The 228,961-nt window shown below is 35.7% G+C and overlaps 4 long non-coding RNA genes across 7 annotated transcripts; 2 read left to right on the forward strand and 2 right to left on the reverse strand.

The window, feature by feature from the left end:
- The first annotated feature begins 35,916 nt into the window (after nucleotides 1-35,916).
- LOC147845992 (uncharacterized) lies at nucleotides 35,917-210,799 on the forward strand. 4 transcript variants are annotated; one of them, XR_015481095.1, is made up of 5 exons: nucleotides 35,917-36,372; nucleotides 43,408-43,555; nucleotides 81,652-81,691; nucleotides 206,928-206,997; nucleotides 209,414-210,799. It is a non-coding gene; the product is annotated as an uncharacterized LOC147845992 (long non-coding RNA). The 4 variants fall into 4 exon arrangements; XR_015481097.1 differs by lacking the exon at nucleotides 209,414-210,799 and adding an exon at nucleotides 181,203-181,668 and having other exon boundaries at nucleotides 35,932-36,372; XR_015481098.1 differs by lacking the exons at nucleotides 81,652-81,691; nucleotides 209,414-210,799 and adding an exon at nucleotides 181,203-181,668 and having other exon boundaries at nucleotides 35,936-36,372.
- Nucleotides 97,473-127,886, forward strand: LOC147845993 (uncharacterized). Its single transcript, XR_015480167.1, has 3 exons — nucleotides 97,473-97,827; nucleotides 125,342-126,346; nucleotides 126,827-127,886. It is a non-coding gene; the product is annotated as an uncharacterized LOC147845993 (long non-coding RNA).
- Nucleotides 124,857-138,644, reverse strand: LOC148679726 (uncharacterized). Its single transcript, XR_015941951.1, has 4 exons — nucleotides 138,055-138,644; nucleotides 134,364-137,575; nucleotides 132,558-133,884; nucleotides 124,857-125,006 (listed from the first exon to the last, which is right to left on the reverse strand). It is a non-coding gene; the product is annotated as an uncharacterized LOC148679726 (long non-coding RNA).
- LOC147845994 (uncharacterized) lies at nucleotides 125,274-131,159 on the reverse strand. Its single transcript, XR_015480168.1, has 2 exons — nucleotides 126,863-131,159; nucleotides 125,274-126,384 (listed from the first exon to the last, which is right to left on the reverse strand). It is a non-coding gene; the product is annotated as an uncharacterized LOC147845994 (long non-coding RNA).
- Nucleotides 210,800-228,961: the final 18,162 nt, after the last annotated feature.

Here is a 228,961-nt window from a genome sequence, read left to right on the forward strand (position 1 = left end):
CTTGACAAGTGCAGCTTTTCATCCATCTCAAATGAATAATTTTCCCTTCCCTTAAACATCCCTAATCCAAGCATGTTATCAGCGCCAATGCAGGATTCTGCCTGACTCTGCTCAGCGGCGAGGCAACTTTTCCTTCTTTACACGTTCGCAAGAGCTCTTGCTCCTTACACTGGCACAGAGACTCTCCGCTTTATCCTTTGGGCTGGTTTTGTGGATCAGTGGAACAGGCCCCACAACAGAAGTGATACATATGGAAACTCTTCACAAATGCCAAAGTCTCTTTTCAGCCACAATCTGAGCTGGCTCACTAGATGTCCTGCATTGGCACACGGCTCCTGACAGAGATATCCCAGCGCTGCGCTCGACAGAAAAATGTCATTTGGTCTCGTATCACACATGGGTCTGTTAAGGCCCGGGCGCTATTTTATTTTTTTTCCTATATTATATTTTTAGCTTTCTGAGCAAGCAGCTGGAATCCGTTCAAATGCATTACGTTGAATTTCTCAGCATGCAAGCTCTTTCCTTTGACACTTTGTGGTGAACAAACGCTTTGATGCTATACAATTGAATTGCCGTTGAGATCTGGTGGCGAGATGTGTGATGGGTAATGAGACGGTTGACGTTTTTAATAATCGCGACGCTCGCTGCACGTTAACCTCCTTTCCAGGTAACTTTCAGATGCCACAACATCTCGTCTTAAAGCGCTAGAGGAAGCTTCTAATTTGTCATTTAGCGACATTTTAAGCCTTTTAACTGAACCCAGACAGGGATTTGCAGTTCCCTCCCAAGAAAAAATAATTTTGTCCTCTTCATAGGAAAATGAGGGGAGAGATTAATGGTGAGCATGCTGTGATGGAAGTAAGAGAATTTTACGCACACTTCACTGCTTTAGGTGTAAAATTGGGGTAGGCATTTACTTGAAAGTCTGCTGCTGTTTAGATAGAAAGAGGAAGCCTTCCTACCAAATATCAAAAAGCTTTTCATTATGCAATGTAAAACCACTGATATACCTTTCCAGCCTGATCTCACGAGGAAACGTAAGTATTTTTCGTTTTGTCAGTTTAGAGGCTAATTCGTACGAGTTGAGTCGTTTGATTTCAAAAAGGAGGTGTGGCACCCAACCCTAACCGTCATTAGGTGACGAGCAAATTGATCTAAATTGTACGAATTAGATCGTACGAATTCATACAAATTAGCCACTAAATCAAAAAGTTACGAATTGCCTTGAGATTGTGTTGACCTTTCACAATTTTTTTTTTTTCTTAGGTCATCAATTCAATTTCAGCGCAGGGAAGGCTGTGCTGGCTGATTGTATCTCTGGCCACTGTATACTAATATAGTTTGTATCACTTTAGACAAACTATACATTTAAGGAATGAAGCACGGCTGTGGCTGGAAAACTATGTTTCAATGCAATGCAAATGGCGACGGCGCATCACAAGTCACTTCAGGAGGAGGCCTGAATTCATTTAGCTAAACTGCGACATGGTCATCTTCCTGATTGATCACTGGTAATATTTCTGGTTGTTCCCTCTCTCTCTGTTTAAAATTGTTGGTAAAGCACTGTCAACAACTATTTTTCCTCCATATACCATAATGCACAGCGCATCGGACTACGGCAGCTGAATTAGACCAAAAAGGTCCAAAACTTTTTACGGTTGAGTCTGTTTTAGTTCGGATCATGTTCTCCCGTCAAACAAACCGCTTCAGGGTTCGTTTAAAAGCAAACCAAGACCCTCCCCCTAATTAATGCTTCCTTCCTGAAAGACATCAAAACAAGATGTGGGCGCAAGGCATTTGTAGGTGTCTGTAAAACTATATGCATAGTTTATATTTTATTATACACGGTCTCGCACATTGAAGTTCATTCATTTGTTTTCTATTTGGCTTAGTCCCTTTATTAATCAGAGTTCGCCACAGCAGAACGAACCGCCAACTTATAAAGCATACACGTTTAAACAGCAGATGCCCTTCCAGCTGCAAGCTGGAAGGCGGGTGGTAGTTTGTTTACATGGCGTAAACCCCCTACCACCCGCGTCCTCAGTTATGTCCGCAACACCTCCCTCACCACCCGCGTCCTCAGTTATGTCCGCGACACCTCCCTCACCACCCGCGTCCTCAGATATATTCGCACATAGGCGACAGAATAGAGAGGGCAGCGTCAGCGGCACCTCCCTCTCTCCCTCAGCACCCGCGCGTCCTCAGTTATGGGAACGAGCTTTGTTAAAGTGTTTCAAACTTTGTAATGTTGTTTTGCACTTCCCGGCCACTGTAGTTACAGCTATATCATGCATGTAAAAGAATTTGCACCTCATTTACAATAGATTGCGCTGATTGGTTCCAACCAAGTCTTTCTCATGACTAATGATGAAATCATGTCACATTGGACCCGCCGGTACAGACATGCAATCTCCATGCTAAAAATTAGACAAGGATCTCATGGCCGTGACACAGCTTCAAAATTTCTTTTCAAACCGGAAGAATGAATTTTCTTGAAAATGACGAAAAAACAACCAAAGATCACTTTTTAGTGAAATTTGTGTGTCCTAATAATGCTTTTAGCAATGTGGGACAATAAGACTGTCATCATCTCAAAATGTGCTTTGGTGTTTGGTAGGGGTTGCACTGACTAGTCGACTATAATGCCTAGCTGTGACGCTTTCTAAATTGATGTTGACTAGTCGCACTGCGCAAATCACATTTTTTGACCTAAACTGCATGGCAGCTATACCCACGAAGGGGGTTCACTGAAAGAAACTGCCCTCTAATTTTTTTTAAGTCATTTTAAAAATGTTATTTTTCTTATGTCAGCGTCAAAGATTCACGTGAACGTTAAATTGTTAAACAGATACCAGTTAGGTCTCTCCAAATGTCCTACAGCAGAAGATAGTCAATCAAGTTTGCACAATGATGGAAAAGTAATGTGATTGGTTGTTGCCCTCTGCGAAGTGTACAAGTGAACCGTGAAGTGTACAAAAACCGAAAAGTGCGCAGCCGCGGAGGTGTAACAAACTGCATAGCGTGTGTAAACATCATCTCAGGTAAACAAGGTGAAGATGTGCAGCGAGGAGATTTCTAATAACCAAGATAAACCAGTAAAGCATAAAAAAATGCCTGACTTGAATAGGATTTTGAGCCGCTTTCTAGTGCGCACCATCATACTGTTGTGGTAAAATATGCATCTGAGCAAGTCTCTGGCAGTGTAATAAGGCTTAACGTTATAGCTTTTGTCTTTTGTGTGTTATGTTGTTATGAAATAACTTTACACGAATCTGTGTGCTGACAATGTATGCATTACATCTGCACTAAATATGTTACTGTTACATTCTTACTAGAATGTGTAGTGATCAATGTGTTGACTGCATTTATTTAGCGGTAAAATTAGCCTAGGTGCTAATGCTGCATTATTAACGAAATGAAAGTGTTGATAGAGAATTTGTTTTGGACTAGAATCAGTCATGGGAAATGTTGCATTGGATTTGCAACGTGTTATAAGCTGTCAAATTGCATGTGTATATATTTTCATAAATCACAAATTTATTTTGTTTTATTGATGACGTCACCAGTGACTAGTCGATGTCGATTCGACTTTGATAAATTAAAAGTTGACTTAGAAAAATCCCTTTAAGTATTAAAAACCAGTTCTTCAATATGAGCATCAAATTCTATGGCAACTTTACAGAAAGTGTTTCCTCTTAGTTTTTTTTCCCGAGGATATCAATCTTTTTGTCAATAAACCCCACTATAATCACTTTTACATTCCAAAATCACAACCCCTGTGTGTGTATTTTAATGTAACACTAATTCCTCTAAGAAGTGAGTGTGTCTTTCTTTTCTAGTGCTAATAATGCCAGACTCACAAGCACCACTGATATGGTAAAGAGAGGCCGATGAGTATTTAGCGTGTGTGTGTGTGTGTGTGTGTGTGTGTGTGTGTGTGTGTGTCCATGTTCATGTGTGTTTGATGGCCGCTGTGCGCTAGAGACTCTGTGGTCTTTTCTCTCTGCTGGCTGGCTCCTTTTGATGCTCTACCTCTCTTATCTTGAGCTTGGCAAGGTTAATGAAGTGCTAGCGCTCTTGGAGGAAGTCAAAATGAACTGACTAGCAGAGACCAGAGGAAGCTTGGAGATGAAACGCACATCTTGGTGCGGCTCTAAGTGGCAATTTTGGTGAATTACTGAGACAATGAGAGGGAGGAACGTCGTCTTTTTTAGACACAACGACACTGGGTATCAGGAATGGTCGATTGGATCTCTTTAAAGCCGGCTCATGTGGAATTACATTAGCATTTTAGCCTTGCTTGTAATGTGATCTGTCACACCTCTCCGGCAGCCAGTGATGGTGGAGGCCAATGCTGTTTTTTTTTTTTTTTTTTTCTGGCTTAGGCAGCCCACTGTTTCATTTTCTGCATTTTAGAAAGGTGTACAGTCGCTTAATTGATTGTGTGGGCTGAGATTTTGGGGAATAAACACAATGGGAGCGTTTAATGCTGATTTAGTTTGGACTCATTGACTTAAAAGTTAAAACTGTGGTACATCTTGAGCTTTTTTTTCTGAATGTTAACACGTCATAGCTCTATTCATCATTACTTGTATTGATTTCCAGAAGTAACACATAACAAATACTCAAATTACTGTAATCGAGTAGTTTTTCCTCTGGAATTGTACTTTACTAAGTAGTTTTAAAATGGTGTACTTTTACTTTCCCTTGAGTACATTTTTAGTGCTGTATTGGTACTTTTACTCTACTATTTTCTTTCAACCTGCTGTCACTACTTTATTTCTTTCTTGTCTATGGGGATTGACTGAAGTAAAAAAAATCAGTCATGTGATTCCCATCCAATCAAATCGCACATAGAAAGTAAATCGCATCATACTAAACTACCTCAAGCCATGGAAGCTTTAAAAATGCAGCAAACCTTTTTAAAAGCATTAAAATGTACCAGAAGATGTCCAAAATCTTTACACGCACTGACCCAGAGACTGTTTATAGACTGCATGTCACTCATAAGAAAAAAAAAAAGAAGAATGTCGACTGTATGATCACTGAAATCATCAAACAGCCACTAAACAATCACTAAATGGAACCAATGAAGAATGGAAAAGGGCTGAATAAAGGAAGGGCCAAACAAGGAATGGAAAGGAGCAACCGAACGAAAAAAAAGGAAGAACCAAATGAATAAAGAAAGGATTCAAGGAAGGATTAAACAAACTAAGGAAGGAAGGATGGAAGGCATAAACAAACAAACATTGTAAAACCCAAAAAGTTGAGGTAACTCAAACCGTTTGAGGAAACCGATTGCAAAAAACCATTTGAGTTCAAAAAAACTAATCTATACTTAGTATTGTAAACTTACTTTATTTAAGTGGAAGTAATGAGGTATTTAATTAACACTTCAAGAGTTCAAAGCTCTTTTCAAGTAAGTATAATCAGTAAATTTTGAGTGAACTACACTCATTTCCTTTTATAAAGTTGGCTGTTGGGTTTTAGTGAATGAATGAAAAAAGAACCAAATAAAGGAAGGAACAAAAGAATGAAGGAAGGAACGAAGCAACAAACAGGCAAATGAAGGACAGAACGAACAAACAATGAAAAGAATGAACGAACAAATATAGAAAAATTCCTAAATGCACTACAGAATGTTACGTTTACACATCCTTGCACAAACTGCATGTAAATGCCTCAACTTTTCACAGTGTAAAACTCATATACGCACTACTCCTGATTACTTTTGAAAGGTCTTTTTTTACTCTTATTTTAAGTAATATTAAAAGAGATACTTTTATTCTACTTGCACTATATTTTTCTGCAAGTAATGGTTGTTTTACCCAAGTATGATTTTATCAATACTCATTCCACCACTGTTAATTTCTGTACAATGTCAATATTAGATAAAGGTAGGATTTCTTTGTCAATTTAGAGTAGTACCATTTCCTAAGATAAAAAAACTAAAAATATTTAAATTTAAAAAGAAATTCTTTTTTATAACTAAATGAAATAAACAAAATACTAAATCAAGTCAATTGAAAATTCAAAAAAAAAAAAATATTAATAAAAAAACTAAAAAACGCTCCAATACTTGTAACTAGATTTTCAAAAATATATAAAATATGAATAAAGAAATGCAAATACTGGGAAAGTCATCTGAAATTGATTATTATAATTATATAATTAATAGTACAATTATTATGTTTTAGAAATTATAAATATGAATATATTTTAAAAAAATGTACACATGTAATAGCTTAAAATAAAAACGTTAATTACAAAAAATGGAAAGTCTAGAGCATAGAATTGCTAAAATTGTAAATGAAACAGCCTGATCTCACGAGAAAACGTGTTTTAGGTTTTGTCAGTTTAGTAGTTTATTGTACAATTTTAAAAAGGAGCCGTGGCACCCAACTCCACCCATACACCCAACTGTCATGGGTGATGAGCAATTGTACTAAATTGTACAAATTAGATTGTACGAATTCATACGAATTAGCCACTAAATCAAAAAGTTATGAATTGCCGTGAGATTGCATTGAATTAAAAAATACTATTATTCATTTCATTATTAGTAATTAATATCTTATAAACCAAAAAGCTTAATTATTATTATTATTATTATACTAATGCTTATAGTTATTATTATTAATATTATTATTATTATTGTTGTTGTTGTTGTTGTTGTTGTTGTTGTTTTTTTACACACACACACACACACACACACACACACACACACACACACACACACAAAAATAAATATACAAATTTAAAAATTAAAGCGCAAATATTGAAAATATTATTTGAAACTAGACCCTACAATATTTGAAAATGGAGGAAAAAAATGCATGATAACAAATGTATATTTATAAAGAAACTGCTAAAATAATTCTGTTTTTGGCTGCTGCCTTTTTGTGCACATTCAATGCCTTTGCCAGCATGTGCTTTCTCAAAGTCAATTGAGGAAAATGGTCATTTACAGTAGGACTGTGAGCTGGGCTCTCGGGTGCTGCTTAAATAAACCAGAAATGGCTCATAATATGAGATTAATAGAAGGAAACATTGCGCTAATACTTTGTTGCCCACAGCTCCCCCTCCCCGTCCTTTCCATTTCCAATATTCTAATGTCCCTTCGCATCTATATGCACTAATAGGTAAACATGAATCTGGAAGGTCTACATTCCAATGAATTAGCATATAAATGACTTCATCTTATACAAATAGAGCTCTTTTGCCCATAAGTCCCAGTGCTAAGCAAAAGATTGTGTATGTAAAATATGTCAGGGGAAAATGTAAATTAATCTGTCCCACTCATCGTTCAGTCTAATGAGAAAATGGTTTTACCTTTAACCCGGCTTTTCTATTTCCAACAGCTCGCTGACATCACTTTCACTGATACACTCTGTAATTGTTTCAAGCAAGCTGTCAATAACAAGCAGATCAAAACAAACAACGACTTTCTGATTCAGCGCCTGAAACTCATGCCATTCTTCTGCTTATAAGGATGTTAATAGTTTCTGACACAGTAACATTCGTTCTCAACATTGAATATGTCAATTGAAAATAAAAGCCAACAGACTAAAATGTTTAAAAATAAAGAAAAATACTAAACCATGATAAAAAATAGTTGAAAAGACTAAAATAATAATGTAATCACTCAAATACAAGAGCAATCACTATAAAATGAAAACAGAAAATTGACAAAATATCTTTTGAAAATGTCATAAAAAATAAAGCTAAAATATTTTAATTTAATGAAGAAAGATCCCCTATTTTGAGTTTTTAAAAATGACTTTTCATGCAGTGTGTATTATAACATAGCACCTAGTGAATGAAAACATCTAGCTGAAGTTTAAATCTGTAAAGTGCACTGTTTAAAACTATTGATTCTTTAACGAAATCGTCGACTCCGAGTCGAACGAATGAATCGAGTTGGGTTCAGATCTTTTGCTTGAACGCATTGACGTCGATACGGTACATCACCATATATGTAATTCCAGATGCGGTAAAATGTAACGCGCCTTTCACTTCAGACACTAGCAGAGCGCTGAAGATCACTGGATTGATCATGACTAGAATAGATGATGATCACTGACAGATGGAGATTTGGCTGCGGGTATGAAGGGTAAAAGTTCCTTTTCACAACAACAGCACAGTATAGCCAACCATGTGATGTGTGTGTTCCCGTAAATTGTTTGAATTTTGATACAACCTGCGCTGCAACGCGGGATTCATCTGTCATTAAAGGAAGGAGCAGCAGAGACTATTATGTATAGAACTTCCTCAGACTTTGACAGGGACTTTGTCAGTAACTGTTACAGTTCAACTGGACCAGTTTCTACTTCCTCTGGATAAAAACATGTAAGTGTATTTAAAATTATTGCCTCGTTTTCTGTAGTTTGCTAAATATGTGTTTAATTGTGTGTTGTAACTTGTAATCACCCTGCGCAGCTTGTAATTGCGTATCTCTTATAGATCAGTGCTTACTGTATCTCTCAGGTTAAATCTTTATAGGGCTATTCACATATTGTGTCCAAAACCTTGTTGAAAATGTGGCGTGTGCTTCTTCCTTTACAGATTTAAATGTGTTTCTGCACTCGCTTACCTCTGCCGTTTGTCTTTGCTATGGTCATCATCAGCTGTTCCTACACACACAGAGTGGTCCATTTCCAAAATAGTTCAGCTTTTGCCACTGTGTGGATTAATACTGAATGTGTGTTGTTGTTATTACTTGAGGTTAGGGTTAAGAGTAGAGTGATATGCTGGGGTCCATTCTTCGTACCTCACTTAAATGATCTAAGATGATTTTGCAGATCCTGGATCATTTAATCTTGATAACTTCTCTCGCTAATTTGGTTCTTCAAACAAGTTCGCGAATCAGATTAGAATGTCTGGATGAACAGATCTGAGATTGCTGAATGTGTTGTGAAGGACAAATCTATCGATCCTCGAAATCATGATCAGCAATGCAACGATTGGCTGACGGCACAGCAGCGTAATGACATCATCTGATTAATATTCAATTATCCATGTGAGCAAAATTACATCAAATTAGCAGTTTGTTAAATATGATACGCAATAACTTTAGACATTTGTTATGAGCTATGGGCATTACACTTTTATGTGTCTAGAGTATTCATCATGTATTTCAGTGCATATCAATGTATTTAGTTTTACATTTAGAAAAGATTTTCATTAGTAGCCGCTTTTTTTAATCGCTGTATGGAATAACTGGATGTTTACAAAAGCATTTTGATATTGGTAAAGGCATCTGCAACTTTTGTGAAGCATAATCACTGGCATATTAACTGCCAAAAGATGTTTATGACTGCATTAATGTATTATTTCTTTTTTTAAAAAGTCACATATTCTGCATTTCTATTATCACACAATTTGTACAATTTGCGATCTAAAAACTTAAGTTTTCTCTTTGCACCACCAGGTGGCAGTCTTTGTACTTTCATTTCGAGGGTGCAGATTGCATAAATCTTATTAATATATATATAACTTTATTTATTAATATATGTATATGTATATATATATATATATATATATATATATATATATATATATATATATATATATATATATATATATATATATATATATATTCCCAAGTGTATATAACTACTACTGTAAGAAAATATCAGAATTCGGTACATACTTTCTCTATTATCTTTCCTTGAACTGACCCGATCTAATCCTGTTTATATGAATTGAACCTGCTTCCGATCAGGTTTGAGCTAGCAGAACTGTTGCTATGACAACAACTCTCGGATCAGCTTTGAAGAACGAAACGATCCTGAATCGTGTTAAATCGTCAATATCCAAATCCAGCTAACTGAGTAATCCACGTACGAAGAACGGACCCCTGGTGTTTAACTGCAGTGCCTTATTGCATTCCTGCATTGGCTTCTCACACGCTCTCTGCTACGCCATAGCCATGGTGGGTGTTTCTCTCCGTCTCGCGCTGAACACAGTCAACCAATCACAACAGACTGGGTCATCGGTCCAATCAGCGCAGATTAGCATCATGCTAAGGAGAGGTTTGGGAACAAAGTGCTAAACAGTTTATATGGAAGTCAATGAAAGTGTTTTTTGACCTTGCATACATATCAGCATGTTGTTGGAGACCCCTAAAACCAAAATAGGGGCTCTTTAATTAAAATTGATAAAAAAAAATGTAAATAAATCAGTCAATCAGACATTCCATGGTATGTTATTCTGAGATAACTGCTGAACTACATGGGCTCATCCACACTCTGAGAAATAAAGGTACAGGAGCTGTCACTAGGGCAGTACCTTTTCAAAAGGTACATATTTGTACCTGAAGGGTCCATAATGGTACCTCAAAGGTACTTTTTAGGTTCAATTGGGTACTAATATGCACCTTTTAGGTAGCACTGTGGACTATTTGGGTACAAATATGTATACTTTAAAAAGGTACTGCCCCAATGACAGCCCATGTACCTTTATTTCTGCGAGTGCAGGAATTTGTATTTATTTTTAATAATATATTCTTATAGTTTTTATCTTTCAGGTTACTATATATATATATATATATATATATATATATATATATATATATATAGCACGTGATGGATAAAAATTAAAGCACAAATATTGAAAATAAAAGCTAAAAAAAACATGATTATAATCTAAAATATTTACTTTTTGTTTGGCTTTTTTTTTAGCTTGCCAGTTGCCACTATTTGCTTTCATAGATTCAGTTGAGTAAAATAGCCATTTACATCATGACTGTGAGATGGGCATACACACACACACACACACACACACACACACACACACACACACACAAACCTGTTGAATATCTGCTTATTTAAGCACACCTAATGTCAACGACAAACAGTTAAAGCCTGCACTGAAAGCACAAAAACAAACCTATTTCTGTTTCCTAGTTTCAGCGCCGTCAAGTCATGCTATTCTTCTGCTTATAAATATATGGATGTTAATAGTCTCCGACACAATAACATTCATAACCGCGCTGGCCGTCTCATTTAGCTTTTCACACTCACGGTTGTAATTAAACCCATACTTTTTTTTTTTTTTTTTTACACAAATTCAAGCTATTTGTTACATAGCTGGAGTTAATATGTTAGAAGAGGCTTATCGAATTGGGTCAGCTAATTAAGCAATTAGCTTATTTCAGCTCAGTACTGACACTTTGCTAATCTAGGCCATTGTGTTCAGTGATATGCCAACATTGAGGCAGTGTTAGTCTCCACCGCAGCAGGGCTCTTTCTGAAAGCTTTCCCTCCGCACTTTGAATGACTACACACATCCTTCCACGTTAATGCTCCCGTTTCTCATGCAAATCCCTGGAACTGAATAGGTTGTTTATTGTGCGGTTAATATATTGAGACATTCACGCCGTGTTGTTGGAGTGTTTGCTTTCTGCGTTTGTAGCTGTGTTAACACACGTGGAATCCCAGACAGATTACAGTGCGATGGTGTTAAAGCTGCGATGAAGGCTGATGTGTGTTTTTGTGGCGACCACCGGCTTGGAAAGCGGCGTGTTTTTTTTTTTTTTTTTTTTTAATGATGAAAAGCGTCTAATTGTAAATGAATATCTCGAGTCACTTTTCAACTTTAGCCTATCAGGGTTTTGTGACTTCTAAGAGCAAACATGCAATTTAGATGCTAATGTGTGTTAAAAGGAATCACAGGTTTTAAAAGAACATTTAAGATTTTTTTAGAAATAGGCTCATTTTACATGTCACCTAGAGTTAAACAGGTGAATTTTACTGTTATTGAATCCATTCAATTGATCTCCAGGTCTGGCGAGTGCACTTTTAGCTTAGCATAAATCATTGAATTGGATTAGACCATTAGCATTCCGCTCAAACAATATACATAGGACAATTAGTGAAACACTTTTTCTATTTAATGTCAGACTCTTCTGTAATGTTGTTTTATACTAAGACTAACAAAAAATGAAAATCTGCTATTTTCTAGGAACTTTTACTACTGTATCGCAGTGCGTGACAGTAAATTGTGTCACTTAGTGAACCTATAGATAGATATGTTGTTATATTGTGCTGTTTCCCATTGTAATTTTCTTTGTACAGGCCAACAAGAAGGGCAATGTGAGTCTTTGCTTTTTTTAACAATGCAACCCGATCTCCATGTCTGGCGGGAGCACTTTTAGCTTAGCTTAGCATACATCATTGAATCAGATTAGACCATTAGCATCTCACTGAAAATATATATCGAAAAAGTGTTTCGCTAATTATTTAATGTCAGACTCTTCTGTAGTTACTAAGACCGACGGAAAATGAAAAGCTGCTATTTTCTTGGAACTTTTACTACTGTATCACAGTGTGTGACGTTAAATTGTGGCATTTGGTAAGCCTATAGATAGATATATTGTTATATTGTGCAGTTCATTGTCATTTTCATTGTAAAGGGCAACAAGAGAGGCAATGTGAGTCAATGCTTTTCTAACAATACATCCTGATCTCCAGGTGTGGCAGGAGCACTTTTAGCTTAGCATTTATCATTGAATACATCATTGAATCATACATCACTATATATATACAGGTATATATATATATATATATATATATATATATATATATATATATATATATATATATATATATATATATATATATATATATAAATACATACATATATTTCTTTGTAACCACGCACACACACACACATATATATACATATATTTCTTTGTAAAGAAAGCATAATTTTGATTTGATTCGGATGAATTTATAGGGCAGCATATGTGCATAAAATACAGCTAAAAAGACAAGCAAGCTAAAATATAACAGAGAAAGTATACAAATGAAATAAAAAATGACTTATGACTTTCCGGGGAGCTGAACCGTATTCAGCAACAGAAATGAAATGGTCACTGTATAATGTAACAGTAACACTATCATTTTCATTGAGTAAATAATAATATAAATGTACAATAAATCTTTAAGGGGCGAAGCAGTGGCGCAGTGGGTAGTATTGTCGCCTCACAGCAAGAAGGTCGCTGGTTCGAGCCTCGGCTCAGTTGGCATTTCTGTGTGGAGTTTGCATGTTCTCCCTGCGTTCGTTGGGGTTTCCTCTGGGTGCTCCAGTTTCCCCCACAGTCCAAAGACATGCGGTACAGGTGAATTGGGTAGGCTAAATTGTACATGTGTTTGGATGTTTCCCAGAGATGGGTTGCGGCTGGAAGGGAATCCGCTGTGTAAAAACTAACTGGATAAGTTGGCGGTTCATTCCGCTGTGGCGATCTTGGATTAATAAAGGGACTAAGCCGACAAGAAAATTAATGAGTAAATCTTTAAGGTACAAATACTTAGTTTATTGTGCCAAAATGCATTCAATTAGCTTGAAATGCTTGGTCACAGACCTTAAAAACAAATGCAAACGAACTTTCACTAAGGTTGAAGTGTTGTAAACTGTAATGTCTGACTCGACTTTGCAAATTCTGTGATGTGACTATTGCAAACTCGCACATTACGATATCGATGCTGAAATTATATATGTTTTCAGCCCTACCCCTCATTTTAAAAAAAGTTACTTTTAAATAGCTGTTTTTACTATAGCATTTTGACAGTGACGGCAATGTTGTTTGGTTAAAAAAAGACATGGTAGCTGCTTTCTCTAAGTGAAATGCAGATATAAATGTCCCCTGTCAATGAACTTGTCAAAGTGTAATAGACTTTTTCAAATAGGGGTCATTGAAGATAAGATCATGTGTGAGTGCTTAAATCAAGATTGTGATCTTTGAACGATTAATCGTGCAGCTCTAGTCCAAATAGTTTGATGGGAATATGCTACATGGCGCTTTCTATTGTCGTACATTAACTTTAATTGGCCATGGCTGGCTGAAAAATGTTTTCTGTTCAGATGCCTATCATGGAATGAATGCTGTGAAGCGGCATTTGTTTAATGAATAAAAAGATTTTGCAATTAGAGCCTATAGGCTAAAGAATGCGAGTTGAAGCCTGGAAAGCCTGTAATTATGTCGCAATAAGCATCTCCTAGCTGCATTCTTCTGTGTTTGATGTGAAATATAATTGCACTTTCGAGTTCAAAGCACACTATTACACCTTTATCAATTGGATTTATTTATTGCACATAATGCTTCTGTGAAGTCTCCTGCACATGTATTTTTTTTCATATTTGTTGCTGTTCATGTAAACACGTGAAGGCAGGTTAAACTTACTTTAATGTTGAAAATACCTTGCTGGAGAGGCCAAGCAGCTTGTCTTGTTCGCCAAGGCCATTAAATCATGGCGTGTATTAGAGTGTGTGCTAATTACAAAAGAGCTTAACCTCTTTACGGAGGTGGATAATGTTTGCTTGGTTGGGTTGTTTTTGGACATTGTGTGTGTTTAACAATGTCATGAATATACTAAATATGCACTACAAAAATACCTTTTCTTCAGAATGTTTCTTTTGTTTTCTGTAAAAGCATATTCTGTAAAATATTTAAAATGTTATAATTATTTAAGACAGGATGTTTTAAGTGAGTTTCCTGCTTTTATCTGTTTGTATATTTTGCCTCAGCCTTTTAAAAAATTATGTATCAATTGGTAACAATGTGTTGGCTAACATGACGATCTGCTGTTTAAAAAAATACATTGTCTCTTAAAAGGATACATGATTGCTATGCAAGGCACAGGTTAATACAGTTAAAAGTAAATCATATATATTATTCCAAAACTAAGTAAAATATTTGATTCTATTTCCCCTATCTGTGACAGATGTAAAATAGAAGATGGTTCTTTATCCAACATGTTTTGGTTTTGCTCTAAACTTGGGTTTCATGCACATTTTTAATACTAAAATTCAAAGACTTTTCCATGACTTTCAAGTAAATTTTCATGACCTAATGTTTCATGTGATGTCTATGTGTACATGGTAAATAATAATAAAAACGATGCATGTTCAAAGATATTACAGCGTATCATTAAACAAGTTACAATCTATTTAGTTTAAATAAGCCTTTATATCTTTGAAAAATTTATTTAGATAATGTTCACACAGCACTAATAATGTAAGAGCATGTGTTTGGCCATGGACAGAAAATAAGTAAAGACAACTAACCTATGTTTAAATATACAGATATTTTTAGATAATTTCCATGACTTTTCCAAAACTTTGTGGGTTTTTCAATTTTTTCAAAACTTTTTTTTTCAGGCCTGGAAAATGCCATGTCAAAATTCCATAACTTTTTTCAGTTTTTTTGACTGTATGAACCCTGTAAACTCTTTAATTTCTGGAAATACAGTGGATATAAAGTGTTAAAGCGTTTAAACTCATTTTAAATATGAATCAGTACACACCTGCCATCATTTAAAGTGCCTTCTTATTAACCCAGAATAAAGTTCAGCTGTTCTTGTAGTCGTTTTCTGATATTTTCCTAGTTGCATCTTACAGCGAAACCAATGATCAACAGAGAGTTTCCAAAGCTCTCATTGTTAGAAGGTATCATTCAGTAGAAAGGTACAAAAAAAAATTTCAAGGCATTGAATATATCACGAAACATAGTGAAGACAACCATCAGGCGAAGAACATATGGAGCAACGGTGTCATTACCAAAAACTGGACATCCCTCCAATGTTAATGAAAAGACAAAAAAAAAATAAAAATAAAAAACTCATTAGGGAGGCTTCCAAGAGGCCTACAGCAACATTAAAGGAGTTGCAGGAATTTCTGGCAAGTACTGGCTGTGTAATACATGTGACAACAATCAAGCATCTGTAAACTGAAATTTTAACATCTTAATGTTGCCAAACTTCGACATATGCTATCAATTTCTGATGCAGAAAAGCTTATTCATGCTTTCTCGATTAGATTATTGTAATTTGTTACTAGGTGGCTGCACTGCTGGCCTAATTGACAAACTTCAGCTTGTTCAAAATGCAGCTGCTAGAATGCTTTCTAGAACAAAGAAATATGATCATATTACTCCACTTCTTTCATCACTGCATTGAGTCCCTATTAAATATCGTAGAACTATTAAAATTGTATTGACTGCCTACAAAACCCTGAACGACTTATCTTTGAATATTTGAGGGAACTCCTGGTGTATTATAGCTCCTCGCATCCTCTACGCTAAATTGATCCTGGACAATTGATTATTCCCGAAATATCAAAATTACCTGTAGGTGGTAGATCTTTCTATTAACTGGCACCTAAATTCTGGAACCAGACACATTCTGTCAGTTTAAAACGAGATTAAAAACACATCTCTTTGCATTGGCATACACCTAAAACACAAATGCTTTGGTAATCCAAATCCTTAATTAGTCTGCATTATTTAGGGCAATCAGAGATGGGAACACTTCCCAAAAGTCATTATAGTTTGAACGGGATCTGCGCTTTTGTTAGTCTGTTTTTATTATTCCCAAGGTTTCCATAATCCTGGACCAGGCCGTATCCTGAGCAGCTGTTGTGGTGGTTATGCAGGAGTTGAGAGCATGAGACTAATTCCTGAAGGACCGCAGTGACAGAAGAATTCTCGCATTGAAATTTAAACCACACTGAACTGAACTAAACTAAACTGAAGTGAAACTCTGAAAAACTGGACTGACACAGTTTCAATTTACTATGATGTTTTATGTGAAGCTGCTTTGACACAATCTACAAAAGTACATTTTACCAAAATCTGTTAAAGCACTATAGAAATAAAGATGAAATGAACTGAATTGCACAACAATCTCCTGTATTCTTCATTAGTCTTGGCTATAGGGAAGGGGTGGCAAGACGGAAGCCATTTCTTACAAAGAATATCAAGGCCTAGGTAAATTCTCCCAAGAGCATGTGGGAAATGTGTTATGGTCTAATGAAAACAAGGTTGAACTTTTTGGTCATAATTTCAAAACGTATGTTGGGTGCAAAAATAGTTCAATTTAATTTAATTCACCCTTATTATTAAGGTGCTTTTACAATGTAGATTGTGTCAAAGCAGCTTCACATAGAATATTGTAGTAAATTGAAACAGTGTCAGACCAGTTTTTAGTGTTTAAGTTCAGTTCAATTCAGCTCAGTTCAGTGTGGTTTAATATTCAGACCTGTGAGTCCAAACACTGAAGAGCAATCCATTGACGCGCAGCTCTACAGGTCCCGAACCATGCAAGCTAATGGCAACAGCGACAAGGAAAAAACTTCACCAATTGGCAAAAGTGAATAATTAAAAAAACCCAGAGAGAAACCAGGCTCAGTTGGGCATGACCATTTCTCCTATATGGCCAAACGTCTTGTGCAGAGCTGCAGTATAGGCGCTGAAGGCTGAACTCGTCTATATGAGTATATATATATATATATATATATATATATATATATATATATATATATATATATATATATATATATATATATATATATATATGAAAACATACACAGATTCAAAGAGAACCACAGGTCAACAGAGAGATTGCAAAAGACCAGCTTCTTATTTAAACTGGACTGACTAAGTATCTATTAAATATCTACTGTTCTAATATATACAGACAAATGTAAAATAAAGTAAAACACCCCAAATCTGTTGAAATGCATCGATCTGATGGTGGTTGAGTTTGCAGCTGGATAATATTGGGAGATCGCTGACAGGACCAGTGAACAGCTCCGCCAGAGCACGTTTAAAGCTCATGCAAGTTTATTTCACATTCTATGCCAGAAACACCATTGACCCTCGCTAGATCCTCCTGTATGAGCGCGCGTCCATTATAAAACACTTACAGGACATTAATTTAGACAACTATGCGAATATATTAAATAGTTCACACAAAAATACACAAAGAGAGACTTTCACTTTCACTTCAGACATAATTTGTGAATGTGTTATGTGTTCTAGACGTGATCATGGGGCTGTTTTTGAGTTTCAAGTTTCAGAGAACAGGAGAAAGTGCATTACTTCGATCATTTTAATATTGCATATTAATGATGAAATCCAAAAATTATTGTATAATATCGAAAGTTAGCGGTTGAGAATCCCTGGTCTAAGAGGATGTGCAGTGCAAGAATTTTTTTGTAAAAATTCTATAGAGTGAAATTTCAATAATGCCCAGTTAATTTTCAACCCTCAGAAATGTGCATTAAAATAACCCAGAATTTTGGGGGTTTACAATGAAATGGGTAACCTTTCTAAGTGGAAATATATAATGATGTTTGATTTATGCACTGTGTATTTTAAAGCCATGGAAAAGATGATTTTCAGTGAATTAGCCAAGAAGACCTACAGGCTTGAAAAACATCAGGGTGAGTAAGTGACTATTGTTTTGTTAATTACTTTAAAATCTGCTTATAATGCAGATGTTTTTTTTTTTTTTACTTTAGGCTTTTTGATTTCTTGACCTGAAGACACACAAATGCTTAGATGCAACATCCAGCAGTCTCCTCTTGTATGTAAAATGCTCACTCTTTGATTTTCTCCCCCCTTTTTCGTCCTCTCTCCATATAGCTGCAGTCAGAGTGAGTCTACATGGGGGGTCAGGAGCCACAGCTGATCACAGAGGTGCAGGAGGACGCCTGCAGCAGGGGTAATACATAATGCGGGTCATTGCTCTGAGGTGACATTTATCACATGCTGTGCAATGATCTCCTTTTTGAATATGAGAGCGAGCAAGCGCCTCAGTCACACAAGTATGGTAATGCGTCCAATATGATCCACTTATTTCCCAAAGCAGAACCGAATCCAACATGGCTGACTCGTGCTTCCCTTGAAAGCATTGATTTGACATGGCAGAGCGGCGCAAAGCCCGGTGAATGGATCATGCTTAAACACACGTCTGGCAGCTCTGTTTGGCTATGCAGAAAAACGAGCGTACAGCGTTTTCTTTTGTACGAGTCAGGGGAATGGTTGTTTCTGTACATGTACGAGGCCCAGAGCGCAGGCTCTGTTCTCATCTAAATCTCCCGTACAGACCAAAACTTTCCAAATCGGTTGTGATGGATTAAGTCGTTCCAGGCGGATCCGACACCGTTTAGCGCTTGGCAATGCGTAACGGTCATTTTGATGATTAACGCCAGACTTTTATTATTTTTTTACATCCCAAGGGAAATGGGAGATATTTCACAAGTGACCCTCTGACGGATTGCACATCAAAACTCTTCTTTTTTTCCTGCTCTCCCAGCACTTCAGCCTGCATTGTTAATATTATAATGCCAAAAATGATCCATTCTAGTATATATGTAGGCCACTGTACCCTGAAGCCTAAGTGATAATAAGATTTTACCGACTAACCTGTGCGTTGTAGATATGAGATGTTCAATCATCTTGAAGTTGCTCTATTTAATAATCCATCTGCCAATTAAGCCAGTCAGTGGTGTTCAGGCCCACAAAAGGTTAATAAGCCTCAGCTGCAGTGTGGTTATCCTGGGTAAATGTCACTTAGATGAGGGGCATGCGGGGTCAAGATCTCCCTCCAGATCTAAATTTAATCACACCGCGTGTCCACTGGCCTCCTCTTCACCCTAATTAGTGGCTGGCCTGAGCCGAAGCGTGCGATTGGGTTCTCCTCACCCCCTTCACACGCCTCGCACACGTGACCGGCTAACAAACCAGCGCTCAAAGTCAAGCGCAAAGCCACCGGTGCCTTAATTGCCTGTTCGGGCCGAGGGTGTCGGGATCCTCGGAGGTTGTGAGATCATCAGTGGGATTTAGAAGCATATGAGGTGGTAAATCTTGTAAGTCGTTGTGTTAGAGGTTTGTTTAGTTTGAAATTCGTGGTCGGACTCGCTCGGCTAACTTCATTAAGGACTTTGTCTGAGTAGTTAACGCTGAGACCGAGGGTTAATTCTGCCATATTGTTTGTTTGCTAGGAAGATGGTGCTGCGGCTGCTGCCGCCGCCATCGAGTGTATTTGTGCTTCAGCACTTTCTATATGTGGTCCAAACAGATGGAGCGCATTCGCTGAAGTATTTAATTTCCAATATTAATATAAATTAGAGGCAAAATAGGTAATCATTCTCCTGCCCTACAGAAATGATTAACATAATTCGGATAAATAACCAGATGGCAGAATCACAGAATTGAGGTGGATTTATCTTAATTAATATCTCAAATCTTCTTGGAGAAAGGTAAATGACTCCACCGGGGCTGGAGATGTGTGTTTATCTCTGAACCTCTCTTAAAGCAGGCCGCGTAGTGGCTGCTGGGAGAAATGAACACACTTTTTTTTTTTTTTTCTTAAATGGATGAGACTTGACACAAACCCTCACTCAGATTTTCTCGTTCTCCATCTCCGCCTCCATCCACGGTTTTCTAAGCCACGCAGCAGTGTCTGTTGAATCGTTACAGCCTAATGGAAAGGAGATTTAGTGTAAGAAAAGTGCTGTGGAAACTTGCCCAGTAATCGCTGGCTTGTGCATACAGGTATATTAGAAGCTAAATCGCCTCTCTGTGCTTCAAATTGCGGTCTTTATCCTATTGGATGTTCTCTTCCAACTCATGTACGGCATCTTTCAGCACTTCCAGGCGGATATGAAATTCCTTTATTCCGTCTCATTCAAGCTCGTTATTCAAAACGTTAATCATCTTACGTTCAAACGCACAATAGAGGCTAAATAAATTGATGTATTGGCGTATTTTTAAAATTAATTCATTTGGTTTCCTACTGTGTTGCATAATTATACTTAAGTGCTTAATTACATATTTAAATGGGGCCTTCAATTACTCTGGCTTAATAAAATATCATTAGCGTGTCTCCCAAGTTATAAGCTTCGGAGACGTATATTAGTCTAGCGGTCTAAAAAATATTTGATTATGGACAGGCAGGGGTTTTGGCAATAACCCAGGCCCAATCTACAGTGAATCTCTGTTAACATAGAAGCCGCTGCTCACATCAAAAATTGACATCGGAGTTAACAAACAATGTGAAATTTACATATTAATTAGCACTGGGCACTGTGGGCTGAATATGAATATCCGCTCTCGGTCTCTGTGAAGTGTCTTTGTGCAGTCACACTGCCGCCGTGTGGAGGTGAGTTCAGGATTTAATGGAGACAATACCCTGCTTCACCTCCACTTTCATTATCCAGCATCTGCACTCAAATTATCCAGCTTCATATCTGGATGTGTGTGTGTGTGTGTGTGTGTGTGTGTGTGTGTGTGTGTGTGTGTACATAACTATTACCCACAGGTGTAGCTACATCCACTTTTTAAAATTTAAAGGGCTAGTTCAACCCAAAAATAAACTCATATATATATATATATATATATATATATATATATATATATATATATATATATATATATATATATATATATATAACCCATATGAGATTCCTTTTTTTCTAATGGACACAAAACAAGATTTTGTGAAGAATGTTGGAAACTGAAATCCATACTAGTAGTTAATAGTTACAGGTTTCCAGCTTCAAATTGTCTTTAATGTTCTTGAGAGAAGAGAAATTCAAACAGGTGTATAATAAGTAGAGGATGAGTTAATCAGAATATAGAATAGCAGAAAACAGGAAGAGTGAAAGAATATTTATTTTTGGGTGAACCATCCCTTTAGGTTTTGTTTTTGTGTACTTTATATATATAAAGGAAAGGATTATAACGCTATACCTTCTACAAAATATAGAATTAAACTACATGGCATCTAGCCTGATATCACATCAAGGCAACCTAATTATTACACATTTTGTCAGTTAAGTGCCTAATTCGTACAAGGCCAGTCGTAATGGCATGGCACCCAACCCCACCCCTAAACTCGACCATTCATGGGGATTAGCAAATCGTACTAAATTGTATAAATAACATCGTACAAATTCATACGAATTAGCCACGAAATCATTAAGTTATTAATTGCTGTGAGATAGCATTAGCTCCTCCATCGTGAATCAACTTCCTAAACAATGTATCATATCTTCACACAGACTAGGTGTCTGTTATGTGAATGTTATGTCAAGTTATGAATGTTATGTGAACCCATCTGTATCTTTCTTTCTTTCTTTCTTTCAGCCAATCTCAGGGTCTAGCATGAGCACTTTTTGCTTAGCTTAGCTTAGCATCGATTATTTTATTGGATTAAGCCAGAAATGTTCAAACTTGGTCCTGGAGGGCCGGTGTCCTGCAAACTTTAGTTCCAACCCCAATCAGACACACCTGGGCTAGCTAATCAAGCTCTTAGGCTTTCTAGAAACGTCCTTTCAGGTGTGTTGAGGCAAGTTGGAGCTAAAATCTGCAGGACACCGGCTCTCCAGGACCGAGTTTGGACACCCCTAGACCATTAGCATCTTACTCAAAAATTAAGAAAATATAACTAGTGCTAGTACTGTGTCCATGCTCCATACCCTCAGTCACTATTCCCTATAGTAGTACACTAATATAGTCTAATTGAAGGACTAAATGAAAATTCAAGCACTCCGTACAGGAAAGTATATCGTTTCGTTTGTGCTTTGCTGGTTGATAAATCATTAAGATGGATTAAAATTTCAATTTCTTTGGTCAGACCCTGTGACCCTGTGATTTATTTTAGTGAGCTGTCTATTAGTAACGAAAAAGTATTTTGATTTCTGTCATCTATTGTTCATTTTGTACATAAATTTTCGGTGCCTATTTGTGTTTTCACGGCAGTTACATTTGCATGTCTAATTCTATGAATTCATGTTAAACCCTACTTTGATACGTTGTTCACAGCTAAAAAATATTGAATAAAAATTTGGTGGTGAATTTTTTTTATTTTTTATTTGTGCTAATATAAGAGCAGTTAAAACAGACCTGTCGATTTGGCCAGGAACACCAAAATAAGGGGCGGGATCTGAACAAGACAGAAAGGTTAAACAATATGTATTTTTCCTTTGATTTTGAAAATATTCGTGACTATAGACTGAAGTAGTACATGATGTCACCATTCGTGACATTTCTAGTTTAAAATAAATTATTTGTTATAATTCAGAATCTGCACATAAATCTAAAGAATTTATCTTCAACTTTTTTTCTGGTTTGGAATTTTTTTATACATAAACAAAAATGCGTGGCTTCAGTCCCTACTTTTTGACATTTTCTGATTGAAGTTGACTCACTGCTCAAATCTTTCGGTATGTGTAACAACAGAAAATGTGTCCGGTTTTTAGTATTTTATGAAGAATTGTTGTCTATTGATTCTGATTTGATTTAGATAACTTTCCGTTAATGTTTTTAATTAACTTATTTATACTGCTTCTATTATTTTTTTAGACTTTTTTTTCTTTTTACAGTTAATGTAGCTTGTATTTTGCCTCTTTTTTCCATCTCATTTTAAATAGATCTCCTCATTGTGGTTGTATACCCAAGTAGTAAAAAAAATTGGTCCAGATTTGGTATAAATCTGGCACAGCAGACATTCATCCAGCACTAGCATACACCATGTGAGCCAAACATGGCACTGGTTTGGCAGAGGTGGCACCGTCTTTAAGGCGGCAAACAATACTTGGACCAGATGTAAAATATAGTATTTGACGCAGATGTAAATAATTAATAAGTGGGCCATGTAAGTGTTAACCCACATTTAAAATATATTTTATTATTTTCAAATAAAGAAAAAAAAATTCTACCAATCAGGTCGCTTCAAGAAAAAGCACGCCCATAGCAAAGTTAAAGCGCAATGTTTTATCGGTTTACTAATTTCATTGCAGTCGTTACACACCAACATATCTGGCCCAGTTCAGGCTCAGTTCTGGGTTATTACCTTGGCTAAGACTTGGCCTAGATATTGTCCATGTTTGGCCCTTGTCTGGGGTCCAGTCATGTATCATAATTCACTGCGGCATGTGGCCAATCAAAAGCTGATTGTGTGGGCCAGAGCTGGGTCAGAGAAATTTTTGTTATGTAGGTATTTTCATTCATGAATAAAAAAATTGTAAAAAAAAACTTGATGTCTCCATTTTCACAAGCGAGCATTTTTGTACTTCACACTGAAACAATAATAGTATTGTTTTTAACAACTCGCACTTGGAAACTTGTTTGCATTTCTAGGCCCACAAAAAGATGATGTCTAATTTTTGTTGAAACATGTGGTGTGAATGCCTCCCTTATATGTTATATATAATTGTCATGTGTCCTGTGATGCCAGCCATAATGCTGTTTCTCGTCATTGACAAAAATGGTAATAGTTGTGTAAAAGTCATTGCTCAGTAGTCAGAGTATTCTTTGCTAGCTGTTTTTTTGAATATTCCATTATCTCATATACTATTTTATTCACAGCTAAAAGCATACTGTGAGTTAGACATGTGGGCATAGACTCATAGTACCTGAATAAAATGTCTGCCAAAATAAAGTCCTTTAAAATTCTGCATTATTGATTTTAACGAGCAATGATTGATTTTTTTTTTAGTCCTTCAATTCTCTCAACTAATCATGCAGCTTTTCTGTAGCAGTCACCAACAAACTCGGAGCATTGCAGGCTTTGTCATTCAGGCAGTATTGCGATCATAAAATCTCATGGCAGCATGCAGGGAGAAAGACCTTGCCCTCTGCTCTACTAATATTCACTAATATTCATTTAATTTATCACCCTCAAAGGTGCACAGAACTGTTGATTAATTTCCCAGTTCTGGTGCAGAATGCTTATTAAACTGATTACAGCGGTTCTCACATATCTACACGTCTTTTCCTATGTTTAACATCTACTCGTAGTAGACAGTGAGGTTCTAGCAATGGCTCCTGGGCAAATTGTTATAATTAGAATGCAGATCAATTGGGGAAAGCAGGTAATTTACCTTTAGGGAAGGAAGTCTAATTATTGCTTTTGAAAAGCTAATTTAGCGTCAAACACTTCAGGTGTCTTTTCTCCCCTCTTCGGGAAGAGGGGGAAATCAGTCCCGGAGCATCACGGGAGTTCTACGCTCTCCTTTGTCTCCGGTTGATCAAGGAAATCCGAGAAGCCTTTTGGAGAGCGAGGCCCGTTCTTCCTCATCTCCCTTTCCATCTAACTGTGAAACAGATCTGAGATGGGAGAAGGACTTGGCACCTCTCAGTTAAATGCTCCTAGCAGGTAAGGCCGTACCTGACAGATGGTGTTTGTGAGTGACGCCTGTTCCCAGTCGATCGAAGGCCCCAGGAAACGCTGGAGGAACGTCTCCACAGAGCGGCCCTCGCAGCCCGGTGGCATATGCTCTGCAGTGGCCTACACCTGCTGAAGGATGGCGCTCACACCCACGTCCCTGAGCGGCCCAGCCAAGCCGGGGTGTTAATCAAAGCTCAGCCCCTCGCTCAGATTGGTAAATAAAGCCGGATACGCTGCTATAGGAGGGGCTGCCACCTGGAGAAACATCTGCACGAAGTCTGCTCTTATTCGGTGGTGGTTCTCACTCGAATGCGAGCAGCCGAGTTGCAAAATTGGCCAATCTGCAGATTGGAAGGTCACCAAGACATCCTCAGCTGAAACAGTAAAGAATGCTCCAACTGTCTGCGGTTGGCCATGTCCAACTGGAAAGCGTCGAGGTGACAACACAGAAAGTGGCGATTAGGCCCTGCTTGCCTGAGCCCGAGCCAATTCGGCAGTCTATGAAACCCTAGGCAAGGGAGTGCGATCTGGCGCTCTGTCACAGACTGAGTCGTGCCGTTTCCAGCTCCAGACCCACTCCACTTTCCAAACCTTCTCCATCTCGGCAGATCTTGGCCGTCTTCAGTCCCCGCGGGCCGCTGGAAATATAATATGCCTTGTCTGGGTGTGTGTGTGCGCGTGTTTTGCACCTCTCCCGAAGACAAATACGGCCTGCCTTCTTCATGCTATAACAGCCATTACTTAATTGTGCCGGATTTTCCGAGCAGAGTGTTGCTTTAATTAAGCAGCTAATTGCAATGTAGTTCTTGATTAGCTTTGGGGGATGGGAACGTTCAGGCAGCCTGATATGTTGTGCACACTTCAGAATCATTTACAGAAATTGAAGCTAATTTCGCTCTCTGTGTCTATTGCTGCATTAATTTAATTTGGGTTGCTTTTAGCTCATTAACACTTCTAATTAATACGTTGACATCACCATTAAGATGTCTCTTTGAAATTGCCGTCTCCAGATAATCAGGATGGAGGAGGCTGACGGATGGCATCAGAGCCCGAGCAGAGGAGGAGATGTTTGGGAAGGACAGGGGACTCCCCCTCACGCTTGCTTGTAAATCAGCGAGAGCGCACCATCATGGACTCTAATAGGGCTTTGTGGCAGGCAGCAGAATTGGAAATGAAAGGCAAGTTGATTGTTTTAGATTTGACGGAGGTTACAGTGTGTAGAGGTGTTTTTGTGGTGGAAATGGCTGCGCTTGGGGTTGCCGGTACGGGCCAGATGCTGTACACAGCTGAATCTCACGCTTGACTGGCTTTGTGTTTGGGTTTGTCACTTTAATGAGCAGAATTTAGTGACTGTGGGAGTATAATCCTCAGGGTGAGGCTGCTATCCAGTTCATCACACTGTCATCACTTCCCGCTCTCTCCACGCTCCACGCTCATTTCCACAGCCTCGGATCAAATAAATTTAGCTATGTATTTGTATTTAATTTTCAATGCTCAAATATCTGTAAATGTTTGCTTGGTAAAGAAGCCCCTTTAGCTGTGAGGAAACCCATTCGCTTTTTTTTTTCCGGCTCCCATGGAGGCCTGGCCTTCAGAGGAATTATAGGAGTTCGCCAATGACTATTTAATTAAAATCTGCCGGAGATTATATTATAGAAAGTGAACTTGTCACCCTCAACCCTCAGATGTGAAATTAAGTAGCTGTCAAATGCCGGGGTTTGTGACTGTGAGTGCTAGGCAGTCATTTTATAAACAAAGAGTGTGGTAAATTTCGTGACATTTCTGTGCGGTCCATTTCTTTTAGAACTGTGTATAGGCAAGAATTTGGCAATGCCGTACATATCGTGATAAAATGTTTTAATATATAGTGCCACTATATACATAAAAACTAATAAAAAATATTTTCAGCACAAGCATTTTCATTTAGCAATTTCTGTACAGTATGTCACATACACATATGAGCATTGATTTATGTTCAGTCTAATTAAAAGAAACATCAGCTTCACTATGATCAATATGTTTTTTTTGAAGTCCATTGAAAAGCCAAAATTTCCACTAGAAATTAAGAGAGGGCAGGGCATATTTATAAAAAGCTCCACCCCTTTAAAAAAGAGGCCAATAGAGTTTTGTTTTGACACCTTGGTCAGAGGCGGTGAGCTCCGTAAAGCCACATTTGAACAGATTAGAGAGCATTTGCACTGCAAAACAATGCTTTTCTTATTTAGATTTCTTGTTTCTAGTCCAAATATCTACAAATTTTTAAATCAAGAAGCATTTTCTAGACAAGAAAAACATATTGTCTTGTTTTAAGAAATAATATGCCAAAATGTTTGAGTTTTCCTTAAATCAAACAAAATAATCTGCCAATGGGGTAAGCAAAATAATCTTGTTTTTCGATTTGTGATAAGATTATTTTGCTTACCCCATTGGCAGATTATTTTGCTTGATTTAAGGAAAAACTCACTTCATTTTGGCATTTTATTTCTTAAAACAAGACAATATGCTTTGCTCGTCTAGAAAATGCTTCTTGATTTAAGAACTTTTAGATATTTGGACTAGAAACAAGACAAGAAATCTAGGTAAGAAAAGCATTTTTTGCAGTGTGCTTGGACAGAAAAATCTGAAGAGAAAACAGATATATAAATTCATGTCATTGAAATAGTTTATCAAGTTGGTGGAACATTGTACATTTTGAATGCACAATGCCTATTTTGTCATTTTAGTGGCTTATAGCAATATAAATGACCGTAGATAACCTTAAGACTGACAAATTCTGGTAACACTTTATTTAGATGGTCCATTTGAGTATTAGTAGACTGTCTGCTTAATATCTGTTGATACTGCTCCTTCAACAGACATTTAACTGACTATAAGAAACTTTGCAAGTACATGTACTTACAGTACTCTAACCCAAACCCCAACGTGTCAGTCTACTTATAATCCAATGAGAATTAGTTGGAATGTAGATACATTGGAATGTTACTTAAATTCAACAAACGGACCATTAAAATAAAGTGCGACCAAAATTCTTTATAAAGCCCCACATTTTTTTTTTTATAAATAACGATTTTCATTAGTACTTCAACTACCATTTTCTCATTTTCATTTTGTTTTTGAGATTAAGACAAATTGAGAGTAGCAATTTACAATTTTTAGCATGATTTTCTTTATTTTGCTTTAATAACAGTAAACTTTATTATTAAGGGAAAACAAAATACAAAACTACATATCCAGAAAAAATGTTTACCTTCTGAACCTAATAACTGCTTGGGCCACTCTTAGCAGCTACAACTACAATCAATCATTTTCAATAACTTGCAATGAGCCTAGTACAGCACATCTTAGCAGAAAATGTGTAATTCAGCCCCATTGGAGGGTTTTCAACCATGAACTGCCATTTAAAGGTAATGCCAAAGCATCTCAATTGGATTCAGGTTAGGACTTTGGCCAGGCCACTCCAAAGTCTTTATTTTTTTATGAGTTGTCGCTGCGCACTTGGAGTAATTTCAGTTGGCCAGTAGCTTCTTGGAAGGTTCTCTGCTTTTTCATGTTTTTGCTATTTGTGGATAATCATTCTCACTTTTTCATACAGGGCTATGCAGTTTTAGGTTTAGTTTTCACTTAATAATAAAGTGAACTGTTAATAAAGCACATTAAAGAAAATCATGCTAAAATTGTAAATTGCTACTCTCAATGTGTCTAAATCTCAAAAACACAATGACAATTATGAAATAAATTATGATACTTGTGACATAATTGTATAATGTTTAAATTTGTTTAACAATTTTCACCACTGTATATATGTCTTTTAATCATTTGGTATTCCAGGCATTCCTCATTGAACTTGTTTTTAATCATCACATATACATATTTTCATTTTACAATTCTTTATTTTTGCATAAAACTTGCTAAATTAGGCAAAAAAGGTAAACTATGAGTCACATTTGAACGTGCAAATCAATGTATAAATATATTTAAAAATTGTTGATATTGAATGAAAGCAATATGATTTGTGCAAATAGAAAAAAAAAACATTGTTTAATTATTTAATCCATTACTTAAAAAATAAAAAAAACACTTGGCCATAAATAAATATGGTAATTTTAGACTGATTTTGTGGATTAGAAGAGGTTTGAATAGCTTGTGCATCAAAAGGTTAATAAATATCAATGCATTGACGTTGGGAATCGAAACAGTGTTGCCAAACATAATGTGTCAATAATACACTCCTAGTTTATGGTTGTGTTTAATGTGTCAGCAGCTGGACTGTTACTCTTATTCTATGGATCTTTAGCTGCAAACATATGTGCATTTTTTATTTTATTTTTTTCATTTAGTCATGTATGCATTAAAAATCAACATACATGTTATCATGTTAAATATCCTTGTGCCTTTAGTGAGAGTAAGCAAACCAATAGCACGTGATTGACTTTGTTGTCTCCAGTTCCCCATCAGGAGCTGCAAATCAACAATGTGGCGATGTGGCAAAAAAAAGCTGTTATTTAACGCATAAATCAATGGTCTTCCACAGAGCGTTCTCCTAAAAGCTCTTCTTTAGGTTGTTTTGAAGCATTCTCCAAGATACAAACCTACTGTAAAAAGCCTTCTGTCTAACACTTCATTAAAAAGTGCCTTGGAATAAGAGTCACAGGGGAGATGAACCCTGCGTCATGTGTAAAAGCTATCAACAGCTGCATCAATTAACCTCCCGGCCCCTCGGGGCCCATTAGCAGGAGAAACACCCTTTAAAATTGCATATGCTTCACATTACACAGGAGCTACTTGCCCCATAAATGGCCTTATTTGCATTTCCTATAGAGTTTGGTTTGTTAAACAATTTCCTCCAAAGACGACATCTTTATTATCAGTATGTGTGGGTGTGTGTTCTGTATATGGTGGATGTGTAAATTTATCATGTCTTGCTCAATGCTTGTTATGGAGAAAAAAGGAAATGTTTCGCTAAGAGACAAAAAGACCCCAAAGACCATGGACACGAGCAATGTGGTTATAACTGACCTCTGACTCCTTTATGCCATCGCTGCTATTAAGGCTATTCTGAGCACTTACTGAAGTGTGTAACGAGCCAGTTTTATTGCATTTCTACTTTTAGTTTACTTAGAATTGATATTTGATGCTTCGTGAAAGACTTTGTTGTACTTTTATGATTCATGAGGTTTAGTATTACTCTTAAAGGGTCAGGAAATCAAATGCTACACTACATTTTCTGATTCTCTGACTATTAGATTATGTTAGCATCAGCTAGTTGGTTGTTTTTTATTTTCTGTTAATGTTTAAAATCTAAATCATGTCACAGTTTTAGGAAGTTCATATAGGAAACTATACAATATTATTTCAATTATTTCAATAGTATTGAAGGCAAATCTGGAGCTAATCTAAGAACATAAAGTACGATAACAGCCAAATTTATGCTATAGAAAAATATTGAATACATATTTAAAAAAAAGAGGATAAATCAAATGAAGCAAAAAAAATGAATATATTTAGTTAAATTTTTTTTTGGTTGAACATTTTTTGCAATATTTTGCTTGAGTTTAATTGTAATAACTTTCAATTTCTAAATATGTTTGGTGAGTAAAATATAATTTTAATAAATATATCTGTTTAATAAATCTGTTTTGTTTAAATGCACCAAAATAGATTGTCTATATTCACTGAGAAATGGAGTGCACTCTATTATGCTGAGCACTGTATTAATGTATATATATGCATTGATTTTTGTAAAGCTAGAAATCAAAGAGAGAGAGAGAGATTTTAACAGCTGTGACAAGATCTCGTATGACGAGATCTCGCGAGATGAAAGTTCTCTTCTCGAGAGTTGTAATATTAGCCTTAAAGATTGGAGGCAGGATTGGATTTCACACACCTGGCAACCCAGGCTGGCCCAGAGCCTGTAGCTCAGAGATTGTCCCGGGGGCATGAATGAAATCTTGCTGAATAAAAGTGAAACAAAAAATTATCTAAAACTACAGTACATAAAAGTTTAGTTTGTGGAATGGAGTTTGATTTCTCATGTGAAACTGTATAGGGGAGAAGTCAGCCCGTAGTGTTTATAGCTAAATATTTAGTTGTGTTTGCATGTCCACTATGGCATAGAATTTACTTAAATAGAAATAAAATACCATTCATTACAATTTTTTTTTTTAAAGTATGTAAATTGTTATACATTTTGTGATTTTTTTTTTTTTATTTAGATTTTTTTTCTAGTTGAATAAAAATCTATTTTGCATTCATATATTAGCAAATAGTTTAATATTTAAAATTATAAATAAAGTTCCATTCACATAGGCTATTACCAAAATATTTTGCAGTGTTTGCATGTCCTTGCATGTTAAATAACATTCATTACAGGTTGATTTTTAAAAAAGCACCTAAATAGTTTTGCAGTTTGTGATTTATCTTTAGTTGCATAAAATACTATTTTACATTCATATATTTCATCATGGCGACTCAGTGGAGCAGTGGGTAGCACGTTCGCCTCACAGCAAGAACGTCGCTGGGTCGCTGGTTCGAACCTCGGCCGTAGTGTGTGAATGAGTGTATGTGAATGTTTCCCAGAGATGGGTTGCGGCTGGAAGGGCATCCGCTGCGTAAAGACTTGCTGGATAAGTTGGCAGTTGAATCCGTTGTGGCGACCCCGGATTAATAAAGGGACTAAGCCGACAAGAAAATTAATGAATGAATATTTCATCATTGAGGATTTCTTAAAAATAGGGTAAAAAATCTTGTCTCGTTTTCTTGAACCTAATCTCATGTCTCGTCTCGTGAAGTAAGTGTCTCGTCACACCCCTAGTTTTAACGTTGACTTATTTGCTAGAAAAATGACGAACAAGGCAAAAATAAAGTGACAACAACAAGCTCAGAAACTTTTTTGGTGCTCTCCGTGAAGCAGCCTGCCAGGCATCAATAAAAACATCACCTTTGCGTCTATGGTTTGGTTCAAATTGCGGGACATAATAAGGGTTTGGTGCTGCATTTTAAAACTATAAACATCATAGTGGTACAGTAACATCATTAGACGTTGATTTTAGGTTGAACGTTGGACATTGACATCAGCCTGAAGTTGAATTCTAACATCAACCCAATTTAACTTTCAAACAAAAAGGTTGACAACATTGGGGTACAGTGTCAATCTGGCATCCTGTTGACGACCTTTTCCTCTCCACAGCTTAACAATGCCGACTTTTGGAGCATTTTTTTCAAACTGTAGTTAAAACTTGAGATTTTATCTGGTGCTAAAACATGCAGTGCAGTGAACCGATCTATCATATAGATATGAATCTCATATCTATATGATAGATTTATGTTTGCAATTTTGCTAAATGTTTTTTCTTTTTGATAATTATTTTTTTTAATTTAGCAAACACTTTTATTAAAGCAACTCACACACTATAAAAAGTCATTGCTGTGCAGATGATGTTTCATGTTAAATATCATTCGAATGTGCGCGTCTGGTGTGTGATACTTTAAACTGTCATGTACACGCCATGTCGCGGCGCCGAGCGGCGTTTCTGGTGTGCGACCTGCTTAACTTCTAATCATGTCCCGTGTTTCTGTCCATCCAAGTCCATGCTGAAATGCCAATCACTAATCATTCTATGATGATTGCTCTAACTCCAGTACATACTTTAAATTATGGCATACATTTTGGAAAAACACATTTAAAGTAAATGTGTGAAACTAATTAATAATAATAATATTTCCTTACATTTATATAGTGCTTTTCTGGCCACTCAAATCGCTTTACACATTGGGGGGGGATCTTCTCGTCCACCACCAGTCTGCAGCATCCACCTGGATGACACAACGGCAGCCATTTTGCACCAGACCACACACCAGCTGATTGGTTGAAAGGAGACAGACTTTTGAAGACAATTATGATATGGGGAGGGTTAGGAGGCCATGAGCAAATTTGGTCAGGATGCCAGGGTGAAACACCTACTCTTTTTCAAAGGACATCCTGGGATTTTTAATGACCACAGAGAGTCAGGACCTAGGTTTAAAATCTTATCCGAAAGACGGCGCTCACTAAGCAGTATAGAGTCCCCGTTACTAAACTGGGGCATTAGGACCCACACAGACTGCAGGTTGCACGCCCCCTACTAGCCTCACTAACACCACTTCCGGCAGCAACCAAGCTTTCCCATGTGGTCTCCCATCCAGTTACTAACCGGGCACAGGCCTGCTTTGCTTCAGTGGGCGACATGTGAGAGTTGCAGAGAGCTAGCTGTCGGCTAATTCCAAACCCGACCTGTGTCCAAGGCACCCGGAATTCCTTTCAGCCTGGATCCAAGTGAACCCATGGCTACTTCTAGCAAGAAATAACTGGTGCCAAAATTGGCCCTTCACATATTAATGCATGAGTAAAATTGACCAAATGGTGCAGCTTTTTAAGGGTGTTTTCACACCTAGACTTTTGTTTTGGAACCTGGTGCGTTTCCCCAGTTATCGCGGTTCATTTGGCATATGTGAATCCAGCAATCGTGCTTGGATCCGTGGCAAAACAATCAGTCTGAGATGGCTTGAATGTATTCTCTGCTCAATTGAAACAAACCCTGGAGCGGATCGATTGTAGTGACAAAGCAAAACGATCCAAGCCAGGCTTTATCACAGTATATTATGAATATTATGAATATGTATGGCATATATACGGCTATATGAAGACAGTATTATGAGTAGGGAGATGTCATTCCTACTGGTAAATGTGTGTTTCATGTCAAATATGAAAGTGAAACCATGTTAACTATTAACGAGAGCTGTTTATCTGTTAGGAAAATTGACTGAACTGCAGTCTAGTTTTATCTGTTATTTTTCTCTATAATGTAAAGCCAATAATGCATACTTCTGGCCAACGGCTATGTATGAGAAAGTCTTACCTCTGATTTATACTTGGTGATGATGTCTGTGGGTGTCACCATTCAAAATTAAAGCACAGCTTTCGCTTATAATGTCTTAATGCTCATCGTCATAAATTAAAATAAAGACGCATGACAGCCGAGCGCGACTCTGACCAATGTGAGGAGAGTTTACTTGCACGTGACTTGTTTTAGCTCTTTTGGTACGTTTAGAAACTTTGCAGTGTAAAAGCGAACTGCACCAAGAACAAAGTGCAACACTGTAATAATTTGAACAAAACAGGTGTGAAAGCACCCTAAGATGTGCAATCACTTTAAACAATCGTCTTGGAACTTCTGCATGGTGGACATTTAAATGTGCATCGCCCTAATACCACCACTGCAAGATGCTAAAAACAACTTTGAACATCTTAGAAACCCCTTTGCAACAACTTAATATCACCAGTGGCAATTGTTGGCATGCCTCATTTACATTGTGTTCAGAGAAAGTGTAGTTGTTATTCTTTTCCGACACAAGTTAACCGCTCAAAAGAGTCTTCTAAAGCAGTGATGAAGGAAGTCCTTTGTCATCAGCGGCAAGACCTAAGAGAGGCTTTATTATTTAAGAGTTATAACAGTCCTAATCCAGTGATTGGTCGATCTTTCAGCATGTTATTGAAATAGTAAATACTGTGGAGCGGTGTGTCAGCTCTACGGGGAGCATGAGAATTTACTTGACTGTTTGCGTTTCTTGCTTCTCAGCCTTCACAGAATGATTGAGGGTGGAAAATCAGCATTCTGCAATCTGATTGTCTAATATCTGAACATTTAAAGAAGAAAAAAAATGACCTAAAAACGCTGAATAAATAAAGGACTCTATAAAAATATCCACGTTGCGAACACTGGCAGATGTCCCTTTGATCCTTGAGCTTAAATATTCTTGATATTTTTGTTGTAATTAATAGTCAGTTATTCGTTTTAATCCAAGGTGAAGCTCATTAATTCAACTTTCCCTTTTAATAGTTTGCCTTGTAAAGTGATTTCAGGAGAGGAGGTATTTTGAACGTTAATGCTGTGACTTGCTCTAATGCAACGAGACGTTTTGAGGACACCTTGGTGTTTCTAGGGTGGGGTAGAAACTCAAAACCTCAGACCATTTTAGATGAGGCATTAAAATGACACGCCTCCATCTCAACCGGTTCTGCTTAATCCCGACTATTTTGTTTCGCAGCGTAAGTTTTTAATGATTCCGAGTCTAAATCCACGGCTATCATCCGTGCTATTCTTCCAGCTCCTGTGCTCGATTACGGTGTATTTTTAGAGGTGTGCATCACATATCTGTCTGTTTTGTTTGAATATTCCTGTTATATGTCTGTGTTGGGTGGTGGTGGGGGGTGGGAATAAACAAAAACCCCCTCTAGCGGTGCATCCGACGCCGATGTTTATCCCTCACTTCGCACTGAAGACACAACCCAAATGCATTAGCAAACCCCAGACCAAATCAAGAGTAATAAAATCATTCATTTTGGTTAATGAGGATATTAACAGCAGCAGTTGTGTTTAAGCACAAACAAGAACAACAACATTAATAATTGCAACTCTCTAGCGCTTGGCTGATGTAAGCGTTTAATAATTAACAACTCTGTGTCTTATCCCCCAAAGGTTTGCCTCTTATTATCCAACTGAGTTACGAACGGGTAATTACTCTGCCACTGGATGGTCAAAACACTCATCTCCGAAGCGCTCAGGTCTGCGCTATCAAACTCCTCATTCAATCAGTTCTCTCGTTTATTGTTATAAAGTACAGAACATGCCATTTCCATTTATTTATCTGTCCCATCCCCCCTTTTTTGGCTTTCACTAGAGGATTACTCTTTTACCTCCTGTGTTTACATATTAGTGCTAATCCAATTGAGTCAACAAGGGCACTTAGCATTGACTGAGGAACTGAAGGGCGGAGGGCTGGTTATTAATTTAAGACGTATCCCAGAATTTAAGCTTTTGGGGAAATAGTTCTGAAACATCTGTTCTGACAATTCAGGCAAACGCTGTGTTTTCTGGGTTAATGACTCATGTGCTTTCGAGGCCTGCCTGCAGAGGGCGCTGCCGAGCCCGTTCTCATTCACCCCTGGAGAAATAACATCAACTGTTGTTTTGACATTAGCACTGGGGGCATCGGGAATAAAGCACAGACAAACAAGCGGCGATGAAAAAGAAGATCTCTGGGAAAGGCTCTGTATGTGTATGACAAACACAGTGGTTGTCGGCGCTCGGTTGCCAGGTTGATTTAAGGGCAAACAGATCGCTGTAATGAGGATTGTGATCCCTGAGCTCTGCCACGACCCTTCTCCTCGCCATCATCCCCCTACAACCTCTGACCTCCAGGACACACCCTGTCAGCTGAAACTAATTAGAGTTTGATGACGTGTGACCGCAACGCTGTCTAATGGTAAAATAGGGCACTTGAGAGAGGGGGAAAAGACGTTAATGAAAATAAGGGAAGTGTCAAATGCTGTGGAGGATAATGGACAGCACCTACTTACTAATAAGTAAAAATACAGGTAAATTGACATGTCTAACACTTAGGACTTTTTGGGAAAATATGAATTTTGGAGACTTTCGGGTCCCAATGCCAAATGTTATGATGTAATAATTAAAGTAGCTTTTAAGCTGTTGCAGGTACCCTTGCTAGCCCTTTGCTCTGGATAGTTTACACAAAAACAATCATTTTTGCTGTTAATTTACTCCCCGCTCAGGTCATCAGAGGTAACGTTAGCTTTTTCTTTTAATAGAGCAAGAAGATTTTTTTTTAGATTAAATCGTGATCCTTAGGAATGTGAATTCATGAAATTTAAGTCAAGGCAGCGACACTAAGAGTTAAAGAGTTAAGTTTTTTTTTTTTTAATCTTTGGTGACCTGACGAGCTGCACAATTCTGGCAAAAATGAGAATCATGACTTTGTTGGCTAAAAAAAAAATCAATGTTTTTACACGATTCTGTAGATGTAAAATAAAGGTTAATATGAGTGGGCTATTATTGTTATTCTCAAACATGTGGTAAATCAGCAATAGGCTTTGTATAGGTCTACTGTTGGTTAAAATGCTAAATTTTGTATAGACTTTGAATGGTGGACTTGAGCAGACTTTAGATTTGTCCTGGTCATTAATGCTGATGATTATTCTGATGTTGAATTATTGTGTTTGAGACACATGCTTACAATGTGTCATTTTCTGCTTAAAATCTGTCACTGACGTGATTTCGTGAATAAAGAAAACTGAATGGGCATTTTTGCATGTCGGCATGTTTTGGATACTTTTTGGGCTGGAATCAGTCAGCTACATCTGACAAAACTGTGCTCGCTTTCGGTTTCATTTTCACTGCTAAGAGCAGTTCATACTTCTCGCGGAGCTCCCAAACGATCACTCTGTGCCACAAACCGAATGTTGTTTTTAACTTTATTACCTGTTATACACAGCCTATACAAGTTCTGTTCACTAAAGTAGACTTAATTCATAGGTGCACACTCGCCCTCTCTGTGGTAACAGGTCACAGTGAGCTCACGTCACGTGTGATTTTGCGGTCGAAAATACATCATTACATGAAGACAGAAATTACATTTTTGGGGTGAATTATATCCTATAAATACAGCATGTGACTATTTCAACGCCATTTGGAGGCTCTTGTTGCTGAACAATGTATGTAAAACAACTTGAAGACTTGTGCGGCCACCTTGCTTCTCTGCTGAACGTGAAAATATGATTGACAGAATCGTAGAAATGCTGAATTAAGATCGTCTAAAGGGGTCGAATCGAAATCGCAATCCTTTTACGATTAATTGTGCAGCTCAACCTGAGACCAAGTAAATCAGCATTAAATTATGTTTTACAAGCAGGTGGCATTTAAAACATTAGTATTAACAAAGACTTTAGAATACTCAAGACATGTTACTTGTTTAGTTTTGAATGGAGAAAAGTGAAACGGTCTATATGGTTATTAAAGCCCTGCGTACTAGCACAGGAGCCATTCATCGATCGCAATATGGCTAATAAAGCTGCCTTCAAGTACAGAAGCCAATCATCGATCGCTACAGACTGACGCTACTCTGGGAGTGGGGCTAAGACCAGGCGTGAGTTTCTGCAGATTTTGTGTGATTTGGATGTTTAGAAATGAAACTAAAGACACAGTTGTTGTTAAATTTTGCTGGTGATTCCTAATATGAAATTTAATGGTAAGCTTGGCAAGCAATTTTGGAGAATTTGATGTTTCCTTATTCAAACAGAATGCCCAAGCATACTGCCTTTTCAAAGATGGTCGCTGAGTGACTTGCCTTAAAGTGACTTTGGTATTAAATGAAGGTTTTAGCCTGCTTAATCTTTATAGAATCTATTTAGGTTCATAAAAAAGTTTTTTTTTTACTCAGTCCCCACTACAAGATTTCCTTATTGGAGTGAAATTAACAGATTCTTTTAACAGTTAACAGTTAAATAATGGATAATAATAAATTATATATCTGTTTTATTTATTTTATTATTATTTTTTTAATAGTGCGGTGGCTCTGGGATTAGCACTGTCGCCCCACAGCAAAAAAGTCGCTGGATTGAGCCTCGGCTGGGTCAGTTGGCATTTCTTTGTGGAGTTTGCATGTTCTCTCTGTGTTCGCATGGGTTTCCTCCGGGTGCTCCAGTTTCCCCCACAGTCCAAAGACATGTGCTATTGGTGAATTGGGTAAGCTGAATTGTCCGTAGTGTATGTGTGTGAATGAGTGTGTATGGGTGTTTCCCAGTGATGGGTTGCAGCTGGAAGGACATCCGCTGTGTAAAACATATGCTGGATAAGTTGGAGGTTCAATCCACTGTGGTGACCCCAGATTAATAAAGGGACTAAGCTGAAAGAAAATAAATGAATAAATGATTGTTTTATTTTTTTATTTACATCTTTTTTATTTATTCATTTTTCTTTATTTTTCTTTATTTTTGGCCTTACAGTACCTTTGCTGCAGTGATCTAAAGCAGAAACTAAGTATATAATTAAAACTAATTGTGTTTTAAAGAAGAGCTTTGGTAACTGCATTGTAATTTAAAGTAGGTTCATAAAACTTAATGCACAATACACATTACTTAATAAAAATATAAATTGAAAATTGTTAAATTGTACTTTTGGATGTCTTTGAACAACATAATTACATTAATTAAGAATTGTTATGTATATTTTCTATTCTGTGTAATTTCTATTTTAAACAGTCCTGTTTTACCCAAAAATATTAGGCAGCCAAACTGTTTTTGACACTGGTAACGTAAACAAATTACCTTATAATGGTTTCTGAAAGACAGTGGTGGAAGGAGTGCTGAAAGGTCCTGAAAAAGTAGCCCTTTCAAACGTACTCAAGAGTAGTGAGTTTTACACTGTGAAAGACTGATGTGTTTACATGCACTTTGTGTGTGTGTGTGTGTGTGTGTGTGTGTGTGTGTGTGAAAACGTAACATTCTGTAGTTCGGTTAGTAATTGTTTAAAGCCATTTCAGACATCATATACATTTAGACATCCATCATCTTCTCATCAGTTTTATGCAGTCTCTGTCATTACATGTGACGATTTTGGACATTTTCTTGGACACTTTTAATGCTTTCAATTGGTTAGCTGCATTTATGAAGCATCCATGTCATGAGGTTGTTCTGTATGATGTGATTTAGTTTCTATTTGCGATTTGATTGGATGGGACTCACAGGGCTGATTCTGCTTTAGCCAATCCCCATAGATGAGAAAAAATAAAGTAGTGAATGCAGGTTAAAGCAAAACAGTGCCATAAAAGCTGGCCAGGGGGGTTCGAGTGGTTCGAAAGACCCATCCCACAGTGATAAAGGGCCAGAATTTGACCCATTTATGAGCTCATTTGTCCTATTTTGACTGCTATGCCATAATGAATTATGAAAATAGCCTATCGAAAAGGCTTAAAGACCAATTGGAATCCTATGTTGGCTTACGGTATAGAATTTGGAACACCGAATTTGGCGATTTGTGTTGACCAGTTTGTTATATGCCTAATAAATGATATGAGGCTACACTTTTTTTAATTAAAATTCTTTAACAGGTTCCTTTTTTGTTCTAATGATACATGATGGAATAAATTTTAATAAATAAGTATTGTATTTTTTCGTATAGATTATTGTAATATTTCTTCATCCAAAATTTTTAGGAAATGTTTTTGGTATGTCAAAAAGTGTGGCAATGAAATCCATAGCTAATCCAGCAAAAAAAAAACGTGCTTGAAATGCAGTATTTAACGCTCATAAATAGAAAATGAGGTGAATAACTGCTAAAATGTTTACTTTTTGAGAAAAAAAAGAACCACTCCTTTCACCAGGCTGGCTACGGACCTAAAAAATACCGAAACAGAATTAAAAATGTACTCAAGGGAATGTAAAAGCACACATTTTTAAAACTAATTCATGAATTACAATTCCTGAGGTAAAACTACTAAAATAAAGTAATCAGAGTACTTGATAATTTGCACCACTGCTGAAAGATCAAGTGATGCCGAAAAGTAGTAAAGTAATTAATTATGGTAAAAAAATTTGATGCTAACATGACAGGAATTCATTGGAGTTTAAAATATAGTTTGCTATTTTCTTTCTTCACTGAGCTATTCCTTTAATATTAGTTTTTAATAGCAAAAAAATCAAAGGATACAGATGATTACACTTTCATTTTCCATTCCACCTTCTTAACCTACTTTACAAACAGTTCATTACAAATCTACCAATCATGATATCCAGTATATCGATGGATCTCGAATAAACGGACACAATTAAACCAACTAGTAGGGAAGTCTCATTTCACTAAGCCCCATAAATCTCTCTTATGTGCGGTTCCTCAATAAACGCATTTAGCTGACAGATTCCCTCATACTGCGTTTCATTTAGTTTAGTGCAGGCACTAACAAGTCTTGAAACGCCTGTCTGACACCTCTCCATCTATTTCCGAATTTATGCCCCTTGCTGTCTTTTGGCTCATCAGTGAGCCAATATTTGTGTACTTCAACCATTTATCCTGCCCTAATTAGTCCCGGATCAATAGACCAATTGATTTAGCAATACACTGAGAGTTTTAGAAGAGGTGTCATATAGCAGACTCGCCATTAGAGGCTTAATGCAGTGAAATGGGAAGCAACATTAAAGAGTAAAAAGGATCGTTCACACCGAAAGCAATAACTATAAAGGTAACAATAAAGATACAGTTCTAAAAAATCATTATGAATGTAAAACAATAGCAGTAGTTCAGACCACATTATCACTTTCTAAAGAAATGGAACTGTATGTTGGAGTCAATGTCAGAATTATTAATAATATTATTTCAGATTTCATTCAGGATTAGATCTGGACTTACATGCCTTTTAGAGGTAATGAATATCTGGTAACCATTTGGACAGATCTTCAGAATAAATGGTGAGAGGTATTAACTGAAACTCCGCAAACTAGGTTAGCAAACAGCTAATTCGAAACCTAAAGGTGCCTCAGCTACCCGGTGCTAGTTTTGATATCTGTGTTGTTCATGCACTCTAAAATGCTGGCTTTTTGTAACCCAATGTTGGGTGAAATAAGGACAAATCCAAATGTTGGATTCAAAAGTTAAAATGAAAAGGGTAGTGTTGTATTTTAATATAGAAAAGTCTGGGTTATATTTTATATTATATTCAGAGTTGCAGTGTTGATTTTACTTTACTACATTGTGATTATGCACACACACACACACACACACACACACACACACACACACACACACAAAAACACACTGAGCCATTTTAACCCCACGTTGGGTCATATGTATAAAACCAACCATTCACTTAAAAAAAGACTTTGTTTTCAGTTCATTTAAGTAAATAGTTTAACAACACTATTGTTTAGTTTGGGACAACCTATTGAATCTATTTTATATTGAATCCACTTAAATTCATAAAAAACAATTAAGTTAACTTAATCGATTTGCGTTGGGACAACATAAAAGGATTATGCAGACATTATACCTTACTTTTTTATTTATTAATTTTTTTAATCAAATCTAAAGTAGTCAACATTCAATGTGAACCAAAAATGTTTCTCAAAATAGTCCTAGGACAAGAATGGGTGTTGTTCAATAGTTTTAGGACAACTTTGATGAAAGGTGGTGATCCACTTCAAATGTTGACTACTGTAAGTTTAAGTAAACTATTAACCCAAAAGTTGGTCCAAATTTGACACAACCCATCGTTTTTTTAGAGTGTAACTAAATTCACCAGATGGGATTTTATCCTTAATTAATTATTTTCAAAATACACCCAAAAAAAGTGAATTAGATGCATTTTCATCAAGTTGTTTGAGTAGCTGATGATGGTATTGGCAAACGACTAGCCGAGAAACCAGGAAGACATAATCAGCTGAAACAGCAGATGAGTTCCTTTTTTTTGGTTTACTGTCTGGTACAGTACATCGGAATTTATCCAGCAAATGCATTTCTATCTACCATTATTCACACTAAAGGGATAGATCCCCAAATCTAAATTACGTGGCCATTTATTCTCCCTTGTTTGGTTTTAAACCATTATGTGTTTCTTCTGAACACTAAAGAAGATATTTTGAAAAATTATGGTTGATGGGACCATTATTGACTTCATAGTAGGGAAAATATCAATGGAAGTCAATAGGTGCTAACTAACAGAATAAAAAAAAAAATCTGAATTAATGGATTATTGCTAAGGGTTAGACAGAATCTATTAACTTTTTTTGCTATTTCTGGTGATAATTTTGTAAAAAATGTATTATTAATGCGGGGTCGCCACAGCGGAATGAACCGCCAACTTATCCAGCACATTTTTACGCAGCGGATACCCTTCCAGCCGCAACCCATCTCTGGGAAACATTCACACACACTCACCCATACACTACGGACATTTTAGCCTACCCAATTCACCTGTACTGCATGTCTTTGGACTGTGGTGGAAACCGGAGCACGCAGAGGAAACCCACGTGAACGCAGGGAGAACATGCAAACTCCACACAGAAACGCCAACTGACCCAGCCGAGGCTCGAACCTGCGACCCAGCAACCTTCTTGCTGTGTGGCGAAAGCACTATCTACTGCGCCACTGCATCACCTTACATAAAAATATAATGACAGAAAATATTACTTTACAAGCTGTATTGTAAACAAATCATATAAACATTTTCATATTAGTCGATAATATTACTGAAACTAATTTAAAAACATAATAAATAATACATATAAATTTACACAAGTAAATAAATAGACTCAATGATGGGCTCAAATTTTCTGCGCATGCATATTCCATGTGGGATTAATCTTTGCTCATCCATCAATTATTTCTGATGCGACACACTAAATATGCTTTAAACCAAGATCATGTCAATTGACCCAATGTGTATGCTGTTTTTTTTCTTTTTGATCACTGCAGTTATCATTATATGTATCATTATCCTTGTTGTGAACAGACATTTATTCCTCTGTACTACATGTGGACTCCGCTGTGACATGTAGTGTTGTGTCAGCGGTTGTACTCAAATGGAGTTTTATCATTAATCATGAGTCTCTCTGGTTCTCCAACAGGGCTGGGCTGATTCTGGCTAATTAAGCAGTAGCGGGTGTCAGCAAGGCTGTGAGACTTCCTTATCATCGCTGTGAAGCCATCCCGGCTAACAGAGTGGCTTTCATCACGTCTGTGTCTGCACAGGTGCATGCTGGGCCTACGCAACATGTAAGTGCCGATTGCAGACTAACTTACTGTGGCCCAGTAGTCTAGAACATAATGAAATTTGAAAAGCAAAGTTCGCAACACTGTGGAAACAAGCCAACAAGCCACAACGCAACAGAAATGCAATGTTTATTTTGCTTGAGCACATTAATGTGAACAATTAATCTGTAAACAGAAAATCCACTGAAAAAAAGTTTGTTTTGGTAATCTTAAATTAAATTCTGACCATGTGCTTTCTAGGCATGGGTGGAAAACCGTGTTCAAGGTATACTGTAGTTTGGAAAAGTCAAGGTTTTTTTAACCATCAAAATTTTCTGCTATACGGTTCCTAAGGTATTAGTAATATTTTTTATTTACATTTCTCCAGCAGAAATTATCTCTAAACATGCCATTTTAAATGGTAAAGAAATCTGTTTGTGAAACTAATAAAAACAGCAGAAGTCAATAATTCATTAAGCCTGACATATTTACTGCTCTAAAATATTATAAATGTTTCTCAATTTAAAATGCATTGTGTTCAAAAAGGGAAAAGGTTTTGTTTTTTTACCCAGATATTTAAAAAGAACATATTTTAGAGCAGTAACCACAATACCGTGATACCGTGAAACCTTGATTTTAATATCCAAGGTTATCATGTCAGAATCTTATACTAGCCCATGCCTAGAGCTTGCACCTTTGTTGTGGCGAACGTTCTGTTGACATCAGTTTGACAGCTTAACAGCCACAATATTCATAACCACGGCCCCTTACCATTAGTTTGCTACAAGGGAATGATGCACATAAAAGAAAGCCCCGCCCCCTTCTCAATATTCAAGATTTTTTGGAGTTACATCAACATTCATTCATTCATTTTCTTGTTGGCTAAGTCCCTTTATTAATCCGGGGTCGCCACAGCAGAATGAACCGCCAACTTATCCAGCAAGTTTTTACGCAGCGGATGCCCTTCCAGCCACAACCCATCTCTGGGAAACATCCACACACATACACACTACGGACAATTTAGCCTACCCAGTTCACCTGTACCGCATGTCTTTGGACTGTGGGGGAAACCGGAGCACCCGGAGGAAACCCACGCGAAGGCAGGGAGAACATGCAAACAACTGAGCCGAGATTCGAACCAGCGACCCAGCAACCTTCTTGCTGTGAGGCGACAGCACTACCTACTGCGCCACTGCCTCACCAGTTACATCAACATACTGAAATAAAAGTTTCCAGGGTCATGCTGATTTTAACAACACAACAGAAATAAGTCATGACACTATGAAAATGCTCTTGTCCACTTGGGGGCAGTTGGTCTGCAAAACGGGCAGTTACTTGCATACATACACACTGGACAGTTATAAGTGTGTCGTAAAGTGCACCACAATATAACATACATTCTGATATTTAGATTTTACTAATCGCCACAATAGCTGCATCCGAAATTGTCTACTATTCGTATAGGAACTACATTTGAATTTACTTCAAGACCATTAGAAAAGGACGTTCTATAGTATGAATGTGAGTGTGTGCTATTCACTTTTTGTCATTATCACATGATCTGTCTATGTCAGTTGCTTTGCGTCCATTTATGAGTCCTTTTGTGTGGCATCATGGGATACATTCATTGCATGCGCACTACAGAACCTCGCCAGTTGTTGGTCATATGGGTTCTTCTCGCCTACTGTTGAATTCAGACATATTACTCGGCTTGTTCACATTCTAAAATGAAGGGAAGTGGTGACATGGTGGCTCAATGGATAGCGCTGTTTCCTTACAGCAAGAAAGGCGCTGGTTCCAGCCCCAGCTGGGTCACTTGGGTTTTCAGTATGGAGAAATTACATGTTCTCACTGTGTTAGCATGGGTTTCCTCACAGTTCAAAGACATGTGCTGTAGGGGATTTGGGTAAGCTGAATTATCTGTGTCTGTGTATGGTCCTGCAGATTGGGGGTTGAGAGTTGGGTTAACAACCTCATAAAAATGAGATGTTATTAGATATGCAAAAAAACATATGTGAGTACTTGTCTATATCCATGGACCAACTGTCCCCAGTGGTCAGGAGCAGTTCTGTTGTGTAGTGTCTTGATTGCATTGTTTTACTTTTAATAACATTGTTTAGGCTTGGGGGGGCGGCACCATGGCTCAGTGGTTAGAACTGTCGTCTAACAGCAAGAAGGTCGTTGGTTTGAGCCCCAGCTGGGTGAGTCGGCATTTCTGTGTGGAGTTTTGGCTTGTTTCCTTTGTGTACTTAAGCTTGCTTTTTAAATTCTGTTTTGTTTTTGCTTCATTTTTATTACGTTTTAGTTTGTTTTCTCCATTTTGACTTGTCATGGCATCCACATCTACTTGTTGCTTTTCTTGTAATTGTATCTGCGTTCATTTTTTTTTCATTTATAAGCATTCATTCATTCATCTTAAATGTATTTTTGCTTTTTTAAATTCCTTTGTGTTTTGGCTTGTTTCTTTTGTGCTGTAAACTTAAGTGTGGCCCTGAATCACAAAACTATCCTTAAGTTGTATGAGTATATCTTTAGAAACAGTCAAAAAAAAAAAAAACAACTATTGTCAACTATTGTACCAAACGGTTGACCATGTTTTGACTGTTTTAAATAATGACTGTTAAAGCGACTGTTTCAAATAATGGTTTACACAAACAGCATTGTTGGTTAAACAAAAAAATCAAACAAAAATAATCCTGCTGCAGTACTAAACTTGACTTTAGTTTTATTGTAAAAAAAACAAACAAACAAGAAAATGAGAAAACGTTTAATGAGAATATGAAATATTATATGGCATACTTTAAAAAGGTGATTCAGTATTCAAAAATGTGTTATTTTGATTCTTTTCTAAAATAAATTGGTCTTACACTTCATATGTTCAGATTTTCCATAGTATATTTATTAATTCTGGTACTTTTACTGTAAACCAACATATCGACCATTTGGTAGAGGTTGATATTTTAGAAATTATGGGATGTGTTGAAAAAATAAATGCATTGAGTGAGTAAGCTAGCGACATTACGAGTTAAGAAATGCAATCTAAACATTTTTTTCTTGGTGGGGCAGCCAAAGGGTTAATATTAAAGAGAAAGTTCACCCAAGAAATGCAAATCTACTTACCATTTGCTCAATATTTACTCTCCCTAAAGTGGTTCCAAACCTTCATGAGTTTTTTTTAATTCTGTTTGAACACAAAAGGAGATATTTTGAAGAAAGTTGAAAACTGTACTCACCGATTTCGAAAGTAGGAAAACAAATATTATGGAAGTCGATAGTTACAGGCTTTTGACTTCCTTCCAAATACCTTCATATGTGTTTAAACTGAAGAAAGAAACTCAATCAGGTTTCAAAAATGTAAAAGTAGGTGACATGGTGACATAATATTTATTTTTGGGTAAACTAACCCTTTAAGTCAGTGGTCTCAAACTCATTTCCTGGAGGGCCACTGCTCTGCACAGTTTAGCTCCAACCATCTCCAACACCTGCTTAATAGTCTCTAGAAGTCTTGAACACCTTGATTATTTGTATAAGCTGTGTTTGATTAGGGTTGAAGCAAAACTGTGCAGAGCTGCAGCCCTCCAGGAATCAGGTTTGAGATCTGCTTTAAGTAGATTCTTAAGTAGAAATATATCAAAACCCTATTTGTATGTAGTAACATGCAATGCTAAGAACTTAATTTGTATCAAAGTTGTATCTCGGGTAAGTATTGTGCTATCCCAACAAACCTAAGCTTAACAAACCTATCCTAGTCTTATTTATTCAGCTATTGAATGATATATAAATCTCAATTTAAAAACAAAAGAAGACCCTGGTCTGGTTTTGGGGTTACATATTTGCTTTTTAAACGAGTCAGTACTGTGCATGAGCTGAATAGCTGACATATTTAATAAACTAAGAGCATTACAGTTGCAAAAATACTGGGAAAAGGTATTGTAACAGCACATTCTTTGCAAAGACCAAATAAGTGGTCCTATTCCAGCGAATGCACCAATGCCCTTGTTTAGCAGTGTATTGGAACACCAGCGTGATTGCAACCCTCAATTACTTACTTGAGTGAAATCGGGAGGGTGGCGTCGGTGCGTAAATCGCCTTTTGTGTGAGGTAGGACCGCACTAGCAGAGTAACACCCATTAAAAGCTCATTTGCACGGGTAGGCAGTTCATTAATGCACAGGATAGTGAAATCACACCAATAGAGCCAAGTGTAACCCCAGGGCACTGGCAGAAGCTGGGGTTCAGTGTGCCAGCCACTCACCATCATACCTCATTTACACCGGGAATCACAACTAGCCGGGCTGTTTATTTTTTTTTAGTATTTACTTGCATGTGAGCTGCTTCGGTCTCAGGCATTAGTCATTATTTTTCACATGCAATTTGCATGATAACTTTGTTGACATTCTGACAGTTTTGTGGTGGGCGAGTGAAGCCACAGGAGATTTTCCACCATTTAGCCTGCAGGAATTAAGAGGCTCTTTTAATTCATTTTAATATGTTTTTATGGAAGAGAAATTATATATGCTACACTGATCGCTTTTGAAAAAATAGATTTAAAAAAAGCACATGTAATTAAATTTCATATTTTATGGTTTTTTTTTAGAATGCTATTTTATGTATAACAACAATAGTGTAAGACTTCTAATGAGTCAGTATTTGTAAAACGCACGTGTTCTATCTATATTAAATATACTACTTGTTTGGTTTTATTTACAGCAAAGGTGCTGAAAGCAAAGTTGTTGTTGTTGTTGTTGTTGTTGTTGTTGTTATTATTATTTTTTTTTTTAAGCTTAGTCCCTTATTTATCAGGGGTTGCCACAGTGGAATGAACCGCCAACTTTTCTGGCATATGTTTTATGCAGCAGATGCCTTCCCAGCCATACAGGGAAATATTATAATTATTATAATTATTATTATTATTACTACCACTAGTAGTAGTAGTAGTAGTAGTAGTAGTATAGTAATAGTAGCAGTAGTAGTAGGTCGTAGCGGTGATGGTGGTGGTAAAAAATAAATTTAAAAAGTTTGAATGTTTATTGGCAAAACAAGAGTAAATTAAATATTAATTATTCATTTACTACATTATTTCTAATTATTTTTGATAATAATAATAATAATAATAATAATAATAATAATAATATTCATTCATTTATTCATTCATTTTCTTGTCAACTTAGTCCCTTTATTAATCGGGGGTTGTCACAGGAGAATGAACCGCTAACTTATCCAGCACGTTTTTATGCAGCGGATGCCCTTCCAACCGCAACCCATCTCTGGGAAACACACACATATATATATATATATGTTTCCCAGAATAATAATTTTGTAATATTATTAATATATGCGCGAATTTCATTATTACTGTTAACAACAGTTACAATAATAATTAAAAAAATATTTGTAATAAACTATCCATTATTAATATACATTTAAATGTATACATTACTCTTACTAACAATAATAATATGAATAATAATCATGTAATTTTTGTAATAAATTATGTTATAATTTTGTATTATTATTATTATTATACACTTAAATGACCACATTACTGTTACTAACAATAACAATAATAACAATCATGTGATTTTTTTTAATAAACAAACTTTATTTTGATGGTCTGTTTGTTGAATTTCAGTTATGCATGCCAACTAATTTTCATTAGATTATAAGTAAACTGTTAGGTTGGGGTTAGTGTAAGTTGACATGTCAGTATCAGCAGACATTAAGCAGACAGTCTACTAATACTCAAATGGACCATCAAAATAAAATGTTACCAAACAAACTAATAACTTTATTATTATTAATTTATGCTTAAATGTCTACATTAGTGTTACTAACAGTACTATTAATAATACTCATGTTATATTTTTTAATAAACTATCTAATAATTTTGTATTAATATTTATTATGATTATCATTACTATATTAATATACATTTAAATGTATACATCACTTTCACTAACTATAGTACTAATGACAATTGTGTATATAATTTTGTAATAAACTATCTAATAATTCTGTATTATTAATATTTATTATTACTATTATTATTATAGAAAATAAATTTACGTTCAACTCAATTATTGCACTAATTAAAAAAAAAAAAAAGGATTAGCTGCAGTTCATGTTTAGCTATTTGCCATTAAAATTCCACAACAATTCAACAATTAAATTTATAAAACCAAACAGTATTTTTTTCTTCTCTTGATGACATAACACCCCCTTTCAGCTTCCCTCCTGCACTATGCACCTTCAGGACAGGTTGCAGTTTCGGTTCTCGTCCAGCAGATGCCAGATATTCTCTCTTGCCTCTCCGTCTCCCCAGTGGACCGTTCTGTCTCGGCTCTCAATGAATTTCCCTTTCTTTTCATCACTCGCTGATGTCCAGCTGCTCCTGTCAACACCTTCTTACAGCAGGCAATTCATCGCTACACACTGGCAGCTGAGACCCCCGTGATGAACTTCAATCTGCCATCCGCGGAGGGGCTGCACCCCGAGCTGGGCTAATCAAGGGAAACACCCCTTCAGGGGGAGGACGGGACGGGGCCCGTGGACAGATTGAGCCCAAGTTACCCCCGTAATTATCCTCTCATTGCCCCCGTGCCGCAAGCTGGTGCCTGTGAATGGGGCGAACATTTACCCGACACCCCGCGCCATTATTGTGCCTCCGTCCAATCCGCCCCATGTATGTGTTTGCAGAGGCTTTAAAATGAGGTGGCTGTGTTGATATTTTTCTTGGCTATATTTTTGAGCTGAGACACTCCTGACAATTTCCGTTTTTTCATGCACCTGTCTATTTTGAGATTTTGAGCTTTTGATTTTTCACAAATTGTTCATTTTTTTAGTGTAAGGATTAAAGCTAATTAAATAGCATTTAAAATGCACTGTCAAGTGTTTTAATATTGTTTTATTTTATTGGTATTTTTTATATGTATACAGTTGAAGTCAGAATTATTAGCCCCACACCCCCACCCCTGTTTATTTATTTTTTTCCAATTTCTGTTTAACTGATGGAACTTTATTGTAAAGTTTATTCAAATAAATATGAACAATAATTGTGAAGCATTTGATTTCAACATAAAGCATTATTAAAATCTAAATTTGTGTATGTTATTGCACTGCAAGTTAATAAGGACTAACAGTGAGCGACTGTATTGTAATTGTAAGTAACATTAACAAAGATGGTTAAATACTGCAATAAATGTATTGCTCATTGTTTACTAATTTTAGTAAATGCATTAACCAATGGTACCTGGTTGTAAAGTATTTCCATAAGAGACTGTAGAAATAAAAGAGTGATGTAGATAAAAGTAGAGAGACTTTAGATATAAAAGGAGGGAAAAAAAAAAAAAATTAAAAAGTGTGCTTTTTTCTACAGTCTTAAAGAATTAGGGGAAAAAACAAATCTAAATTAACAGGTGGATGAAAAAACTATTTTGTCGCAGTGTCTGGCATTAAAGCATAAATGCAATTACCACACCACCTGCTAAAGCTGCTTTAAAGTTTTAGTGTTGATAGAAAGTTAAAGTCCGAATTATTGGCCCCCCTTTTAAAATTTTGTTTTCTTTTTTAAATATTTCCCAAATGATGTTTAACAGAGCAAGGAAATCCTCACAGTATGTCCAATTTTTTCTTCTTCTTCTGGAGAAAGTCTTATTTGTTTTATTTCGGCTAGAATAAAAGCACTTTTTAATTTTTAAGCATTATTTTAAGGTCAAAATTATTAGCCCCTTTAAGCTAAATATTTTTTCCGATAGTTTACAGATCCAACAACTGCTATACAATAACTTGCCTAATTACCCTAACCTGTTTATTTAACCTTATTAAACTAGTTAAGCCTTTAAATGTCACTTTAAATATAGGATAGAAGTGTCACTGTATAGAAGTGTCTTGAAAAAATATCTAGTAAATTTTGATTTACTGTCATCATGACAAAGATCAAATAAATCAGTTATTAGAAATGAGTTATTAAAACCATTATGTTTAGAAATGTGTTGAAAACATCTCTCTGTTAATGTTTGTTAGAGTTAAAATGTTTCTTTTATCTCACTTTAATAATTTTCTGTCTGTAGATTTCAATTACAATGCATATTTTTAAATCCTTCAGTATTCTACAGAGGAATATGTAAAAACTGTAAAGATTGCCTGATTATAGTGAAAAATGATTATACTGCAAAATTATATTTTACAAAAAATTGTGAGGAAATCCCCCCGGTTGTTGTCAGTATTTCCAAAATTATAAGTGATAAAATGAGACTTCGAATATCTCTAAAACCTTAAACTTTAATATGAAACTAGAATTTCTAATCTGACTTCATATATGTTGTGATGCTATAAATGTATACAAATTAGCACATATTTAATAAAAAATACCTCATTTGCATATATAAACAAAAAACTTTTATAAAAAGGTTTTTAAAACCTTTTATATATATTATATATTCTTAACATAATCAATCAACTGTGGAAGTCTGGTGATAACTATTAGTTCTCCCCCCCATTCACCTGCAGTGTCTTGCTTTAAAGGGCTCTGATATGGTGAGGCATTTACTATGCTCTCTGTGATAACACGCCGCAAATGTCTCTTGCCGCGGGTTTTGATTATTTTCGAGTTGGTAGAAAACACCCCCTGGGGCCAGTTCTGGGGCCCTCCGAATTTTATTAAAGCCTTTCTACAGCTGATTACTTGCAGCCAGGTGCACAGGTTGGCGCATTTTAGGAGCGGAGCGCAGGCCTGACAGGGTCATGTTTAACATGTCCACAGGCAATCAATTCACCTTAACCCCTCGTGCTACTTCAGCCTTCTCCACCTAAGCTGTCCTTAATAACCAGGCAATGGTGAATTTCTGATAAGGCCTTAAGAGTCTCTGACCTATATATCTGTCCTACTATATATTGGAAAAATCCATCCAAGGGAGAAATGTAGCTTTTTAAATGCATATCCAGAAATTAAATAATTTTACACAATAAGAGGCAGAAGGTGAGGAAAAAGCATTTGATGTCACGGTGTGTTTGGTCGATGAAAAAGCACAATGCATAAAAAAGTGTTAGTCTATAATAATAATAATAATAATAATAATAATAATAATAATAATAATAATAATACTAATAATAATAATAATAATAATAGTAGTAGTAGTAGTAGTAGTAGTAATAGTAGTAGTAGTAGTAATAATAATAATAATAATAATAATAATAATTACTGCAATATTTTACATCGAACTAGTATTGACATTGCATCACTATTTATTATTATTATTATTTTTGTTGTTGTTGTTGTTGTTAATAATTTTTATTACTAATAAAAGTGGTAGTAGTGGTGGTGCAGTAATTAGGAGATATTTGAGTACATGAGATTATTCTTTATATTTAAAATTATAGATTTTAAGAATAATAATAATAGTAATGATAAAACAAAAACATAGTAGAAGGAAACAATAGAATTTATAATAACAATATATTTTTTATTATTTTAGATATTACGATGGGGCTGCTATAGTATTATTATTTATTTATGTTATATAATGCTTATTTATTTCACAACAACAACAATAATTTATTTATTTTTTTATTTATTTGTTTGTTTTATTTTTATTATTATGATTAAAACATGCTATTTATTTATCTACAATAAATCCACTCTATTTATCACTATTTATTATTATTATTATTATTATTATTATTATTAATAATAATAATAATAATTGTAAAATAATACATTTAAAAAAATAAAAAAACAATGTCCCCTATTGTTTTTGTCTACTTTTTTAATATAAAAAGGACAAACTCATAACACATTATTACTATTGTTGTTGTTATTAATATTATAAAACAACTATTATTAAGCATTATACAACACTAATAATAATAATAATAATAATATAACAGTTACATAGTCATATCTATTATTATTTATTTTTAATGTTTCCTTCTAATAGTTTTTAGTTTTATTATTACTAATAATTTTTTTTCTCCATAATTTCAAATATAAAGGATAATCTCCTAAACTTAATCTAAACTAATTTTTAAAATCTTAATAATATTTTCTTAAAGCCATTGAGAAAGCATTGGTATCTTGATGAATGAATGCAATTTCAGTTAGATTAAAGCTTACTTATAACAAAAAAAAGAGGATAAAAAGAATAACTTGTGCGAGTGAGCGCTTAGTGGGGCATCTGATACCAAAATGTAGGTTCTCTGTAGGTAATTGAAAAATCTATATTTCAAAGTGAGCAGAGCAGCATTGCGAGAGGCAGTGACATTTATTTTGGACTGGTGTACTAGTGAAGGTGTTTGATTTTCACCACAGACGGAGGACGGCGCCTTCATAAGTGCCTGTTCTTAAAGGGTCGCCATGGTGAACTTTATTAAATGGAAGATAGAGATAATTTGTAAGACGCCACATCATACCTTTGCCTTTATACAACAAAGCCGAGAGATAGTCAAGTGATCTTTCAAAATGCAATATCTTGGGCAATTTTTAAAGATGCGCTTACAGTTGGATGAAGAATTCATTTGAATTATTTGGAAATACACCAATGCTATGATTCCTCATCGATATAATCTATAATATTCCTGAGCTAAATTTCTGCTGTGAAAGAAAACCTTTAAGAAGTAGTATTGTTCCTCCAATGAATGGGTGGGAAACACTGTATTTTCCTCGGTGTCACTGACCTCTGTGTAGATTTTTACCTAACAAGCATGTAGAGAGTGCTACATTTGCCCCTATTTGACAGTGACTAATTGCTGAAAGAGTGCGTAGTGCTTGTTAGGCCGCTGGAAGTTTCACAGACTCCCCAGCCAAGCTAAATTCATTATGCTCTCTTCGCTATTCACTGCACCCCGTCAACTCACAGCAACCAAAACCAGCCTAATTTGAATAAGCCCAACACCAACTCCATTACTGGTTGGATTTGGAAAAAATACAGACACTGTATGCAATATCTTGCTTTTTGGGGGGGATTTTTATTGTTATTATGGGCCCTATAATTATATACTTGACTGTTGCATGGTGTTTGTGATAGTTTGTTGATGGTTTGAGGTATACAGTCTGTTTACGAATCTAAAACCCCTGAATTTAAAACATAGTTTAATACAGTGCTTTTTTTTAGTCAGTAGCTACGTTTCCATCCACCTGTTTTAATGCTCATTTTGGAGATGTGCATAAAAAAAAGTTGATGGAAATGCCAAGATGCGCATACAGTTTGAAATGAGCAAAAAAAAAAAAAACCATATACGCATAACTGAGTAGGATAAACTTTTTATTTGATAAGATGCACATAAACTATGATGGAAGCACTTTTACCGCACATATTCCAGAATGCACATTAAAAAAAGTCATGAGATTTTGTTAGAAGTGATCATGTGATAATAAAATTGTGTGTAAATGGACAAACCAGCAGGCTGAGCACATTGGAAAACATCTGAAATGCTGTTTTAGGTCATTCTAAAATGCTTTAACCATCTCAGTATTAGTGTTATTATATTATTAATTACCTCCAGAAAAAAGACAGATCAATCATGCCTTCAATTGCCACCACACGTTCATTGCATGTCAGGATTGCCTTTTGAGGCACAAGTCATTTATTAAAAGAAGAAAAGATTCACGCAGCTTCTCCTAACAAAGCAAATTCTGTTTTTACTGTTGATATTTGGCACCAGTTAATCAGGAAGTGATGATTTTGTTTGCTTTGATGATTTTGTTCGCTCGTTGGATGGAAACGCTGATTTATTCGCACATCTTTTATGTGATTATTAAGTTTTGCGCATATTGTTAATTTACAGTTTTGGATGGAAACATAGCTACTGTTGGTCTTAAAATGATAGTTCACTTTAAAATGTAATCATTATCAGTGTTGGGGAAAGTTACTTTTGAAAGTAATGCATTACAATATTGAGTTACTCTCCAATAAAGTAACTAGTTGTGTTACTTAGTTACTTTTTATGGTGAGTAATGCGTTATATTACTTTTGAGTTCTGACCTCGCTGCAGCTTGATCTCTTTTAGAACTTGGAGTTTTTTTCTTCTTATTATTATTATTATTATTTATTTATTTAGATAGAGTAGCTCTGCAATTAACAACACTATGTATAACCTTTAATTAACTTAAAAAATAAAAGACATTTAAAATGTATGTAGAATAATGTTATCTTCGAGAACTTCCTGACCCCAGAGCCTTACATGCCGTATATACAGATTAATGAATGTTTAAAGCAATGTGTTTGCTGCTTTTGTACTTTTTGTCTTATTAGTAAAGTAAAATCACTGTCCATTGCAATAATCCTCTTTTACTTTTCTTCCATGTGTTCAAAATAATGAGATTTTTCCATCACAGAAATGTAAGGCTCTGCTATCTTACTTTCTGTCTGTTCTGCATTCTCTCATTGTGTGCGGGACTCAATGTGACTACGTTCATTTTGATTCAACATTTTTTAAGTGATTTAGCTAAACTAAAAAGTAACTCAGTTATAATTACTTAATTTTTAAAAGTAATGCGTTACTTAGAAAAGTAATATTATTATTTATCTCGCATTACTTGTAATGTGTCACCCCCAACACTTCTCATTATTTACTCACTTGTTCCAAACCTGAATTTCTTTTTTCTTTTTAACACAGAAGAATTTATTTTGGAAACTAGTAGACATTAACTACTTTCATATTGTGTAAATATTTGGAAAATTGCGATTTTAAGTTAAAAAAAGTGCAGTTCACACAGACAGGGACGTTTCATAATTTTTCCAGAAAAGCATCTTTCACACAAACATTTTTTCCCACACAGAATACTGGTAAATTCAGACATTATCAACCAGTAATGAGCTCTAAATGGTTGCGGATATATTTGGAAACATGAATAGGGGTAATTTTTTGTTGATGGTTTCACTTTTGTTTAAAACTTTAGCAATCACGCAGCTGCTTTTGTCTAAGACAAACCAAGAAATAAAGGAGAAAGGGCATGTCACCAGCATCCGAAAGCAGAAGCGCTTACTGCAAAACAGTTTTGTCAACACATTTGAATACTACAAAGAGCCAATTCTGTGGATGGATAAGTATTGTGAACAACTTCAAAGAAGAGATATGAAGGAACACATTAGCATGTCGAGTCATCGGTCTTTAAAACATCGGTCTTTTTTTTTTTTTTTTTTTTTTTTTACTTTTTTTTTTTTTGTAAAATCTGCGCTTTTTTGACAAGTTTAAGATGGAATTCCACTTTTTTTTAACAGTTTAATCCCCACCCCCCTCCCTCCACCAAAGCATCCAAATTCAGTTATGCAGGTAAAGATGCTGTTATACAAGGGCTAAAACAAATAAAACAATATACTGTTTTTTCCGCATACAAAAATAAATACTTTTAAAGACATAATCAATCAATCAATCAATCAATCAATCAATCAATCAATCAATCAATCAATCAATCAATCAATCAATCAATCAATCAATCAGTACAGTGAGAGCTATTTGGTGCTTTTGCCAATGTTTGACTTTGATTCAGAAACTGTATAATCAGATGCCAAACTATATGGTAGTCCTGTAGTTTGCCCCTTATGCTGTTTCTTACTACCTGTGTTTCACCAAAATAGGACTCACCCTAGCTCTCCTTCACATGCACGCGCATCACACAGCTGAACGCAATGCTTGCCGGTAAACTCACAGAAGTTTATAATTAGCAATTTATTGATAATTTTGTCCACAGCTGTCACTAAGAAGGAACAAATGAGTGAAAACAAGTGAGTGTGTGTGTGTGTGTGTGTGTGTATGTGCCTGTCTTAAATTGTTATTTAGATCCAATTTATGTTCAGTAACATTAATTGAGTGCAGAAAAAACTAGCTACTGCATGCAGTTGACCAATATTAGTGATAAAAGTTTTTAGTTAAAAATGTTATTGACAAAAAATATCCTATAGGTGCATCCCTAGTCTAAAAAATTACCTGTCAACATTTGAAAAAAAAAAAGGAACAATGGACAGGAACAGAGTTTGTTTATGATTAAGGAGTGTGTCACAGAGTCACATAGAGATACATGGTTTACCTGATTTGAAAGTTGCATAGGACTTTAATAGAACAGAACCACTATCAGTCTTTTTTATAATAATTTCATAATGTTTTCAAGTCAAAATAAAACAAAAACTTAATTCTCTTTGCAAGTTTATTAGTCATCGCAATGAGGGTAGGAACACCAAATAAATAAATAAATAAATAAATAAATAAATAAATAACAATAAATAATAATAATAATAATAATAAAATGCTCAAATGATCATGTACTTTCTTTTTTATTATTCATAATAAGTGTAAATTTATCTTTGGCTTCACTGTATAATTACATCAACATTCACATCACATCACAAAAAAACCAATTACATTTAACAACAAAAATACATTCAATATCATCACTTAAATCACATTAAAAATGCTATTATATGGAGTCAGATTAGTCTAAAAAATTATAGGAATGCACAGCACAAATCACATTTACCAAATCCAATTTGTAAATTCAAAACACAATTTGTAAATTCAAAACACAATTTGTAAATTCACAAGTAAAAATAATAATTAATAGGATTTTGAACATTTACGAATTTTGAATTTATGAATTTTGTAAATGTGAAGTGTAAATGTGTTATTTTTGAGACTGATCTGGCTCCATACAATTAATTCTATTCAAACTTGAAACTCTAAACTTAAAATTCTATTAGCAGTCGGCACATTACTGTAAAAAAAAAAAAAAAATCCATAATTTTACGACTTATTTCCGGCAGCTGGGGTTTTTACAGAAATTTACTGTAAAATAACAGAGGTTGGATAACAGAAATTTACCAGAAAATTCAATTTAAGGAAATTTCTTTATTTTAATTTTCGTTATTTTACGGTAAATGTTGGTAATTCAGCAGCCATTATTTTATGTTTTTTTTTCAGCACCCCAACTGCCGGAAATAAACCCTAAAATTATGGATTTTTTTACAGTGCACATTTTTCTTTATGGCAAAAGCTAAAATATGCACACTTTCCTTTGAAAAGTTCAATGGGGTAAAAGATACCACACACATACAATCACAATCAGCATATAGGCAATAGCACATTCAAAATAATGGCTGTTGCACACAATTACAATATTCTACACGGTGAAACTGCACTATAGAAGGGATGAATGAATCAGACAGTGTAAATATGAACTGGCACAGACCACAAAATATATCAGACTCATCTGAAATATGCTGAAAGTTGCATTGTAAAGCGGAAAAAAAGGGTCTGATATGCTTAAGCTCTTACTCAGACTGGCAGAGCTGATATAAGCTAGACTATTGGCTAGTTGCTAAAAAGGGGAGGGGCTTGATGTCCCACCTTGTCATTATGTTTCAGCTAAAATTACGTCAACATATTGAACATATCTACACATTTCAAGGCATTAGAGAAAACCTCTAAAGTCATCATGAAAGGGATGCTGTGCTTTTCTTCCCTGTTGTGCTGTATATTAGAGTCAGCTTCTTTAATAAAAAAAAGGAAGAGTGATTTTCTTCTGGTGGAGCTGATGTGATTGGCAGGTGACTGTTCAACTCTTGTACCTGTAAGCATGCCATCAGACAACAGATTCTTCTTTTAAATAGGAAGGGATCAGGGACATTTTATATTTGAATAAAGGAGAAAAAAGCAGCTGCTGATATTAGATTTGTGTTTATATTGTGTTATATTTTTATATAATATATTATTGTAAATGTGCAATGCAAAATATTATTGTAAAATACCTTATTATTATTATTAACACTTAATAATATTACATATTATTATTATTATTATTATTATTAACACTTAAAAATATTACATATTATTATTATTATTATTATTATTATTATTATTATTATTAACACTTAATAATATTACATATTATTATTATTATTATTATTATTAACACTTAATAATATTACATATTATTATTATTTTTTTATTAACACTTAATAATATTACATACTATTATTATTACTATTATTATTAACACTTAATAATATTACATATTATTATTATTTTTTTATTAACACTTAATAATATTACATATTATTATTATTATTATTAGGTGACGCAGTAGGTAGTGCTGTTGCCTCACAGCAAGAAGTTCGCTGGTTTGAGCCTCGGCTGGGTCAGTTTGCATTTCGGTGTGGAGTTTGCATGTTCTCCCTGTGTTCGCGTGGGTTTTCTCCAGGTGCTCTAGTTTCTCCCACAGTCCAAAGTCATACTAGTAAATACTGGTAAATTTTCAATGTGTAGCAGAAAGTTTCAGGCCCTGACTTCACAATTTCTTGCAAAAAAACAAACAAACAAATAAATAAATTAATAAATAATAAGTTTGGATTTCAAGCAAGTTACCTGTGCAGCTGTCAACTTCACAACCATTTAACAAATACCTGAGCAAATGCTGAATATGAAGCCAGGTCAGCGAGAGGAGGTTCCCCCCTATCAATCTCCAACCCTCCGTCCCGCCCTCTTATTACCTGCCTGCTGTTTGCTTATTTACGTCCTCTGTTTAGCCAAAACACACACAGGGGGTGCAGCAATTAAATCAGGGTGGGATCCAAGCTGTGGCTGGTGGCTGGTGAGTTTAGCAGCGATGTTTGACCCAGAAAGCGTCAATGAGGTGACGTTTCAGACAGATGGCAGGAGTCTCTGCCAGACTGTACCTGACAGGAGCGTCATAATGCGTGATGAGTGCCAACGGATGAGACAAAAAAAAAAAAAAAAACACCCTGTCTTTCTTCTCCATTTCAATGGCTTTCGTTTCCCCCCCACCCTCCTCCCGAACCCGAACCCCAGCGCGTCCCTGGACAGGTTTCAGCGTTTAAATTTGAAAATGATTTGTCCTGCCCTCTTAATAATAGATGAGAGCACATAGTTGGGGTCCCTTCAATAAACTCCCTCCTCGCTTTAATTAGTGAACAAAAAGCCCAGCCTGCTGAGGACTCGGGCTCGGGCGCTGTGTTGGTAATTAAAACTGAAACCACCAAAAGGAGAGGAGGGGAAAGGCTCTATTTTTATCGCGCAGGCTGTTTGGTGGAGGGTTTCGCAATAAAGAGTGATAATGAAGGTGTGAGACCTCTGGGGGCCGACCGGGCGCTCGCTACAATGCCTGCTCTCACACCACACTGAAATACAGGGAGCAATTAGCGAAGGCGGCGCACAGACTGGTCACTGGAGATTAGTTAACACCTTCAGGACGGGCACATGCTTGTTTTGCTTCCACACCATTTGCTTTTAAAGAATAAACTAACAGTGTAATGAAGGGAGACTGTTTCTTTTTTTTTTTTTTTTCTTCTAAGAAACTGTATTTTTGTGAGGTCAATGGCAACAGCTCTAGCTAGGCTAAATTACCATGCTACTGCAAATCTCGTCTTGATGGCTATTGGTGGACAATCATAGCTTTTTAGGATTACAATACAGAGGACTTTTTTTTAATTAGCACTGGGTGCTGCTAAAAAATAGAACCAGCTCAGTTGGCCATTGTTGTTGGAGACTAATTATTATTATTATTATTATTATTATTATTATTATTATTATTATTATTATTATTTATTTGTATATTATTATTATTATTATTATTATTTATTTTTATTATTATTATTAGTAGTAGTATTTATTTGATGTTATATTTTGAAATGCTTAATAATTCAGCAGCATTACAGTGTTATTTCTTTGATATTATTGATAATTCTTTCAGCTGATTTATTTACTTTATATGTGAATCTTTGATTTATTATTATTGTGAAATATTTAAGCTCTGTTATAGTGGTTTTGATTTATTTTAATGTATTATTAATATTATTGTTATTAATATTATTATTAATATGATTATTATTATTATTGTCGTTCTATAACACAGTCTAAGGCCCGATCCCAATTCTACCCCTTAGCTTTTCACCTTACCCCTACCCCTCATTTTTACGTGTTCCCATGAAGGGGTTGGGGTGTCCCAATTCTCTTTAGCTTAAAGGAGTAGGACATAGAGGAAGATTCAGGACCACACTCGAAACCAAGGGATAAGAAAATTTCCCAGAATACACCTGCCACAATGGCAGGATTGCTGCTCCCGGAAGTAAGGAGATCCACAAATTAGTATTTTTAGTCATTATTATGAATTATTACGAATATTCATAACCCTGTTCTTGTTTTACCATCCTTCCTAAAAAAAACTGCTAAAATAAAAAACGCTAAATTTTGTGATCTATAATCCATAATCATAACTCCAAACACACATCCTATTCTTATGTGCCATATGGTGATGCAAACATCTCCAAAACCCATCAGAGCGCAAATGGATTTGCTATTTAATCAATGTGGCGCAAAACGTGAAAATTGGGGTTGTGCTGGTCTAAAAATCGCAACAAATCGCGGCAACACATCTTGTGCCTTATTGCACCGAGTGTATGATAAGACCCTTAATCATTTAGCAGACGCTTTTGTCCAAAGTGATTTACAATAGGGGAGGAATTCAGCGATTTAACAAGAAGAGTCAATGCACACATGAACTGCTAATTATAAAAAGAAACTATTTGGGCTCAGAGAATTTAGTTCTAGAGTTAGGTTGGTGACTTAGTAATCTTGAATGCAAAAACGTTTTTTTCTTCAAGAAATAACTTTCTGACTACTAACGTAAATGCAAAACACTTTTGCACTCAACAAATAATTCTTTCTGATTAAGTAAACTTAAATGCAAAAATACTGTCGCTTAAGCAACTGATGAAATATTTCTCCCAACTAGCAGAAATGAATCCAAGCAAACAAATACATGCCTAATATAAAATAGCACTCACAGGATCTATACCATCATTCTTCAATGAATGCTAAAGTTACTCTAATATGGCATATTTTAACATATTATTATATATTATAATATATTTGGAAATATAGCGTAATCGCCACAGTGGAATGAACCGCCAACTTATCTAGCAAGTTTTTACGCAGTGGATGCACTGCCAGCCGCAACCCATCTCTGGGAAACATCCACACACACTCATACACTACGGACAATTTAGCCTACCCAATTCACCTGTAGCACATGTCTTTGGACTGTGGGGGAAACCGGAGCACCCAGAGAAAACTCACGCATAGGCAGGGAGAACATGCAAACTCCACAAAGAAACGCCAACTGAGCCAAGGTTCGATCCTGCGACCCAGCTACCTTCTTGCTGTGAGGCGACAGCACTACCTACTGCGCCACTGCCTCGCCCCAGCTTATTTTGTCCAGCGCTTTATTTATCCTGTTGTCAGCGCCGGCGCATCCATAGAGGCGACAGTTATATCCGCGTCTAGCGCGGCAGAATAGAGAGGGCAGCGTCCGCGACACTACACTCATTACCCGCACCCTCTTATATCCGCGTCTAGGGCGACAGAATAGAGAGAGCGGCAGTTCAGCTTGCTCCGGCCCTGCCTGTTGTTTTTTGCAGCACCATCAGACTGAATTTCGAATATTCAAACTTTAGTGTGACCAACTTTAGTGTGACCATGGATTGAGGCCCACAACAAAGACCTTTGAGAGACTATAATGAGCTTCTCCCTGGTTTGTGATATTATTAACGGTAAAAATTGAAATAAAAACCCAACCGTAGGTGTGACATTTCTTTACAGCCGCTCTAGGCGGTCAGCGAAATTCGGACATACTACATCTGCCATTTTGTGATCATCATGTGATCTACCCACGTCAGTTGTGTCGCTTTACTCCCATTCATGAATTATCTAGCGGTTCTTCACGGAATAGTGTAGCATCCATCCAATCGGCTCGCATACTGTTTTTAGCGTACTAAATAATATGGATGTATGTGATTTCGAATGCAACGAAAGTAAGTATAGATGTTTAAAAAATGTGGAAATTAATAGATTTTTAAAGGATTTAAAACACACTCAAGCCTTTGAAGGTAGTTGACATTGGCTTTTAAATAACCTAAACTCATGGCCTAAAGAAAGGAGTATGTAAAGTGATTCTGTGAAATTTGTTGTCAGGTGAGTCTGCACTATCTTTGCTAAGTCATCATGCTACTGAGTGTCTCATCATGATGCCGTCGATTCGATTTCTATCTGGAGTGGTTTGGAGTTTGCAATCGCTCTTTTAGGATTACAGTCCAGAGGAACTTTTTTTTTTTTGCACCGGGTGCTCCTAAAATCTGTGATGAGCTCAGTGCTTGAAACCTTAAACCCGGTCGCTAATCCCAGAGACATTGTTAATAGAGGCCACATACGAGCTGCTAAGCCTGTATGTTCATAATGTTATATAATTGAAGTCATAAAAAGCCAATTAACTTCACCTTCACTCGCACACACATTTGCAAGCGCTCTGCAGGGAGGCCGTGTGCCATGTATGTAGCCATTGAAACTCGCTAGCTCTGCACTGTTTAGCATTACACCACAGATACTATCAGTGTGATGGACACACGTGTGAGAGGTCATTCAATAAAACAAGTGACACTTTCACTCCTACAAATAAAGGTGGCAGGAAGAATCCAAAAGGGCTTTTCTCAGTGATGCATTGAAGTAAAAAGTTTTTCAAACAACATTTTTTTTCATAGACCAATATAATAATCTATATAACCATTTTTCCTATAAATAATTTTTTGTGCAATGCATAGGTTCTATGTATGGTAAAAGTTCATTAATAACAATAAAAAAGAAGCTTTATTTTTACCAATGTGGGTTCTGAATAATGCAGAAACATTTGTAGTACATTTCAAATACTAAAAAAATAGTAAACATTACTAGTACAGTATCTACAGTACAAGTAAAAGTTTTTATTTATATTTTTTGGTTTATTACACTTTATATTATAGTGCTCTTCCTATAGTAAATTAGAAATAAGTTCAAGAAACTAACCTAAAATAATATACATTTTATTTTGCTGTGTTCCTGTGTTTGCTTTTGTTCATGTTAATTGTAGTTATTATAGATTCACCGGCCACTTTATTAGATACACGTGTTCAACTGCTCGTTAATGCAAATTTCTAATCAGCCAATCACATGGCAGCAACTCAATGCGTTTAGGCATGTAAACATGGTCAAGGCTATCTGCTGCAGTTCAAACCGAACATCAGAATGGGGAAGAAAGGTGATTTAAGTGACTTTGAACGTGGCATGGTTGTTGGTGCTAGATGGTCTGGTCTGAGTATTTCAAAAATTGCTGGGATTCAATTCAAATCTACTGGGATTTTCATGCGCAACCATCTTTAGAGTTTACAGAAAAATGGTCAGAAAAAGAGAAAATATTCAGTGATCGGCAGTTCTGTGGGCACAAATGCCTTGATGATGCCAGAGGGTCACTGTGAGTTCACTTTACTCAAATGGCCTCTACAATCACCAGAACTCAATTCAATAGAGCACTTTTGGGATGTGGTGGAACGGGAGATTCGCAACATCGATGTGCAGCCAACAAATCTGCAGCAACTGAGGGATGCTATCATGTCAATATGAACTAAAATCTCTTAGGGATATTTCTTGTACCTTGTTGAATCTATGTTACGAAGGATTAATGCAGTTCTGAAGGCAAAATGGGGTCCAACCCGAAATATTAAGGTGTACCTAATAAAGTGGCCAGCGAGAGTAGTAATAAAAGTTTATAATGCATAATTGTATACAATGATCCCACACCAATCTCTAGTCAATGACTAATTACCTTAAAAGTAAAGTACAGTACAGTAAGTACTATAAATCTAATACTTAAATGTGTAATTAATTACATTGTGTACAGACTACAGTGTTACTCAAAAATCAATTTCTAAAACTATAGTAAAATAGTTTGTAGGAAAGTTTGACTAATTGCTGCTTTTAAGCTCAGTGTTTTCAACAAATTTTGCGTTATTAAAAATAGTGTATGCAATGGGGACAAAAAATGCAATTAAAATATATAATGCAACAACATCAACAATAATAATAATATATAATATAATAGTATTAAAGTATACAATAATAATTGAGTGTTCAATAATAAATAAATCAACAAATCAATCAGCCAATCAATCAATAAATATTTTTTAATCTAAAGATGTCAGCCTTGCTTGATTCGAAATGTTTGTATGAGACTTTCTTTCTATCAGAGCCCAGATCTTACAATATCAAATTGAACTGCAAAACAGTAAGCCCTGTTTCTGTTGACCCTGTCATCTGCATAAACCCATAATTATACACATTATGAATATTTAACGTTTAACATCCTTAAATATAGTCCAAGCAAACTAATAAATCCACCCAATTCCAAGCAATGACCCAGAGGACTTGTTACTGTGTGTCACCCAAGCAGATGCCTGTGAAAAAAAATCACTAAATCCTCAAAAAAAAAAAAAACAAATATTGCAGACAACAACATGCTTCCTCTCATCCTCGTCTTCCCCCCTCCCTCACCGCCACCACCAACACATAATTTTCTCCCAAGAAAGGAATTTTGCCAAAATATTTGCTTTAAGGAAAATAACAACAGTCAAACGCAATATTGGATCAGTCAAATTGGAGGCATTTAAATGTGAATGCGAGTGAAGTGGAGGAGGCAGCCGTTGTTAAATATGACGCCTGAATGAAAATCTAAACCTTCCAATACCTCTAAGCAATGTACCTCAATGAGATGAATTAACTGTAAATGGCTCGCTCTCTGTGTGAGTGTCTTCCAATTTAAAATCTCATTATTCGCAGAAGATCCAGAACAAGGTGACTCTTAGGATAGATCGAATAAGTGAAGATAATCTTACCGGCCAGTTTTATGCAAATAGGAGATGTATTGAATCAACTAAAAGAAGAATGGCGAATCAAATAAGCTAATAAAGCAAGGTTAGGTTAAAAACTCGGCATGAATTGCGGTTTCTCTGACGGCGAGCGGCTCGGCTCTTGGCTTTGTGCCATTGTGTGCCGAGTTGCAAAAGTGTATTACGTCTGTCGCTGAAGTTCCACTTTTGCTGGAGTCCTGCGTTTAAAGCATTAGGGAAATCTCAGCGTGAAGCCTTGAGTAACTTCAAATATTGTTCAAATATTCATTTAACATGTTTTGGGATATGGAAAGGTGCATAACATTGGGTGGCAATATAGTAGATTAGTAACAACATCAATTGAACAGGGCCTCGGGTTCGAGATCAAGTGTGTATAGTTTAGCATTTAGCATTTGGTCGCTATTTTTGTTTTTGTTTGGTGTTTTTCTTCGCTCATGGGCAGGGCCTCAATGATTGATTTTGAGTATATTTGCTATTCAGTTTAGCATTGCTCATTTTTTTTCTCATGGGCAGGGTCTTAAAGTTGGAGTTTAAGTATATTCACTATTCAGATTAGCGTTTAGCATTTGGTCTTTATTTTGTTAGTCAGGAAATCAAGTGTTTTCAGATTAGCATTTGGGCTTGTAAACTGGAACTCAAGTGTTTTTAGTTTAACTTTTGGTCTCTATTTCTATTTTTCTGAGCCTTAATGACAGATTGGGAGTATTTTTGCCATTTAGTTTAGCATTTAGCATTGCTCTTTTTCCTCTCATGGTTAAGGTGTTGAAGATCAAGATTATTCACCTTTCATATTAGCTCTAACTGTTCATTTTCTTTTTGGCATAGTCCCTTTAGTAATCTGGTGTCGCCACAGTGGAATGAACTGCCAACTTATCCCCTTCCGGCTGCAACCCATCACTGAAAAACATCCATACACACTCATTCACACACATACACTACAGACAATTTATCCTACCCAGTTTACCAATAGCACATGTCTTTGGACTTGTTGGGGAAATTGGAGCACCCGGAGGAATCCCACGCGAACAAAGGGAGAACATGCAAACTCCACACAGAAAAGCCAACTGACCCAGCTGAGGCTCGAACCAGTGGCCTTCCTGCTTTGAGGCGAATGTGCTACTCACTGCGCCACCCTGCAGCCCAGGATTTGGTGTTAGGTCACTATTTTTGTTTTTGTTTGTTAGCATTTGCTCTATTTTGTTGGTCTGAAAGTTAAGTGTCTTCATATTAGCATCTATTATTTGGTCTCTATTTTTGTTTTTATTTGTTGTGTTTTTTTCTCTCTCACAGACAGGGCTACAGTGACAGAGTTTGAATATATTTGCTGTTTAATTTGGCATTTAGCATTGCTTTGTTTTTCTTCTTCTCATGGTTAGGGCCTGTTGGAGGTCAAGTTAATTCAACATTCAGATTAGCATGTGTCATTTCATTTGGTACCAATGACTGATTTTGAACATATTTGACATTCAATTTAGCATTTAGCATTGCTCTATTCTCATGGTTAAGGCATCAAAGTTGAAGTTTAAGTATATTGACCATTCAGATCAATTTAGCATTTGGTGTTTATTTTGTTAGTCTGGAAATCAAGTGTTTTCAGTTTAGCATTTTGCATTTGGGCTCTATTTTAGTTTTTGTTTGGTGTTGTTCTCTTTCTCATAGAGTATATTGAAGTATGTCCACCATTCAGATTACCATAGCATTTGGTCTCTATTTTTGTTTGATGTTTTTTTCTTTCATAGGCATGACATCAATGACCAATTTTTAGTATTTTTATCATTCAGTTTAGCATTTAGCTTAGCATTTATTTTTTTCTTATGGCTAAGGCCTCAAAGTTGGAAGTTTTTTTACTATTCAAATTAGCATTTAGCATTTGGTCTATATTTTAGTTTTTGTTTTGGTGTTTTTTTCTCTCAATGACGTAGTTCGAGTTAATATGCCATTCAGTTTAACATTTAGCATTGCACTATATATTATTCTTTTCATGGTTAGAGCCTTTATGTTGGAGTTCAGTATTATTCGCCATTCAGATTAGCATTTAGCATTTGGTCTCTGTTTTTGTTTTTGTTGTTTAGTGTTTCTGCAGGCCACTCATATATATATATATGCCACTCAGTTTAACAAATAGCATTGCTCTATTTTTCTTCTTCTCATGATTGGCACCTCAATGTTAGAGGTCAGGTTTATTCACCATTCGGATTTGCATTTAGCCTTGCACTATTTTTTCCTTATCATGGTTAGGGCCTCAGTGTTGAAGATCAAGATTATTCACCACTTAGGCCCACTGTAGATTAGCATTTAGCATTTGGTCTTCATTTTATTAGTCTGGAAAGGAAGTGTTTTCAGTTCAGCATTTGTTCTATTTTAGTTTTTGTTTGGGGTTTTCTCTCTCTCTCTCTCTCTCTCTCTCTCTCTCTCTCTCTCTCTCTCTCTCTCTCTCTCTCTCTCTCTCTCTCACCATTCAGATTAGCGTGTAGCATTTGGTCTCTATTTTTGATTTTGTTTGCTGTTCTTCTTCTTTCATGGGCAGGGCCTCAATGACCTATTTTGAGTTTATTTTCCATTCAGTTTAGCATTTAGCATTGCTCTGTTTTTCTTTTTGTCATGGTTAGTGCCTCACTGTTAGAGTTCAAGTTTATTCACCATTCAGTTTAATATTTAGCATGTCGTCTCTGTGCTTTTATTTTATTTTATTTTCAATTTTAATACTTCCAGTATGTTCTACTGGCGAAAGGGCATTAATAATAGAAATCTAAAAAAATGCACACATACACATGCCTCCACACACACACATGTATAGGTTTAGCCTGAATGTAGTGTAAAGTATGAAGGAAATCTCTGAATAAGCCATTGAGTAAGTTTTGCAGGGAGTGATGTATTGTTCAAACATTCATTGAACATGTTTTAGGAGGGAAAGGTACATACTGTAACGCTGGATGCAATATCTCAGTTCAAGAATGACATTAATGAACTTGAAACGCAGGGCCTCAGTGCTGGAGTTCAAGTATATTCGCCATTCATGCCATTAATAATGTAAGATTCATTACCCAGAAATGTGAAGCTGCATTTTTCCCCCATCCTGCCTGAATATAAAGCTAAAATATTAAGTGATGCAATTTGTTCTTGACCCAAAGCGTGAACTGAAGTTACATCATAAGCTTCCCTCATATCTAGCTTGCAGACAGGAAGAATCATACAAGGCCAAGTATTATGAAATATGGCAGTTGTTGTATTTATTAACCTGTAAGATTAACCTCGTCTTCTAAGTGTATCCTGTTCTGTGTATTTAAAAGAATATGCAAGGTTCCATAAATGTCACTCAAGCGAGTTTTCATTGTAAATTCCACAATCAGTTGTCTGAAATAAAGAAACCACAAGTAACACATGAATTAAATGAGATATTTAGAATTATAAAAATATTATATATTTACAGCTTTAAAAAAATTAAAAAATAAAAATAATAAAAAAATGTTGTACATATGAAAAAAAAGTTTTTTACGTTAATTTAATATTCATATTTTCTTTGGCTTTCATTACACTGGGTGAGTGAGATAGTGCTTTTAAATCTTGTTCCTGGTTTACTTTGCTATATTAGCAAGTAATATAGAATCAATATAATCAATAAAATAATAATATAGAAACAATAAAGCAATGTTATGAAATAAAAACAAAATTATGAAACCAAATATCAAACATTTTTAATTATTGTACGTTTTATTTTTTATGATGTTCATTTGTTGTTCTTTATTGTATTATTTTTTTAGTCTTGTCCCAGATTAATACTTTTTTTGCTCATTTTTATTTTACAATAATATTTATAACTTGTTTTTCATTAGAAACGTTTTATAATTTGAATATAATTTATACAAAAAAAAAAAAAAAAAGGTTAGAAAGCATTTTGTCTACATTACACATTCAGTATGTAGGGTAGGAATTTCAGAAAGGCCCAACAAAGGCTTATTGAAAATACAGGCTTCAGCCTACAACATTGTAAAACTGCGAAAAACATACTAAACATACATGATCGTTTGCTGACTTTGTATGATGTTGTACCTGTGAAGCAAAGTGATCTAGTTTGAGTACAGTGAAGCATGGTTCTACAAAAGAGATACGAAAGCAATGCAAAATCAAGGTAAAATTACATGGTCTCTTTATCTTAAAGGCTGGGCGATAAAATCGGTATCAAAATTTATTGACCGAACGCCATTGTCAATAACAATCAAAAAAGTTCTGTATGACGTTTTGGTATGAAGGCTATAGTTTTATTAAAATGTGGCTGCTGAGCCACATTTAAAATGTGGCTGCAATAAGCTTAGGCTATAAGTTGGTAATTTACAATGGAGGCACACGACACATGTTGTGCCAGCCGCACCTAATTGAAAACATCCCAACTTTTCCAAATGCTGCAGGCGTGCCACGATTCATGTAGATAGAACTAACCAGTCTGCTTCACACTTTGTATGGGATATACACGTTTCAGTAATAACGACTAGTTACTTCACACAAACTCAGCACATTTAAACACTGCAGTGCTTTTTACTTCTCTCCAAAAACTAGTATCTGAGCTGCAGCAATAATTTGTCCATTTGTCATCCAATGAGAAAACGATTGATGGTTGCCCAGTTATGAGAGATGCCAGAAGAGCATGAGCGCAAATCTCATTGTCAATGGTGATGGAACCCACGTGCTCGCACTTGTCACCTCAGCTCAGAATAACAACACATGTGAACATGAGTGCCGTATTGCAGCAGTGAGGAGATTGTAAATAAAAATGGATATAAGGATGTTGCCAGAGTGGTTTTGGTTTCTTTTCTTGTAATATAGACATCCAACTTCACAATTTGTAATGTTGCAATATGTATTTGAAAATGATGGTTGGTTCCTTTACTTGAAAGCTCAGATTTGATTATCATAATTTGTTTGTTGGCAGAATTTGAGGTTTACTGTATCATTATTTTTCACACTTTATAGATGTTGATCTACCTTAAAGTTTGCTTTGATTGTTCAGCATTTGCAACTTACCATTGCACACACTTTGTACCATTTTATTTATCAATTTAAGAGTCCCTTTAACACTTATGATTACTTTATAAAGAGATCAGACATTTTGTTTAAATATTTTTGTTTTTGACTATTAAAACTATTTGCTTTTTGTTGGTAAATTAAAAATAAAGTGGTTAAAAAATCCTAATTTCCTAATTGTATTGTTAACAACATTTAATAATTATCGAAATAAAATGATATGAAACATGATATTGTGATAATTGTTTTTGCAATATCGCTTAGCTCTGCTTCATCTTCAATTGCCTCACTCATGTTTGCTTTTGAAAACACTACTAGTTTGGTATAGGATAGGGTTTAGGTCAGTTTGCTAGGTCATCTGTACGTGCAATCCCTACCTTCTTGTACACATGGACAAAAAAGACGTTTATCTGAAATGTACAACTAAATGTACCCTAAATAACCTATTTCAGATTTTTTAAAAATGTGGACAAGCGTCCTCTGGTACAGTGGTCCTTAACCTTTTATCACCGCGGACCGGTCAATGCCGGTCAATTCATTTAAAGAAAAAAATACAAAGGTGTTCTGTATTTGTCAAAGATAATTAGTCTACCGAAATGAGTATATTCCATACAAACTGAAGCTGATCGGTCAATTCTTGACACATGTCTTGCGGTGCATTTGAGGAATTGATTCACTGGGTGCTTCTGGAAGGCTTAAGTGCGTCACACACCTTGTGCACTCAAGCTGCACACTTTTATTAGAAACAACAAACTTGTGATTTGTCCCTAAAAGGCCGCCATCATTTGCCATCTCCAGCAGTTGATCTTCTTGCACAGACATGCTGGATTCACCTGATTTGTTGACAAATGGGTTGCGGATCCATTCCTTGGCAGTTTGTGAGTCCTTCACTGGGCTTTTTCCTCTTAGCAAAGAAACTTTTCAAAGACATCTGTTTCTGACTAATTTTACTGCTTGTGGGTTAAACTTAGGCGCTCAAGTGACCAAGATGTAAGTGAGAGAATATGATCGTTTTTCAAAATAGTAGACTTTTCAAAAAAAATATTGTTCAGGCTCAGATAATAAATTAAACAGAAATAATTAATGATTTTTTGAGCCGCCCGATTGATCCACGAAGCAGTACCGGACCTCGGCCCGGTGGTTGAGGACCACTGCTCTAGTGGATTTGACGTCTGAAATATGCAACAAACATAAATTGTTTCAAAAATGTTTTCACTCTGTCTGCATTGCAGATATGTGCTGATGGCCTATCCTGTCTGTGTGAACACTGCTGGAGTAAATAAAGTATATTCTTTTTTTTCTTTGTCCTACACATTCCACAGACTATATAAATATACATTTAATTGAATTTGACCACTTAAGTTAATGAGTCATTTCGAGATGTGAAGAGTCTCAAACAACAAAACAAAAAAAAAGTGTTTTTGAACCAAATCACCTACCCTGCGTTTAAAACTGCAGCATATGTTGTTTATGTGCTTTACTGAACTCAGACTGTTCTTTGTGTTTCACCATTTATTCGCCGAGTCTTGTGGGCATAGCTTTTATTTATAAGGTCATCTGAGTTTTCATTTTGGCCAGTCAGTTAACCGCAAACTTACACAGTCTAATTTAAACTAATTATCAATTTACTTCCAGCAAGGACTCAGCTTTGCTTGCATGTAAAGTTGAAGTCTTACAGCATTTCGTCGAGCTACTTAGAGCTTTGGTAAAACTGCACAAAGAAGCCTCTGGAGAGACTGTTTTTTTCCCCTCTTTTTCTGTCTTTTTTTTGTACTGTGGATTTACAAGATTTATAGCAAAGACAGCTGTGTGTCAAGCACTTTGAGCTCCTGCAGGCCCCCCATCATTCCACATTACAGCTCCTTTGAACATTACTGTACTTCACTCTGAGCTGCTGACATGCCGTGCGAATCGGAGGATGTAAAATTATACACATTTAAGCACAACTGCTCGGCATTAGGCGCGAGATGAGAGGCTGCAAAGATGCATTGTGGAGTTTGCTGAATATCAAGAGGTGTGTGATTCACCACGGTGTTGAAGGTGCTGCGCCAGTGTTTCCTCCTTGCTGATATGCCTGAACGCATCTCTTACCACGCAAACTCATGTCCGCCACAAAGAACCATTGTTCGAAGAAATTCAGCATGAGGGTATTGTGCAAAGATTTTGCATGTTCTTCCTAAACATACAGTCCTGTACAAGAGTAAGCACACAGTGGTATTTAAGGTCCCATGACATCATTTTTAAGATTGTGATGTCATATTTGAGTTCCGAATTCCAATGAAGAGTATTCACATTGTAAGAGTCGTACAATTTTTTTCGTTACTACATGACGTCATTGGAGAATAATATGATGTCATAATACGACACCTAGAGCTCATAGCGGCTTTGAGGAGCATTCACTTTGTAGCACAAAATTAAGTTTCTATATTGTTGTAGGAGAATATTTTGAAGCTCATATGATGATATAGGATGTACAGATGCTGCGTCCCAGTTCGCAAATATGTTTATTTTTGGACTTTATGTGCATATAGTTCTATAAAATACATAGTTAATTACTTAGGCCTAATAAAATATATAAAAAAAAACTGTACTGAAAGAAAAAAAGCATAAGAAAGATTGCCGCTTTGAAACGGAAACTTATTTTATCAACGTGCTTTTATTTTAGACAGTTATTTAAGATATTTTAGTTTAAAAAAAATGAAGGGACCATTGGAGCACTCACTGTGGTCTTCCGCGCTCTGTGCTGGTTCGGGAAATTCCAAATTAAACCAAAACACTTGATTACAGTTGGCTTAAGTTTGGCAAGCAAAATTTAGGACATTGCAACCTGCAGAACCTGAGAACTTAAAAAAAAATAAAAATAAAAATAAGGTCAGGATTTTTATGTTGGAGCGGGATCTGAGCTGTATTGGTTTACCGGCGAGCGTGAGCAGAATGTTAACAGAGCACTTGCTTTGGGCGGTTAGCGAATGCTTAGTGGAGTGTCACACCGCTCGGCTCCGCTCACATGCTCTGGCTGCTACAGCATATCAGTTCAGTATGTTCACTATGTTACATAACTGCCCCCTGCTGGTCATGTCTTTCTTGTGTTAGACCATTTCGTGCTGTGCCGCGCAGTACTGCAGCATTGTTTTCAGTAGCCACATCTGTACTATGTCCTAAAAGTATGTGCATTTGTACAGAAAGAGTACATGCTTACTGTTAAGTATGCAAATTTTGGGACATATTAAATTCTCATTAATGGACTGTAATGTTGCTTAGTTACATTCCCTGTCAATCATTTCGACATATCATCCACATTCCTTTCATATTTAATTACCTTCCATATTGGAGATGCGGTAGTAGGTTAATCTGCCATTCACAAGTCTTTCATGCAGAAAAATCTCCACAGGTTTTTGGATAATTATGCATTCAGACGTTAATGTCCAAACACTTCTTTATATAAGTTCACATTGTTGTTGCAGATGAAATACAACATGAAAAATGCAATTAAAATATTATCATGTTGGCTAGGTATTAATTAATAGCCATTTGCTGAAAGTATCTTAGTTAAGTATACCCTCTTTAAGTCATACTTTCGTAAGGTTGGTCTGTACCACTCCTATATCTTATTACTTATTTTTTATATCTAAGTCTATATGTTATATTCTCAATGGTTAATTAGACTATATTAAAAAGCTGCACTGCAAAGATGAAACTTTATTTAAGTTTGGTGACAGCAGTACAGGGCTTAAATAAAAAGAAGGCAACTTCTCGGACACATTTGTCAGTAATCTGTAGAGTCAGGGATTTTCTATGATGTAATACACACTAAATGTTCTCATGACATCATGGGAACCTAAAATATTCTCTTTATGACTTCATAAGAGCTTAAAATACTTCACAATGGTGTCATGAGAGCTCAAAAATGCTCTTTATTATCATCAAAGCTTAAATATGTTGTCCTACAATGTGAAGGTTCAGTGATGTCATATGAGCTTAATGTTTTCTTATGACTTGCTATGAGGTTAAAAGCATTCTGTTAGATCACAGAGCATTGTTCTCCTGTCACTTCAATATGTTCTCCTATGGCTTTATAAGCTTTAACAGATTCTCTTATGACATCAAAGCAGCTTGAATATGTTCTTGGGACATCACAAAAGTTTAATAATGTCATGATGCAATTGTTCTTTAATGGCATAAGGAGCTTAAATATTATAATCCTATAGCTTAAAATGTATTCTCATAACATGGTGTCCTAAAATGTTATCATTGGAATCTAAAAATGTTATTTTGTTCTGTTATGACATAATAGAAGCTTATAAGGACAAAACTGCTCAAAATTGGGTAAAATATATTAATATATTTCAGTGAAATCTCCTAAGACAACAAAGGATTAAAAAAATGCTCTCCTATGACATCACAAGAAATTCTATGATGTCATAGAAGTTAAAGCCCTACTACTGTATGTTGCTGCCTCCCAATTCGCACACTATCTGTCGAAAATAGTAGCTCCCAAACCATAGTATGGTATGCCAAAGATTCCCAGATGGTCTACTATTGGCAGATGTGCAAGATTAACCATCAACTTTAGAGTCGTTGGTAAAGTTGTTTAAACACATATTAAAGTATACAGTAGGTTAATTTTTAACTTAAGAATGATGTAGACTTAAGAAGGTTTGAAGAAACTTAGTATAAAATACCATGTATCAAACACATTTAGAAAAGCCACATACCTGTTAACTCCCTGTTTTGCCGGGATTCTCCTGTATTTTACTATTGTATAAAGCTATCAGCTTTATACAATTTAAGTTATTTAAGTATATTCCCTTATTTCTCCTCTATTTTTAATATGTCTATGTAAAGTGAAAGTAGCATCAAAGAGTCAATCTCATATGTGATGTAATTACAAGAGCTTTTCAAGAGAATTATGCTTTTGCTTTATATTGGCTTGAAAGCATGTTAAAATGAATATTAAAATGGCTGCCTTCAATCCCTTTCCATTAAAGCTACTGTTTGCGTCAACCATCGCCCTTCCTATGCAACCGCTGAATCAGTCATGTAAGATCATCCATAATGGTGCTGACTGATGGACATGCTCTGTTCTGAGATTAGCTTCACGTGATTTGAAGAGGAGCGAAAGTGGACACTTTTGGATTTGGGTGTGTTTTTAAACAGACAGAGATACATTTAATAATATGTAAACATGTTCGTCCTGGCGTGTTTTATTTTAAACACAAATAATTTAGTCTTAAATGAGCATAAATTGTTACGAAAGTAATCAAATGCTTTCATTATAGATCTGTGGTTTCTTAAAGGGAGTCCTCTGTTATCAAACAATCAAAGATCCGCTGCTGTTCACTAAATAAATAATAACTTTAATCAATATTTAAATACAGTGAATAAAAGTGAATGAGACTTTAAGACTTGATTTAATTTCTGTATAGGCCATTGATTTAGGCCAAACCTTTTATTTTCAGTTTTCTAATGTTTGTTACAGTATGTATTATATCATTTAAAGCTATTTTCTCAACTCGGCTTATACAATTAAACTGTCCTGAATGAACATAGTAAGGAGTTTGGAGTAATATTTTCGATAGTTCTTTTAGGGTTGAGTTTTACATTCCAATGTTGACAGGTATGCATATAGTGAAGTCAAACCTCTTATATACAGTACTAAAAATCATTCTTAACATTAAGAAGGTTCATTTTTGACCTTAAGAGCTGCAAAGACCCATTAAAAAGTAGGTTCAGAGAGAGGAAGAGGCAGTAACATGATTGATTCTTCAAGCCTGTCAGCACATTAGTAGGGATGAAAACAAATCCAGGGTCAGAGTTGTATGGCGGGCCGTGAAGAATCTTCTCTTCCTCTTCCTCCTGCAGTTCCTGCCAGTGAAGGGATCAAAGCTGCGGTGGCGGCTCCATGACTGCGCCGTCCTCCGTCAGCTGAGCCTATATGTCAGCCGTGATGAAAAGTCATGATTTTATGGGTGAAAATGAGATTTATGAATGTGTTCATGAGTTACAGTAGCTGTGAATCTGGCAAAGTAGTTGGGATCTGCGAGAAGCCAAAAACAATGACAGTAGCATGAAAGGAATTTGGTTGAATTAATCCTCTCACTTTTTTTATCTGGCTGCATCCTACAAAAAAAAAAAAAAAAAAACTGAAACGGATTACAAAATGTTCAGAGAATGAGCACAACACTCTGCCCCACTGACTGGCTATCCTGTTTGATTTGGCAGGATATTAATCATTTGTGTCAATAAAAAGCGTAGTGAATGCAAATATCCGGGCTAGCCGTCAATAAGTAACCATGAAACCAGTGCAAATTAACCTCTAAATGTCATGGGAAAACCCAATACCAAATCCATTATCCACTGATAGGTAGAAAATGCTCATATTACTGTTGCTCCAGAGACTAAAGAGGGGGGAAAAAAGATTCCTTCAATGCCTTAGAGCAGAGGTTTGTTCAGATTTCAGCCTCTGATGCTTCTGCTCTCCACTGCAGCCACCAAAAACTGCTGTTTTCATTACTTACGTCGACATGATGAAACTAAGAGCAAGTGCAAAACACAGCAGTACGAATATCATTTTGGTGCACCACCAGTGATTTTATTCGGTCTGTGCTTCAAACTTTAATTCCTGCTGTTCTGTGAAAATCCTTTTTCATCTAGATATTGTCAAAATTAGCTATTTATTCATGATTTTTTATTAATTTGATTCATGAACAGAATGGATCTTTGCTACTGCTATAGACATACGCACACACGTGTGAGAAAAAAAGTGAAAGGACATTCTTTCACCCTGAAATTAAAAGTTTTGTCGTCATTTACTCTCACGTTCACATCAAAAATGGATTTTAATTAATATTCCATTTCAGAAAAATTTTGGTCTTTTGTAAAGGAAAATGTTATGTATAACAAAGCAGGGACGCACTACATTTCCTATCGCTAAAAAAATATTTAACAAAAATTGCATTTTTGTCAAAAAGACAAAACCCAAAAGCACACACACACACACACACACAAAAAAACTCCAAACAAAAGCCAAACGAAACTCAAAACCACAAACAAAATTCAAATCCACCAACAAAACCCAAAACCCCAAACAAAAGCCAAACAAAACCCAAAGCCCCAAACAAAACCCCAATATTTTACAAGAAATATCAACAAAAAATATAATTTTTGGTTTTCTGAAAATATGAGCCAAAGAAGACATAAAGACAAAAGCACAAACAAAACCCAATACCCCTAAAAAAAAACTGAACAAATCCCAATACCCCTAAACAAAACTCTAAACAAAACCCAATACCCCTAAAAAAACACCAAACAAAACACAATACCCCTAAACAATACCCAATACCCCAAACAAAAACCCAAACAAACAAAACCCAAAACCACAAACAAAACCACAAACCCCAAGCAAAAGCCAAACAAAACCCAAAACCCCAAACAAAGCACAAAACCACAAATAAAACCCAACACACCCAAACAAAACCCAATAACCCTAAACAAAACCCCAAACAAAACCCAATACCCCTAAACAAAACCATAAACAAAACCCAATACCCCAATCAAAAACCTAAACAAACAAACAAACAAACAAACAAACAAACCCAAAACCACAAACAAAACCACAAACCCCAAGCAAAAGCCAAACAAAACCCAAAACCCCAAACAAAGCCCAAGACCACAAACAAAACCCAATACTCCTAAACAAAACCCTAAACAAAACTCAATACCCCCAAACAAATCCCAATACCCCAAATAAAAACCTAAACAAACAAAACATCTAACCCCAAGCAAAAGCCGAACAAAACTCCAAACCCCAAAACCACAAACAAACCCTAAAATCACAAACAAAACCCAAAACCACAAAAAAATAAAACCCAAACAAAACCTAAAACCCCAAACAAAGCCCAAAACCACAATCAAAACCCAAAACCACAAAAAACAAAACCCCAAACAAAATCTAAAACCTTAAACAAAACACAAAACCTCAAACAAAACACAAAACCTTAAACAAAACACAAAACCTCAAACAAAACACAAAACCTCAAACAAAACACAAAACCTAAAACCCCAAACAAAGCCCAAAACCTTAAACAAAACACAAAACCTAAAACAAAACACAAAACCTAAAACCCCAAACAAAGCCCAAAACCTTAACCAACACACAAAACTTTAAACAAAACACAAAACCTAAAACAAAACACAAAACACAAAAGAAAACCAAAAAAATCCCAATCACAAGCAAAAGCCAAACAAAACCCAAAAACCCAAACACTACCTAAAACCCAAAACCACAAACAAAACCCCAAAACCCAAGAAACCAAAACCCCAAACAAAACGCAGTTTTCAGTTTCAAAATGGCAGTTTTGTCAAACTGGAGAAAGCAGGGTAAGTCAAGCCGGTTTCTCAAAGAGAGGTAACTTACTCTGTGAACCTAACCTGGTCAGGAGCAGGTTTTGTTCTCTAAACTCAGTTTCTGTTGGTCTCCTCCCCTTTTTTAAAGAAGAAGCAGTATTTCTTGCCTTAAACGTTACGTTATGTTCCACCCACCTATTTTTATGCACATTTTTGGAGATGCACAGAAAAAAATCGCTTGATGAAAACGCCAGGATGCACATAAATGTTGAAAATAGACATAAAAAAGTGTGCAAAATTATTCGATAGGAAAAAATGTGCACGATGGAAGCACTTTTACTGAACAAATTACAGTATGCGCATTAAAAAAGGTTTGTTATAAGAGATCATTTGATTATGAAAATGTGTGTGAATGGACAAACCAGCAGGCTGAGCACTCTGTAAAACTTCTAAAATCTTGTTTTGGTCATTCTAAAATGCATTAACCATTTCAGTATTAATGTTATTATATTATTAATGACCTCCAGAGCGTCTAGCTGGAGTGTATCAAGAGCGTCTGTTCTCCGCGCCTCATGGCTTCAAACGCCACCATATGTTTATTTTGTGTCGGCATTGTCCTATGAGGTAAAATTCATTTATTAAATAAAGAAAAAATTCACACAGCTTCTTCTACCGCAGTAAATTCTGTTTTTACTGTTAATATTTGGTGTCCGTTTAATTAGAAAGTAGCGATTTTGTTCTCTTTGACTCGTTGGATGGAAACACTGCTTAATTCGCACATCTATAATGGGATATTCCAGTTTTGCAAATAAATAAATTTACCTAGCATTTTTGGATGGAAACATAGCTATTGCCTACATTTCTTGTCCTTTTTAATGAATAATTAAATTAAATTCACTGACTAGATTAATGGGATTATTACTCATTCTTAAAACTATATTTTAGAGCTGCTGACATTTTAAATGTCATATCAACTGCTACCACTTGATCAATAAAAAGGCAGATAAACAAGTGCACTTTTAAATCTATTACAAACTCAATTTTAGATCTTAAACTGATCAACATGTGTAAAAGTGGGAACCTTAAATTAAATATTTCCACTGAACATTAAGTTAAGTTTAAATGCATTCTTGTTTAATGTAATTTAATGCAATTACATCTGAAATAACTTCAAAGTTATGACCACTTTTTTAATGAAAAGTCTATAAACGTCACACATTACATAAATAATTTTATTATACTTAAATATTTAAATACTTTAAATGTAAATTTACACATGAACTTTTCCCACGCTAACTGTCTGTTTCACTGATGCAGCAGTGCTGCATTTTTAAATATATGCTCATATTTGCTATAACTTTGCATGAGCACATCAAGTTCAGCTGGAGACTGAAATGCTGATTTCTTTTTTCAGATGTTGCCATGGTGACTCGTAATATCTGTGCTCCATTGATAATGCTTTTTTATAGTTGTGGTGTGCACGCTTAACTTTGAGTTGGCCTACCAAAGTTGACTGACCTAACTCAGATCAGCTTTTCTGAAACTAAAAACTCTGTTTTTAAATTTCTCTGTAAATCAACTCAGAGTTCACATTTAAAATCCGAGTTGGTTGAACGTCCTTACTGAAACAGGCCCTTGGTCCGTTGAATAAAATATGCAAACAACAAGTAATAAGATCAGGACATGTTTTTTTTTTTTTTTTTTTGTATGTAGATCTACAACAATACCCATGATTCTAAACAGGAAACAGCCATGTTCATCATTTTGTGGTTGTGCTTTTTGCATGTGTTGTCAGATTTGGCATGTGCACTTGTTGTCAAACTGATTAGGATATTCTCTCAGTTTGTTATTTTTTATTTTATTTTATTTTTTTTGCAAATATTTTGTTAACTTGCAATGTGTTTAAGCTCCCTTTGCCACCATACACAATCTCTATATTAACAAATAACAATTCCTATGGTGCTTATTTAAGTCCTGATTCAGTGTAATTTGCATGGAAGTTAATAGCCATCACTAAATCTCTTTGTCTTTTCCACAGAAAAAAAAAGACCATCATTTCTGTTTGGGCGACATTGAGTGTGAGTAAATGCTGATGCAAAATTTTCATTCACGGATTAACTATCTCTTTAATATGTTATGCAATTTTGCTTCTCGAGATTACTCTACTGATTAATTATTATTATTATTTTTTTGCTGTGCGATGACTGTGTGAAAAGTTTCTTCACTGAAACGTGTGTAAAGTTTAGCATTTATCCTCTATTTTCAGCATGTTACTGTGGCAGACACCTCTTTATCGTGAAGTCTATTTACGAGCACACCCTCTAATCCATTAAAAGGGATTCATGCGCAAACTAATGTTTCTCTGCATAATTTTAATGGCACAAAGCTCTTCAGTGTTAACCTTACTAGCCAGGCTTTATTATAAAGCAGGTTAAAGCTTTATCCCATCAAGAACATTTTATGGAAATTGTGTAATTTAGAAATCCTGCTAATATTAAAAGTACTGTCACACACTGAGGTCCTAATATTCATAAGCGTGTGTTTCGTGTGTCTCATTAAGTGTTTATATTGTGTTGCGTCAGTGAACTGAATGACTCCAAAGTCTTTGATAAGGTCACTCAGTTTTAACAGCATTTGTGCGGTTGCGGTTGCACAATGACTGTATTTGGAAACATTGAAAACCAGCATCATGAGCTGTCAATCAATGACAGATCATTTTACAGCAGGCTACGTCTACACTAATCCAGACACATTTGAAAACACATTTTTCCCTTTTCTGTTTTGCTCTTTCATTCATGCTGAAAATACATTTAAAGTACACGACAACAATGTACTATTTATTATTATTGTTGTTGTTGTTGTTGTTGTGTTTCTTGTTTTGCTCTAAGACAACAATGTTTTCAAAACAGTCCCTCCACCAACCAATTTTGTGTTTAATAGATGTCTAATAGATGTCTAAAGATAGCCCAAAACTAGACTTGTCATTAATACACCGATTAGACAGAATAGTCTAGTATTGGGCTATTTTTTTAAAATAATAATATATAGGTAAATTGAATAAACTAAATTTGCCGTAGTGTATGAGTGTGGGTGTTTCCCTGTGTTGGGATGTGGCTGGAAGGGCATCCGCTGTGAAAAACATATGCTGGTTAAGTTTGCAGCTCATTCCACTGTGGCGAACCCTGATTAATAAAGGGACTAAGCTAAAAAGAAAATGAATGAATTATTAAATAATAATAATAATAATAATAATAGTAATAATAATAATAATAATAATTTACATTTATATTGCGCTCTTTTGGACAATCAATGTGCTTTACACATTTTTGGGGGGAATCTCCTCATCCTCCACCAGTGTGCAGCATCCACCTGGATGACATGACGGCAGCCAAATTGCACCAGACTGCACATTACACACTAGCTGATTGGTGGAGAGGAGACGGCATGATGAAGCAAATTATGACTTGGGTATGGTTAGGAGGCCATGATGGACAGATGCCAGTGGGCAAATTTTGAACATACACATAGAGTCAGGACCTCAGTTTAATGCCTATTAGATTTTCACTGACAGCCCAAAATTAGCCTTGTTTTAGACATAGGGTAGCCTTCTTTTAAACACACTGGCTTATTCATACAGATCAACAAAAATGACTAAAACACTAAATGATTCATGTCTGGTCATTAGTTTGGAGAAATAATTTTTTAAATCAACATTATTCACATGCAGTTCTATAATCGGGCGTCACGGTGGCACAGTGGGTAGCATCATTGCTCCACAGCAAGAAGATCGCTGGTTCAAGCTCCAGCTGGATCAGTTGGCATTTCTGTGTGGAGTTTGCATGTTCTTCTCAATATCGCTCTGGTTTCCTCCACAGTCCAAAGACATGCGCTATAGGTGAATTGAATAAGCTTAATTGGCCGTAGTGTATGTATGTGAAAGAATGTGCACAGCTGTTTCCCAGTGTAGGGTTGCAGCTGGAAGGGCATCTGCTGCGTAAAACATATGTTGGATAAGTTGGTGTCTGTGGTGGTCCCTGATTAATAAAGGGACTATGCCGATAAAGAAAATGAATGAATGAGTTCTATAATCAGACGTTCTATAATCAGACATTTGTATATGCCTGTAGACCAATACAAAATGGACAAATACGTTTTTTGTACAGTAGTTTTTAATTTGGAAAGTTTGTGTTTTCAGGCTTCTAAAATGATACTCTTGTATATAAACAGACAAACATCGTAAAAGTTCTTGAAAATGGTGCTGTGCAAAAATTCCCCAAGAAATTGATTTGTCCTGCAAAAGCTGAGCTTTTTGGATACTTGTGTTTAGTCCAGTTTTTGTGTTGTAGGGAAATCTAAATATGCCACCTTTGTGGCACAAATATTTGTGACAAACTTTGTGCCGCCTTATTGGACCGTTAAACAAACGTTTACAGTATTGGCCATCCATGTGATTTTTACTTACACTGTGTTGGTGTTGTGACTAGGCATGGGACGATAACCGTTTTCAAGGTATATCGTGGTTTTGAGAAGTTAAGGTTTTAAAACCGCCCAAAATTTTCTGTTATACCGTTCCTGAGGTATGATTAAAAAAGATGTTTTATTTATGTTTTTTAGAACAACAGTATTTCACTGTTTTTGAAACTGATGAAGGTAGCAGAAGCCAATGATTCTTTTTAATAAGTCAGCCTGACATGTTTACTGTTCCAAAATATTCTAATGTTTGTCAAAAATAAAACATATTGTATTCAAAGGGTAAAAAAGTTGTTGTTTTTTACCCAGACATTTAAAAAGAAGATATTTTAGAGCAGTAATTACAATACCGCTAAACCGTGATATTTTTATCCAAGGTCATCATATCGTCAAAATATTTTACCAGCCCATGCCTAGTTGTGACCTTAAACCAGTCATCACAAATAAAGAGATGACGAGTTCATTTGCGGTGGAAAAATATAACTCATTTCTCTAAACAAAATGTTGTTAGCTCTATTTAAACCATGGCCCGACTCGCACAAAATAGGCGATCATAAGACTCCGACTGCAGCCACCTCGTCCAAGATAGACTCGCTGTTTATAACCAAACATACACCGATGTTTCCAATCTTGGCGCATTTAGGTGGACCTGTAAACGCACAGACTCATGCAAACAGACACACATAAACACAGACATCCACACCCTAACAGAAAACGACCACAAGGAGTTGTCACAGTTGGTTAACTCCCCCCCCATGAACATATACAAACATTGGAGCCCCCCCAACATCTAAATACACACGCAAGCACACATATATGTACCGTATATATATATATATATATATATATATATATATATATATATATATATATATATATATATATATATGTACTGTACGTGTGTGTTTATGTGTATTTAGATAGGCTTTGTCATACTGTCTAATCTTTTTCTTCGCCTCTGAAGAATCATTGCATTGACGTTTCTCTGCCATTTTTGTTTTGATTTTGCCTTTACGAGAAGTTGGACAAGCAGATTGCGCAAAGGAGCAAAATGTAAAAAATTATTTAAAGTTATTTATTTTAATTATTTTTACTATTACGTTGGAATTTTAAGCATATGTTTTGATTTAGATTTTTTTTGGTACTTAAAAATACATATATAATAGTAGGGCTGATTTTGGGAAAAATCATAATCACAATTACTTTGGTCATAATTGTAATCACAATTATTCAAAACGATTATCAGTTAAAGTCAAAATTATTAGCGCTCCTGAGAATTTTTTATTTTCTAAATATTTTCCAAATTATGTTTAACAGAACAAGGATTTTAACAGTATTTCCTCTATTATTTTTTTTTCTTCTAGGCTTATTTGTTTTATTTTAGCTAGAATAAAAGCAGGTTTAAATATTTTGAAACCTATTTTAAGATCAATATTATTAGCACCCTTAAGCAATAAATATTTTTGATTGTCTGCAGAAGAAACTACTGTTATACAATGACTTGCCTAATTACTCTAATTAAGCCTTTGAATTGCACTTTAATTTGAATGCTTGTATTTTGAAAAAACATCTAGTAAAATATTATGTGCTGTCATCATAGCAAAGATAAAATAAATCAGTAATTAGAAATGAGATATCAAAACTATTATGTTCAGAAATAAGTAAAAAATAAAAATAAAATACTTCTTTCCATTAAACAAAAATTGGGCAGGAAAAGGGTTGCTAATATTCAGGAGGGCTAATAATTCTGACTTCAAGTGTATATATACAGTTATTTTCCACCCTGCAAAGGAAAAAGAAATAAATACAATAGAATAAAAATATAAAACAAACTGTGCTTTAAGCATCTTCACTGTAAGAAAAACACTTTAGCTACAAAAATCCTTCAGTCAAGAGCAGAGAAACATTTTCTTGCATGTTTGATTAATGATAATAAAAACAGGCGGCAGCAGGAATATTTTGCCCTGTCTCTTTAATGGTTTCTCTTTCACGTCTTTTAAACCTCAACTCGTTTGTTTATTACACAAATGAGGGTTAATATAAATAATCACTAAACACCGCGTTTTGACACCTATTTGACCATTAAAGCGCTCACGTTAAGATGACTTTAGATGTCTGCGCTCCTCTGCTCGTCTCAGTGTGCGAATGCTGACCGGCCGCATGCTTCTGACTGTGTGTGCGTGTTGCACACACACATAAGCACGCGGTCTTTCACAACACGTGTACAACTGGAAAGGGGGCGGTATATGATGCATATAATCGTTTATCTTGATTAATGCTTTTTTATAATCGTTTGAAATCGAAATCGGATTTTGGATTAATTGTACAGCCCTATGTAATAGTGGAGCATTTTTATGCCTTTTTCTACCTCAACACTTATCCTCTCCCGCGCCCCCCTTGTGAACTCTGGCGCCCCCCTTAGGGGGGCGCGGACCCCAGGTTGGGAACCACTGCTGTAAATGTTACTTTCTCTACTTTTTGATAACATAAAAACAAGGCTTTTTTTATGATTGTGTACCATTGGGGTTTCTACTCATAATCAATACCACCAGACTTGATTTTCAAAACCAAAAGATGGTAGCAGAATTTTTTTGTTGTTGTACTTCTCTATAGTTGAAAGAAGTGGAGGCATATTGTCCGCCTTTTTGCAGTCTATCACAGTCTTGGTGTGGTTGGGAAACTTGTGGAAAAGGCTTGAAAATGCTATAGAGCTTGAAACGTATTTTCCAACGTATCCGGATTAATGTAGACACAGCCTTAAAAAAGCCATTGAAATGGTCATGATAATCCTTGGGAGGAAAAAGGAAAAAGCCAGTGCAAATCCAGTGACTGCTGTTCTCTTCAATGACAATATCAACACAAATGTCAACACTGAGGTGTCAGCATCAGCACGGGTGGCCCGGGATGCCTGAGTAAAAGTGACACGGGCGATGTGTGGTGTTTGCTGAGCCACTCGGCTTTCTTATTATCCAGCCGTGTTTTCCAGACACCAGCCATGTACATATATGCTTTGTTTGGATGCAGAGCGCTCAATATATTCATTGCCGTTGTTGCGGCCATGCGTCTCGCTGCAGGGCTGTTCCAAATTTCCGAATTTATTTCTCTGTGACATTTCGAGATTGATCCCTTGTTTCTTCTCCATATGCCTCTTCCCGAGTTATTAAAGACATATGAGTCTCTATTTAAAATGAAGAGGCTGCGTTATGCTCTTTGGAATTATATTTCATTATAGTCCATATGAGAAATTCAGTGTTTGTTTGCAGAGACGGCGAAGCTCTTGAGGAATACAGAATTCTTTTGCATATATTACTCAAGGGTATTACCCAGCAAGCCAAAATATACTTCCTCGCCATTCAAACCGGCTTACTCTCCCTCAGCCACTTAAAGGAATTATGACAGATGAGCTGTTCCAGAACAACATAATTTGTGTGTTTATGTGTGCATTGTCTAAGACATGCAAATTGTTTGCTTCCCGTTGGTTTGGTCTGTGTGGTGTAAAGAGGCTGTTTTAAAGGCTGGATGGCACGGTTTCTGTGTCGTCTTTGGCTCACGCGTATGCAATTTCTTTCTCTTGCGTAGATAATATTGACAAACTTGTTTGCCTTCTCACGATAAGATTCTCTTTTGAGCATTTGGCAAATAAAGAAAATATATACTTGATGTTTTCAAACCAAGCGAGTGGTGTCTCAGCATCTCGGTGGCAAGCTTTTCATATTACTCACTAAAGCTTGAGTAAAGAGTATATTATTAGAGCAGATCCATTAATTCCTGCTTGTAGACACAGGGCTTGTGTAGAAAACATTGCCTGGCTCATTTGTGCCGTTTCTCTAGTTTCACATTCAGCTCTCTCGGCACAAGTGTCTCTGGCACTGCGGTGAAATGCATCCTGACATTTCACAAATCTATTTGTTATGAGAAAGGTTATTTAGTTTCCTTGTTGTTCGGCTCATTGAACCGCACAGGGGCCACACGCTCAAACCAGACGAGTGTTGTCTAACCACCTCACAAGCTTTTCATATTCCCATTGGCCGCACTTTGAGATGGCTGATTGATATGTTCAAACAAGACACTGGCCATTTATTGTGCTCTTGGTTCAGGTGCTATCAAAAACATTATATAGCAATGCTTCTACGGTGCTCCAAGAATTTATCGCTATTATTATTTTGCGGAAAGAAATTAGTGAACAACTTTTCATTTTCCTTCAGCTTAGTCCCTGATTTATCAGGGTCACCACATTGGAATGAACCGCTAATTACTCTGGCATATGTTTTTTTTATGTGACAGGTAGCCTTCCAGCCACAAACCAGCACTGAGAGTACCTTAACATGTGATCCTCAATAGCTGGGAAACACCCACCTGCTCTCTCATTCACACACACTCATACACTACAGTTAATTTAGTGCAGGGGTTCTAAACCTTTTTCACTTCGTGGCGCACTTCTTTCTCCAATCAATTTTTGCTGGTCCACTTGTCTGACATTTTCTTTAAAATGTGTGTATTAAATGCTCATTTAAACCCTTATTTATTAACACACACACACACACACACACACACACACACACACACACACACACACACACACACACATATATATATATATATATATATATATATATATATATATATATATATATATATATATATATATATATATATATTCATACATTTGTTGTGGCTTCTATAATTTTCTATTATCAGCATTTTATAAAAAAAATATTTGATTTAAATACACACACACACACACACACACACAGACACACACACAATTTTATTTAGTTTAAAAAAAAAAAAACATACACAGATTCAAAGAGAGCCACAGGTCAATTAGGAGATTTCAAAAGACCAGCTTCTGCTTTAAACTGGACTGACTGAATACATACTGGTAAATATCTACTATTCAAAAAATACAGACAAATGTAAAATAGAGTAAAACACCCTAAATTTGTTGAAACCCATCAATCTGATGGCAGTTGAGTTGGTATTATTGGGAGATCGCTGAAAGGGACAGTGATCAGGTCCACCAGTGCGCGTCTGAAGCTCATATGCAAGGTTATTTCACATTCTATGGCAGAAACACCATTGAGCCTCACTAGATCCTCCTATGTGTTCGCGTCTGTTATAAAACACTCACACAAAAATGGACAAAGAGAGACTTTCACTTCACACATAGTTTGTGAATGAACAGACTTATATAGTGGCAGACACGATCATGAGGCTGTTTTTGCGATGAGTTTGAAGTAATCACTCAGAGAAAAGGAGAAAATGCATTACTTTAATAGTTTTAATACAGCATATTAATTAAATAATAAAATTATAGTACAATATTGAGAGTTAATTTTAAGCTGTCTTGCGGCCCATCTGCATGATCGCTAAGGCCCACTAGTGGGCCACGGCCCACCAGTTGAGAATCCCTGATTTAAACTTAAAGCTGTTTACATTAAAGTCCTGATATAAACCTGAGTGAAAATCTATGAAAAATCTCTGGTGACAAAGTTATGGCTGAAACACAATGATGTGTGAAGAGATTGAAGAAAAACAGATTAAGATCACAGCAGAGCAGTGTGTAAGACTAGTAAAACCTGTGAGAGACTAGTGATGGCTCTGAGACTAGTGATGTATGTGAATGGCTAGTGTTGTCATGTGAGAGACTAGTAATGTATGGCTGATTGATATGTTCAAACAAGACACTGGCCATGAATTGTACTTTTGGCTCTTGTGCTAGCAAAAACATATAGCAAAGCTTCTATGGTGCTCCAAGAAGAACTCATCGCTTTCATTATATTGTGGAGATCAAAATTAGTGAACAACTTTTCACTTTTCTTCAGCTTCGTCCCTGATTTATTAGGGGTTGCCACAGTGGAATGAATCACCAATTACTCTGGTTTATGTTTTTCATGCGACAGATTCAAACTCCACACTGGAAAGCCTCCTAGCCCAGCTGGGACTCCAACCAGCGAACTTCTTGCTGTTGAGGTGAACCACTAAGCCACCATGCCACTAGAGAACAAATTACAATGTCTTAAATTTCAAGGTCACTGCTTGTCAGGAGTAAAGAAGTTTTTAAGTATAGTATAAAACCTGTAAATAAGAAATTAGAAAAGAGCACTCATCAAAATTATAGAACACTCATAATTATTGGTGTTGGGATAGTTCACCCCCACAAAAAGCCAAATCAAATCACAATTTTATCACTCTCAAGTGGTTCCAAATCATTGTTGAACAACAGCGAAGATATTCTGAGGAAAGCTGGAAACCTGTAACCACTGACTTCCATTGCATTTGTTTTTTCTAGGGATGGGAAGATTAACCGATATGTATCGATACGCGGTCATGCGCGTGCACGATGCGAGTGCATCGGTTGAGCAGCAGAGGATGAATAAAATTTTGGAAGCAAATCGAGATGCATCGGTTTTTGCGAGATGCATCGATTTTTCCGAGATACAGCTTATATTTTTAATATAGAATGTATTTTTTATTTATTAACAAGTGTTGTCAACCTGTTTTTGGCGCATAATTTAATCGACCTACATAAAGTAAGCCTTAGCAACGGATTTGCGGATGTGCACACACTACAACTCAGTGTATCAGGTGTGCGGATGAAGCTAGTGGAGCGCCCTCAGAAAGCGCGAGAAGCAAAACAAACATCCATTTAAGGATGGACGACATGACAGGACAGATGCAATTTGCAAAATGTGCCGCGCATCTGTAAAATACGCGGGCAGTACGACTAATCTGAAATCTCACTTGAAGGGGCGCCACGGTGTTGTTGTGAAAGCATCTTCCAGTGTTTCTGCATCCCCGGCTTTCGCACTGCTTCAACCAGTTCCAAAAGTGGTGAGAAAAGCATTGCAAGTTTTTTTTCCGTGCGCAACAGTTTTGTGCGCTCTACGCCAATAACGAATGCTATTGCATTGTTCATCTGCAAAGATATTCAGCCTAGTGTCACGGAGAACGAAGGTTTTAAACACCTCCTCCTGTTAATTTTTATTGAATTATAATAATAATAATATTAATAATAATAATGATAAAAATAATGGGTGTCACGGTGGCACAGTGGGTAGTTTGACCACCTCACAGCAAGAAGATTGCTGGTTTGTTATATTTTTATTAGCCTGTTGTTAACAGTGACAGTGATGTTTCAAAGCAGCATAACACTGCTAGTTCACGACCTTAAGTTTTGAATAATCAGTGGCAAAATATATCTTTGTAAAACTTGTTTTCATAGTTGAAAAGTTAAATCACAATTCTTGTTGTGCAATGCTAAACCTTTATGTTAAAAGAGTGCAAATATATACATATTTTTTTAATAGATATTGCACTTATACATTCTGTTTATCTTGAAAATACTTAAATAATATGTGCTATATGTTCTAAAATGGCCCTCTACTGTAAACTGACACTCTGGCTCTGAGAGAAGAGCCAGTTTGTAAAAAAAAGTCTTGGTTTTGCTTGGTTAATAAATAATCAAACTCATTCAATGGCACAGCATCCTCTTTCACATAATCTCATAAACTTGATCTAATTAGTTAGTGCTGAAATATCGCATCGTATCGTGATATGGGTGTGAATCGTATCGTGTTGCATCGCAATATGTCACAAATGTATCGCTAATATATCGGATCGTATTCTTTGTATCGAGATGCGTATCGGATCGGCATTATAGCTTAGATGCCCAACCCTAGTTTTTTCCTCTATCAAAGCCAATGGTTACAGTTTTTTAGGTTTCCTCAAGATATCTTTTGGAATTGCTCACCAGTTCAGCACTGAACAGAGCAGGATCTACATCAGCATGTACATTGTATTGATGTTTGCAGCATAATGACCTCCGTCACACAGCAAAACAGGACAAGCAGTTCCCCTGGCTGAGCACATTGAAATAATGAAATGACCGCCTAGAGTCCTGATATAAACCTGATTGAAAATCTCTAAAAAATCCCTGGTGACAAAGTTATGGTTGAAACACAGTGAAATGTGGGACAAACTAAAGAAAACATAGTGTGTGAGACCCAGTGATGTCCTGTGTTAGACTAGTGATGTCTGTGAGAGACCAGTGATGAGCTATCAGCAGTTACTAGTCTAGATTTGATCGCTGTGTTTTAAAATAAAACATTTGAATTTGGTTCTTAACTAATGCATTGATATTCACACACTATTGATGGTTTCAGTTTTGTTTTGTTCTGTTTTTGCTAAATTAAGTCTATTAAGCATAATATATTATGAAAAGTATGTCAATGCCTTGTAAAAATGTTAAGTGGATCAGTCTTTTATATTAATATTGAAGTAGCCCTTAACCTAAATAAATAAATAAATAAATAAATAAATAAAAACTTTTATAGTCAAGTTTTTGGCTTGTGAACATGTTGGATTTATCATGAAGCCCCTGTGGTGGGAACGGTCGGAGGTGGGAATATTTAACACAGGGAGGGATTTCTCCCTTTGAGAGTGCTAATTACTAACTGAGGACAACTCTGTCCCCATCACTCACTCTGTCACTCAATATTAATACGGCCGCTCATTGATGTCTGGCAAGCTGTCTAGACATCACCTGAGCCATTAATCAGAGCCGAGACGCATCTAGCTACACAAGCTATACCCATAGATAACCATGCACAACAAGCATCATCACATAACCAGTTACTGACTAATACAGCCCCGATCAGCCCGCTTAAAGTCCTGTGTTAACATTTTAAATCTACCGGCTCATAAAAGGTGAGTGCACGGAAACATCACACTAGCATTTCCCCAAATCACACACTCCTTGATTTGCAATTCCACACAAAAAAAATAAAAAATCTGCTACATAAATAGAGCTTCACGGCCGCGGCGTGAAACCAACTAAAAAACCTTGAATAGATTGTGAATTTTTAAAGTCAAGATCAAATGAAAATCGCACAAAGGAGGCAGCAAGTGGAATTGAAAGTGTGATACAGAAGAGGGGGGTGTGGATAAATACAGGATTAGACTCCGCAGGCCTGGTTCCCACAGATTGCCTGAAACGGGGGTTACAGATTTAAAGCAGGTAGCGGCTGTTGACAGGTTCGGTTGTGCACACGCTCCCCCTCCACTCATTTTCTGCATCATGTCTTACACATTAAAGAGGACCCATGTCAAAACCTGTTTACATGTCATCCCGAGCACTGTAAAGTGTTGTAGTCTGCTGTGATGATTTGACAGTTCGACTCTATTTGTTACTGTAGAGAAGCTCATTTTATATACTGTTTTCTTGAACTCCTTAATTTCTTTACATACTAACAGGTTTGGGTCTGCATGCTTTTCCTGTGCGTCAGCAAGTTTAGTAGCTCCGTGTTTAATGGGATCAGGAAAGACACGTGGCTCACTTCAATCCCAGGCCAATTGAGTGTTTTTAATGCAATTTGTGGACTAGCCCCGGCTAGTAGGATTTGTTCCATACTGTTAGATGTGGAGTCAATTACACTGCATCTCTGGAGTGAATTTTGGAGGAACTGCTCATCTAGCTATAAAGATACTTATGGGTAGCATTGAATATGTGAGCTTGGGATGACAGTTTGAAGTCTCTACTTCAGACTGTTTGTAGGGGAGACTTGGGACTGTTGCTGCACTTTATATCATCTTTAACATAAGTTTTTTGCCTTGTTGTAAATATATATATATTCAGACATTCTAATAATAGTATGCCAAAGTAGTTTAGAGAGCATCAGAATTACTTTTTAAGACATTTCAAAACAACTCAGTAAAAGATAAACAAAGAAAATGGCTTAAAACAACTAACTATACATAAAAACTAATCAATCAATCAATCAATCAATCAATCAATCAATCAATCTCATGCTTGCATATCATATCATTAGAGGCTATTTAGGCAGATGAGTCTTTTAAAAAAAGGTTTAGCAAAGTAAAAATAGTTAAATAATAACTCTTCAAATGAGTAAATTTCTGTAATTTAATGGCTGTATTTTATGGTAAATTTCTGTAATTTTGCGTGTTATTTCACGGTAAATTTCTATAAACTATTGACCATTATTTTACACCGCATCCATCATAAAATTTAAGGAAGCATAGTTTGTAAAAATATTTAGATAAAATCTGAACAAATTCATCTGCAGGGTTAATTTTTTTAATAAATTCAAATTTTAAGACGATTTTTAACCCAGCTGAGTGCTTATTTAAAACTTTATAAATGTATCACTGGCATTTGAAGAGTTAGTCGAGCTACGATGCATGAGTTATTTAGTAATTTTCTTGAGATTGTATTAGTATTAGTTTAAAAAAAAAAAATGTTTGTTTGTTTGTCTGGTGTTGTCATACTGTATGTTAAACCACCCTGATCCCACAAGAAACTTTATTACATACTGTATGGGCAAAAAAAGTAGCTAATTCGTACAAATTCTTATGTCAGTCATGTGACCCCAAAGCCAACCCCTAAACCCAACCCAGGTTCATTCTGAAAATGTACCCCTATATAGATTTATGGAGATTGTGAAATAGGTTCCAGGAGCTATTTTTTATTATTTTTATTTTTTTACATTTTTTTATTTTTGAGAATCCACCAGAGCACCGATTGACCAGAGATCACCCACTTCCTTTAACCCAACCAGTTTTAAAAAGCAAGCTAGAAAAAGAACCTTTCACACAGTGATACTGGTAAATATCCAGAAAATTACAGCAACGACTTTACTGGTAAATCTAAAAAAGCGCTGTTGACACAAGGATGTTCCGGAATTTTTCCGGAGAAGTTCATTTACACTTCCATTTCAAAATATCGGTAAATTCTGACATCATTAACCAGAAATGACCTCTAAATGGCTGCGCTTGTATTTGTAAACACAGAAGGGGTCAGACAGACTTTTGTTATTGGTTTTACTTTTAATTAAAGCTTTAGCATTCATGCACCTGCTTGGTTCCAGTAATATTCAAAGGCAGAAGCGTGAACTGTAGCTAAATGTTTACACATTTGACGAAATTAAAAATTCTGTGGTTGATAAGCATTGTGAACAACATGAAAAAATATTGAGTAACACTTTCGCTTGTCGAGATGTACATAATATGTGTGTGCTGGCACTCACCGACTGCTTTGTGTGCACACGTATCAAGCAACTAAAGCAGAGCTTGAAGGTAAACAATCAGTGGTTTATCATGAGCATTTTATCAATATGTTTTACACAGTTGGCTTTAAGAAAGAACATAGAAATGTTATTCGACTAACATCTAACAGCTAAATGTGTCTGGAAACATATTCAAAGGCTTTTATTTTCATAAACAGGGCTGGATGTTCTGATTGGCTGGTGTAGACGTCTCACGTTAGCGCGTTCTAATCATCTCTTCTGGCAACTTTCCTCCAGCGTTAAAACAGGGCAGCATTCCGGCAAATTACCAGTAATGTTACAACTTCTCTTGCCGGAAAATTGCCAGAACAAATTGCCAGAAAACCGATATTTTCAAAAAGAGCCTGTTCACACATACAGACCTTTGCTCTGATTGTGTGAAAGGGGCTATTGTGTACTGTAATATCAACACTTAAAATACTGCTCGACCAATCAATCAAAGACTAACCACTGTCCATATAATCCCGTTAGTATAATTAATAACATATATGACTACTGTAACTATGAATACGCTGCACTACAAAAGTGTTGAAGATCTAAGTGTGAAGATGTTATTTTATTTTTTAGCTCTTTGATAGTGCTGTTTATCTCCTCAGCAAGTGCATGCCCTGTAAAATGCTCTGCCTGTGTGTTTGTGTTGTGCAGAAGTGTTTCCCCAGTGAACTGAGCGTTATATCACACACACACACACACACACACACACACACACACACACACACACACACACACACACACACACAAACACCTCACACCCTCAGCTGGAGCTCCATACATTAATGTATAACGCAGACTCAGCTGTTGTTTGTAAGCTAGAGGCCATATCAATGGGGAGCAATACAAGCATTCAGCTAGGCCCTCATTCAGGTGGAGCTGCAAATGTGCATTAAGTGTCCTTGTTACATCTATATTTTCATTGAATATAAAATTAAGAATTAGCCTAACCTTTCAGAATACAGACATGATTAAAACTGTACAGTTTGGTAGATAGAAGAGTTTCCAAAATTGCTAAATTTTTATTTATTTTTTTTTTATTTTTGCTAAATGCTAAGGAAAAAATATATGTAAAAATATGTGTTTAAATATTCAAATAGAAAATTGTGTTAAATATTGTGATAAAAGTAAAACGTAAAATGATAGTTTACTATTTACTAACACTCAAGTTTTAAAGTTTTTCTTTCTTCAGTTGAACACAATAAAGCAACTCTGCTATCTCATGTCAATTCATAACTTTTTGATTTAGAAGCTCATTCATATGAATTCGTACTATCTCATTTGTACATATTATTACAATTTATTCATCCTCAAACTAACGATTGGGGTTAAGGGGTGGGGATGGGTGCCACACTTTTTTTTTTGGCATTTTCTTTTTTTAATATAATTTATTTATTCATCTTTTAAGCAATACAGATACAATAACAAACAAGTGAACAGAACATGAGGGGAAAGGACAAAAAAGAGCATTAATAAAATTAGAGATATTGCATATTCATGCATCGCAAGCCTTCACAAAACCTGACCTTGTTAAATCAACCCTCTGATGATTATTCAGGTTATGTTTAAACCCATATGTAACAAAAATGGATCCCACCTCTCATAAAATAAAAAAAATTTTGCCATGTAAGATACAAGTTAAGTAGTCTAGTGGTACATATTCAAGTATTACCTGTTGCCATAAAGACTTTGTTGGAGTTTTGTCTGTTATCCAGTTCAGGAGAACATATTTTCTTGCACAAAATGTCAGGAACTTGCAAAGTTTTTTTTTTTTCATCTAAATTCCATCGAATATCACAAAGAGCAAATGCCTGGGGGTCACAAACAATATTAATTGATAAAATACCACTAATTTATTGTTCAATCAAGGCCCAAAACCTTTGAATGTCCCTGCAAAGCCGGAAACAATATGAACAAGGTCTTCTTCCTCGGTTTTAGATTTCAGACACATTGGTGACAACTCCTCTTTAAACTTGTGCCACGCTTCCTTTTAAAAATCATGAATTTGCCACTAAATTGACAAAATGGAAAATAGTTACGTTTCCCTTTGAAATCAGGTAAAAAAAAAAAAGAAGATAATCTGATGAATGATGGAAATCTTTAACCATTGACATGCACAGTAAGGTAAACAAATATGGAAGTCAATGATTTTTTTTTTTTTTTGAGTGAACTATCCTTTTTAAAAGTGTATTTGTTTTTTATTCTTTATATTAGACTGAAAAATAAAACAATCTGAAAAGTCCAAAATCTCTAGTGTCTTGCAAAAGAGGGAACAAGCTTGCAGGCTCACTTTCATATGGAGCTGGATAACTCCCTCTTATTCTTTTGATTAGCATTGTTTCTTTTGGGTTGTGCAGTTTAATTCACAGAATTTCTACGAAGTAGGTTGTATACTGCAAACTCTACTTTTTTTTTTCGTCACGTCTATAAAGCACGTTAATTTTCCTCATTTAAAGTACAAAACATTTTTACAGTTTATTATTTTTCTGGTCCCTTAACTCTGTGGTCAGTTGTTCTGAAAAATATAAACAGATATTTCAATATAATGTGAACATATACTTTCTATGTGAAAGTTTACTGCAAATGTCACATCCATAACGCTGGAATTGCTCATAAGTATAAGTAAGAATTAACACTCAAAGAGCCTTTATGGCCTTTAATTTAAATCTGTAGAAGCACACTGAAAAAAAAGTTAACACTTAAAAGAAATACTTAAAATTGTATTCTACATGTTTTTTTTACATTAGACTGAAAAACAAACAAAATTCCAGTCCACAAGATGTATATGTGCATTATGTATCCTTACATCCATATTATTATTATTAAAATTAGTGCATGATGAGGGATATTAAACATATTCCTGTGTAAAAAAAAAAAAAAAGTTTAAAGATCTATGGCTCTATGAAGGAAAAAAACTCATTTTGAGAACACTTACTTTATGTACTACTTTATGTACTCATTGTCATTGACGTCTGTATTCATTCATTCGTTTTTCTTCAGCTTAGTCCATTTTTCATAAGGGGTCACCATAGCGGAATGAAGTGCCAACTCATCCAGCATATGTTTCCACAGTGGATGCCATTTCGGCTGCAACACATTACTGGGAAACACCCATACACTCTCACCTGCACACACATACACTACAGCCAATTTAATTTAGTTATTTTACCTATAGCGCATGTCTTTTGGACTGTGGGGGAAACCAGAGCACCCGGAGGATACTCACGCCAACACGGGGGGAACATGCAAACTCCACACAGAAATACCAGCTGACCCAGCGGGGACTCTGTGATCTTCTTGCTGTGAGGTGGCAGTGCTAACCACTGAACCACTGTCACCCTCGTCCTTACGTACATATTAATGTAAAAGTACTGTATGATTAGGGAATACAGATAAATAAAAGTGTTTAAGTTATAAGTAGGGCCAAGCGGAATGTGTGAAAATTTTTTGCTATTTCTGCTGAGAATTTTGGTAAAAATCTGCGGAATTATTTTGGGAGTATCATAACTAAAACCTTAATATGTGAAATAAAAAATAATATCTTTTTAACTTTAATTTAATGTTTAAAAATGCAAATCCAATTAGATTCACTTTATTTGGTAAACAAAGCAAGTCTCTCATATAATATCTCTTGTAAACGACGAAAAATATTACTGTACAAACTGCATTGTACATAAATCAGATGAACATTTTCATATTAGTCAATAATATTACTGTGAATAATAAAAAATTTAGCAAATATAGATTTGCACACATTTACACAAGTAAATAAAAAGAATTAATGATGGGCTAAAATCGGCGGAATTCCGCACTCGCAGATGCCGTGTGAGCCTATAAGTAAGATTTGTTACTGAAAAATAATCATTTTGAGAGTAACAACCTTTATGTATTGTTATCTGTAGAAGCACACTGAAATAAAATGTGACAAATGAAGCACTTACAAGTGTATTCTAGATGTTGTATTTACTTAATGGAAATCCAAAAAGTCTAAAATATTAAAAATGACAGGTTCGTGAAAAAAAAAAAAAAAAACTGCCCCCCTCTGACGTTTTCTTCAAAATGGTGAGCAATACAAGCATGCAAGCCAAATCCAGAGCTGCATACAGTATGTGCATAATGCATCCTTACATCCATATAATTATTAAAATTAGTGTAAGATGTGGGATATTAAACAATGAATGACTCAGAGCAGGAAAAAAAATAATTGTGAAAAAACAGACTTTATATACTATGATTAAAATCTGTACAAACAAACTAAAAAAACTGACATCAGAAATATTTAAAAGTGTTTTTTTTACAGAAAGATGCAAGCATGCAGGCCTACGTTGAGCTGGAGGTTCATGTGTGCATTATGCCACACCAAATCGTCCTTGTTACGTCCACATTTTCATTAAAATTAGTGTGTAATGCAGTTGCATGCATCATGTTTTATGCATTCTGTTAAAATGCAAATGCATTTAAGATGTAAATACACATTTCTTATGGATTATTCAATTTCCCAAAAACAAAAGCGGCATAAAAACCACGCATTTGAGCTCTATCCAGACAGAAAATGAGCCTGAGGAACGTGCATGAATCACCGTCAGAATCAAGCCACTTATTCGCTAAACGAGGGTCTACTTTGTTTAGACCCAGCAGTAAATAGAAAGCCTTCACTCCTTAATATCGTTATTATTGAAAATGTTCTATATGATTAATCATAGATTTGAAGCACCCCCAATGACTTACCGGATAATGTTAACAAATAATTCTCCCTCGAGGGCTTCTATTAATAATTTTCATATTCTCTCCAAATATTATTCCACCCACCTGCTGGGTGAGATTCATTTTTTTTTCTCTCTTCCTCCTCCTTTCGTTTTGTGATCATACATTATTTAGTCCCGTGCCACATCTAATAAATGATGTTGACATATGCTCTAGGAGGGAGCAGAGCCTGGAAATGTTGGATGATAAGCTTCTTTGCATTCACACTGGATCCAATTTTGTCCTATCAGTGCGTGTGTGTAGGGCTGCAGACATAGTCCACTAGGCCCCGAGATGTCCTGGGGCTTGTGATTAGTGAAAGCAGTGCACAGGAGAGAGGGGGAAAAAATAAAATATATATATATATAAAATAAAGCATGAGGCAGAATCGGCAAGGGACTGAAAAACTGAGCCCACCAAACTGTCCTATCAGCAGCACTATCAGCTGTCACAGTAATGTTCCCCCATTGCTGCCGAGTGCTTGATTTCCAATTTCCTTTCAATATCTGCGTATATTTTTGTATTTCATCAGGCCGTCCGCTATCTCGTGCCTGTGTTTTTTATTTACCCGTGGGGAGGTTATTGCATTGATCTGCTATTTCTGCTGGTTGAGTTCGATCGATTCACACTTGCTAAGGAATAATCATTATTTATGTATGTAATTAGGCTCGTGGCCTCTTTTTAATACAATTTTACTCTGAAAAGGAATGATCGCAAATAAATATTTGAATAATATATAGCATACTAGTTTGAGTTAAAAAAGGACATATTAATGCAATCTAATGTGCATTATTATATTGCAGATAATTAAAATATCACATATAGTAAAATATATATGTAATATATATGTATAAATTTAATGATTGTACATTAATTTCCCCCCTATTTTCTCTTTAAATGTTCCTCTTTAATATTCTCTGTCTTACTGTTTAGTTTTGAATATTGACAGTATTGTTAAAACTCATTTCACACTGTTACTGATAACTGATTCTACAGTTTGTTTTGAGCTGCTTTGACACAATCTGTACTGTGTTAATTGTTACAGGAATAACAGTGACTTGACAAAAGCTTCCCTTTTACTGTAGCTACCAACAGTTATGCTGCTGATGATCAAAACATTCGAACATGGTAAATGTTGACCATATTTTCATATAGAAATATATTGTTGTGACTTCAAAGAAGTGAAACAAGTATGAATTTTTAAATGTAGGTCTCAAGTTTTGTCATTTAAAATGGTATTTTTAAAAATAATAATAATATATTTTTTCATAATTTTATTATTCATTAATTTTCTTTTCAGTTTAGTCTCTTTATTAATCAGGGGTCACCACAGCGAAATGAACCGGCAACTTATCCAGCACATGTTTTACGCAGCGAATGCCCTTCAAGCTGCCACCCATCACTTGGAAACACCCATATACTCTCATTGACACATACACTAAAGACAATCTAGCTTACCCAATTTACCTTATCCACATGTCTGTAGACTGTGTGGGAAACCAGAGCACCCGGAGGAAACCCACACGAACATGGGGAGAACATGCAAACTCCACACAGAAATGCCAACTGACCCAGCCGAGGCTCGAACCAGCGACCTTCTTGCTGTGTAATATTCTTATTATAACAGATATAGCACCCTATGGATTTTGTGATGATGCTAACGTGAACATCCATATTATGAACAAGTAAAAGTAAAATAAATGCAAAAGTAGTCAGAATACAGTTGAACTCAGAATTATTAGTCCACAGATTTAGTCAACACATTTCTAAACATAATAGTTTTAATAGCTCATTTCTAATAACTGATTTATTTTATCTTTGCCATGATGACAGTAAATAAGATTTGACTAGATATTTTACAAGACACTTATATACAGCTTAAAGTGAAATTTAAAGGCTAAACAAGTTTAATTAGGTTAACTAAACAGGTTAGGGTAATTAGGCAAGTTATTGTTTAACGATGGTTAGTTCAGTAGACTATCAAAAAAATATGAAGTGGCTAATAATTTTGACCTTATTTTTTTTTTTTAAACTGCTTTTATTCTAGTTGAAATAAAACAAAGAAGACTTTCTTCAGAAGAAAAAATATTATCAGACATACTATGAAAATTTCCTTGCTCTGTTAAACATCATTTGGGAAATATTTAAAAAAGAAAAAAAAAATCAAAGGGGGGCTAAAAATTCTGATTTAAACTGTACATTGTCAAAAAAAAAAAAAAAAAAAAAACTTGTATGTGCACACACACACACACAGCCATTCTGGTTTTCAAATCTGATCCGCTGATAGTCGTGTGATATTCTGGGTATATCAGCACATCCAGCCTTTTCACCCAGGTGTATTACTCCGCCTGCAGCGAATGCTAATTGTATGCAATGAAATGATGTAATTAAATCATTCGAAAACTTGTTCTAAAGTGACATTTTAATTAACAACAGCTTTTGAAAAGTTATTAATTCAGTCAACTTTTTTGTTTTTGAGACACTCATTAGATATTAATTTTATTCTTTATTTACACACTTATGCCATTGAAATTAAATATCAGCACTGCTGTTTTTATTGTACCTACAGCACTCAGTCTGCAGCTCTTTTTTTGTCTTAGTCCCTTTATTAATCAGGGATTGCCACAGCATAATGAACCGCCAACTTATCCAGCATATGTTTTATGCAGCATATGCCCTTCCAGCCACAACCCAGTACTGGGTTAATTTACAATGACGAAGGGACGAGGGTTGCTGGATATTTTCTGAGAGATTTCAGCTGCTGTCTGGGCTTTCACTGCCTTTCTACACTTCCCTTTCTTCATGTGTGCAATACTTTTGAATATGTGTCACTTCATTTCATTACACATCATTTAATTTGTAAACTAGTTAGGGGGTCAAGCGCGAAGCGCTGAAACCCTATTGTTTTTGTTAAGATTTTTATTATTATTAGGGGGTCAAGCGCGAAGCGCTGAAACCCTATTGTTTTTGTTAAGATTTTTATTAGGGGGTCAAGCGCGAAGCGCTGAAACCCTATTGTTTTTGTTAAGATTTTTATTATTATTAGGGGGTCAAGCGCGTAGCGCTGAAACCCTATTGTATTTGTTAAATTTTTATTATTATTATTATTATTCTGCCGAAATCACTATTGCCCAGACCAAACCGTAAGGCCGAGAGAGCTGAAACTTGGCCAGATTGTAGTACTCCGGTACACTACATCCTCACCAAAGATCAGCCAAATCGGACCATAGGTGGCGCTATGGCGCCAAAAACCAATATTTTGGACATTTTTGACCGCTGTTCGTTCACCGTTTGTTGTAGACTCAAAAACTTAACATTTTTTGAATCCTTGGGTTAGCCCGAACAAAAGTGTATAACAGAACTTTTTGCTCTACGACGCACCGTTTTCACGCTACATCGCCATTTGTCCGAAACCTACTTTTACGAACTAGTCCTAGGTTTTTCACTCAATCTGAACCAAACCAGCTTTCAAATGTTCTCTGGACACTGAATATCAATAATTATCAAAAAAAAGTTGACATTTTTATTCTCACTCGAAACAGTACACAACAATGTTCAATGCTAATTGAAGCTAAATGCTAATTGGAGCTATAACTTTTGAACGAAATGAGATATCATCACCAAACTTGATACACACATGCATAAGCTCAATTTGAGGTGACACTGCAAAACCCGCAGACTTTGGCCACATGGTGGCGCTATAAAGCTAAAAAAACATAAAAATTACTCTAACCTTACAGCCACTAGTCCAATCAGCTTGAAATTTGGCATGCAGTGTCTTTGACCAAGTTGTCATAACATACTATAAGGACATTGGCATATCTCAAAAAACATGGCAGCCATTGGCTAATTAAAATTGAGCAGCCATTTAACAAGGTTAACGATGAGTGATCAAAACGAAACTCGCTGGGCATGTTCGACTTACGGTCCTAGAGGTCTGTAAGAATTTTGAAAGAAATCGGCCACTAGGGGGTGATTTTACGTATTTTTAATGTGTAATGAGTTGTGTATCACACAACCTTTTGCGCAACAACACAAAATACATATCGTATGATAGGCCTGCTCATACCGAACAGTTTGACACTCAAACCACTGCTGTCACTTACACCGTTCGTTAAATATTCATCAATATAGGAAAAACCTACTTTTGCGAACTAGTCCCTGGTTTTTCACTCAAACGCGACGAAACCAGTGTTGTTGGAATCTCTGGACTGTGTAGATCAATAATTATCAAAAAAAAGTTGAACTTTTCACTTTGGCTGGCTGTAACAGGCTCATTTACAAAAGGGGCGTGTCTACACGAACCTACATGCCTGTAAACCAATAGGGAAAGCCTAAAACATCACAGAAATTGGTGAGCACATGTGGCATATCAACGAGATGAAACTTGCAAAATTTTGTGAAGATCAAATCATAGGTGGCGCTATAATAGCAAAAATAGTCTTTAAATATTGCTAAATAGCTTAAAAATAAAGTAAATGTGCTTCATTTACACACTATTTCACAAATACACTAATTCTATATATCATATGATAGGTCTGCTCATACTGAACAGTTTGAGACTAAAACCACTGCTGTCACTCACACAGTTCATTAAAAAACCATCAATATAAACAAAACCTACTTTTGCGAACTAGTCCCTGGTTTTTAACTCGATCGCAACGAAACCAGTGTTGTATGAACCTCTGGACTGAGTAGATCAATAATTATCAAAAAAAAGTTGAACTTTCTATTTTAGATAGCTGTAACAGGCTCATTAACAAAAGGGGCGTGTCTACACGGACCTACATGCCTGTAAACCAATAAGGAAAACCCAAAACATCACAAAAATTGGTGAGCTGATGTGGCATATCAATGTGAATAAACATGCAAAATTTTGTGGAGATTGGGCAATAGGTGGCGCTATAATAGTGGAAATGGTTCTAAAAACATGCTAAAATGGCTTAGAAATTAAGTAAATGTGCTTCATTTACACACTTATCACTGAAATGATTTATAAGTTATTTTTTTGTCCATCTTGGATGTTTAAAGGTCTCAAAAACACATATTTTCAATATTCTAACATTTTAACCACTATAGCACAGACTTTTAACTGTCACCTACCATTTCTAACCACTAGATGTCACAACAAGACCACTTATTTATTGTTCAAAACATTTGCATACCTTTGTTGTTTTATATTTTTTGAGTTTAAAGTCAGGGAAATTGCATTTAGGATCATTCTGAATCATATTTTGACCTGATGTAAACACTGTTATGCATTAAACATCTAATTTGCTCCCAGTTAACCTCTTCATAATAATTCTAATAGGTAAAACTGGTTCTATGATTAAACACCTTGTTTTAAAACATATGTAAAGAAAATTACAACTGTGGCTTCTAGATGGCAGTAACAGACCACTTGATGTTTATTTTACTGCTCTATAGCAAAGAATGTAATGTAATGTTATGTAATGCATTCTGAATCCCAAACTGACATGGCATGAACACAGTTATTGCATTTAAGTTCAAATTTAGTCAAAGCGTGTCAAACTTTACTCTGTAGATTTTTAATTATTTTAATAAAATACAAATTTTTCATTTTATATAGTTAGAACATGCTCAATTATAGAAGGGATATGTTTATGCACACCTAAATGGCTGTAATCACATAAATAAATTACACCATGGCCACTAGATGGCAGTAGGAGATCACTAATAGCTTATTCACTGCTCTTTTGTCATTTTTATTAAGAAGAGCTAAAATAGCCATAACTCATGAAGGAATTAAAATATCTTCACCAAACTTGTTACACATATGCAAGAGGTCAGTCTAAGGTCATAGCATAAAACTCGTAGACAATGGCCACATGATGGCGCTATACATTGTAAAATCACTGTATCTGAGTAACCATTTATCTGATTAACTTAAAATTTGACATGTCGTGTCTTTGTCTAAGGTGCCATGACTCGATCTACACATTATATCATAGGGCTGCTTATACTGGTCACTTTGACATAAAAGCGGTCACTCGAAATGTTCTTAAGAAATTTGTCAATATGTAAAAACTGAAGTTGCATTTCTGGAGTGTTTAATCAAACGTTTGTTAGCTCAATCTATAAACTCTAACACTCTAATCGTATATTTCATTGTCAAATAAACTACTTACAGGCGTCATAACTGCTATATGACCTTACCCTGCTAAACTGCTTGACCCCCGTTAATTGCTGCTTGCAGCTATATTTATTATTATTATTATTATTATTATTATTATTCTGCCGAAGTCACTATTGCCCAGACCAAACCGTAAGGCCGAGAGAGCTAAAACTTGGCCAGATGGTAGTACCCCGGTACACTACGTTCTGGCCAAAGATCAGCCAAATCAGACCATAGGTGGCGCTATGGCGCCAAAAAAACACTTTTTGGACATTTTTGGCTGCTATACGTTCACCGTTTGTCGTAGACTCAAAAACTTTACATTTTTTGAATCCTTGGGTTAACCTGAACAAAAGTGTATAGCAGAAATTTTTGCTCTACGACGCACCGTTTTCCCGCTACATCGCGATTTGTCCGAAACCTACTTTTGCGAACTAGTCCTAGGTTTTACACTCAATCTAAACCAAACCAGTTCTCAAATGTTCTCTGGACACTGAATATCAATAATTATCAAAAAAAAGTTGACATTTTTATTCTCACTCGAAACAGTACACAACAATGTTCGATGCTAATTGAAGCTAAATGCTAATTGGAGCTATAACTTTTGAACGAAATGAGATATCATCACCAAACTTAGTACACACATGCATAAGCTTAAATTGAGGTGACACTGCAAAACCCGCAGACTTTGTCCACATGGTGGCGCTATAAAGCTAAAAAAACATAAAAATTACTCTAACCTTACAGCCACTAGTCCGATCAGCTTGAAATTTGGCATGCAGGGTCTTTGACCAAGTTGTCATAACATACTATAAGGAGATTGGCATATCTCAAAAAACATGGCCGCCATTGGCCAATTAAAATTGAGCAGCCATTTAACAAGGTTAACGATGAGTGATCGAAACGAAACTCGCTGGGCATGTTCGCCTCACGGTCCTAGAGGTCTGTAAGAATTTTGAAAGAAATCGGCCACTAGGGGGCGATTTTACGTATTTTTAGTGTGTAATGGGTTGTGTATCACACAACCTTTTGCGCAACCACACAAAATACATATCATATGATAGGCCTGTTCATACCGAACAGTTTGACACTCAAACCACTGCTGTCACTTACACCGTTCGTTAAATATTCATCAATGTAGGTGAAACCTACTTTTGCGAACTAGTCCCTGGTTTTTCACTCAATCGCGACGAAACCAGTGTTGTTAGAATCTCTGGACTGTGTAGATCAATAATTATCAAAAAAAAGTTGAACTTTTCCTTTTGGCTAGCTGTAACAGGCTAATTTACAAAAGAGGCGTGTCCACACGAACCTACATGCCTGTAAACCAATAAGAAAAACTCAAAACACCACAGAATTTGGTGAGCACATGTGCCATATCAACGAGATGAAACTTGCAAAATTTTGTGAAGATCAAACCATAGGTGGCGCTATAATAGCAAAAATAGTCTTTAAATAATGCTAAATCGCTTTAAAATAAAGTAAATTTGCTTCATTTACATACTATTTCACAAAAAACACTCAATCTACATATCATATGATAGGTCTGCTCATACTGAACAGTTTGAGACTAAAACCACTGCTGTTACTCAAACTGTTCATTAAAAAACCATCAATATAAACAAAACCTACTTTTGCGAACTAGTCCCTGGATTTTAACTCAATCGCAACGAAACCAGTGTTGTATGAACCTCTGGACTGAGTAGATCAATAATTATTAAAAAAAAGTTGAACTTTCCATTTTAGATAGCTGTAACAGGCTCATTAACAAAAGGGGCGTGTCTACAGAACCTACATGCCTGTAAACCAATAAGGAAAACCCAAAACATCACAGAAATTGGTGAGCAGATGTGGCATATCAATGTGAATAAACATGCAAAATCTTGTAGAGATCGGGCAATAGGTGGCGCTATAATAGTAGAAATGGTTCTAAAAACATGCTAAAATGGCTTAAAAATGAAGTAAATGTGCTTCATTTACACACTTATCACTGAAATGATTTATAAGGTTTTTTTTGTCCATCTTGGATGTTTAAACGTCTCAAAAACACATTTTCAATATCATTTTAGCCACTATAACACAGACTTTTAACTGTCACCTACCATTTCTAACCACTAGATGTCGCAACAAGACCACTTATTTATTGTTCAAAACATTTGCATACCTTTGTTGTTTTACATTTTTTGAGTTTAAAGTCAGGGAAATTGCATTTAGGATCATTCTGAATCATATTTTGACCTGATGTAAACACTGTTATGCATTAAACATCTAATTTGGTCCCAGTTAACCTCTTCATAATAATTCTAATAGGTAAAACTGGTTCTATGATTAAACACATTGTTTTAAAACATATGTAAAGAAAATCACAACTGTGGCTTCTAGATGGCAGTAACAGACCACTTATTGTTTATTTTCCTGCTCTATAGCAAAGAATGTAATGTAATGTTATGTAATGCATTCTGAATCCCAAACTGACATGGCATGAACACAGTTAATCCATTTAAGATCAAATTTAGTCAAAGCTTGTCACACTTTTTACTCTGTAGATTTATAATTATTTTAATAAAATACAAATTTTTTATTTTATACAGTTAGAACATGCTCAATTATAGAAGGGATATGTTTATGCACACCTAAATGGCTGTAATCACATAAATAAATTACACTGTGGCCACTAGATGGCAGTAGGAGATCATTAATAGCTTATTCACTGCTCTTTTGTAATTTTTATTAAGAAGAGCTAAAATAGCCATAACTCATGAATGAATTAAAATATCTTCACCAAACTTGTTACACATATGCAAGAGGTCAGTCTAAGGTCATAGCATAAAACTCGTAGACATTGGCCACATGATGGCGCTATACATTGTAAAATCACTGTATCTGAGTAACCATTTATCTGATTAACTTAAAATTTGACATGTCGTGTCTTTGTCCAAGGTGCCATGACTCGATCTACACATTATATCATAGGGCTGCTTATACTGGTCACTTTGACATAAAAGCGGTCACTCGAAATGTTCATTAAAAATTTGTCAATATGTAAAAATCGAAGTTGCTTTTCTGGAGTGTTTAATCAAACATTTGTTAGCTCAATCTATAAACTTTAACACTATAATCCTATATTTTGTTGTCGAATAAACTACTTACAGGCGTCCTAACTGCTATATGACCTTACCCTGCTAAACCGCTTGACCCCCGTTAATTGCTGCTTGCAGCTATATTTAGGGGGTCAAGCGCGAAGCGCTGAAACCCTATTGTTTTTGTTAAAATTTTTATTATTATTATTATTATTATTATTATTATTCTGCCGAAGTCACTATTGCCCAGACCAAACCGTAAGGCCGAGAGAGCTGAAACTTGGCCAGATGGTAGTACTCCGGTACACTACATTCTCACCAAAGATCAACCAAATCGGACCATAGGTGGCGCTATGGCGCCAAAAACCAAGATTTTGGACATTTTTGACCGCTATACGTTCACCATTTGTCGTAGACTCAAAAACTTTACATTTTTTCAATCCTTGGGTTAGCCCCAACAAAAGTGCACAGGTGAACTTTTTGCTCTACGACGCACCGTTTTCCCGCTACATCGCCATTTGTCCGAAACCTACTTTTGCGAACTAGTCCTAGGTTTTACACTCAATCTAAACCAAAGCAGCTCTCAAATGGTCTCTGGACACTGAATATCAATAATTATCAAAAAAAAGTTGACATTTTTATTCTCACGCGAAACAGTGCACAACAATGTTCGATGCTAAATGAAGCTAAATGCTAATTGGAGATATAACTTTTGAACGAAATGAGATATCATCACCAAACTTGATACACACATGCATAAGCTCAATTTGAGGTGACACTGCAAAACCCGCAGACTTTGGCCACATGGTGGCGCTATAAAGCTAAAAAAACATAAAAATTACTCTAACCTTACAGCCACTAGTCCAATCAGCTTGAAATTTGGTATGCAGTGTCTTTGACCAAGTTGTCATAACATACTATAAGGACATTGGCATATCTCAAAAAACATGGCCGCCATTGGCCAATTAAAATTGAGCAGCCATTTAACAAGGTTAACGATGAGTGATCGAAACGAAACTCGCTGGGCATGTTCGCCTCACGGTCCTAGAGGTCTGTAAGAATTTTGAAAGAAATCGGCCACTAGGGGGCGATTTTACGTATTTTTACTGTGTAATGGGTTGTGTATCACACAACCTTTTGCGCAACCACACAAAAAACATATCATATGATAGGCCTGCTCATACCGAACAGTTTGACACTCAAATCACTGCTGTCACTTAAACCGTTCGTTAAATATTCATCAATATAGGAAAATTCTACTTTTGCAAACTAGTCCCTGGTTTTTCACTCAATCGCGACGAAACCAGTGTTGTTAGAATCTCTGGACTGTGTAGATCAATAATTATCAAAAAAAAGTTGAACTTTTCACTTTGGCTAGCTGTAACAGGCTAATTTAAAAAAGGGGCGTGTCCACACGAACCTACATGCCTGTAAACCAATAAGGAAAGCCCAAAACATCACAGAAATTGGTGAGCACATGTGCCATATCAACGAGATGAAACTTGCAAAATTTTGTGAAGATCAAACCATAGGTGGCGCTATAATTGCAAAAATAGTCTTTAAATAATGCTAAATCGCTTAAAAATAAAGTAAATTTGCTTCATTTACACACTATTTCACAAAAAACACTCAATCTACATATCATATGATAGGTCTGCTCATACTGAACAGTTTGACACTAAAACCACTGCTGTTACTGAAACTGTTCATTAAAAAACCATCAATATAAACAAAACCTACTTTTGCGAACTAGTCCCTGGTTTTTAACTCAATCGCAACGAAACCAGTGTTGTATGAACCTCTGGACTGAGTAGATCAATAATTATCAAAAAAACGTTGAACTTTCCAGTTTAGATAGCTGTAACAGGCTCATTTACAAAAGGGGCGTGTCTACACGAACCTACATGCCTGTAAACCAATAAGGAAAACCCAAAACATCACAGAAATTGGTGAGCAGATGTGGCATATCAATGTGAATAAACATGCAAAATTTTGTGGAGATTGGGCAATAGGTGGCGCTATAATAGTGGAAATGGTTCTAAAAACATGCTAAAATGGCTTAAAAATGCAGTAAATGTGCTTCATTTACACACTTATCACTGAAATGATTTATAAGTTATTTTTTTTGTCCATCTTGGATGTTTAAATGTCTCAAAAACACATATTTTGAATATTCTATCATTTAGCCACTATAACACAGACTTTTAACTGTCACCTACCATTTCTAACCACTAGATGTCACAACAAGACCACTTATTTATTGTTCAGAACATTTGCATACCTTTGTTGTTTTACATTTTTTGAGTTTAAAGTCAGGGAAATTGCATTTAGGATCATTCTGAATCATATTTTGACCTGATGTAAACACTGTTATGCATTAAACATCTAATTTGGTCCCAGTTAACCTCTTCATATTAATTCTAATAGGTAAAACTGGTTCTATGATTAAACACCTTGTTTTAAAACATATGTAAAGAAAATCACAACTGTGGCTTCTAGATGGCAGTAACAGAGCACTTGATGTTTATTTTACTGCTCTATAGCAAAGAATGTAATGTAATGTTATGTAATGCATTCTGAATCCCAAACTGACATGGCCTGAACACAGTTAATGCATTTAAGGTCAAATTTAGTCAAAACTTGTCAAACTTTACTCTGTAGATTTTTAATTATTTTAATAAAATACAATTTTTTCATTTTATACAGTTAGAACATGCTTAATTATAGAAGGGATATGTTTATGCACACCTAAATGGCTGTAATCACATAAATAGATTACACTGTGGCCACTAGATGGCAGTAGGAGATCACTAATAGCTTATTCACTGCTCTTTTGTCATTTTTATTAAGAGCTAAAATAGCCATAACTCATGAAGGAATTAAAATATCTTCACCAAACTTGTTACACATATGCAAGAGGTTAATCAGAGGTCAGAGCATGAAACCCGTAGACATTGGCCACATGATGGCGCTATACATTGTAAAATCACTGGATCTGAGTAACCATTTATCTGATTAACTTAAAATTTGACATGTCGTTTCTTTGTCTAAGGTGCCATGACTCGATCTACACATTATATCATAGGGCTGCTTATACTGGTCACTATGACATAAAAGCAGTCACTTGAAATGTTCATAAAAAATTTGCCAATATGTAAAAATCGAAGATGCTTTTCTGGAGTGTTTAATCAAACATTTGTTAGCTCAATCTATAAACTCTAACACTGTAATCCTATATTTCATTGTCAAATAAACTACTTACAGGCGTCCTAACTGCTATATGACCTTACCCTGCTAAACCGCTTGACCCCCGTTAATCGCCGCTTGCGGCTATATTTAGGGGGTCAAGCGCGAAGCGCTGAAACCCTATTGTTTTTGTTAAGATTTTTATTATTATTATTATTATTATTATTATTATTATTATTCTGCCGAAGTCACTATTGCCCAGACCAAACCGTAAGGCCGAGAGAGCTGAAACTTGGCCAGATCGTAGTACCCCGGTACACTACGTTCTGGCCAAAGATCAGCCAAATCAGACCATAGGTGGCGCTATGGCGCCAAAAAAACACTTTTTGGACATTTTTGGCCGCTATTCATTCACCGTTTGTCGTAGACTCAAAAACTTTACATTTTTTGAATCCTTGGGTTAACCTGAACAAAAGTGTATAGCAGAAATTTTTGCTCTACGACGCACCGTTTTCCCGCTACATCGCGATTTGTCCGAAACCTACTTTTGCGAACTAGTCCTAGGTTTTACACTCAATCTAAACCAAACCAGCTCTCAAATGTTCTCTGGACACTGAATATCAATAATTATCAAAAAAAAGTTGACATTTTTATTCTCACGCGAAACAGTGCACAACAATGTTCGATGCTAATTGAAGCTAAATGCTAATTGGAGCTATAACTTTTGAACGAAATGAGATATCATCACCAAACTTGATACACACATGCATAAGTTCAATTTGAGGTGACACTGCAAAACCCGCAGACTTTGGCCACATGGTGGCGCTATAAAGCTAAAAAAACATAAAAATTACTCTAACCTTACAGCCACTAGTCCGATCAGCTTGAAATTTGGCATGCAGTGTCTTTGACCAAGTTGTCATAACATACTATTAGGACATTGGCATACCTCAAAAAACATGGCCGCCATTGGCCAATTAAAATTGAGCAGCCATTTAACAAGGTTAACGATGAGTGATCAAAACGAAACTCGCTGGGCATGTTTGACTCACGGTCCTAGAGGTCTGTAAGAATTTTGAAAGAAATCGGCCACTAGGGGGCGATTTTACGTATTTTTAGTGTGTAATGAGTTGTGTATCACACAACCTTTTGCGCAACCACACAAAATACATATCATATGATAGGCCTGCTCATACCGAACAGTTTGACACTCAAACCACTGCTGTCACCTACACCGTTCGTTAAATATTCATCAATATAGGAAAAACCTAATTTTGCGAACTAGTCCCTGGTTTTTCACTCAATCGCGACGAAACCAGTGTTGTTGGATTCTCTGGACTGTGTAGATCAATAATTATCAAAAAAAAGTGGAACTTTTCACTTTGGCTAGCTGTAACAGGCTAATTTACAAAAGGGGCGTGTCCACACGAACCTACATGCCTCTAAACCAATAAGGAAAGCCCAAAACATCACAGAAATTGGTGAGCACATGTGGCATATCAACGAGATGAAACTTGCAAAATTTTGTAAAGATCAAACCATAGGTGGCGCTACAATAGCAAAAATTGTCTTTAAATAATGCTAAATCGCTTAAAAATAAAGTAAATTTGCTTCATTTACATACTATTTCACAAAAAAACACTTAATCTACATATCATATGATAGGTCTGCTCATACTGAACAGTTTGACACTAAAACCACTGCTGTTACTCAAACTGTTCATTAAAAAACCATCAATATAAACAAAACCTACTTTTGCAAACTAGTCCCTGGTTTTTAACTCAATCGCAACGAAACCAGTGTTGTATGAACCTCTGGACTGAGTAGATCAATAATTATCAAAAAAAAGTTGAACTTTCCATTTTAGATAGCTGTAACTGGCTCATTTACAAAAGGGGCGTGTCTACACGAACCTACATGCCAGTAAACCAATAAGGAAAACCGAAAGCATCACAGAAATTGATGAGCACATGTGGCATATCAATGTGAATAAACATGCAAAATTTTGTGAAGATTGGGCTATAGGTGGCGCTATAATAGTGGAAATGGTTCTAAAAACATGCTAAAATGGCTTAAAAATGAAGTAAATGTGCTTCATTTACACACTTATCACTGACATGATTTATAAGTTGTTGTTTTTTTTGTCCATCTTGGATGTTTAAAGGTCTCAAAAACACATTTTCAATATTCTATCATTTTAGCCACTATAACACAGACTTTTCACTGTCACCTACCATTTCTAACCACTAGATGTCACAACAAGACCACTTATTTATTGTTCATAACATTTGCATACCTTTGTTGTTTTACATTTTTTTAGTTTAAAGTCAGGGAAATTGCATTTAGGATCATTCTGAATCATATTTTGACCTGATGTAAACATTGTTATGCATTAAACATCTAATTTGGTCCCAGTTAACCTCTTCATAATAATTCTAATAGGTAAAACTGGTTCTATAATTAAACACCTTGTTTTAAAACATGTAAAGAAAATCACAACTGTGGCTTCTAGATGGCAGTAACAGACCACTTATTGTTTATTTTACTGCTCTATAGCAAAGAATGTAATGTAATGTAATGTTATGTAATGCATTCTGAATCCCAAACTGACATGGCATGAACACAGTTAATGCATTTAAGATCAAATTTAGTTAAAGCTTTTCACACTTTTTACTCTGTAGATTTTTAATTATTTTAATAAAATACAAATTTTTCAGTTTATATAGTTAGAACATGCTCAATTATAGAAGGAATATGTTTATGCACACCTAAATGGCTGTAATCACATAAATAAATTACACCGTGGCCACTAGATGGCAGTAGGAGATCACTAATAGCTTATTCACTGCTCTTTTGTCATTTTTATTAAGAAGAGCTAAAATAGCCATAACTCATGAATGAATTAAAATATCTTCACCAAACTTGTTACACATATGCAAGAGGTCAGTCTAAGGTCATAGCATAAAACTCGTAGACAATGGCCACATGGTGGCGCTATACATTGTAAAATCACTGTATCTGAGTAACCATTTATCTGATTAACTTAAAATTTGACATGTCGTGTCTTTGTCTAAGGTGCTATGACTCGATCTACACAATATATCATAGGGCTGCTTATACTGGTCACTTTGACATTCACTCGAAATGTTCTTAAGAAATTTGTCTATACGTAAAAACTGAAGTTGCATTTCTTGAGTGTTTAATCAAACATTTGTTAGCTCAATCTATAAACTCTAACACTCTAATCGTATATTTCATTGGCGAATAAACTACTTACAGGCTTCCTGACTGCTATATGACCTTACCCTGCTAAACTGCTTGACCCCCGTTAATTGCTGCTTGCAGCTATATTTAGGGGGTCAAGCGCGAAGCGCTGAAACCCTATTGTTTTTGTTAAAATTTTTATTATTATTATTATTATTATTATTATTCTGCCGAAGTCACTATTGCCCAGACCAAACCGTAAGGCCGAGAGAGCTGAAACTTGGCCAGATCGTAGTACCCCGGTACACTACATTCTCACAAAAGATCAGCCAAATCGGACCATAGGTGGCGCTATGGCGCCAAAAACCCACTTTTTGGACATTTTTGCCTGCTATACGTTCACCGTTTGTCGTAGACTCAAAAACTTTACATTTTTCCAATCCTTGGGTTAGCCCCAACAAAAGTGCACAGCTGAACTTTTTGCTCTACGACGCACCGTTTTCGCGCTACATCGCGATTTGTCCGAAACCTACTTTTGCGAACTAGTCCTAGGTTTTACACTCAATCTAAACCAAACCAGCTCTCAAATGTTTTCTGGACACTGAATATCAATAATTATCAAAAAAAGGTTGACATTTTTATTCTCACGTGAAACAGTGCACAACAATGTTCAATGCTAATTGAAGCTAAATGCTAATTGGAGCTATAACTTTTGAACGAAATGAGATATCATCACCAAACTTGGTACACACATGCATAAGTTCAATTTGAGGTGACACTGCAAAACCCGCAGACTTTAGCCACATGGTGGCGCTATAAAGCTAAAAAAACATAAAAAGTACTCTAACCTTACAGCCGTTAGTCCGATCAGCTTGAAATTTGGCATGCAGTGTCTTTGACCAAGTTGTCATAACATACTATAAGGACATTGGCATATCTCAAAAAACATGGCCGCCATTGGCCAATTAAAATTGAGCAGCCATTTAACAAGGTTAACGATGAGTGATCAAAACGAAACTCGCTGGGCATGTTCGACTCATGGTCCTAGAGGTCTGTAAGAATTTTGAAAGAAATCGGCCACTAGGGGGCGATTTTACGTATTTTTAGTGTGTAATGGGTTGTGTATCACACAACCTTTTGCGCAACCACACAAAATACATATCATATGATAGGCCTGCTCATACCGAACAGTTTGACACTCAAACCACTGCTGTCACTTATACCGTTCGTTAAATATTCATCAATATAGGAAAAACCTACTTTTGCGAACTAGTCCCTGGTTTTTCACTCAATCGCGACGAAACCAGTGTTGTTAGAATCTCTGGACTGTGTAGATCAATAATTATCAAAAAAAAGTTGAACTTTTCACTTTGGCTAGCTGTAACAGGCTAATTTACAAAAGGGGGTTGTCCCCACGAACCTACATGCCTGTAAACCAATAAGGAAAGCCCAAAACATCACAGAAATTGGTGAGCACATGTGGCATATCAACGAGATGAAACTTGCAAAATTTTGTGAAGATCAAACCATAGGTGGCGCTATAATAGCAAAAATAGTCTTTAAATAATGCTAAATCGCTTAAAAATAAAGTAAATGTGCTTCATTTACACACTATTTCACAAAAAACACTTAATCTACATATCATATGACAGGTCAGCTCATACTGAACAGTTTGACAACAAAAACCACTGCTGTTACTCAAACTGTTCATTAAAAAACCATCAATATAAACAAAACCTACTTTTGCGAACTAGTCCCTGGTTTTTAACTCAATCGCAACGAAACCAGTGTTGTATGAACCTCTGGACTGAGTAGATCAATAATTATCAAAAAAAAGTTGAACTTTCCATTTTAGATGGCTGTAACAGGCTCATTTACAAAAGGGGCGTGTCTAAACGAACCTACATGCCTGTAAACCAATAAGGAAAACCCAAAACATCACAGAAATTGGTGAGCAGATGTTGCATATCAATGTGAATAAACTTGCAAAATTTTGTGGAGATTGGGCAATAGGTGGCGCTATAATAGTGGAAATGGTTCTAAAAACATGCTAAAATGGCTTAAAAATGCAGTAAATGTACTTCATTTACACACTTTTCACTGAAATGATTTATAAGTTATTTTTTTGTCCATCTTGGATGTTTAAAGGTCTCAAAAACACATATTTTCAATACTCTATCATTTTAGCCACTATAACACAGACTTTTAACTGTCACCTACCATTTCTAACCACTAGATGTCACAACAAGACCACTTATTTATTGTTCATAACATTTGCATACCTTTGCTGTTTTACATTTTTTGAGTTTAAAGTCAGGGAAATTGCATTTAGGATCATTCTGAATCATATTTTGACCTGATGCAAACACTGTTATGCATTAAACATCTAATTTGGTCCCAGTTAACCTCTTCATAATAATTCTAATAGGCAAAACTGGTTCTATAATTAAACACCTTGTTTTAAAACATATGTAAAGAAAATCACAACTGTGGCTTCTAGATGGCAGTAACAGACCACTTATTGTTTATTTTACTGCTCTATAGCAAAGAATGTGATGTAATGTTATGTAATGCATTCTGAATCCCAAACTGACATGGCATGAACACAGTTAATGCATTTAAGACCAAATTTAGTCAAAGCTTGTCACACTTTTTACTCTGTAGATTTTTAATTATTTTAATAAAATACAAAATTTTCTTTTTATACAGTTAGAACATGCTCAATTATAGAAGGGATATGTTTATGCACACCTAAATGGCTGTAATCACATAAATAAATTACACTGTGGCCACTAGATGGCAGTAGGGGATCACTAATAGCTAATTCACTGCTCTTTTGTCATTTTTATTAAGAAGAGCTAAAATAGCCATAACTCATGAATGAATAAAAATATCTTCACCAAACTTGTTACACATATGCAAGAGGTCAGTCTAAGCACATAGGATGAAACACATAGACATTGGCCACATGCTGGCGCTATACATTATAAAATCACTGTATCTGAGTAACCATTTATCTGATTAACTTAAAATTTGACATGCCGTGACTTTGTCTAAGGTGCCATGACTCGATCTACACATTATATCATAGGGCTGCTTATACTGGTCACTTTGACATAAAAGCGGTCACTTGAAATGTTCATAAGAAATTTGTCAATATGTAAAAACTGATGTTTCATTTCTGGAGTGTTTAATCAAACGTTTGTTAGCTCAATCTATAAACTCTAACACTCTAATCGTATATTTCGTTGTCAAATAAACTACTTACAGGCGTCCTAACTGCTATATGACCTTACCCTGCTAAACTGCTTGACCCCCGTTAATTGCTGCTTGCAGCTATATTTATTATTATTATTATTAATATTCTGCCGAAGTCACTATTGCCCAGACCAAACCGTAAGGCCGAGAGAGCTGAAACTTGGCCAGATCGTAGTACCCCGGTACACTACGTTCTGGCCAAAGATCAGCCAAATCAGACCATAGGTGGCGCTATGGCGCCAAAAAAACACTTTTTGGACATTTTTGGCCGCTATACGTTCACCGTTTGTCGTAGACTCAAAAACTTTACATTTTTTGAATCCTTGGGTTAACCTGAACAAAAGTGTATAGCAGAAATTTTTGCTCTACGACGCACCGTTTTCCCGCTACATCGCGATTTATCCGAAACCTACTTTTGCGAACTAGTCCTAGGTTTTTCACTCAATCTAAACCAAACTAGCTCTCGAATGTTCTCTGGACACTGAATATCAATAATTATCAAAAAAAAGTTGACATTTTTATTCTCACTCGAAACAGTGCACAACAATGTTCGATGCTAATTGAAGCTAAATGCTAATTGGAGCTATAACTTTTGAACGGAATGAGATATCATCACCAAACTTGGTACACACATGCATAAGCTCAATTTGAGGTGACAGTGCAAAAACAGCGGACTTTGGCCACATGGTGGCGCTATAAAGCTTAAAAACCATAAAATGACCCTAACCTTACAACCGTTAGTCCGATCAGCTTGAAATTTGGCATGCAGTGTCTTTGACCAGTTTGCCACGACATCTTATAAGGACAATGACACATCTCAAAAAACATGGCCGCCACTAGCCAATTAAAATTGTGCAGCCATTTAGCAAGGTTAACAATGAGCGATCGGAACGAAACTCGCTGGGTATGTTCGACTTATGGACCTAGAGGTCTGTAAGTATTTTGAAAGAAATCGGCCACTAGGGGGCGATTTTACGCAATTTTAAGATGTAATGGGTTGTGTATCACACAACCTTTTGCAAAACCACACAAAATACATATCATATGATAGGCCTGCTCATACCGAACAGTTTGACACTTAAACCACTGCTGTCAGTCACACCGTTCGGTAAATATGCATCAATATAGGAAAAACCTACTTTTGCGAACTAGTCCCTGGTTTTTCACTCAATCGCAACGAAATGATTGTTGTTAGAATCTCTGGACTGTGTAGATCAATAATTATCAAAAAAAAGTTGAACTTTTCACTTTGGCTAGCTGTAACAGGCTAATTTACAAAAGGGGCGTGTCCACACGAACCTACATGCCTGTAAACCAATAAGGAAAACTCACAACATCACAGAAATTGGTGAGCACATGTGCCATATCAATGAGAAGAAACTTGCAAAATTTTGTGAAGATCAAACCATAGGTGGCGCTATAATAGCAAAAATAGTCCTAAAAACATGCCAAATGGCTTAAAAATAAAGTAAATGTGCTTCATTTAAACACTATTTCACAAATACACTTAATCTACATATCATGTTATAGGTCTGCTCATACTGAACAGTTTGACACTAAAACCACTGCTGTCACTCACACCGTTCATTAAAAAAACATCAGTATAAACAAAACCTACTTTTGCGAACTAGTCTCTGGTTTTTAACTCGATCGCAACGAAACCAGTGTTAAATGAACCTCTGGACTGAGTAGATTAATAATTATCAAAAAAAAAGTTGAACTTTCCATTTTAGATAGCTGTAACAGGCTCATTTATAAAAGGGGCGTGTCTACACAAATCTACATGCCTGTTAACCAATAAGAAAAACGCAAAACATCACAGAAATTGATGAGCACATTTGGCATATCAATGCGTATAAACATGCAAAATTTTGTGGTGATCGGGCAATAGGTGGCGCTATAATAGTAGAAATGGTTCTAAAAACATCATAAAATGGCTTAAAACTGCAGTAAATGTGCTTCATTTACACACCTAACACTAAAATGATTTACAAGTCGTTGTTTTTTGCCCATCTTGGACGTTTAAATGTCTAAAAAACACATATTTTCAGTATTCTATCATTTTAGCCACTATAACACAGACTTTTAACTGTCACCTACCATTTCTAACCACTAGATGTCACAACAAGACCACTTATTTATTGTTCATAACATTTGCATACCTTTGTTGTTTTACATTTTTTTGAGTTTAAAGTCAGGGAAATTGCATTTAGGATCATTCTGAATCACATTTGACCTGATATAAACACTGTTATGCATTAAACATCTAATTTGGTCCCAGTTAACCTCTTCATAATAATTCTAATAGGTAAAACTGGTTCTATGATTAAACACCTAGTTTTAAAACATATGTAAAGAAAATCACAACTGTGGCTTCTAGATGGCAGTAACAGACCACTTATTGTTTATTTTACTGCTCTATAGCAAAGAATGTAATGTAATGTTATGTAATGCATTCTGAATCCCAAACTGACATGGCATGAACACAGTTAATGCATTTAAGATCAAATTTAGTCAAAGCTTGTCAAACTTTACTCTGTAGATTTTTAATTATTTTAATAAAATACAAATTTTTCATTTTATACAGTTAGAACATGCTCAATTATAGAAGGGATATGTTTATGCACACCTAAATGGCTGTAATCACATAAATAAATTACACTGTGGCCACTAGATGGCAGTAGGAGATCATTAATAGCTTATTCACTGCTCTTTTGTCATTTTTATTAAGAAGAGCTAAAATAGCCATAACTCATGAAGGAATTAAAATATCTTCACCAAACTTGTTACACATATGCAAGAGGTCAGTCTAAGGTCATAACATAAAACTCGTAGACAATGGCCACATGATGGCGCTATACATTGTAAAATCACTGTATCTGAGTAACCATTTATCTGATTAACTTAAAATTTGACATGTCGTGTCTTTGTCTAAGGTGCCATGACTCGATCTACACATTATATCAAAGGGCTGCTTATACTGGTCACTTTGACATTCACTCGAAATGTTCTTAAGAAATTTGTCAATATGTAAAAACTGAAGTTGCATTTCTGGAGTGTTTAATCAAACATTTGTTAGCTCAATCTATAAACTCTAACACTCTAATCGTATATTTCATTGGCGAATAAACTACTTACAGGCTTCCTGACTGCTATATGACCTTACCCTGGTAAACTGCTTGACCCCCGTTAATTGCTGCTTGCAGCTATATTTATTATTAGGGGGTCAAGCGCGAAGCGCTGAAACCCTATTGTTTTTGTTAAGATTTTTATTATTATTAGGGGGTCAAGCGCGAAGCGCTGAAACCCTATTGTTTTTGTTAAGATTTTTATTATTATTATTATTAGGGGGTCAAGCGCGAAGCGCTGAAACCCTATTGTTTTTGTTAAGATTTTTATTATTATTATTATTAGGGGGTCAAGCGCGAAGCGCTGAAACCCTATTGTTTTTGTTAAGATTTTTATTATTATTATTATTATTATTATTCTGCCGAAGTCACTATTGCCCAGACCAAACCGTAAGGCCGAGAGAGCTGAAACTTGGCCAGATGGTAGTACCCCGGTACACTACGTTCTGGCCAAAGATCAGCCAAATCAGACCATAGGTGGCGCTATGGCGCCAAAAAAACACTTTTTGGACATTTTTGGCCGCTTATCGTTCACCGTTTGTCGTAGACTCAAAAACTTTACATTTTTTGAATCCTTAGGTTAACCTGAACAAAAGTGTATAGCAGAAATTTTTGCTCTACGACGCACCGTTTTCCCGCTACATCGCGATTTATCCGAAACCTACTTTTACGAACTAGTCCTAGGTTTTTCACATAATCTAAACCAAAACAGCTCTCAAATGTTCTCTGGACACTAAATATCAATAATTATCAAAAAAAAGTTGACATTTTTATTCTCACTCGAAACAGTACACAACAATGTTCGATGCTAATTGAAGCTAAATGCTAATTGGAGCTATAACTTTTGAACGGAATGAGATATCATCACCAAACTTGGTACACACATGTATAAGCTCAATTTGAGGTGACAGTGTAAAAACAGCGGACTTTGGCCACATGGTGGCGCTATAAAGCTTAAAAACCATAAAATGACCTTAACCTTACAACCGTTAGTCCGATCAGCTTGAAATTTGGCATGCAGTGTCTTTGACCAGTTTGCCATGACATATTATAAGGACAATGACACATCTAAAAAAACATGGCCGCCATTAGCCAATTAAAATTGTGCAGCCATTTAGCAAGGTTAACGATGAGCGATCGGAACGAAACTCGCTGGGTATGTTCGACTTACGGACCTAGAGGTCTGTAAGAATTTTGAAAGAAATCGGCCACTAGGGGGCGATTTTACGCAATTTTAAGGTGTAATGGGTTGTGTATCACACAACCTTTTGCAAAACCACACAAAATACATATCATATGATAGGCCTGCTGATACCGAACAGTTTGACACTCAAACCACTGCTGTCACTTACACCGTTCGTTAAATATGCATCAATATAGACAAAACCTACTTTTGCGAACTAGTCCCTGGTTTTTAGTTCAATCGCAACAAAACGAGTGTTGTTAGAATCTCTGGACTGTGTAGATCAATAATTATCAAAAAAAAGTTGAACTTTTCACTTTGGCTAGCTGTAACAGGCTAATTTACAAAAGGGGCGTGTCCACACGAACCTACATGCCTGTAAACCAATAAGGAAAACTCACAACATCACAGAAATTGGTGAGCACATGTGCCATATCAATGAAAAGAAACATACAAAATTTTGTGACGATCAAACCATAGGTGGCGCTATAATAACAAAAATAGTCTTAAAAACATGCCAAATGGCTTAAAAATAAAGTAAATGTGCTTCATTTAAACACTATTTCACAAATACACTTAATCTACATATCATGTGATAGGTCTGCTCATACTGAACAGTTTGGCATTAAAACCACTGCTGTCACTCACACCGTTCATCAAAAAACCATTAATATGTACAAAACGTACTTTTGCGAACTAGTCCCTGGTTTTTAGCTCAATCGCAACGAAACCGGTGTTGTATGATCCTCTGGACTGAGCAGATCAATAATTATCAAAAAAATGTTGAACTTTTCACTTTGGCTAGCTGTAACAGGCTCATTAATAAAAGGGGCGTGTCTACACAAACCTACATGCCTGTAAACCAATAAGGAAAACCCAAAACATCACAGAAATTGGTGAGCACATGTGACATATCAATGTGAATAAACATGCAAAATTTTGTAAAGATCGGTGTATAGGTGGCGCTATAATAGAAGAAATGGTTCTAAAAACATGCTAAAATGGCTTAAAAATGCAGTAAATGTGCTTCATTTACACACTTTTCACTGAAATGATTTACAAGTTTTTTTTTTTGTCCATCTTGGATATTTAAAGGTCTCAAAAACACATATTTTCAATATTCTATCATTTTAGACACTATAACACAGACTTTTAACTGTCCCCTACCATTTCTAACCACTAGATGTCACAACAAGACCACTTATTTAATGTTCATTACATTTGCATACCTTTGTTGTTTTACATTTTTTGAGTTTAAAGTCAGGGAAATTGCATTTAGGATCATTCTGAATCATATTTTGACATGATGTAAACACTGTTATGCATTAAACATCTTATTTAGTCCCAGTTAACCTCTTCATAATAATTCTAATAGGTAAAACTGGTTCTATAATTAAACACCTTGTTTTAAAACACGTGTAAAGAAAATCACAACTGTGGCAACTAGATGGCAGTAACAGACAACTTATTGTTTATTTTACTGCTCTATAGCAAAGAATATAATGTAACGTAATGCATTCTGAATCCCAAATTGACTTGGCCTGAACACAGTTCATGCATTTAAGATCAAATTTTTTCACTTTTTACTCTGTAGATTTTTAATTATTTTAATAAAATACAAATTTTCATTTTATATAGTTAGAACATGCTCAATCATAGAGGGGATATGTTTATGCACACCTAAATGGCTGTAATCACATAAATAAATTACACCATGGCCACTAGATGGCAGTAGGAGATCACTAATAGCTTATTCACTGCTCTTTTGTCATTTTTATTAAGAAGAGCTAAAATAGCCATAACTCATGAAGGAATTAAAATATCTTCACCAAACTTGTTACACATATGCAAGAGGTCAGTCTAAGGTCATAGCACGAAACTCATAGACATTGGCCACATGCTGGTGCTATACATTGTAAAATCATTGTATCTGAGTAACCATTTATCTGATTAAATTAAAATTTGACATGCGGTATCTTTGTCTAAGGTGCCATGACTCGATCTACACATTATATCATAGGGCTGCTTATACTGGTCACTTTGACATAAAAGTGGTCACTCGAAATGTTGTTAAGAAATTTGTCAATATGTAAAAACTGAAGTTGCTTTTCTGGAGTGTTTATTCAAGCATTTGTTAGCTCAATCTATAAACTCTAACACTCTAATCGGATATTTCATTGTCAAATAAACTACTTACAGGCGTCCTAACTGCTATATGACCTTACCCTGCTAAACTGCTTGACCCCCGTTAATTGCTGCTTGCAGCTATATTTAGGGGGTCAAGCGCGAAGCGCTGAAACCCTATTGTATTTGTAAGGATTTTTATTATTATTATTCTGCCGAAGTCACTATTGCCCAGGCCAAACCGTACGTCCGAGAGAGCTGAAACTTGGCCAGATGGTAGTACTCCGGTACACTACATTCTCACCGAAGATCAGCCAAATCGGCCCATAGGTGGCGCTATTGCGCCAAAACCCATTATTTTGGCCGCCATTTGTACACCGTTTGTCGTAGACTCAAAAAAATTACATATTTGGAATCCTTGGGTCAGCCCGAACAAAAGTGGAGTGACCCAGATTTTCTCTACGGTGGACCGTTTTCCCGCTACATCGCGATTTGTCCGAAACCTACTTTTGCGAACTAGTCCTAGGTTTTTTGCCCAATCTGAACCAAACCAGCTCTGAAATGTTCTCTGGACACTGAATATCAATAATTATCAAAAAAAAGTTGACATTTTTATTCTCGCACGAAACAGTACACAACAATGTTCAATGCTAATTGAAGCTAATTGCTAATTGTAGCTATAACTTTTGAAAGGAATGAGATATCATCACCAAACTTGGTACACATATGTGTAAGCTTAATTTGATGTGACAGTGCAAAACCCGTGGACTTTGGTCACATGGTGGCGCTATAAAGTTTAAATAACATAAAAAGTACTCTAACATTACAGCCATTAGTCCAATCAGCTTGAAATTTGGCATGCAGTGTCTTTGACCAAGTTGTCATAACATACTATAAGGACATTGGCATATCTCAAAAAACATGGCCGCCATTGGCCAATTAAAATTGAGCAGCCATTTAACAGGGTTAACGATGAGTGATCGGAACGAAACTCGCTGGGCATGTTCAACTCATGGTCCTAGAGATCTGTAAGAATTTTGAAAGAAATCGGCCACTAGGGGGCGATATTACATATTTTTAGTGCGTAATGGGTTGTGTATTACACAACCTTTTGCGCAACCACACAAAATACATATCATATGATAGGCCTGCTCATACCGAACAGTTTGACACTCAAACCACAGCTGTCACTTACACCAATCGTTAAATATTCCTCAATATAGGAAAAACTTACTTTTGCGAACTAGTCCCTGGTTTTTCACTCAATCGCGACGAAACCAGTGTTGTTGGAATCTCTGGACTGTGTAGATCAATAATTATCAAAAAAAAGTTGAACTTTTCACTTTGGCTAGCTGTAACAGGCTAATTTACAAAAGGGGCGTGTCCACACAAATCTACATGCCTGTAAACCAATAAGGAAAACTCACAACATCACAGAAATTGGTGAACACATGTGGCATATCAACGAGATAAAACTTGCAAAATCTTGTGACGATCAAACCATAGGTGGCGCTATAATAGCAAAAATAGTCTTTAAATAATGCTAAATCGCTTAAAAATAAAGTAAATTTGCTTCATTTACATACTATTTCACAAAAAACACTTAATCTACATATCATATGATAGGCCTGCTCATACCGAACAGTTTGACACTCAAACCACTGCTGTCACTTACACCGTTCGGTAAATATTCCTCAATATAGGAAAAACCTACTTTTGCGAACTAGTCCCTGGTTTTTCACTCAATCGCGACAAAACCAGTGTTGTTGGAATCTCTGGACTGTGTAGATCAATAATTATCAAAAAAAAGTTGAACTTTTCTCTTTGGCTAGCTGTAACAGGCTAATTTACAAAAGAGGCGTGTCCACACGAACCTACATGCCTGTAAACCAATAAGGAATACTCAAAACATCACAGAAATTGGTGAGCACATGTGACATATCAATGTGAAGAAACATGCAAAATTTTGTGAAGATCAAACTATAGGTGGCGCTACAATAGCAAAAATAGTCTTTAAATAATGCTAAATTGCTTAAAAATAAAGTAAATTTGCTTCATTTACACACTATTTCACAAAAAACACTTAATCTACATATCATATGATAGGTCTGCTCATACTGAACAGTTTGACACTAAAACCACTGCTGTTACTCAAACCGTTCATTAAAAAACCATCAATATAAACAAAACCTACTTTTGCGAACTAGTCCCTGGTTTTTAACTCAATCGCAACGAAACCAGTGTTGTATGAACCTCTGGACTGAGTAGATCAATAATTATCAAAAAAAGTTGAACTTTCCATTTTAGATAGCTGTAACAGGCTCATTAACAAAAGGGGCGTGTCTACACAAACCTACATGCCTGTAAACCAATAAGGAAAACCCAAAACATCACAGAAATTGGTGAGCAGATGTGGCATATCAATGTGAATAAACATGCAAAATCTTGTAGAGATTGGGCAATAGGTGGCGCTATAATAGTGGAAATGGTTCTAAAAACATGCTAAAATGGCTTAAAAATGAAGTAAATGTGCTTCATTTACACACTTATCACTGAAATGATTTAAAAGTTATTTTTTTTGTCCATCTTGGATGTTTAAAGGTCTCAAACACATTTTCAATATTCTATCATTTTAGCCACTATAACACAGACTTTTAACTGTCACCTACAATTTCTAACCACTAGATGTCACAACAAGACCACTTATTTATTGTTCATAACATTTACATACCTTTGTTGTTTTACATTTTTTGAGTTTAAAGTCAGGGAAATTGCATTTAGGATCATTCTGAATCATATTTTGACCTGATGTCAACACTGTTATGCATTAAACATCTAATTTGGTCCCAGTTAACCTCTTCATAATAATTCTAATAGGTAAAACTGGTTCTATGATTAAACACATTGTTTTAAAACATATGTAAAGAAAATCACAACTGTGGCTTCTAGATGGCAGTAACAGACCACTTATTGTTTATTTTACTGCTCTGTAGCAAAGAATGTAATGTAATGTTATGTAATGCATTCTAAATCCCAAACTGACATGGCATGAACACAGTTAATGCATTTAAGATCAAATTTAGTCAAAGCTTGTCACACTTTTTACTCTGTAGATTTTTAATTATTTTAATAAAATACAAATTTTTCATTTTATATAGTTAGAACATGCTCAGTCATAGAAGGGATATGTTTATGCACACCTAAATGGCTGTAATCACATAAATAAATTACACTGTGGCCACTAGATGGCAGTAGGAGATCACTAATAGCTTATTCACTGCTCTTTTGTCATTTTTATTAAGAGCTAAAATAGCCATAACTCATGAAGGAATTAAAATATCTTCACCAAACTTGTTACACATATGCAAGAGGTCAGTCTAAGGTCATAGCATAAAACTCGTAGACAATGGCCACATGATGGCGCTATACATTGTAAAATCACTGTATCTGAGTAACCATTTATCTGATTAACTTAAAATTTGACATGTCGTGTCTTTGTCTAAGGTGCCATGACTCGATCTACACATTATATCATAGGGCTGCTTATACTGGTCACTTTGACATAAAAGCGGTCACTCGAAATGTTCATTAAAAATTTGTCAATATGTAAAAACTGAAGTTGCTTCTCTGGAGTGTTTAATCAAACATTTGTTAGCTCAATCTATAAACTCTAACCCTCTGATCGTATATTTCATTGTCGAATAAACTACTTACAGGCGTCATAACTGCTATAGGACCTTACCCTGCTAAACTGCTTGACCCCCGTTAATTGCTGCTTGCAGCTATATTTAGGGGGTCAAGCGCGAAGCGCTGAAACCCTATTGTTTTTGTTAAGATTTTTATTATTATTATTATTATTATTATTATTATTATTATTATTCTGCCGAAGTCACTATTGCCCAGACCAAACCGTAAGGCCGAGAGAGCTGAAACTTGGCCAGATCGTAGTACCCCGGTACACTACATTCTCACCAAAGATCAGCCAAATCGGACCATAGGTGGCGCTATGGCGCCAAAAACCCACTTTTTGGACATTTTTGCCTGCTATACGTTCACCGTTTGTCGTAGACTCAAAAACTTTACATTTTTCCAATCCCTGGGTTAGCCCCAACAAAAGTGCACAGATGAACTTTTTGCTCTACGACGCACCGTTTTCGCGCTACATCGCGATTTGTCCGAAACCTACTTTTGCGAACTAGTCCTAGGTTTTACACTCAATCTAAACCAAACCAGCTCTCAAATGTTCTCTGGACACTGAATATCAATAATTATCAAAAAAAAGTTGACATTTTTATTCTCACTCGAAACAGTACACAACAATGTTTGACGCTAATTGAAGCTAAATGCTAATTTGAGCTATAACTTTTGAACGAAATGAGATATCATCACCAAACTTGGTACACACATGCATAAGCTCAATTTGAGGTGACACTGCAAAACCCGCAGACTTTGGCCACATGGTGGCGCTATAAAGCTAAAAAAACATAAAAATTACTCTAACCTTACAGCTGTTAGTCCAATCAGCTTGAAATTTGGCATGCAGTGTCTTTGACCAAGTTGTCATAACATACTATAAGGACATTGGGATATCTCAAAAAACATGGCCGCCATTGGCCAATTAAAATTGAGCAGCCATTTAACAAGGTTAACGATGAGTGATCAAAACGAAACTCGCTGGGCATGTTCGACTTAAGGTCCTAGAGGTCTGTAAGAATTTTGAAAGAAATCGGCCACTAGGGGGCGATTTTACGTATTTTTAGTGTGTAATGGGTTGTGTATCACACAACCTTTTGCGCAACCACACAAAATGCATATCATATGATAGGCCTGCTGATACCGAACAGTTTGACACTCAAACCACTGCTGTCACTTACACCGTTCGTAAAATATTCCTCAATATAGGAAAAACCTACTTTTGCGAACTAGTCCCTGGTTTTTCACTCAATCGCGACGAAACCAGTGTTGTTGGAATCCCTGGACTGTGTAGATCAATAATTATCAAAAAAAAGTTGAACTTTTCACTTTGGCTAGCTGTAACAGGCTAATTTACAAAAAAGGCGTGTCCACACGAACCTACATGCCTGTAAACCAATAAGAAAAACTCACAACATCACAGAAATTGGTGAGCACATGTGGCATATCAAAGAGATGAAACTTGCAAAATTTTGTGACGATCAAACCATAGGTGGCGCTACAATAGCAAAAATAGTCTTTAAATAATGCTAAATCGCTTAAATTTAAAGTAAATTTGCTTCATTTACATACTATTTCACAAAAAACACTCAATCTACATATCATATGATAGGTCTGCTCATACTGAACAGTTTGAGACTAAAACCACTGCTGTTACTCAAACTGTTCATTAAAAAACCATCAATATAAACAAAACCTACTTTTGCGAACTAGTCCCTGGTTTTTCACTCAATTGCAACGAAACCAGTGTTGTTGGAATCTCTGGACTGAGTAGATCAATAATTATCAAAAAAAGTTGAACTTTTTACTTTGGCTAGCTGTAACAGGCTAATTTACAAAAGGGGCGTGTCCACACTAACCTACATGCCTGTAAACCAATAAGGAAAGCCCAAAACATCACAGAAATTGGTGAGCACATGTGGCATATCAATGTAAACAAACATGCAAAATTTTGTGAAGATCAAACCATAGGTGGCGCTATAATAGCAAAAATAGTCTTTAAATAATGCTAAATCGCTTAAAAATAAAGTAAATTTGCTTCATTTACATACTATTTCACAAAAAACACTTAATCTACATATCATATGATAGGTCTGCTCATACTGAACAGTTTGACACTAAAACCACTGCTGTTACTCAAACTGTTCATTAAAAAACCATCAATATAAACAAAACCTACTTTTGCGAACTAGTCCCTGGTTTTTAACTCAATCGCAACGAAACCAGTGTTATATGAACCTCTGGACTGAGTAGATCAATAATTATCAAAAAAAAGTTGAACTTTCCGTTTTAGATAGCTGTAACTGGCTCAGTAACAAAAGGGGCGTGTCTACACGAACCTACAGGCCTGTAAACCAATAGGGAAAACCGAAAACATCACAGAAATTGGTGAGCAGATGTGGCATATCAATGTGAATAAACATGCAAAATCTTGTGGAGATTGGGCAATAGGTGGCGCTATAAAAGTGGAAATGGTTCTAAAAACATGCTAAAATGGCTTAAAAATGAAGTAAATGTGCTTCATTTACACACTTATCACTGAAATGATTTATAAGTTTTTTTTGTCCATCTTGGATGTTTAAAGGTCTCAAACACATTTTCAATATTCTATCATTTTAGCCACTATAACACAGACTTTTAACTGTCACCTACCATTTCTAACCACTAGATGTCACAACAAGACCACTTATTTATTGTTCAAAACATTTGCATACCTTTGTTGTTTTACATTTTTTTGAGTTTAAAGTCAGGGAAATTGCATTTAGGATCATTCTGAATCACATTTTGACCTGATGTAAACACTGTTATGCATTAAACATCTAATTTGGTCCCAGTTAACCTCTTCATAATAATTCTAATAGGTAAAACTGGTTCTATGATTAAACACCTTGTTTTAAAACATGTGTAAAGAAAATCACAACTGTGGCTTCTAGATGGCAGTAACAGACCACTTGATGTTTATTTTACTGCTCTATAGCAAAGAATATAATGTAATGTAATGTAATGCATTCTGAATCCCAAACTGACATGGCATGAACACAGTTAATGCATTTAAGATCAAATTTAGTTAAAGCTTGTCACACTTTTTACTCTGTAGATTAATAATTATTTTAATAAAATACAAATTTTTCATTTTATATAGTTAGAACATGCTCAATTATAGAAGGGATATGTTTATGCACACCTAAATGGCTGTAATCACATAAATAAATTACACTGTGGCCACTAGATGGCAGTAGGAGATCACTAATAGCTTATTCACTGCTCTTTTGTCATTTTTATTAAGAAGAGCTAAAATAGCCATAACTCATGAAGGAATTAAAATATCTTCACCAAACTTGTTACACATATGCAAGAGGTCAGTCTAAGGTCATAGCATGAAACTCGTAGACAATGGCCACATGATGGCGCTATATATTGTAAAATCACTGTATCCGAGTAACCATTTATCTGATTAACTTAAAATTTGACATGTCGTGTCTTTGTCTAAGGTGTCATGACTCGATCTACACAATATATCATAGGGCTGCTTATACTGGTCACTTTGACATAAAAGCGGTCACTCGAAATGTTCATTAAAATTTTGTCAATATGTAAAAATCGAAGTTGCTTCTCTGGAGTGTTTAATGAAACATTTGTTAGCTCAGTCTATAAACTTTAACACTCTAATCGTATGTTTCGTTGTCGAATAAACTACTTACAGGCGTCCTAACTGCTATATGACCTTACCCTGCTAAACTGCTTGACCCCCGTTAATTGCTGCTTGCAGCTATATTTATTATTATTATTATTATTATTCTGCCGAAGTCACTATTGCCCAGACCAAACCGTAAGGCCGAGAGAGCTGAAACTTGGCCAGATGGTAGTACCCCGGTACACTACGTTCTGGCCAAAGATCAGCCAAATCAGACCATAGGTGGCGCTATGGCGCCAAAAAAACACTTTTTGGACATTTTTGGCCGCTATACGTTCACCGTTTGTCGTAGACTCAAAAACTTTACATTTTTTGAATCCTTGGGTTAACCTGAACAAAAGTGTATAGCAGAAATTTTTGCTCTACGACGCACCGTTTTCCCGCTACATCGCGATTTGTCCGAAACCTACTTTTGCGAACTAGTCCTAGGTTTTACACTCAATCTAAACCAAACCAGCTCTCAAATGTTCTCTGGACAGTGAATATCAATAATTATCAAAAAAAAGTTGACATTTTTATTCTCACTCGAAACAGTACACAACAATGTTCGATGCTAATTGAAGCTAAATGCTAATTGGAGCTATAACTTTTGAACGAAATGAGATATCATCACCAAACTTGGTACACACATGCATAAGCTCAAATTGAGGTGACACTGCAAAACCCGCAGACTTTGGCCACATGGTGGCGCTATAAAGCTAAAAAAACATAAAAATTACTCTAACCTTACAGCCCCTAGTCCGATCAGCTTGAAATTTGGCATGCAGTGTCTTTGACCAAGTTGTCATACCATACTACAAGGAGATTGGCATATCTCAAAAAACATGGCCGCCATTGGCCAATTAAAATTGAGCAGCCATTTAACAAGGTTAACGATGAGTGATCGAAACGAAACTCGCTGGGCATATTCGCCTCACGGTCCTAGAGGTCTGTAAGAATTTTGAAAGAAATCGGCCACTAGGGGGCGATTTTACGTATTTTTAGTGTGTAATGGGTTGTGTATCACACAACCTTTTGCGCAACCACACAAAATACATATCATATGATAGGCCTGCTCATAAAAAACAGTTTGACACTTAAACCACTGCTGTCACTTACACCGTTCGTTAAATATTCATCAATATAAGAAAAACCTACTTTTGCGAACTAGTCCCTGGTTTTTCACTCAATCGCGACGAAACCAGTGTTGTTGGAATCTCTGGACTGTGTAGATCAATAATTATCAAAAAAAAGTTGAACTTTTCACTTTGGCTAGCTGTAACAGGCTAATTTACAAAAGAGGCGTGTCCACACGAACCTATATGCCTGTAAACCAATAAGGAAAACTCAAAACATCACAGAAATTGGTGAGCACATGTGGCATATCAACGAGATGAAACTTGCAAAATTTTGTGAAGATCAAACCATAGGTGGCGCTATAATAGCAAAAATAGTCTTTAAATAATGCTAAATCGCTTAAAAAAAAGTAAATTTGCTTCATTTACATACTATTTCACAAAAAACACTTAATCTAAATATCATATCATAGGACTGCTCATACTGAACAGTTTGACACTAAAACCACTGCTGTTACTCAAACTGTTCATTAAAAAACCATCAATATAAACAAAACCTACTTTTGCGAACTAGTCCCTGGTTTTTCACTCAATCGCAACGAAACCAGTGTTGTTGGAATCTCTGGACTGTGTAGATCAATAATTATCAAAAAAAAGTTGAACTTTTCACTTTGGCTAGCTGTAACAGGCTAATTTACAAAAGGGGCGTGTCCACACTAACCTACATGCCTGTAAACCAATAAGGAAAGCCCAAAACATCACAGAAATTGGTGAGCACATGTGGCATATCAACGAGATGAAACTTGCAAAATTTTGTGAAGATCAAACCATAGGTGGCGCTATAATAGCAAAAATAGTCTTTAAATAATGCTAAATCGCTTAAAAATAAAGTAAATTTGCTTCATTCACATACTATTTTACAAAAAACACTCAATCTACATATCATATGATAGGTCTGCTCATACTGAACAGTTTGACACTAAAACCACTGCTGTTACTCAAACTGTTCATTAAAAAACCATCAATATAAACAAAACCTACTTTTGCCAACTAGTCCCTGGTTTTTAACTCAATCGCAACGAAACCAGTGTTGTATGATCCTCTGGACTGAGTAGATCAATAATTATCAAAAAAAAGTTGAACTTTTCATTTTAGATAGCTGTAGCAGGCTCATTAACAAAAGGGGCGTGTCTACACGAACCTACATGCCTGTAAACCAATAAGGAAAACTCAAAACATCACAGAAATTGGTGAGCAGATGTGGCATATCAATGTGAATAAACATGCAAAATCTTGTGGAGATTGGGCAATAGGTGGCGCTATAATAGTGGAAATGGTTCTAAAAACATGCTAAAATGGCTTAAAAATGAAGTAAATGTGCTTCATTTACACACTTTTCACTGAAATGATTTATAAGTTATTTTTTCTGTCCATCTTGGATGTTTAAAGGTCTCAAAAACACATTTTTTCAATATTCTATCATTTTAGCCACTATAACAGACTTTTAACTGTCACCTACCATTTCTAACCACTAGATGTCACAACAAGACCACTTATTTATTGTTCAAAACATTTGCATACCTTTGTTGTTTTACATTTTTTGAGTTTAAAGTCAGGGAAATTGCATTTAGGATCATTCTGAATCATATTTTGACCTGATGTAAACACTGTTATGCATTAAACATCTAATTTGGTCCCAGTTAACCTCTTCATAATAATTCTAATTGGTAAAACTGGTTCTATAATTAAACACCTTGTTTTAAAACATTTGTAAAGAAAATCACAACTGTGGCTTCTAGATGGCAGTAACAGACCACTTATTGTTTATTTTACTGCTCTATAGCAAAGAATGTAATGTAATGTTATGTAATGCATTCTGAATCCCAAACTGACATGGCATGAACACAGTTAATCCATTTAAGATCAAATTTAGTCAAAGCTTGTCAAACTTTACTCTGTAGATTTTTAATTATTTTAATAAAATACTAATATTTCATTTTATATAGTTAGAACATGCTCAATTATAGAAGGGATATGTTTATGCACACCTAAAGGGCTGTAATCACATAAATAAATTACACCGTGGCCACTAGATGGCAGTAGGAGATCACTAATAGCTTATTCACTGCTCTTTTGTCATTTTTATTAGGAAGAGCTAAAATAGCCATAACTCATGAAGGAATTAAAATATCTTCACCAAACTTGTTACACATATGCAAGAGGTCAGTCTAAGGTCATAGCATAAAACTCGTAGACAATGGCCACATGATGGCGCTATACATTGTAAAATCACTGTATCTGAGTAACCATTTATCTGATTAACTTAAAATTTGACATGTCGTGTCTTTGTCTAAGGTGCCATGACTCGATCTACACATTATATCATAGGGCTGCTTATACTGGTCACTTTGACATAAAAGCGGTCACTCGAAATGTTCATTAAAAATTTGTCAATATGTAAAAACTGAAATTGCTTTTCTGGAATGTTTGATCAAACATTTGTTAGCTCAATCTATAAACTCCAACACTCTTATCGTATATTTCATTGTCAAATAAACTACTCACAGGCGTCCTAACTGCTATATGACCTTACCCTGCTAAACTGCTTGACCCCCGTTAATTGCTGCTTGCAGCTATATTTATTATTATTAGGGGGTCAAGCGCGAAGCGCTGAAACCCTATTGTTTTTGTTAAGATTTTTATTATTAGGGGGTCAAGCGCGAAGCGCTGAAACCCTATTGTTTTTGTTAAGATTTTTATTATTATTATTATTATTATTATTATTATTATTATTCTGCCGAAGTCACTATTGCCCAGACCAAACCGTAAGGCCGAGAGAGCTGAAACTTGGCCAGATGGTAGTACCCCGGTACACTACGTTCTGGCCAAAGATCAGCCAAATCAGACCATAGGTGGCGCTATGGCGCCAAAAACCCACTTTTGGACATTTTTGGCCGCTATACGTTCACCGTTTCTCGTAGACTCAAAAACTTTACATTTTTTGAATCCCTGGGTTAACCCGAACAAAAGTGTATAGCAGAAATTTTTGCTCTACGACGCTCCGTTTTCCCGCTACATTGCAATTTATCCGAAACCTACTTTTGCGAACTAGTCCTAGGTTTTTCACTTAATCTAAACCAAACCAGCTCTCAAATGTTCTCTAGACACTGAATATCAATAATTATCAAAAAAAAGTTGAATTTTTTATTCTCACTCGAAACAGTACACAACAATGTTCGATGCTAATTGAAGCTAAATGCTAAATGGAGCTATAACTTTTGATCGGAATGAGATATCATCACCAAACTTGGTACACACATGTATAAGCTCAATTTGATGTGACAGTGCGAAAACAGCGGACTTTGGCCACATGGTGGCGCTATAAAGCTTAAAAACCATAAAATGACCCTAACCTTACAACCGTTAGTCCGATCAGCTTGAAATTTGTCATGCAGTGTCTTTGACCAGTTTGCCATAACATATTATAAGGACAAAGGCACATCTCCAAAAACATGGCCGCCATTAGCCAATTAAAATTGTGCAGCCATTTAGCAAGGTTAACGATCAGCGATCGGAACGAAACTCCCTGGGCATGTTCGACTCATGGTCCTAGAGGTCTGTAAGAATTTTGAAAGAAATCGGCCACTAGGGGGCGATTTTACGCAGTTTTAAGGTGTATTGGGTTGTGTATCACACAACCTTTTGCAAAACCACACAAAATACATATCATATGATAGGCCTGCTCCTACCGAACAGTTTGACACTAAAACCACTGCTGTCACTTGCACCGTTTGTTAAATATTCATCAACATATGATAAACCTACTTTTGCGAACTAGTCCCTGGTTTTTCACTCAATTGCAACGAAACCAGTGTTGTTAGAATCTCTGGACTGTGTAGATCAATAATTATCAAAAAAAAGTTGAACTTTTCACTTTGACTAGCTGTAACAGGCTAATTTACAAAAGGGGCGTGTCCACACAAACCTACATGCCTGTAAACCAATAAGGAAAGCGCAAAACATCACAGAAATTGGTGAGCACATGTGGCATATCAACGAGATGAAACTTGCAAAATTTTGTGAAGATTAAGCCATAGGTGGCGCTATAATAGCAAAAATAGTCTTAAAAACATGCCAAATGGCTTAAAAATAAAGTAAATGTGCTTCATTTAAACACTATTTCACAAATACACTTATTCTACATATCATATGATAGGTCTGCTCATACTGAACAGTTTGACACTATAACAATTGCTGTCACTCACACCGATCTTTAAAAACCATCAATATAAACAAAACCTACTTTTGCGAACTAGTCTCTGGTTTTTCACTCAATCGCGACGAAACCAGTGTTGTTGGAATCTCTGGACTGTGTAGATCAATAATTATCAAAAAAAAGTTTAACTTTTCACTTTGGCTAGCTGTAACAGGCTAATTTACAAAAGGGGCTTGTCCACACGAACCTACATGCCTGTAAACCAATAAGGAAAGCTCAAAACATCACAGAAATTGGAGAACACATGTGGCATATCAACGAGATGAAACTTGCAAAATTTTGTGAAGATCAAACCATAGGTGGCGCTATAATAGCAAAAATAGTCTTTAAATAATGCTAAATCACTTAAAAATAAAGTAAATTTGCTTCATTTACATACTATTTCACAAAAAACGCTAAATCTACATATCATATGATAGGTCTGCTCATACTGAACAGTTTGAGACTAAAACCACTGCTGTCACTCAAACTGTTCATTAAAAAACCATCAATATAAACAAAACCTACTTTTGCGAACTAGTCCCTGGTTTTTAACTCAATCGCAACGAAACCAGTGTTGTATGAACCTCTGGACTGAGTAGATCAATAATTATCAAAAAAAAAGTTGAACTTTCCATTTTAGATAGCTGTAACAGGCTCATTAACAAAAGGGGCGTGTCTACACGAACCTACATGCCTGTAAACTAATAAGGAAAACCGAAAACATCACAGAAATTGGTGAGCAGATGTGGCATATCAATGTGAATAAACATGCAAAATCTTGTGGAGATTGGGCAATAGGTGGCGCTATAATAGTGGAAATGGTTCTAAAAACATGCTAAAATGGCTTAAAAATGAAGTAAATGTGCTTCATTTACACACTTATCACTGAAATGATTTATAAGTTTTTTTTTGTCCATCTTGGATGTTTAAAGGTCTCAAAAACACATATTTTCAATATTCTATCATTTTAGCCACTATAACACAGACATTTAACTGTCACCTACCATTTCTAACCACTAGATGTCACAACAAGATCACTTATTTATTGTTCAAAACATTTGCATACCTTTGTTGTTTTACATTTTTTGAGTTTAAAGTCAGGGAAATTGCATTTAGGATCATTCTGAATCATATTTTGACCTGATGTAAACACTGTTATGCATTAAACATCTAATTTGGTCACAGTTAACCCCTGTGTAATAATTCTAATAGGCAAAACTGGTTCTATAATTAAACACCTAGTTTTAAAACATTTGTAAAGAAAATCACAACTGTGTCCACTAGATGGCAGTAACAGTCCACTTATAGTTTATAGTTTATTTTACTGCTCTGTAGCAAAGAATGTAATGTAATGTAATGCATTCTGAATCCCAAATTGACAAGAACTGAACACAATAATGCATTTAAGATTAAATTTTGTCAAAGCTTGTCACACCTTTTACTCTGTAGATTTTTAAATTCTTTTAATAAAACACAAAATTATTAGTTTATATAGTTATATAGTTTTGTCATTTTTGTTGGGAAGAGCTAAAATAGCCAAAACTCATGAATGGATTGAAATATACACCAAACTTGTTACACATATGCAAGAGGTTAATCAGAGGTCATAGCATGAAACTCGTAGACATTGGCCACATGGTGGCGCTATACATTGTAAAATCACTGTATCCGAGTAACCATTTATCTGATTACCTAGAAATTTGACATGTCGTGTCTTTGTCTAAGGTGCCATGACTCGATCTACACATTATATCTTAGGGCTGCTTATACTGAACGCTTTGACATAAAAACGGTCCCTCGAAATGTTCATTAAAAATTTGGCAATATGTAAAAATCGAAGTTGCTTCTCTGGAGTGTTTAATCAAACATTTGTTAGCTCAATCTATAAACTTTAACACTCTAATCGTATATTTCGTTGTCGAATAAACTACTTACAGGTGTCCTAACTGCTATATGACCTTACCCTGCTAAACTGCTTGACCCCCGTTAATTGCTGCTTGCAGCTATATTTATTATTATTATTATTATTATTCTGCCGAAGTCACTATTGCCCAGACCAAACCGTAAGGCCGAGAGAGCTGAAACTTGGCCAGATGGTAGTACCCCGGTACACTACGTTCTGGCCAAAGATCAGCCAAATCAGACCATAGGTGGCGCTATTGCGCCAAAAACCCACTTTTTGGACATTTGTGGCCGCTACTCATTCACCGTTTGTCGTAGACTCACAAACTTTACATTTTTTGAATCCTTGGGTTAGCCCTAACAAAAGTGCACAGCTGCACTTTTTGCTCTACGACGCACCGTTTTCGCGCTACATTGAGATTTGTCCGAAACCTACTTTTGCGAACTAGTCCTAGGTTTTTCACTCAATCTAAACCAAACCAGCTCTCAAATGTTCTCTGGACACTGAATATCAATAATTATCAAAAAAAAGTTGACATTTTTATTTTCACTTGAAACAGTACACAACAATGTTCGATGCTAATTGAAGCTAAATGCTAAATGGAGCTATAACTTTCGAACGAAATGAGATATCATCACCAAACTTGGTACACTCATGTATAAGCTCAATTTGAGGTGACACTGCAAAACCCGCAGACTTTGGCCACATGGTGGCGCTATAAAGCTAAAAAAACATAAAAATTACTCTAACCTTACAACCATTTGTCCGATCAGCTTGAAATTTGGCATATAGTGTCTATGACCAACTTGTCATAACATACTATAAGGACGTTGGCATATCTCAAAAAACATGGCCGCCATTGGCCAATTAAAATTGAGCAGCCATTTAACAAGGTTAACGATGAGTGATCAAAACGAAACTCGCTGGGCATGTTCGCCTCACGGTCCTAGAGGTCTGTAAGAATTTTGAAAGAAATCGGCCACTAGGGGGCGATTTTACGTATTTTTAGTGTGTAATGGGTTGTGTATCACACAACCTTTTGCGCAACCACACAAAATACATATCATATGATAGGCCTGCTCATACCGAACAGTTTGACACTCAAACCACTGCTGTCACTCACACCGTTTGTTAAATATTCATCAATATAGGAAAAACCTACTTTTGCGAACTAGTCCCTGGTTTTTCACTCAATCGCAACAAAACAAGTGCTGTTAGAATCTCTGGACTGTGTAGATCAATAATTATCAAAAAAAAGTTGAACTTTTTACTTTGGCTAGCTGTAACAGGCTAATTTACAAAAGGGGCGTGTCCACACGGACCTACATGCCTCTAAACCAATAAGGAAAGCTCAAAACATCACAGAAATTGGTGAGCACATGTGCCATATCAATGAGAAGAAACTTGCAAAATTTTTTGAATATCAAACCATAGGTGGCGCTATAATAGCAAAAATAGCCTTAAAAACATGCCAAATGGCTTAAAAATAAAGTAAATGTGCTTCATTTAAACACTATTTCACAAATACACTTAATCTACATATCATATGATAGGTCTGCTCATACTGAACAGTTTGACACTAAAACAACTGCTGTTACTCAAACTGTTCATTAAAAAACCATCAATATAAACAAAACCTACTTTTGCGAACTAGTCCCTGGTTTTTAACTCAATCGCAACGAAACCACTGTTGTATGAACCTCTGGACTGAGTAGATCAATAATTATCAAAAAAAAATTTTAACTTTCCATTTTAGATAGCTGTAACAGGCTCATTAACAAAGGGGCGTGTCTATATGAACCTACATGCCTCTAAACCAATAAGGAAAACCGAAAACATCACAGAAATTGGTGAGCAGATGTGGCATATCAATGTGAATAAACATGCAAAATTTTGTGGAGATTGGGCAATAGGTGGCGCTATAATAGTGGAAATGGTTCTAAAAACATGCTAAAATGGCTTAAAAATGCAGTAAATGTGCTTCATTTACACACTTATCACTGAAATGATTTATAAGTAATTTTTTTGCCCATCTTGGATGTTTAAAGGTCTCATAAACACATATTTTCAGTATTCTATCATTTTAGCCACTATAACACAGACTTTGACCTGTCACCTACCATTTCTAACCACTAGATGTCACAACAAGACCACTTATTTATTGTTCATAACATTTGCATACCTTTGTTGTTTTACATTTTTTGAGTTTAAAGTCAGGGAAATTGCATTTAGGATCATTCTGAATCATATTTTGACCTGATGTAAACACTGTTATGCATTAAACATCTAATTTGGTCCCAGTTAACCTCTTCATAATAATTCTAATAGGTAAAACTGGTTCTATGATTAAACACCTTGTTTTAAAACATGTGTAAAGAAAATCACAACTGTGGCTTCTAGATGGCAGTAACAGACCACTTGATGTTTATTTTACTGCTCTATAGCAAAGAATGTAATGTAATGTTATGTAATGCATTCTGAATCCAAAACTGACATGGCATGAACACAGTTAATCCATTTAAGATCAAATTTAATTAAAGCTTTTTTACACTTTTTACTCTGTAGATTTATAATTATTTTAATAAAATACAAATTTTTCATTTTATATAGTTAGAACATGCTCAATTATAGAAGGGATATGTTTATGCTCACCTAAATGGCTGTAATCACATAAATAAATTACACCGTGGCCACTAGATGGCAGTAGGAGATCATTAATAGCTTATTCACTGCTCTTTTGTCATTTTTATTAAGAAGAGGTAAAATAGCCATAACTCATGAAGGAATTAAAATATCTCCACCAAACTTGTTACACATATGCAAGAGGTCAGTCTAAGGTCATAGCATGAAACTCGTAGACATTGGCCACATGATGGCGCTATACATTGTAAAATCACTGTATCCGAGTAACCATTTATCTGATTAACTTAAAATTTGACATGTCGTGTCTTTGTCTAAGGTGTCATGACTCGATCTACACAATATATCATAGGGCTGCTTATACTGGTCACTTTGACATAAAAGCGGTCACTCGAAATGTTCATTAAAAATTTGTCAATATGTAAAAATTGAAGTTGCTTTTCTGGAGTGTTTAATCAAACATTTGTTAGCTCAATCTATAAACTCTAACACTGTAATCATATATTTCATTGTCAAATATACAACTTACAGGCGTCCTAACTGCTATATGACCTTACCCTGCTAAACCGCTTGACCACCGTTAATTGCTGCTTGCAGCTATATTTAGGGGGTCAAGCGCGTAGCGCTGAAACCCTATTGTATTTGTTAAAGTTTTTATTATTATTATTATTATTCTGCCGAAGTCACTATTGCCCAGACCAAACCGTAAGTCCGAGAGAGCTGAAACTTGGCCAGATTGTAGTACTCCAGTACACTACATCCTCACCAAAGATCAGCCAAATCGGACCATAGGTGGCGCTATGGCGCCAAAAACCAATATTTTGGACGTTTTTGACCGCTATACGTTCACCGTTTGTCGTAGACTCAAAAACTTTACATTTTTTCAATCCTTGGTTTAGCCCAAACAAAAGTGTATAGCAGAACTTTTTGCTCTACGACGCACCGTTTTCCCGCTACATCGCCATTTGTCCGAAACATACTTTTACGAACTAGTCCTAGGTTTTTCACTCAATCTGAACCAAACCAGCTCTCAAATGTTCTCTGGACACTGAATATCAATAATTATCAAAAAAAAGTTGAAATTTTTATTCTCGCGCGAAACAGTACACAAAAATGTTCGATGCTAATTGAAGCTAAATGCTAATTGGAGCTATAACTTTTGAACGAAATGAGATATCATCACTAAACTTGGTACACACATGCATAAGTTCAATTTGAGGTGACACTGCAAAACCCGCAGACTTTGGCCACATGGTGGCGCTATAAAGCTAAAAAAACATAAAAAGTACTCTAACATTACAGCCATTAGTCCAATCAGCTTGAAATTTGGCATGCAGTGTCTTTGACCAAGTTGTCATAACATACTATAAGGACATTGGCATATCTCCAAAAACATGGCCGCCATTGGCCAATTAAAATTGAGCAGCCATTTAACAAGGTTAACGATGAGTGATCAAAACGAAACTCGCTGGGCATGTTTGACTTAAGGTCCTAGAGGTCTGTAAGAGCTTTGAAAGAAATCGGCCACTAGGGGGCGATTTTACGTATTTTTAGTGTGTAATGGGTTGTGTATCACACAACCTTTTGCGCAACCACACAAAATACATATCATATGATAGGCCTGCTCATACCGAACAGTTTGACACTCAAACCACTGCTGTCACTTACACCGTTTGTTAAATATTCATCAATATAGGAAAAACCTACTTTTGCGAACTAGTCCCTGGTTTTTCACTCAATCGCGACGAAACCAGTGTATTTGGAATCTCTGGACTGTGTAGATCAATAATTATCAAAAAAAAGTTGAACTTTTCACTTTGGCTAGCTGTAACAGGCGTATTTACAAAAGGGGCTTGTCCACACGAACCTACATGCCTGTAAACCAATAAGGAAAGCCCAAAACATCACAGAAATTGGTGAGCACATGTGGCATATCAACGAGATGAAACTTGCAAAATTTTGTGAAGATCAAACTATAGGTGGCGCTACAATAGCAAAAATAGTCTTTAAATAATGCTAAATCGCTTAAAAATAAAGTAAATTTGCTTCATTTACACACTATTTCACAAAAAACACTCAATCTACATATCATATGACAGGTCTGCTCATACTGAACAGTTTGAGACTAAAAACAATGCTGTTACTCAAACTGTTCATTAAAAAACCATCAATATAAACAAAACCTACTTTTGCAAACTAGTCCCAGGTTTTTAACTCAATCGCAACGAAACCAGTGTTGTATGATCCTCTGGACTGAGTAGATCAATAATTATCAAAAAAAAGTTGAACTTTCCATTTTAGATAGCTGTAACTGGCTCATTTACAAAAGGGGCGTGTCTACACGAACCTACATGCCTGTAAACCAATAAGGAAAACCGAAAGCATCACAGAAATTGGTGAGCAGATGTGGCATATCAATGTGAATAAACATGCAAAATCTTGTGGATATTGGGCAATAGGTGGCGCTATAATAGTAGAAATGGTTCTAAAAACATGCTAAAATGGCTTAAAAAGGAAGTAAATGTGCTTCATTTACACACTTTTCACTGAAATGATTTACAAGCTTTTTTTTTTTGTCCATCTTGGATGTTTAAAGGTCTCAAAAACACATTTTCAATATTCTATCATTTTAGCCACTATAACACAGACTTTTAACTGTCACCTACCATTTCTAACCACTAGATGTCACAACAAGACCACTTATTTATTGTTCAAAACATTTGCATACCTTTGTTGTTCTACATTTTTTTGAGTTTAAAGTCAGGGAAATTGCATTTAGGATCATTCTGAATCACATTTTGACCTGATGTAAACACTGTTATGCATTAAACATCTAAATTGGTCCCAGTTAACCTCTTCATAATAATTCTAATAGGTAAAACTGGTTCTATGATTAAACACCTTGTTTTAAAACATGTAAAGAAAATCACAACTGTGGCTTCTAGATGGCAGTAACAGACCACTTATTGTTTATTTTACTGCTCTATAGCAAAGAATGTAATGTAATGTTATGTAATGCATTCTGAATCCCAAACTGACATGGCATGAACACAGTTAATGCATTTAAGATCAAATTTAGTCAAAGCTTTTCACACTTTTTACTCTGTAGATTTTTAATTATTTTAATAAAATACAAATTTTTCATTTTATATAGTTAGAACATGCTCAATTATAGAAGGGATATGTTTATGCACACCTAAATGGCTGTAATCACATAAATAAATTACACCGTGGCCACTAGAGGGCAGTAGGAGATCATTAATAGCTTATTCACTGCTCTTTTGTAATTTTTATTAAGAGCTAAAATAGCCATAACTCATGAATGAATTAAAATATCTTCACCAAACTTGTTACACGTATGCAAAAGGTCAGTCTAAGGTCATAGCATAAAACTCGTAGACATTGGCCACATGATGGCGCTATACATTGTAAAATCACTGTATCTGAGTAACCGTTTATTGATTAACTAGAAATTTGACATGTCGTGTCTTTGTCTAAGGTGCCATGACTCGATCTACACATTATATCATAGGGCTGCTTATACTGGTCACTTTGACATAAAAGCGGTCACTCGAAATGTTCATTAAAAATTTGTCAATATGTAAAAACTGATGTTGCATTTCTGGAGTGTTTAATCAAACATTTGTTAGCTCAATCTATAAACTCCAACACTCTTATCGTATATTTCATTGTCGAATAAACTACTTACAGGCGTCCTAACTGCTATATAACCGTATCCTGCTAAACTGCTTGACCCCCGTTAATTGCTGCTTGCAGCTATATTTATTATTATTATTCTGCCGAAGTCACTATTGCCCAGACCAAACCGTAAGGCCGAGAGAGCTGAAACTTGGCCAGATGGTAGTACTCCGGTACACTACATTCTCACCAAAGATCAACCAAATCAGACCATAGGTGGCGCTATGGCGCCAAAAACCAAGATTTTGGACATTTTGGACCGCTATACGTTCACCGTTTGTCGTAGACTCAAAAACTTTACATTTTTTGAATCCTTGGGTTAGCCCCAACAAAAGTGCACAGCTGAACTTTTTGCTCTACGACGCACCGTTTTCCCGCTACATCGCCATTTGTCCGAAACCTACTTTTGCGAACTAGTCCTAGGTTTTACACTCAATCTAAACCAAACCAGCTCTCAAATGTTCTCTGGACACTGAATATCAATAATTATCAAAAAAAAGTTGACATTTTTATTCTCACGCGAAACAGTACACAACAATGTTCGATGCTAATTGAAGCTAAATGCTAATTGGAGCTATAACTTTTGAACGAAATGAGATATCATCACCAAACTTGGTACACACATGTATAAGCTCAATTTGAGGTGACACTGCAAAAGCCGCAGACTTTGGCCACATGGTGGCGCTATAAAGTTAAAAAAACATAAAAATTACTCTAACCTTACAGCCATTAGTCCGATCAGCTTGAAATTTGGCATGCAGTGTCTTTGACCAAGTTGTCATAACATACTATAAGGACATTGGCATATCTCAAAAAACATGGCCGCCATTGGCCAATTAAAATTGAGCAGCCATTTAACAAGGTTAACGATGAGTGATCAAAACGAAACTCGCTGGGCATGTTCGACTCATGGTCCTAGAGGTCTGTAAGAATTTTGAAAGAAATCGGCCACTAGGGGGCGATTTTACGTATTTTTTGTGTGTAATGGGTTGTGTATCACACAACCTTTTGCGCAACCACACAAAATACATATCATATGATAGGCCTGCTCATACCGAACAGTTTGACACTCAAACCACTGCTGTCACTTACACCGTTCGATAAATATTCATCAATATAGGAAAAACCTACTTTTGCGAACTAGTCCCTGGTTTTTAGCTCAATCGCAACGAAACCAGTGTTGTGGGAATCTCTGGACTGTGTAGATCAATAATTATCAAAAAAAAGTTGAACTTTTCACTTTGGCTAGCTGTAACAGGCTAATTTACAAAAGAGGCTTGTCCACACGAACCTACATGCCTGTAGACCAATAAAGAAAACTCAAAACACCACAGAAATTGGTCAGCACATGTACCATATAAATGTGAACAAACATGCAAAATTTTGTGAAGATCAAAATATAGGTGGCGCTATAATAGCAAAAATAGTCATAAAAACATGCTAAATCGCTTAAAAATAAAGTAAATTTGTTTCATTTACACACTTTTTCACAAAAACACTTAATATACATATCATATGATAGGCCTGCTCATACCGAACAGTTTGACACTCAAATCACTGCTGTCACTTACACCGTTCGTTAAATATTCATCAATATAGGAAAAACCTACTTTTGCAAACTAGTCCCTGGTTTTTCACTCAATCGCGACGAAACCAGTGTTGTTGGAATCTCTGGACTGTGTAGATCAATAATTATCAAAAAAAAGTTGAACTTTTCACTTTGGCTAGCTGTAACAAGCTAATTTACAAAAGGAGCGTGTCCACACGAACCTACATGCCTGTAAACCAATAAGGAAAGCCCAAAACATCACATAAATTGGTGAGCTCATGTGTTATATCAACGAGATGAAACTTCCAAAATTTTGTGAAGATCAAACCATAGGTGGCGCTATAATAGCAAAAATAGTCTTTAAATAATGCTAAATCGCTTAAAAATAAAGTAAATTTGCTTCATTTACACACTATTTCACAAAAAACACTTAATCTACATATCATATGATAGGTCTGCTCATACTGAACAGTTTGAGACTAAAACCACTGCTGTTACTCAAACTGTTCATTAAAAAACCATAAATATAAACAAAACCTACTTTTGCAAACTAGTCCCTGGTTTTTAACTCAATCGCAACGAAACCAGTGTTGTATGAATCTCTGGACTGAGTAGATCAATAATTATCAAAAAAAAGTTGAACTTTCCATTTTAGATAGCTGTAACAGGCTCATTTACAAAAGGGGCGTGTCTACACGAACCTACATGCCTGTAAACCAATAAGGAAAACCCAAAACATCACAGAAATTGGTGAGCAGATGTGGCATATCAATGTGAATAAACATGCAAAATCTTTTGGAGATTGGGCAATAGGTGGCGCTATAATAGTGGAAATGGTTCTAAAAACATGCTAAAATGGCTTAAAAATGAAGTAAATGTGCTTCATTTACACACTTATCACTGAAATGATTTATAAGTTATTTTTTTGTCCATCTTGGATGTTTAAAGGTCTCAAAAACACATATTTTCAATATTCTATCATTTTAGCCACTATAACACAGACTTTTAACTGTCACCTACCATTTCTAACCACTAGATGTCACAACAAGACCACATTTGCATACCTTTGTTGTTTTACATTTTTTCAGTTTAAAGTCAGGGAAATTGCATTTAGGATCATTCTGAATCATATTTTGAACTGATGTAAACACTGCTATGCATTAAACATCTAATTTGGTCACAGTTAACCTCTGTGTAATAATTCTAATAGGCAAAACTGGTTATGTAAATAAACACCTTGTTTTAAAACATTTGTAAAGAAAATCACAACTGTGGCTTCTAGATGGCAGTAACAGACCACTTATAGTTTATTTTACTGCTCTATGGCAAAGAATGTGTTGCAATGTTATGTAATGCATTCTGAATCCCAAACTGACATGGCCTGAACACAGTTAATGCATTTAAGATCAAATTTAGTCAAAGCTTGTCACACTTTTTACTCTCTAGATTTTTAATTTTTTTAATAAAATACAATTTTTTCATTTTATATAGTTAGAACATGCTCAATCATAGAAGGGATATGTTTATGCACACCTAAATGGCTGTAATCACATAAATAAATTACACCGTGGCCACTAGATGGCAGTAGGAGATCACTAATAGCTTATTCACTGCTCTTTTGTCATTTTTATTAAGCAGAGCTAAAATAGCCATAACTCATGAAGGAATTAAAATATCTTCACCAAACTTGTTACACATATGCAAGAGGTCAGTCTAAGGTCATAGCATGAAACTCGTAGACATTGGCCACATGATGGCGCTATACATTGTAAAATCACTGTATCTGAGTAACCATTTATCTGAATAATTTAAAATTTGACATGTCGTGTCTTTGTCTAAGGTGCCATGACTCGATCTACACATTATATCATAGGTCTGCTTATACTGGTCACTTTGACATAAAAGCGGTCACTCAAAATGTTCATAAGAAATTTGTCAATATATAAAAACTGAAATTGCTTTTCTGGAATGTTTGATTAAACATTTGTTAGCTCAATCTATAAACTTTAACCCTCTAATCGTATATTTCATTGTCAAATAAACTACTTACAGGCTTCCTAACTGCTATATGACCTTACCCTGCTAAACTGCTTGACCCCCGTTAATTGCTGCTTGCAGCTATATTTATTATTATTATTATTATTATTATTATTATTATTCTGCCGAAGTCACTATTGCCCAGACCAAACCGTAAGGCCGAGAGAGCTGAAACTTGGCCAGATGGTAGTACTCCGGTACACTACGTTCTCACCAAAGATCAACCAAATCGGACCATAGGTGGCGCTATGGCGCCAAAAACCAAGATTTTGGACATTTTTGACCGCTATACGTTCACCGTTTGTCGTAGACTCAAAAACTTTACATTTTTTCAATCCTTGGGTTAGCCCCAACAAAAGTGCACAGCTGAACTTTTTGCTCTACGACGCACCGTTTTCCCGCTACATCGCGATTTGTCCGAAACCTACTTTTGCGAACTAGTCCTAGGTTTTACACTCAATCTAAACCAAACCACCTCTCAAATGTTCTCTGGACACTGAATATCAATAATTATCAAAAAAAAGTTGACATTTTTATTCTCACTCGAAACAGTACACAACAACGTTCGACGCTAATTGAAGCTAAATGCTAATTGGAGCTATAACTTTTGAACTAAATGAGACATCATCACCAAACTTGGTACACACATCCATAAGTTCAATTTGAGGTGACACTGCAAAACCCGCAGACTTTGGCCACATGGTGGCGCTATAAAGCTGAAAAAACATATAAATTACTCTAACCTTACAGCCATTAGTCCGATCAGCTTGAAATTTGGCATGCAGTGTCTTTGACCAACTTGTCATAATATACTATAAGGACATTGGCATATCTCAAAAAACATGGCCGCCATTGGCCAATTAAAATTGAGCAGCCATTTAACAAGGTTAACGATGAGTGATCAAAACGAAACTCGCTGGGCATGTTCGACTCATGGTCCTAGAGGTCTGTAAGAATTTTGAAAGAAATCGGCCACTAGGGGGCGATTTTACGTATTTTTAGTGTGTAATGGGTTGTGTATCACACAACATTTTGCGCAACCACACAAAATACATATCATATGATAGGCCTGCTCATACCGAACAGTTTGACACTCAAACCACTGCTGTCACTTACATCGTTCGTTAAATATTCATCAATATAGGAAAAACCTACTTTTGCGAACTAGTCCCTGGTTTTTAGTTCAATCGCGACGAAATCAGTGTTGTTGGAATCTCTGGACTGTGTAGATCAATAATTATCAAAAAAAAGTTGAACTTTTCACTTTGGCTAGCTGTAACAGGCTAATTTACAAAAGGGGCGTGTCCACACGAACCTACATGCCTGTAAACCAATAAGGAAAGCCCAAAACAACACAGAAATTGGTGAGCACATGTGGCATATCAACGAGATGAAACTTGCAAAGTTTTGTGAAGATCAAATCATAGGTGGCGCTATAATAGCAAAAACAGTCTTTAAATAATGCTAAATCGCTTAAAAATAAAGTAAATTTGCTTCATTTACATACTATTTCACAAAAAACGCTTAATCTACATATCATATGATAGGTCTGCTCATACTGAACAGTTTGACACTAAAACCACTGCTGTTACTCAAACTGTTCATTAAAAAACCATCAATATAAACAAAACCTACTTTTGCGAACTAGTCCCTGGTTTTTAGTTCAATCGCAACGAAACCAGTGTTGTATGAACCTCTGGACTGAGTAGATCAATAATTATCAAAAAAAAGTTGAACTTTCCATTTTAGATAGCTGTAACTGGCTCATTAACAAAAGGGGCGTGTCTACACGAACCTACATGCCTGTAAACCAATAAGGAAAACCCAAAACATCACAGAAATTGGTGAGCAGATGTGGCATATCAATGTGAATAAACTTGCAAAATCTTGTGGAGATTGGGCAATAGGTGGCGCTATAATAATGGAAATGGTTCTAAAAACATGCTAAAATGGCTTAAAAATGAAGTAAATGTGCTTCATTTACACACTTTTCACTGAAATGATTTATAAGTTTTTTTTTTTTGTCCATCTTGGATGTTTAAAGGTCTCAAAAACACATATTTTCAGTATTCTATCATTTTAGCCACTATAACACAGACTTTGACCTGTCACCTACCATTTCTAACCACTAGATGTCACAACAAGACCACTTATTTATTGTTCATAACATTTGCATACCTTTGTTGTTTTACATTTTTGAGTTTAAAGTCAGGGAAATTGCATTTAGGATCATTCTGAATCATATTTTGACCTGATGTAAACACTGTTATGCATTAAACATCTAATTTGGTCCCAGTTAACCTCTGTGTAACAATTCTAATAGGTAAAACTGGTTCTATAATTAAACACCTTGTTTTAAATCATATGTAAAGAAAATCACAACTGTGGCTTCTAGATGGCAGTAACAGACCACTTATTGTTTATTTTACTGCTCTATAGCAAAGAATGTGATGTAACGTTATGTAATGCATTCTGAATCCCAAACTGACATGGCATGAACACAGTTAATCCATTTAAGATCAAATTTAGTTAAAGCTTTTCAAACTTTACTCTGTAGATTTTTAATTATTTTAATAAAATACAAATTTTTCATTTTATATAGTTAGAACATGCTCAATTATAGAAGGGATATGTTTATGCACACCTAAATGGCTGTAATCACATAAATAAATTACACTGTGGCCACTAGATGGCAGTAGGAGATCAGTAATAGCTTATTCACTGCTCTTTTGTCATTTTTATTAAGAAGACCTAAAATAGCCATAACTCATGAAGGAATTAAAATATCTTCACCAAACTTGTTACACATATGCAAGAGGTCAATCTAAGGTCATAGCATAAAACTCGTAGACAATGGCCACATGATGGCGCTATACATTGTAAAATCACTGTATCTGAGTAACCATTTATCTGATTAACTTAAAATTTGACATGCCGTGTCTTTGTCTAAGGTGCCATGACTCGATCTACACATTATATCATAGGGCTGCTTATACTGAACGCTTTGACATAAAAGCGGTCCCTCGAAATGTTCATTAAAAATTTGTCAATATGTAAAAACTGATGTTGCATTTCTGGAGTGTTTAATCAAACATTTGTTAGCTCAATCTATAAACTTTAACGCTCTAATCGTATATTTCGTTGTCGATTAAACTTCTTACAGGCGTCCTAAGTGCTATATGACCTTACCCTGCTAAACTGCTTGACCCCCGTTAATTGCTGCTTGCAGCTATATTTACATTTGTTTTTGTTCTATTGGTATATGGACTTTGTTTGTTATCAACATCTGGGAAAATTTCGAGTCAACGGCACCTTTGGAAATTTCTAAGAAACATAAGGTAAAATGGTGTATATATATATATATATATATATATATATATATATATATATATATATATATATATATATATATATATATATACATACATACATCTTGACTCAATAGAGCAACACTGACAAAAATATTATTGGTGGTTCATTCAGCTGTGGCGACCCCTGATAAATAAGGGACTAAGCTGAAGGAAACTGAATGAATAAGATTATTCTTAAACACTAAATTAGCATACAATAGTTTGATTCCTAAAGAATCATATAACGCTAAAGACTGGAATAATGATGAAAATACTGCTTTCCTTTACAGAAATAAATGACTTTTATATTACAAAATCTTACTGTTTATACTACAATTATGATGTGTTGAAAACAACCAGATCATTTACTTTAATTGTTTATATTTGTACACAATACACACGCGTACCATGTTTAATGGTTTTTAATTTATTCCTCAGCCTCATTTTAATGAACCTTAGGTCATTTCCTTTTAAAGTTTTTTCCAAAAGAATCGTATAAACTGATCTGTGTTTCCCTTGAATGTGCAAATGTTTTCAAAGATGTTCAGGGAATTTGGTTTCAAAAGCCTCGCCGGCAGATCAATTCAATCAATTCCTCTCCACCAATTGTTTGTTATTTTTTCTGCTGACCACACTGCAAGGATTAATATTTGATTAGCCTTTAGGAGAAGTGGAAAGTACTTATTAACCTTATTTGTCAATCTGTCAGTGCCACTCTGTGTATTGGGCCTTGCTGCAGGCGGAGGGCTGGAGAACAGGAGGAGGAGCGTTTTAATTTCGCCTGATGGCCCGCGGGGCGACTCGCAGGCATCTCACAGGGCAGCGCCACCATAATTAGCCACTTAGACTCAAACATGCATGCATTTGCTATCAGTTTTCCATGACTGTAATCTGATCTTTTGAAGCAGCTTGCCTGCTGTGGTGTTTGAGACCAACAAATTAGACGTACACATAATTATGCGCCGGTAACAGACGTTACACATGGCACTTGGTGTAATGCTAAAGGCGTTTTTTTTTTTTTTTTTTTGACATAATTAATGCACAACCATGGAAAAAAAAGGAAAGAAAAACCCTAAGCGAATGTTGTTTTTTATATTGATGGTATAGTAAGAGAACAAATGAAGCTCTCTCCAGGGACTCGGCCTCTAACAGTTTTCAGAGTTGCTGTGTGCTGTACACACCGTTTCTTTCACATTGGATCAAAGAGATGTGGAGTGAATGCACATTGATCCATTCTAATGAGGAAATCCTCAGCCCACACACGGATCTAACAACTCTGAGACCCCGGCGCCCCACTGGCTCAAAGAGAAGGAATATTCAAGAGCCACAACTTTATCTGATCACGCACACATCAAGCTGTCTGTGTTTGTGCAGTGCTGGAGGAAGGACACACATCTGGTACTTGAGTACAAGTATATTAATACTAAAATATTAATTCTGGCATGCCATCCACAATGCACATTTTTAGTGGCTATGTGTGCATGCCGGCATCATTTTGAGTGGTGTCATATGTATTAGAACATATTTTAAAGGCATTTGAAAAACAGTTCTATTTTTATTAGATGACATTTAAAATGATAAACAAAAGCATGCAAATGACGACTCGTCTTTTGAATCAGTGAATTGTTACCTGGAGACTCACTCAGACCAGATTATAGTGAGTCAAGAACCGGAGACTTGCTCTGATCAGATTATTTGAATCAGTGAATCAATAACTGAACACTCACTCACACTGGATCATTTCAATTAATGAGTCTTTTAACGGGAGACTCACTCTGAACAGATCATTTGAATCAGTGAATCGATAACTGGAGACTCACTCTAATCAGATCATTTGAGTCATTGAGCTGTTAACTGGAATCTAATTCTAAATAGATCATTTGATTCAGTGAATTGTTAACTGGAGACTCACTTTGACTATCATTTGATTCAGTGATTCTAGACACTCGCACTGTCACAAGTTCTGTTGTTACAAACAAAGTTTGTTCATTTGGCATTTTCCAAATCCATTGTTGCAATGAATACTCACAAACTGTGTTGCAAACTTGTACGCTTGTAACTACACCTCTTGAGCTGTAGTTAGAAGCATAGTTCCTGGTTGTGTTCTGTTCTCGGTTACCCCCTCCGTATGCCTATTCGTTTAGATTATTCCAACATTTTAACTTGGAATAATTTTAAAAAATTAAAGTCATCTCTCTTAGGTGTAATTTGCTTTCAAATTATTTTTTAAAGTTCAGTTTTACCGATCTTCATATTGACAATTACATTCCTTTCAAGATGCATCCTACTATGGTAGTCCAGTCACGAGTTACGTTGTTGTTTGGGAAACCACCCCTGGTTAGTTCTTTTGAATTAATGATTTGATAACTGGAAACTCGCTCTGAACAAATCATTTGAGTCATTTATTTGTTAGCTGGAAACTGACTCTGAATGGATCATTTCAATCAGTGAATAACTAGAGATTCACTTTGACTAACAAAAACAAAGTTTTAGGCCTTAAAAAGTCTTAAATTTACTGAAACATTGTGTTGTAGGTCTTAACTCATTTTAAACAGGTCTTCATTTTAAAAGTTGTTGAAGTAATGTTATCCAATCGGGCCGATTCAGTGACCAACAATCTATCTAAATAATTTTTTTAAATATATATTTAAAGCTTTTTATAGCAAAGAGATGTTTGTTTTACAACAGCTGTTAGACATTTAAGCAATTTTAACATCTCTAATCAGGAAAAGAAAACTAAAAATAATTACACAATTCCTCATGATAATAACAGCAATAAATACTTTTACATAATATTCCATTTACACAAAAACTGTTTACAAAAGAAAGTGTGAGTGGACATACTATTTATAAATAGGCATGGAACTTAAGGTTTTATAACAGAAACACACTGGGTTCAATAGGAGTTATTATATATTAATAGTATATATATATATATATATATATATATATATATATATATATATATATATATATATATATATAACATTTTTGTGTGTGTTTTTCTTCATAATAAATATGCTTTGAACAATGTTAAAGTTGTCATTTAAAAAAGAAACATTATGTTGAAATTTTTTTTTTTGTTTTTTTTTTTGGCACAATTAAAATGTGTTTGAGAAGTAACTACATCTAAAATCCCAATTATAATGGTCCCAAAAAGTCTTAAAATTGACTTGATAAAACCTGCAGAAACCCTGATCCTCAATATCCAGCATGATCTCAGGAGGAAATTTATTTTACACTTTGTCAGTTTAGTGGCTAAAACGTACAAATTCATACAAATCCAGTCATACGAAAATGTACGATTTGTAAAAAGGAGGCATGGCACCTAACTTACCCCACCCCTATACCCAACTGACATTGAGGGAGAAGCAAATCGAACTAAATGACACAATTGAGATCGTAAATAAAAAAGTTGCCAATTGCAGTGAGATCGTGATGCAATATCATATCACAACTACAGGGTGATTTCTCCAAGTAAAAATAATTAGGGAAGACATGATTTTTATGAAACATAGTGAACGTTAAATGTAATATAATGAAGTAAAAGAGTACCAGAATAAAAAAGTAAAGATACTTTTAGGAAAAGAAAGTATAGTTAGGAAAAAAAATGTTGATTGTCATGAAGACTAAGGAGAAAAACTGAGCGTTGGTACTCTATAAAAAGCACTAGCGCTGCATACGAGGGAATTTGTGTAGCATAATGAATAATAGTTTTCATTTTCGCTCATTATATAGTTCTGATACATTTGAATTGTGCTTGCGGGTTTCATAATTAATAATACCTTTAACATTTCCATTTATTTGTAAATAAATCATGCTTTATTGCGAGTAAGGTCGATTTCATTACCTTTCCAACGTAGGGAGGCAAAAAACATTTCAATTCCCTTATTTGAAAATTGATAAGTGCGGCTCCTCGCAAAGACTCGCTCATTTTTCATTACTAATTTTAATTAAGTCGTCTGCACAACACAGAAATTGACTGTTTGTATAATTGTTCATTACGGGTCTTGTTTTCCTCAATGGGTAGATTAAAATTCCCCTAAATAGACGAATTTAAGAAATGATTAGTCTTTTCATCCCAAATATATAATTGCCTGCTCCGAGAGCAAAGGCATTGTGAAATGAGAATAAATTAAAGATATTGATAGCTGCGGCTAGACAAAACCAAAAATGAAATCTGATACAGCAAAATATGGATTCGGCAAATTGCTTCTCCACACTTATAATGAGACATTGTTCCTTATTAGTGACAAAGGAAGTCTTTTTTTCCCCCCACAATAAATATATTCAAGAGTTGTGGTTTCATGCTCTAATTATACCTGCTGTCGTGAAAAGTTTGCTGAGAGATGAAAACGTGTCCACTCTCCTGATCATGACGTCTCTTGTGCTTTTATTTATCCAAACTGTGTATATTCTCCAGATCTGGATAAGCTGTTCTCTGTACCCTGGAGCTCACCGGAGGCCTCGTCTGCTTTTATCAGGGATCATCCACCCTCATGCCGTAGCATCAGGCTAAAGAGCGTCCCACAGTTAGCCGTCTTAATTACAGATCCTTTGATGTGATAGAGCGCAGCCCTGTTGAGATTGATTACTGTTAGAGCTAAGTTGTCTACCAATTACTTAGACAATTAGCCAACTAATTAAAATACTTACCGGGTGCGTTTGAAAAGGAAGAGGAGCGGTGCTATGAGAAGCTCCCCTGACAGATGAGCTGCCTGGGATTCTCACTATAGACAGAAGTCAGAAGAGGGAAATGATGTGTTCATTCACCACACAGTGGCTAATGCTAGCAAGTTAGCAAAGGAGATCTGTTTTAAAATAAGTTTTACTGCCATTAGGCGAATTACCGTTTTGTAAACATTCTGGATGCGCGCGCATCGAGGTTTCAGAAAAAAAAAATGGAGCGCTAGCATTTAAAGCAAAGGAATGACATCCTATGCAGTATAGAGTTTGTTGTTGTATTAGAGATAAGTTATATTGATTACATATTATAAATACATTTTACATAATGCTTTCAGCGTATTATAAAATCTTGTCACCCAGTGATAAGCACAGTTATTCGCCAAAATTAACGTTAAAGTGAGCGGCGTTCATCTGACAGATTCATTTGTTATAGCACCCTCCAATGGATATTGGATAAGATGAAATGGCCAAGCATCCAGCTCGAAATATACAAGTCTCATTAAATCTCCAAGTGTTTTTACAAGAGAGAAGTTAAAGGCCTACAAGTCTTTGGATGCCAACATTTTTGTTCCATGTGGTCATGTGCAAGAAATAATGTTCTATGATTACCAGATTCAAAACATTGTAGCGCTAAAAACCGAGGTTCTGCCTTGCCAAAGACAAGGGAAAGAAGACTGAACTGAACAAAACAACTGCATTCTGACAGAGAACGGCACCTGTACAGCAGTGTATGTGAACTTAGATTTTTACAATTCATTCTAAGCATTCAGTGTCCGCAGTTTAACTCACCATATTTAACTGTTTTTGCTGAAATCATTGCTGCAATCAAAAAAGGAGTGATGTGTATGATTCAGCATAGCATGAACTTGCCTCATATACCATGAGAACTGCAGAGTTGAAGTTTTCTAATTAGGTCCTCACTCCATTCAGCTCTTCTAGTGGCTGTTAGCCAAAGACGTCTGCGGTTGTCATTTAAAGCAGTGTGGGTAGATGGTGTACAGTAAAATTTAAGTTTTTATTTTTTATTTTGGCATCCTACCACACAACATGACATGTTTGCTATTTGTTTTTTGCATCCGGAATGCTTGGCTGAACCCGTGTAACGTCATGTGTGATGTAGATTGGTAATTCCTCTAAAAAGCTGCCTATACCAATGTAGTATTTGAACTGAAATGGAACCTCATTAGTTATTATTTTGAAATAAAAACAGAAACTCCAAAAAGAATAAAAATAGAAAACCAAACAAAAATAGAAACACCCATGCACAATCATCCACACACATACATTACAGCCAATTTAGTTTATTCAAATTGATTGTGGGGGAAACCGACGCCAACACAGGGAGAACGTGTAAGCTCCACACAGAAATGCTAACAGACCTAGTCAGGACTCAAACCAGCAACTTTCATGCTGTGAGTCGACTGTGCTGGCCACTGAGCCACTATGTCGCCCATGTTCGCGTGGGTAATCTCTGGGTGCTCCGGTTTCCCCTACAGTCAAAAGACATGCACTATAGATGAAATTGGCTGTAGTGTATTTGTGTGCATACAAGAGTGCATGGGTGTTTCTGAGTAATAGGTTGCAACTGGAAGGACTGGAAGTTAGTGGTTCATCCTGCTGTGGTGACACCTGATTAATAAAGGGAATATGGCGAAAAAGAAAATAATATGTGATATTACTAAAAAATAAATTAAGTTAAATGTATTATGACCGTTTTTCTGTCATATTTATGCATTTGAATGCATTTTGTGTGTGATTTCTAAGTGTTAAGACCACGTTTAAAAATCAATCAAAAGGAAGTTTCTCAAAAAATTAAATGCTATACAAACAGAATTCAGTGTATTTTGATGTCCTTTACTGTCTCACTTCTATTTTAAAGGGTTTGTCATAGTCACAGACCTGTCAAAAGCTGCATCTTGTCTGAAATATGACATTGTTCAGATGACAGTCTGTCAGACGTCATTGTTAAAATTGGCTAACATGTACAGTTTAATAACATTCAAGGACAGTAACATCTTTTCTATGTGTCCCTGCCTTTTTTATATACTACAGAAAACAAGCTGTCTACGTAAACATTCATTCATTTTACTTCTGCTTAGTACCTTTTTTATCAGAGGTCAGCACAGAGGAATGAACCACCAACCACTTTGGCATATGCTCACACACATTACGGTCAATTTAGTTATTCTAATTCACCTATAGCACATGTCTTTGGACTATGGGGGAAACCAGAGCACCTAGAGGAAACTCACACGAACACGTGAAGAACAGGCAAACTCCACAACTGACTCAAACCAGCAACCTTCTTTCTGTGAGGTGACAGTGCTAACCACTGAGGCACTATGCCATCCTACTCAAATAATATTTATTTATTCATTCATTCATTTTCATGTCAGCTTAGTCCCTTTATTAATCCGGGGTCGCCACAGTGGAATGAACCACCAACTTATTCAGCAAGTTTTTACGCAGCGGATGCCCTTCCAGCCGCAACCCATCTCTGGGAAACATCCATACACACATTCACACACACTCATACACTACGGTCAATTTAGCCTACCCATGTCTTTGGACTGTGGAGGAAACCGGAGCACGAAACCCACGCGAACGCAGGGAGAACATGCAAACTCCACACAGAAACGCCAACTGAGCCGAGGCTCGAATCAGCGACCCAGCGACCTTCTTGCTTTGAGGCGACAGCACTACCTACTGTGTCACTGCTTCGCCCACACTTAAATATTATTCATTTATTATTATTTGTTTTAGATTTACTTGTTTTTTATCATATCGTCACCTAAGAATTATAAGGTTGAATCTGACATTTTTTTTCAAAATTAGGTTATTGACATATTCTTATTAAATGACAACTTATTTATATGATGTGAAGTTTTTGTATAAGTTGTTAGTTGTTGTTAGTTGTTAGTTTAAGACTTTTTATTTAAAAAACAAAAAAGGTTTTACAAAGTCGAACTCTAGCCTGCATTTCAAATGCGCACACAAGGACCAATCAAGAACAGCTTTCTTTGTCATTTTATCAGACTGCTCCATTGACAGAGGGAAAGACCAAAAAGAAGCACAAAATCACTTAAGTCAACTAAATAGTGCTGAATCAAGCAAAATTGAGGAGAAACCTAAAACTGAAAAGATGTGTGTAAATGTGATGATTTAGAAGCATTTTTTGACATTGAGATGAAACGCTAAAGTTTACATTGTTGAAAAAGAAACAGTAATAAAAAAAATTAAATATGAATTTTTTAAGTTTTATTTGTGTTTATAGCCTGTGAAACATGTTTCAGTATTAAACTCATTTGCTCAGTATCTGTTTTCTTTTAAAGTCTTTAAATTTGATATTAATTCTAAAGGGCAAATACTAAATTTATTTCATGGGACATAATTCAATTAATAAAGTTCAATAGTTCAGATAAAGCATAACATTCAATAAATATTACCATATTAATTACATAAAAATTAACAGCTGCACCAGATAAAATATTTAGCACAGCCTTGTATGCTTAATTTGAACAAGAAAAAAAGTCATCCTAAAGCATTAAATAAATGTTATAGTAAGCAAAAATGTAACTTTCTCAAGCATCAACATATTGATACAACACCAAATATTTTTTGATTGTATTTCTTGATAAGTAATGATTCAATGAATGATCTGCAAGATAAAACGTTATAATTTCAAGCGGAAAATACCTTTTTAGAATTAGAAGGTTCTATCTGCATTTGCCCTGTTTGCTTTACCCTGATTTGCAAATGTAAGAAAGTTTTGATTAGTTTACATTTACAGTACATTTAGGGTCTCTGTCATGTTAATGCATGAAAGAGAACTGGTACACACATATTGTTTGCTAAATGGAATGCAAAAACTTTGAAGCTCAATATCTCAAAATCATTTAAAACGCAGATAGAACCTTATAATTCTAAGGTGACGGTATAAGTACAGAAGATGAGGAGCATCATGAAAATACCCCAAAGCTCAAATGTCAAGACAAGTGTGCTAATTTTATAAAAGGTTATATATATATAAACATATAAACCTTATCTTATCTTATCTTATCTTTTTTTTTCTTTTCTATTTAATTCATTTATTTTCTTATCATATCTCATCTAATCTTATCTTTTTTCTTATCTTACCTTTTCTTTTTTCATTTCATTTCTTTTCTTTTATCTTCTTTTCTTTTCTTAACTTATCTTATCGTATCTTATCTTATCTTGTATTCTTAAAAAGATTAAACATTATCTTAGGACATTATAAAAATCTACTTGACATTTGTCTTTCAGATATTCCTAAAATGTCTTCTTCATTTGACATTCTTATCATCAGCAAAAAAAAAATCCTTCAAATATATTAAATCCAAGTCACCTTTTATAAACCTACATGATATAAATGCACACCCCCTAAATCTGTGCAAAATAGTCCTGTCTAACGCTTCACCATCAAATGGTAGCTCCCATCAATTTAAAAAGTGGTCATTCTGACTAAAATAAATACATTACCCCTATTCATTTCCTTCAAAATCATAGTCGACACTAAATGTTCATTTGTCCGCTGCTCTGCCTACATAGTTTTTCTTTTTTTTTTCTTTTCTGTTCTTGAATGGGCTGTCAGGCTTAGGGAAATGGCTCAAGCATGTCTGATTGAAGTTGCCAGGGCAGGCTGGATCGAAAGGCCCCCACTGATTAGAAAGGGTGTGAACTCTTAGCGATCAAACTCTTCAGCTTCATCCTCTAATCACAGGCAATATAAAACAATCTAAGCACCACTTAACCTGAGCAGAAGCCCTGTTATGACTTTGCAAGCCCTGTCTCCATTAATCAATCTGACTTCGTGTCTGGAGAGTGGAGATGCAAATGCATGGTAATGCCCCCTCCTCCATCCTGGGTCTTTCAGTTTTCCACTCGCTCCCCATTTGTGCGATTTGTTTCTGTTGTCAGGATGGCCAGAAAGCACATCCCGGACTGGTCTTTATAGTAAACTCTGATATATCTTGCCGTTAGAGGAAGCACCGGAGTGTTGGAATGAGTCTGCAATGAGGCAAAGCTACCTTGCAGAATCCCCTCACTTCTCTCTCTTTCTCTGTTCAGCCTGATCTGGCCTGGATAGTGGACACCCTGCTGGTCAAGGGAAGCAGGGAGCTTGTCCAAATGGCTGGCCGTCCCCAACACCCAAGCCTCTCACCGTGCTGATGAGTGCCCACATAAACAAAGGCAAAAAAACGCAGCATCTCGGCGAGTTTTCCAGGTGCTTAGGCGCGCTGTTGCTCATGATGGCAGGAGTTATTTAGTCCTTACGAGAGGGCAGGATGTCTCTGGTGTCGGCGGCGGGTGATTAATGAGCGGGAATGGCTGCCTCCTGCTGCCGTGGAGCACACGGTCTAGACTGAGATTACTGGAGCAGCCCCCCTCCCCGCCATGGGAAAGGCTTCAGCTGAACCCACACAGTGGTGGCCTCTGGCCTGTGGAATAACTTAGACATTTAGGCTTTTTGAACAGAGCTGTAATTGATTTGTCAACGCCAAAATCAATGAAAGCATGTATTTGCTTGAGAAAACTTTGATTTTTAATCAGATCAGATGTAATTTAGATATCATTTGGTCACATTCTCAATGTATAAGGGACATTAAGCTGGTTGATGTTAGCAGATTAGGCCAATATATAAAAAAATAAAGGTGCCAAAATGTTTTTTTCACAGAGATTCAATAGAAGAACTAATCTGAGTTTATTTTCAAGCCTTAAATAACCACTTTTTTGTGTTAAATATGTAATATAATCTAAGAATCTTAAAAAAAAAAAAAAATGAATTTGTGCAATAAAAAAAAGTTACATGAATGTTAACGGTTTTTCATAGTACCATGCTAATTAGGATGATGATGATGGTTATTATGATGATGATGATGATGATGATTATTATTATTATTATTATTATTATTATTATTATTGTCATTATTATTGTTGTTGTTATTATTATTACTATTTGTGCTAATATTAATATTTGTATTACTACTCAGTTAATGTAATATTATTATGTTTATTAAATAACATTGTTTTAGTGAATTTGTGTATGCAGTGCAAAAAATTTTTTTTTATATTATTTCACAAAATATTTTTTTATAAAAAATAAACAACTAAACATAATAAATAAACAAATATAACTTATTTAATTGTTTATTTTTCCCAAACATGTATTTGCTTATATAATGTCAATGAATATGAAAGAACTGTTGTGTGTAATACAGTTAATATAAAAATAATTTGAATATAAGCATACTAATTTTCTTTTTGGCCTAGTCCCTTTATTAATTTGGGGTCACCACAGCGGAATGAACCTCAGAATGAACTTATCCAGCACATGTTTTACACAGTGGATGCCCCTCCCCTCCCTCCTGCCGCAACCCATCACTGGGAAAAATATAAGAATAATGAAAAATTTATTTATTGCAAAATATCATTAGTGTACATTATCTCCAGGCATGCAAAATCGATTTATATATAGCATTATAAAATATTATTTCATTAAATTTAGGCTACATGAAATATTTGCTATGAAATTGGCCTTAGCAAGACAAAAGATCCTGCCATTTTACTCCAAATGTCATTTCCATCCCAGGATGTTATTAAACACAAACCGTCATCTGGGATATAATGCCAGTCAGATAGCAGATGGAATAATCATTAGTTTTAGAAAGGAGAGAACCTAAATAAACAGAACTGTGCTGTGATGTTTGTGTAAAACATTGTTTTTGAAAAAAGAAAATTTAGTGAGAAAAAGCACTCATGTTGTTTAAGCTTGTTTTTTAGCTAAAGTATGTTTTCTATAGGGGTGACATGGTGGCTTAGTGGTTAGCACTGTTGCCTCACAGCAAGAAGGTCACTGGTTCAAGTCCCAGCAGGGTCAGTTGGCTTTTCTGTGTAGAGTTTGCATGTTCTCCCTGTGTTCACGTGGGTTTCCGCCGGGTGCTCTGGGTTTCCCCCACAATCCAAAAACAAGCCGTATAGGTGAATTGGGTAAGCTAAATTGTCTGTAGTGTATGTATGTGAATGAGTGTGTATGGTTTCCCAGTACTGGGTTGCAGCTGGAAAGGCATTTATTGTGTAAAATATATTCTGGCGGTTCATTCCACTGTGTCTAACCCTGATAAATAAAAGGACTAAGCTAAAATAAAAAGTATGAATGTTTTCTATTCTTGAGACTTTGTTAGTATTTCTTTTTTTTTTTTTTTGGTTTACTGATTATGTTCACCTGTGCCTGATTTAATCATTGGTTGTATCTGCAATCACTCTCTATATGCTAAATAGTGCACTGTTTAAGGGTTCAGCCATTTGTTAAGGTGACCAGAATCATAGTGGACATTTTGAAGTGCACTCAATCAATCCCACAATGCACCACAATAACGAGAGTACAACTAATGTGCACTCAAAGGCTAGAGAATACCATAATGCACTGTGAGACCTCACAAGTCAAATTAACTTTCATGTCTGACCACAGTGGAATTGTATCCTTGTAAGTTTCTATATAATTATTAATTGTTAAATTAACTCCTGTATATGTGACAGAAATGTGGGTATTTTGTTTCATTAGTAGTAGACAGCTCTCTAAGTGTTAAATAACTATAATAGGGCCTGACCAAGAAGTCTTTGGGATTTAAAAGCAAAATGGCATCCCTTCCAGCGCACTTAGTGCATATATTCACTCACTCGTTTTCGTTTACTCCTTTAAGTGGACTATGTTAATAGACTATGAAGGGAATCGTTAATGAGGGTATAGGCTTTGGTTTTGGAAATAGCTATTACCTCTGATTGTATTTAGTGCTTTGTGTTTTAGTCCAGTTTTTAATGGCATGATGAAGTTGGTTTGTGTGGATTTCACTGCTATATGTTTTCTTCTGTATTTGGGTTCTTAATTGTTGCTCTTTTGGATACTCCTTTGTTTTTGCTTGTGTTAATGAAGTCAGTGCTGAACTTACACTACCTGACAAAAGCAGCAAATAATAACTTGACTTCTAGTTGATCATTTGGAAAAGTGGCACAACATAATTTTTTTTCTGATGAATCATCTGTTGAACTGCATCCCAGTCATCACATATACTGCAGAAGACCTATTGAAACCTTCAATGTACCCAAGATTTTCACAGAAATCAGTCAAGTTTGGTGAAGGAAAAATCATTTGGGGTTACATTCAGTATGGGGGCATGCGAGAGATCTGCACAGAGGATAGCAACCTCTACAGCCTGAGGAATCAAGACATTTGTGCTGCCCATTACATTTCAAACCACAGGAGAGGGCAAATTCTTCAGCAGGATAGCGCTCCTTCTTATACTTCAGCCTCCACATCAAAGTTCCTAAAAGCAAAGAAGGTCAAGGTGCTCTAGGATTGGCCAGCCCAGTCAACAGACATGAACATTATTAAGCATGTCTGGGGTAAGATGAAGGAGGAGGCATTGAAGATGAATCTAAAGAATCTTGATGAACTCTGGGAGTCCTGCAGGAGCGCTTTCTTTGCCATTCCAGATGACTTTATTAATAAGTTATTTGAGTCATTGCAGAGATGTATGGATGCTCTGATAGTCATACACAATTAATTATTTTTCCACTGCACCATGACTTTTTATTCTATACTGAACATTATTTCTGTTAAGTGAAAAGACTTTTCTCTAAGCAAAGTCAGACCTTACTGTCCTAATTAAATAATTAAAAATCAAGGCATGATCATGTTTTATTTTGGTAAAATAAGCATAATTTAGAGGCCTTTGCCTTTCATATAAGCCACTTCTGATAGCAAATGATCAACTAGAAATCAAATGATTATTTGTTGCTCCTAAAACTTGGATAAGCGACAAGACTTTTGTCAGGTAGTGTAGATCCCTTTTGTCCTCATTTCGCTGCCCTCTGGGACAAGTGTGTTTGAAATTAGACTTTCTACTTGTCTACAAGTCAAAAACCCATAGTTGATAAAACAAACAGTGTATGTTTGTGTGTGTGTGTTTGATGAAACTGCACTAATATCTGAATCAAGCTCTTCAATATTAGGACTTCCAGTCTCATTCCCAAATCCTGTGCCTTTTATTTTGCCTCATCACAGAACTGAAAGGAGCTCGGTTCATTGTGAAATTGCTTAGACAACCTCTGCACTCGCCTTCCATGTAGACAAAATAATGAATACATTTTTAATGGGAATTTGTCAGGATATATTAAACGGCACAGGCGGGTCATAAAATCAGGCGCTTGGCCTCTCACCACTCGTAATAGTTATCCCGTTCCTCCTCTCTCTGCTGTGGACTCATTTGCAGGACTTGTCTAACACCGAGGCTATTTATCACTGAGCCACCAAGAGCTTTATGACAGTGAAATACCAGCACTTTGATTTATTGAGTTTAGAAAAATCCGTCTGTGAGCTTGTCACAATTGTTCCTCAAATCTTCCCTCGCAAGCCACAAGCACACAAGCTTGTCTCCTGAGAAATAAAAACTGGGTCCTTTTATATACAATGCATTATTAACAACAACATTACAATGGGCACACTGGGTAAGAGATTGTTTCTGAGGGATTTTATGTGAGATGCTTCGATGAGGAGGCCATGCTGGGAGCCACTGTCTTGCCTGACCTTTACCATCAAAGCCTATTCTTATTTCCAATTCCCTCTGAGCGCCGCCAACAACCACGCTCTGCTGGGGACTATAGGACTTACATTATATCATTTGTCCAATTTGCTATTGTTTCATCCCTGTCAGGGTAATTTGCTTTGGGTTTCTTTGTTATACCTTGGGTTTTAGGCTTCCCCAAGAGAGGCCTCTTCTGAAGTGTGTGCCCCAGATAGCGTCTGTTTATCAAGCACCCTTTGCTCTGTCACGTTCACTTCCTCAACGATGATGCGCAGATCAAATGCACGTCTCCATCTAGCGCACGGTCTCCTGCGAACTAACCCGCTGATCCCCGAATGGCCTAGCTTGTGCGCTGTGTTTGTGCTGTAAGCGCCAAGAAAATATAGGCAACACTAGATGAGAGGTCATTTTCTTCATAGCCTGACATTTCTCTCTCATTCCTAATATTAGCGCAAGGTGATCGCTGGATCATTGGTTTTTATTGCGGGCCCATCGGAAAACTAATTCATTTAATGTGTCGTTACGTTTTTCCCTTCGGGTTGGATGTTCATTCCGTGTGCGCCATGTGTATGTCGCACATCTACATCTAGCTGAGAAATGCTCTCTGTGGACTCCTGGACACTTCTTTTACTGCCCCACACTCAGAATAAAGGGGGTTTTCACAGCAATGCTGTAGAAAGGAATGAATTTTGGTTCCCCAAACAACCTTTTAATGAACGGTGAAAAGAACCGTTAAAAAAAAAATCTAAAGAACCTTTATGAACTGCAAGGAACCAATTGTAAAATTAAATTCAATTTCATTTTACAATTGCATAGATGATCAAATTTCCCGATATTAATCAGAAATTTTGGCCCAATCCCAATTCTACACCTTAGCCCTTCCCCTTACCCTTAACACTTGTTTTGCGTGTTCACGTGAAGGGTTAGGGGTGTCCCAATATTCTTTAGATTGAAGGTGACACCCCTTGAAACAGAGATTTTACAGGACCACACTTGAAACCAAACGGTATGAAAATTTTCCCAGAATACAAGTCAGGAGATGCATAAATTAACATTTTTTTTGCTATTAAAATTTTTTTACAAGAAACAAGCATATGTTTTATTACATTTATAACCGCATTCATGTTTAGCCCTCATACTAAAATAAAACTAAAATAAAAACCGCTAAATTTTGCTATCTATAATCCATAATAATAACTCCTGTTTTCCACACTTCCACACATCTGACACTTGAATACCTTGTCAGAAAAATCTAGTGCAGGGGTTCTCAAACTCAAATCTGTCCAGCAGATTTTATCTTCAACTACAATTAAACACACCTGAACCAGCTAATCAAGCTCTGTCTTGGTATACTAGAAACGTCCAGTCAGGTGTGTTGAGGAGAGTTGGAGCTAAACTCTGCAGGACACCAGCCCTCCAGGACCAAGTTTGGACTCCCCTGGTCTAGTGGCTGTAAATGAGCTTTTTACAATGTCTGCTATGATGTTAATGTTGTTTTTTGTGTGTTTACATAGATGAATATGGCCACAGTGTAAATGCAAAGGACAGCTGAGATCTTATTGCCACATTATATCATTAAGATAACATGATATTGTTGCCTTTGTTGATTTCCTGAAGACAAATACTGACAGATAACACAACTACAGTAGTCGCGATCGTCAATCTTTTATGAAGAGATCTGACATTTTACAATAACTATATATATTTATTTAAATACATGGAACCCTTACTTTAAATAAATATCCAGTCTCCTAGCCACCAAATGAGGGAGGAGGAATTAAAAAACTTAATTGCTTGGGGTATAAATGATTTTTATTTTTTATTTTTTTACTATTTATTACATATCTGGGAACACTAACGGCCTGGTGGTAACAAATGGAAGGTGTTTGATAAAGGATGTCTCCTATCATTGACACTTATAATAGCCTTATTTAGTTCTTTTTTTTTTGTATATACTGTCAATGCTCTGTAGTTTTATTCCCAACAACTTACTAGCTGTTGTTACCACCTTCCCCAGTGACCTCGTCTGGGCCTCAGAAGCATTTCCATACGAACAGATTGCACAAAATATTGCTATACTTTCAATAAAAGCACTATAAAACATGATCAACAATGTGTTGTCAACATTAAAGACAACCATTTCCTTAAGAAGTTCATTCTCCGTTGAAGCTTTTTCCTTACACAATCAGTCCATACATCCCACTTCTACTTCTTTCAGTAGCCTACTGTATTTCATTGATTTATAGTGTTAACACAGCAGTGTTTTAAAGTACTACTTTTGTTACACAGACATTTTTACACAACCATAAACATAAGGTCATGAGAAAGTTATATAATTAACCAAAGCTCATCAACAAGAACTAACAATGAAATACTCTATTTTCATTAACTATTGTTAACAACAGTGAATAAATTCTATTATAAATATATTATTATTTGTTCATTAACTACTAACTACTATATGATTTGCTCTATTTGTAGCATTAACTAATAGAGATTTATTGTAAAATGTTATCCTTAAATCAAACTTAACTCAAACTCATACATACATGTTACACTATGTGTACTGTATACAGCTACTAAAGACTACTAAGATACATCTAATGTTAGCACATACAGTTGAAGTCTGAGTTATTAGGGTTAGGGTAATTAGGCAAGTTATTGTATATCGAGTGTTTGTTCTGTAGACTATTGAAAACAAATATAGCTTAAAGGGGCTAATGATTTTGACCATAAAATGTTTTTCAAAAAATTAAAAACTGCTTTTATTCTAGCGTAATAGAACAAATAAGACTTTCTCCAGAAGAAAAAATATTATCAGACATACTGTGAAAATTTTCTTGCTCTGTTAAACATCATTGGGGAAAAAGAAAAAAATGTCAAAGGGGGTTTATTCATTCTGATTTCAACTGTACATGTACAGTGCATGCAAACATTTTGCTTGCATGCGTCTATGAACTACGTGCATATGCATAAAAACTTTACATTTATTAAACTGTTGCACAAACTCTTTGATTACTCGATACTACTAAACTCTATTGTCAGCTATACAAACATTTCACTTACACAATCTGTGAAATGCTCAAAATTACAAACTGTTTCATATTTCTGTGAAATAATTGTCCATAGTAAGTTGACATGTACTTGCAAAGTTTCTTGTAGTCAATTAAATATCTGTTGAAGGAGCAGTATCAATAGTTATTAAGCAAACAGTGTACTAATAATCAAATGTACCATCAAAATAAATTGTTATCAAAAAAGAACAAATAGTGTAAAGACCTAAGGACTGGTGTGATGTGCTCTGATTTTGTGGTTCTTGTCATAATTTAGAAACTCATAGCGCATACATACTGTATAACACCTTATATATCTGAAATTAATGTGCATTTGGGTGACACGGTGGCTCAGTGGCTAGCACTGTTGCCAAACAGCAAAAAGGTTGCTGGTTCAAGTCCAGTTGGCATTTTTGTGTGGAGAATGTTTACCCCGTGTTCGTTTCCTCTGGGTGCTTCGGTTTCCCCCACTGTCCAAAGACATGCGCTATAGGTAAATTGAATTAACTAAATTTTTACTGTATTGTATAAGTGTGTGAATGAGTGTTTATGGGTGTTTCCCAGTACTGGGTTGTGGCTAAAAGGGCATCCGCTGCATGAAAGCATATGCTGGAGTAGTTGGTGGTTCATTCCACTGTGGCGACCCCTGAAATAGAGACAAAGCCAAAGGGAAATGAATGAATGTGCATTTATGAAATAATCTTGCAAATAAAACCTTCTGTCTATAAAGTGATCAGGGAAATGTATAAAATCTTGCATTATTGAATGATTGGACACATTTAAACTCTTAGCTTGCCCTTACGCTGTATTTCTGCATACAGAAAAACACCTGAATCTATGAAATGATTGCATACATAGAAACTTCACTGAGACACTTGCATGAAATGGTCATGCTTGCAAACAAACTCGTGTCTTGTGCATACAACCTCTTTGATCACATTATCAGTTCAATTGATGGCGATTCTTATTATCACTGGGGAAGAAAATCTGCTTAGCAGATAGAAATGACTGTTTTATTACAAAGCACACTGGGCCATCTGACCAATCAGAGGAGAGCAGGCTCTCTGAATGGTTTAGAATGGCAGATTCTGTATATGAATCAAACAGATTGAGAAGTGAGTGATGTGCGTTTCATCAGAAAAAAAAAAAACAGGACACAACAGGGGTGCTTTAGGGCTTCTTCAAGGGACCACACTCATTTTAAGAGGGTATATAATACATTCTTTCTGCACTATACTGTCTCAAGAACAAAATATCTGGTTGGAAGTGCTTCGAGATGAAAAACAATTGCACATCCTGCCTGTGGGACTGAGACGAACTGCACCGTTTAAACATAATGTCACTGTGTTAATGAATAAAGACACTGCGATTCCCGTTTTGAGGGAAACACCAAATTGATTTTCAATGAAAGTGCGTTATAGGGCCCGTCCTGGGAGAGGGCCGGCAGCTTAACAATCGGCATCATATTTTGACGTGTGGCGGTCGAGAGCTCATTAATCACCTTGTGAACCCAGTCATTTTCTGCCTGGTGGGTTCACTAGTCACATGAGTAATAGACAGCAGCCACGGCGCCCGGACGGGCCTCTGACAGCTCCGTCTGGCTTCCCCAAACCATACGGCAGCCTCAGCGGCAGGCACCCGGAGACGGCCGGGACGCAGGCGTCTTTGTCATTAATAATGATGAAGTGCTGAGAGCTCCTCTCCTCCTTCATCTTTAGCAGCTCGTGTCATGCTTCCTCCATTAATTGCTTGTGTTCCAAATGTATCTCGCCACATTATCTTGTTCTATCTTTTGATTGCGCAAGCTTAATCCTTATCGTAAATGACTCTGTTGCGTTATGCCACTGGGCCGGTCGTGTCTCATACCAAATTAGGCTTAAAATTGTTTTGCTGTGCTTTTTTTTGATGCAGCCTCTTTAGCTATGAGTTTAATATCCTCACAGACCCAATTACATGCTTTCACACTGGATAATCCCAAGAAAAAGGAGGAGCGACGCCAACATGGCAACACCTTGGTGTCGATTCGGCTTCTGCCCTACATCATCATAAAGAACCTCTACATCCTGTATGATTCTGCAGGTTATATATGGCATCATAAGTCATGGAAATAGCACAGGAACCAAAGCAGGAAGAAGAGTAATGGTGCACATCATTAGCATGAATGGAAGCCGGGGTAATGGAGCACTAGCTCTGTTATTGTTCTGCTTGTTCAGGCATTGCTCTTACAATAATAGGTGGGGGAAAAACCCTGTGTGTACATTAAGGAATGCATTTACAAAGCAGGGAAGGCATTTCCAAGCACATGAAGATACAATGGAGTTAACTATCCATTTTTTCTCATAAGACAACGGAAATGTTTCAAGGAGACCCTGAAATGTGACAGACCCAGCTATTTAGGTTTAGTTATTTAGGCTAGTAAATACCAAAGACTCGTGTATATCCCGAATCGGGATATTAAAATTAACAAACAAAAAACTCACTTTTCAAAGATCACCTACTACTTCACTGAGCAATAGTCATGGTACAGTGGCATCCGTCACGTTTTAGGGTCCCGTTGAAACATATCTGTTGTGTTCCATAATTTTTACGCTGTGGAAAAATGCTTCACTTTTTGGTAAATTGTTTGCATTGTGAGAAAATGCAGCACGTTTTTGTAAATTGTTTGCATTGTGAGAAAATGCAGCACGTTTTTGTAAATTGTTTGTGTCGTAGGAAAATGCAGCACGTTTTTGTAAATTGGTCGTTTTGTGGGAAAATGCAGTGCATTTTTGTAAATTGTTTGCGATGTGAGAAAAGGCAGTGCGTTTTCGTAAATTAATTGCATTGTGAGAAAATGTAGCGTGTTTGGGTTGTGAGGAAATGTAGCGCGTTTTTGTAAATTGTTTGTGTTGTGAGAAAATGCAGTGCGTTTTATTAATTTTATTGCATTGTGAGGAAATGCAGCGGGTTTTTGTAAATTGTTTGCATTGTGAGAAAATGCAGCACATTTTATTAATTTGTTTGTGTTGCGAGAAAATGCAGCGCATTTATTTGTTTGCGATCTGAAAAAATGAGCCGCTTTTTATTTATTTGTTTGTCAAACGGATAAAGATCTTTTCTTAATTTGATGGTGTTTTTTGGTGTTTTTGTAATTGCATGTTTTCTTAAATTGCAGCATATTAAGCTCTCTTTGCCACCATACAAATGGCACTATGCTGTGCACTAAAATTTTCTAGTGTATGAACATTATAAGATTTTTTTGTCATTCATAAAAATAAAAGTCTGAAAACCCCACCCCCTCCATAACATCTTTAAAGCTGAGATGAAAGGTTACGTGAAGTAACCATCATTCCACACTTTGTTTTTTTACAGTTAAATAAGTGCATAGTCCAGGTAATTGAGTGCACTTGTTTTGAGGGCATCCATTCCATTCGATTCTATTACGTTTAATTTCATTCCGTACTGTTCCATTCCATCTCATCCCATTCCATTTCATCCCATCCTATACCATTCTATACCATCCCTTTCAGCCTGAATGGGATGGATGGATGGATGCCCCCAAAACAAGTGTTAAGTTGTTTTAAAAAAACTAAAACATGGCTTGACTTGAAATTCATGGCTTTGAATTTCGTTATGTCAAATTTTGCCTTTCTACTAAAATGAAACAGATTTGAATGTTTGGAATCTACTTCCTTCCATTCAAATTTTAATTACCATACTTCCTCCTGTTTGCCAGCCCATTCAAATGCAGTTTGAATTTAAAAGGCATTATCACGATGGCCTACAACCAGCGTTTATGATCAAAGTCTCTGTGTGCGACGATGCCTGGCCGGAGGTTGTAGCCTCAGCAGACGTGTGGCTGAATGATAGTCTGTTTACAGTGTCACAGCAGCGTAAACTGTGCAAGGCCCGAGCATCCACTGCCCACTGATTTCTATTTTGTTCCCATTCTGTCCAAACGAGCTCGGCCAATACAACTCTGTAATCAGCCTCCCTGGGCTAAACGACTAACACCAATCCCTATAGGGCCGCCACACAGAGCTACAGACGCTACTCATGAATGACAGCCGTCCGCCGCCTCTTGTGCCATGTGCTGCCAAATTGGTGCCCTCCCTTTCCGTCCAAGCACTTTACAGTGGGCTACAAAGAGATTTGAATGGCTTTATGATGCAAAAGGCTGAAGGGTCCCACCCTCTCTTTATGTGGCTGAGAACCAAGAGCATATTGTCAGCTCAGCTGGCATCTGCAGTCAAAACTCAACACATCTTTTTTTTTTCACGAGCGCGTGGACGGCCGACTGCTGCGCAGGGTCTGGAGCAATTATTGCAGCGTGTTTATTTTCTTATTGGCCCAGGCGTTCAAAAACTGCACAGCACTTTAATACCACCCGTGTTTGTGTGAGCGGACGTGTGTGTTTTTTAAGGCCGCCTGTCACAGTTACGATGCCGGTTTGGGCAGTAGCTGCTATCTGCTGGAGTCTCAGCAGAGGCATTGTCACAGACAATGTTTGCCTTGTTAATTAAATTTCTTCTCGGCAAATGAGGTCATGGGCTGCCATGGGTGTAATGTCTCTCTCATGTACAACAAAGGGAACGCGGGGAGCCCAGGAATCTTAACTGAAACAATCACGGATAAATCTCTTTATTTGTCTGCGGATCTATATTTTTTCTGGAGCATCTCTGCTGAGATATTTGATGTACAGCGAGTGGTTTTTATTGCTTCAATTTTACAGACAGTTGGGATTAATGACAGGCTCTATAGCTTCCAGGAAGAGCTGGCAATAATGCAAGGGCTTTTCCCATTATTCTCAGCCGATACAGAATGAACACATTTGCTCAGATGTCAGTCAGCGATGATGACCAGATTGTAACTGTACGCCGTTTAAAATGTCTCTCGTATTGATAAATGTCATACTGCGCTTCTTACACACAATCTCGACATAATGTTTCCTGGGGTCAGCTTAGCGATAAGGATTATTTGATCTTTTTCAACCTTTATCGGTGCGACCGAGGCCTCATGTAATAACTTACTGCTAAATAAGGAGCTCGAATGCAGATGCACGTGAGCATACCAAAGCGCAAATGAACAAGTTCCCTGGCAGAGAAAGGCAATTGTTTACAGCGATTCTGTCCTGTCGTCCATAAAAAGAAAAAACTCTAAAGCCCTAGCCTTTTGAACCGAATTAGAAATAGTTATTTTTTCCGTCTCTGTGGAACAACTCACTTAACTTATCTCGTAAAGGCTCTCTCCACAGTGTCAAGTGAAAGTGCTTGTCCAATTAAAAATAATGGGAATGTATTTTTCTCCATTTCTTTATCTCTCACTTCTCCTCTTTTGTTAAGGAACATTTCGAGTTGAAATGAAATCAAAGGTTTGCATAGAACTCCTGTTCAGTGCCCATACTTCCACAAATCCCTCTTCCTGTCTCGCACAGATATGATAATGTAACTTTGAGAATACCGCTGCCCTGCACATATGTTTAATTACTTGGAAATGAAGTGAGACTGATAGTATTACAGTGCCATCTCAATAGAATCCGAAATTGAGCAAATTAAACTCGCGCTCACAGTTATCGTAATAAAAACAGACAACACAAACAAGTGCAGCCTTCGCACAACCGCCGGACTGTTATTGTTGTGATAAATAACCTTGAAACTGTGTAATGCGGCCGGCTTGTCTTTAAGCGAACCGGTTTGGACTTTGAATTGTTTTATACGCTGTTTTTGTGTAATATTAGTTATCGGTTGTTGTTTATTTCCATTCTTCATGGAGTAGATTTGAATGAGGTATTCGTTTTAAAACAGCGTAGGTCATCGCCACATGTCCGGTCTGTTTTATTGTTTGCGAACGCTGAGCCAAGTGTTCAGATCAAGCTTATTGTTGTTTTTAATGTTTTATTCATCCCCAAAGAAATTAGCTCATGCGCGCTGACATACCCAGAGTCCTCTTATGGTCTTGGTTTGGGTGTGTGCGTGTGTCTTGCATGCTCCATGTGTTCTGTCCTCTGTTAGATCCTTAGCCCAAGACTCAAGACAACACAAAGCAGATTAAAGCGGCCAATAGGAAATCTCTAATAAATTTGCATTAACACATTGTGTAAAGCTGCTGCTGATTGCCTCCCCGAGACCCCAGGGTTCGGCATGCCATCCCCGACTCCTGTATGCCGGCCAGATGGTCACTTCAGAATGAGATTGACACACCGTTTCAAACCGATTTCATGCAAGCCCTCTGGAGGGAGAGACAGACCATCAGCTCCGCTGGGAATCGAGATTACAAAATAGCCAATTAAAAAGGAAAGTGTTGAAATCTTGGCCTGATAAGGTGGAGATTAAATCGGTTATAGTTTATTAGGGGAAATTAGATATTAGAATCCGCACCTCTCCAAACAGATTTCCATTACCAGCTCCTCTGCTTTTTATCTTGCTCTCTGTATCTGATGCAGTGTGAGGTGCTGTAATTATGGAACTTAAGAGCAGTGTAAAGAGGCATCGTTCAGAAAGCAGTCTGAAGTAAATATGCCAATTAATAACGTTTGGCATTTTTAAGGCCCGTTCACGTCAAGGACAACAACTGTATCAATACAAAATCAATATAAATCTATTTGAATATACATAAAAGAATGCATAGTCTACATCACTAATATAATTTATGACACAGAGGAACAATAATGTTAGTATCACTCTTAGAATAATCCAGATGATGAATGATAAAAACATTGAAATCCACTTAGAATCCATCATGCTTTAAAGAGTGGCAGATGACAAACTGCTGCTTGTGCTTAAAAAAACAAACAAAAAAATACTATGACATTGTTTTTAGTGACACTGCTGGCCATTAAGTGAGTTGCAGAATGCAACTTAAGGCGGTTTATATTTTGAGTGATCAGCGTGACCCACAGTGCCTGCCTTGTGCATAGCCGTGCATTTATACTTCTGTATGCTGTTTGTGTTGCACTGCAATAACAATTCCGAAATGCTAGCAGGCAGTTATGTTATGTTCCTCTGTGTAGAGTTTCCTCGCTGGTGTTTTTGAAAGCTACCTTGTACAAGTAGCTAAAACGCACTCATTTAGAGTCGGGAACCGGCTGACATGCAACAACTTTAATCATAAGATAAACAAAAAACAACAGTTTCCATCTGGAGCTCCTCCACGGCACTTGAATCTTGTAAACACTCGCTCCAACAGATTCGCGCGTCTCTCAGTTCTGGCTACATTGGTCACAGCTACCAAGCCAACGAATCACAGAGCTTGCACCAGGCCCGGATTGGCTAATCGGGAGGACCGGGAGAATTCCCGGTGGGCCGGTCAGTTTTTTGGCCGCGGGGGCCGGTGTCCCTAGCTGCTTGCACTCTCAGCAGTCACACTTTTTTCATTTATTTAATTGACCATTGCCTCACTCTTTGTATTCATTATTTTGCCGCAGCTCCGTTCTTTTTATTTGTGTTCTCGCAGCCCCTTGAGAAAAATGCAGCCTGCAGGTTAATGATAATGTAACTATCATTCAACCCCAAACAGCGGCACCCTAGTAAATATAAGAATTCCAATAATTAATATTAATAATTATTACACCTGCTCAAAGAATATCGGATGATTAACTACATCAATAAATCTGAAATAACCTGAACAGTAATCTAAAAAGAGGAAAAAAAGATTAAGCCATAAATACCACCAGCGTTACAGCACCGTTGTGGTCCAGTGGTCAGCACGTTGCGTTACAACGTCGCCAATCCATGTTCGAACCTCACCTGAGTAATTAAAAAAATTGTTTTGTTTTTTTTTGTGCATTTTTATAGTTAATACACATAATACTGTTAGGGTTGTTGAACCTTTGAAGTTCTAAAGCAGCTGATTTCTTGAAAAAGACGTGATAGTGTCATTAGAAACTGAATTGGAAATTACGTTATTTTAATAGTCAGTCGTGAACTGACGTGGGCCGGTCTAAGGCTTGAAACTCCAGGGCTTAAAAGGAGTCCCACTCCGGCCCTGGCTTGCGCTATGTGTGGTTGTGACATGTACTTATTTTTTGGAGAGGTGCACATCAGCCACGGCGAGGGCTATGTGACTTTGCAAAGGCTAAAGCATGCCATTTACTCAGAAGTATAAATCAGCCTTTATTGCTTGCATTCGTATAAATAACATACTGTACAAGAAACAGATGTGATTAAATGCCACTTTTTTAGTCAATATAATCTTGCAAAATACTTTTTTATTTATTGTTGTTTAATTTGGTATAATTTCATTTAAAAATAGGATTTAAAGTTCATTGTCAATTATATAGTAATAAATATCTAGACATCCAGCCCTTTGCAACAAAATCAGGCTAAATGCTTTCCCAAGTAACACATTTAGGTGTTATAATTGTTTGGTATTTTAATTGTGGTAAATAAAATGCAACAAATAATGAATATGTTGTTCAAAGGTTGTTAAAAACCTGAATGTATATTTTTAACAATTGAAGATTTAATTCAATTCACCTTTATTTCTATAGCGCTTTTACGGTCTGGATTGTGTCAAAGCAGCTTCACATAAAAGATCATAGTAAATTGAAACAGTGTAGTTCAGTTTTCTACTTAGGATCTGACCGGATTTGATACGGCTAACTGTTAACTCTTCTTATCTCAAAACTGATTACCAATATCCCAATTTATATTACCATATCAATTTATATCCCAATAAATGCAAATCTTGGTGTGAATTTTGTGCTCAGCTCAGCTCTGCCCATGTGGCTACTGTATGCTTAGTGGTTGGCCGGTGGCGTGCAGGAATTACATTTATTACTAAGCCATACTTGCATGCTATTTCAGAAGCGCGTCATAGGTTGTCATTGTTCAAAAATAAACCAAGAAAACCAACTTCATCTTAGTAAAGCAGGCTAGACAGTATAGCGCTATTTCTTTGTGTTTTGTTGTTAAACTAAATAAATATTATCATCTGCCTATCATTATCGCTGCTGTAAAAGGTCCCTTATAAAACTTGCTTTGAGCATTTATTTTTAATATTCTAAAAACTGTAAACGGCAGTCCTATTTTTGTAATTAGAATGTTATTAAAGTTTACAAGAATGTTTCTTACAAACAAACCTTTTCACACTTAACATTGCATTTATATTTTTATATTCTAAGAATTCTAAAAACGGTTCTAAAGGTACAAGAACAAGTTTTAAAATATTTTCAATATTCTATTTTTAGATAACACTTCACAATAGAGTTGTAATTAGTAATGTTAGATCATGTATTTTCTAATATGAACAACCAATGAACAATACATTTAATACAGCATTTGTTTATGTTACGTAACTTTAGTTAATGAAAATAAAGTTGTTCATAGTTCGTTCATGTTAACTGAAGGTGCATTCACTAATGTAAACAAACATGAATTTGCACATTATTATTGCATTAGTAAATGTTTAACTAATAAATGCTGAACCATTACTGTTCATTATTAGGTTATGTTAGTAAATACATTAATTACTGAAACCATATTGTAAAGTGTGACCTATTTTTGCAATAGTGAGACATATACTTATTTTTGCATATCAAATTTTAGCAAATACAAATAACATAAATAACATCCTAATAGCATGTTAGATGATTCATTTATTTCTTTATTTTACATTTTGTTGTCATTTTGTAAATGTATATCAGAGATTATTAATGCGACACTCAATATTGGCATCAGTTGTTCCATAAACAACCTTTAAATCCAACACAGGCTGATTGTGAAAACGTACCCTTGCACATATTTCTGGAAAGCGCAAATTATGCAGCCACGTATGGCTGCATTTTGTCTTTAAAACGAATGCTATGAGGGGGTAAGACACTGCCCACAGCCTTGTGCAGGTAAAACAAAATACAAAAAAATAAAATAAACAAGTAAACAGGATGACAGTGTGGTAAAATTTCAAAATGTGGAAAAACACAAATGGCCCAGGGGGCTTTTCCTTTAGAGGATTTCTTTTGAAAACACTGTCGGTTCGGTTGGTCAGTCTTTTAGTCGGTCAGTCAGTCAATCAGACAGTTGACTGGTGGATTTCTTCAAGAACAGCAAGCATGAATGGCACTCGCGAGAGAAATTTGAGACCTGAAAAGGCCTAAACAGTGACCTCTGGTGGATTTAAGAAAATGAAAATTGCAAAAAAACATACCTCCTGGGCTGTATTTATAAATTTTGAGAAATGTATACAGGGGTACGTATCGATAATGAGCCTGTAGGTTGTTTAAATCCATGAAGACTTTATATTTCACAAAACATTCTTTATGGCGCAAAAAGGTTTTTTAGATGATGAAAATTTCTTCACACTAAGAAAAATGTTTGATTTTAAAAGTGTAGCTTCCCTAATCTGTACTTTAGTGAAACAAAAATGATTACATTGCTTCATCGAGAAAAAAATAATAACACTTTTGTAAACTTTATTTTAAGAATGTATTACAAAAGTTTAATAAAACCATCATTTGGAAATGTACAAAATTTAAACACAATGTAAAAAAAAAAAAAGTTGTGAGAAAATTCCTTATTAGCAATGTTCAAATAAGCAACTAGGAAGTCAGGGAAGGTCTAATGTTTAAAGTTTGTGTACAAGCTGTTCACAAATTGGCAATAAAAGAGTGATTAATACATACAAATTCTTCCATATAGCCTCTTTACCAGAGCAGAAATCCCTCTCTCTCTCTCTGTGTGTGCGTGTGTGTGTGTGTGTGTGTGTGTGTGTGTGTGTGTGTGTGTGTGTGTGTGTGTGTGTGTGTGTGTGTGTATTTGTGTGTATTTGTATGTGTGTGTGTATGTATGTGTGTGGGTCGTCTGCTCAGTGGGTGTGAGAGGTAATTACTGCAGGAGAATGAAGAAGCAGATGTGAGAGTCTCTCTTAGAGGAGGGAAGCGTGAGCCTCCTCCAGACTGAAGCTGCTGCTGCTTCTGTCGGTTCAGTGTCCCGGAGCCTCTCCCTTTCGTCCCCATCTAAGGCATCTGTGCAGCACCTGTGGGCCCTGCTTCCACCCCGCTCCTTCAACTCGACGTGCCACAGAAAGTGCTGCCACGGGTCAGCCAGGTTCATGAGAAAACACTCCTGTAGACCTTCTCACCTTCCACACCTCCACTCGCATCAGTCACTTTAAAGGTTTCCTCAGCTGGCGCGAGAATGACACGCTGCCTGGATGTCCCACGAACTATGGCCAACCTGACCGCTGCCCCGACCCCATGTCAATCTCACTCGCAACCTGAAGCCCAAAAAAAGAAGCTGTGCTGGACAGTGAAAACAATGGCATTTCCTTTGAAAGTAATGCAAACACTGTTGACGTTTTTGAAGAATTTCAGTGAATGCTGGCAATTATATTATATTATATTATATTATATTATATTATATTATATTATATTATATTATATTATATTATATTATATTATATTATATTATATTATATTATATTATATTATTCATTCATTCATTTTCTTGTCGGCTTAGTCCCTTTATTAATCCGGGGTCGCCACAGCGAAATAACCCGCCAACTTTTCCAGCATATTTTTACGCAGCGGATGCCCTTTCAGCCGCAACCCAACACTGGGAAACATCCACACACACTCATACACTACGGACAATGTAGCCTAGCCAATTCACCTATAGTGCATGTCTTTGGACTGTGGGGGAAACCGGAGCACCTGGAAGAAACCCACGCGAAGGCAGGGAGAACATACAAACTCCACACAAAAACGCCAACTGAGCCGAGGATCAAACCAGCAACCCATCAACCTTCTTGCTGTGAGGCGACAGCACTACCTACTGCACCACTGCGTCGCCTATAATATATTATATTATATTAGTCAGAAGTAGAAGAAATGACAACATTTCTTTTAAACTTGTCATAAAATCTTTTTTTATTTCGGCCATATTTTGTTTTCTTTTCGTTTTCTTGGAAGAATAGAATATTTTACTTTAACCAAATCAGTCCAGTAAATGCAGATGGTTTTCAAGTGAATTTTGCTTATTGAACATTTGAACAAAACAGGTTTATTAAACAGATATAATTAAAATACTAAAACATCATCAGAAATAGAAAGATAATACATTTAAATAAATGTGATAAATTGATATATATATATATATATATATATATATATATATATATATAGGGTTACTCATTTCTGGACTGTTATTGGAAATCAATTACCTAAAATTGTTACATTAGCTCAGTATTTCATTTATACATTACATATACATTAGATTAATCTAATTTCAGACTAATCAAATTTATATGCACAAATATAATATTTTGAAGCATTTTATAGAAAATATTAATGTAAAAGAGTAAGGTATACCGTACTAGTACTGGGTTGGACCCACTTTTGCCTTCAGAAGAGCCTTAATCCTTTGTGGTACAGATTCAAGAAGGTACCAAAAATCTTCCTCAGAGATTTTGATCCATACTGACATGATAGCATCTCGCAGTTACTGCTGATTTGTCGGTTGCACATCCATGATGCGAATATCCTGTTCCACCACATCCCAAAGTTGCTCTATTGGATGGAGATATAGTGACTGTGGAGGCCATTTGAGTGCAGTGAACTCATTGTCATGTTCAAACCAGTCTGAGATGATTCCCGCTTTATGACATGGTGCGTTATCCTCCTGGAAGCAGCCATCAAAAGATGGGTGCACTGTGGTCATAAAGGAATGGACATGGTCAGCAACAATACTTAGGTAGGCTGTGGTGTTGATACGATGCTCAATTGGTACTAATAGGCCCAAAGTGTGCCACAAAAATATCCTCATTACACCACCACCACCACCACTGAACTGTTGATACAAGGCAGGATGGGGTCCATGCTTTCATGTTGTTGACACCAAATTCTAATCTTACTATCCGAATGTTGCAGTTGAAATTGAGACTCATCAATGTCTTTCCAATCTTCTATTGTCCAATTTTGGTGAGCCTGTGTGAATGTAGCTTCAGTATCCTGTTCTTATCTGACAGGATTGGCACCCAGTGTGGTCTTCTGTAGCCCATCCGCCTCATGGTTTGACGTGTTGTGCATTCAGTGATGCTCTTCTGCATACCTCGGTTAATGAGTGGTTATTTGAGTTACTGTTGCCTTTCTATCAGTTCGAAAAAGTCTGGCCATTCTCCTCTGACGTCTGGCATCAACAAGGTATTTGTGCCCACAGAACTGCCACTCACTGGATATTTTCTCTTTTTCGGACCATTCTCTGCAAACCCTAGAGATGGTTGTGTGTAAAAAATCCCAGTAGATCAGCAGTTTCTGAAATACTCAGACCAGCCCGTCTGGCATCAACAACCAGACCACGTCCAAAGTCACTTAAATCACCTGTTTTCCCCATGCTTGGTTTAAGCTACAGCAGATTGTCTTGGCCATGTTTACATTCCTAAATGCATTGAGTTGCTGCCATGGGATTGGCAGATTAGAATATTGCGTTAACAAGCAGTTAGACAGGTGTACCTAATCAAATGGCCAGTGTGTGTGTGTGTGTGTACGTATGCAAATCATTTTATGGTCTTTTATAAAACAACACATCATATTTTTTGGCATTGTGTTTTTGCACGGAGGTCTCTTTCTTGTTATTACTATTTACATGATTTTTTTTTATTAATATTATGAGCAGGGTCCAAACAAATATAAATAATCTGAAATAATTATATGTAATAATGATATATATTTTTATAATTATCTTTGTTTAGTCGTATTAGTTAGTACTCCCAGTGTGTGTTAAAATGAAGAAATGAAGCTTTGCTCAGGGATAAAAGTCTGATCCAGTAGTCATTATCAAACTACAAAAACTTACAGTGAAAAGTACTTAATGAAACAAGTTAATTTCACTGAAATATGACTAAAAGTTCATTGCAATTAACAGAAAGCAGTTATGTTAGCTCGGTAACTGATTATACTAAGCAGAAGTCAAAATGAAATTTTGAGTTCCAGCAAATTTCTAGTTTCCAGCATGCTGAGCTTCAGATGATATTAAAAGAGAAATCATCTAAATTAAGTGTTATTAAATGTGGTATTGCACAAGATTAATAAACGCGCAAGAATAATAAAGGTAGTTTGAAAGGGATTTCCATTATGTTAGAGTTTTAGGGGTTGTGTGCAGATGTGTCTGTGGTCGAGAGTAGGCCATAAAACACTGGATATGTTGCTTTATAGTGATCGAGGTGATTTCAAACCAAATTGTAAGGTCTTGTATGCTTTCATTTAATTTAGATTTTACAAAGTTTGAATCAAGATCAAATGCACACTTTAATTTGGCAATTTCTATTGTGCAATGCTGACTATATAGTTAAATGTGTTTATTGTGCATTATACCTATAAAAAGCATTTTGAGATTAATGTATCACCTGAATAAAAAAGCTTTCCATTAATGTAAACCTAATATTTGCCAGAGATACAACTGCTTGAAAATCTGGAATTAAATCTGTTGGTTAAAAACAAAACTAAATCCTAACAAAAATCTTCTTTAAAGTTGTTTAATGAAGTTCTCAGCAAATCACATTCACATAAGTTGTGATATATTAATACAATATGATTTATGTGATATATTTATAAAATGTATTGTTGGAGCATGGTCTTTAATATAATATAACTTAATATTCTAATGATTTTTGATATAAAGGAAAAAGTATTATTTTGACCCATATAATCTCAACCCATGGAACTTGTACTGCTTTTGAAGAGACATGTTTATATACAAAAAGAATAGTGGTTATTAAGTTTAACGTGGTTTGGAATACTGTAGGTCAAATGTCTTTGGGGAACAAATATGATAATAATTTCAACTTACAGTGGATAAATATTCCACTAAGAAATTAGATATTGTGTATTCTAAAATATTTGAGTTAACTAATTTACTTCAACTTTAAATTTATCAGTTGTATTTATTCATTAAATACATTTAAAAAGCCAAGTGTTAAGATTAGACTTTTATCCATACACATGCTAATGCACCAGACCGGAAATACAAGTTTGTGTGACAAGTTTTGCATATATTACTGCTTTCCAAGGTTCAAGCTTGGTGAACTTTGGCCTGTAAATTCGCATCGTGTGAATGAAATGACCTCTTTCGACTGAAATTCTAAATATGGAGCAATCGCTCGTTTATTTCAGTGTCACATCATAAAGCCAAGAAACTAAAATAAGTCATCAAAAACTTTAAAAATCAGCAGGACTCTTTGTTTTCAATGGCTGGGGCATGTCCGCTGGCTTCCCTTATATCATAATTTTTAGGTCATTTAAATAATTATAGTTATTTTGTATGTTGCTGTAAGCTGTAATATGTATTTGCGTAATGACATTTCTAGCTAGCAAAATGTGGACGGCAGTAGCAAACGATGAAAATAAATTAAATTCATGCTAATCAACAAATGATAAAAGGAAATATATTCATGTAATTCGAATATATAAAATATGTATTGGTGTTTACTTTAAACTTTAAATATATAGGTCTATTAAATTTTTTTTTAAAGATTTTGTCAGATAATGGATTTTTCTAGAGTCATCCACCGTAATATTGTGGCTCAAAAGTATCAGTTCAGACACTGTTTTGGCACCGGTACCGTTTTAAAACTATCGATTTAGAACCAGTATCGAAATAACCCCAAACGATACCCAACCCTAGTTTTCAAACAAAAATGCCTAAACAGTTAAAATTAAACTGCTCTGCTACCCTGTTCTCTGGTTATCCATCTGTGCCTAAGCTACAGGTATGGGAAGAGTTACTGCAACTAAACCCGCAACACAAATCACAAATTTTTTAAATCTATAGGTGCATTTTAAGCTTGGATGATTGTTCTCTTACTAAAATCAAAAATCTTGGGAAAATGAATTTGGAATATGTTTTGAGGAAGAAGGGTGGCTTGGTGCGATGCAAAGAATACGTTGTAGTACAATTTACGCTCGCCTTTATCTGATACAATTTAAAGTCTTTCATAGAGTACATTTCTTAAAAACCAGGTTATCTGAAATTTTTCCCAATATCGATGACAGATGTGACAGATGTCATGCGCCAAGGTGTAATTTGAGTCATATATTCTTTATGTGCCCTCTGTTACAGATATTTTGGATTAATTATTTTACAATTATGTCCAAGGTGTTGCAGGTAAATATAGACCCATCCCCTCAAGTTGCCATTTTCGGGGTTCCAAAGATTTATTCCCAATTTTATTCTAAACAACTTGCAAAACAAACTGTTTTGGCCTTTACCTCACTATTAGCCTGGCGTCGTATTCTAATTCACTGGAAATCAAATAAGCTTGTAGATACCATGCATATTCTAAAGTTGGATGAGGTTAGATGCTCTTTCTAACTAATTTCTTTAAAAAGTGGCAATGTTTTACTTACTTTAACTCTCTTAAGGTATTGCCTTGCATTTAATAGATGCACTCTTCTTACCTTTTTAATTTATTTTGTAGTAAATTAATTTGTTTGTTTTATCTAATACTTTTCTAAACTGTTTAATTGTAAATATTTACTTTCTACATTGACAATGTATCTAAACATTTGATTGTGATAGTTGGTTGTAATTTTCTGTACACTTATTACTCTTGTTTCCATTTTTCTTTTTCTCTTTTATTATTATAATTATTTATTTTTTCTCTTTTTTATAATATATATATATATTTTTTTTTTTTTTTTTGTTTTTTTTTTTTGTTAAAAAACAAAAAAAAAAGCAAAGATAATGATATGTAACTATTTATACTGATATACACAACAAAAAACAACTTAAACTTAAAAATGAACTAAAATCTGAGTTAAGCCATTGGCTAGATTTTACAGTACTACAAAGCTATCATGAAGTGTGTTACCTTAGTCATTCTATCCTTTGATTTTCCTTAAATAAACACAATGCATGCATTTCTGCAAACTTTATAAAATTGGTTTATGATATTCTTAAATACATAATTTAAGACCATCAATTAGGGGTGGATTAGTGGCTTGTCTGAGTGTGTGGCCAGACATGCGGCACTCCAGTCTGTGTCCTGGCAACTCTTTACACAAATGTTTTATTAACCCCAATTAATAGCCTCCTCCTTCATCCAGACTGTGTGTTGCTGGTGTTGGATGCCTCGGTCCTCCCTAGGTCTTCATCTGTTATGGGCTAGTTAATGAAATGCGTGTCTCCCCCTTCAAAATTTCACAACATATGTGATACTGTAGCCACTCACGGCATTGGCACATCCTAATGTGTTGCTTACAGAAATAGTGGCATTAGGCTCAACAATCTGGTAACAAACCTCATTCAATGCAAAGATAATAGCATCCGGCGCACAAAGGAAAGGGACGGCAGGATTCCCATTTGATTTTATTAGAAGGCGAAATGAGAGGCTTGATCTCTGAGGACATCCAGTAACGCCTTTGGCAAATTGACAAGCATAATGCAGTTTGATTTGTGTCTGATACAGACAGCTGACCAGACTGAATCTGTCTCTCAGATACTGATACGCTCATGATATTACCCAAAGACAGACGATGGAGTGAAAGATTAGGATAAAACGGATTAAAAAAATGCCTGAGGAAATAAATGTTATGTGCTAAAATGTTTCTTTGCCCTCAGTGCATTGATGGAAGTTTTGTATTCTGGTTTAATTACTTTAATGCTTTTAAAAACTTTATAGTGAAATCCTCAGAATTATCAACAACAATATACTGCTATAAAATGATAATAATAATGATAATAATAATAATAATAATAATAATAATAATAATAATAATAATGATAATAATAATAATAATGAGACCACTTGATTTAAGTTTTAATTTATATAGGTAAGGGTTTGAGTAAAATGTTTTTTTTTAGTATTTTTTATTTTTTTGTAAAGATCTGAAAACATTTCTTCCTCTTAATTCAAGTATTGTCATTTTGTTCAAAACATGAACATCTGAATTAGACTAGTCTAAATTACAAATATTTTTTACTTATTGTGATTTAAATCCTTTTTTTTATTTTACCAAATATTGTTTTTATAACTATTAAATGTAAAAATCCTTAAACTATTATATACCCATAGCACTTGCACTGGTTTTGAAAAGGCACATTTAAATAAGATTTTGTGAATTCTAAAATATATAATTTTTGAGTTAACTAATGCAAAATTTTATTTAACTCAGAATTTCTCACTTGTATTTCCTCAGTAAAAAAGTGTTGTCAGGATCACCCCATAGACTTCTATTCATATGCATGTGAATTTGAAAAAATGCATGTTTGTGGGTTAAGTTATTAAATTTTCTATGCTGTTTGTTCAAATATTTATTTAAAATGAGGTAAAAAAAAAAAAAACTTTGAAAAATGTTTGCCTTTTGGCAAAGAAGTTCTTTGCCTGAACACAAATGTCTTTAAGGATTAGCAATGTGAATATAGGCTTTTTTAATTTTTCCCACATTTTACGAGTACCTTGGACTGATTTTTGCTGTTTATTCTGATGAACTGATGACTTTTTTTTTTTTTTTTTTTGATTTTTAACACATCTGAGAACATTTCTTTCTGCACATTCATATACATTTAGTTGCTTTTAATAATCATTAAATATTCATTTATTTATTACCAAATTTTGTTTTTAGAACTACTTAATGTAAAAATCGTTTAACTATTATACCAATAAAACATGTATATACAACACAAATAGTAGTTATTAAGATTTACGTGGTTTGGAATAGATAAAATATACCGGTAATAAAAATATGGACTTGCAATATATAAATATTCCAATTTAAAAAAAATGTTATGAACTCTAAAATAATTTTTAAGCTAACTATTGCAAAATTTAATTTATTTCAGAATTTCTCAGTTGTAATTACTCAGAAAAGCCCAGTGTTAAGCCATGATCACCTCATGGATCTCCATTTATATACATGCAAATGTGGAAGACTGGAAACGCAAGTTTGTCTGTTATTAAGTTATATAACTTATAAAATTATGTTTGCTGTTTGTTTAAATGTTTATTTAAAATAAGCTAAAAACAACACAAGTCTTATTTTTTTGGGGACAATTGAATTTTTCCTGTTCAATCCACCTAACTTTATAAAAAAAAACAACATAGGCTCATTCTGAAAACATAGCCCTATATACATTTTTGGAGTTCGCAAATTATGTTGCCAGAGCTTTGAATGGCTGCATTTTGTCTTTCAAGCGAACGCTACGAGGCGATTTGATGCCATTCCTTTTTTCGCTAACCAGCTGACCGCATACCTCCATATGGATGGCTTTTCTGCTGTTACCAGTTTGCCCGGTAGCTCGACACGTACATCGATAGAACGGTTTCAGAAAGCAGGTAAGACAAAAACAGAAGCCAAAAAAAAAAAACTAAAAAAAGTAAATAACTGTGAGAATTTGGTACAATATGAAAAATGGTAAAAATCAGGGCATTTTTCTTTTTCTGCATTGCTTTTCAAAACACTGCAGTTGGGTTTAGGGAAGAGGGTGGGCAGGTCAATCAGTGCTTTTTAAAACACTATCGGTTGGGTTTAGGGATTGGGGAAGATGGGGGGATCGATCCTTTAGTCAGTCAGTGAGTTAGTCAACAGCGACCTCTGGAGGATTTACATAAGAACAGCAGGCTTGAATTTATTTTAACAAATTTTATACACAGCGACCTCTGGTGGATTCGCAAAAACAAACAAATTTACCTCTTGGGACACATTTTGCACTCTCCAGAGACATATATTGGGGTACAAAATCGTAATGAGCCTGGGTTAGTAAAAAGAAATAAGTGAACTTAATTCCTTCATGAACATCTGAGAATGAGTCTTCCTGCAAATTTAAGTATAGTCGTTTAGTTCAGAACCTGAAAACAAATATTTTCACTTATTATGATTTAAACCTTGTTTTTTTGTTTGTTTGTTTGTTTTTTTTTACAAATATTGTTTTTAACTATTAAATGTAAAAATATTAAAACTCTTAAAGTTAAAGTTGTTTAAAAAGGAATATAAGCATGTCTAAAAACATGGCAACTTTTTAATTTTTTTATAACAAAACTGAAATGAAGACTTTTAAAAAGTTGGATCAAATGTCATCAGTAGAGTTTAAATAAAAAAAAATCATTTTACTTGAACGCATAACCATAAATCTTCAAGATAATTTGCACATGGCTTCTTATTTTTTACCTAATTCATTATTAATTACATTAATTCATCTTTTAATAAATCATCTATTTCTTTGGGGTTTAAATATCCAAAAGAAACATATGTTGGGTGCTGTTTTATATTGTCGCTGTTGAGACTGCTCATGCAGAATGATCTTGAATCCTACATATTATGTTGTTCAAAGCCTTGATATTTGCCCAGGATTTCTTTACTCGCCCACATAACTGCGATTCCAGTACTGTTTCAACATTATGCATTTAGTACACAGCATTTCCATGGTTACATGTAATTTATAGTTCTCCGAGGAGATGATTAACTATAAAACAGTGGTGAACATTCGTGCTTTGATAACTGTCCTTATATACATTTCTAAAAAGGGACCCTGCTGCATAATTCATACCTTTGTGGTGATCATTAAACGCAGCCGTCACCATATGTGTACACATTGAAGCGCAACTATTAAGAAAAAATCAATAAACATTTTTTTGGACTTGTCTGAGCAGTGCAACACTTTAAAGAATTCATGAGCTCCTCTCCAGATGGCCAGAGCGGTATTTCTGACTAATAATCCATAGCATGCACATTTGGCTTTTTGATGAAGACTAGCGCGCTTCCCCACACAATTACAGGTCACATTTAGTAGCAGTCGCCCAGCGCGCAAATTTGTTTTGCAATGGCTGTTTCGCTCCGAGTGGCTGTCAGGCTTTCTGTAGCCATCCGTGGCTGACAATCATACTTTATTGGGAATGGAAAAGTGACGGCTAATTGATTTTACAGTGATACCGATGGAGAGACAATGAATGTGCCATCAATTCAATCCGCTATTTAATGGTTCCAATTTAGCCTCTGTAAACGCTCGCTAAACTAATTTCTCTGGGTGCAGCAATCTGAAAAGCTATCATATCTCTAATCTCCTTCTATATATTCATCAGGAAAAGGGAATTTAGCCAATTCCAAGGTCTGGAGATGATCTGTTAGCGCAGTGTAAATGTTTAGAACGCCGCAATCGAGTTCATTTATTGGGATATGAAAAGTTTTATTGGCAGGGTCAGTGGAGTGGAACTGTTGGATAATAGGCAGTTACCCACAAGTCTTTGGGAGCTGTGAAGCATAGAGATGTAGGGAATAAAATGCCGGGACATACCTTAATCGGAAGCTAAACTGAAATTCTGAAACAGCACGGCTGTTAGATTCCCACTGATAAAAGGTGCAGGGGCACGGGCGATTGCTATTCAACCATCTATTTATTTTCCTCTGTGTAAGCTCTTCAATTTTGGCCAAAACTAGGGTTCAGTGAGCCGCATATGCCAATGCGACGTGAGATGGAGATGGGGATGCGATGGGGCTCTACCTTTCCATCAGAACATTCCAGCAAGCCAATCATCATCGGATATGACTTTGACTTCGAGCAACGAGATGATAATATGGCTATTCTCTCCAATATAAATTCACAATAGCCTTTTAAGGACCCAATCGCTCCAGTCACAGCACTGACCAATACAACCCCCCCTCCCTCATCTCCCAGCCAACACGCTCATATCCTCTGCAGGCTTTATTTTTTTGTCAGCTTAAAACCTTTCTTTTCTCAGTAGAGGGTTAAAGATGAATTACTTGCCGGGATGAAAACTATCCTTAGTTGAAGATAAAGGGCTTTCCAAGGCTTTTTGCGCTCATTGAGGAGAACGTTATCTGGGTGATGTCACATTTGTACCTGCGAACAGCCAAGAGCTGCTTAGTGCTTCTTATTTGTGCTTCACAACAGCTCAAAAAATGGAAATGTCACAATTAAAAGCATATTTCTTGCCTATTTTAAAAGGGATGTAAATGACTATTAATTCGGATGAAAGGGCGTTAGATCAAGCGAGGCAATTAGGCTGGATTTTTCATCCAAGTGCGACATTTTTGTGTTTGTTGTCAAGACTCAGACTTGGTATTTTTTTTTTTTTTTTTAATGTTGCTATATTGAAAGTGTCCCTAGTGCGGTTCAGATGTCCCTGCAGCAGTCTGGTAACTATAGAGAGCGTCTCCTCTGAGAGCCCCTGAAGAGAGTCACCGAGGGGCCAAGCAAAGTCTATTCCCACCCTGCTGCTGTTTGTTTTCCTCTCCTTTGACTGTTTGGGTGAACGTAGACTCGCTAATTCAGGCTATTTGAGTTGGTAATGTGCCTCAATTCAAACCCATGGATTAGATGCACAGTATTGGCTGTTGTGAAAAGCTGAATCAGGCCTGATGGCGAAGGGGGCGATTGGCGGAGACTGGTCCGTTCCTGCTCAGTTAAGAATTGTTTTGCCCCACCGCTGTGAGCGTGTCCGTTTAATTGCGTGTTTGATGGCAGGAAGCTTGTGGCATAGATTAGAGCTCGTATGTCTTCAGTTTTGCATTTGGGGACTCAGTCCTACATTAATGCCCCTCTCTGGAGAGCAGGTTGTAAATACACTTGATAAACTTGTATCGTTACCATAGTAACGATTCTCGGCAGACTTTTAACCTTATTGTGTCCCATGAAGTGCCTTTCCATTTCTAGGCTATGCTAATAAAATCATTTCTAAAGAGAAAAAACATTGACTTCTTTAAATATCCTTTGATTTGTTGCATGGTACTGTGTAACAGTGAAAAATTTTGCCCCTGCCTGGCTCTTTTTGCAATTGTTTACTGGGTAAATGTCATGAATATGATTCAAAATGCTCCTCTGACAATGTATTCAAAGCGCCGCTATGATATCTTGTGGGATGCGTTGGTAATTTCGAAAAAGGTGCAGAATCATTTCTTTATTTATAAATTGAAATTGGAAGTTAATAGGCTCCACATTTTTTGAGGGACATGATTAAAATATCCATTATAAGATCAGCTCTTGAGTTTCTGCTTTGTGGATTACTTTAATCTCGACAGCCCGATAAATTATAGAGCTCTGCTCTCAATCTAATGAGGTAATTGCCTAAAAGATTCATTGTTCCTTTCATTTCCAGAGCCATCCTAGCAACAGAACTCTCAAGGCTATCATTTCGTCCTATCAATTTATTTCCCCCCCCCTCTTTCCCTCTCCCATGGCATACGTTTGCATAAAAACATACGATTTGACCTCAAACGTATTTTCCCAATCCTCTCGCATGGCCACTTTCCCTGGTTTGCACAGGTTTGCATGTGCTAATATGCTTTGGCGTTTGGCTCTGTTGATTAGGGTGATTGCAAAAGGTTACTTTTTTCATACAACAATGGCATCATGCATAGTTTGTGCAACAGCAGCCGAAAGACCATAATCCCTCGCAAACAAGCATCTTTGGCTGGCGTGGTAAAGTGAGGGCCACGGTTAAACAGAGACTATGAGTGACTGAGAGAGCTCAGCTTAGATAAGGGCGATCATGCTGAAAATGACTCCCAGGTAAGACCTCTATCTCTGGATACCCAGCTAGAACAAGCCTTATCTAGTGTGGTCCTGATCACGATCTTAAAGAGAAAACTGCACGAGTTCCCTCTGTAGAGCCATAAGACAGGTGGTTGACAGTTATTGTGTTTGCTGGCTTCTTTCATGCCCTACTAAACTTTTGAGCACATCTCTGTCTAATCGAGAGATGAACAAGATGGGGAAATCATAGAAAAATAATATCTAAAGTCTTTCTATTAAATCCAAATTGGATCTATAAATCCAATTTGACTTTGATGGTAATAATAATAATGCCCTAATCTAATCACATGCCTCACAAAAAAAGAAATAATCTGTTTTTTAAATGAAAAATCTTATTTGGCCATGTTTATTTGTATTATTTTTTTTTTATCAAATTGATTACGAAACCCACGTGAATTTTTAACCCAATTATCTAAAATAAAGAATATAAGAAAAATAATCAAAATGAGCCATGAATTCTCAGCTCTGCTCCGGGTTTGGCTAGCTTTTCAATTCATCCCTACCCAAAGGCACCGGGCTCAAAGATCTAATTGTGGTGCTCTTAAGTGCACAAACCTCAAGTTGTATTTCAGAGGCAAATGAGAGATAAGAATGCTTCTGTGGATCAGGAGTAGTGCCTTTCAAAATCCCATCACCCAGGTCCCTACGCAGAAGACTCGGGATTAAAAGAACCAGATTAAAAAGCTCAATTTAATTAGGATGAATGGATAGATCCTTCACATGAAAGAGTAATAACTACAGTCTCACTAACGAAAGATAGCTCAGGCCCCGCTGAGTTCTCCACACTACAGGTAAAATTGAAGATGAAATCAGAGCCAACCAGACAAAAAAAGGAGAGAAGAGACTCCCATGCAGGCTGTAATGCTCGCATCATCTCTTTCCACTTCGTGTTTCTCACCATCTTCTCAATGCAGATCAATTACAAGCCAGAGAAGCCTGGGTGTCACATGTGATTCACAATGTCAATTTCATGCTTTCGGAAACTGTTTGGCAAGTGCTCCCTCACTTTACATCTGGTAACCAATCAGAAGGGCAGCATGTCAGAGAAAGAGACAATTTAATGGTGTGACAGTTAACCAGAGAGTGCAATGTAGTGAGATTGTGCCAGGAAGCCTCTGTCTGTCACGAACTGATATTTATTTATTTACCGAACAGCACAGCACAAATAAAATGTCACATCTCATTTACACTCTTGCCCTTTGGAGATGCGCAGAATCTCTTTAAATCAGAAGTGTGGAGTTGCTCTGTCTGATTAAAGCTCACTGAAAGGGGCCTTGATGACACACGCCGCCGTTTAGTATGAGGACAATTGAAAATAAGAGCGTTAACACACTCGCACTCCCACCAAGAAAATGAGTTTAAGTAAGCAATCCACGCCGCTCTCTTTGATCCTCGGCTGTGGGGTGACTTTTTTGTGAAAGCATATTTCTTATGAAGCCATTTTAGAGGATTAAAATTGATAAATTAGTGTTGTCACAATATCAAGGGCTCCTTCCACTCGGAATCAGCAGTCGTACAGCCATGTAAGCTGATGGGAAGGTCTTAACTGGATCTTAGCGCTCACTTGGTTAGGCCACAGAGTCAGCCTGCCGTTTGTGTCCAAGTCCTGTTTCCGCTTACCAGACAAAGGGGAGGCGCTCCACCCTGCTCAAAGAAGTCCGACGGAAGAAAGACGAGATGTTTCCACCGTCCCAGGGGGAGGCTAGCTTTTGGAAATAAACACGCCGCAGTGCCAGGGCTATTTCGCATGCTGAAAAGAGGCAGTCCGCTAATCTATGAATGGGAAAGCCAGGGCACCCCTGTGACAAATGTTATCTCGGCGTGGCATAGAGGGTTGAAACCTATTCAGCCCCCCACTCTCGAGCCATTGCTAAGATTATGTCACCCTAATCCCTAATGCAGGCGTTTTTTGTGGCCTAGATGGGCAGGTGATTCCAAGCCATGCAGAGGTAATTGTTCTGTTTTCTTCCTACGCCAATAGAGGTATTGCGCTCATATATTTTTACAGGGAACTTAGGAGCTCCTGGATTGAATAGACTTACCGGAAGAGATGATACATGGACGCCACAAAGAAACATTTGAACAAGTCAGAAACACTGTACAGCTACACAAGTAGCAGGAGACAAAGCGGTTTCCCTAGATTTTCCCTGCTACACTGTTTCTGAACAAATAAAAGCGGTAACTGAATGAGAGCAAGGTGGGAGAAGAGAGGTCAGAGCACTCATTATTTCTCCCAGCCCAGTGGAAGCTGAACTTTCTGTGAGTGGGCTGTTTAATTGATTCTTATGGAACTGTGGTATTGATTACTTAAGAGCCTCTGGTCTTAATGCCTAACTCGGCATCTCGCTCACACCTTCATAAGGCAGAGTCCTCGCGCTGCAGGCTTTTTTTATTGTGCCGGCAGAACTGTAGCTGGCGTAATAAGGCAGGATGAGCAGCATCTCTGGTGACCCATTGGTTGTGGGTGATTGTGCCACCTTGATTTTTATTTAATTGAGTTTGCATTGGCTTTAATTTAAATGTTGATGTAGCCTCAGATGAGGTCATTTACAGGGCTGCGATTCAATGCGGCGTAATTGAAGTTCTTTCTTTTCCGCAAAGGTTTGGGGAATTCATCGGCGGATGCTCAAGGACACACAGGCAAGATGTCCAGAAATTAGACAGGATTAATTGAAAATCTTAATTACTTTCTGAGGGCATAAACATCTCAATATCAATTAAAACGTATTTCCACCGCACTTGGAGGATATGAGGAGCAGCAGTAATTAGATATCGAGACTGTCAAGACAACTCGACGGGTTTGCGCGTAAGCCCTCTGATTGAGCGCCGAGAATTAATGGGGAATAAATTATGAATGCGCCAAACCTGTTTCCTACCTGTTCTGCACGAATGCTGAAAGTGGCCTTCTCTAAGTTGAGCAAAGTCGAAACTCGGGGAAAGAAGAAAAAAAATGTGGCAAAGCACATTCTGGTTATTATTGAAGTGTCTTAAATTATAGAGTGCATATTAAGCAGAGTTATATGACTTGGGCCAACAGGGAAATAATATCCTCCAGCTTCTGCGGAGCGGTGCGCTTGAGTGGGCAGATAAAAGCTGGTGTAAAAATGGGTAGTGGATGAAGAAATGTTTTGGAGGTGTAAAGTGATTGTTATTCAGAGGACATTGCTCTGTCACCGCCGACGGTGCAGCCTTGAGCCCTGCCCGTCATCCCCTCGAATTTCACACACATCTGTTTCGCCCATATATTTTCTTTCCATTTAGTTTGTTTTTCTATTTTAATTTCCTGCCTATCTGCCGGGACTGGAGCCAAGGCCTTGTGTTTTAGAGGCTATCTTTACCTTACATCTCACCCGGCGAAGAAGGCCCGTTCCCCCGGCGGAAGAAAAAAGGTCTCGGCAGTCATGAACCATTTAGCCGGAGGAAACCGAAGGGCTGCTCCTTTAAACTGGGATTTTTGGACCAATCTGTGCAGTGTATTCGAATTGCAGAGTAACAAATGGACAGTGGAAGGGGTTTGTAATGGTGATTAGAGTCTGAAATTGGTTCAGATTTACAGTGTCAGTCAGAGATGGAGGGGAAGGAATAAGCAGTCTAAGCGGTCTAATGGATCCATCAGCTCGCTTCGGCTGCTCAGTGGGCCGAGTGAGGTCACCAGCCATCCGCGGGCGGCACAAAAGCACTTCAATTTTGTTAGGAAATGTATCAATTTAACTGACTCGAGCGGCACACTGGAAACCTAATGAATCTGGACTCAATTTTCCACCACACTGCCTCTGTGAACTGGAGGAAACAATGCTGCTGGTGAAGGGTTGAGGGAAGTCCGCTGTGATTGGCTGGCGCCGCCGCCACCGCGGCCAGTTGGGAAGACGGGGACCGGCCTTTCGTTTATCTAGCGATAGCCGCGACCCGGACCGCTGTCACTCATCTAACAATGATGTCATTAAAGGTAAATTGGCCTCTATTTCAGCGGGATGATAATGCTAATTGAGTGGCAAAACATAATACCGAGAGCTGTTGTGTGCCGTTAAGGGGAGGAGGGGGACAGATTAAATGGCCATACAATGGTGGGTGTCAGGCACGGCAGATGTTGCTTTGTGCTGAGGACTGCATTGACATATCTCTTGCTTGTCAGGCCTGGGCTTTAGGAGAGTCTTACAGGACTGGGGACCAGATGGTCTCACACTGAGTCTGACTGAAGCAGTTAAACAGAGACTGGTTATTAAAAAAAGACAACTCCACCACAAGAAATGTGTTGCTTGGTAAATAAGAGAGCCGGACTGGCCTTATCGATCTGACTGCCACGCGCTGGGCTGACTGCAGGCTAATGAAAGGCCTCTGGACGGCAGGCGTCATGTTTATTTAGGGGCAGGCCTCAGATCAGCTGCCGTTCCTCCCAAGGAGGAAACTCTTCAACGCAAGCACACATGCAGTGTGGCACTTTTCATTTACCCGATATTACTAGAATGATTTATTCCGTGCATGTTTTACTCTAGGAGCGTTCACCTCGCGACAGTCATTATAGTAATTATTCCTTTCCCGCTTTCCATCTTAATTGATACCGTCAACACGATTAGACCCATTATACTTTTTATTACCGCAGTATTTAGATAGCGGCGTAACAGTTTTGCTCTTTGTTAATTTGTCAGTAGACATCACACTGTGTTGTGATTTCTGCAAACATAATGCTTCATAATTACTGTACAGCTGAACCTGCAATCTGGGTACTAAATGGAAGGAAAACACCACCGGTGTTAATACACATCTGCTGTGAGTTTTTTTTTCTTTTTCTTCTTCTTCTTTTTTTCCTACACCTGGATTTTCACTTAGCTGCTGTGTTTATCACACTGTAAATCCAGCAGGCACATTTTAATGTTCAGTGGCTCTGCGGATTAGAATTGAAAAGTGGCCCTTCCACTTGACCTCCCTATTATTACGAACACTGATCTCATTTGGCAAGGCAGACACCAGCAGCCTCCGATGTGTTTCGCATGCCTTCAAAGCAAATTCTGCTAAACGTCGGGTGATGAGGAGAACAAACACTATTTATGAAATAAAACTGTCAAGTCGAGGAGCTATATCTGATTTACTTCTTCTTATTTGAAGAAATATTAGAACTCTATTCCAAAGAGGTCATAGCGCTTTTCTAGCGAAAGTAAAATGGTGTTTCTTTTAATTAACTCACTGTTATTCAAGGAGTTATATTTGTATTGTTTGTTTTTATTTATAATTAAAACCTAATCATTCTAATTAGTGTTAATTGCTCGGTTAAATGTATTTTGGACACATCTTTCAACTACTCAATCTCAAATGACTAATATAACTGCATACAATGAAACAAAGGTGCCAAGTTGTAGCTCAGTCTATAAAGTTAATTAATTACATTTCAAAAATTAATATTACAATAAAATTAATCCTTTAATACAATGGGCATTTTGGGCGATAGAAGTTTACATTGTGCTAATATTTGAAAATGTCCTTATTTATTATTATAATGCGATTAATTTATGTAAATATATCTGTAATGACAAAGTTGTACCCTTTAACACACTCTTAAACCTACCCATACCACTAAAGCTTCCCCTAACCTAGCTTTATTCCAGCTCAGTAGAATCAAAAGTGTTTTGGAATACCTGGACACAAAAGTGTTTATTGATCTATTTTACTTTATTTAATTGCAAGTACAAAGTAAGTAAAGGCTTCTTTTGTAAAGGGAGACCCGGATCTGCAATAAGTACTTTTGGCTGGCCATGTGATTTCAAAATGTCTGCCACAATGAAAAAATAAAATAGCTTTGATGATCTAACTGAACTTTAAAGCATAGAAATACAGTATACTACTTTTAAAACAATAGAAAACACACCAGTCTATAAAAACAGCTGCCGAAAAATGCCCAGATTTGTGTCTTATTTACAAATATTTGTTACAAATATCTGTCTTATAACACAATTTACAGGCTGTATATCATTTACAAAAAGAGTATGACTTATTTGTAAATTCAAACACATTTTTAAAAATTGATAGTAAACAATTACAGAGCTCAGCATATATAAATACACCCCTGAGAAATCTATCTTTTAAATTCAAAATTAAAAAAAATATATATATATTAAATACAAATTTTTAAAAAAAGAGTAAAATTCAATAAAAGCAAAATAAATAAATAAATATTTGAAACAATATGGTGGTTGTATTTTTTTTCAATATTTTATTTAAATTTATTGATATTATCTTTCGATTTCTAAATATGTTTGGTGACTAAAGTATTCTTTTAATAAATATATCTGTTTTGTTTAAATGCACCAAAATACATTGCCTATCTTCACTATTCAATCGATAAAAATATTCATTTTTCAAAATGGGGTGTACTCAATTATGCTGAGCACTGTACATACTATTAATGTTATATTGCAATGCTTCTATTTTATCCACAATTCAAATTTATACAGATTTTGGAATTCCAAACAATTTCAAAAATAAAAAAGTTTACTATGCATTTATATAGTCAAATTATGATTATACAAATTTGGGTAACACTTGTAACTAATGTACCCTTAGTTAGCATTACCAAATAAATTATGGAAAAAAAATCAGTGGCTAACAATTTTTCTATGCTAACTGTTAAGATCACCAGTGATCTAGCAGCTGCGGATCGCTGTAGAACTACAAACACACTATGTTAACGAACTACAACTCCCAGCATGCACCTCGCACACCCGGGTTTCTAATTCTCTGATTACACACGATTATGACCAAATGTGTTATTTGTAAAAAAAAAATAATAATTTTAAAAAAATTAATTAAAATGAAATAAAAAAATTAGATATGTAACAGTTTTTTTTTTTAACAAAAGTTGTTTGGGAGTTAACTTAACTTTTTGTTTTTAATAATTTTTTAAAAGCTTTTTTTTCTGTTTTAAAGATATGTTAAAAGTGAAACATTTTATGGAATATTTAGAGATTTTGTGCATAATTACTGAATTAATCTGTATAATCACATTAATTAATCTCTACAATTAGATTAATAATCATTATAATCACATTAATTAATTTGTAAATTAAATTAATAATCTGTATAATTACAGTGATAATCTTGGAAACCACATTAATTAATTTGTTTAATTACAATAAATTATATATTTACAGTAATAATTAGTAAAATTACAGTAATAATCTTGGAAATCACATTAATTAATTTGTATAATTACAATAACAAATTATATATTTACAGTAATAATTAGTCAGATTACAAAAATAATCTGTATAATTGCAGTAATAATTTGTAAAATGGCAGTAATTACCTGTATCATTACAGTTATAATCTGTAAAATGACAGTAATACTTGTCATTATTGAGTAGGAAATTTAAGGAGTAAGAAGTTTTGATTTTTTTACAGATTATTTTTTTGTTTTGACAGTTGTTCTTTTTCGTTTTTTTGCCTAGTTTTAATGCAAATTATCAACAGTAATTAACTGTAAATTCATAAATTTTTACCGTAAAGTATGTTCTGTATTTTTACAGTTTTTGCTTGTAATTTTGTCTAATGGCTATTTACTGTAACTTTAACAGAATATCTCTGGAAGCCCTGCTGCTAGTTCTTCTTTGACCGTTTTTTTTTTATTTTTATAGATTTTTTTAACATTATGTTTTAGTAAATGTTAACTATGATTAGAAATGATTATGATTATATATAATTAGTATGTTAGTTTATATATATATATATATATATATATATATATATATATATATATATATATATATATATATATATATATATACAGTTGAAGTCAGAATTATTAGCCCCGCTTTATTTTTTTTGTCTTTTTAAATATTTCCCAAATTATGTTTAACAGAGCAAGAAAATTTATCTGATTATATATAAATCATTATATATGATTACATCTGATCTGATTATAATATCTGATTATATTTTTTCTTCTGGGGAAATAATTTTTTAAGGTCAAAATTACTAGCCAAGCAATTTTTTTTTTTCGATAGTCTACAGAACAAACCACTTGCCTAATTACCCTAATCAGTAGTTAACCTAATTAGCCTAGTTAAGCGTTTTAAATGTCACTTTAAGCTGTGTAGAAGTGTCTTGAAAAATATCTAGTAAAATATTATTTACTGTCATCATGGCAAAGATAAAATTATTCAGTTATTAGAGATGAGTTATTAACACTATTATGTTTAGAAATGTGTTGAAAAAAATCTGCTCTCCGTTGAACAGAAATAGGGGAAAAAAATAAACATGGGGCGAATAATTCTGACTTCAACTGTATGTTAAACAATGTAAACTTATGGTAAAGTATTATCAAAATTATTAATTGCTATCATGTAATGACATATCAAGGTTAAACAAATCATCCGTGAACTATCTTCCAAAAAAAAAAAAAACAAGAACTGTCAGTCAAATATTTAGGCTCTATGTGCTGCAGGCCTGACTGTGAGCCACATGATTCTTCTTTCAGTGTGAGGTTTAAAAAGCCGTTCAAGCACTGCCTAAATTGTTCCCATCCCACTTCACTTACCACCCGGATCACACTCCTGAATTACTCAATCAGAGTTAGTTTAGGAGCAGGACAAAGCGCTAAGAGAGGCTGATGATGTGACCGGAGCTCAGATTGATGTGTGATTCCCTGACATTTCAACCATGCTTGCTCTGCTCTCCTTCAATCAGCCTGTGCTCTTGGCTTTGTCATTTCAGCTGGAACAAACATAAATAAGCAGGCAGATTTGCGCCCCAGCCCTCAGGACAGGGAAAGTTTTGAAATGCTATTTGACAGGTTCACGTCGACTGTTTTATTTTGTCTCTCCTCTCTGTCCCCTAGGTGTTTGACTGTGAGACATTTAATCGCGGGACTAGCGCTTTCATATCAGTAACAAAAATCAAATAATGCAAGATGATTTACTCCCCCTAGCAACCGAGGAGCGCACTCATAGCAACCAGCCGAGCCTCGGGCCTCAGTGTAATCAGCTTGAAAATATTTCAATTATTGTGTTGATTTTAGTGGATTTGAGAGGCGGTCGGTGAGCGCCTCAGTACATTCAGCCCATGACCTGCAGAGGAAGACATTGATTTAAACAGGTGTCAGAGAGGGAAAGTAGAGGCAATTTAAATGGGAATGGGATAGCAAAGTCATTGAGCACTGTTCAGCGCATGTGTGACATCCGCCTGCTGCCGCCGAATCAATGCAGCTCAACTGAACAGGGGGAAGAAAGCAAAAAAAGAAAAAATCTCACCTTGAGGAATCATCCGTCTGCCGTGGCCCAGTGGAGCAGGAGGATGGAGGTTTCGCCATGCTTCTCCCCAGCCTGCCTAAAGCCTGATCGGGGTCTTTAGCCGTGCCTGTGGGTCCACATGTGACTCTGTGGTTTGAAAAGCTAAGACACTGCCTGAAAACTAGGTGCACACTAAATAATACCAATAAAAACGTGCTGTTTATGTTGGGTTGAGCCCTGAAAAACCAACTAGATACTCTAAATAATATTGGATCTTTAAAACGTTCACTAGTTACAGTTCTGTTTCGATATATATATATATATATATATATATATATATATATATATATATATATATATATATATATATATAGTACCATTTATGATGATTATAGCTAGGAATGTCCAGGTCTGATCATGTGATCGGGCCCAATCACACGGTTCAAGACTCAGTCGGAATCGGATGTTACCTCCCGATCAGGATATATATGATATATATATATATATGATCGAACATATATGTACATATATACAGTTTAAGTCAGAATTATTAGCCCCCCTGTTTATTTTTTCCCTAATTTCTTTTTAATGGAGAGCAGATTTTTTTTCAACATTTCTAAACATAATAGTTTTAATAACTCTTCTCTAATAACTGATTTATTTCTCTGCCATGATGACAGTAAATAATATTTGTCTAGATATTTTTCAAGACACTTTAATATGGCTTAAAGTGACACTTAAAGGCTAAACTAGGTTAATTAGGTTAACTAGGCAGGTTAGGGTAATTAGGCAAGTTTGTTCTGTAGAAAAAAAAGGATAGCTTAAAGGGGCTAATAATTTTGACCTTAAATTTTTTTTATTTATTTATTAAAAACTGCTTATATTCAAGCCGAAATAAAAGAAATCAAACTTCTCCAGTAGGAAAAATATTATCAGACATACTGTAAAAATTTCTTTGTTCTGTTAAACCTCATTTAGGAAATATTAAAAAAAAAAGAAAATTAATTCAAAGGGGGCTAGTAATTCTGATTGCAACTGTATATTCTCATTATTTTTTAACATATAAACAGTTATGCAGTCTCATAGAGTTAGACTTGTTTACCCAACAAATTAAAACATAACCCAACTAGGTGAGTTGTTATGTGTGTGATCCAATAAATGTTCAGATTAACCCAACATACAAAATACAATATTTTTTAACCCGACAAGTCCAAAGACATGAGCTATAGGTGAATTGAGTACACTAAATTGTCCATAGTGAATAATCACAGAGATGGGTTGCAGCTGGAAGGGCATCGCTGCGTAAAATATGTGCTATAACGTTCAGATTAACCCCAAATAGCAATCCAATATTTGTAGCCCTTCTATTGGGTAAAATCCTTAACCAAATGTTTTTGTTTTTTTTTTTGAGTGTACACATTGTATCAGTTATATTTAAAACTAATTATCTTGAAGAACTTATGTTAAAACAGCTTTTTTGTGTGTTAAGAGTTAACGATTCTTCATTTCCTGATGTTTTTTTTTATTTTTTTTTATCAGTAACTGTCAAATCACTGGTTTACTGGTTTTCTGAAACACAACCATCCAGATACAGCCTGTTAACACGCTTTCATCTGTTAAATGATTTTTGTTTTTACATGTATCTACATTTAAACTTTATAGTTGTAAATATATTCCCACTAATCATTTATTTTACTGTTTTAGTTTAACAGATCGGGGCTGCATGGTGGCTCAGTGGTTAGCACTGTCAACTCACAGCAAGAAGGTCACTGGTTCGAGCCTCAGCTGGGTCAGTTGGCATTTCTGTGTGGAGTTTGCATGCTCTCCTTGTGTTCGCATGGGTTTCCTCCGGGTGCTCTGGTCACCCCCACAAGCCCAAAGACATGCGCCATAAGTGAATAGGGTAAACTAAATTGTCCGTGTATGTGTGTAAATGAGTGTATGGGTGAGTGTATGTATCTGTTGATTCCGCTGTGGTTACCCCTGATTAATAAAGAGACTAAGCCGAAAATAAAATAAATGAATGAATGAATGAATGAATGAATGAATGAATGAATGAATGAATGAATGAATGAATGAATGAATGAATAGTGCCATTAATGATGAAGCACCATTTATTTCTCGCCTTTTTTTAAAACATGCAACTGTCAAAGCAGCTTATTACTGGTTTTCTGGAACTGGTTCCACATACAATTGTAACATTTCTACTAAAACCATATCATCTTGGAGAAGGGTTTTTATCTTTTTTTTCTGTTTTGAGACTTTATGGTTCTTTATATTCTCCCTTTTTGTTTTTCAAATCTGTAAGGATTTGTAAGCACCTCATTACTGGTTTCTGGAAGTCAAACGTCCAAAAAATAAATAAATAAAAGACAAAAAAAAAAACATGTTTCTAAACAATAACAATAACTCAACATGTAAACCAACGGTGGGTTTTTTTTTTTGGGGGCACCAAACTGCTGTTATTAATGGGTTATTAATGTTTACCCAACACATTTAAGTCACAACTTAACTACAGTAGATGAGTTGTTATGGATGTGAACCAATAAATGTTCAGATTAACCCAACATAAAAATCTAATATCTTCAACCCCACAAGTCCAAAGACATGAGCTATAGGTAGGCCCACCCGGAATCTGCACACGCAGAATTCAGCAGATTTTTAGCCCATTCTTAATTCTGTTTATTTACTTGAGTAAATGTGTGTAAATCTATATTTGTTCAGTTTTTTAATTCATTTCAGTAATATTATTGACTAATGTGAAAATGTTCATCTGATTTATGTACAATGCAGTTTGTACGGTAATATTTCCTGTCTTTTACTAAATATATTATATGACAAACTTGCTTTGTTTACCAAATAAAGTGAATTTAATCAGATTTGCATTTTAAACATTAAATAAAAGTTTAAAAGATATTATCTTTTATTTCATATATTAAGGTTTTAGTTATGATACTCCCAAAATAATTCCACAGAAATCCGCAGACTTTTACCAAAATTCTCTGCAGAAATAGCAAAAAACGTCCGCAGATTCCGTCTGGGAGTACACTCAATTGTCCATAGTGTATGAGTGTGTATGGGTGTTTGCCAATGATGGGTTGCAGCTGGAAGGGCATCCACTGCATAAAACATATGCTATATAATGTTCAGATTAACCCAACATAGCAATCTAATCTTTTTAACCCTGGTAAAATGATCAACCTAATGTTTTTTGAGTGTACACATCATAACAGTAATATTTAAAACTAATTTTCTTGAAGAACTCTTTTATACTGAAATTGTTTGTGTTGGGTTAATCTGAACATTATATAGCATGTTTTACTCATTCATTATTTAAGATTCTTTATTTTCTGACTTTTTTTTAATAGCTGTCAAATCACCTCATTGCTGGTGAAAAAAATAGTTTGCTCTTCTAATCTTTAATTGAAATCTGAAAATGCACTTCCTGTTTGTTTTCAGTTAAATCATCAGATAACATGAATTTGAGGTAACAGGCGTGCCTAATATACTCAACCACTCTGGTTCAACTTTCAGTTTTGACAACAAACAGAAATGGTGAGCAGGAGGAGTCTGTTAGGCTGTAATAACTCTTTTAAAAACCCCTCTCCTGATCTTTCTGAGTGAAATGCCTAGTTTACTACATCTATTCAGCCTGCGGTAGAAAAAACAAGCCACGCCCATAGTTTGCTCATCTAAAATTCCATTTCTCTAGGAACTGCGTCACAATACGAAAACAAATTACGATCACAGCTTCTGGTTCATGGGAACTTTAATATGTATTGAACTTTCAAATTGCAGATAGATTCCCACCAATAATTTATTTTACTGTTTTAGTTTAACAGATCATGTGGTCAATGGAGCAGGCATGGACCGAACTGTTCAGGAGGATACTCATTTCCACTTGGTGAGTAACAGGAATTGAATTTATTATTACCTGGTTTATGTATAAATATACTCAATTACAAAACGGGGTAAAATGAGCAAACAAAAACACAAGACTAAAAATTGACAGTGGTGAGTAAACAGTAGTTTAAAAAGCATCTGATGACAGTCATGTGGACATGTTTGCATCAGCTCGGCAATAGGGTATATGCACAGCTGCACTGTAAATATGATGGGTTATTTTAACCCAATTTTGGGTGAAATAGGAACTAAACCATATTCTAGGTTAGTTTTTAAATTTAATTCATAGAACAGAATTTAACCCAATGTTATGGTTAGGCATGGGACGATAACTGTTTTCGATGTATTCTAAGGTTTGGAACAGTCAAGGTTTTAAAACCGCCAACATTTGCTGTCATACCAACACAATCTCACGGCAATTCGTAACTTTTTCATTTAGTGGCTAATTTGTATAAATTCGTACGATCTAATTCGTACAATTTAGTACGATTTGCTTATCCCCCAATGACGGTTGGGGTTAGGGGTGGGGTCAGGTGCCACGCCTCCTTTTTAAAATCGTACCATTTTGTACGACTGAACTCGTACGAATTCGTACGAATTAGCCACTAAACTGGCAAACCGTAAAATACTTACGTTTTCTCGTGAGATCAGGCTGGTTATACTGTATGTGTAAGATTTGTTTGTTTCTATATTTTTTTCAGCTTTTTAGGAAAACAGTATCGCCAGCAGAAAAAAATATCCAAAGATGCTATATTTAAATTGTAAAGAAATCTTTGTTTTTGAAACTAACGAAGAAAACAGACGTTTACTGCTCCAAAATTTTTTAAAGATTTCTCAAAATAAAATGTATTGTGTTTAAAGGGGTAAAAAGTTGTATTTTTTTCAGGGTGTCCGCCGGGTCTTAAAATGTCTTGAATTTCAAAAACTAAATTTAAGGCCTTAAGAAAAATTTACTGAAATATGCTGTTGTGGGTCTTAAATACTTTTAAACAGGTCATCATTTTTAACAATAGTCCATGTCAGTACAAAAAAACAAATCCATCTAAAAAAAACTTTAACAAAATTAACATTCGTTAACTATTTAGCAATATGGTTTAATTGTCTTCATTACATCCTTACAATAACATTTGTTTAAAAGTTCTCAATGTTTTCATGTTTTTATGCATAAATTTTTGTTGTGCATAAATGTTGTTTATTACAGCTTTTAAAACTTTGAGACAATCTGATTGTCTTTAATTTAATATTGTTTATGCTACATAGCATTGTGAGATTCTGTTTTGGTTTGATTTTCAGAAGACTTTTAGATTAGTATCTCATTGTCGTATCACTGAGTGTCGATTAAATAAATGACACCAAATAATTACTGCTTTTTTATATAGCTTTTTAAAATAATTTAGAAGTTAAAGGTGTAGTTACCCTAAAAATAAATATTAACCTTGATTTAGACCTCAGAATTCAAAAAATATTTTATTGAACATTAGAAAACAAATTATATTTTATTTTTTGTATTTATGTTGTCCATAAATGTTGTTTATTATAGCTTTTAAAACTTGTGTTTTTCAAAGAAAGGTTGTGCTAATATATAGAGTTTGCTTGTTTTGACACATTATTTAAAATATGTGGGTGAGAAATAACAAAATTTTCATTTTAATTGGGCAAGTTAAAACAATTCCACTGGTTATTACAGAAAATTATTAGCGTTTGCCCTGTGAAAGTCAGAAATTTCATTGATAATAGTCTTAAAAGGTCTTACATTTGACGTGGTGAAATCTGCATAAACCCTGTTTTTACCCAGACATTTAAAAATAAATTATTTTAGAGCAGTAATCACTATACTGTGAAACCGTGACAGTTTATCCAAGGTTATCATATCATCAGAATCTTATCAAGGTTAGTCCATATTTTACCCAATTTGACCTTAAATAACCCAGCATTTTTTAAAGGGAAGTGTTTCTTCATATACCAATAAACTTTCAGTGAAAGGTTTGTGTGACTTTTTAAAATTTTACACAATTCCCTTTACAGCATCGATGTTGTAATGTAATCAAAAAATACTGGAGTAAAATTATTGTTCATATTTTAAAGACATGCAGGAAAGTTTAATTTATTGCAGTGCTTCTTGTACAAACTGAGAACCATTTTATATCGTATATCTATCAGGCAGTAAAGATAATTGATTTTTAAAGAAAACATACCTTAAATGCGCAGATTTGTAAAATACAGTTCATTGGAAGCGCTTGACCCAGGTTACTGTAAATTAAAAGTACTTCTGCAAATACCCTATCGGGGTAAAAGTGTTTGTTTGTTTGTTTGTTTGTTTGTTTGGTCCTGTAATCCTCCATTGTTGTTTTGGTTGTCAAGTATGTGTTAATAACGTTTCCAAAAACTTACTTTGAATCTTTCGTTTGCATTTTCAGACCCCAAAATTGAAGTTATCAGGTAAACGAATTGCCAAAGAATATTAAAAATGCTCGGTTTTATTTTAAAAAGGTGTAAAAAAAAAAAAAAAACCTGAAACAGAAACAATGGCTGCTGTGTTCATGTCTTGAAACTTTTTGTTCCAACTTGACTATAATTTGAGTTTTTCTTTTGTTTGCCCAAACCACCACGGCAAGACAACAACTGCTTCACTAAGATAAAATGAAGACTGCGTAATTCGAAAGACAAGATGCGGCGGTAACGCATAATTGTGCGTTTCACACTATTTAACGGGCTGAAGTGACGGGGAAGAAGTATGCGGTATCGTAATCTTTTTGCTCAGAATGTCATTTCTCTTTAAAGGATTCATTAGGACTAAATTTAGCAGTGGTGCCCACCATTATCTTAACCGCTGGAAATATTAACATTGGCCTTTTATTGAATTTGCAGGGTTATATTTAGCATGCAAATTGATTCCTTTCACTTTTCCACAAATACAGATCATTTCAGCACGGCTAATTTTGAGGCTATGAGAGGAGACGCAAGTGTAATTAAAAGAGCAGACTCCACCGTCTACAACTAGTGTCCCAAACTCAGTCTCCCCCTTCCATACCATTCCCATTTTATCTTTTATGCCGATTGTATCATCATTCTAGGCTTAGCTTCCATTACCAGTAATGTATGCTGGTATTTATAGCATTAGCATGCTGGATTTCACAGTTGTATAACAGTAGATTTCTGAAATGAATATGGCTGCTTTTGTTTCTATTCTTCTTTCTCCATGTCATGCAGTGTGTATGTGATACTCAACAGAAGACAATGTTCTAAAAAAAAAAAGAAAGAAAGAAAACACACATATACACAGCTACTCAATCAAGGAAATGTGCAACAAATGTTTTTCCAGGGATCAGATCAACTCTATTCATAGAGGAAAATGCCTTATGGACCTGACGGGACAGTTATTAGATCAAAAATGTCCCCGATTTGTTGACGGAAAATAATGTAAATGTGTATTTGTGCTTTGTGATCACGCAGACAGAGGATTTGTGTAATCATTTGCTGATATCTAATGCCCACGGTCAGTCTGTGAGCTGTGGGTTTGTGTAGGTGTTGATTGTGTTATGAGTGGGTGAGTTCAGCTGACTGTCAAACACACACTTTCCCCAGAGGTAATGGATTTGAATATTTTATAAATGCAATTTTTTAGCCAAATGTGGCTTATATTTTTTGTAGTATTATTATAGATTATTAACATCTCCATGGAATCTAAAATGACCCTATTTGCTTTTTTAATGCATGTAGTTACTGTTGGCATTGTGAACAATTCGTCAATGCATGGTATTCCTAAGAAAATAAACTTTAATTTTAAATAAACTATTTAATTGAAATACAAAATCTGGCTGTTCCTCCTTTTTTTTCAACTCAAACTCAAATTTTGTTGCCAACATTAGTGAGGTTACGTGCTTATTGAATATTTTTTTGCATTTTTTCATGAACTTTCATGTGATCTGGCTCATCTTCCAAATTTGTTTTTTATTATTCCAAATGCTTTTTTTATTCTGAAATTCACAGTTGAAAGTAACACCTTAAACAGAACTTTTCAGAGGGATGACATCCCTCCTGTTCAGTGAACAATTCTTTGTTTCTTTGTGTAAAGTAGGCTCAAAAACATTTTGAACATTTTTTCACAATAAAAATCTTTTGTGAAATGGAAAGCTTTCATGGAACCATTGTTTTTTTGGTTCATCAAAAAACATTTTAGTAAGTTTATATTTATCAAAATATATATTTTGTGTGTGTGTGTGTGTGTGTGTGTGAAGAAATTATTTTCAGAAAAAAGAAACTTTTGTGGAAATAAAAGATGGGGTTCTATCATATACCCATTGCAATAAGGCGCAAGATGTGTTTGCTATTTGTTGCTATTTTCAGACCAGCGCAACCCTAGTTTCCTCATTTTGTTTAAAAAGCAAATCCATTTGTGCCACTTTGTGCACTCATGGGTGTTCCGGTTTATAAAGGAGGTGTGTTAAGGTGCACTGTTGGCAAGTTGCTATTTTGTGGAACTGAAATAAGCTGGTCTAAAGTCCAGCGCAGAGCGCCTATGTACAGTAGGTCCAAAACACTTACACGTTGCTTAATACATACAGGATGTACAGTAATACACAAATATCTTTATAAATGAAAAAAAAAATTAAGGATTAAAAAAATGTTTTTTACATAAATATAAAAACCACTACCTCCATGCCTTCTTTATCTTGGTAGGCTTTTTCTGTTTATTCATGACAATTTGCAATTTTGTATAATGTTATATTTATTATCAGTATTATTTATTATATGCATATTTATATTTGTTTAAATAAAAACAAGTTCAGATTTGTCAATCTGTTGGGTTTTGGAGACGTCTGCATCACCATATGGAGCATAAGAATAGAACGTGTTTGGATATAACTCAGTTTTTTGACAAAATTTTGTTACTATTGATCATTTATTCGTTTGTTGGAAATTCGAACTGAATTTAGAAATAGTAATGAAACAAATCTTTGCGCTTAACAAACTAAATTAAATATGTAGACTAACTGATGTATTAAGTAGAGTGCAATACAACACCGTTTCCTCATCCACAAATGTAAAGGAATAAAGTGAAGAGTACAGCTGAATGGAGGAGGCTCGATTTTTATCCTCGTACTCCTCATTTGGTGACTATTTGTCCTTTGAATATCTGAGTATAGCACTAAAAGGGTCTCCACGCATCTTACTGATCATTATCTACAGACCTCCAAAATATTCTCCAGCTTTTATTGATGATTTTACAGAGCTGTTATCAATTGTAACCTCTGAATTTGATTATTTTAGTATTGCTGGGGATTTTAATATTCACATTGATAATCCAGAAATCAATGCTGTAAAAGAACTGATGACTGTTTTTAACACTTTTGATCTGACTCAGCATGTTCAAGGACCCACACACAATCGTGGACACACTCTTGATCTACTTATAACTAAGGGTTTACACATTTCATCGACTGTTGTTAAGGATGTGGCACTATCTGATCATTTCTGTATCTTTTTTGATATATTGATCACTCCAGCTATTAAAGACAGATCTGTCTCTGTCAGAAAGAGATGCATAAATGAGAACACCAGTGAGCAGTTTATGAAGGCCATATCGCTAGCACCAAGTATATCTGCAGATTCTGTTGATTCTCTCCTTGATTTGTTCAATTCTAAAATTGAGAATGTCATAAATGACATCGCTCCTGTTAAAGTCAAGAAGATGACTGGCAGGCAAAAGGGATCTTGGACAAGATCACCTAGAGTACAAATGATGAAAAGACAGTGCAGAAAAGCTGAGCGTATGTGGAGAAAGACGAAACTAGTAGTCCATTATAATATCTATAAAGACAGTCTTCATGCCTTTAATATGGAACTAAACACTGCTAGACAGACTTTCTTTTCAAGCCTTATAAACAGCAACTTAAATAATGCTCGCACACTCTTTGCAACGATAGAGAGACTCACAAACCCCCCCAGTCGGATTCCAAGTGAGCTCCTCTCTGAAAGCAAATGTAATGAGTTTGCTCATTTCTTCACTGATAAGATTAATAATATCAGAAAGGCAATCAGCTCATCCAATCAGCCAAGTTGTGTCGATATCAAACAAGCTCAACCACAACTTAAGAAATCAGACATTATGTCTGATTTCATGGCAATTAACGGCAAAATCTTAGAAGAAATTGTGCAAGTTATGAAAACATCAACCTGCAGTCTTGACACTCTCCCCACATCATTCTTCAAAACGGTGTTTACCTGTTTAGACATGGATCTTCTAAAAGTGGTAAATGCTTCACTTCTCTCAGGGATTTTTCCAACCTCACTTAAAACTGCAGTTGTTAAACCCCTCTTGAAGAAGAGCAACCTGGATAACACCCTATTGAGCAATTACAGGCCAATCTCAAATCTCCCTTTCATTGGCAAAATCATTGAAAAAGTTGTTTTTAACCAGGTTAACAAGTTCTTAAACTTCAGGGGGTGTTTAGACAATTTTCAATCGGGGTTCAGAGCACATCACAGTACAGAGAGCGCTCTTATAAAGATAATCAATGATATACGCCTAAATACAGATTCAGGTAAAATAACAGTGCTGGTATTGTTGGATCTCAGTGCTGCATTTGACACTGTCGATCACAGCATACTTCTGGATAGGCTGGAAAACTGGGTTGGGCTGTCTGGCACGGTCCTCAAATGGTTTAGATCTTACCTTGAAGGGAGAGGTTACTATGTCAGTATAGGTGACCATAGGTCGAGGTGGACACCCATGACGTGTGGAGTCCCACAAGGCTCGATTCTGGCACCTCTCCTGTTCAACCTTTACATGCTCCCTCTGAGCCAAATAATGAGAAAGAACCAAATCTCCTACCACAGCTATGCTGATGACACTCAGATCTACCTAGCCCTACTGCCTAATGACTACAGCCCCATTGACACCCTCTGCCAATGCATTGATGAAATGAGCAATTGGATGTGTCAAAACTTTCTTCAGTTAAACAAAGAGAAAACTGAAATGATTGTGTTTGGAAACAAAGATGAGGTTCTCAAGGTAAATGCGTACCTTGGCACTAAAGGTCAAACGACAAAAAATAAGGTCAAGAATCTTGGTGTGACTCTTGAGTCAGATCTGAGTTTCAACAGTCATGTCAAAGCAGTTAGTAAATCAGCATACTATCATCTCAAAAACATAGCAAGAATCAGATGCTTTGTTTCTAGTGAAGATTTAGAGAAACTTGTTCATGCTTTTATCAGCAGCAGGGTGGATTACTGTAATGGACTCCTCACTGGTCTTCCTAAAAAGACAGTCAGACAGTTGCAGCTCATCCAGAACGCTGCAGCCAGAATTCTAACCAGAACCAGAAAATCAGAGCACATCACACCTGTCCTCAGGTCTTTACACTGGCTGCCGGTTACATTCAGAATAGATTTTAAAGTATTATTACTGGTCTATAAATCACTAAATGGCCTAGGACCTAAATACATCACAGATATGCTCACTGAATACAAACCTAACAGATCACTCAGATCATTAGGATCATATAAACTAGAAGTTCCAAGAGTTCAGTCAAAGCAGGGTGAATCAGCTTTTAGCCACTATGCCCCTCGCTGCTGGAATCAGCTTCCAGAAATGATCAGATGTGCTCCAACATTAGGCACATTCAAATCAAGACTGAAAACACATCTGTTTAGCTGTGCCTTTACTGAATGAGCACTGTGCTGCGTCCGACAGATTGCACTATCATGTTTTTCTCTTCTTCTTCATTCTTTTATATCACATTTTACCTGTTTTTATGTTTTGTTTTGTTTTTACGCATTTTTATTATTTGTTTTTATTTTTATTTTACTTGTTTCTTTTATTATTGTTTATGTAAAGCACTTTGAATTGCCATTGTGTATGAAATGTGCTATATAAATAAACTTGCCTTGCCTTGCCTTGCCTTACTGCAGATGGTCTGAAAAACTGTTTTCTCGCTAGTGAAGCATTCCGTTTTCCCACTTACAATGTCCCCCATGTAAATAGCAAATGCACCATGGCACGATGCACTCTTAAAGGCAATGGGAGATGAGACTCTGGTTGGTTTAACTCATTAAGAGAATAAGCACAACCCTGTTAGACCATGTAACAGGGTGCAACTCATATTTTTCTGTCTTTGTAATAGCAAAAGTAAATTCGGACATGCCCCTAATGCTTTTGCATTATGCATTAGACTTTGTGCCTAGATCATTACAATAGGGCCCATAGTACATCAATGACAATATTCATCAATTTCCCTTCGGCTCAGTCCCTTTATTCATCAGGGGTCACCACAACAGAAGGAACCGCCAACTTATCCATCATATTTTACACAGCAGATGCCCTGTGTAACCCAGTACTGGGAAACAGTCATAATCGTACACTATGGCCAATTTAGTTTACACAATTCACCTATAGCGCATGTCTTTGGACTGTGGGGGAAACCGGAGCACCTGGAGGAAACCCATGCTAGCAAGGAGAGATCATGCAAACTCCACATAGAAATGCCAAATGACCCAGCTGGGCCTTGAACCAGTGACCTTCTTGCTGCGAGGCAACAGTGATTGTTTATTTTTAAGTGAATTTTTATTTTATTTTTTATTTTATTTTTTTATTTCCCTAATTTTAATAATCTTTTACTGTTTATATTTAGTTTGTTGTTGTTGTTTTTGTTTTTGTTGTTGTTGTTGTTGTTGTTGTTGTTGTTGTTGTTGTTGTTGTTGTTGTTGAAAAAAGGTTTCGTTGAATCTTTTTAGTTTAGCATTTTTTTGTTGAAAGAAACAACCTTTCTCAAAATCAAGGGGGAATAGTGTTTTTTAAACAACCACTTTATCTTGGGGCAAATGGGAAAAATGCTATGAAGACCTTTATTTCAAGAGTTCCCACTTAGATATGCTTGGCATTTAATAGCAGGTTTGGCATGCTGTCCCAGGAGAGAACCCTGAGCTCGGAAATATTTGAGCCCAGGGCTCCCGCCCGGTCTATAAGCATATCAGGGCATCCGAGATCAGGTAGGTCTCGATCGCTCCCCCCTTTAAAAGGGGAGAAAAAGGAGGAGATGGGGTGGAAGAGGGGATTCTTCCAAAAAAAAAGATAGAGCAATAAAGTGATCCATTTATATTAAGCTAGGATCATTCTGATTGGATTATTACTGATTACGGATGAGTGGCCAGCAGTGCACAATCATATCACGTGCTCCTCTCGAAATTAGTTTGTGAAACTTTACTTGTAAGAAAACTATTTTTAAAAATCTGGAGAAGATTTAATCACTAGTACTTTTTGATTATTGACATGTTTGATGTTAAAAGTTCTTTATTTCACTGTAGATGTGATAAAGACCCTTTATTGTTCTTATTAACCATGTACAGTGCTCAGTAGAATTGAGTACAGCCAATTTTGAAAATGTATATTTTTGTTCATTTCTCAGTGAATATAGGCAATGTATTTTGGTGCATTTAAACAAAACAGATTTATTTAACAAATATATATTTATTATAATAATAATTAAGTCACCAAACATTTTTAGAAATTGAAAGATAATGCAATTAAATTCAAGCAAAAAACAATCTGCGAAGATAGATAAGCTCCAGATTTGGCTTCAGTACTGACCAATCAAAACTATAATATTGTATAGCTTACTGTTATGATATTTAAAAAATAGATTTGAGTGGAGTGTACATGGCATTATCAAACATGAAATAGTTGTTAACGGCATTTCATTTAGACTTGGTTAACCATCAAATGCCACTAGTTCAGTTTTCCCTGTTTATTTTGCACAACAGAAAGCATCTACTGTAGGTTTGCACATGCGACTAGACATACTTTATAGATCATCTCCAGGCATTAGGTGTCGTAAACATCTGTGTATCATCGCTCACACCATTTGTGGCACTTGCCATTGGTGCCATAGTTATTTAAAACTTGTGAAATATATTTGAGGTAGTCTGTGTTAATGTCCTCATTTGAAGCACAAAAAAGCTCCATGGGAGGATTTTTGAATATGAGCGGTGCTAATGCGTGTGATCACACATTAATCGTCTGACAGCATCTCACTCTCCACAGCCAGTCTATTAGGATTTTACACAGAGGTAGGGTCTAAGTGTCAGGTGTCATAATTTAATTGTGTTGTTTTCTAATGTCTCCCCTTCAGTAGTTTTCCGTCACTACCCTTTTTATTTTCTTTTAAACTGGGGATGCAAGTAATTCACCTTTGCAATTCAAGTCTTCAAATGAGCCCAGCAGGACAACTGGATCATTATCTCAAAGCAATTGTGCTGTAATGGGATAAATTAAATGTTAATCTTGTATTGTGCAAAAGGAGGAAGAAGTCATCAGTTTGTTTAGATGTTTTTCTCTTACAAATGACGGTTCTTTATTGGTGTTGATAGTTCCTTTAACATCAAAATGTTGTAGTGGATGTATTTGTGGTATCACTTTAGTTTAAGTAACAATTTACACCATTTACCACTAGCTTATTACCTATCTATTGTAAAGATATGAACTGTTTATTAGCACTTAGAAAAATATTATCTTATTTTACATCCCTGATCTCACTAAACATCTAAACCTGACTACTACACTGTTAACGATTTCTGTAAATTACACAGTATTTAACTGTAATATGAACTGTACTTTACTATAGGAGTTATGTAGTATGTTACTGTGTTTTAAAGTTGCATCATGCAGTTACAGTAAAAATATAAGATACTGTAAATACACGTACAGCAAAATAAATGGTGCTGTAAATGTAAATGCAGTATTTTTGCTTAATTGATTTACAATAAGTTACTGGTGAACTGAACTGTAATATGAACTGAATTTTACTGTAGGACAGTTATGTAGTATGTTACTGTATTTTAATGCTGCATTATGAAAATTACTGTATATTTTACAGTAAAGATATACAATACTGTATATGCATATGCAGCAAGACAAATGGTGTTGTAAATGTGAACACAGTATTGTTGCTGTAATTGATTAATAGTAAGTTACTGGCAAACTAAACAGTAATATGAACTGTATTTTGCTGTACAACATTCATGCAGTGTTACTGTATTTAAAAGTTACACTGTGAAAATTACTGTATGTTTTACAGTAAAGATATACAATACTGCAAATACATATGCAGTAAGATAAATAGTGCTGTGAAAAAAAATACAGTATTTTTGCAGTAATTGATTTACAGTAAGTTACTGGCGAAATGAATTGTAATATGAAATGAATTTTACTGTAGCACAGCAATGCAGTATGTTACTGTCTTTCAGTGTTGCATTATGAAAATTACAGTACTGTAAATGTTACAGTGAAGCTGAATATACATATACAGCAAGATAAATGGTGCTGTAAATGTAAATACAGTATTTTTGCTGTAATTGATTTACAGTAAGTTACTAACTGAACTGTAACTGTAAAATACACTGTATTTTACTAAGACATTTATGCAGTATGTTACTGTATTTTAATGTTGCATTATGAAAATGACTGTATATTTTACAGTTAATATATACAATACTGTATATACACATACAGCAATATAAACGGGGCTCTAAATGTAAATACAATATTTTGTTGTAATTGATTTACTAGTGAACTAAACTGTAATATGAACTGAATTTTACTGTTGGACAGTTATGCAGTATGTTACTGTATTTTAATGTTGCATGTAAGATAATGAAAATTAATGTATATTTTACAATAAAGATATTCAACACTGTATGTACATATACGTAAATAAATGTAACTATCGAACAGCTATTACTATCTGACTGGTGCCAGTAAGTTACTGTAGATTCTACTGGAATTTTTTAAAAGTTCCCCTTATTATTCATAAACACTTAATTAGTACTTTATTAGGATAACAGTCTTAGTTAAGGGTTTGTTAATGGTTTGTGAATTGGACATTCAAATTCAGTGAGCAAAGTTTCTATTAAAATGTTCTTTAAAATGATCCTTTTAAAAACTCTTTACTGTAGGATTCTTTGGGGAACCAAAATGGCTCTTCCATTGGTGTCACTATGAATATAATCTTGCATAAATAATCTTTATAAAGCTTAATTTTTTAAGACTCTATGCAAATTAAAAGATTTTAAGGATGCTAAACTTATTTAATAGATAATAAATAAACAATATTTCTAAAAAATAATAAGAATAAAAAGTCAAACTGTTAGTAATGAATTATCTGAAACAACAGTTTTTATAATATTTTCCCATAGACAATTTCTGGCCCTCATATTTTCTCATTTACAAATAAAGGTGATTACTCTGCTTTAAGAAAATTCTCTTTGTTCTTGATCACTGGCAACAGATATTAACACATGCCGTACACAAGAGCAGCTCCAATTTGGCAAATGCAGGGAATTAGTCTGGTGAATGACAGAATGAGAGAGAGAGAGAGAGAAAAAAAATCCTCCCTAATAGCCTAAATATTTGGAAATTCCTTCCATGTGTTTATCCGTGCGCACTCCTCACTCATGCTCATGTATTTTATTCCAAATAAATGAACTAGGTTTTGATAAGCTACTTCGGAAGCACAATTGTTTGGCCAAGTTAATTACTGAGTCGGTATATCAACAATGAATCTGTCCTCACACTATTGTCCAATATGACTTTTCCAATTCATGTGGTGAAACTCGCGTTACAGTAAAGCAAATGCATGTGTTATTCCAGAAAAGAATTAAAAACCTTCCTGACATTTGCTTTATATATGTATCCTCTAATTGAATTTGTATTTGCTAGCAAGACTAGAGGAATCATGATTTGTTGGCGGGAAATGAATGCCCCGTTGCTAGCTGTGCATCCGTCTTGAAAGGTATTGCTGGTGCTTTAATTAATTCTTGCCTGCCTTAATCGTTTATTTTGAATGGCTGAGCAGCTTATCAATAGCACCGAAATTAGTGTTATGTCCTAAAACTTCCCTTCCTCAGGTTCTCCCCTGGTCGCCAATACAGTGTTGGATAAAAGCAATCCAGAGGCAACCTGGAGCTACTGATAGATATGGTCACACTTTAGAGAGGTAAACAGTATTGATTCAGTTCCACTATCGTCTCTAATTTTCTTCCAGCCATTGAGCAATACGATCCTTTATAACTAATCACACTCACTTATAGGGTTGGAAGACAACGTTCGAGTGTGTTTTTTCTTTGCCTGTTTTGTTTTATGGCGAGGTGATCTCTCGGACAGACGAGACCGTCTGTATTGAAGTGTTTCTGCGCTGTCACATCTCCCCACTTCCACTGCTCTAATGTGATTGATTGAGCCAGCATCAGGACTGTAGTAGCAGACACGTTGAAAAGTGACATTTCAAACCCAGTCAGAGGCTATTTCTTCACTGTTAAATGAAAAAGTGGAGTTTAAGGGTGATCAAGTTTTTGGGGGTCCTGTCCTTGAGCCTTTCTGAGCCCTAATGGGATAGTGAATGTCTGTATAAGCAGGGAGACCTAAGGATTAAACCTTGGGTAATGCGCATGTAAAGTCTGAGTTACTGGCCAAGCTGTGTTAAAAGCTTTCGCAATTTTGCTTTAATGATATAGCTGGGAAATCGCTGGCTTTTTAGATGATATTTAAAGCTTTTGATGTAATTGCAACTGAGGGATATTAAAGTAGACATGGATTCACAAACTCCATAGTAATGTTTAGATTAGGGTTTGAGACTTTAGTCCATTTTTCATCCAACAGCCATTCTAAAGGATATCCTGCTAAACAAAGCTTTGAAATGTGTTTAAAAATGCACTTTTCAGAAAAAGATATTGAGATAATCCCTGTGTAACCTCAGCATGCCATTTTGTGAAAAAGATATATTATGCAACATGCATCTATTACTTACAGTTTAGTATAATCAGGGTGTCTCAAAAAAAAAGTCTCAAAATGTCCTACATTTTAAAAAAAACAAAACGTTATGCCTAAAAAAGTCTTAAATTCACAGAAATATTGTGTTGTAGGTCTTCAATCATTTTAAACAGGTCTTCATTTTAAACGTTGTTGAAGTAATGTTTTCCAATCGGGCCAACACCCATGTGTACACACAAACATGGGTGTTGGGCCGATTGTCTGTTATGAGTGACTGACTATAATGTAATGTACATTAAAAATTTGATTTATAATTTCATTTTCATAAGACAGTTATATATAGACGCATTAGTTGCAGAATTTTAAAGCAGTTCAACCAATTAAATGTTTTTTGTTGGATATTATGTCATTCAGTGCGACTATGCATGCCTTTACGAAGAGCTTACAACCTACGGTTTGCCTTAAGAGCATGTTGTGCAACCGGAGCGAGAACAAATGTTACTAAACCCCTAGTGTGAACTTTACGTTCCAGATTAAGAAAGAACTTACGATCAACTGGTGCAACCCTACCAAGGTCTATTGGTTACATTGACAACTACTTGCCTACATTGATATGTACAGCAGTGTTTTCTCTAGGATTTTTTTTCAGCTGTGGCGGTAGGGGCAGGCCTTTTACACAAATCTACCAACTGCCTATGGTGTTACTTCAATAACAAATTGAGAAATGTCATGAGTGCGATTTCCTTTGTTTGTGCATAAAAATTCTGGCACGCCCTCAAATACAAGCTGCTAAAGCGCAGATCTTCTTGTGCGCTTTCAAATAAATGCTGCTGAAGTGTGATATAGTTTGTTTATGTAACAAGTATGTGTCCAACATTTATTAGATTAGCTATTAGATTTGGAATATTAGATATTGCTATTGGATTAGTAATATTTATGAATGTCTCCAATAGACCTACAGAGCGGCATTAATGCATCAACGTAAAGATAAAGTCATTGTATGCAGAGCCACAGAACTTTATCTATAAATAAAATATAATTATAGAAACTGTTCATGTTAACTGAAAGCTACGTTGTGTTCGCTGGCCTGACACATCACGCACATGTCAGTCAGTCAGTCAGCATGTCACCTTAAAGGGTTTAACAAATAACGCGCAGCACTACTACGATTACAGAACACTTCACACTGTTATAATTCACTTACCTTTTAATATGTTTTGGTGTGATTATAACCCAAATTTTATAATAATAAAAAAGCAACTACAACAATGACTGAATGTTTTGAATGAGAAGCTGTAATGTAGTCGTGGTGGGATGAATTATGGTGTGGTGCCCCGCCATGGAAGAATGAATGTTGCGGAAACCATGTAGTGTAATCAGGGCCGGCCCGTGGCATAGGCAGTATAGGCAAATGCTAAGGGCGCTGTACATCCAGGGGGCACCAGAAATGAGCGGGGTTAAGTTGGTTTTGTTTTCAATATTCCTGACACACATTCAGTGATAGATGCCAATAACTCAAAAACCTCTTACCCTAAAAAGATCTAAAGTGTGTTTCCTACAAAAAGACAAAGCTGGTTATGTTTCACAGCTGTCTTTTTCTTTTTTTTTCACTCGATATTACGAGCACTGCTCCGTTTAGCCTGGGATATGCGTTTAGCCGGGAGAGCTGAGCTCGCACGGAATGGAGCTCTCCTTAAGGGACCGTCGGAAAAGTGCTTCTTTTTTTTTTGTTTTTTTTTTTTTGCTCTATCCTGCTTGTTTTATTTTAAACACAACTAATTTTCTCTTAAATGAGCACAACAGTTACTAAAGTAGTCGAATGCTTAATTCATTCATTCATTATAGATCTGTGCATTTTACATTAACACCTCTGTTATCAAACAAAACACAATGAAAGATTCATTTGCTGCTTTTCACTAAGTAACTATAGTAACTTTAATCAATATGCAAATACAATTAAAAGCTAAATAGATTTTATAGCTTTATTTAATTTCTGTATAGGCCATGGATTTTAATAGGTTAAACCTTATATTTTATTGTCAATATTTTCTATTGTTTGCTATGTATTCTATCATTTGAAGCTATTTGTTGTCCCATATTTTAACATCCCAACGTTGATAGATATGACATAACATTGCTAATCATTAAATAGCTATAGTGCTATCTGTTAGTTTTAACGTCAGCTAATGTTATGGAAGGGCATAGATGTTTTGGAAAATAGTAATATTAATGTAACTACCCCATCATTCCTTCCTCAAGCAAATGTGTAAACAATAGATCTACTCAGCAATAATCTTAATTGCATTGGCATATATATCTGACATTTTCCCAGCTTGTAGTAGTCGATCAAAAAGCTGGTTAGTTTCTTATGACTTTACACTAGCAGTGGAATTTACTGCGATGTGACGGGGCGCCACCTGAAATCTTGCCTAGGGTGCCAAATTGGTTAGGGCCGGGCCTGAGTTTAATACAGCATTTTAGTTTTTTTTTTCTGCTTATGAGGGATACCAGAATTTGAAATTAGATAGTAATACTTTTGTTGTTTTTTTCAATACTTTTTTTGTATTAAAGTTTTTAGCAAAAAAAAAGATTTCCATATACACATCACATATTGGCCTTTAACAGTGATTATTTCATCATTATATAGAGATAATTAAAAAAGCTTAAAATAATATATTTTGCAAAATTGATAACATTATGATAATAATTATGACATAATTATGATTCAAATAAAAACATAAAATGTGCACATTTTGACCTTTAAAACGTCTTTAAAGCAGCATTTTCCTAAATCCCAAGTTCTCTCAAAGTACTGTAAATGTCAGCATTTTAAAAGGAATTTCTGATTGGGTGTTCAGAAAAAAGTAACATTTAAACATTTTTAGTTTTAAGTTTTATTTTGTCTATGTCTGTCTGTCTGTCTATCTCGTCTTAGATAACTCTCTGCGTTTGGTCTGTTTATACAGCAGTATCAATCTACCCATCCTTGTTTAGTAGATCCATGTTAATGGGGTTTATTTAGACTGTGTTTTATGTGTGAAACTTTAACATGAATTGAGAAAATATATATAGTTTAGTACATTATTGTTAGGGCTGCACAATATATCATTTAATAATTATAATTGACCAGGAGTTACACAATAATTATTTAATCAGTGTATTTCTGTGGAATTTATATGATTTATGCAAAAAAAAAAATCTTACTTAGAATTTTTGCAACATATGCCCATTTTGAAAACCTAGCCCTATATATATATACATTTCCGGAGATTGCAAAGTATGTAGCTAGAAGTATGTATGGCTGCATTTCGTCTTTTAAACGAATGCTACGGGGCGGTATAATGCTGTTCTGAAAATGTGGTAAAAGATGAGGGCTTTTCTTTATCTGGATTGCTTTTTAAGGAAGTGGATGGGTGGGTCATTCTGTGCTTTTAAAAAACACTATTGGTTGGGTTTAGGGAATGAGAAGGGTGGGCCGGTAGGTCAGTCAGTCAATTGACAACAACCTCTGGTGGATTAATGTGAGAACAGCAAGTGTGAATGGCACTAGTAAAAAAAAAAACCTATACATCAACCTGTGGTTGATTCTCGAAAAAAAAAAAACTGCCAAAAACGTAGCTCCTGGGACATATTTGGTGCTCTACAGAAATGTATATAGTGGTAAATTTACAGAATGAGCCTGGGTTAAATTTTTGTCTTGTTTCTGGTCCAAATATCTACATTTTCAAAGCAAAAACATGTTTATTTCACTTACCCCACTAGCAGATCATTTTGCTTGTTTTACAGAAAAACTTATTTCAGTTATTTATTCTGACGGTAAAAAAAACAATATTTTCACTTAATCTAATAATTGTTTAATATATGGACTAGAAATAAGACCAGACAAAGTAAGAAAAGCATTTTTGCATTGTGAATAATCAATTTCTGTACCTGAATAATGATAGACTCCCCAGAAAACCATGAAATAAAGCTATTCAAACCATCTTCTAAAACTGTATTCATATCACAATATCAGAATTTCTAATCATTGGCATGTTCACATACCCTAAACAAGTATAACACACAAGATTTTTAGGGATAGTTCACCCAAAAATAAATGTCATTATTTACTCACCCTTCACTTGTTCAAAACCTAATGGAATTTCTTTCCTCTGTTAACACAAAAGAAGATATTTTGAAAAAATGCTGGTAGTTGGTAAAAAATGACTTGCATGGTGATTATTTTCCTACCATGGAAATCAATGGGTCCCATAAACCAGCATTCGTCAAAATATCATTGTGTGTGTATGTTATGTATAAGATAGTAAATCATAAAGGTTTAAAAATAACATGAAGGAGATGGAGACGGAAACAATGGATTCATTTTCCTTTCGGGGTGCACTATTCCTTAAAAAAGAAATGCTTATACTGCTGTGCATTTAAAATATGTTAATATTTAGTAATTACCAACTTAAAATAGCAAACATGTTTAACATCATCTAACTGCATGAAATTATAGACAGAAAATCTTTGGCCATCAAACACTACACTGACCTCATCTGCCCAATGCGTTCATATGCCAACTCACTGTTGTATTTAATAGCTATAATTTGTATAATTTGTAGTCTTTTCTGGTTCCCCCTCAGAGACGGTTATGTTTAGGATGGGGTTAGGGACGGGACTTCTTAAGACAAACCACATATTTTATTACAAGTTAGCCACTTTTGGTTAATTTGTGTAATAGTTTAGAGATTGGGCTGTTACACTACACTCTTCAGTCTTCTTTTAACTGTGCAAACTTCAAAACTTCAATTGTAAACTGGATTTTAAATGACACCATTGTCCTTGTTTTTGTACCTTTTGTTTGCATCATGAAAAAACAGCTCTTCTTAGAGCCTCTCTGGAGTAGCTCAGAGAAACAGCTTTGACACGTTGTCTTTCAGAGTTCACCTGAAAGGAATGATTGTTTTGAAGGAGATTCTCTCCCTGTGAGATGTCTCTTTATGATGCTGTGTGTTTCCACGTCAGGCTGAGCGGCTCTTTTATGAATCTGACTAACTGCGTCCTCTCCGTATGAAATAGGGAAGGTTAATGCGGTTTAAGGTATAAAATAATTACCAATTATCCCAGGGTTAACTACACCCTTTGGCAATCGCTTTCATGTCCCGCTATGTTGGGCTTGACCCAAATCAATGACAAAAGTTACCTAATAAATCCTCATAACAAAGTTTGACCTTGCACTGCTAAGTTAGCATGGTGGTGGTGGTGGTTATTTGCAAGACAGAAAAGCTGCGAGTGATCTAAGGGGAAAAAATAATAATGAAAGGCATAGTTAATGTTGAATTCAAAACGTCAGCATGTGCTAAAGCCTCCAGCAACAGACGTCTTTATTCTGAAATCCAGCACCAGTTGCGGATTTTTACAACAGCCCTTCAAACTGTCACTTCACCGTTATGTGAAGTCATTTTGATGTTAACAAGTTCTTTACTGAGAACATCAATGCATTTACACCTTCCAGTGAGCTGTGATGGGATACATTAGCTTCACAGAATCCATTTTTAATACAGCAGTATATTTGAAAGGAAACAGCTGGATCAAGGAGCTGCTAGTTTTGGTAGTTGGGATAAATGGTCAGAGGGGAGCTTATTTATCTCTCTCATAACTAGAGTTATTTGTGACCCGTAAAGGGTCGACACTTACAAATAGATTTGGACAGTGTTGCCTTAACATCTGGAAACACTATTTAACTCATCCCATCTCAGGAAGTTTTCACACTTCACGCTTCATTAACCTCTAGGGTCTGGAGTCCCTGGGAAGACAGGGGAGTGAAACGCCTGTTTACACTGCGCCTCCTAAATCACCAGCAAGAGCTTTAGCCATCACCTTGGCACATCAGGGCAGGTGAGGAATATACAGGTGCCAGGCTCTCGAGGATCCTTCCCACCCATCTCCATTTTCACTTCTAATTGATAATGAATTAGCTTTCAAGTGTGAATGAACTGCTGCTGTCAGTTCACAGTGAACACAATCTGTCTAGATATGATTTGTATCTTGCTACAGCAAGAGAAGCTTTTTACTTTCTGATTCCTGTTCATGCTTTGTTGTGCCAACTGTGCATCATGAATTGTGAATCGTTTATGCTTATATATATATATATATCAGAAAGAAATTGTATTTTGTTTTGTTATATATATATATAAAGTGCTCAACATAACTAAGTACACCCCATTTTAAAAATATATATTTTTGTTCATTTCTCAGTGAATATAGGCAATGTATTTGGTGCATTTAAACAAAACAGATTTATTAAACAGATATATTTATTAAAATTATATTTTAGTCACCAAACATATTTAGAAATTGAAAGATAATACAATTAAATTCAAGTAAAATATTGCAACAAAAATTTACAAACTACAAAATTTCAACAAAAATTTGTATTTAATATTTTTATATTAACATAAATCTGGGTATTACTAATTTTTTAGACTGTAATCGTAGGTTATTCTGTAAGATAAGCTCCAGATTTGGCTTCAGAGCTGACTAATCTAATGTATATCCACAAATATAATGTTGTATAGCTTCCTTTTAAAAATATGAATTTAAAAGATGGATTTGTGAGGGGTGTACTCGAATATGCTGAGCACTGTATGTGGAACTAACTATGATTTAAACAATTTTATTCCACACCTATCAGCCAATCAGAACCAAGAAATTCAACAGACCATGTAGAGTATATCTAGTTGAAGTCAGAATGATTAGCCCACCATTTGAATTTTTTATTTTTTTTTTTTTAAATACTTTCCAAATGATGTTTAACAAAGCAAGGACATTTTCACAGTATGTCTGATCATATTTTTTCTTCTGGAGAAAGACTTATTTGTTTTATTTTGGCTAGAATAAAAGCAGCTTTTATTTTTTTAGAAACCATTTTAAGGTGAAAATATTAGCCCCTTTGAGCTAGATATATGTTTTCGATAATCTTTACAGAACAAACCAACGTTATACAATAACTTGATTAATTTTCCTAACCTGCCTAGTTAACCTAATTAACCTAGTTAAGCCTTTAAATGTCACTTTAAGCTGTATGTGTAAGATAAAATCAATCAGTTATTAGAAATGAGCTATTCAAACTATAATGTTTAGAAATGTGTTGAAAAAATCTTCTCTCTGTTAAACAGAAATTGGGGGGAAAAATAAACAGAGGAGCTAATAATTCAGGAGGGGTGGGGTAATAATTCTGACTTCAACTGTGTGTGTGTGTGTGTGTGTGTGTGTGTGTGTGTGTGTGTGTGTGTGTGTGTGTGTGTGTGTGTGTGTGTGTGTGTGTGTGTGTGTGTGTGTGCTTATGTGTTTATGTGAGCACATTTATGGTTTATTCTGTGATTCCAAACTTCAAATAAGAATAGTCACATACAGCTGTTTAGTTTTGTTCAGAAAATCAATTAATGACAATTACTTTCCATTTATTGGTGGTAAAAATCAAGGTGTTTTCACCAAAATTGGTTTCTTAAGTCTTAAATCTGAAGATAAAACATTATATATTTAGTGTAAAAAAATGAACAAATACAAATAAAAACATTACGAGCTGCTGCTATTTAATGCAACCACAACAAAATACCTAAATGCTATTTAATTTTTAAAAACAAATTTAGGGCAACACGATGACTCAATAGTTAGCATTGTCGCCCCACAAAAAGAAGGTCACTTATTCGAGTCCCGGCAGGGTCAGTTGGCGTTGTGTGGAGTTTGCATGTTCTCCCCGTGTTCGCATGGGTTTTCTCTAGGTGCTCTGGTTTGCCCCACAGTCCAAAGACATGCACTAGAGGTAAATTGAATAAACTAAATTGTCCGGATGTATGAGTGTGAATGAGTGGGTATGTATGGGTGTTTCCCAATGCTGGGTTGCAGCTGGAAGGGCATTTGCTGTGTAAAACGTATGCTGGATAATTTGGCGGTTCATTCCACTGTGGTGACCCCTGATGAATAAAAGGACTAAACCGAAAGAAAATGAATGACTCAAAAGAAATTTCATCAGTAGATCTGCAGAAAAAAGCAAGTTATGTTTTACTGTAAATTGTAAATCCAGAGAAAGTGAAAATTTGTAAGTTGTCTTTTTTTTTTTTGACAAAAGGAATGAAGCTGTTCAGTTGTGCAAATGGATGTGTTTCTACTTAATGAAGTAATACTAACTGCTTTTCATTGTTGTGGCATTATCACT

The sequence above is a fragment of the Danio rerio genome, chromosome 3, assembly GCF_052040795.2.
Source record: "Danio rerio strain M-AB ecotype USA chromosome 3, GRCz13ab, whole genome shotgun sequence".
Lineage (NCBI taxonomy): Eukaryota > Metazoa > Chordata > Actinopteri > Cypriniformes > Danionidae > Danio > Danio rerio.